The 281330-nt window shown below is 40.5% G+C and overlaps 5 protein-coding genes across 9 annotated transcripts; 2 read left to right on the top strand and 3 right to left on the bottom strand.

Moving 5' to 3' along the window:
* Positions 1 to 4869: 4869 nt before the first annotated feature.
* FGFBP1 (fibroblast growth factor binding protein 1) lies at positions 4870 to 7397 on the top strand. Of its 2 annotated transcripts, none has more exons than XM_056490774.1 (2): positions 4870 to 5005; positions 6277 to 7397. In XM_056490774.1, exon 2 carries the CDS (start codon positions 6302 to 6304, stop codon positions 7013 to 7015), a length of 714 nt encoding a protein of 237 aa, XP_056346749.1. In that variant the 5' UTR covers positions 4870 to 5005; positions 6277 to 6301; the 3' UTR covers positions 7016 to 7397. The 2 variants fall into 2 exon arrangements, with proteins under 2 accessions (XP_056346749.1, XP_056346751.1); XM_056490776.1 differs by having other exon boundaries at positions 4891 to 5005; positions 6281 to 7397.
* A 15260-nt stretch (positions 7398 to 22657) lies between these two features.
* On the bottom strand, positions 22658 to 46788 carry CD38 (CD38 molecule). 2 transcript variants are annotated; one of them, XM_056490611.1, is made up of 9 exons: positions 46708 to 46788; positions 46412 to 46672; positions 32690 to 32819; positions 31922 to 32057; positions 31314 to 31396; positions 29594 to 29670; positions 28875 to 28967; positions 26641 to 26727; positions 22658 to 24848 (listed from the first exon to the last, which is right to left on the bottom strand). In XM_056490611.1, exons 2-9 carry the CDS (start codon positions 46648 to 46650, stop codon positions 24767 to 24769), a joined length of 927 nt encoding a protein of 308 aa, XP_056346586.1. In that variant the 5' UTR covers positions 46651 to 46672; positions 46708 to 46788; the 3' UTR covers positions 22658 to 24766. The 2 variants fall into 2 exon arrangements, with proteins under 2 accessions (XP_056346586.1, XP_056346585.1); XM_056490610.1 differs by having other exon boundaries at positions 46412 to 46784.
* A 15246-nt stretch (positions 46789 to 62034) lies between these two features.
* Positions 62035 to 77601, bottom strand: BST1 (bone marrow stromal cell antigen 1). Its single transcript, XM_056490910.1, has 9 exons — positions 77262 to 77601; positions 73428 to 73557; positions 72255 to 72390; positions 71693 to 71775; positions 71024 to 71100; positions 68390 to 68482; positions 66831 to 66917; positions 66311 to 66370; positions 62035 to 63317 (listed from the first exon to the last, which is right to left on the bottom strand). Exons 1-9 carry the CDS (start codon positions 77429 to 77431, stop codon positions 63203 to 63205), a joined length of 951 nt encoding a protein of 316 aa, XP_056346885.1. The 5' UTR covers positions 77432 to 77601; the 3' UTR covers positions 62035 to 63202.
* Positions 77602 to 81520: 3919 nt separating this feature from the next.
* Positions 81521 to 122454, top strand: FBXL5 (F-box and leucine rich repeat protein 5). Its single transcript, XM_056490911.1, has 11 exons — positions 81521 to 81715; positions 93186 to 93401; positions 95176 to 95271; positions 96057 to 96240; positions 98433 to 98615; positions 100909 to 101034; positions 101426 to 101574; positions 101751 to 101833; positions 103561 to 104283; positions 114147 to 114295; positions 121787 to 122454. The coding sequence occupies exons 1-11, from the start codon at positions 81578 to 81580 to the stop codon at positions 121861 to 121863; spliced, it is 2124 nt and encodes a 707-aa protein (XP_056346886.1). The 5' UTR covers positions 81521 to 81577; the 3' UTR covers positions 121864 to 122454.
* Positions 122455 to 124721: 2267 nt separating this feature from the next.
* Positions 124722 to 239127, bottom strand: LOC130252567 (complement C1q tumor necrosis factor-related protein 7). 3 transcript variants are annotated; one of them, XM_056490231.1, is made up of 34 exons: positions 178148 to 178479; positions 172078 to 172166; positions 171493 to 171594; positions 169562 to 169663; positions 168568 to 168744; positions 168231 to 168381; positions 166968 to 167104; positions 165598 to 165729; positions 163551 to 163760; positions 161349 to 161452; positions 158404 to 158544; positions 157836 to 157992; positions 155206 to 155438; positions 154141 to 154318; positions 152801 to 152957; positions 151542 to 151689; positions 149363 to 149501; positions 148334 to 148537; positions 144927 to 145019; positions 143036 to 143127; positions 141149 to 141316; positions 139615 to 139720; positions 138159 to 138268; positions 137943 to 138039; positions 136657 to 136755; positions 133968 to 134144; positions 131860 to 132063; positions 131292 to 131381; positions 130432 to 130545; positions 129211 to 129345; positions 127541 to 127663; positions 126877 to 126935; positions 126238 to 126415; positions 124722 to 125524 (listed from the first exon to the last, which is right to left on the bottom strand). In XM_056490231.1, the coding sequence occupies exons 1-34, from the start codon at positions 178188 to 178190 to the stop codon at positions 125336 to 125338; spliced, it is 4638 nt and encodes a 1545-aa protein (XP_056346206.1). In that variant the 5' UTR covers positions 178191 to 178479; the 3' UTR covers positions 124722 to 125335. The 3 variants fall into 3 exon arrangements, with proteins under 3 accessions (XP_056346206.1, XP_056346208.1, XP_056346207.1); XM_056490233.1 differs by lacking the exons at positions 124722 to 125524; positions 126238 to 126415; positions 126877 to 126935; ... (29 more) ...; positions 172078 to 172166; positions 178148 to 178479 and adding exons at positions 189154 to 189887; positions 190673 to 190918; positions 191819 to 192017; positions 238883 to 239127; XM_056490232.1 differs by lacking the exons at positions 124722 to 125524; positions 126238 to 126415; positions 126877 to 126935; ... (29 more) ...; positions 172078 to 172166; positions 178148 to 178479 and adding exons at positions 189154 to 189887; positions 190673 to 190918; positions 191819 to 192017; positions 224417 to 224802.
* Between the last annotated feature and the right edge of the window lie 42203 nt (positions 239128 to 281330).

The raw sequence follows: 281330 nt of genomic DNA on the forward strand, positions 1-281330 counted from the left end.
TTTTTCCTATTAGCTTAAAATATAAAGCAGTCATTTGATTTCTGTTGTTCTGTGGTTAACTTATAGTTAATGCTTTTTTGAATTGGCAAGTGTTTGTTTCTTTCTATTTGGGTTTCATGATATTAGATTTCATTTGGATGCTGTTCTGCCAACTTAAGTTGTCAGTTTTGGCCAGCTTGTGAAATAATTGGGCAGTGTTAAGATTCAATGAAGAGAGAACCTGATGTCTTTTTTTCTCATTTATTTAACTAAGGTGAATTTAACCCCAGGTCAGAAGTAACTGAAAATTGTTAACTGATGAGTTTGCTTCCACTTCTTTCAAATAATTGTGCCTCCATGTAGAATAATTAAATAGCAGATCTCAGGACACTGAAACCATCACTACATTTTAAATTAAACAGCCACTTCCAGAGAAAGGCCAGTAGGGAATGGAATATTCTGTGTTGGGCACAGGCAGTGAGATGCAGAAGAGCTGAGGATGGTGCCATGTGTGACAAGTATTTTGTTGCTGTGTAAAAGGGCTGCAGCACTTAGGGCTGTTAGCTTACTGTCTTTTGTAAGTCTCAACTCACCCAATCAAGAAGGAAATCGAGTCAGGAGTTCCTTGCCTGGAGCTTGTTTGCCTAGGGATGGGAATGCCACACCAGAGAGCAGCCCACAGACACTGTAAAAAGGTTCCTGCTCTGGCAGGCAGAGGTGTGACTGCCACCTCTGTCAATTCACACACACAGTCTTTCAGCAGGTGTTCCCAGAGAAATGATGTACAGCCTATGCCTGATTATGTTCTGTTAGTGAACAGCACAAGAACAGATCACTTTGTTTTAATTACAGTAAGAATTCCATATTGATGGTGACTATTACAGTAAGAATCCATATTGATTCATACACCAAGAATTGCTTGAGTGATGCAGGACAGTACTGATGGATCTCAATTTGAAATGTAAGTAGCTCTTCACATCATTGATGCTGGATCTGTTTTAATTTGCTCTGCCTGAGCATTTGCACAGATAAAAACATCCTTTTGTCCACACATATGACTGTCAAATAGCTGATATTCTATCAACCATTTACTATTCATAAATTAAATTAAAGTTTTACTGTTTGTACATAAAATTTAGTTTTTATTCTCTGAAGAAAAAGCTGTGAATGAACAGAAGCCTCTTGATGTCACAGAGATGACACCACAAGAAATTGCAGTTTGCAAATAATGCACACAGCAACTAATAGTATAAATGATAATAATTTCCTATATAAAAATACATATATGTGGATAGTATTTAAGCAGCAATAAGAACTAACTGAGAAAATACAATGCTTCTTCCACACCAGTGAATCATAGCTAGGAGTAAGGATGAAATCTCTTCTTCTCTTTGCTTAAAGAGCAGAATTTAATTATTGATTTGATTATAACAGCTCTGTTGAAAAACCAAAGATGCTGATTAGCAGTGCAAAGTTTCAGTCAAAAGGCACAGGAGTATTTCTGGACTGAGATTTTCCATACAGAATTTCCACTGGGATTTGGATATCCATGTTTGTCATTTTCAATGACTACCTTTATTTGCCAGTGTTGCCAGTTTTTTCCTCTGCCTTTTAATTTTAATAACTAAACAGCTCTCCATAAATTTTACCTTCCCAAATTAGCTGTTCAGGTTTGCCATTTGTTACATGGATCAAATTGTGATGAGTTGTCTGCGTTGTTTGTTCTGTGGCTAAACTGGGAGTGTATTTTACAAGAAAAGAGCATTTCAGCTCAGCAAAGGGCAAACTAAGGTGTATTTTAAAATGTGCATGACAGAAAGGAAAAAAATGCTTTTTTGGAAATCGTATCATAAACAGGTTTTGCAACAACTTTTTGTTGGCAATTAGGTGCTAATTAAGCATCTAAGAAATTGAGCTCATACTTTAATTTTGTGTACTTTCTTTTCAAGATTAAAATTGGAGTAAGTGACTGTTCTGATCACCTGATAAGACAGCTCCCAGAAGGATTTCTGAGGTTCAGGATGAATATGTACTATAAACACAGGTAGGTAGAAGACATCCACAAAACATATCAGTTCATATCTAATGATAACAAACCAAAAATATATTCTGAGGGCATAGCAATAAAACTGCCTGTCCAGACCAACCTCCATAGACTGAGGCTGTATTTTTATACATATAAATGTATAAATCTTGGTTTACTGAGATTTTGAAATCACCTAAGGAGGTCAGGCAAGAGCTGGCTCAAGACATTATCCCAAAGATGCTAAATCCCATGTCAACAAACACTTGGCTGCAGAACGTTCTGCAGAAGGTTCTGCACGCTAAAGACAGGAAGAGCTGACATGACCAGCCTGCCACAACCTCGGGGAGCAGCAGAAACCAAAGCAGCAGAAAGCAGATCTTCCCTTCTGCAGCCTTTTCTCTGCCTGTCCTCCCCCATTTTTATGAAGCTGATATGTCCTATTGACAATGGGGTAGCTCAGCTGAGAGTGACACTGAAACTTATTTCACTTGTCAAAGCCATCAAAACAGGGAATTTTGGAAGTGATGAATGGTGGTGCATAAATATTTTCGATACCTTGTGGCTGGTTTAACATACATGGAATTTTGTAAACAATGACAAAAAAAGTCATTGCAACATCATCTACAAGAAAATTCCCTTTCCAGGTGAAGAATCTGGCATCTCCTTGTGAATACCTCTGAGAAAATCTGTGACAGAGCTGGAACAGGAGCACATAGCTCCTTCCTGTGAATCATGTGCTTGGCCACATTCTCCCATGGCTCTTTACATACTAACCTTCCTCTCATACCTGTCTGGAGACACAGTTCAGCCCCAGTAGGAGGGCATGTCTTGGTGGTTTGGTGAGGTTTTTGGCTTTGGCAGCTCCTTGCCAGAAGAGCAGCTTGCTCAAAGCTCTTATAGCTGAACCAATGCCCACATCTGTCAAAATATTTCAATTTACAGTATGTTTACCCAAGCAATTGGGTATGTTAAAACTGTACCTAAATTAGTACCAGAACATGAGGTTAGCACAGCTCTTTGGCTTCATGCTGTCCCCAGAGTAATTAGCCCAGATGAGAGGCTCATTAGCTACAGCACAGAGCCACACTAATGCAGCTGCACAGTTTTGAGGATCCCAGCTAAATACTAAATCCTTCAGATGCTGCTGTGCCTGCTATGTGGCATTAGTTTAGGATTCCTGAGCATGACAGTGCCTCCCTTACTTACCTCTTAGATTGTCCTGCTTCTCTGATTCCTTTCCACCACACATTATATTATATTTTCTGATCCCTGAGTCATCCCTGCCCCTAATTCATCATCCTCTGCCAGTGTTAACTACAAATCTCTCACATTTAGTGGACTGTTGTGAATAATTTCAAACACATTCATGCCAATCAAAAGTGCACAAGGCACATCTGATGGCTGAGCTCAATCCAAAAGCAGACATATCTTAGGAGACAGTCCTGATATACATATCAAACCCTTTGGATTTCAAGTAAATGCATCCCATTCTCTGCATTTCTCTCCTGCACATGCTGCAGAATTGCACTTTTTCTTCCTAATTTTTGTTTGTGTTTTTTTTTAAAGAAAGTCAAGTCTCCTTACTGCCAAACCAGACAATGTCTTGCCTGTATCTCTGTCCCTTTGTATCATTCCTTTTACATTGGATGGAAAAGAGCCAAAGAGGAATATCTGTCTATATCTTAAACCAGTTTCTGCTTTTCTCTCCTCTTGAATCCTTCTTTTTATTCTGATATTCCCCAAACATATACAACAAATACATTTCTTCATTAAAACCACCTGAAGCACAAGCATGAAGAGGGATGCCTATCCCCATCTCTGAAAGTGTATTTAGATTTATCTAATGCTTTTGCCTTCAATCTGGTCCCATAATGAACACTCATGATGTAACCCACATCTTTACATACATAAAAGTTGCAGAGAGGGGGGACATAGATCATTGCTGTGCTGGTGAACCTTAGATCCCTCTGTCACTAATTCTGCAGAAGCTCAAATTTGTGTCTGAGTTTTGTGCTAATGAACACTGTCCTAAATGCAGCCATAAAATCAGAGAATGGTTTGGACTGGAAGGGACATTTAAATCCCATCTAGCTCCGTCCCCTGCCATGGACAGGAACCTTCACTAGAGCAGTTTGCTCAGAGCCCCATCCAGCCTGACCCGAACTTTTCCAGGGATGGGCAGTCCTCAATCTCTCAGGGTAACTTATCCAGTGTCTGGCCACCCTTATCATAAAAAAATTTCTTCCTTATATTTAATCCAATCCTAACATATTTCAGTTTAAAGCCATCACCCCCTGTGCTATCATTACATGCCTTTTACAAAGTCCCTCTCTGTCTCTCTTGCACACCCCCCTTAGGCACTCAAAGGCTGCTGGAAAATCTCACTGGAACTTTCTCCAGGCTGCATTCACAGGAGAGGGGCCCTCTGATCAACTTAGTGGCCTCCTCTGGACTGGTGTTCCTTGCTACTCCAAGTAATTTATCTTGGGTGTTTGAAGTTCATGAATATATTTTTTTGTGACACAGGGTAACGAAAGTTCGAAAGGTAACTTTGAAGTGCTTTGTGGAATTGTTCTCATTATCATTATCAAATTCTGCCAAACACAGTGCTAGTGCAACACGTTGAGGGCGTTGCAGGATACATCCTTCAAGAGCTAGTAAAAGATGTTTTAGAGAAGCTCATGATCTGATAAAGTTCTTATCATTGTTCAGGAGAGGGAAGGACTTGCTGCAGGAACACCCAAATTACGCAAGCTCACCCTGCCACCCCCACAGCCAGGGGCTTTTTGCACTGAGAACGAGAACTGGCACTTTTCCAGGAGGTGTGTCCAAGGTAAGAACCTGGCATTGAAGTATCCCATTGTGTTGTAACAGTCTCTGCAGACCCGAAGGTGTGTCCCTGCCTTTATAAACACCGCCTGCTCTCCCGACCAGCTCCGACTCCTCGGAGAGGGGAATTGCATCAGGAGCTGTGTTTGGGTGTCTCAGGCCCTCTGCAAGGTATGGATTTCAGTTATCTCACTTTTGCACTGTTTCACTTCCAGCAGAAAGTTACTGTCAAATCCTTATCCATGCTGATGTAATTATTTGCTGTGTTTGAGACAGAACTGTGAATACCATGAGGTTCCCTATAGCAGGGTTTATGGAGTGAAAATTTGTGTGTAGTGTACAGCATCAAGCAAGTCGAGTAAGATCGAAGTAGAACGTGCTCACATAAGCTGCTGCCTGTGTATTCTACATTCCTAATTCATGTAACTAAATGTATTTGTAGATAACTGAATGTTGAAATGTATTCTTTATTAGTGTGGCTGCACATGAATCTCTGCTTCCTAACACAAAACCTTTGCTTTCTAACACAAAAACGTAGAGATAACTATGATGGAAACATCTGAAAAATACATTTAGGGATTTAATCATCAAAATCAAAGCTGCTTTATAAAGGCAAACACCTACAGAAATAAGCATGCTCTGTGCAGATGCAGGGATCACCTTGATAATAATTGGCTAACTAGCTACATTTCAAAACTGAAGTTGCACATTGATCCCTGGAATTTGGTGGCTTGAAGCACAGCCCACTACACTGCAGGTTGTCTCCAACAGTAAAATGGTAGTTCTGCTTGTTTAGCAGTCAAGGTCGAAAAGGATGCAACAATAGTTATTTTTTTGCTGTTTGTCAAAAAACCATAACTTTTTTTTCAGAGTAAATTTGAAATACTGGCATAACCAGTGAATTACAAGGATTTTCAGGTTGCCTGCAGAATAGTTTTCCTCAACTTGAAGCAGCTTCCTTTCTATCTGGTATATTTTTGAAGAATAGGTTGGAGTCAAAAATGCTTATGAGTCATTTTACAAAATGAGAGATTGTGGGAACAACTGCTTTAATGTTATGATTTAAGATATCCATCTGAGATTGACAAATCCCAAGTTCAAATTCCTTCTCTGTCTGCAGAAGAGACTTTATTAAGGTGCCTCAGTCACTGTAGCATGTCTTGGCAGTGATTCCTCTGTTCCCCATTTCATAGATAGCAAAGTAACTGAAAGTTACTCCACACCTCTTACAAGGGTAATTCATAATGGTAAACCAGGTAATTCATAAAATAAACCAGGTATTACTTGCACAGAGGACAGATAATTTTGCTGATAACATCACTTTAATAGGTACCAAAGAGCAGTGTAATGCCTTGTCTGAGAAACTCCAACTGTCAAATGTAATACAGCATTAAGTGAAAACGTTTTCACCTTTATTTTTTGTCTGTTTGTTTGCTTTGAAGGCAGATAACAAGCAGAACAGAGACCATGAGGATCAAAAGCTTTGGACTCCTTTGTGTGTTGATGCTGGTCTCCCAGATGCTACTAGCCAACTGTGAGAGACAGAAGGAAAGAAAAAAGGGAAGACAAGGCATAGAACATGGTGGAAAAAAACAAAAGGAATCTAACCAAGGAAACGAAAAAGGGCAGAAATCAAAAGGAGGAAAATCATCTCTTAAAGGCAAGTTTAAAACCAAAGAAAATGCTGAGTGCACCTGGTCAGTGACTGACACAAATGCTGTTACTGTGCACGTAAAGTGCAAGGATGGTGACAATGAGTTCTGGTGTGAATTCTCTGGAGACCCTTCCAGCTGTGCACAGTATGCAGCAAACCAGAAATCCTACTGGAAACAAGTCTCCCGATCCCTAAAGAAGCAGAAGCAGATTTGTCAAGACCCCAAAAGTGTTCTGAAATCTAAATTATGTAGGAAAGGCCCACAAAGTGCTCACCTCAGGCTGACTCACTCAAGCCTACTGACAGTGGGTCCTACCAAAGAGAACCCAGTGCACCACACAAAAGAAGTTGTTCAGACTCCAGCAGACACCTCTGTGACTGAAAAAAGGCTGGAACAGAGTCGTGAAGACTGTGTTGAAGATGTAGATTACATTGACCAGAAAAAGGTGGCTGAGGAATACTGCCCAGAAAGCTTGCTCTCTTTCTGCAACTTCTTTATCACAATGGTCCAAGACAAACGGTGCTGAGCAGCTGCTCCTAAAGCTCTGAATCATGCAAGTCTTGCCTCTTTTAACTTACTGCAAACCATCCCAGATTTTATTCTCATGTTATATAGTGTATATAAGGAAGAAGGAATATATTTTTCTGATTTTGTATATACACAACAGACTACTCTGGCATAGCTGAAGTTGTTATAGATGTTATGTGCCCACGGATTGCTCCCCCATGGATGTGTTACCAGTGGATGTTACCTGTTCTGTGCAGAAGTGTATCAGTAATCTCCTTGTCCCTCTTTGAGCTGTGCTAGCCCAAGTGATGAATTCAGTGCCATGCACTTCTTGGTTATGTACAATGCTTTTGACCTAAAAATTATTAAGAAAAATAAACTCCAAAATACATTAAAAAGTATTCCTTCTCTCTCTGTGTGTGTTTTACTAGATTTCTCTGTAAGTGCTAAACCTTTGTCAAAGAGTGATCTTTCAGAATATCTAGGTAAAGTGTTGTTTATAAAGTAGTTTTAAAAATATTTCTGCAGCTTTGCAGACTTCAGCTTTTGATTTTCACCACTGTAGTATTGAAGGGCAACAAGATTTTCTGATTTGTCAATAAGTGTGCAAATCTTCAGTTTTTAATCTCACCAAAGAATGTCAGAACACTTTGCCCTATTTTTGCCCTATTTTTTCCTACAGTCTGTCTGAAGCCCATTGCACAAACTCTCTGGTAGGTAAACAGAGACATGGGGATAGAAAGAGTTATATGAGTTTGTACATAGACCCAGGACTGGATCCCTTATTCAACAACTAAAGAGCTCATATTCAACACTGCTTGCATGGTTTTTTGACATTCTGTATTCTTTTATCTTTCTGTATGGAGGACACTAACATTTTTCTGTTCATTAAACTTCATCTGTGTTAAAAAACTCAAATAAACAAACAAAAACCAACAACATAAAAACCCCACCCAAAACTCCAAGAACAAAGATTTTGGAAAGTGTAAAGGTAAATACTGACAGCTGATCTTTGCTAGTTTTTGAAAATTCAGCTGGAAGAACTGTAAAACTTACACTTTTCTTGTGGATCTGAGCACAGAAGTATGGCCTTCTGCTAGTGGTCCATTTGAGGAAACTTGAAATTTCATTAAAGACAATTTCCTTGATAATTTTAGCAAATTAAACTAGCATTTTCATCTCTTGAGAAAATATAGCCTGTTTCCTTCTGTTAATAGAATATTTTTAAGATGGGTAGTTATGAGTTGGATGTGGGATGCTGCTGTTTATCAGACAAACCATGTTTGAGAAGGATTCAGATGTATTTTACCAAGTAAAAATAGCAAAAAATGAAGCAGATTCTTCTGACTGAAGTTCCAGTCTCTGCATGCCCTGTGGAAACACTGCTGTTAGCAGGCTTTGCAGGATAAATTTGGTTGGACTGGAGCCCACAGCAAAGCAAAGTTCCAGCAAAAAGGGGCATCAACACTAACACCTGTGAGGCTGGAAAACACAGGCACTGTGGTGCCAGGTAGGGTGGGAAAACAGCTACCAGCAATCTGTATTAAGGGAGATACATAAATACTGAAAGGGGATGTAAGCTGCAGCTGCTAGACACTTTGTATGGTCTACACCCCTTCACATTAGGAAATGATTGAGATTAGAAAGTCAAAAATGCAGAGGAAGCATTGGGAGCTTTATTTGGCCCAAGCAATCATACACTGCAGTAATTAAATCTTAGTGTCTACTCCAGTATACAGACACCTTTCTATTAGTTCCAGACTGTAACCTGAGCACTGTGAAGGCCTGATTAAGAGGCTTACTTGCTCCAGATATTTTGGGAAATGTCCAACCCCACCTACCCTGAGCTGCTGCTCCTCTCAGGAGAGCTGTGGTGAGGACTCTGCTGCCTGAAGCACAATCACTCTGCCCTGAGGAGCCAGAAGGCACTGCCCTCCCTGTGGCTGCCAGCCATCCCAGCACACCTGGCCAGTGACATTTCCCAGAGCAAATTCCAGCCAGGGATTCCAGAGCTCTGAGCTCCATCTCCCTGTGCAGGACTGTCAGCACCTGACCCACGTGCTGGAGCTGCACGTTCCTCTCCAGGGGTGCATTATATTTCTTCTGCCTCATCTTCTTGTTTCCATCCAGGGCTGACTTTTATCTTCAGGTGTGGCTCTCTGCAGGAGGAAGACATGCTCATTCCCAGCAGTTCATGGGTGCATTTCACCTCCAATGCAAGCAGTTGTGCAAGGACAGTGTGGAGAAAAGAGGGATCTCTGTGCAGCCTTTTTCCTCAGAAGCTGGGCTGAACTGTCTCAGCCAAAGTATGGAATTTTTTACCTCCATGAGTGTGTAGTTCTGAATGTTCTTCAGAAGAGTACATTTCAGAATAGCAGGGTTTGTGGCAAATATATCTGGAGTCTAACTTCATTACAGCCTATCCTATAATTGTACTGACCACAACTCTACATCTGAGAGGGTCTAAGGTCTCATTGCACTTACCAAGCCTTGTGTTTTTTCAGCCAACATCCACAAAGCAACCATTTGACAGCAATCACACATGAGTCTTTCTTTGGGGCATTTATAGAATCACTAAAGTCAGTATAAATTTGGTGGTTGTGGAGTCAAGCTACTTAACACCAATAAAACATTTCCTGGTATTGTTCCTCTCAGGACCTCTGCTCATTATGAAAAAGTTCACAGCTGAGCTCTATTCTCTGACCCTTTGTCCCAGGTGCACCAGTTGTTGTTGTGTCAGAACTTCATGAGTGAAGTGACTTTTCTAACACCTTCTCTAGCAGGGCAGGCAGGACTGCACTGAAGGAAAACAAGGAATGGGCTTAAATTCTGAGTGCATGGTCCAAGTCCTACTATATTGAAAACATAACAATCTCAGCCTTCTTCATGTTAATGAGAGTTATGGAAAAATCAGCCCTATTTCACACCTGGGGAAACAAAGCACAGGAAAGCTGGATGACCTTGACAATCATGGGAAGAAATCAGAGACTGGATCAGCAACCAGACAGAGATCTAGGGTTCTGTTCTCCCATGCCTCATGTTTAGAGCATTCTGCACAAGAACTGCATGGATTTGTTCTTGCAGATATCCAGCTAACTTCTAGGTGTTTTAAAATTATTAGGAGTACCTTGGCAAAAAATTTGATTACTTTCTAAGTAACATAGCTTGTTTTCTGAACAACCCTTGGTGTTAAAATTTGAATATCTACTTGGGAAGGAAGATAGGGCTTTTGAAGAGAGAAAACTAATTTTAGCTTCAGAGATGAAGCTTCAGAGAGTTTCTCTTCTCCTGCAATATGGAACACTTTATACATTTGGTAAATGCATTAGATGATGGATGACCTTTTTACATGGACCCAACCCCCATACACACCCACAAATTCTTAAAATCTCCTCAAACTGAGGGCAGTCAAAAAAATCAATTTTATTTTAAAAAGAGAAGTGGCAAATGTGGAATTTTTCCAAGAATTATCTCCTAACATGTGGTGATTCTATCTGGAAAAAATTACATATTTCTTTGTATTCACTAGGAAATGGGAAGACATTGTAAATGCCCAGCAAATAGCCCTGGCTGTGCAGCACTACCTAAGAATTTGTAAAATTTCAGCTCCTTCAAAATTTTATTCATTGCTATTTACTGCAGTGTATTTTGTGCCCACTCTCATAGACAATTTCATTTGAATGAGCTTCCGCTCCTTTTGCAACCTCCTTTATTCATTTACCACTTTGGCACCAGGACAGGTTATGTATCTAATCTCACATGCTGCTTGCCTACTCGAGGGAGAGCAGAACTGACTCAGCCTTCCTGCCTGCAGGAGCTCCCCACCCTCCTCTTCCCCGAGGGGGCCAATGGATTTTTGCCACCTGGTATCACCTCACCTGGGCTGGCCAACCCTGGGGAGCCTGTGCTCAGACAAGACACATTTCACACTGCCATGCTGCCTCTGAGCAGACAGAGCTGAACCTAGATAATAGATTCCCCTCCCTTTTCCACTTTTGCCTTGTTTTTTTCCTGATGCTGCCCTGAGCAAGGCAGCTCAACACTTGTTGGTTGCTGCTGCACCTCGCTCGTGCCTTTGCTGGGTTTGCATTCCAACTCAGTGTATTGTAGAGTTTATTCCTCCAGGCTATTCCAAGAGTAATACCAAGGCAGGAATTGAACAGAAGGAAAAATCCAGCTTCAAGGATGGGAAATTCAGCAAGCTCCAGCCTGCAGGGGCTCCTTGCAATCTTGTCACTTGGATGATGCTCCTGACGAGAGCATGCACGTCCTCTGCCTGTTATCACCACAAATGCTGCAAACCTAGGGGGCATTTCTGTGTTCTAACACCCTGGGACTTCCTTCTGCTCCCTCCTTGAGCAAGCAGGGGAACTCTGAACCCTGCAGTTGTCAAAGAGCCAGAGAGGAGAAGGGAGAATGCAAGGCTCCTGGTAGGGTTAGGGCATCAGACACTGGGCTCAGAGGAAAATCTGTGTGTCCCTCCTGCCCCTTCCATTGCTGTTATTACAGTGAGACAATACCTGGTCACAGATAAAGATGGGGGGACTGGCCATGTCATAAAGCTTTTTACCTGCTTGCAGAGCTTTGTAGCAGAAAAGGATTCATCAGGACCCAGCTTATCTCTTAAACAAGGATTTGTACATAAAGGATTTCTTTGGAAACACACTGCTATCCATGTACGTGTTTTATTTAGCCATCAGAATTTCTTCCAAACTTGCTTATCAACCCCACTGGAAATACCTGGTTTTTAAAGAAGTGATAGTGAGTAAGTGGAAGAACAGTGAAATGTTCCCATCAAGCCAATGTTACCTGCCTGCCTTGGCCACAGATCATACCAGGCCCCATGTGGAAATGATAAACTTAATTAACCCAAAGCTCTCAGTGGAACATGTAAGCCTCACACTGATTTCCAAGACAGACACATCAAAGGGACTTTGTTATATAATGAGAGCCTGTGACATGTTCAAAACCATCCACCAGTGTGCACATATAAGTACTCTGTGGTGTTTTGTGTAGGCCAAGGAAGAGAGCTGTTCCAGCCAGCCAGAACTTTTGATGTTAAAATTAATATTAAAATGAAAGAATTACAATATTATCTGTAACAGGAATGTATTCTATACATCCATAATATGTGCACTTATTATATTTAATAAGTGTGCTTAGATAATAGAATATAATTTAAATAATATGAGTTACTTTTACATCTTTTAACTGAAGGTGCTGTGGTCTCTAGAGTCACTCTAGAGGTGGTGGGGGTCCCTGAAAAGTCTTGCTGTGCTTTTGGGCCACTCCACATCTGCTGAGTCCCACAGATGTGTGTGCCATGGCAGCTTTGCTCCTATTGCTGGTTCAAAGCCTGCAGCCCTCTGTCTGATAGGGAGGCCTCCAGGGAAGTGCTACACCCAGAAATGCTCTGTTCCTCACTTAATGTGCAAATGTCACAGAAGAGAGCTAAAGGGTAAGCTCAGACACAGCCACTTGGAACACTAGGGGTGCTGGATTTTTCAATTCCAGAGGAAGTGCTGTCTCCCGAGGAACTGTGACATGGCTGCAGGTGCTGGTGCAGGGGTGTTGGGGGGCACAGTCCCCACCTCAGTTACTGAGATTGCTGCTTGTACAGGGTCTCTGGAGCTCCCAGGCCAGTCCCACTGCCAATGGGGACACTGGCTGATGATGTCCTGGCCACTGTCCAGAGAGGTAATTACACTGTGCTGCCCAAACTCTTCCCAGAATTTCAATCAGATGCAGCTCTCTCAAACTGCTTAGTGCTCTGACTGTAAATACTCTGGTGTGGCTGATCCCACGTAGGCAGGACACTGGAAGAATATTTACTGAAGTCCCCCAGCTCTGAAGGAGGATCAGTAACTAAGACAATTTTCAACTCTTATTTAGAGAGAAGATATTAAAAAAAAAAAAAAAAAAAAAAAAAAAGCCAGCAAAATCATTGTTTTCAGAGAAGCAGATTTAACACTAACAATTAGAAGTTTTCTTATCCAGTCGTTTAATTTTGAACATCCTTGTGCTTGATGTTTCATTTACACTACAATCCACAGAATCCTATGAAAATGTATCTTTGCCCTCACAGTGTGAGTAAGGCTTAGAAACATAAAATAAGTCTGCATCAGCAGTTCAAAAGCCAGTTTCCAGACACAGAGAGACCCTCTATTTATTACTACCTTAAAAGTTACTTTCTAACCTAATCTCATAAGGGTGATCCACAACTTTTGAGTGCTTTACACTGTGAGGAGAGAGGTATCAGGCAAAAAGATGTGAGCAGTATTAGTAGATATTACATTTGTACAGTTGACTTTTTTAAAATAAAGGAGGGAAAATGTACGTGCAAAAGAAATGTTAAGAAGTGATCACATGAGATTCTGTGGGATGATGCTTAGTGGTGAATGAAAGTGTAATTCACAGAAAACAGAGGCTGGTAATGTAGGAGCTGTGGTCCTACCTGCATGGCTCATCTGGATTTGCCCCTTGCTTGCTCCTGTAGAAAGGTCTGGCAAGAGCACAGCTGACATTCCCATTAGTGTCGGCTTCATCCTCTGGGAGCACAGAAATGTGTTTGGAGATAAAAGCTCTTACTTTCCTTATAGCACTGGTCTACATATCACCCCTCCTATCTCTTGAATGTTGAGTTTGACTTCTCTTTGCATTTGTATTCCTTGAGTGGCTTTGTGTTTTCCTGCTGAGCTCCACCCATGTACTAGAGCACTGTTTTCAAAGATATATGTCTATTCAATGCTAATGAAGCTCCTCTGGACTTGATAAGCACAGCTCAGAAGCAACATAGGCCATCATTAGGATTAATTCCATCTTTTGAAATAGCTACTGTAATTTACTATTGATGAGTAAGTGAGAAGAGGACAAATAATTAGGTGCTTGCAAATAGAATTAATTGACAAATTTAAAACAGGATCAAAGGAGGAAGTAGCAGAAGCACAATCAATGTCTGTAGCTCAACAGCTCTCTCTTTGCACACTCCCATATGTCATGTGTTTTAGGCCATGACTTTCAGGCTTCTTCATGAGCACAAGACACAACTGCTGTCAGCACTCCAGTGTTGGCATGACCCCACTGGTACCTAATGCACCTGACCTGATGGGCAGGGACCCATGGTCTGCCTAAACAATCCAAATGTGCTCATTCTGGCTGGTTTTGTGACTCTTAGGTTTGACTCTTTGGTTTTCCCACTCTTGGACTGGGGGCTCCTGATTTTTACTGATGATGGGACTTTCTTAGGGGTGTTTCTCTCCTGCAGCCCAAAGTTCAGCTGGTTGTGAGCAGTAGTTTAATCCAGCTGCTGTGACAGTATTCTTCCTAATTTAAATACAGAAGGAAAAAAACTTCACTCTTTGCAGGAACACTTGAAATGTTAGGTTTCTTTAGGCATGTTCTCACTAGTTTAAATGTTCTTGTTACTGCAACCAACTATGACGAGTTACTGCTCATCAAATCACCTCAGGTTTCATCCACCAATTGCAGGTATGCAAGAGACTACAACATATCTGATGTTTATAAGAACCATTTCATGGTCCTATTTTCTCACCTTTATTTGTGGTGCTAGTGTTTCCAAATGCCTCTGGTTTTCAGAAGTCAACCAACATGCTCTAAAACTTGACCTCTGAACTCTTAATGCTGTAAGAAAAGATATTTTTGTGGAATCTGGGTGTCTCTGGGCTGGATCCATCAGATGAGGAGTTGGAGGGAGCTGTATTATGCTTCAGAGCTCTGATGGAGGCTGTTTAGTTCTCTTTCTCCTGTGTTCTGTTTAGTCATGTGGCACTAAATCACCAAGCAGACATACTGCTGGTGCACAGAAAACAGCAAATAACAGCACAATCTGGGCAATGCATCAGAGTGCAGACCATTCAGGAGCTTCAGGGGCTCCAGACTGGAGTAATAAAATAAATCTCTTTTGAAAATCACTGTAGAAAAATGATTACCAATTCTCTTTTTGTACCCAGTTGACTTATTGACATTGGATATGCATCCATCTGGCAACAAGTAGGACAAATGAGCAATGCTTTCTTTGCTCTTTCCAGAGTCCAGTTTGCTTTTCTGAGATTTAAGGAGATGTCTCACTGTGAGGCTAATAGCCTCTAATAGTCTAATGAGGCTAATAGCTAATAGTCTGTCTGATGAAGGTATCCTTACTAGTGAGCTGCTAGGTAAAGTTCAGTTTGGAGAAAGAGTTTGAAAATACCCTTTTTCATCCACTGAGAAGTTCATGTGCCTCTTTTGTGGTCAGCATCTCAAAATCCATGACCAATGGATGCAACAAATTAAATAAGCCAGCAATCCCAGTCACCACTGTGTGCAAAATTTAAAAATGATCATGCAAAAACTACAGTTTTCTACACAATTAAAAAAAATTCATATTTTCTACATCCACATTTAAATGACTGAAATCTGTATCTTTCAAGAAATAACTTTCTTGGCCTCACTGTTTCTTTGGGTTTCTAGAATACAGTGTTAACTCTGCAGTATTCATCCTGCCTTGGAGGCAAAGCATCACATTCCAAGGAATATCCCAGAGATGGAGGATAATTCCTTTCACACACCTTACAGCTGAGCTTGGCTTGTGCTTCCACTGCATGGAAGACATGAATTCAATGGAATCCAGTTGGAATACAGTTATCACAAAGCTATACATATAAAATATTGGCCTTCACCCAAAATTTTTGAAATGTCAAAGAGCAGTAATAGCATAAAAATACAATCAAGTATTGGTGCTAGATATTTTGTTTAATGGCCATTCATATGAAGAGGTGGATCAAATGTGTAATGAAATATTCAAACAGTCACACCTAAGCCTTCAGTTTAGTCAAAAGCCTTCAGTTATTCAGTACTCTTTCATTCTCTATCATCTGCTAATGAAGAAAGGTGAAGTGCCTCGGGACACGAGGGACGTGTTTGACTCTGTGTAATCAAATATTTGCTGTTCTTGGTTACAAGCAGCAGTACAGAGAGGGATAAGGTGGGAAATAATGAGCAGCAGCAGAGGAACAGCAGGAACATGCTGAGCAGTGCTGCAGAAGGAATGGGAGAGGCTGCACAGGCTCAGCTCACCAGCAGCCCTGCACAGGCACCTATCCCATCTGAGGATGCTGAATACCTTGTTTGTTGGTAACAGCAGAAATCTCTTGCAATAAAAACTATAAAGATAGGGGGAAAGAGAAACATGTTGCAGAATGATTTTCCTGTGAGGAAATAAACCATAAGACCAATGTGCATGGCTTTGCCTGAACTTGACCTATTTTCCCATCAAGAAATGTAGTCCTGGATTTTTTTGAGGACTGCAGCATTCACCTAGGATTCCTAGTTTAAACAAGCTGAGGTAAACTGCCATGCAAAGTGTATTAATATATTATGGACTTCACATCCTGCCTGCAACCACAGTTAAGTATGTTACTGCTCTGAGAGGAAACAGAGAGAGCAGGGACAAACTTGCAGCAGCTCTAGGAGTGTGTGACACCAATGCTAATCTTATCTGTGCTTCTTACAGTTTAGACACGTGCCTTTGATGTGTGCCATTGTCCAAGGTCCTACAGGTTACAGATTGAGTTTCTGTTACTGCTGTGTTATTTCATTGAAAGACTTACCCAAAATAACCCTACAGCTTGCACATGTTTCCACAGAATCTGCTGAATGCAGAAAATTAAAAAAATTAAAACTGAAGCTGACAGGTCAAAATCCAACATCAATCAGCTTTTGTTTGCTCAATTCTATAGCCAGGAAAAGAGCCTTTACCTGAGGCTATCTTGTGAATTTTGCAGGCAGAAACAACCCATGGAACAATGTTTCTATAGGGAACAGTTTGTTCTGTTTCAGTTGGTAACAAAAGCTGTGGTTTTGTTGAGACCTGTGTTAAGATACTATATCCATGACAAGGAAATATATAATTACAAAATTAAAAGTTCTCTATTTTGATAGTCCATCATCATGATTAGTAATGTTTGCCAATTACCAGTAAATATATATTGTTTCATTCAAGCAATGAATTTTGATTAAATTAGCTGCATTTTCTGAGCATCAAAAAAATTGTGGGTGTTTGGAGAGCTTTGCTGGCTGCTAAATGTGAAAGTGGTCAGAGCAGGTGGCTGAGCCCCCTCTCCTCTGGCTGCCCTTTCAGCTGCAGGGTGCATGGTGAAGCCTCTCCGAGATTACATTTCACTGAGCACTGACTTTTCCAGGGCAATCAAAAATCCTGGCAATCACCAGGGAATAAAAAATTCACCCCTGCCAATGATGCATCACATTTCTCCACTTGTCCTGCAGCTCTTTTTTGTGGGAAATGCTGGGTCTCTACTGACAGGGCTCCTATCCAGCCACTGGGGACCTTTTCCCTGCAGTGGCTCTTGTTGCCTCTTCCTCAGTTTGAGCAGCTGGAGCTGGGAAGGGCTGATGCTCCCCTTCTCTGGGTGCCAGTACTGCTCTTTGCAGTGGTGTTCATCAGGAATCCTGGCTTGCCATGGATGGGGCTGCTGTGGGACAGTCAGGACATTACAGGCTCTGCTCCTCCACGTGCGTGGGGCTGGGCTGGACTCAGAACTGGGGACAAAGCAGCCCTGAAGGCTGGCTTCTGTCTCAGTAATGATTAACTGGAATATCCCTGCCAATACCAAGCAGGGCTTTTACTGAACCCAGGTAACACCAATCTGGTATCTCTGGATATCCAGTATCTCTGGAGAGGGATGTTTTGCAACAGACTCTGCGCCGTGGTTCATTGACCCACAGATGCCAGTCAGCTCACGGGACAGCCCAGGCTTTAACATTCACTGCAAACCACCCACTGCTGAAAATAACACAGGAACTGACAGAGGAATGATTTCCTATTCATTTTTAATTTGCTTCATCAAGCTTTATCACGTCAAGTTGTGACCACAGTAACTTTTCCTGAACTAATTGAAGATTACATCAGTGAAAAGAGTGAAAGGCAATTTTAGAGAGGCAGACTGGTATGTTCCTACTGTGGGACTGTATAATTCCTGACATTGCAGTTAAAAAGCATTTACTTTTAAACTGGCATGATTTGTCATGCTGCACATCCTGAGATCAAAATCAGTCATCTCCCAATAAATTATCTCTGCTCCTTTGAGACAATATTGTGAGACTGTGAATACAGACAGCCCAAAACAAAAAGACATCAAATATTAAGTGATTTTTCTCCTTTTGTTTGGAATGTAGGTAATCTCTTTTTGGCTTCAATGTTCAGTTATATTCCACAGTCTGTGTGCTGTACCTTCCACTTATCTTACTTATGGACATCTCTGTTTTACTGGAGAACTGAGTAAAAATGGCATGAACAGGAAAAATGTGTAGAATTATGGTCAAATGGAACACTTGTAGAACACTTGCAGAACACAAGTGTGACACTTGAGCAGGGTTGGGAAGTTAAAGGTGACTGCAGAGCATCACCAGGTCTACAGATATCTTTCCATGATTTTCTGTGCTTCAACTTAGTATGCAAATCAGGAATCAACTCAGACATTGAGGTCTTTAATTTCCCAGGATTACTGTTTTCCTCCTGGTAAATTGAGACAGAGAAATGTTGTTGCTGGTGAAATCTTTTAGGCTTTAAGAAAGGCTAATAAGTAAAACTTGATATATATATAATTTGTCCTTGAAGGTATATTACTGTGTTGAATTCTTTTTCTCAAGGAGGATGGAGTGACAAAAGGTCTGGATTAGGAAAAAAATCAGCTTGTTATAATTGTGTTAAACTGGAATGTTTGGGCTAATAATTAAAGGAAAAGGTTATTTTGTAATCAATTAACCATGGTTGAATGATAAGAGAGTATTCAGGTGTAAATTTGAAAAAAAATCTTGCCTACCATAATGTGTTAATTGATGCCATGATGTTACATTATGAAAAATATTATGTGAAATAGAGCAAATGAAAGACAAACTTGAAAGAGAGGCTTCTTGAAACATCCCTGCAGCCAAGTATTTTAGCAACAGTGTCCAGCCATTTCTGCTGGTTATTATAACAACTGGGCTGGTTTTACACAGCAGACAATCAGCCTCTCAACTTTGCCCCAGCAAACTTGTGAATACCTTCTGTAATCATTTTATTATAACTCATTACTGATAAACACAGTAAAAGTAGGGACAGCATTTCAGTCTAGCTGTGTCAGTCAACAGGCCACAGTGAATACAAGATGAATCTTTGTACTAAAAGAATAATAAAAAATGGGAGAGGGTGAATAAAAAAGATACAGATTCTAGCAAATGTATCATCCTGAAATGCTTACAAAGGTTGATCTCTTTAATTCACCAGGAGAATGAGAAGTGCCTGGATTAAGGATTCCTACCAGGAGGAGGAGACTTTTCTTACAAAAGAAATTATCTTTAACACAGGATACAAGAGGAAGTTGTTAACACCTGAGTATAATCACAGAATGAATCACAGAATGGCCTGAATAGGAAGTGACCTTAATGTTCATCTAATTCCAGCTGCCATCCATGGGCAGGGACACCTTTCACTAGGCCAGAGCTCAGAGCTCTGTCCAACCTGGCCAAGATAGGCAAACTGTAAATTAATTTCCAGTAGTGGTGGTAAGCAATTACTGGAACAGCCTGTGATGAAAGCACTTCACTGCCTCACATTATCAGAGAGCATGAGACCAGTGCTGCTCTGCAAAACTTGTGTTACCTAAACCACAGCTTGGGGATAAAATGGCACAGGATGAAACTAAAAAGCTGTAATATTCATAAGATCAGTTTAGACATTATGATAACCCTTATGGTCTTAAAATTTTTAAATATCAGCTTATCATGCCACCCATTCATGCAGGAAATCTCAAATCTGAAGATTAAATTGTTTGCCCAGTGTGCCATAGCAAGTCCCTATTAGCCACAGAAATTAATCCCTGGCTACACAGTGCATTCAATACAGCTGCAGCTCAAACAAAAATGTAGTTGATTAATGAAAAAAAGATTTAAACTGCTTAAACTTATCAAGCCATGTATTATTATTTTACTTCTTCACATGAAGCAGCCCCACATATCACATATCAGCAGTGTCTAATGTTATTCAAGAAAATTTGGAACATAAAAAAATTGGAAGACTGTAACTGTCTTCCTACTTACTATTTTTAGTAGCATTTTTTAGCTCAGAGAATGAGTAATATGAATTACAATTGTGTTTATATCTATAATTTATCTCTGTCTAGACCACTTAAGGTTTCCCTACTGTAAACCAAGCACATAACCACAGAGTGATGTTGAAAGTCTGACTTAGGGAAGCAAAGCTGGCTCCTTCTGGTCACCTGATGTTGGATGTAGCCTGTCATAGCCCAAAGGTGTTCTCTGAGTGAGGCCTCATCATCAGGAAGTGTATCATCCCTGCCAGTGGGGCTCCAAATGGTGTTCAGAGAGTGACACATCCCCTCTGTGTCTGACCCACAGAGAAAATGACTTTGCTGATGTTTTCAGACAAGAGGCCCTTTGCTCATTCCCTGAAGGTTCAGAGGTTCCCTGAAGCTGCAGAGGTCCCAGGTCTAATTGTAATGGAGAGCTATTGATTTGGTTAGTATTCCAAGAAGAGGAGGAATGGGAAAATGTTTTCCTCCAGAATTCTCCCAGTTCTCTGCAAACCCTTATTGTCACTCTCTTGTATTGACCAATTTCTAGACTCATTAAGAACACCCCTTCCCCACTTTATGTGATCTCAGTCTTGGAAATTCAGGCAATCGACAGAAAAAAATATGAATTAGAGTGAGGAGATTAATAACAATTTATTTTCTAATTGATTGCATTTGATATGCTCCAAAGACCTCATTATCATACAGTCAGTTCCTGAAATTGACAACAAATTTTAGGACTGTGGCTTTAGATAATCAGAAAATGGATTGTGAAATTAAAGTTTTTAAATATTTTGCAAAAACCTTTGCTGCATTTGAGAGGATGCTTAGATGTCCTTTGCTGTTTACAATATTTCTCACAGGGAAATATATTTCAGGTTAATTTTATGCAACTTTAACCACCCGGAAGCTAATTTTATGGATTTGAGCTGACAATCTAGGAAGTTTTCATAGGGAGTGGAGAGAGATAAGGATCTTGTGTTGGAATGCACATTATCCCTGCTGCAGAGCAGGGTGAGTGCTTTCAGGAGGTGCCTGGTTTGTCCTTTTGTTTAGAGAAAAAGTCTGTACAATCAGGTGAGTAACCTCAAATGGTAGGAATCCTATCTAAAGTATTTAACATGGATTTTAACCCTCTCTACTCTCCCTGCATGCACACCCAAATCCCAGTAATTAAGTGAATTGGGGGTAAAGTACCTGTGCTGTGAAATGTGCTGGTGTGCAGCACATGCAGCCCTGTGTGCTTCTTGGCTCTTCTGCCTTGGGCAATCACTGCCACACAGCAGAGGAGGAGCAGCAAGCTGCCCTCTCCTGCTCCACAGTGCAGTGCTGAAAATAAACATGCTCTTCAGACTGTAAAACTTTTTCCCACTAGATATCTTTTTTTTTTCTGAGCAAGGAAAAAACAGACAGTTTTCCTTTCTTGGTTCATCAGGAATTCAATGAAATTTCTGTTGGCACAGCAGAGGGATAACCACTCAGACATGCTATTTGTTTTTAATCTTTTCACCAGTCTTCATATTTTACATGCAAAGAATTTTCTTTAGATTAGCCATTGCTCATTTCAAGCTATCAAAAAGGAAGGGTCAGCCTCTTAGTCCATTTAATAGTCATTTTAAGCCTGTAAGTGATACTGCTGTTAAGAGAAAGTTTTTGAAATTCAGCCTGTTTGCAGGGTTTCCTACCTGAGCACTTGCTGATCTCATTTTTCTGCTCTTTCTACTGAGCTCTTTTACAAGGACAATATCTGAGGGTCACTGTTTTAAATATCAGGGAGTCTTCCCAGGTGCCTGCATGACGGGTAACCCCAAAAAATAAGGGGAAGTTTCTGCCTCATACTGACAGACTCTGCAGTGCTGCCCCTATCTCAGGTTCATCCAAAACCACTCCAGAGTGCAGGGGGACCCAGACCCACTATGCTGCCAACATAAACAAAATCAGACTCCTCTCAAAGGTTTTCCCCCATATTACAGTGCCCAAGGCCAGGCTGAATGGGGCTTTGAGCAGGCTGGTGGTGGAAGGTGTTCCATGGGCAGAGGGGTTGGAACTACAGGATCTTTAAGGCCCCTCCCAACCCAAACCATTCTATATAATATGAAATCAAACAAAAGGCCAAGCCCTGGCTGCCAAGGAGAACAAATCTCTCTATATTTCATTTGTTTCCCAGTAAGTTTAATGATTGCAGGCTCTGGTCAGTGAAGTGCATCAAAGAGCAGGGGAGCAGCAGTGCTGTTGCCATAGGGTCACAGAAGTAGCTTTTCCAGCTCTGTGTGGCTCTGGGAGTGATAACACTGATATCATCTTATCACACAGTAACTCAGACCCCACTCGTGTTTCTGGGCAGCACTCTTGAGCAGTGTTTGATGTGGGCTGAGGCACAAGCCAGCCTATTTGCCTTGAACAAATTATGAGAGTTAGCTTTTTCAGACTGCAAGCATATTTTCAAAATCCAACCTTTTCCAAGCCATATAAAGAAACATTTATTCCAAATAGTGGGAAAAATGCATAGTTATTTTTTCCTTTTATTTATTTTCTGTGATTTGGAGCACTTTGAGATGGTTTTTGCTTGGTAACTCTTCAGCAATGCAATAGGATTTGCAAGCATACTTTTCTGGCAGGGCATGTCTGCAGGGCCTTTCAGATGTGTGATCATGCATAATAAAAATGTTTGTTGGAAATGAGCTTGCTCATGTTCTGCCATGTATGTGATCCAAGCAGCCCAGACTTGCCAGCCACCTGCATTACAAAGCCATCATTTACTCCAGTACAGCTGCCCATATTAATTGTGCACCTCAGCTTCCAAAAGCACAGTTTGCTTCTTAGCATCTCACTACATAACCTCTGACAAGAACAATCATCTTTCTTTGCTATTATGGTCAAGAACAATCTGTGCTCAAGATAAAGATGCTTCACTTCCAGCCACCCACAAAGACAATGACTTCTCTGCATGAGATGGAGAGCAGCCTGGGGAGGATGTGCTCTGTTTCTCTGCTCTCCTGGGTGGTTGCATGTAGTGTTTCATGCACTGAACAGATTTCTCAGTTGTTTTTAGGAAGTGGCCTATTTTGGTCTTCTGAGAATCTTTCTTTCTTAACTTTCTGAGGTTACGTACAATGTGAAACAGAATTATGAACATTTTTCATCAGCAATTTTATTATGGATCTTGATTTTACAGTCAATATTTTCTGTTGCAACAGAAGAAGTACAAAAGTGAGCATGAAGACAAACTTTTAACTGATAGTCAGAAATAACCTATTTAAAAGTATTGGTATGTGTCTATGTCTATTCACTTAAGTAGTTACATAACAGCTTGCAAATAAAAATACATTTCACTTAATGTAAACATTATGGGTGAGGTTTTGGGTTGGTCCAGCCAGGCTCAGTGCAGGCCTTCTATTGCTATTAACGAGACAAGGTTTATCTGGAGATGCTCAGAACTACACCAGCTTGTGCAGCTCCATGATGATGTTTTGCACTCTGGGTAGTCACTAAAACACGTGGCAGTGCAACCCTCCCCTGTGGGACCATGGAGAGCCCTAAGGTCTGCCTGAAGATTGGCAGCTGCTGGTCACACTGTCCCCTCAGCACTGGAGTGTGTCTGCAGCAAAGCCTGCTCTGCTCTCTCAGTGTCAAAGGCACTGCACAGAGGCACTGCAGCCGTGGCCACTGCTGGCCTCAGACACTTGTTTTGCTGTAAACACTGCATTGAGACTGGTAGAACAGAAATCAAAGGAAGTCAGTGAGACCTGCTGTGAGCACTGCAGCACGCCGGTGCTTGTGAGTTCTGCACCTCAGGGCATCACCTTTCCCTGCAGAAACTGAGCTCAAGGGACACTCCTTATTGTGGCAACCATCTGATGTTTGTTTCTATTCCAGTGGATGGACAAGTTGTGGCCTGAGGGACCTTTTATGAAAGTTGGAAGGCTGCGTGTTTACTGCTATATTAAGAACAAAATGTAATCTGACCAGCAATGGTGTATCCAGTAGGATTTTAATGGAGTTATTCTGAGTCAGTCTCACTATTTTCTCTCCCAGCTGCACACTCAGCAGTTCTTACAGATGCAGGCAACTCTTTGAGCAGTTTCTGTTTTTTCTTAGCTCAGCTCAGCTGTCTTCCCACCAGCTGCTTACTGTGATACCCATTAAAAGCAAGACCTGCTCTGCCTATTCCACTGCTTGCTTTACCTGGTCAGAAGTGTCACAGTACCTGGGAAAGCCATGGTTTATACTATGTGCCACTGGGCAATGTTCCCCTCTGGGGAAGGTTGCACTGAATGCAGGGAAGGTGTAGCATGTCCTGGTCGTTTCCTGCTTAACCTTTCAGCAGGAAGGAAGATGGGAACTGATCTGGGCGAGTTCTGCCTCTCCTGGAAAGTCTCTTTATTCTCTGTACGTGCCCCAGGGATCCCCAGCAGTGTGCCAGACTTTGACAGAGGGAGCAAACCAGGGCAGAGCAGCTGCCTCAGTCTGTGGCCACAGCCCCACCTGGAGCAGTGTGTGTGTGTGTACAGCATCACACCCAGGTACCATCTCCTGCTATTTGGCTGTTAGTATCACTGCAAGGACTTCAGGTTATGGGCTCAGTACACACCATGCTACTGCTATCACTCAGCTATGGAGCCACATCTCCAGCTTTACACACAGGTAATGAATTCTTCAGCAGCACAGAGAACTCTGTTTCAGGGAATTGCTGTGCTGTTGGTGCACAGCCTGCAGTCTGAGTGATCAGGGCTATGCACACACTGAAGGAGCTGAACAGGCCTGAAATAAGACACAAAACCAAACAAATATTTAATAATCACTTTGCAAGTACAACAGAATTACTTCACAGTTACTGAATGCAATGTGAAGGCAAAGTGCATGTTACATTTGTGTTTATCAAGCACATGGATTTTCTTAGGGTAATTCTTTTTGATCTTACTGCAGAAAGATAACTTTGGTGTTTTTAGGGACAAGGGCAAGAAGTACAAACTAAACCTATGCTGCAATATAAAAAATAATCATGAAAAAGAAGAAAGATCTCCTGTACAGACTGGAGCTCCTGCTGTGCTGGAAGTTCACCATCTGTCTTACTCACTGGTAAACCCTACTGCTACAACAGAAAGCTGTTGCTATGAATGTCAGATATGATGAGATTTTTTTTCTAATGCATCCAGTGAATCCAGTTTTGGAGTTACTTCTGGAAGATACTGTTGGCATGGACAAAAGAAAGAGAAAATGACCAGCACCAGTTGCTACATGGCATGCAAAGGCAGATGCTCAGCTGACACAGATCCACATGGTTCTGCATGCAGTGAGTGCAGGGAAGTGAAGCCAACTTACACAGTCTATCCTGAAGTTTGGCTTTACCTGCAAATTTCTTACTTTATTATTATTCTGCATATAAAACAGTAAAATCAATTGTCCATGTTGTTCAGCCTAGGTGTTTATATATGTGCTAGCTGAGCTTTGACAAGAAGCCCTGCTTGTTACTTTACCTTCAGAGGCAAGCTGTGAGACACCAATGAGTCTGTCAGGTTCCTCCCTGTGCAAAGCCACAAGGAGCCTGAGCTATGATATATTTCCCCTTCCTGCCTCATCCTATAGCTTATTTCATCATAGGCTGAAATAATCTGTACCTACTTACAGGTCCTGGGAGCATTGGTTAAAGGTTCCATTTACCCAAAGAGAAAGTCAGCTCACAGTTTGGCAGACTTATGCACCACACCAGCACTAGCTTTTTCAGAGCACCCATTAATCAGGTTCAGCAATACCCAGACAGGAATATATTGCTCTGCCTTCAGATTTAAAGACTTATCATTTTTCTCCTTTGCAGACCAATTTTTCCTTACTTAAACTATTGTCACAAACTCAGAAGTTCATAGAAATTTGTTTACTTTGGAAATGCTCTTATCCAAGTATCAGTCCTTGACACTGAAAAGCTGTTCCTGACAGATAAGATATGAGCAATATTGAATGCTTGCCACTTTTCTAATGTCTCTAAAGAACAATTTTGCTCAGTGTGAAGGGCTCTGAACACACACATAAGGATAAAGGGTCTGTGGTTCTTGTATTTCCTCAGCAGGAAGATGGAGATTTCAGGCTAGTCAGGACTTGGGCTGCTGTTTCCCAGACTCCTGTTTTTTGCTCCTGACAATGGTAAGATATAGTGATTCTAATGCTTGTTGTGTCTCATGCCTCACTCTCTGACAAAGCAGCAGGACAAAAAGTACACTCAAAATATGGTGAGGGAAGCAAGGATCACCCTTGGCACCCTGAGTTATCTGTATGCAGCAGGGAGGAAAGCTGCCTGTTTGGTTCAGATTATTTTAGGAGAAAGCCCAGCCAGAAGAAAACCTGGTGGCTGGATTGCTCCCCCCTGAAAACAGCTGAACTTGCTCAATGGGAAGTGTAGGGCAGAGAGCAAGCCCCAGACCCTGCCAGCCCCTGAGAAGGAGCCAGCCACGCTGGGGGATGTCATGGCAGCAAGGAGGAACTCTGCTCTAGCTTGCTGTAAACCTGCAATATCACTTTTATGTTAGCAAAGTCATCAACAATAAGAGTGGGTAATTACCTGTAATTGTCTTCACAGATGATCTTAAAGTTTCTCTCTTCTAAAATGCTTGTTAACCTCTGAATGGAATGACCTGAGCAGGATTCACTGTCGAGAGAAGAGCTCAGTTACTTGTACTCCTTGTGTGCACAAAATGCTCACCTAAATTCCACATTATGTCACTGCTTTATTATAGGTAAGACTCTTTAAAAGCTTGTTTGCTAATGTGCTGTGAAGCCCATTGGGTTTGTGGAGCTTTGGCCACCACTGGGCCCTTGCTGGTGGAAACTGTGCTGATCAGCTGTGCATCTTGCATGGGAGTTTTGTGCAGGAGGGATCTGTGGGACAGGACTCAGTCCCATTCACAGCTCAGGGGCTCCAGAGCTGCCCCACTGCTGCTGGTGGCTCCCACCCACAGCAGCACAAACAAGGTTTGTTGAAATCTGTCAAAGGGCAAGAGCATCAAATCCCCTGTGTGATGAGAAAAGGCCAATCATGAAAGCAGCAGCTAAGTGCCAGGTATGGAGTAAGATAGAAGGAAACTGATAGAAAGCAGGGGAAGAAGCATTCTACCTCCTGAATGTTTGACTCAGTTTATGGCTGCTGCTGCTGCTCTATTTTGGCAAGGGGCTGTTTCAACCACTTTTGCATTGGTAGGAGCCCTAACCTGTGCATTTCTTTTGCATCCAGATAAAGGTTTCAAAAGCATGTAGCACTCTCACACCTTCAAGATCTTTATCTCAATGTTTAATTTAATTAAACAGCCCAAGGGCCCCAAAGCTGTAGTGAGAGATTTGACAAATGTCATAGGCACAGACAGACACACTGCAAAGACTTGTTACCTCAAGGTAAAAATCATCTCCTCATCCAGTGTATGGGACTCACTTCTACTACTGGGGACAAATCCAGTTCCTAACATATGGCATTAGGGGAGAGCACTGCCAGCTCTTGCTTGTTCACTAGACTTGACAAGTTATCAGTGATTTAACATGGAATACAAATCAGAAGACAAAAGGAATCCACACTGTTGGAGCTAACCCCTCCAGTCTCTCCTTAGAAGCAAGTAGAGAATAAAAAGGAAATTGCTATGAGCTTGTCACAGGAGGAGGTGTCCAGCAAGAGAGATGGCAGGGCACTGCCTTGTTGCAGCTGTTGAGGAACATGGTGGCTTTTCTGATGATGGGAAATCATGGCACAAAGGATCCAGTGCCATGTCTGGGGAAAGGTTACTCAATGTCCTTTTCTGCAGCAAACCTTTCTGCTAAGGACCACAAGAGTAAGTGTGGTTTGCTGACCCCAGCATGGATGCACACCCATGAACCTGGCAGGTGTGTCAGCTCACGGGGAGAGGGAACACTCCTGGGTGTCTGGGCTAAGGGAGGGGCTGGAACTGGAGCTGGAACTGTGTCAGGGACTGAGGCTGTCTGAGCAAGGTCTACACTCCTTCCTGGTTGCACTGCATCATCACAGCCTGCTTGATCCATGGCACCAAAGCTGCTGTTTCTGTCTGGAGAACATTAAGAATGAGAAAAGCTGTGGCAGTGCATTGAGACCACGTGAGCCACAGAACTGGCTCTGAAAGGAGAGGTCAAAGGCACAGAGTCTCATGCTTAGTGCTTCAAATGTGGTAGATCTGCAAATGAGTCTGATTGGGATGAAAAATGTCACTCAGAAAGCCTCAGATGTGATTTGAGGTTGCTGTTCTGGTATCAGTAATCCCATGGTAAGCATTTCAACAACAGACTTGTTATTAAAAATCACAGAATCATTTAGGTGAGAAGAGACTGCCTGAAATCAAAGCAATGTGAGCTGGAAAAGGTTGGCCAGGTCCCAGTTAGGTTTTGAGTATGTCCATAGATGGAGACTCCATAACCTGTCCTGTCACTCAAAAATGGCTGTGCTCAGCATAATTATACCATGGACAACATATCCATCTTTGGATAGATACATGGGCATGTTTATCCTTGCAGACATAGCCTGGTCTCTGACCTCAGTGCTGCCCACCATAGCAAAGGTCTGTAGACCTCAATGGAGTTGAAAGGAACTTCATGGTCATGGGACCTCTCAAAAGCAAGGGAAATGTCACTGTGTTTTACCTATAACTGTTCAGCAGTACCTACCAAAAATACTAGAGGAAATGACAATACAAGTGTTATCTTTTCTAGAAGGTGAGTGTAGAGCAGATTTCATGAGTTTAAGACAGTGTTGCTGTGCCTTCCACACACTGCTCATCACTGTGCTCCAGTGTGATTTACCTTTGAGGTCCACCAATGTCTTGCATAAGCCAAATGTGCACTTCAGAGACTTTATCTGGATCCAGGTTAAAGACCTCAACACTTCCAAAAATGCTGTAAAATGGAACATGAAACAGCAAAACACCCTTAGGTATCTCAGAAAGATGTAGAGTATGCTCCCCAAATACCAGTGCTTACTAGTGCTGCTATTACACTCAGTGAGAGAACATTATCTTGCCAATAGATTTTCATAGACTATTTAATTGCCTTGTGGTCAAATGCTGTCTCCCCATTCTTATTTCCCTTTCTGGAGAACTTTTGAAACTGCTTGCAGACAGAAACAAGCTGAAGTTTTTCCATCTTTAGTGCCTCTTCTGCTGTTCATTTTCCTGGCTATTGATTTGATTTGTTGCCAGGGAAATGACCATGGCTGTTACCCCAGAAAGCATGTTCTTCATCTTTTGATATTATTCCAGACTGCACTTCCAGCCAGGTCTAGTGAAGTAAAATCAAAGAAACTGTAATAATCAAGCTACTTTGAGCAGTAAGAGCACACTGGATACCCCACCCACATACTCTCTGAAGGATTTCAGTTACAGTCTCTGTGTAGAAGGACTGAAAAGAATCAGCTTTACAACAGCCAGGGGTGGGTTTACCAAAATCACTTCTGCACTGGGACTCAGGCAGACAACCCCATGCAGTTCCACAGAAACATGAATGGTAGAGTGTTGAGTGAATACCTGCTGCTTCTGAAAGCTCCAGCTTCCACTGATCCATTGAGCATCACTTGAACCACACCACATGCTGCTTCTGCAAACTGAACCAAACCAATGGACATTACACTCTGACACTCCATGCAGTGCCATGGCAGACTTGGGGCTGGTAAAATTCATTGATGTCCTCAGAACTGTCCAATACAAGCAGAGGATCTGGGCAATATTTTGGCAGAACATTTCAGTGTAAAAAAAAAAGCCTCTGAAGGCTATGGCAAAACTGTGGTAAAGCCTCATTGGACAGCTATGAATTGGCAGTCTAAGGTTGCATGGGACAGGTACAGCACCTTGTCTGGTTCCAGTTGTTACAGGGCTTTCCAGAGCCCCTACAGCTGCAGCTGTCTGCAGTAACTCCCAGAAATCCTCAGCCTGCTTCAGCTCAGAAAGCAAGGACAAGCCAGAACAGAGTATCACTAGTTTAAGGACACACCAACCATCACACACTTGTTTCCTTGTGACTCATCCTCTGTGTTCTTTTGTGGCTTGGGATTTTTCTCTCTTGATATTTTAGTAAAACTATCACTGAGTTTTGCTTGATCTGATTTTTAATGTACTGGGTCACTAATCACTGCTTTTTTGTTCTTTAAAACTCATGTCCAAATATTTAAAGACTATTAAGGTCTATGAAGTACCTACTATATTTGCTAAGGCAAATAATTTTTTAAAAGCTTTATGCAGGTGACTATACTTAACAAATCTCTCATGTCCTCTTAAACAATGTGGCTCAAACTCAGATCTTGAGAGCTGCAAAATTTCAGGAAGTTTCATTATGTGTAACTTTCAAATGTAATGAGCATGAGTTTTAGTAGATCTTGAATTTGTATGGCAAGGAAGCCTGCAGCTCAGCAAACCTGAGTCTGTATGTGGTTTTATCTCTCACAGGCTCTGGAACTGAACCATTTTCACTCCTAGTTTACCCACAAAATCCTTGTTTTTTATGGTGAGTAGACTTTTTCTTGCATACACGAGAGCTGGAGCATACAGGAATATTTGTTTTCCACCTGGGCAGTCATCTACTAATAGTCATACCAAGGGTGAAATCTCAAGAGACATGTAAAATTAAAGTAACACAGGACATCAGGCTTTTCTCTGGCAGATTGTTCCTGTAAAGTGCTGATTCAACAAAGCCAGGCTGATTGCTTAACTGGGACTAGCAGGATCTCATTCCTGTGATGGGAGTTGGCATGTGGCTGTGGGTGGGGACAGCACAGGAGCCTTGCCAGGTACTGATGTGGGAGGATGTGCTCTCCAGGTTTGTGCCGGGAAGTGCAAGGGGGTTCTCGGCCTCTTGGAAAGTGTCTGTGCCAGTTTGGGTGTGTTGTCCACATCAGCGTGCTGAAATAGATTTTACTGTAGCAATTTACATTCTGTGATTTAATTAAGGTGATTGTTATAGCTCTGGGTATTACTTGCAGAGCTCCAGCTCTCTGCCAAGGGTTGTTCTAGACGCTGACACTCAGCCTCTGCCCACAAAAAGAATGCCCAAACTACAAGGATATCAAATGTACATAAAATATGGCACCTTGGATTCCAACACCATGATTTTTAAAATCATGCTAAAAGCTTTTGTCAGCTTCTACTATTCCATCTTTTAAGTCCAATCTGCAAAATGGTATTTTTTTGGCAATGCCAGGAACTCAGTGCCTTTCCTTGCTTTTGGATTCAGGAGATTTAGTCTAGATCTTACCATCTTGGATGCCATTTTCCAGAACACAGAGCCAGGGTTGCTCTCACATTCACTTCGTTTTGGACAAGATTCATAGTTGATCCCTGAGAAAAAAATGAATGTATAGAATAGCTAAGAAAACAGAAGTGAAAACACACAGTCCTAAATGTGAGAAATGGGTTGGCTCTTGACAATTACTGTCTGATTGCATTGAAAAATTAAAGTTTGCCCAACATTTTCAGCAATTCCAGCCCAGTTTAAAGGTTCCTGGCCTTAATCACATGGCCAGGAATCACATGAGCATCAATATCCCCAAGGTACCTGCACACTGCCCCAGCATTTTGGCTGTTCCATGGCCAGGTCCTTTTTGAATGACATTCCTGCTTTGCAGTTTGTCCTATAGGAACCACAGGGTGGAAGCAAGCAAACAAAGTAAAGGGGGCTAGATGTGGCCATCAGTTCAAGCAACAACTTGGTGTTAAAATAATCCAAAGTTGTGGGTTTTAATTTAACCTGAGAAATAGGTACTATTTTCAGACTTCCAAAATATTGGACAGTAAAGGTTTTAAACTAAATCATTAGGAAATAATGTGAAAATGATTGTGTTTAGGTGTAGGTTTGTAGATTACCTGGGGCAGAGGGGTCTCCACACCATGAAATTTTATCAGCCATATAACCCAACAAGGTGTCCTCCAAGGTAAGGAAATTTTGGTTGGATTTTGTGTAACGATGAGCGAGGTCACCTGTCTTGCTCCAGAACAGTGACTGTGAAATAAGGTACAATGTCTGGTAAGTGATAGCTATACTACAGCTGGTCAGAAATTTTTTCTGGAGAAAGCCAGAGAGTTCATGATAATGAAGGAGATTTAGTTTTATTGAAATGCAGTGAGTTCACCCTAGTGGGTTAGCTCTTATTTGAACACTCTCACTTGCAGAATGTTTTGGGTGGGGTGTTTTTTTGGTGGAAAGGGACACGGTTAGCTTGTAAAGAATTTTGAAAGAAAGGTTTGACTAGTTTTCACAGGATATATCCCAGATTAGTTTGGTTTTGAGCTGTGCATGGAAGCACAGCTTTCTGGAAGCAGTGTCCCTCTAGCAGCAGGATGGCATGCATGCCACAGAGAGCCATGTGCTCAGGGCATGGGGACATCCCTGTCACTTCATTGGGATGATCTGGCTTGTGGCAAGCCCTACACAGGGATGATTGCAGCAATGGAGTATGGACAGGGTTTCTGGGGTCCAAAGGAGTGCCTGCAGGACTGTTGCAGTGACTGCAAAAGTAAAATGCCATCTCCATCAGCCTAGAGACCCCCAGAGTTGTTATGGGTGGGATCCCATTGCTCAGAGCCCTGCCCAGCCCTGGCCCCCACCACAGCCCCCCTGCCCTGTGCTGTTACCTTGTTACAGGGTACAGGATGACTTGCTAGCTCCATTAAAGGCTGATAATCTTCTGGTGTGATGTTACAGGGATTCTTGTAAATGAATGCATCTTTTAGTGATTCCCATATTTTTAGACAATCCTTATCTCTGCCAAAAGATTCAAACATAGTTAATAAATATTTATGAGTATTTGTGCTTGTGAAAGGTTCTCCCACTGTTGTAGTCAAACACTCTGGACCAGATGTTAGAAGAACTCCAGCTGTGCTCAGGCACCAAATACATGATCCATTACAAAAGCAGAATATCTTCAGGAGATTATGTATATACTGAGGAATGAACAGTTCAGAATAATCTTTCTCTCTTTCCTGCATTTCAAATTAGTTTATTGCAGTATCTGAATGTCACCTAGGCTTTTACCCCTTAAAATGATCAGTGCTGATTTTGCATAACCAAAAAATCAAATTTCTTGATTTTTCACACCAAATCACAAGAAGCAAATATCTTCTCAGACTATAGATTGTACATTTTAAAAGTATGGTCAAAGGATACTGTCCTCTTAGATACAGTAAGCCAAACATATGATCATGCATCTCCCTGCAGAGAGTTTCATCCTAGAGAAAAAAAAAAAAGCAATTTTGTCTAAATTATCTAAAACAAAAGCAGTGATTTAGCTCTTTGGGACCTGAGATTATTTTTATTTATGCCTAATTTGCAGGTATTGACTTTGCTAGAGGCACAGCTGATTTGCACACATATAACCAAGGTCCAGACCAGGTGCCACTGTACAATGCTGTCTGAAACTGAGCCTGGGAGCAGGGACAGGGCACACCAGCCTGGGGGGTCCCCAGCTAAGTGACCAGCTGGGGCAGCCCTGGCACATCCCAAATTCCATGACATGTCATGTTGTCTGTCAGGGCCAGCCCCAGTTGCATTAGGGACCACACCTCTCTTGGTTTATATGAACCAAATTTACATCTTGGTCAAAAAAGATGAGTAAAAAAGATGATTTTTTAACAGGACTATTATCTTTCTTTCAAGAGCCTAAATGCACTTTCAGTTCCATCACTGTAGAAATAAGAAGGCAAACTGTGGGTGCTGCAGGGAGCATGATCATTGTTCTGCTGTTGTACTCTTGTGTCAGCAAGAATTCATGTTTTACTCAGCAGGACTTAACTTGGGTGCATGAAATTTTCTCCTGGAGGAACATTTCTCTGGCTGTAAAGCATAAATAACCCAAAGAGACCATGCTCCAAACTTTATTTAGGGGTTAGGCAGTTGTAAATACCTCTCCCTGCCACTAAGGATTTCAAGATGGACACACTGAATCATCCAAAAGAGAGGGCTCCTGCTGATTGAGGGGTGGCATTTAAAAATGGGCAGCTGTCCCCTTTGCTCTGCACAGTCAATGGTATCATAAAGACAATCTGTGGAGCTTGGCTGAAAGCACAGGCACATCTCATAAACATATATATGGCTCACAATTTCTAATTTGTCAAATGATTTGTCCTCCAGGCAGGCCTTTTTTTTTTTCTTTATTTTTTAAGCTACTCCTGAAATCTGCTTTATGTAAGAGTGTTAACAGCCACAGGTGACAGCTGGGTACCTGGTGATCTATCCTTTCATATGGCAAAGATTTTATGCTTGGTCTCAGAAGACATAATATTCTTCAAGAAACCATAAAAAATCCCTCATGCTTGTTGGTTTTTTTTTTTATTTTTTTTTTATTTTCAAAGCAGAGAGGTAGGAGACAGACACAATATAAGCATTTCTGCTGCTAAACTCAATTCATGACCATGAGAGGCACAAAAAACCCATCCAGGTGATTCATAAGGATAGATTGCTGAGTCACTAATCCAAAGCTTCAGTGTTCTATTCTTTCAAGACACCAAACTCAGCACTGGATGATGTGTGTCAATGTCACCAATATCTCAGAGAAGAATCCTTATGCACAGTCCTGCAGTGCTGAGCCAAACTGCATCTTTAATGCCAAAAAGCTGGTAGGTCTTAGCCTGCAAATGGGGGAGATGCTACAGCTGCTAATCAGTGTGGAACTGCAGGTTGTATCACAGGCAAGAATGGTGAGCCATGAAGATGGGCTTTTACAGAAACTAGGCACTTACAGCATTGTTCTAGAAATAAAAGTACAAATCATCAATGTAAAAAAACACATTAAAAAGCTAAACAACCTTTGATTTTTGCTGTCCTCACTTATCAACATGGGATTTTTCACAAATTAATAATAATAAATCATTGGTTTGCCACTGGAAAGCTATTTCTCTGATATGATCACAAATTTTTCTCACATCCTAAAGGGATTACCAGGCACATAGAACTGTGATTTGGTTTACATATGATAAGAAGTGAGAAGACTTGAGGACCTGCAAATCCCAGCTCCAGGAAGATGTGTCATTCTTTCCACTCTCACTGTTGAGATAGATTCTGTTAATAAATTTTCACCTGCCCTTTTTCCAACACATAAAGAAAATACTTGTCTGGTATGCAGCATTTAACCCACAGCAAGCAGAGGTGAGGGAAGAGACTTTCTGTAGCTCTGGGCCTTCTGAAACAATATGAGAAATTTGCTGGCATGTGGCATGCTCAAAATTCCAGCAAGAACAGCTTCAGGTTGAAACAAGAACATGTGCTTTGCCAAAAAAAAAAAAAAAAAAAAAAAAAAAGCCTGAGAAACCAACTTTTCTCTTAAAGCTGCTCCCAAGTCATAGAATGTGTTGACTTAGTGTTCCTTCTGGATTTACAGAAGAAAGGCTGCAAAAGAGACACTCACAATTCTGGAGTCTGTGGGAAATACACTTATGTCCCACACTGCTGTGGGCCTTGGGCACTCTCTTTCTCTGGCTTTTGTTTGTGTATTTTGGGTTGTACACAAGCTAATTCTGCATTCTGTCTGCAAATACCATATAAGCTCTTCAGGCATAATGGGCTTCTTCCTTTGAGGCTAGCTTTGTTTATGCTGAAATATTTAGGGCATTTTATTGTACTGTAGACTCTGAAATGCTGAATTCAAATTCAGTGATATGTAACATAAGTATACTCCAAATTTGTGTTTAATTTTTTCAAGTTCTTTTCTTATGAATAGAGTTTTGGCAATGCTGGTAAACATGAAGTACTAACTAACAGAAAGAACACTTGAAATCTTCTGTAAACTTGAAAACTGCAACATTTTTCTGGAAAGCAAGGACTGAAGAACTTTCCTTAAGACCCTTTGGAGCCTGAGACTCTACTCTGAACTCAGTACAGCACACCATAAGGGTTGGGATACAAATAAACTTTTCCTTATTAAACCCAAATGTTATACATACTGCAAAGCACATCCTCCAGTTGTCCTTACATTAGGGTAGAAGTTGCATTTTCCAATAAATTTGAGTATTTCTATCCATTTGCTTTGTATATGAATATCACAATAATCTATCAAGCAAAAGCTGGGGCCAAAAATATTTCCATTAGCATCTATCCCAGCAGCCAAATTTTAATGTCCATATTAGAAAAATGGACAGCTTCTGCATCATTATTTCTTGCATATCTATACACTGGTCTGGCTAACCTTGAAAGAATATCCTTACAGTGAAAGGAAGAGGATAGCATTAAACTATCCAGTAAATCACTGTTACTATAGATTTTTTTTTAATTTGCTTTGCAATTTTATTTTTTTTTCTTTAACTGGACATGATGGAGCAAATTAATTTCCAATTGAAACTGATTTAATTGGTATAATATCAAGGATAAGTTTCATCCCTGCTGATTTTAGTTATACCATGAACAACATCTTGCTTTCAGCTCAGCACTGGACTGACCCTGAATGCTGAAAACATCTTAATAAAGGCAGTGCTCCCTCAGGCTGTGCTGCCACTAGTTTTCTACTTAAGAATTTGAGAGAGATGCTTAAAGTATAGGACCCATTTTAAATTCACAAGTAAAGAATTACTTCCAGACTTTGCTCTGGAGAACTCAATCAATTTGCCCATGTTTTTAAATCACCCTTCCAGGCAAAGACACTTTGCTAGTGAGACCTGTTCTCCCCTGCAATCAATATCAGATTTTCCAAGGTCCAGAATTTATTTCTAAAACACTGCAATGTCTTCAGGCCACCCTGAGTTTTTAATTGTGGCCCTGTGGTGAAGCTCTGAGTTTGCAGCTGGGAACAGTCCCCTGAGCTCATGTTCCTAACCTGTGCAGTGACCAAACCTCTGCAATTTGTGTGAGAAAATCCTTCTCATTTGCTACCATCACTAGCCAGTGATGAACCTGAGCACTCAGAAATCTCATTCTAAAAGTCAGCAAGATGTTTGTAGTTATAATATAACTAACATATAACATATAGCTCCTTAAAGACATTAAAGGAGTTTTCACTCTTCTGGGGCTGTGGGCATTGGCTTCACCTGTAAAAGCCCAGATATCTCAGAAGGAGAATGCATGTCAAAGGAAATAAAAAATGTAGAACATTTCTGCATCTAACAGACCCATCATTGCCTGTGCCAATTTATCTGCTGCATTTTGGTAAATGCTAATGGCTGTACACAGCAGTGAAACTTACACATCTACAGTCAATCTGTTTTTTCATATGAGCTTTATGTGTAGCTATGTCTTCATGTCAGAAATTATACAAGGACCAGTAACATTTATGCCTGTCTTGAGAATAAGCCCTCTGCAACTCAGAATCCTTTTGCTACCTTTTCTGCCCTAACTATTTCTGGGGTTTTATTTCTTCAGCTTTCCCTTCCCTACTTCCAGCCTTGCCGAGTCTGACTGCTGCTTTGGAGCAGTTTTTTTGGAGATGCTGCCAAGGACAGCCCAGGCAGCTGTGGCTGGCTGTCTCTGGAATGAAGCTGGGAGCTAAAAGCAAGGAGAACACTGCCATCAGGTGGGAGAAGGAGCTGCTGAGGAGCAGCAGCTGAGGTCAGCCCCAAAGAGAAGGGTTCTTCACGGGGTGACAGCACAGCCCATCTCCAGGGCATGGAGCCAGAAAATGGGGATACAGTGGATCAAGTGTACATACAATGGATCAGCTTCCTTCTTATTATTACCTCCCATTAGGTATCCTTGTCCTAAAAATCTGACAGATGTGAATTAAGAGAGGTCAGCTAAAACACTGTCATTGCTGAGGATTTGAGGACACTACTGCCTGCTGGTTTTAGCATTAGGATAATGGAGAGGGGGAAAATTAGCAAGGAAAAAGATGAAGGAAAAGAATCAGATCTATCAGTCTCAGTGTCTTCACTAACCACAAGGCCTCTCATTCCACATTTAGTTTAATTATTGCAAAATGTCTGCCACCATAGCACTCAGGGTAACAGACCTTTTGTCAACATGAAAATGACATGCTTGATTTTTTTCTGGCAGCTTGATTTGGTAAGTATTGCTTTCTGCTAATTAAATAGTTTAAAAGTCAGTAAACAAAGCACTGAAGGAACTGAGTGGGCATAGAGAGAGAGATCCAGAACCCTGCCTCACAGGGAGATGACTTCTGGGAAGATTACTTGTAGGCAGAGCAATTAAATTCTGCATGGCAAAGAGGGGCAGCCTAGAGGTGGGGAAAAAAGGAGAAAAGGTCTGGAAAAAGAAGTACTAAGTGAGATTGCTGCTGGGTGAACCTGAGGTTCCTGTACAGTGAATGACCCAGAGCAAGTGACAGCTCCTCATCACACCACCCTTCACCTTTGGAAGAATAAGAAGGTTTTAAGGGCAGGAGTATTTGTGGCTTTGGATAATAGCTGCTGGAGTATTTTATGTGAGTCAGGAATTGGTGCTGCAGGACAGCACTGAGCCCCATCACCCTTCTGGGAAGGGTTGAGCCATAACCAGTGCAGGGTTCATCTACACAAGCAGATTGTTCTGCTGCCTGGATTTCAGCCTCCCTGGTGGAAAAAACAAGCTGCTAAAGCAGGGGTTTTCAGAGATGCTCTGTAATAGAACAGAGCCTCAAGAAGGGCAGGAATCTCATCAGGACTGCATTTTCACAGAGGGTTGCTCTATAGTTTAAGCTTCTGAGTGAGGGCCATGTCATCAACTGATATAGACAGAATATATTTTAGCTGGACACCTCACCCTTTGATCAAAAAGGGCATTTGTACTAGAGTTTTAATATTAATATTAAACTTCTAAGAACACTTCTATAACAGTGATCTAAATTAAAGTATGTACAGGGAAATATTCAGTGGATTAATGCACTTTCACTTTTTCCAACCATGAACTTGCACTATATTCTTTTGTTCTGTTTTGCTTGTTTGTTTGTTTTTAATAGAACCAAAGCTGCTGGGATGTGGCATAAATGCAGTAATTTGGGAGGAGTCCCTGATTCAGCAGGACACAGACATGGAACAGATTTAGTACCTCTGTGAGTGAGCTCCTTGATAATTCCTTATTTTGTGGTCATCTCCAGGGAAGACAGAATGCATCTTTAGCATGCGTTTTCCCTTGGACACTTGAGACAGGCTTTCATTTGACCCTAGAAGGAAAAAGGATTTATTCCTCCTATCCTTATGTATAACCAGTTATATTTTCTCATGGTGCTCTGAGGTGGTAAACAGCTCCTGAGTTTTAACCATACCTTGGCAATGATAGCTGAATGGTATCATCTCTGAGTGAGAGGCTTTTCTGTGACATCTCTACAGATGTTATAGGAGAACAGAAGCAGGGAAAAGTGAGAGAGAACAGTATTCCCCTTTTCAGCAACAAACTCACAAAAGTATTTAATAATTTCAATCCTAGGGTGGTGCCATCATTTAGACAGCCACCAGACCCTGTAGAGTCAATTCTATAAACAAGAGAGAAGGTAAAGAACTGGCAGCTAACTGACTGCACGACTACATGGCTGCAGAGAGTCACAGTAGAAAACTAAGTTGAAAACTATTCAATCAGCAAATACTTCTGATTAACATATAGAAGGCCAGGACAGACAGAATAATATTCTCTCTAGTATCTGGGGTTAAAACCAAAAGAGATTTTTACTGCAAGGATATCTTCATACAGTGATGTAATACATGTAAACTAACCCAAATGTGAAAAATTATTTGAAATCCTGTGGAGTCTTGCAGTAAGAACCACTAAATATCTATACACTGTAAAATTAATGTTAAAAGTTTGTGTATATGAGAAATATAGAGTCATTTAATAACAATTTTTATATGATAAAAAACTCTCTATAAAACTGATAGGTGAGTTGACATATGGTTGTCAAGTGAGAGAGAAATTCAGATCTCAACGTTTCTGTACCTTAGCAGTGCATTGATGCTGGCCATGGACAAAAGTCAATTTATCTTTTGACATCTCCCATCACACCTGCTGGACTCTCAGACCTTGGATTGCCTGTGGAGTTACAGTGTGGGAGGGAGGATTTTCAGCACAGAACTGAGCCTGAGCTTTGCACAGAACTGGGTGGCTTTTCACAGCCTAGCAGTGCCATTTATACTTCAGAAGGGCAGAAATAAATATGCTGGTGATTAATTATCTCAAGAACAAATAAATGATAGCTACCCACTGCCCTATGAACTTGTCTGTTGCTAAAAGAAAATAAATTCTTTCTAATGAACTTCCTTTAGAAAGAGATGACAGCAAAACCCAAAAAGAGCCTTACAGCCCAGAGTAGTTATGAAAACTAGCTTTAAACAGCATGAGAACTCCAGAGCCAGTAGCCCCACCTCTACATTCTCAAGTACTAATCACTGTCTATTTGTGCCTACTAAACATTATATTCCAGCTCCCCATTAAAGCTCAGTACAGCATATTTCAATAGAAGTGTACTTTTAAGTAAGACTCAAGCAATTGTTAATATTTATAATGATATCTTTGCTGCCAAGAAATTACAAGAACAGTCAAAATCACTTGTGTACAATTTAGGGAAAAACAATTGCAAAAGAAAACCTTGTTATAAACATTGAAGGATAGAATAAATGAAAAGCAGAGCAATGCAGGTTTCATATAACAAAGGCTAACACAGAAATGGTATTCAAGTCAGCACACAAGCACATGAAATGAGGGGAACATCAATAGCATACACAAATGTTAGGACTTGGGAATTTTAATAAGAAGAGTGTTATTGTGATGGTACAGTGTCCATCTTAATGCTGAGAGACAAACCAGATGTAGGAACAAAATATCAACACCATTTTCATTAAAGATGAGCCAAAACATTTCTTCATTTCTGTTTGTCCTAGTTTCCCACTGGACTTCTTACAAGTCTAAAAGCATTTCCTAAGAAATGAAAAGACAAGAAAGGCACTTCTGTGATCATCTTGTCCAACCTCTGTCTCAGAGAAGGTTGCTCAGGACCAGGATCTGTCTAATTTTGAATGTTTCCAAGGATGGAGCATCCACAAAGTCTCCAGTCAACCTGTTCCAGTCTTTGATCACCCCCACAGTAAAAAACCCCTGTTTTTTTCCCTATGTTTAAATAGAATTTTCTGTTCTTTAATTAATTCCTATTGCCTGCTGTCCTGAAACTGAGAAAAGCTTGGCTCTCTCTTCTTTACTGCCCTCATCTGGTATTTATCACCTTGAGCCTTCCTTTCTCCAGGCTGGACAGTCTCAGTGCTCTCAGCACCTCTGTGTATCCCAGACCCTTCAATCATCTTCATGGTCCTTCACCAGATGTGTTCCAGGTGTGTCCCTGACTCCCCTGCAGTGACAATTCCAGAACTGGACCCAGCCCTCCAGACCCATCTCACAGGGCTGAGCTGAGGGGAGGGGTCCCCTCTGTCCCCTGCTGCCAGTGCTCCTTCTCAGGCAGCCCAGGGAGCCACTGGCTTTTGTCACAAAGGCACTGATGGGTCACATCCAGCTTGTCACCAGGACCCTGTGTCCTTTTCCACTCACAGTGCAAATAAAGCCTTTTGTTTGCTCTGGGACCAAAAAAGATGGCACAGCAATGAGAACAGGTTTTTGGTTTTTTTTTGGAAAGCATATTCTTACAAACAGAAAAACACCTTGCAGCTTGATGGATATCAAATTAGGAAGTTTTAGAAACCTGCAGAGCACTCTGAGAGGGTCCAATGCATTACAATTGGGTAATAACTTGTACTCTTCAGAAGACTGCTTTAGTAATTGTTTCTCTCATGTAAGGCACATTTTCTCAATGAAAAAACAAATCTCAGATAAGTTTCAGTATAATATCATGGCTTGGATTTTTGTGACACTGAATCAAATCATGGTTATCTAGTACCATGCTTGATGTGAAAGCATTAACAATCAGTGAACAAACACAAAGAAATTAGGTTAAAAATGCCTAGTAAAGCATGAAGGCAAAATGCAAAAGTAAGCATGCAACAAACCCCAGATTTCTTTCAGGAAGAAATTATGCTGTGAATGCAATAGTATCTCACACAAAATCATGGTCCATATGTTCTTTTTGACAAAATATATCTCCATCTCCACAGGCTGCAAAGGAATGGGAAGGCAAAATGCATTCATGATTGTGCAGTCAGGAGACAGAACTCTCCTGGACAGGCACCAACTCTTACTAAGTTTAATGGAATTACAGACTGTTAAAATTTGTTACAGCAGAACTTGCCACTAAAGATAAAAACAACATTGGTTGATCTAATTATATTTAAGGGGGAAACATACTCTGTGTCCACACAAGATTGCATGAAAAATGTATTGAAGTTTTACACTTTCAGCTTCATCATCAGGTTTTTGCACAGCTTAGTCAGGCACAGTGGCATTGTTTAGCCTGGCAGTTTAAACTGCTCCCTGTCTGTGTCCTTGGTGCTCTCTTCCTGTCAGAAATTAGACTAAAAGTAAGCTGGTTTGACTTCAATTTTTAAATAGTAAGTCCTTGCCAGCTTCTCTGCACAGAAACCTGTGTAATGTGCTCTAGGATGATCCTGCTTGGGCATGGAGGTTGGACCAGCTGACCCTTCAAACCTGGCCCATTCTGTGATTCTATGATTCTGTGATTCTGTGATTCAGTGATTCTGTGATTCTGTGAATTAAAGACTGAGAAGTGACTGCAGATGTGAGGGGGGCACAGTCATCAGCTGAGAACAAAAATTCTCTCAAGCTGCAAATGTGAAATCAGTTATTTCTAGATCCATAAAAGGCATCATTTATGCTTTGGGCATTAGTGACTATGACCTTTTAGATAATGTGTCTTCTCCACTCCTTCCCCAGGTCACAGAATGCTGCTGACCCTGACCTCAGTCTGTCAATTCAAATGTGGTGAAGAGGAAACCTAAACCAGTAAATTTAGGCTCCAAACCATCAGAAGCAGCACCCTGTGAGTGATGGGTGAGTGATGGTGTCACCACAACTCCTCTGTTCAGCAGGATCTGCTGAACTCCTGACCTGGGCAGAGCCTGCAGGGCTGAGCACCTGATTGCACCAGGGATAAATTCTTGGGAATTTCGCCTGGCATGAGGCTGGAGGTGAGACTTGCCAGCAGTTTGTTAGCCACAAGAGGGAGTCTGTATTACTGGGAAGGAGAGGATGAAGTAACTGGAGGTCAAATTGCTTCTTCAGACCAAACTGCTTTTGGCTTTATGCACCAAAACAACCATACATACTGATGGCCACCCGGGACTTTTACAAGATCAGTGAAATCAGAACTTCTAGCTTCTGTTAATGTTGAAAAAAAGGTAAGACTGCCAAGCTGTGACAAACTATTGCTTTGGAGCCAGTATTTTCCAGGGAAGTCAAAACAGAAATATTATTCTCTACTGTCAGTATGTAGATGTGTGACTCTGTATGCAGGGACCAAAGCCCCTAAAGCTGGCTGCTATACATCCACATTTCTTCCTAAAAATAGGGCTAATATTGAAAATGCTTTATTGAAATGTCTGGTATTATCTTCCTCTTCCTCATGACAAAGTTTGTACAGTAAGACTGAGGAAATTGCATGTGCACAAATGTTAAGAGTCACCCAGTCAGCAGCAGAAATAAACCTGAGGATTGCACACCAGCAGTATTGCACACAAGCAGCTGAACCAAATTATTACTGGCAGAAGCTGTAATACAGTACCAGAGAAATGTCCTTTTGTGAGCAAATTCAAAGCAGAGTTTTGATGAATTTGAAGAATAAGCAAATCAACAGGATAAAATCTGACTGCATGAGGTATTTACAAAATTGGACTGCAGACAGCAAGAGCCTTTCAGTGGCCTCTCTGGGCTTGGGTTCAGCCCAAAGTTGTATTGGAAAAGAGAAGAGCATGACCAGAGTGAGCTGGCTGGGTATGGTATGAGGGCTCCAGTGAGATCAGGGAAAGTGCAAGGAGGTATCCTCAAGGATTAAAGAGTTGTGATAGTGCAGGTGTACACAGAGGCCTTCTTAAATTATTTACAGCATGCAGATGCAAAAGCAGAGCTAAATGGAGGCTGTAGAACTCTGTTAAATCCATCTGAGATAGACAGAAACAATGTAATATCCATAGTCATATGCCAACAATCCTCCTTTCTTCCAAAACCTGCAAGCTATTCCAATATGAAATATGGCACTCCAAAATGTATTAAATGTCACTAATCACCCCATTGAATAGATTTTATGTTCAAAAAATATCATCAAAGGTGGACCTTAGTGACTCATATAAAAAAAAGGTAAAAATACAAGGAAATGTCAATGAATTTACTAAAAGCAGATTTTTTTTTTTTTTTAATGCACGTGTCAGTGTAAGATTAAAAGGGCAAGAACAGAATATGGACACATTTATGAGGAAATGAGATTTCTAACCAAGATAATGAAGTTCCCATGGTGGGCAGTAGTGGCAGCAGCAGTCCTGGCAGAGTCCGGGGCACAGCTTGCCCAGCTCATAAGACTGCCCATGTTTCTGCAGTTCCCTGTTCCTACTCTTGTCCTTGAGTAAGTGCTCCACAGATCCCATACAACAGAGGATCCAAGGCCTACATTAATGATCAAAGAGAGAGGGATGAAAGATCCCACTCTCTGATGTGTCCTAAAGTCACCCAGGTCATTATCAGAAAGTGCCAGTGACAGAAGTGGTTGGTTACATCACAAACCACACAGAGCTCAGTGCAATCAGAAATGGGCAGTCTTGGGTTTGATTCCCAGAAAAGCACCTGCATTTAATTCTCCATTCAGGAAACCTCTGAACATTTCAGATATATGTAAACAAGCATTTTTTTACTTCTTCTGTGCTCTATGCTTCAGAAAAAATTGTCAATTAAATAAAGTAAATAAAAAAAAAAAGATCCTACTATACAGAAGTAATTTAATCTGAAAAAAGTGAGCTCACAGCCACAAAGGTATTAACCACTGTGGATTATGAATAGCTCAAAATATTGCACTTTGTAAAAACAAACTTTAAAGAAAACTTGTAATCATGGATCTGTGATATTTTCAAAACTGTCTTTGAATTAATTGCCTAAACAAATCATTCCTAGAGATATTTGTGGTCCAGATTCAGACTGTGTTGTCAGTGAAAACATACGTGGCCATGGCTGAAAGTATATTCACACAAAAGTTTTTTACATCTTCAGCACCCCAATTTGAATGAAACACGGCCGTATAATAAAGGCTATTAGGCTTGAAAGCAATTTTAGATTTAAATATTGAATGTATATTTTTTTAATAAATTAATTTATGCTTTTAGAAACGTGCATATGATTTTGAAAGTTTCAGGAGCTTTTAGATTTTATCTGCAAAAGAATCCTCCTTTCCCTCATTAAAGCCACTCAAATATTTAATGTAAAGCATGAACAAGTCTCTGTGTGCCCAGGCCATGATTTCCCACGTGACCCTTCAAATACTGCAGATCAGCTTTTTCATACAGTGCAGGTTATCCAAAGCCAAAAGAATCCCAAATGCAAGCAAACTACATACAGCTTTGTTCTCATCAGTTCAATGTCATGAAAACAAGAGGTGGCAATTGGCTGGCCAAGGTGTGGGACAGCCCCACTGCACTCAGCCCGGGGTGATGGAAAATTCTGCCAGAGGCCACTGCAGACACAAAGCAAGGTGGCTGGTGCCACAGAAGGGATGGGTGGCTCCCTGCTGAGAGACCCTGGCTACTCTGGATCCCATCCTGAGGGTCTGGGTGTCCCCAGTACCTGCTGGGGGACCTGGGGCATTCCTTGTTCTGCAATGAAAGGGATCAGGAAATCAGTTCTCAGCTCTAATACGCTGTTGCAGACCTGGGCCCATGGAATCTCTTCTGCAGGGGAGGAGGGATGGGACGCCTGGGGTGTTGCACTACCTGCTGTGATAAGCTGAGCAAGGATCACCTCTGGGGGAAGGTGATTCCAGGGACTGCTGAGCTGGTATTGTGATCCATCTCCATTTCTCCATGCAAGTCTTATTCATATACTTATTCATATAAAACAGTTTTGGATAACCCCAAGATACTTCTCAAAGTTATTCCAATATTTTTGTTTGTCCCATAAATTTGTCTTGACCTGCCACCTCTCCCTCCCTCCTGCGTAGTTTCGGTTACAGTTCTGCAGTGTCACATTACAGACTTTGGCAGATCAGCTTTACAGCAAACTGCTTCACCTCCATGTACTCAAACCTGTTAGAATTCAGCTTTTATTTCAGCTGGCATCAGAGAAATTGCAAAATCCATTTATGATTACGTTTTGACCTAGAATTAGTGTTGCTTTTGTCTCTGCAGGTAGTTTCCTTAAAAAGTCGCTACAGGGGCACAGAGTTTCTGTGCATTTTTCTACACAACAGGGTGCTAAACCTGTCATTGCAAACCCAGTGGTCACGGCCAGGTGGAGGCGAGAGACAGCTTTGCTCTCCTGACACCTGAGGCATGACCCATACCTCTACTCACCCCAGCTCCGGGTGCTGCGCCGTGATGTAGTTGTAGCATCTTCCCAGGATGACTTCTTGCAAGTTCTTAGTGGTCCCCCTGTCCTTCCACTTCAGCATTTGGGGAGCGATCTCGTGCCTTCCGTGGGTCAGCAGGGAGGCCAGCACCACGGCGAGGACGAGGGCGGCCAGCAGGACGGCGATGCCCACCAGCAGCACGGTGCGCTGCCGCGCCCGGGCAGAGCCCTGCTGCAGCGGCATCGCTCAGGGGCTCAGGCGGCTGCTCCCCGGGGACAGCGGCTCCTCCGCCACCTGCACCGCCCCGGGACAGCGGCTCCTCCGCCACCTGCACCGCCCGGGCACAGCGGCTCCTCGGCCGCCCTGCACCGCCCGGGGACAGCGGCTCCTCGGCAGCCCTGCACCGCCCGGGGACAGAGGCTCCTCCGCCACCTGCACCGCCCGGGGACAGCGGCTCCTCCGCCACCTGCACCGCCCGGGGACAGCGGCTCCTCGGCCACCTGCACCGCCCGGGGACAGCGGCTCCTCCGCCACCTGCACCGCCCGGGGACAGCGGCTCCTCGGCCGCCCTGCACCGCCCGGGGACAGCGGCTCCTCGGCCGCCCTGCACCGCCCCCGCCCGCACGGGGCCCGGGGGGCCGGGCTGACCCGCGCCCCGGGTCACGGAGCGCTGGGCTGTACCGGGATCCCTGTCCGGGAGCGCTGGGCTGTCCCAGGATCGGAGCGCTGGGCTGTCCGGGAGCGCCGGGCTGTCCGGGAGCGCCGGGCTGTACCGGGATCCTTGGGCTGTCCGGGAGCGCCGGGCTGTACCGGGAGCGCCGGGCTATCCTGGGATCCTTGGGCTGTCCGGGAGCGCCGGGCTGTCCGGGAGCGCCGGGCTGTCCTGGATCCTTGGGCTGTCCCGGGAGCGCCGGGCTATCCCGGGATCCTTGGGCTGTCCGGGAGCGCCGGGCTGTACCGGGAGCGCAGGAGTGTCGGGGATTCTTGGGCTGTCCCGGGGTCCCTGGGCTGTCCGGGATCCTTGGGCTGTCCCGGAGCGCTGGACTGTCCCGGGAGCGCTGGGCTGTCCCAGGGTCCCTGGACTACCCCTGGATCCCGGTCTGACCGAGGAGCGCCGGGCTGTCCCGGGATCTCTGGACTACCCCGGGATCCCGGTCTGACCGAGGAGCGCTGGGCTGACCGCGGCCATCGGGGCTCGCCGGAGCAGGGTCCGGACCCAGCGCCCCCGCCCCGCCGGCTGCGTCCGTCCCGCTGGCTTTAGAACCAAACCAAGCTTTTCCGGGCTCGGGGCGGGAAGGTGACAGCCTGGATGCTGTTTGTGTGGGAAGGTGACAGCCTGGATGCTGTTCGTGCTCTGTGCCTGACCTGCCGGGACTTCCCCGAGTTAAATGTCGGGAAGTTATCGGCGGTAGCGCACGCAAGTGCACCCCAGAAAATAACTCTGAAAGCTCCCGGACTCCTCGTTAATTAATTGCAGAGATACGCTCCATCTAACGTGTGAGTAAAAGATGAATTCAAACCACCCCAGTCTGTTTGCTCTAAATTAATTGTTTTGTACGAGACAGGTGCTGAATCTGACTCTACCTAAGACAAGAAGGCAACTCTCCAGAAACAACTTTGCAGTAGTCATAAAAACATAGTTTATCAACACACAATGGGTTATTTTACTTCTCTCCCTTGCCCATAGGCTTGGATTAGTTGCCACATGAATTTCTAAGACAAGCGTGTAAATTATGGGTGTTTGAGGCTGTGTGAAATCACCTAAGGAAGCATTAAGTGTTCTCTGAAAGAGGTAAGTTACTTCCTTACGGTAGTCTCCAAAGAGGGAAATTCTACTTCCTTAATCAAAAAGTCAAAACGGATTAAGACTCAGATTTCAAAGCCTTAGCAAAAGAAGCTATGCAATTCCAGCATGTTAGCTATAAATTGTTCATAGATTTTAAATAGTTGCTTACCAAACCTCTGTCTTTAACAGACTGAATGTGAAAAAGGGTATTTGTGACACATCTCAGCCAGGCCTAAGCAGCTCTGAAAGACTGAGAAAAGCCGTGCTCTGACCAAAGCCTGCACATATGCTAAGCACATGATATGAATTTTTCTGATTCCATTTTCCCAGAAATCGTGTGAACTTCACAGAATCGAAACCTCAGTATTAAAGTGGCAGACCCAAAGTGGCCAGGCAGTTATAACAATATCATCTCTTCACAAGAGACAAACTGTTCTCTCTATGACACTGCTTGTGGTCCCCATTGCTGATAGTGCACAAAGTGCAGGAAGAGACAGTTCAATAAGAATTAACTCGTAAAGTAAATTCTTCCATATCTTTGAAGTGAACATGTGGATTTTCCTTGATAGGCTCCATTGATTGTTCTTTATTTTCACCATCCTGTAAATGTGACTGCAAGGTACTCACAGCTGAACTGTGAACTATTTTATTATATACAAATACAAGAGAAGTTCTTGAATTTAGTATTTTTGGTTTGTTGTTTTTTGGGTTTTTTCCCTTGTGTTTTCTACTTGTTGTTTTAGTTTCATTAACTAAGAAAATATCATGTTGGGAAAACCAACTAATTATCCCAAGCAGTTTATACTGTAGCACTGCAATCTCTGCTTGCTCTGGGTATTGAAGATACATAGCTTCAGCAGGTGTAAGAGTCACTTTAAGAGTGAAATAATGGAATAGTTAATTTAAAAGTTTAAAACTTTAAAAATGCTATTTTCCAGTAGCCTGGCTTGTGTAAGCTTTGTCTTCTCTTCAGATACGACAATGATTCACCAAGAATGAATAAGTAAATACGGTGAGTGCAGACTCAGAAGCTCTGGAAGGTGTCCTTGCTGCTGGTTTTGTAACACCTCGAACCACATAAGGAGTGTGAAAGACAAGTAAATGTCAAGCCTCCTTTCAGCAAGCCTTGGCAGCCTAATCAGGGTGAATAAATAGGACAAGCAGAGTTGAGTGGGCAGCACTAAAAGACAGTAAAAACTCAAAGTCCCAGTGTTTCAGAAGGTGGGAGATTCTTTCCCACCATGAATGCAATCATGAAATCTCTCCTTGCAAACTTTCCCACAATTAAGGCATGATTAAGATAATAAAAGCGCCTCAGCAAAGAAGAGATGAAACAATGTTGTCTGAATGGGATGGGAGGGGAGAACAGAAGATAAAGTGAGATGAGGAGGGCTGAAGGGAGGTGAGAAGCAGTGTAAGGGATTTACCATGCCCTTGGGTCTGTGGAGTGAGCTGGATTTCACTCCTTTCCTAAGCAGTTTTTCAATGCCAATGACCTTAAACTGAGTGACTTTATTCCACAGGAATTCAGTTCTGTAAACAGGACCCTCTTGAAATCCAAACTTAGGATTTCTCCCATGATTGCAGTTAAGGGCTCATGGATCTCTATTCCTCTTGAGCTGTTTTCCTTGTGCTTATTTTTCCATTCCATAAGGAAAATCACAGTTTTGAAAGCACAGTATCTCATAAACTGATAGCAAACTTCTGGAGTGCTCTGAGCTATGTGAATTTCCAATATATTAAATCTAAACAAATATTTTCATGGTGTGTGTACTGTTTTGAAAGCCTTTACACTAAATCTTCAGGCAGAATGATTAGAAAGTGTGTGTAAAAGATCAGAAGACAGAAATACTTCAGGAATGTAATTACCAACCTCTGCCCTGACACCATATATTGCAGCAGGGAACTTGATAAAAATGCTTCTGTATTAAGTACAGTTTATCCAACAGAATAGGAGTATTGTAAGACAAAAGCAGCAAGCTTCCACTGCTATCTGAGGGTTCTGTGGATGATATTTGTGAGGCAACTAGGGATAAAAGACCATCCTCCAGCTATTCCCAAGGCCTGATCACTGAAACTTTTGATTTTCTTTTTCTTTTTTTTGCTGTCAGACATAGATAGTTCTGGCACCCAAAGCATGGCTGAGGAGAAAAAGAATCCTTCATGGTAGAAATTGCTGATAAAAGATGGTGTGAAGCAGGTGTGACTGAATCTTTCCAAAACAATCACAATATTCACAGTGCTACTAAACACTCCCAGTACTGTGGACACCTGTAATTTCTGGATGTCACTTCTCAGCAGAACTTAAAAATTACAGAACTTGATCTGAAAAGAGCAGAAGCTGTTACAATAATTAAAGAAATTATACCTTTCCTGGATTTTGTTGGAACAGCAGTGACTGTAATCTCACTGTTTCCCAATTTCACAGATGCTGTCATAACATTTAGAGAATGTTTGAGATGAACACTGAAAATAAAGAGGGCTGGGATGAGGAAACCAGCTAGCATAAAGTGACAGCTGTGAAGAAATATGTGCCACCTAATCACACACACCAGCTCCTGCAAAAAAAAGCCTTTGTAACTTGGTGTCTGAGCATCCAGTTCAGCTCTTCCTTCTTTCACCTCCTCTGCAGACGCTGCTAAAATGTGAATTTTCCTGGTGAGCTGTACTGTGGGCCCAGTGCATGACCTGCAGCATACAGGAGTTATTTAACCTGAAACTTGCCCTCTGTTTTCCTGGTGGCAGCCCCCACTGCACCCAACCTAGAGCTGTAGGCAGGCAAAGAGACTGGCAGAGAGACAACGTTCTGTAATACTTTTAATTTCTTTTTAATCTCTTCAGCATTTTCTCAACACTTTGAGAGAATATTGCCTCCTTTTGTCTCTGTGCCTTGCTGGATAAAGAAGCTGTTTGGAAGTTCATAAGCCTTTCTGTGTTTCCTGTGGTTTGTACACAAAGTGCTCTGCTAGCACACAACAACTGCTCTGCATGAAATTGTGTAGTAAGTTTAGAGACAGGCTTAGCTTCCTCCAAGCAACCAGAGCTGAGGGTTTGCTGCATTTACCTTATAACTTTGGACTACCACATTTAATTCCAGTTTCCTTCAAATGGTAATTTAATTTGTACCTGACCTGTCTCTAAGTAGTTCACTGGTGCAATCAGTAATGTAGATGTTAAATTGACCATTGAGTTTAAAGACACATAGCTGTATGCTCACTGTTTTATTTTAGACACTGGAAGCTTTTAAAATCTCTAAGATATCAGTCCTGAACTCTTCCAAGTATCCTGAAAAATTGTAGAGAAATTAGTTGTGCACCAGTCCTCAAAATTAGAAATGCTTTCTGTGTGTGTGGGAGCAGGTACATTGTTTCACTGCTACTGAATTTTTATGAGGGGGTGCTCCTGAATTAATTTGTTGGGAAAATTAGGAATTTCTAAATTGCTATCTGAGTGGATACTTGTGGATTTGCTAATGCACTTTTGTTTAATCACCCAGGGCTTTTCAGTGCAAACAGAAACATTATTAGATATTAGGCATCCTTATATTTAAGAATTGCTGGATAGAAAGTGGTGTGAAATTCCTTTCCAAGTCCAGATACCTATATTACTCACAAATGTGACTATGCACTCTCTGAATGTTCTCAGTATGGCTACATTATTCTTATTTTTGCTGCAAGTAAGGTCATCATGATGGGTATTACCCTTCCTTAGGACCAAGGAGAGGTATGGGGCGGATTATTGCCATTATCTGCTGCTCTACATGCTACTACCTGGGCAGGAGAACACCAGCTCTCATCACTGTTACTGCTGCATGGAGCTGTGGATGCACACATTGCTCCATGCTGAGGGTACATTTTGGGGCTAAATCCCCCTGGGTTTGGAACTGGGGAGCCATCCAGGCTTCTTCATGCACAAATCCTCCAAGGAGTGTTGAAGGCAAGACAGACCCACCTGACCTGTTAGATTAATGGCTGGACTCGATGGTCTTAGATGTTAAGTGATTCTGTGATTCTATGGCCACAGAGCAACAGGCTCAAGCTGCTGGACACAGAAATTCACCCTAGAAATTGATGAGCTGTCATTTGTAGTTTGCCCACTACAGGCTGCTGGGGCTTTCCATCTCTTTCACCTGTATCACTTTAAGCAGCCTGTTTTTCCATGTGGAAGTTGATCTGTTTTGTTTCATGGGCTCGGAGGGGTTTGGGTGGGGAAATGAGAGTGCTGGGTCAGCTGGATGAGCACAATGCCTGTGTCCTCTCAGTAATGCACTCTGCTCTGTCCACAGGAACTGACTATTTTTTCCTATGCCTTTTCACATGAGGAGAGTGTGGGAGGACCAAATGTCACCACTGTGCCTTGCAGCTTTTGTTGGTGACCTTTTCACTGCCCTGCACGCACGCCTATATAGCCTATACAGGATGTAGTTGTTTCTCAAAACTTGAGCAGGAAGTTGAGGGTATAAGGAAAGAAAGAAATAACAATACAGAAGAAATCTAACAAATATGATAGTGCTTTTGCTTTCTGTGGTACTAATGTGGAAAAGTAATGCATAAAGAGCTTAATGCTGGACTGCACCCCAAGGCTGATGCACCGATTTTGAATCACAGAACCAGAAAGAGCCAGCACAACAGCATGTGATAAAGCAACATCTAAAATAAGAACCCTTGATTCAAGACAAAACACTCCTGTATTTGCACAGGCTCACACCAGTCTCCTTCCCCATCCCTTTTCCCTCCTCTTTCTCAAATACAATACTTGTTCACTGCTGAAGGGCAGGGTGGGGGATGAGATAAGGCCACCAGCACAAAGCTGTGTTATTCTTGTGTGAGTCACTGGATGATCTGGTCCATCTGTCAATCACCAGTCAGACCTGCAAATGGGAAGCAGTTTCCACAGGTGCCCAGAGGACCTTGGGCTGCTCATGAAGTTCCCCCCTCCACACTTGCAGCTTTTTCCCACCTTCTGCAGCTCTCTCCCTCAGCCCCACTTCTGCAGTTTGTATGTGCAAAAGCAACTTCTCAGGGCAGATAACTCCAGTGCTCTGGTGCTGGGCACCAGCAGTGACCTGGTACAGTAGAGGAGTGGTTCTCTCCTGTGTTTTATGGGGGATAAGTTGATCTAGTAGTAGTTTTCCCAAAACTCATGGAGTCAGTGACCCATTTCTAATGTCAGTCAGCAGGATGGGAAATTTTATGATCAGAACAGACTAATGGTCAAAAATTACTGCTTAGGGAATATTGAAAAATGGCTTTATGAAGGAGAACAGATACAGAACTGTAAATTCAGAAAGTTTGGTATGACAGAAACATTTGTGACTGAATGACTGTGGTTTCTCCAGAGACCTGGTGGGTGGGGCCCAGGATGTGATTTGCAGGAGCCACTGAACATCAAAGGAGGCCAAGAGAACAAGTTGACTCAAGGACAATCTCCAACCATGAGAGTAGCCTATTGCAAAGGGCAGGAAGTCAAACCTCTGGCAGGAGTCCAGCTTGGCCAAATCAGGAAATCCTGACCAAGCTCAAATGTTGGAAGAAATAATAAGGGGAGTGCAGAAGCAGAGACAGACTGTTTGGGAAGAAGGTAGAAGCAATTCCCAGACTGTTAAATTATGTAGCAAAGCTTATCTGCAGGGCCACAAGGGAGCTTGGAGAGACAATGGCAGGGTGGGGAAACCAAGTAATATTCTTCCTGGGATATATTGTGGGATGCAGGAGAAAAGCAGTGCATGACCACAGAAGATGTTTAGGAGGGGAAGCAAAGGTGGGACAAGAGGAATTTAAGTAATTGTGAGGAACAAGGGTGGTAAAATAGACAGGTAAGGGACTTAAAAGGGAAACTGCATATGAATAGTTGGCTGGTCAGTTTTCTTGGCTGTGTTCTGTGCCTGATTGGGCCAGTCTGTTCTGACTTCTGCTCCTTCCCAGCCCCTCCTGGGTGATGGTGCAGTCTGTGCATCTGGGTGTGTACAGCTGTGAGTACAGCACTGGGTCCTGTCCCTGCTGCTGGTGGCTGCAGTGAATGTGGGTGTGGGAGGGATTGTGTGAGCTGGTGAGCAGCTGACATGACCTGGGAGCAAGGGGGTGAGTGTCTCTAAGGATCCATTCCAGATGTAGAAACATCTGGATGTCTCTAAAGTCAGGAACTATGGGACCAGGGGAGTCCTAGCTGGCCCTGTGTGTGTGACAGACAAGCAGGTTAGCCAAACTTAAAGTTAAAATTGGTGAGGTGTGGAAGGGCACTAGGAATGGCTTCTACTGACACACACAAAGCTGAACAAACATCAAGAAAAAATGGAGACACTGCTGAACAGGGCAGGTGATCCAGTCTCAAAGAACACTGATAAAGCAGAGGTGACTCAAAAACATAACATTCTCTCCACTGGCAAGGTCTGTTCTCATGTCTCATAGGGTCTTTGTGCCTACAACATTCACATAGGAGTTTTGGGCAGAAAATGACTACCCATAGTAAAGATTGAGCTATGGACCATTTATGCACAATTGTTGAATACAACAGATGAGATGAGATGAGATGAGATACATCTGAGGGTTGTAGGGACAAGCTGGCTCACATCACTGCAAAGCTACTCTTGTCTTTGAGAGGTGCCTCAATCTATGATTCTCTGAAGCTATCATTTTATGATAATCATTTGAAGAATGTTTTCTAATGACTAACTAGTGCAACTAAAGAACTTTAGCTAGTTTTTCATCTGTCTTCAACTTGGTAAATTCCAGCATCTTTGGGGACCTGACTGATAATATTTCCTTGAAGAAAATAGCTGAAGTCAATTACATATAACAGAAACCTCAAGGTAGCTTAAGGTTGACTGTGAATGCAACATGCTGTGGAGCATTATTTGTGCTGCCTAAATTAGAATTTTAAGTGTTCATGATAAAACATATTAGGCATCAGGTTTTAAAATAAATGCATCCATTATGACTGCTAAAATTCTATACATGGCTAAGGTTATTATAAAAATAAAGCTGTCTTTCCTGTTAGACATTAGTGTCTGAAACAAAGAACAGGACAATGCTATATGTGACAGGCCCTTCCAGACAGAAGATATTCAGTCATTGCCATTCTTGGAAAGCTTAAAATATCACTGAAAGATGTAGGGATGTCTGCAGGTTATCTGGCCCCAGCAACTTCTCAAATCATGGCTAAGTATAAGGTTAGATTTGGTTACTCAGGATGTTCTTCAGTTCTTCAGTTTTTTTCTTCCATGTCTATGGATGATGAGTCAAGAATCTCTTTGGGAAGCCACTCTCATGGTGATTTTAAAAAATATTTAATCAGAATTTCCCTTGTTTCACAGTTTGGCCATTGTCCTTAGTCTTTTCACTGTGCATTCCTGAAAAAGAGTATAGCTTCAACTTCTTGAAAATACTCTCTAGATAGTAGAAGAAATTCCCCTTTCTGGATAACTTTCTGATATTCTTTCTGAAGATTTGTTTTTATAGCACAGAGAAGTGTCTCATGGAGAGCTGTAGTGTTCAGACTTTTACAAGATTCTGACATCCATCCACATGATTTTGTAAAGATTTTTAAGAAATGCTTCCTCTTAGATTAAGATTTTTTGGAAGAAATTGATGAGATTAAGGGAAGCTGGGGTAAAGAGTTACAGCATGGCTGTGTCAGGAAAAATCAGTTTCCGCCCCCTAAATTATTTCCATTAGGGATTTGGTAAAGCGGAAATTGTGGACTCTGAGTCCTTGAGTTCTAGAAAACAATCTCCATCTTACATTATTTGTGCCCTTCCAAATGTTCTTATTTTCACAGAGGAGATCACAACTGGAAGAAGAAAGGAAGCAAAGTATCCTTTCCCCTCTTCAAACACTGTGTTATAGCATTGAGGAGAAATATTTTTTCAGTAAGTTCTGAATTGTCGTGATCAGTAAATTAACTTACAAAATCTTTCAGATTGCCTGGTAAGGCATGTTTATCTCTGTATGGATGTTTAATCCTGTTTGCCTGTCTTCCTGTGAAGTTCTTCTTTAATGAATGGTTCAGGGATGTTTTAAAAATTTGAAAATGTCTTTTAAAATTATGTATGTAAATATTTATATGTGTGTGTGTGTATATACAGATATATATATATATATATATCTATATATATATATATATATACACACATGTTTAATTCTCTAAAAATCTTCCCAGTCAGGAAGACATCCCACAGAAAACTACCTCAAATATTTTTATATTATATTGTTTCACATGAGGCTATGGAGACAGCACAAGAGATAAGAGCTTTTCAAGGCCAGTAACAGAGCTTAAGATTCCTGAATTACTTTTTCCATCAATGCTTTTTCCACTGGTGATGTGCTCTGCTGAAATGGCACTGGAATGACAGATTTTAAATTGTTTCTTTCTAGGATGTGATGTATGAATAGTCATATTATTTCAGCAGAATCAAGCAACTGGTGAAATGCACTGACAAGAGCATAGACATACCCTGAGCAGTCTCAGAAGTGGTGACATCTGTCCTTCAGCTCTGATGTTTTAAATCGTACTGCAGTTTTGACTGCCTGACAAATTAATAACAATATGACTGGATGTGCATTTAAAGAGCTGTTTGGGAACAGCTATTCCTTGATCATTCTCCCTGCAGACATGCCCAGCCTGGCTCCTCTCCCTTGTCTGTCTGAGCAGCCCCCTCTGTGTGCTGGCTGTGCCTCGCCTGTGGCCAGCTGGAGCCCTGACAGCACTGACAGTGCTGTTCTCTGGGACAGAGCAACTGACACAAATTACTGATTTTTCTCTTTGTTTACTTTAAACAAAGATCCCAGAGGGTCCAAAGCATTCTTTTTTGGACCAAGCATATTCTTCCCATTTCTCTGCTTGTTTCCCCTGCTGGCTCTCTTCAGTGTCAGCCCATCTGCTCCTTCCCCTTCTCCTGGTGAGCCTGGAGTTTCTACAGGTGCATCCTGAGCTTTGCTGCTCCTAAAAAAATTCCTGCTGCCACCAGTGCTGTTCTTGTATTTTGCAATTCCCAATTACTTTTTTCTTTAGCCAAAGTGGTGGGTTTGTAACAAAACAAAGTCATAACTGGGGTTTGCACATTGATTCTGCCAAGGACCAAAGCAACATGCCAAGAGATCTCCTACATTCAAACACACTGTTCTGGTGGGGAGGGAGGGGGAGTAGCTCCAGAACAGTTTGGGAAAACAGCTTGCTTCATTCTTTTGTATCACCTTCACCACTTTTTGTTATGCCTTTCTATTTAGACATGTCAAAAAATGATGTCCTAGTCAAACTAGAAAAACACACTCCAAAGTGTACTATTTAAAGCACTGCTTTGTGAGTGGGAGACCCATTTAATGCCTCATTCATTCTACCTGAATAGCGATATGAAGAAAGTATTTTTTACTCAAGACATATTTAATTTATAAAAAAATTTAAACAGCTCTAATAGTTGAGTTTGCAAGTAAGTGAGAGCTATACCAAAGCTACATCCTATCAGTGAGGGATCTTACCATGATTTCTGATGAAGTTGCTGTACTTTTCTGTGCAAAGCATTCCCCAAGGTTTAATTTAGTGTAGATGAAAAGCACATGCAGTAATCCCACCAACTTTCGTGAAACTGAGTGCTTGTTTTCTAGCCAGTACTAATTGTTATTCTGCTCACACATTCTGAAGAAAAATACCCATAAGGCTCCCAGCCCACTGAGGCAGCCAAGGAAACAGAGTTGATACTGAATTAGGCTCTCCAACTCCAAGAATGCGTAAATAGCACAATTACTTCTAGAAGAACTATAGAGGGTAGGTATGCCACTTGGAAAGGCTCCATATGATAGGTCAAAGGTCAAAAAAGCAAGAAACTTGACAAAGATCCTGTCTTATTGACAACTATGTCAAATATGCTTTTGTATATGTGCATAGAAATATTTGTCTGGGATTTGATGCTGCATTTTACAAAACTATTGGTTATTCTTACTGCCCTTAACTACTTTTCAAGTGATATGTGTCAAATGATATATGTCATATAACTCCATGTTAATGTGCAGTGGTGACAGAAAGTAATGGGTGCAAGCCCAGAGCACACATTCTGAGTTGTGGAAATACTAGCTCTGGATTTTCTAGTACCTTTCATCGAAGCAAGGGGATAAGTAAAAATGAAGCTCAACACAGGCCAGCATGTCCTACAGCTGGAATTTGTTATCAGAATGTGGTAACTGTAAATGAGACTGATGGCACTGTAGATTTAATTAGCATATGCAGTTTGATAACAAAGATGCCTTGGCAAGAGCAAACAGAGCTTTAAAGATTACAAGAAGATCGGATCAAGTCTGGCTGACAGGACAGAAGATTTAATTAAATAGAATTGTAAAGTTTGTCTGCATGATGTTTAACTTAATGCATGTAGTAAAAAATTACCAGCCTTCCTGAAAACGGTATATAAGCTTATATACTCACAGTAAAATTTGGATTCTGATCACGAATCAGTAGTCCCTGTCTCTCTCTCAGTCATTGATAACAGATTTATATTTCCGTGGAATACTTATTTCTTTCTACTCATTTGCTTCTTTGCTTGCTGCTCTTCAAAATGGCACACGGAGACCGAGGGGCTTTTCCACATCTGTACCTTGACACAGTATAGTAGATAGAATACCTTTCATTTCTTTAGCACTCTTGATTTTACCTGCTGCAAATGGGGAAAAAAACCTTTCTGGAGTTTGGTCATTCAGAATTCACCACAGTCTTGACTTATAACTCTGGTTTCTTCCTACAATACTTAGATTCTTTGTTAATTATTTATCAAAGCATTCATGCCAGATGCCAGACCATATAAAGTCTAATCACCAAGTGGTGCCCAGACAAATGCAGTTACTGGGTGAAAAAATATTTCTTTGTTAAGTATTGTAATGAAGGGCATAAGATATTCCAGACATAATGGAGGAATTCTGGAGGATTGTCTTTGTCTGCACTTAGGGAACTTACCACACTTACTGTTTCCACAGCACACTGGTATTCCTGGTCAAATGGTCACAAGTGAGAGACCACAGCGCTGCCTGCTGCCACAAGGAAATGTGCACTATAATTTCCACCTTTGTTTTCCTCTTATAGAATTTCCAGCAGCATCATTTTCTGCTCGCACATTCTGCTAAAAATAAAAGTAAGTCATCTGAAGGAGATCAGGTTCACCTTAGCTGTGGCTGCAGAGAAAGGGAGAAGGTGGGAGGAGGGGGGCTGCCAGGCAGCACCCTGTGCATGCTGCTAGGGGACACATGTGCCACTCTCCCAGCTCCAATTTCCTGCCCCAGTCTCCCTGCCAGCCTTCACTGGAACTGTGCTGCTGCTGTAAGGGAATCAGGAGCTCAGAGCTTGCCTTCATAATCTTTAGGAAGCTAGGAAATCAGATGCCTGCAGATTATAAGCAAAATTTGACAGACTATATTCTTTGCCTCTTACATAAAATTGCATGTAAATTTTGACTGGGCAGAAGCTGGAATTAGGAAAAACCTGAAAATCAAAACAAAACTTGAGAAGTGTTTGAGCCACCCTGACATTTGGCTAAATTAAGATACTGTGCCTCCCCATACTGAGCTATTTTAAACCAAACTTCTTGGCTCTCCTAAAAGCACTCTTCTTTCACTTCACACTACTGTTGAAGCAAAATACATCAGAATTATTTCTACGTAATTCAGTTGAGAAGAACACTATCAAAAGAGTTAGTTTTCATGGAACAAAAAGTATTATTCAAATTCTTCAGATTTCAGGCCACATTTCTCTACATTTAGGACTGTTGAATAAAGACATAGTCATGTCAGCTGAATATCACATCAAGACCAATATGACCAAAAATAAACACCGGCAGTATAAGAAGGGCAGAGAGGTGATCAAGTTGTCCTTGCTTTATTCTCATAACTTTTTACTCCAGAGCACTCAAGAGTTTGCATTTAAAAATAGGCAGAGCAGGTGTGAGCAGATGTATATGTGTGCATGCACATACATGCTGGAAAAAGGAACTACTGTGAATAAGAGTTCAGCTTCTGTCAGATACAATTACTGAAATGCATGTAGAAAAAAGAAAAAAAAATAGGTTAGTAGGAGGGGAGATTATTTTAACTTCTACATAGGAATGAAGAATGTGAGATAACTGAGTCTTAAGTCCATAAAATGGGCACAGTAGGAAACACTGCCTTAGTCTCATTATCTTCCAGCTCTGCCTGTAGAAATGCAGTATACCTTGTAATGCTTGTGTACATGATGTTTTCATTTGCCATAAGTAGTTGGATATTACTAGATTTACACAGGATTTTGGCATCCAACAGGACTCAGAATTAAGTGATGTACATATTGTTTTCATCTGAAACATTTTCTCCCTCAAATTCACATCTGGAAACAGATGTTTTTGTAGTACTGCTAGTACAAATATGAATGGTTGAAACATCGTGAATCTGTATTTGGGAACTTCCCCAGGCTTGAAGGAGTTTAAGAGCAGAAGCCTTTTGGACAATATGATTTCTCCACATTTGGCACAGCTAATCAGAGCATTTCCTGGGTGTTCAAGACATAGCACAGGCTCACCTGCTGATTGTCACCAATTAAGTATAACATATATTTGTAAAAAGTGCTATTCACATCCTTATAGATGTAGAAATTAAAAAAAGACATGTTTATGTCTCTCCCTCCCTCTGGGAGTAACAAATGACCTTATTGTTTCTTGCTTTGCTGACACATTCTGCCCCTCAGCTTCCAAAATGCCAGTCACACTGTTCTTTTGCACAAATTATGTTAAGCTCAAAACAAATGATTCACACTCAGCTTGAAACTTGCTGCCTGTAAAAATCTCAGGAAATCTATGTCTAGAACTTTGCCTTTTTGCTTTTTTTTTTTTTACTATATTAGTTGGTTAGCTAAAAGTCTTTACAGATCTCCCCAAGTTTTTTAAAGCAAGTTTGAGACACTTTATTGAACAGGCATTAGAAAAGAAATTGCTGTCTTTGCTATTGAGTTGAAATAAAGGGAAAAGAGGAAAGAACATTAGAAATAAGAAAACACTGCAAGAAGTTCTGAGAGTGTTGTTTTTGACATAAGGTTATTCATTAAATAACCTCAGGTGTTTAAATTGTAGCTATCCTACTTAGTATTTTAATTTTTTTTTTCCCAAAACAGAATTATTTAGCATTTTCTACCAAGTGTTTGGTACCATGTGTAACTGCCAGCACTGTCTGTGCTGCTGGAGTCAATCACATGCAGAGGCTGGAAAGCTTTCCTAAGCTGGAAAGCAAAAGTTGGCCAGCTGGGGTGCTTGGCTTGTGGATGGAAGTTGCTAAGAGGCACATGGTTAATGGTTTTAAGCTGTTCTCTGGACCTCACACAGCTCAGTAGGTAGGACACACCAGCCCTGATGATAGCATGGACACCTGGGAGCCTCACACACACTTTCTCTACAGCTTGTGGCTCAAAATGTGTCATGATGTGATCTGCTGTGGGCAAACAGAAGACATGAAAATTGTTTAGCTCTCTGAGATGTGACTGTGTTACAGACACCTTTCTTGCTACTCTGGAAGCTGCTATAAAAAATAATACATGAAAAAAAAAACCCAATAAAAATGAAGAGGATGTTCAAGTAATCAAAGGATTAAAGTTACAGCACAGATGGGGAACAATTCTGAGGCATAATACAGCCCAGATTTTCAAAGGTCTGTAACTTCTGATTTCAGTACTTTTGTACTTTCAGTACTTTTTGTGTCTTAAACAGATACAAAAATCTTCAAACTGGAGCCTAAACCCACCTGTGACCTAGGCAAACCCAAATATGTGTGCAATGTAAAGAAATTTGCATTAAAATCAAATTAAAGCTTATTACAGGCAGGGAAGCAAGACAAATAAGCAACTACAACAAATTTTAAATATTTTATCTTTCAAACATACAACATGATACAATTGCATCAGGGATTGAAAGGATGTAAATCTACTATGGACCCTTAAATGAGATTCACTGAGATAACAGGAACATCCTCCCCAAGTTTCCCAACAACCAGTCAATACAAACACAAATAAATAATACAGAAGCTAATACAAAATGTGCAAAAATATCTACATAAAGTTATTCTGTTGTAGAATGATGATTTCCTTCTGAAGATTTATGTCATCTTGGTAGCTGGATGTCTTGGTGGTTTAGATGACCATCTAGTTGGAGCACTGGAATTCACACAAGTAACCCAAGAAACCTTCAGGCTGGCATTTGCTCTCTTCTCAGTGTGTTCTGAGCCCTGCTATCCAAGCTCACTGCAAGCAGGCCAATGGCTGACTTGGCAGGTTCTTATCTGAATTTGATATACCATAAATCACATTGTGGTGGAAAAACTATGGAACTTTCTAGACCTGGTATTTCTGACTATTTGCCATCCAGTGGCCAGGAAACACCAGCTGAGGAACAGCTGTGTGGATAACGAAGCAATTGATATTATGTGGTAAAATACTGAATGCAAGTATGCACCCAGAATCTTTCTGTACCATTTAAGTTTGGCCCAAGTACTGGACCACTTATGAAACTGAGTTTACTTTTCCACTGTCTTACCTACTGCATCTTGTGTCAAGTGAGCAATCTAAGATTTGTCCCACTTTAATTTATGTTTCACCCTCCCAAAACATGATAATCAGTCCCTTCATTTCCAAGGTCAGATGCTAGGATGGTTTTACAAACAAGTAATCTCTGTGGGTGATGCATGACAGGTATAGCATCATTGTTCTTTCTGAAATATGTGAACAGGAAGTATTACTCTCAGTTTAATTCTAGAGAATAAAGATAAGAGGAAATAGCAATTAACTTCTTCTAGAAAAAGAAAATGAAGAAAATTTTCTTCTAGAAGAAGAAAATGAGGCTTTCTAGTAGCAGTGGGATAATTATTGATACTAAAATAAGCCAGTATCTAGTATGCAGGGTTTTAATATGCAGGTTTGACAGTCCCAAAAGTAGGGGGAAACTTCTGTTAGAAATTAGCTGAAGCCAAGCTTATAGCCAGCTAAGGCAAACAGAGGATATGGATTCAGTTGATTAACTTAGTACACTAAAGCAAATCTGAACAAAAAGCTTGCAAAAGAAACAAACATGAGCTTGTTCCAGCTGCCTCCTCTGTCTGAAGATATAGGTCCTCTTTGTGCTGCTGGTGCAGATCTGAAGAAGAGAAAACAAACAGGATGTTCACAGCACAAAGCGGAGTTAGGATTCTTTTAAATATCAGGGGTTTGTTGCCAAGGGTGAAGTTTGTGGCCCAAGTGCTAAACTAGAAGTTTCTTTATATGAGCCTGCCAACAAATTTCCTTTTCCTGTCATGATTCTGTAAACAGAATATCTTTGCAAAACCCTGGGATCTCTTCTTTCTACCTTTACACCAGAGCCTTCTTGTCTCTCCACATCCATTTGCTGTCTCTGGCCTTATGCTTATGATTTTATAGTGCTCTTCTAGACAGCAGTGGTCCTGGAGGACTGTATTTTCACAGCACGTGGTGCAACAGTATCCTGATCCATTTCTGTATCTCCCTGACATTGCAATAATGCAACTAATACATACCAACACTAACAGCTTGCCTCTGGCTTCCTTCTTGCTTACATTTGTAAGCCATCTCTGCCATCTAGTGGGGATTTTTTACTCACAAGTTTTTCCTAACATCTTTACAAACCAAAGTCCAAATTGGACTCGGCAGGAACACAGTTCAAGTCTGGAGAGGAGTTAAGGGGGCAAGAAGCCCCAAGTACATTACAGCACCTTCTAGGCCATCCTTCTGCTACCCTGACCCAGCTCTCTCGTTTGCTATGCCAATGTAACAGGAGTTGTGGTCACATAAAAAGTCACTTGTCCAACTCTGATGGTTTTGGGCTCAGGACATTATTCTCTGGAAGCTGAGAGGGCAGCTATCAGCCTTGTAATAGCAAAAAGCCCTTGTGACAGTGGATGCATCAGAGCCTGTGTGCCTGTTTCACTGTTTATTATGGCAATATGAACACTGAGAACAGCTACTCTGCAAAGCAAACTTTTCCTAAGAGAGACACCCTCCAAATAGTGACACCCCTACTGACCAAACCACCCCCATCACAGAACAGGAATCCATCCACACAGAAAATGTACCTAAGGAGATAATCATCAAATCATTTATATGCATCTGCTTAAGGCCCTTCCTGAAAAGGCAGCTAGTTTCTATGGAAGCTGTGTTATTAACTGCAGAGAATTAAGTGATTTTGTGAAGAATGTAAGTATTCATTGGCTTGCAGTATTTCAGTTACTTACATTTCAGGGAGAGGCAATGATAGTTTTGCATTCAGATTGGGAAGCTCTATTGTGATTTGGGATATATAAGAAATTAATCAAACTTATTACAGTGCCATGCATATGGGATGGAATACAGTGCTTATGAAGGAAACAAGCAAGGAAACTTTTCCTAAGGAGGATGAGAACAGATGAGTTGCTTAAGAGTTACCCCAGGAGAGTGTTTCAAATACCCCAGTGATTTTGTTACTTTGAGTGCTGCCATGGGTGGAAAGGAAGGGGCGGCTGCTCCCCTGCTTATACCTCAAACGCCATGTGGCAAAACTGCAGAACTGCATGCTCATCCCTTAGCTGAAAGGAGAAACACATTAATGGTTTCCAAAAACCTTCTCATCCAGGTTTCCTCAGCTGAATAGCATACCACATCACAAAAACTTTGAGGAAAATTATTTAAAACGTGGGAGAGAAGAAAAATCTTCTGTTAAGAGCTCAATACTATATTGTATTTTCCAAAGTCCTGTGAAGTGCTTTTTCTTCCGGTTTGCTAATATTGTCACTATGTTCACAGCTGTTATTTTGAAAGGGATAACTGTATTTTCAAAGGAAACCCTATTTTAATCCACTGTGCAAGTGGCATTTTGTGACCAACCAAAGCCTAATAGGAAGTCTGTTCTGTGATCTACTGCCTAGAAGAAGGCTGGAGCTCATCAGTGGTATCTATAAACCCATCATTTTCATAACTTTATATGCTGGTGCTAGGTTATATTTTGCATGCAATAAATGTTGCATGGCAAGGTGAGTAAAATTTTTCAATGACCAGCAAGAACAGGGAATACTCACTTCTCTGTAACTGTGTACCAAAAACTGGACATATGTTAAGAAGGTGATATCCACCTCTTTTTCTGTCTGTACTGCATGAAGCACTACAGCCCCTTCCAGTGGCAGGCAAGCTGGAGTTGCACCACTCTGCTGCCATAACCAGGGACAGCAAATCAAGACTTCCATAGCAGAAGTTATCATTGCAATATCACACAGATATTAACAAACAAAAATTTGCATGTGCTTGAATAGGGAAGAAAGGATAGTAAGAAATAAAGCATGAATTATCCATAAAAAGAATGTAACTTCAAAACAGTGTTTATGTATCTATATGTTCCACAACATTTCAAACAGTGAGGAAGTTCTCATTCAGATCTTCAAGTATCTAATGTGTAACAGGATATAGATTAAGAAACATAGTCAGAACTCCAAAGAGTAATCTTTAAATTCACTGAGATACATAATAAATTAATAATAAATTAATTTAATGCTCCTTATATAATATAGATAAATATAGATAAGTAGGGAGTTTGGGAGCAATGCTTGCTAATTAAGAACTTACATCTTGGATGTAATCTGCATTCTTTGTAGATAACTCACTACCCAAGGTAAATATATTAAAATATAGAGATTAAGTTTAACACAAAATGGAAGATTAAAAGGAAACTTCCTCAAAATTTAGAACTGAAAATTCCAGTAGCTGGAGAAATGTCCTTTAGTTCTCTTGTCATTTGATCTATACTTTGATTATTCAAGAAATCATATTAATGAAAGCAAGTTCAAATTTGTAATAGATTTTTTATCATAACAAACTTCACATCATCAGTAATATCCAGTGTTGCTGTGTGATCAATGAGAACCCATTAACACTTAATTTTGAACAGCAGATGCTCACAGACAGTTGTTCACAATTTGTGACTAGAATCTGCTAACTCAATCCACAGTAAGTAACAAATTCAAGACCACTATTGTATATGGGGAATATATAACAGGTGGTAGAGGTGGGATCTGTTGAACTGTTGACTTCTGCATAATTTATTCAGTTGTAATGACACTGAGGATAGGTTGAACTTCTTTTACTTACGATGCAAGGGCACACTTAGAATCATCAGGATTATCCAGGCAGAGTAAGAACATTACAGACCTGTGAAAATACCACTTTATTTAGCACCTTTCAGGCAGACAACTGAGGAAAAAAATGAGAAAGTGAAACAAATTCATAGTACTATCACGTTTAAATCTTCCCTTCATTAAATTTATCTTACAATCTATGGGAACGACTAGAGCTGTGAAACATATATAACTGGTAATTCTGAAGACATTCAGTCATGTTTTTAACTGTTGTTTAGATTTTAAATCCAAATACATGAGGCCATCTTCTGTGTCTGACATTGAGTAAGTACAATATCCCACTCAATCATACAATAAGTTGTAGTGTTTTGCTTAATTCACAACCAAAAAATGCCAAGTCTGAAAAATCCCTTCAACATATCAGTTCCTCGTGAAGACATGACATTATTGACACTTCAGTATTGAACAGTAAGAATGAAAATAGATAAGGTGTTTCTACAAATACAGCATATTAATGAAAAGTTTTCACTTACTTGTTATTGTCAGTGCAAGTGACATCATAACCGAGAGTTTTCAGCCTAGTTTCTAATGTCTTTACAGTATGAGTTCCACAGGAATCTCTGTGAGGAAGGATTTCAGTATTATTGCAAATCTTGTGTTATATAACTTCTTTTCACTGAACTTGATGGAATTAAAAAAGTAAATCTCCACTACTTTGCCTCTTCTGTATTCTGTAACACCTCCAGAAGAATGGTGTACACTGCTATTTATGTTTCATTTGCTTACATTACTGTTGCTTCACAAGTTATCCTTAGTTTAGAGAGTCTGGAAGATTAACTTCAGCCAGGGTAGCATTTTCAGATTATATTCACCAATAATCCTAAATTTGATATTTGACTAGACAGAAAAATATCTAAATTATTTTGTAAAATAGTAAGTGTTCTGTTTGCAATATTCCTTGGCAACTATTTAGGTCGTGATAAAGTTGATGCTATCTGTCTTTATAGAACAAGTTCATTCTATTAAATGAGAATTGTACTTGTTGGAAGTTTATTCTCTCTCTTGAGTGTTGAATAATAGAAAAACATGGAGAGAAAAAACCCAGCAACAATCCTAAACACAGCTCCTGTTTCGAGCACTGATTTTTTAATTTGTAGTCCAATTAGTATAAGAAAGTTTACAGAACCTACTGAGACCTCTAAACTTGAACCAACATAAAGTATTAAGGCCAGTGCTACTTATCTGCTGGTCAGTAAATACCCATAACTAAAGAAATCATATGGAGACCAACAAAGTAATTGTAGAAAACAATTAATAAATATATATGATTACTCCCATGCCTCCATTTACTGATACACAAATTAACATTCAGTGCTTGCTTAGCTTTTCTTTGTAAAAAGGGCAACTTTTGCAAAGATGAGCTGTATGTTTTTCACCTCCCAGAGGGTATAAGTCTTTGATTTAGAGAGACAGAATGAGAAATGCTCATCTGAACCATGCTATGCAGACTGCACAGCATTGTGGTAAAATACACAACAGACTATTCTCTTTGGACTGATCAGTTTTGTTATGTTTGTTCAATACTTATTTGTTTTTTTGCTTTAATTAAATTACTAGAAATATTAGACACTTTTAAAGCCTACATGTTATTACTGGATCGATTATTGAGAGAAAAAGATCTGTCTGTTGATATTTGCCTGCTTGTACAAATTTTCAAGCAGTTAGGATAGGTGAAAATGAAAAGTGCATATGGCAAGGTGAGAGAAATATCACTCATTAGCACTTAATCTGAAATTCAGATTGACTCTTAATAAAACTGTTCATGCTCAATCTTCATGCAGGGTCTGAGATTCATATACACATCTAAGCAAGAGTTGGCTCCAGATTTAATATTAGAATTTATTTGTATTTTCTTTAATGCTGGTATTTCTATACTCTATGGGAATGGCATGTTGTGTCTTCTGTGTTCATGAAAGCATCTAAAATATTTTGCTTTATGTAGTATGCAAATATAATCAAACAAAAAGATAAGGTGAAATTTTAAAGATAGGTCTGAAAGGGAAAAACTTTTTTTCTTAAAGACATAACTTACATATCTGGCCCTTCAATATCATCCACAACCCAAATGACAATTTGTGAAATTTTGCCTCTCTGGAGATTAGGTATTTCAAAATCTGCAAAAAAACTGAGTCAAGAAAAAAAATTAACTACAAAGAACATGAAAATTAGTCTTTTCCTCCTCTGCATGAATGAATTCACCTAAAAGTGAAACAGAATGAACTTTTAAAAATGCAAAAACAAAATAAAAAGCATTTGATACTTCCTCATAATATCTAATGTAAGAAGAAATGAAATCCAAAAGTTGATTTTAATGTCTCTAGATTGATTTTTTTGGTGAGATGCTGGCATTTCAAAGCCACAGATTTCTAACCCTTTTAGCAAGATGTAATGTAATGATTTCCAATCTCTTAGGGCTTTTTTTCCCCTCAGAAAGCTTGTAAGGGCTCACTGAATGCCTGGTCCAAGTCTGGGCCTAGGTCTCTCCTCTGATTTGCTATTTGCCCAACATGCTTCTTAAATGTCTGCATGAGCACTACAGTGTCTCTTAGCCCTTTTAACTGTTCTGAGACCTCCACAGAGAAGAAGGGACAATGTGGGTCTGTCCTCCTGGTGCCTTCAGGCAGATACTGGGGCTCTGCCATGAGAGCACATGACATGTGTTGCTTGTCAGTGTCTGTTGGTTCATGAAGTTAGCAAATTATTTTAAATTTCTGGAGAAGTGGAACAGGAGAACAGATACCAAGAGTTGCTTCCTCTGGTTAAGTCTGGTGCAGCAGTGGCTGACCAGAGACCAGTGGCTGCAACAGCTGGTTTGCCTTTCTGTCCAAGGCATGCAAGCCTGTCCAACACATACTGAAAATATAACAAAACATAAAGATTTCAACTCATTTACTCAGTTATGCATATGTTATTGCCAGGAAAAAAAGAAGCTTGATCCCAAATTTGTAGAAATCTTTAACTAGAGACACCAGAAACTGTGGAGGAACAATATACAACTGACTTCAGTAAAACCAATACTTGAAGTGGTTACTGTTATTAAAGAAAACTGCCAACTAAATTCATACTGTGTGAATGAGAAAAGTTATTTTGTCATGAAATGAGAAACTAATTTTAACTGAAATGATATCAGGTGACTTAATGATGACTTAAGTGTACAAACTTTAAAACTGAATAAACTTTGAAAGGGGCTTTGAAATACTTGATAATAGACCAGAGAGGTGGTTAGGAAGACAGGCAGATCTTTCAGGTTAACTTCTGCTATTAATTATTCAGCTTCTAGCTTTTTTTAAACATGAGCTCTCAAACAAATTCAGTCATAAACGGACTAGGAGATACACAGCAAAGAAAACAGATGGAGTAACTGGCTTTGTTTCTGCCTGGCAGGCTGAGTCCCAGTGGTGATTTCACTGGTTAAAATACCACCAGACTGGCAACACAGGGAACTAGTGGAATTAATGTGTGTGTGAGATTTGAATTAAGGAATCTGTAAATTAACAGAAATGAGGAATCCATTTCTAAAATAAGGAATCTTATTTTTGTGAGATGCTGGTATTTCAAAGCCACAAATTTCTAACCCTTTTAGCAAGACGTAGTGTAAAGATTTCCAATCATTTAGGGTTTTGTTTTTTTTACCCAGAATAGATTCTGGGTATTGGCCTGCTGCCAGGCATTACCATCTGCAGAAGATTTGATCCCAGCTGACCACTTGACCAACCCAAGGAGACTGTATAAGTCTTTGTGATTAGCTGAAAGCTGTGTACAGAGATGGACATTTTGGGGAACAGAGATAAGTAGTTAGGAGGTGTTTTGGAAAAGATGGTTGTTGTTTCTCTCCTATCCAGAGAAAAAATTGCCTTTTCAATGGTCATTTTTAGTCCTCAGTGAATACACAGGAGGGGGATCTCTTCTATGGGTTTATAAAATATGTAATTTTTTGATCTGCCTTGGACAGGACAGTTGATGCAGTAAAGACGGATGCATTTTTTACCACAGGTAAGTAGTCACTACAGACATATAGTAAAAGTCCTAAAGAGTGTACTTTTAGAATAAGTTTTGAATGTAAGTTTAGATGAACTTCTGCAAGGTGGTACAACTCTGAATCAGGAAAAATACACCTGTCCTTAATATAAAAGGAACTAAGGAGAAAAGGAAGCTCATCTTTGTTATTATCATCCTCAACAAACTTATTTTGCTTTCTGAAACCATAATAGACTTCAAACTGTCCACACTTGGTCATGGAGAAATACTTTCCTTTAGAATTTACCAAGTTTGCTCGTAGGCTGGACAAAAGCTACACTGCTTGTAACAATATCCTCTACTTGGACATATCCCTGAAGGAAAATTTTGTTAACACTCATCTTTTCGAAGACATACACATTTTGCCACAGTATATTAGCTGACTGGACTTCAGCTTTCAAAGTGTTCACTGTGCTTGCCACAGCAGTTTGTAAAATGCAGAAGCTGAAAGGATTGTTTCCATCCACAATGTATTATTCCTTCAGCTAGGAACAATTAACAGTTGTCCCCACAACTCAGCAGATTTTGATGCAACAGCTCCTTTCAGCTACACTTCTCATGCTTTGTGCAGCAGAAGACCCAAATAATTGGTTGACTTTTCTTTTTTGTAGTTATCAGATTCTACACAGAAATCAGTGAGTTCTCTTACCCTGGCTGTGGATAAGCTCCTTCATCTGCAGAACCATTCAGCAAGACGTGTATCACCCCAGAGCTGTGCTGTGCATACTACAATAGATAACAATGCTTTTCAGATCTCACAGATTTGTCATATAACTTGGTATTTTATTGCAAACAACAGCGACCAAGGAAAGAATTTTGCCACTAAGAATATCAGAAAAAAAATACTAGACTAGCACCCTAGCAGGTCACTACAGTGAAAAGGGCAGGAACCAAACAGGCCATGGTATAATTCAATGGTTCTTCTCAAGCTATTTTCTCACACTTATTAGTAGTTTCTTCAGCACAAGAAGAAAGCACTTTGCCATTCTCTTTAGAGTTTGGTATGTGAGTAAAGGGTTTTCAGCAAGGCTGTCAAATGTCACTTAGGACCTGTAATCAGTAGACAGGCAGTGTGCTTACTGTGCTTAGTATATGCTTTATATTAACAAAGCTAATAGAATTTTAACACACTAGCTAAGGTGAATGTTAGATTCTTCTTGCTAAAACACTGCAGCCAGTCTAAAACAGTGTTCATTTTATCAGGGGAAACAATCCAGTAGAGTTACAGACTTAAACCTGTTTTGAACTAGCAATGTTTTCCTGAACCACCCCAGACACACTTGCAGAGGTATGAAGTCAGCACTAATACAATATTTACAGTGATTGAGGCCATCCTCCAGAAGGATTCCACTGCATTGTTTTCACATTCCACCGTGGTAGGGCAGGATTCATAGTCCAGTCCTGTAGGAAGGCATGTGATTTGTGCTATTAGAGAGATAATAATGACTATAAAAAGTGACGTTAGAAAGCAACTAAATATTTTTGTGCATTATTCACTGAACCCACAAGATCGTTTGACATAGCACTGAAAGCTGTTGGTTTTTTTCAGTAATTTTCCATCCTTTGTAGTTTACACAAACATATTTTGAGGATTCAGTAATTTAGCTGAAATGGTTCTAACTCTGTTCTTGGGATGCAGGGAGCTCCAGCTTCAGATGACTGAGAAAGAGGTTTATCCCCATTGTAGGACCATTTAGATTTCACTGTGTGCTCCCTTGACTGCAGTGTTAAATATTCACACGATACAACAGAGAACGAGACAGTGAAGCTATCCCTGATTTTTTGTGGGGTAAGAGCAAATTTAGTTTCTCCAGAACACAGCAGTTGGTCTCCATTATGGTTTTACAGATAAATGCTTAACATAGCACTCATTGTCTTACCAGGGCTGTCTGCCTGCCCACACCAGTGCAGAAAATCTGCAACGAAGCCAAACAGAGTATCACCCAGAGACATGAAGCGACGTCCTCTGTCAGCAAAGCTATTGACTAACAGCTGATTATTTTCCCAGAAAAGAGACTAGGAAAGAAAACACAGAGAAGAAATGTACCAACACTTAGGTGTGGACACAATGAGATTATGGGGTATTGAAAATAGTTTAAAATATCTTTTGGTATTTCTTTCAAAATCAAGCTAATAACCAGAAATTTTAGCTATCTCTTTAAAGGAACACAGTTTTCTATTTTCAGGAGGTATGCATTTTGATCACAAGTAACTTGAGGAACACTACTAGTTTGATGAGAAGGGATAGAGTCCTACTTTAAATATAGTTAGGCCTAGCTTTGCCTAACAGACAGATTTAGGGGAAGCAGGAAAAAAGGAAGATATTTAAAAGCTAGATACATGTTACCAGAAATCTCGTTGCTATGTTGACTTATGGTGTGAAAAAAAATAATATGTCTAGATGTTACTTCTGTGTTTGTGGAACTCCTCATGAATTAAGCTATATTGACAGCAGTAATTGCTGATTTAGCTTGTATCATTTAGAAGTGAGGAATAATTGTGCTAGAGGAAAAACTGCATTAAAGCACAACACATCTTTTGCACTTCCACAGTTCTTTCAAATTGCCAGCACATCAAACCCTTACTCTTTTCTGGCATAGAACAAGGTCTGCTCTCATTTCTGCATTCGTTTGCTCAATGTTTAACATGCCACTGCCATGAGACTTAGCTCTGAGGAGTAAAAGCAAAAGATGATAGCAGGCACAGCATTTGCAGCCAAAGCACCTAACTTAATGAAAAATAGAAGTTCAGGGACTATGGCAGAGCTCCCAGACAGCAGGAGAATTGGGGGATCTCTGTAGTATGAAGAGACATTGCTGAGAAGTTACTGCATAAAATAAATGGAGCCAAACACATTGAAACATGCTATCAAGTCTGAGTCTAGTTTATAAACGACAGAGTCTAGTTTATAAACTACAGACCAGTCAAGAAGAATGACTCACAAGTCAGATACAGAATGACTTGTCAATTTTGAGCTGTGTCACGTAAAATCTGATGTGTGTCATGCAAAATCTGTTGTATGTCACAGGGCAATTAAGATAAAAAATTATTACCTTGTTAGGTGGAATCATGTGCAATGTGAGGTTGATAAATAATTCATAATCCTCAGGTAGAATGCTGCAAGGATCCTTGTTAATAAATGCATTTTTAAATGCTTCCCATATCTGTGAACAATTCTTCTCACTGTAACCATTGAAACAAACAAATAGCAAAATAGTTTTTTCAATGCCTAGCAGGAAAGATACTCGTTCTCAACTCCTTCAAATACCCCAATTAAAATCCCTATAAGGTTAAGGCAGAAAACTGAAGTCAGGGTGGTAAAAAACTTGTAGCTCAGGAAGAGCATAGAGATCTCCTCTTCTGAGTCATAACTGCAGCAGATAAGGAAGAAGTAGCAAGGAAAATATTAGCATTTACAGTGTGGAATTAGAAACACATTATGATTCAATAAAAATCTTAGTAGGTACAGTATGCATAGTGAGTTTGCTATCCAGCAAACTGTAGAAATACTGAAGAAAAAGCTTTCTTTGAAATTCTCCAGATTCAAAAAGCCATTTCAAATAAACCATAGCTAAATATCCAACACTGCTGGAATGCAATATTGCTCCTAAAATGTCAGATTCAAATGCAGGATGAGTTGCTAAAAAGTTTCAGTGGTAGAACAAGGATTGTGACAAAGAGATGCCTTCTGCTTCTAGGCCCTGGGACTGTAGCTTTATCTTACTGGAACGAGTACAGTGACCAGGGTTTGTGTGGGACACACACTGTCACTGTGCAGTAGCTACAAGAACTACAAGAATGTTGTTAGCATTCAACACTTCAAGCACTGAAATAAGACGCTTGGCTGTGCACTCCAACATTTCCCTTCTGCCAGCTCTCTCTTGGGGATGATAACCTCCATGGAGGGACAAGACAGGCTGTCTACAGGTGGAAGTGTCCTACCTCTTTGGACTTTTAGGATCTCATCTGTCACAGCTCTGAGCCTGCCTGGAGTAATTAAGAAGAGAGTTTCTACTTTCACCATTTTTCCACAGTACCTTCCCCACATAATGCTGTGACAATGTCCATGCCAGGAACACTGCACAACAGAATAATTATGTAATGTGCATACAGCCTTCCTAACATGAATAACTGTCATTGCAAAGCTCTAGCTTGAATAACAGTAGTCCTGATAACTAGACCAAACTTTACCAATACCGTGTTTTGATCATCCACAGACAGCATGGTTTCTGCTGGTACAGGTTCTTTAGGGAGCAGCTTTGTGACACTGAATGTCACAAACACTTTAAAGGAGCCCTTGTGATGAGCTATGCAGGAAATAGACCATGGAATTTCTTACAGAAATCTTTGGTCATGCTTCCAACAGCTATGTAAAAATTCTCTATATACTGTAAGCAGATATGGCTCTTGACCTGAAAATATTCAGTGATGTAATATGATCCTTGATCAGTAGTTTCAAGGTTTAAACAGATTTACTTAATAAAAGAATTTGGACCCTATTTCTGATTTCAAGATGTTATACTTTGGCTTTTGACAATTGTATATACTTAGGTCTCATTTTGCTAAAGAGCTTTCTACTTGAAGCACTTACGTTAGTACTTGTGAGTTATGATCAACTGAACTTTTAACATCTTTCTTGACAGTTGAATCCATTAATAATTTTCTGCTTAATTCACATACTGCTTTTCTTTTTTCATGACTTCTCATCCAGGTTTGAACAGCTTGTAAATCAAAAGGATTATTCTGCTCTAACACTCAAAACTTCTTAGCTGGCAAAAACACTTTTTGAAACTACAGGGTGGGGAAGGACTGCAGTGCAGGACAATTCCTTCTAATGTTAGACAGTAGACACTAGTAAGTCAGATTAATTTCCCACTATTTATTTTAAAAAATTGTTTTCAAAGCTTTCATGATATACTACAAATAAACAAATATGGAGGAAAAGTACTATAGGAACATTAGTGCTATTTAGTATACACCTATTAGAAAATGTCAAATATGATCTTAATTCAAATTCCTCACTTCTACATGGCCACAGCATTTTGTAAAATGCCTCTGTTGACTGCCACTTCGCATATTCTAAGAAGTGGGAAGGTTTTTTCCTAGATTTTCATAAACATCTTTATGTTTCAGTGTAATGGCACGTTTTGCTAGCTTCCTTTAAGTTAGAAAAGTATTTTTATAAAATTTTCTTATAAATTCAGAAGCAAAACCTATTCAGGTGGTCATGACTCTATAAGAGCTAGCCAGGGGGCAACTAAGAAACAGACAACAAACAGAAAAGGCTATAAATAATTAGAATATCTGTTTTGCATCTGTACAATATGAAATTTCCATGTTGTTTGGAATACATTATTTGCTTATAGACCTAAAGGAAAGAGAAAAACCCCCACATTATATAACATCAATTGTGTAGGTCTTCTTTTAATAATGTCATTTTTGGTCTAAATTCAGGAAAGTCATCCTAATGTCCTGCCTGGCTTCATGCTCTCCTGAGCAAGAATATCTTGATGGATATGTTCAAACTCCTCAATTTTAAAAATCACGTTGTGAAAATGTAACCAGAATTCGTTAGATCACAAAACTATCATAACCATGAGAAATACAGAAATGTTTTCCAGAATGTTGTATTTATATCTCTAAAAGTTCAAATCAGTTAACAATATGGTTAAAATTTTCACAGTAATTATCCTTTGTGTTGCTCCTTCTAGCATATTCTATATTATTCTTCATGTCCCACTTCAGATATAAATGAAGTGGCATCTCTTTAGTCCTGCAGGAGCTCTCCCTATCTAGAGCCTACTGCAAGACCAGATCACCAACACAACTGTTAGTTAAATTCACATATTTTACATTATATATTATATTGTAGGAATATAGAAATCTATATTTAAAATTTACTTCCACCTTCCATTGTGACACATTTATAAATTTATCAAGCTTGAACCGTTCCACTGAAATTCATGCACTGTGTTATTTGCATTAGGATGATTTTTTCCTTCATAAGAAATTGAAACAAAATACTTCTGATGAGCTGAGTGTTATAGTGCAGAAATATATTGTTTTGCCTTTGTTAAAAGTGAAAAATTTGTTTTATGTCCTTTATCTTCCTCTTTTGCAACAGGAACTAAAAATGGAAGGTTGAGGAAATAAGGTGATATTTGCAATATCATCTAACCCTGTTTTAAGACAGCAATTCAGTGCTACAGGAACCCAGCCAGGGCCTCTCTGTAAATACCTCTTCACACTGTTAGTGTGAACTTTTTAGTGGCAGAAGAAAGGGCTGAACTCCAGGACACTGTTCTTGTTTTCTTCCTTTTTACTGAAGCCCTTACAACGCAAGGAAGACAGAAATGTGCTCAATTTAGCAAAGTGTGTGATTTACCTCCAGTTCTGTGTCACAGAACTGAAATGAAAGCTCACAGATAATCCTACTTGAGCAGTTGATTACTACTTGATTTTTCAGGTAGATGAGCTAAACAGGTTCCTTCAGTACCATAGGATAGCTATAAAGCAAGGTGTTCCCCTTCTTACATGACCTGCCATACAGGCATGCAAGGCAAAGCTGGCCCCACCAGGAGTGCTGTCAGATTTGGTACTTCCAAAACACCATCCCTGTAATTTCTGTGTTCCTCTTAGAGAAAATAAGGAAGGGGGAGGGCAAAAAAAGTGAAATAAAGAATTGAAGGATTAAAAATCTTGCCTCGATTACACTACTTTACTTAAAATATGGCATTCATCAAAGTTATTTTGCTGTTTCCAGACAGCTACAAGCATGTTGGCTTAAAAAGGATCACTTTCATGCTAGAAGCATAACATCAGGCTTCTGATTAGCAATCATTTGGTACAGAACATAAAAAACTAATCCAGAAACAAGCAAAACTTACCCAACAGCAGGGTTCACAATTCTAATATAATCATAGCATCTTCCAATGACAATACTTTCCAGGTTTTGAGTAGTACCTTCACCTTTCCATTTCCTCCCCTGCACTCCTGAGAAGCTATTCATACACAGAACAGAGAAAAATAAAAGAGGGAAAAAAAGGCTCATCATCATGAATTCTTGACAATCCAAATTCTTAAAAGACAAAAAAGAAATAAAAAAGGAGAGTTCAGTGATGCAATTTAAATGAAAACCTGCAGTCTTAATGCTTAATATTTCCAGTACTAGCTACAGCTCAGTACACAAGACAAAGACAGAAAAGTAAACTTTGCTGGGAACTATAAGCTCACTATTTCCTGGTACGATTGCAGCACACAGATACATCATTTCCTCGTGTCTAAACTATTCCCCACTTCAGAAAAGCAAGAGATTTTAAGGCCACCTGGTGATAACTGAAGAGAATTACAGTATATTTCCGTATGTGAGAAATGACAGTATATGTAAAGGGAGAAAAAGAAGCCTTTACCACTTAAATACTTAGGATGCCTTTGGTTCACTTAATACTCCTTGCTGTGCTACACTTTCATAAACCATCAATAAATGCTTGCAAGTGAAAAAAAATCTAAAAGATGCAGTTACAGCAACGATAATTTAAATATCCAAGTCTTTGAGTTATCTTGTATCACACATAGGGGTAACATTAGTCAGCTCTTTTTCCATCTCTCCCCTGGACAGGGACAGTGACATTTTGGTTTGATGATATGTATATACATCATATCTCCATGAAATAAAACTACCTTGCAGTCATGAATCAATCATAAGGAGAAACAGAAGGATTAAGACTTATATCCTGTGCACTGAAAAAATGTTTTCAACTTCTGATGTCATTTTCCTCCAGGTTCTTTTCCCTGAGTACTCTGTTAGAACATCAAAAAGGCACCAATCAATCTAATCTTCAGAATATTCTCTGGTATACACTGCTGCAAATACGACGACATTATTTTTTTCCCTTAAAAAATAAAAAATCAACCTCCAAGTATTTTGTCTATGCACTCACATTTCTGAGGAGCATGCTGTTTCTTTTCTTTCTTTCTTTCTTTCTTTCTTTCTTTCTTTCTTTCTTTCTTTCTTTCTTTCTTTCTTTCTTTCTTTCTTTCTTTCTTTCTTTCTTCCTTCCTTCCTTCCTTCCTTCCTTCCTTCCTTCCTTCCTTCCTTCCTTTCTCTCTCTCTCTCTTTCTCTCTTTTTCTCTTTCCTTATTTATTTCCTTCTTTCCCTTCTGTGCCTCAGTGAATATATAATTTTATTTTTTATGTATTTATCTATGCAGTGTCACACTTCTGTTGATGCACTCAGCTGGTGGATTTTGCTGAGGCAAAAATCTTGCTAATCATTGAGTAAATTCCTGATGATTCCTGTAAATATGATAAAAGATAGCCAATTGCTTTGCTACCTGCAGCAGAGTCTTCAGGAAAGCCAGATTTACTCAGAAACGGATATGCAATGTTGTGCTTGATATGGTGGAGACACAGGAAATTGTGTACTCCTGCTGCTTCTCTAATGCTTTTTCTTCCTATTTCTCTTCCTAACCTCTCTATGTTCATGCTGATAGGGCACCACAACATTAATCAAATGCTTTCAAGCCAATACTTTGGATTCAGGATTAGAGAGTACAACAGTCCATGGAAGTCACTGAACATTTTCTTTTATTATCAACTTTGCTGTAACCAAATTTTGTTTAGTTATTTCAGGGTCCAACAGAAAGCAGAAGCATCACTGATGTGATCTTCTATACAGAAATGTGCAGAAATTGTCACTGATTTTTGCATCAAAGCTAAAACTTTTGCTTAAAACATACAGTATAAGTTAAGAAGTCATGAAGACAGATACTGAGCATTTCTCCAAGTACACACTAGGTTAGGATGCAGTACCTTGGGGAAGAAGATATGGGCTAAATAAACAACCTCCAGGATTCCAGTGGTTTGATAGCCTGGAGAGTAAAACCTTAGCCTGAACTTGTCTACTTTTAGCTTTTAATACAGAATCTCATGATTCCTTTACATTAATGAAGAATCCATCTCCAGAATGATCTCTCCATGTAAATTCTTGTAAAAAATTACCAAGCCTAGTCTTAAACTAGACCATGAAAAGTCAATATTTTAATCCCTTTACAGATAATTTCCCTTGTAGTACTGCCACAAACTGGCTGCCTATCTTGCTTCCTGAGGTCTGGCAATTCATGGTGAATACAGATCACTGTTCCTTGCTCTCTGTCCCCCTCTCCTAGACGTTATTGCCCATGAAGAAAAGTCAGAAAATTACCAGCATATCTGCCCTGGTGATACTGTAGTTCACAAACTGAATATTAACCCAAACAACCATGAAATTCAGCATATCTTTACATTCTGAACCCCAGAAGATGAGGAACCAACATGTTCTCTCTTGTTATTTCTATCAGATGGGAGTGGAAAGTTCCAGCAGGAGGAAGGTGTAACAGCTGGGAACATTAATCCTCTGTTACTACTCAAGCATGAATTTCTGGCAGAATAACCTCAATTCTGTATGACCACATACTTTAGGCCTGGAAATAGGACCTCATATTCACAAGCCCTTCTGTAATCAAAGAACTTCAAACATTGTTTCTTAAGGGTTTGTGTCTTCAGTGCAGAAGTCTACCTACAGCAGTAACACAAGGTCTAGCCTGTTCCCTTGTGTGCCAGGACATACTCTCTGTCAAAGAGTGCTCAAGCCCAAAGTCAGAGCTCTGCTAAGTAGTCAAGCAGTAAACACTGCTGTTTGTGTTCTGGCTGCATAACACCTGTGCTTCGCCTTCCTGTCTTCCCTCCTGTGTAACTGCTATTTTTTCCCACTCTGAAGTTGTAAGAATTTAACCTTCCAAGGTTTGTACATATTTGCAAATACGGCTAAGTAGGTCAGTGTGTTCAAAAGTCCTTCAAGGAGTAAAGGATTCACGGAAAAGGAAATGCCCAATACTGCAATTGGTTAAGACTCAGCTCCTTAGATAAAGAGATAAAAAGATTATTGTGCACAGTGTCAGCTGAGTAACACTCATAACATGATCTCTTCTTCAGTTCACTGTTTACTGCTTTTACCAGCATTTTATTCCCAACATTAGTATGTTGAGAAATACCGGACTAAAAACTCACGTGACCTTGCTGAAAATATTTCAACATGTTTACAATGAATTGCTTACACCTATGAACTCACTAGCTCTAATACATTTAATATCTGCACCATAGACTTTGTCCAGTTTTCAGTCAGAAAGGCCTGCTGCATCTCTAGTGCATTTGACAATGTATTTCGGTGACATTTACTGAACATCACAATGCTGGTTGACAGTTTTACTGCACTACATGGTGGCTGACAGTCAGCTTTTGTCAAATCGATGTGCAGTCCCAATTTGGCCAAGAGTTCCTGTTTACTTTGAAATGTTGCACAAGGAGATCAGTATGACAGCCAGGTGTTTCTGGTCCATTTGCCTTGGATGTTAAACAAACACACTTAACTTTACTTGTTGGCACAAAAGCTGCAAAAGGCTGGGCGCAGATTCCCTGCTGCAGCACATCCAAATGGCTTTCCTAGGACTTTTCTTGAGGGTCACACTGCAAATCCTGTGCCCAGATCTGTGCCCCTCAGTTCAGGAAGGACACTGAGGGGCTGGAGCATGTCCAGAGAAGGGAAACAGAGCACAAGCCCTGTGAGGAGCGGCTGAAGGAGCTCGGGTGCTGAGCCTGGAGGAGACTCAAAGGGGAGCTCACTGCTCTAGACACCTGAGAGGAGGCTGTACCAGGTGGGGCTCGTCATTGGCCCCAGGCAAACCGCAATAGGACAAGATACAGCCTTAAACTGCTCCAGGGAAGGCCTAGGTTGGGCATCAGAAGAATTTCTTCACAGGAAGGGTAATTAGATATTGGAAAGGGCTGCCCGGGGTGAGTGGCGGAGTCACCATGGCTGGAGGTGTTTAAGGAAAGACTGGACGTGGCACCCAGTACCGGTGTTCGGTCACAGGTTGGAGGCCATGACCTCAGAGGTCTTTTGCAACCTAACTGATCCTGGAAATGCTTCTACACCCACGAGCTGCTCCCGTGGCGTCGCCAAGGATGGGATCTGCAGTCGGGCAGCACAGCAGCCCATCAGAACAGACCCAGGGCCGCACACCCGCGCGGCCCCCGCTCCCTCACCGGGAGCCCCGCAGCGGGAGCCGCCCGGGCCCAGGCCGCGCCCGCGGGAGGGGCGGGGCCAGCGGCGCACGCGCGGGGCGGCGGGCGCGGTCACGCGGGGCGGGCGCACGCGCGGTGCGGATGCTCGCGCCGCCGTTCGCGCCGCCGGGAGCGGCGCGGCTCCATGGGGAGAACATGGCTCCCTTCCCCGAGGAGGTGGACGTGTTCTCCGCCCCGCACTGGCGCATGAAGCAGCTCGTGGGGCTCTACTGCGACAAGGTAGCGGGTCTGGGCGGCCTCCGCGCCGCTGCCCCGGGGCGGGAGGGCGGGTTTGGGGAGTGCGCAGCTGTCAGCGCCCCGGCCCCGCCGGTAACTTCTGCCCTGCGCTGCCGCGGGGCTCGGAGCCGCTCCCGGGCCGCCGGTGCCGCTCGCCGGCCGCGCGGGGCTGGGGCTGCCCCCGCTGCCCTGCCCTGCCCTGCCGGGTGTCCCGCTCGGCCCGGCGCGCAGGGAGCGCGCAGGGAGCGCGCCCGGCCCGGGCAGCCCGGCGGAGCCCCCGCGGGCCCGGCGCTGCTGCGCGGCCCGGCCCGGCCCGGCCCGGCCGTGTTTGCGGTCAGCCCGGCCCGGCCGGGCACGGGGCGTGCTGCCCGCTCACGGGCTGCCAGGGACCGCGCTTGCGGTTCTGTGCGCAGCCTTCAGCTGGCGAGTGGCGGAAGGGTACCCTAGGTGTGTTATTTTGTTTTAAATATATATCATTTTGCTCGTGGACAGAAGTAGTTTTTATTCTTGCAGCAGGGTAGTTAAATAATCGAGGCTGATGTGTCACCTGAAAGGCAAACTTCCCTGCAGCAGCTTGGAGTGTTGTGGGAGGCTTTGGGCAAATACTTCACAGCCAGCACTCCTACTGCAAGAAGTTGTGCCTCCCATCTCCGGGCGTAAATGGCTGTTTGGAGAACCAGATTGGCTACAGACATTTAAAAGAAAGCTGAAGTTACATGAGAGGTAGTTATAATGCTGCCAGCAGTATGGGGGAGTTCATGCTTCCTTCCCGATTTCTGCATGTCACCTTGCACTGCTCTGGGATTCATCAGATCCATTCATGTGCCTCTTCCATTTGTGAACAGGTTAAAGAAAACCTAGAGCTGTTTTTTGCAGGATTTGCCAACGGGACGGGCTGAGCACAGAGTCTGGGGGGAGGAGAAGGGGAGACCTTGTGTAGTTTCTTTCACTTTGCCTTTTATCTGAGAGTACATTTGCAATCAGCTTAATCTGTGGCATCAGAAAAATTTGTGGTATCGTAACAAAAATAACGTGGATTTTATTTGAATGGAAACAAACACAGCCACTGACTCCTTTCAGCGTTGTTGACACCAATAGAACAAGTTTCATTTAAACCTCCAGATCTTGTAGTCATTTGGGTTTTGTTCCTAGAAAGGCATTTTTGTCACCTATTGAGTCTCCCACAAAGTTTTGACCAAATTTACCATGCCAGATAAAACTTCCTGGGGAGCAATTACTGTTTTCCTAAGTGTTACAAAATTTGATTAAAACTTTACAGTTTGTAATGTCTATAATCTTTCATTTTCTCACAGTTTCTATACAAGAATTTGCTTGCTCCATTTTTCCTTTGAATAAGTGCAAGCATGAAGGAACGGCACTTTTAAAAAAAAAGTGTTCAATTTTGCATCCTTTAACCCTGTTTCTGAACCTGGGGTCTGTGCCTTGCCTGTGACTTTTATAATGCCAGCTTTGCACTAAAATTACTTACAGATTGTTTTTGGTTTTCCTTCTTGGGTAATTGAGATGCTGCAGTTAGGTAAGCCTGTAGTTCTGCTTACATGTAATTGTAATCTCCAAAACCCTGCTCTTTTATAAGTTTAGTTTGACCTTGAGGGTTCTTTAATTTTGTGAGTTACACATTACCTGTGTTCATTGGGTTCCCTGTACATTGTAATATAGCTGCTGCTAGTGTCTGAATTTAGTAAATTCCACCAAATTTTAGTGAGGGTGAAATGGACTCATCCATGCTTTGCTTCTCAGGAGAACAACTACAATGTTTCTGATGGAAAAAGTAGGTGTTTAAGGTAGGCACTTAATCCTTTAGGACAGAGATACTCAGTTTTTGTTCTTCCCAGACTTCATATGAGGCAGAACAGTAAATTGGACATCTAAACTGTTCGGTGCTTTAGAAAAGTTATCCTACTTTTTTAGCTGTTGCTAGCAAGGTTCTCACTGTACCTTTGCTGCATTCTTAAATGGCATTTTTACCTGGACTTGGATAATACGAGTAATTGGAATTATGTTTAATAAGGAAATCCATCCACACTGTTATCAAATCTATCTCCTACTCTGATAAGAAAATTCGTTAAGTTCCCTGAGGGTGTCCCCCCTGTAGGTAGAGGAGTGCTACAGCAGGCAGTCTTTATAACAAATGCTTGTCCTAATGCCTGACGTCATCTTTGCTACAAATAGAGCAGATTCTGTTTTCCCATCTCTAGTGAACCATTCTTCGTTTTCAGAAAGATCTTGTGCCGATTTGCACTTGTGGCCGTGTCCTCCATCTTAGTTATGTGGCTTAAGCAAACGGATTCATTCTCCTCCATCACATGGGTCACGCTTGCTGTGCCTCAGTGTACTTGTTGCTTTTGTCAGAACTAAGCGCCATTCTCTAACAGTTTAAGCCATCTGACTGCTGCTGTTATGACTGCCTGCCTCTCTGGCTCCCATCAGTGCTTGAGGTGACTCACAAAGGCTCCAAACTGGCAGCAAACAGGTTTTTTTCTGAAGCAGAGTAGGTTTTCTGTTGATGTAGTGCTGCCAGCAAGCACCGGTCAGACCGGTACTGAAGCCAGTGGGAGGCAGAGAGTGGGACTGTGACAGCCAGCAGCTAGATTGACTGAAGCTACTGTGAAACCTCAGCCTAATTATGTCTGTGTTTTCCTGAAATCTTGTGCAGAACGGGACGACGCTGGTGTCGAGTAGAGCAGATTTGTTGTTCTGCAGTTCTTTTTTTAACAGCAGCGTACTTGCTTTGTGCTTCTATAATCCCATGCTTCTCTGAGGACTGATGCTCAAATTCCCTTTCATTTCTTTTTCATTAGACTCCTATCCTGTATGGAGCAGTATGCACTCGTCCAAGTCAGCATGCTGATGTCCAGTGAGGCAGTTTCTGTTGTCGCAGTATGGTCTTGTGTTTTCTGCACTTGAGAATGTGCCACTTGTGTAACACCAGCTTTCCTAGCTGTGTCTGAAAGTATCATATCTGTCATGAACCAAGCAACACAGATTTCAGCTGATAATGAAAATCCCATTTTGCTTCGGCTGGAAGCTGGTAGCTTGGGCTTGAGAGCACAACGAGGTGCTTGAGCTACCCTGTGATTTCCTGCAGACTCAGTTACTTGGCTGTAAGGCAAAACAATACCAAAAACCTTAGAAAGATCATGATCTGTAACATGTATCATTTGCCTTTTAAGTAGTTGGTTATCTTATCAAAAGGAAGTCAGATTCTTTTCTCTAAACAAATCTGTTCTGGCCAATTGTTACTTCTTATAGCTTCAAGACTGGGACTACTCAAGTAGCAGACTCTGGTCTACGTACAGACTGCAATTAAATTTTGGCTAGGCCTTTCCCAGAAACAAAACACCTGGTCTTCCATTATGGGATTTCAAACTTCCTGCTCGCTTGTGGAGTTACTGCAGCCAAAGCATATTTTCAAATCTTTGTGTTACAGAATTGCCCAGCAAGTTTAGGGTGCTTTAGCAATGGGAAATATGGTTGCACTCTTAAATGCCGTAATGAAGATATCAGTGTTTGATTGCTTGTTCTCATGTCTTTCTGTCTGCCTCTCAAAACTAGTGTGAGACTTCATACTGTGACTGAGTGGATGTAATAACTGGCTGCTGCTGGAAGGGTTAATTGCTGATGATATCCTTTGTGCTTGTCTGGCCCCTTGATGAGCAGCTTGTTCATCGAGGGAGCTGAAGCGAAAGGTGATTCAGTAAACTGGCTCACTAAGAGGTCAGACAAGCTCCAGAACCAGGTTGTCAGTATGAGAGGGAACAGGATGAACCGTGGCAGGAGGGAACTGAGCTTTAATAGCTCAGCTTTATTGTGAAACCTTAGGGTGTTTGAGAAAAAACATCTAAGGTTCTTTTGTTTGCCTGACTTCAGTCTCCTGTGATGTCATCTTTTTACAAAAGATCTCTGCAGTTATTTCTCATGGTTCAGTAATTGCTTTGGCTAGTTGTTCCTGGAAATTTGGATCAATTTTGTAATATTCTGGTGACTTGCTTAAATATTTAACTAATATTTTTCTTTTTTAGTCTACACTTCTGACTCTTTGCTAAAAATTAGTTGCCATACATATTTTTTCAAATAATTTTTTTCATTTAGACTTAATCAAAGAAGACATTGTTTTTCTGTTGTCATCTGCCTTTCCTCTTAAATAGATGACTTAAAGTACTGCTTTTCTTCTCTTGCAATCTGTGTTCTCTGTCCTTCTAATTTGAAGTCTAAATGCTGTTCTGCACTTATCTTTGGCCTCTGCTGAAGAGAATGAATTGTTTTCATATGTTAAATCTGTGGTATTCTTATGTTATCTGTAGTATGGTAAACCATTTAGGAGTGAAAAATACTCTGAAGTTGTTTTGGCATTGTAAAGCATTGGACAGGGTGACCACATTAAGGTCGTGGCAGCCAGGGGGACTGAAATCTGAAAAACTGGACCAATTATTAACTTAGGACTTACTTTTTCAAAGTGAAATGTTTTTCCCTTGGTGCCCTTGAGAACAAGAAAATGCCTATTCCAAGAAGATAAGTGTGTCTGTGTTTCTTGTTAAAAAATGTTGGTAAAGCTTTTGTTCTCCTTTTGAAATCCCTTTTCAGTATTTCAGTACACTGTCATTCATTTTCCAGTATTGCTTCAAATAGGTTTGTGTTGATTTAGAAATGCATAGTTTTTGGTTATTCACACTTAATGTTCTGTATCATTGAGCATCTGCCTTCACCTATGCTTGGGATGAAAGAGCTACTTGAAATGTTTAGTCCTAGTAAGTCTGCAAACTTAGATGGGCTGTGTTTTCACGGCAGGCAAAAGATGGAAGGAAACTCCTTCATTGATAGAAGGAAATTAAATCTCCTCATTAGCATCCAGAGATAGGTGAGCAGTTTGTTGTCTGTTTCATCAGGGGCTGTACCAGTTGTCTTTCCACATTAGCTTCAGGATCCTGAATAGTTCAGTAACTTTACCATACCTTCTGTGAAATGGCAGCTTTGAATTTTTTTTTTTTTTTGAGGAAGAATATTTTGAAAATGAATCTGGAAGTGACAATGTGTTTTAAATACCTACATTTTAAAATAAATGTGTTTTGAGTGCCACAGGAAGTCTGAAATGAGGAACAACAGAGATAAAATGTTTTTGGGGTTTTATTGAGGTTTTTCAGAGATGCATAGTAATTTCACTCTTTTTTCAGGATACTTCTAGCACTTGTTGCTACTTTTTCATAATTTCTTTATTTTGTCTATCAAAACACCTATTTTTCTCTTACTTACCAGGTACTTTTATATCTTTTTTTCTGCCTGCCAGACACGGTAGCAGTTTTTTTCTCCCAAGTAATTAGATATTAACTATTTTTGCCCTTGCATTGTATTAAAAAAAAGTTTTCCATTCACCTTTTACATACTGCTGTGATTTTTCATCCTCTTTCCCAGTCTGCTCTGGAGAGCAGTAACAACCCACCTTTGTCCTCTGGTTTAAGCAGCAATTTATTCTCTCACATTCTGTGTTACAGAAAAATAAAAAAGAAAGAAACGGATGCCTTCTAAAAATTTAGGAACTGTAATTAGTGTGTATCAGTATTAGTATTGGTTTTGTGCAGCTATCCTAGGATGTGCTTTAATTGATTAAATACTGCAAGTTGTAATTCTTGAGACTTGGCTTTTTGCTTTTGCAGTTAATGCCCAAGATGGATTAAGCTGGAGTGGTGAATTTTTCCAGTGCCCACATTTGTGTTAGGAACTTGTAGTGAGACTGATGCAGAGGTGCAAAGACGTTTTTGCTGTGGGTCTGTTTTGTGAGTTACTGCAGTGGGAGATTTCATTCCTGGGACTTCAGGTGTGACCTCACAGAAGGCCAGAAGACCAAGTCTTAGTAGGAACCTGTATCCTTGAGGGTATAAGTCAGGAAAGAAGTCTTCCATGGCACATAGGATACAGATAGGTAAGTAGCAGCATAGTTGTGAGCGTTCATCATGGTTTCATTCAAGGCCCTTGTAGCTCATATACTTTGTAGCTTTTTAATTGGTTTAATTTTTTTAATTCTTTTTTTTGTTCTCTACAGTAAGCTTCTGCCTGTGGAAATCACATGGTGAAGGAGGCTTAGCTGATTTTATCAGTGCATCTTGAGCTGTCCTTTCTACTGTGAGCCCCAAGGGGATCTGATGCTTGTAGAAATTGCATCACTGAAAATCTTAGTTGAGTTATTTCCATGTTGTTATTCATGTCTCATTGTGAAATGCTCTTCATGTTTCAAAACCTGATCTATGGGTGTTCATTAGATAAAACTGACTGTGGATGTAGTACAAGACAGTGATATGGAAGACACCAATAAAAATGGAAATATAAGAGTTTTTTCACTGTTCCCTTATGTTTGGCATTTATCAGCTTGATCTTAGCCATTGAAAATAGAATATGAGGTTTTACCTTCCCTGTTGCCAGTGTTCTTTGAAAACAAAATAATTTTGTAATTTTGTGTGCCTGAATCTTGTATACTCTTTGCTGGTTGGTTTTGATTTGTGGGGTTTTTTGTTTGTTGGTTTGGCTTTGTTTGATTAGTTGGGTTTTTTCAAAATCTGTTTCAAGACTTTAGTGATGCTGCAAAACAACTAGAAGATTACACAGAGGACAGGGTTGCATTGAGAAGACAATAACAGAAAGAAGGGCATTTGAAAGCTTTGGATTTCTTGTTGAATTCTGCCACATCCTGTCCTTCCTGCTTAACTGATTATTTTGGGTTGACCCATTGCCAAAACTGATTTTTCTCCTGATTTAAGGCTTCATACACATAGACAGTTTAGCTAATTCTCTTACTGTTCACCTCATATACCTTTACATAAAGAGCAAGCCAAGGAGTGATGACACTGAGGACAGTCATTCAGTCATTCTCTTGGCTGCCTCAGCACCTGAGTTCTTTCCTGGGGACAATATTAACTGAACTTCTTGGGAGCTCCTAAGTAAGACATGGCTTATAACTGGGTGTTACTGGTGCTCCAGCCAGGTGAAAAATGAGCCCAGTAAAGGGCAGAGCTCCTCCCTGGGTTGGTATATCAGATAGGTTCATCTTGTAGCTGCATGATTGCTAGCACATATTCCAGGGAGGCAGCAGGAATGTACATTCAGAGGCAGGGTTGCTCCTCTGCTGTGTTTCCTCCTCCATACCCACACCCTCATTTCCAGCAGATTATGTGTAACATGAAACAGCATGCTCTTGCTGTTCACACAGGCACACCATGTTATGGTTTTTGTTCCTCCATTTTCTTATGCCTGAAATTAGGATAAATACCTCTGCAGAGTCCAGGTTTGTCCTTTCAATTTTAGTGCTACTGCATATGTGGAGTTCTAATACCTAAAAATGTTAAAAGTGAAAAGATACAGCTGCCTAGTAATACTTGCTCCTTTTTTTTTTCCCTGGTGCTGTTCTATTCTAAAAATAATTTGTTTTCAAAGAATCATAGAATAGGATCATGGAATATTCTGAGTTGGAAGGGACCCATCAGGCTTATCAACTCCAATTCCTGGCCTTGTGCAAGAATCCCAGCCCCAAGAGTCACACCATGTGGTTGACAGCATTGTCAAAACTCTTGTCAGGTTTGGTGTTGTGACCTCTTCCTTGTGGAGCCTGTTCCAGTTCTCAGTCACCTTGTGGGTGAATAACTTTCCTGCTTTTATCCTGATATCTTTTTTCTTATAATCAGGATGGTGCTATCAGCCTCATAATGAAAAACATTTTACTATTTTTTATATTAGTTTTAAATATAATTAGTTAACTAGTGGTAGAAGTCTAGTCTGCATTGATGATCAGGAATATTATGTCTTTTTGTCATATGCTGTGGCTGTCAGCTGATTGTATAAATCTAAATGTGGTTATATGTGGAAAACAATATAGAGGAATGACCTGTCAAAAATGTAACTTGGGTGACAAAAAGAACTACAGTTGATCAAGAAGACTAGGAAGAAAAAAAAGTCTTCATTTTTTGTAGATTCGAGACTGAATTTTTAAGGTTAGTGGTTGTTCAGAATTCACATGTTGATAGGGGAAACCTTCATTTGAAATTAAGCAGTTTGTGAATTTGTAGCCACATGAAACTTTTTAACCTTGAGAAGTTATTCCATCTTAAATTCGTGAAATCTGTAGGAAGAGCGGAAAAATAAATTTTTCTGCTCCTGTTCTCCTTCCTCATATTTTTTGTAGTTTTCCAACTTGTAGTTGGGAATAGAGATTCTTGTAACTGGGAATGTTAGCATGCAGCATTGTCTTCACTTACTGCTGTGCTACTTTGATAAGAGCAGTGAACTTTTTCTTTATTCTTCCTTGCTGCTTTCTCCTCATTGGTTCATAGTATGCTTGGAAGGAAGAGGCAAACATTTTTCACTCCTTAAATATATTTTTGGCATAGTTAGTAGGAAAAAACTGTTTCAGTTTACTTGCTGTAAACTAACATTACTGGAAAATTAATTTCCTTCTTCTAAGAAGACGTTTCCACATTGGCACATGCATAAAACACTTCCAGAAACCAAGTTAAATACTGTATTTTGTTTGGTGATTTAATTAGCAGTTTTGAGCTTCCTTATTTATTCACAGCATTGTGGATAGATATGTCTCTGTCTTCATCAGACAGCAAGTTTCATTTTTTTGATGAAAACACTAAAGCCACGAGGGAGATGCAAGAGTTGAGTGTAGATTTATTTCAGTTGAGTTTTGTGAACATGAGGCCCATAAAGTCTAAAGAGCAATTGCTGTTAATATTGCCAGTATTGGTATCTTATTCTTAAACTACAAAAATTAAACAGTGTGTTTCAGTAAGGAAAGATGTTTGCTACAAGTCTGTAATTGGTAATGGCTCTGTTATAGTCCAGTAAGTTGGACACTCACCTGAAACTGGTGTATACTTGTCTGAGCTACAAAGATTTTTCAAGTATGGCTATGCTTTAATTGCATCATTTATTTTCTTTTAATAAATGTTTAATAACTAAAGTTAGTACTGAATTTAAAAGCTCCTGGCTATTTGTAGACAATGCCTGCATCAGCCATAAGTCTCTGAAGTGTTTCCAGTAGACTTTGTGGTACAGAGGACTGACTATTGTTTGGACAGTTGCTCAAAGTGTTTGGATTATGAATAATTCCTAAATTTCAGGAGCCACTAAAACTTGCTCTTGGGGGGTACTACTCCTGAATTAGAGTTTGCATTCCAAGCACAAACCCAGTGGTACTGTAATGCACAGTTGTTTAAATGTAATGTCTTAAATGTAAATGTTTAAATGTAAAGCCTAGAAAGCTCCCAGGTTTCTTGGGCACTGGTGGCTGTGGTTTGCTGCAGAGTATTTTAAGCGTGTTCAGAGTTCTCATGTGCACCGTGCTTTGTTTTTGATGAGTCAACAAAAATCCATAATCCAGTCCATTTCCTCCCCCTTGCTATTTTCTCTTTGAATTTGGGGGTGTGTGTTTTTTCTTCTTGCACTACTGAACTTCTGCACTAGTTTTCCTTGTTTTAGAGCTGGTGATGAGTGAACCTCAGAATTGAGTAGCTGCTGTCTGTTATTAGTCTTGGTCCCCCATCAGGAGACTTCATCAATCCTGGTAATGAAATTACAGGTCTGACCGAGTGACTTTGTTGCTAGGCTACCTGTCCTCTGAAAAGCCAGTTGTTCTCAGCTTTGGTTGACCTTTTTAATACAGTGATTTCTGATTCGAGTATAGTTGCAAAACTTCAGTATCGTCTCCATAGGTCCTAATCTGTTGGATATCTGTTGGAGGCCTCAGTATCAGAAGTGAATATACAAGGCTTAATTTTGAGTCTCGAAAAGGCTTTGAGTCAAGATGATGCTAGTTTTTTATCAGAGGCAATTTCATGATTTGTTTTTAAAGCCAACAGCAGAATACAGTAGATTTGTGTAACCTTCCTGTTACCCACTTCAGCAGTCTTGTTTACATTTTTTAAGTCAATCAAAATGCTAAGCATTTGGGAACATGTGGGATTCTTGGAGGGAAAAGGATCTTTGGGGACTGCCTCCAGTCACTTTGTAGATCCTTATGGGTAGCATGAACTGTATCAGCACTGTCCTTAATCAAAGGAAATGCCACCTGAGAAACCACAGCTGGTTGTTGAGATGTGACTCACGGGTGCCAGGAGGTGAGGAGGCTGTCCTGAGGAGTTACTTCTGTGCCCATTGCCTGTGCTTGCTCAGGCTTCTGTTTTTCAGTGTGGGAAGTCAATCCCTCAGTTTTATGTAGTACCACTGCTCCTAGTGCTGCATTCTCTGGGCATAGTGTGGGATTGAAATGGCTTTTGAAGCCAAGATCTTTCCCCATTGGGGATATGTAACAACATATGCTTCAAATCCTAACAGTGTGTTACAGACAGCAATTTTTTCTGACTTCTGTCAGTAGTTGGTCTAAAGTGTATTGGAAAAAAAAAAACAACCAAAAACACTCTTAAACCTTGCTGTGTTTCCTCTCTCTTCTGGGACTAAGTAACTTTGTCTTTCCATAGTGAGAGTAATTTTGCTCATATGTGCAGCATGTAGTGTACAGTATGTTCAGCTGACTCGGAGTTGCATAAGCATTTGGCAGGTGTCCAGCATGTTTCAGTTGCATTTTGCTGGTAACTGCCAGGAAGTGGCAATGCAATGTCACAATGAGCAAGTACATTTGGGGGTTTTTAATAAAAAAAACATTTTGCATATCTCAATTTGTAGTTGTTTTTGATGTAAGTATTGTGTATGAATATGTATGTCTCAGGTTCCCATTTGTAAAACCCATAGATTCCAGAGTCTTTGTAGGTAAGCCACTTCTGTATATTGTGGTAGCTTGTTTTCTGAATTGAATTCTACTTTTAGGATGCTTGGTCTTGTATACTGCTGCAGACTATGATTCTTGAAACTGCACATGGAATAAAGCATAAGAATGGAAAAGACCCTGTTTTCTATGTTCACCGAAGGAAAATGCAGTTTTAAAAGCATATTGTTGCCAATGGTGACTGTACACATGTAAAAATGACACTACTGTATTACCTAGAAATTTAATCTGTGTTGGTTTGTTGGGTTTTGCTCGATTGGAAACCTTCTTCAGCAGCTAATGTAGTTTGTATTCACTGGTGGGACACAATATTCCTTGTGGATAATACATCCCTAAGGATGGGCTCAAGGGCCTATGTTAATGACTTTTTGGTATGGACAAAAGTGTGGATTGGGAAGGGGCCTAAGGCTGTCAGAAATCTGCTGGGCTGAGGAGATTGCATTGACTTCTGCCAGGAAATCCTTCTACATTTGTTTGTTTCAGTGTTTCACAAGATTTGGTTTATGTTGCTTAAATATAACTTTGATTTTAGTGGCTTCATTTTATGTTAAAAACTGAAGGTGTTTACCTTTTGTAAATAAGGGGAGCAATGAATCCCTTGGAGTTAATACCTATTCTAAGGATTTAACTTGAGTTTGACATGATTTTCATTGTGTTTTTGTGAACTTTTCTTTCTCTTAGCTTTCCAAGACCAACTTCTCCAACAACAATGATTTTCGGGCTCTGCTGCAATCTCTTTATGCCACCTTCAAGGAATTTAAAATGCACGAGCAGATTGAAAATGAGTGTATCATTGGTTTGCTTCAGCAGCGTAGCCGGACAGTGTACAATGTGCACTCGGACAACAAACTCTCAGAGATGCTTAGCCTTTTTGAGAAAGGGCTAAAGAATGTAAAGGTGAGTAGACTGAGAGATCTGTGACCTGAGGAAGACACACTGTGGTTATATATTAGTTTGCCTTGACTCTTCTTCATATTCTCTATGAATAAACTAAGGAGGAAGAAGAAACTTTGGTGTTATTTTGATATTTTCTAGTCCAAAACACAAGTTCTTTCGCTGTTTACCACAATTATTAAGTTTCTAGTAAAAATCATTTTCAGAAATGTGTTTTATCATAGACAGTCTTCACTGTATAATTTGGGGTGGTTTGGAGAGGTGGCATGGAGGTTTCAAATATAAAGACTGTTTTGTTAACTGGTCAGAAGTTTCTGGCTATAGAAATAATAGGGATTTATTAATTTGTTAGGAAACCTTGAGGATCTCTTTTTGGTGATGCACAGCATTGTATTGTAGTCACACATAGACATGATTTCCAGACTTGGAAAAAAAAGCAGCATTGTTTTATTCTGTGAGTCATGTACTCCTTCCAGTAATCTGTAGCTCAGCAGTCCTATTAATGATCTAGTCATCAAAGAACTCTAAATATTATTTCTCCAGCTGGCTTTTTTGACAGTGACTTAGCTCTAAGTTCTTCTTCAGTAGAATTCTTCCTGAATTCTTCCATATCTTTCTCTTGGGGTACTCAACTCTCTCTTCCTGCCCCTTAGGAACTATAGTCTCCAGTAGTCATTTGACAACCCATATTACATTTCTATTATGTGTGGTCCAGATTTTCAGTAAGATAAATACTAAATATGTAATTGATTGGTTTTGTTTTACCATCTAAGCGTTGTTTTGACCTGGGAACCCTACAAGTAATTTTTTCCCTATGCATAATAAACCTTAAATTTTGTCTTGTGTCCATTGACAAATCAGGAAATGAAGGAAAGAGGGAAATTTAACACTTGACTTTGTTACACCTTCTTTGGTAGGATGCTAGTGTTATTCTGTTACTTGATTTCTTAAGTGTGTAAAACCAGATTTCTTTAATTCTCTTTAGATACATTACCTTAGTTAAGGTTTAAGTATTTTTAGGGAGTGGTTAGTTTAATTTAAACAGGTGGCTTAAGCTTGTCTCTGCAATAGTCAGGGTTTCTTGATGTTGTAGAAGCTTGAATAGAAAAACATTTACAGTAAGAGTTAGGAGGAACTTCAGTATGTTGCAATTACTGGGCAGATTTCAGAACCAACTTCTTTTTAGTGACTCAGAGAATAAGCTAACAAATTTGATTTATGAGACTGGACTAACTTGAACATTTAAAAGTCAGTTACATCTTTATTTAAGTGTTTTTTCGATTTCCAAAGTACAAGTCTGTATAGCATGTCTGACTGTAAATTCTGATTATAATTTGGAAGTTATAATTTTAGAATAACTTAGGTAAAATATATTCAGTTAAAAGATGAGGTAGAACTGTTAAATCCTAGAACACTTTATATACAAACCATGCAAATACCTAAATTAGTCTGCTACTACTTTGAACTTTGTGCGAGATTTTAGACTGGCAAATTTCAGTCTTTGCTCCAAAGTGAAAATGGGATTAGACAAATGAGTTCATATATGCTAAGAAAATAAATTGGACTCAGGCAGGAAGGGAATTCTTTGCTCTGTCTGCTGACAGGCCAGTACAGAGTGTCAGCATTGTTAAGTAAATGTGTTCTTACCATGAAATAGAGCAAACCTGCTGCATGTATGGGAAGGGCATAATGGGCTTTCCTTTGAACCACTACCTTATTGGGCAGCTCAATCCTTGGATGAGATTGGGTAACCATTAAGTCTTTGCTTTCTTCTCAGAATGAATATGAGCAGCTAAACTATGCGAAACAGCTGAAGGAGAGATTGGAAGCCTTTACCAGGGATTTCCTTCCTCATATGAAAGAGGAAGAGGAGGTGGGTAAAGATTTTCTTCAGTTCTGATGGAAATCTTCCTTGGGGTTTGTAATAACTGAATAGGGGCAAATGGCTTAGAGGTTCATTGTTTTTTCAGTTCTCTGTTTCTATTGCTATGCTAATTTGCATTCAGGAGTGTGGTGTCATTGTTCAGTTCTCTGACTGGAAAGTTATACAGGAAAGTTATAGGAAGTTTATGATGAAATTCTAATTCTTGAAAAAATTAATAACAAAAATCCATTGGACCTGGGATTTGTTTGCAGCAAGTAGCTAAAATGGATATGTAGCAAAACTTAAATGAGAAAAGAGAGGTCCTGTAAACCAGTGCTTCATGACTCAAACTGACACTCCCAAACAGCTTCTGACCTATATTTGAAACCTGGACTAGTACTGCCAGTCTGATGATTTATGGGTATCCAAAAACTGGGAAGCATCTTCTGAAGTCTGTCCACGGGAAGTCTTTTTTCATGTTTTTCTTCCTTGCTATTTTGCTTTCCATGTGAGTACCTTGATAAATTATATAGGTTAAGCAGCTTTAATCCCTTCCCTGTTATGGTGGGGAAAACAGTTAAAACAGCTTGCCTGGTACTGTGCAGTATTCTGTTAGAAAGCAGAGGATTAGAATTTAAAACTTCTGTGGTCCTATCCTTTGGTTCACGTAATAGATAATATGTTTTACTTTGAGAGAATTTGAAATAGGAAATTCTGTGTTGGTAGGCCTGTGTAGCATTAGTGACTATTTCTGTCAGCACCAGATTTTTTTTCCCTTGTTTCCTTTGTGTTAGGTTTTTCAGCCAATGTTGATGGAATACTTTACTTATGAAGAGCTGAAAGATATTAAGAAGAAAGTAATTGCACAGCACTGCTCACAGAAAGAGGCTGCAGAATTTAGAGGTCTCAGTAAGTGGAATCAAGCAGAAGAGCTTCAGAAGGTCTTTAAGTATTCTGTGGATGAGAAGGCAGATGAAGGTGAAGTATCTAATTAAAGTAACTTTCAAACTGCAGTTTTTATCTAAAAAGCAACACCAGTGATGTACCTAAAAGTTTTGTAGTCAAACAGAGTAGTTCTTATAAAATAGGCATATCTGCAAACCAGTTTTGAAATTTCAGAAACTTTATTGTTTGATACGGACATCTTGGCAGGTTGTAATGTAGATAGTACTTCACTGTTTACCTGTTCTCAACATTCTTCTGCTCCCTTCCCTCAAATGTTAGTATTTGATACAAAGAACAGATAGAAAATGTAATTAACTTCTAATTTCATGCTTCTGTTGAAATTATATTTTCTATTTGCAGACTCTGCATTTCATTCTTGTTTTTTAGGACAGCTTTGTGAGCTTTTTGTGTTGGTGTTTTAATAACACAGAATAGTTATCCAAGTGACAGTATTTCAAATTAAAAACATTCATGTTCCCAGCTCCACTGCCTAACTTTCCTGGGCCTCTCAGGAATGAGAAAGGACCTGTGAGTGTGGAGTAGTGCAAGCGAATGAATCTGTGCAGCATGTGAATAGGTCAGATGCAATGTGTGTTCTGAAAGTGGATATTTATTTTGCATTTCTCTCTAACTACCTTTTCTGATGAAACTTAGAATAAATGGATAACTACTAAAGTAGATTTCAGGCTTATTTTATAACTGCTGAATCAGCCTAAGTTAGCAGTATTTACAGTTTCCACTCTTAACGAAAAAGAATTGATTCCCCAAGAAAGGGGAGTTAATGTACCAAAGGTGTAATGCTGGTGTGACTGATACGTAGAGTGAGCTATCATGGACTGAGTTTGTGATGTTGATAAGATGTGCTGCTCTCATTAGAAAAACTTGACAAATTACTCTGTAATCAGATTTTTTGATGAAACTTGACTTCTCTGAACTACTCAACTGGTCGTTTTCTGCCCTCCAGGTGAAGCCTTCAGAAAAGATCATGGTCCATTCTGTGAAATACTATTGAGTCTTTCCAGATCAATGTGACAGACATAGCTTTGTGGCATTACTTGCTGTTAAATCTAGCAGGAATAACAGTTTTGGGACAGCAGTAATTCTGCAGTCATTCTGTTTTAGACTTCTGAAGAAGAGAGTACGTGTCTTGCATTTCTTTTTTAGAAAGGGAGGAAGGTAAAACAGCTGGCAGTCCTGTGCAGGCTCAGCTGCATTTTCCTGTGAAATTCACTGTAATTCATGCAGCAACATGCTGGTTGTGCAAATACATTGATTCATCAAGTATTTAATTATATTTTTTTAAGTGGTAAAATTTACATTATGCTCACTTTTGAAGCTTCTTTGCAATCTGATGCTTCTCTCTCTATAGAAGTTCTAGGCACTTTGGAAGTAAAACTCTGCTATTAGTAAGTAAAGCCTGCTATTTTGAAGGACTCCTGAAAACTCCTTTAGAAATACTTTTTCAAGGAAATTGTTCTGAAAAAAAACATGAGAAATCTCTTAAAACAGCCAAAGGCCTCACTAACCAAAGCTCTAAATTTGTTATTTTATATAGTTTGCAGCTCTCTTTGCAATATGGCAATCAGGGAGAGCTGTTGGAAATAGTTCTACTGCTGTCCATTGAAGTATTAATTACAGTGGTCAAATTGTTGTTTCTCATCTAGTACTTAGTATTACTTTACAGCCTGAATGGCTCATCACCATTCAGAAAGTAAAATTGTCAATGCTAGCAGCTCAGGCTAGAAATAGAATTCAACACAATGCAAAGAGTTGAGCATGAACTTTTCTGTGTCCCAGTCAAGAGGCTGAGCGCTTCCAGCGAGAGTGGTCCCAGCTGGTAGGTTCTGCGTGCTAGTACTGTTTCCTGGGAATGTGGCAGACCAGGTACAGATACCATCTGCAACAGGAGGCATTTTTCTTAAAGCATTTCCTTTACAGCAGGTACGGCTTTCATCTTTCTGTGGTTGAGTAGCATTAATTTACTTTTTTTTTTTTGAATGAATGAGCCAGATGAGAAAGTGGTAAACAGAAAACTGAGTTGTTTTGTTGTTGTTGCTGAAGGTGTTGTTACAGTGAAAGCTTTTTAAAGTCAAACCAAAACCTATCTTTAACAATTGTTAAATTTTTTCAGACACATTTTTTTCATTGTTCTAGTCAAAACTTGTGTTCCACTACTGTTATTAAAGCTGTGAGACTTCACTTAACACGCACTTTCTGTATTTCAGAAACCGAAGTAACAGGGCACACCACAAATATTACTAATCTCCCTCCTGAAGTAATGGTGACCATTTTCAGTTACCTTAACCCCCAAGAGTTATGTCAGTGTAGTCAAGTAAGCACTGAATGGTCACAGTTGGCTAAAACTGGATCTCTGTGGAAACATCTTTACCCTGTTCGCTGGGCCAGAGGTAAGTTACATTTAGCTCCTTTGAAAGCACATGATTTATCAGAATTTTTGAGCCTCTAAAAAAGTGTTTTAGTATAGGCTGAGCCTGACAGCTGAGCATGTGAGGTTTACCTTTCTGACAAGGATAGTGTCCTGAAATTTGAGTCAATGTTAAAAATTCCCAAAACATACTTCCATCATGTAGAATTAAGAAATTAGGAGTTGTCTTGGTTGAAACTCATGAGTACATTTTGTATCCAGTTTACCTAGTTTTACCTTTTTTTCTTGTATTAATGCTAATATGTTCATTAATACATCTGAATTATTTAAAAATCTAAGGAGTTCTTAAGAATTATAAATGCTGCTGTTACGCATATCAGTAAAATTATTTTCTTAGGTTACTAGGTAGAAATGAATTGCATAACTGCAGAAAGGTAGTTCAAAATAAGTGGAGTTCTAATGTTTCCTCACAATTTAGTCAAGCTTCAAAGAAAACTGAATGAATGTTTAGTTTTAGTATTGATTCTTTAGGTGTATTACTTCAGTAACTTCTACTGCAGTAAGGGGTTTTTTAAAACTCTTTTCCTCAAACTCTTTTGTTAAATAGAATTTCCTATTGAGAAATGTGACCCTTGCAAAAGTACCTGTTCAAATTGACAAAATACTCTGCATTCCAATGAGACCAGTTACAAGTCACAAGAGTGTATTTGTAGCTTTATGTCCATATTTATGTGGAGTGTGGAACTGCAGGCTTCACAGCGCTGCCATATCAGTGTAGTTCAGTAAAAGGAGAAAGTCTATGCTGTTTAATAAGTCTTTTGTATGCCTTTAAGATTTCAAGAGAGAAACTTAGCTTTAGAGATACATGAAAACTAAAAACTTCTTTATGGCTTCAAAATTTGTACAAGGCAGACAGGAATTAACGTTTTAGTCTTTTTTTTTTTTTTTTTTTTTTTTTTTCCTTCTTTCTTTTTTTTGTTTGGGTAAATCTTCCTGAAAATGATAGTTTGATTCCTGATCTTCCAAAGACTGAGTAGAGAGGCTCCAAGGTTCAAATTCTTAAATTTGCATTTATAACATAGTTGTCTTGATAATTCAGTGCTACACTCACATACGCACAAAAAGATAATTGGCAACTGCTTAAAATGAGTGGTTTAAACCTGGTTTGGCACAACAGGAAGCTGTCTCATGATGTATTGTTTGTACTACTAGAGTTGTTTGTGCAGAAGAGCTCTAAACTGGGTGGAGGCTTCTCAGATAGGATTACTGCCACAGGGAGGGGAAAAGAATTGTGGTTTTATGTAGGCTTAGTTAAATTTTTAACTTTTTTTCCCCTTGTAGTACACAGAAGGCTAATGAGGCTTCTTAAGTAATGAGGCTTCTTATGAAGATGAGTAAAAGATGATGAGAAATGTTATCAAAGCTTCATGGTTGACAGTTAATTAGGATTTCACTGTCATTGTGTTATTCATAGAAGAAACCTTGTTCTTTTAGATATTACTTAATAGGGGCTGCTCTTGCTCTAGGAAGAGTAGGGTTCCCCCCTGTGAGACAGTTACATATGGTAGTTTGTTTTTCAGCATGTCTACATCAAGGGAGGCAGCAGAGCTGCTTACCCTGAGCCCAGCACTGCCATATATCCAAACTAAAAGTAAACTAATTCCTGTGCAGTAACCCTGAGGGGGAAGGGGTGCTCCACCAGCTATAACAGCAGAGCTGTTGCTGATCTTCACATTCATCCAGATGTTCTAAGAAGTGATTGTGTATTGATTTGTCATATATATGTTATAAATACTATGTAGCTATTTTAAGTAGGATACTTTTGGAAATTGGTTTTTGTGATCCTGGAGTTGTCATGTCACTAAAACCAGGCTGGTTAACTGTATATTTGTGATATTCCAGAGGAAAAAAGCAAAGTCTTCAAGTGTTACACTAAAAGCTGATGAATAATTTATTTACCAGAAGGGGCTTGAGCACCTAAACAGTCCAAATATTCCATAATTGTTTCTGTTACTTTTGTGATCATATTGTTCCCTGCTAAGCAAATAAGGATAGCAGGCGTGTCTCAGGCATAATAGGCTGTGAGTTCTGGGATGGTACTGAAACTGTTCCAAGAATCTTTTGAAGCTTAAGGATAGAGATCAAGCAAAGAATTTTTTTAAGGTTTAGTCCAATCTTAGTTGAGATGAATTCAAAATTCATTTATGTCTCTTAAATCAGGTCACAGTATAATGAAAAGCTATCAGTGCTGATTTCTCCTGCAGTGAGAAAACTTTAACTTTTTTTCCTTCTTTTTGGGGGATGGTGGTGAGTAGGTGATTGGTACAGTGGTCCTGCAGCAGATACTGAGACAGAACCTGATGAGGAATGGGTGAAAAATAGAAAAGATGAAAGTCGTGCTTTCCAGGAATGGGATGAAGATGCTGACATAGATGAATCTGGTAGGTAAAATTTATTTTGGTGAAGTGTTATTTCTTTCCCTGAAGATGACATAGCTATAAGAAACAAGCTGAGTGGAAAAAAAGGGAGATGGAGGTTGGTAGGAGGGAAGCAGGCATCTGATTTTCATGACTGGGATTAATTTGTCTAGTAAAGAGGAAACATGAGAGCAGGTAGAAGAGTTATGGGGATGTATCTGGAGGTAAAGGCTAGGCTTCATCTCTTCAGAAAGTTTGGATGAATCATCTTGTGTCCTGATGCATTCTAGGCTTGGTTTAAAATTTGTCTTAAGCTGTGAAATCACAGATATATATATATATACATAGTCTATAGTAAATATGTCTCCAAGTCCTTTAATGATTTTAAGTCTTTCTCTCTGGGTTTATTTTGCAGAAGAAGCAGCTGAAGATTCACTTGCCATTAATATAGCACAAATGGAAAAACGTTTGCTTCATGGCCTAATTCATCATGTCCTCCCGCTTGTAGGCTCCTCTGTAAAGACACTGGTATTGGCCTACAGTTCTGCAGTGTCCAGCAAAATGGTGTGTAATTTGAAACTTGCATTTAATAATTGTGACTATGCAGTCTTGAACTGACGTGCTTGGGTAATGTAAGTGGGTTGCAGTCCAAAAGAATGTTAATTTATAAGTTGTCTCTAGACATCATGTGCAGCCTTAGTGCTTGTATCTTTACTGATTATTTTCCATTCTTTTTTCAGGTTAGACAGATCTTGGAGCTTTGCCCCAACTTGGAATATTTGGATCTCACTCAAACCGACATTTCAGACTCTGTATTTGAAAGGTTAGATAATTGTTATCTTTAAAAATATACACATATATAATCTAGCTTTTTGAGTGAAAATTCAAACACTTCTTAGTCCATTGCCAAGAAAGAAAAAAGAGAAATTAAATTTGTAGCTCTGATGTGACTTGTGGCTAGGAACTAAACCAGAGTAACAAATCACTGAAATACCAAGTGAAACATGTAAATTCATGGTGGTCATTTAAAATTCTCTGTCTTCACTATTGGATACTTTTTACCTATCAATGTGTAGCTGTCCATAACAATAGTTGTGTTTTTGCTCTAGTATTAACAACTTGTCCATAGATTTTTATGGAGTTTCTCAGTTAAGGAAGTTCTCTTGGTCTGGTGCAGCTGGTAGGGTGTGGAATACTGCTATTTCAGACACACAAATCAAATGGTAGGCAAAGCTCCAAGGCTTAGGTGTATTGTGTTAGGTGGGTTCCTGAGTTTTACTGAGGCCTGCGGAAATGTCATTGATGTCAGTGGGATGGTGTGTGGATGCAGAACCTGCACCAGTGGGTCTTACTGTGGTATTGAAACTCAGCAGGTATTTCAGTGTTCTGCATTTACATCATGGAGTTCTCTCAGGTAGTGTGAACACCACAGAAGATCTCACCAGCATGGATACTGGAAGCAGTACCCTGCAGCTTGTATCTTATACAAGTTTTATTTGTAGTTAACATTTGTAATAAAAGTTTTATAGAATTTCCAGGGCTCAGAAGTCTGTCTTTGTGAGTTTTTATTAATATCTAGTAAAATTTACCTTATTTGCCATTTCTCATTTATCTGTATTTATAACACTCCAATTTGTAACTCAGAAAATAAGTTTGGCTTGCTCTAAATATAAATAAACACTTATAGGAAGTAAATGATAGTAACATTAACTATGGTTAGGTAATCAGTTAAATCACTTATATACTTTTATAGCTAATAATGTATGAGTATTACTGTAGATAAAATTTCTATTCCACTTGAAAAAGGTAAGACTAAAGGAGTAAGCTTTTTGTTAAAACAAAAAAGTCTTGATTTTTAATTAATTATGGAATAGTTAGAAACACAGGATCTGTTTCAGGAATCCATCTAGTATTCCTGGAAGAAATGGGGAAGGACAGAAGGACATATGATCTAAGTACACTAGCATTTCAGTATGTGTAACCTGCCAAGCTTGAGAAACTCAAAATCCTGGAAATTACAACTGTTACAATACTTCAAACTGAATATGGAATCTCAGATGTATTTTTGGGGAGGTGGGTGTGGGTAAAGTTTGCTAGTTCACTATTTTCAGCCTTTTGAGAAGTAGCTTTGATGTTTAGTAACTCAGATGTCTCTTGGTAGCTTCTGTTGAGTATAATAGTTGTTTTTTGTTAAGTGTGTATTTGGTGCTTGCAGTCTGATCTATTATTCAAACATTTGTTCAGAATATAGCAAATTTGGACTTCTTTAAAGTCTCAGTATATGGAGAAATAGAAGTTGTTACTGATTCATGACTGATTTCACATTTCTCTAGACATAATTTTTCTAGGCATACATAGAGCACTTGGAATATCAAATCTAATCTGTCTGGAGTAGCTTCTTTGAATATTATGTGAATTAATATAAGTATTTTACTTGTGAAATGTTCCTTCATATATGTAGCCCTAATAGCTATTTCTGAGCAAAGACTAAAAAAACTCAACCACCAACAAACCAAACCACTTTTTTTTCTCCCCCCTCCCCGATTTCAGTTGGTGTTCAGTTGGGTATTGTCAAAATCTACGCCACCTTGATCTGTCTGGATGTGAAAAAATCACAGATCTGGCTATAGAGAGGATTTCCAGAGCACTGGGTATCATATCAACTCATCAGACCAGAGGTATTCTGAAAAGCTGCAGGAACAGGAATGCTAAGACTTCGTGGAAAAACAGAGAGATTACTCTGCAGTCCAGCCAGAAATATAATGGTTTGCATGAAATCAGCAATGAAAATGTCATTCAGGGAGGAAATGGTGAGCAACACTGGACTAAACCTGATGGCTCAGAAAACTTCAATTCTGCTTATGTGTGGATGCTAGATGCAGATGATTTAGCTGACATAGAAGATGCTGCAGAGTGGAAACACAGAAATGTTGAAGGATTTTGTCTTATGGAACCAACATCCCATGTTAATTGTTCTGCATTGTGCTACAATAGAGACATTTATGGCTTAAGGACTAGAGGGTGGCAGCAGCACTGTGCTTCTACTGACTTGATTTACTGCGGTCACTCTTTTTGTTGTGCTGGGACAGCACTAAGAACTATTCGAGCACTTCCAGAGTCCTCTGCACTGTGTAAGAAACCAATAAGGACTAAACAGTCAGAGAAAAAAGACTCTGCATACTCTGGGAGTGAAAAAACTGATGAAGAGACCGCACGAGTTCTTCAGTTTCTCAGTCTGTCAGGCTGTTACCAGATAACAGACCGTGCTCTCAGGTAAGGAGACATTTTCAAACTATTTTGCTGCAGGATATTTTTTCTGACTTTATTTTATTTGTTGGGCCACTCTGGGATGAATCTGCCTCATTTCAGTAGAAACATTTTTATTGAAGAAACTGGTAAGTTTTAAGTGGTCTTTGCTTTTTAAATAGTTACAGTACTAGACTGGAAAACTTCTTCCAGCTTTTCTTTTGGAGATTACAGTAAAATATTTTATATCTGTCTTCTGAAGGCAAGTATTTTGTGAATTTGTTGTTCTAGACAGTATTAATGCTTTTAGATTTGATCTTTAGTGATTACTTGTTAAGAAATTGTATTGGTTCACCAGTGTTTTTATTAGGCTTGCCAGTATGCTTGAAACTTTGTAAAACTGGGGTAACATCTTGATTAACCTGTCTGGATAATGACATGATTTATGGACAGGCTGAATCAATGGGCTGAGGCCAGTTGTCTGTTCAATGAGATGAACTGCCTGAAGGTCCTGCCCTTGGGTCACAAAAACCCCAGGCAGTGCCACAGGCTGGGGACAGAGTGGCTGGAAAGCAGCCTGGTGGAAAAGGACCTGGGGGTGCTGTTTGACAGCGACTGAACACGAGCCAGCTGTGCCCAGGTGGCGCCTGGCCTGTATCAGCAGTGGTGTGCCCAGGAGCAGGGCAGTGACTGTCCCTTTGTTCTTGGCACTGGTGAGGTCACTCCTCAAATCCTGTGCTCATTTTTGGGCCCCTCATTGCTAAAAAGGCATTGAGGGGCTGGAGTATACCCAGAGAAGGGCAGTGGAGCTGGGGAGGGCTCTGGAACACAGATCTGGTAAGGAGTGGCTGGGGGGCTGAGCCTGGAGGGAAGGAGGCTCAGGGGTGATCTTCCTGCTCTTCACAACCACCTGAAAGGAGGCTGTAGCCAGGTGGAGGTCGGTTTCTTCTCTCAAGTAACAAGAGAAAATGGCCTGGAGTTGCACCAGAGGATGTTTAGATTGGCCATTAGGAGGAAAATCTTCACTGAAAGGGTTTTCAAGTGTTGGAAGAGGCCACCATGGGAAGTGCATACCTGGAGGTATTCAAAGGATGTGACACTTGGTGATGTTAGTGGTGGATTAGGCAGTGCTGGGTTAACAGTTGGATATGATTATCCCAAATGATTCTATGATAATTCTGTATGTGCAGAACGGCATGTTCAATGTGACCCCATATAACAGTTAAAGGAGGAGAAAAAAATGTTTGACTTGAACACTGAGATGGCTTCATGAGTTACAGAATTTTCTGTTTGCTATTTGCTGCTAATCCTTTGTGTTGTCAGAAAAATGTAGTTACTGCTTCATACTGAAAATGGGATGAGGCTGAGGTACTTGCAGCCTCCTGCTCAGTGTGCTGCAGCACTTAGGGCTAATTAAAGCTTCTTGGAGTGGGAAGACTTCATGCATACCTGTGCTGTTTGCTGTAGTTGAGTGAGGAATACTGTGAGGTGCTGCTGGCATCAGTTTATCTCTCCTGAGATTTTGTCCCCGTTTGATTTTCACGAGTACCAGCTATTCAGATGTCTCCTGTGGTTCTTCTGACACTTTCACTCACCAGTGTTACCCTTGCTTAGGGTGTGCTTCAGATATTTGAGCTTTTTGTTGGAGCTTGTTCTCCTTCAAGTGTTGCAGTGTCCTGACACATTTTGCTACGTGCTGATTAGGTTGTTCTTCATGTATTTTACAAGTTACTGGTCTGGTTTTTCATGACTCAGTAATGTGGGAGCAAAGGGAGGTTTGGTTACTGAGTCATGGCAAGGGTTTAATTGCCTTGCTGGTTTCCCATTGGGGCTTTTTGGATAAAAATATTTAGCTGCTGAGTGTGTTGCAACAAGTGCTTCTTGTAGTCACAAGAATACTTGGAGTCCCTGAGGGAAGAGAGTGAAACCCTCTAATGCAGACATGTGCCAGTCCATTTACTTCATGTAAGTTGTTACCTGATAGCTGTTTTTGTGGCCAGCAGTTCTTCTTCTGCCTGATGACAGGAGAATGTACAGTGATGCTCTGAAGGCATCTTCAGTTTTATGTCCTGGCTTGAATCTGCAGTTTGGTGATTCAAGTCTGATGGTTGTTTTTGGGTGAGTGAGCTTGTTTCTACTTGAGTTTGGGCTGGCTGCTCTATGAGCTCACAGAGAAGGGAGCAGGGTCACATGGAGTAATTGCTCAGGTGTGATACATCCATGTACCTGTTGCATCAGCAGCCAAATTCTCTTGCACTCAGAGGAAGGCTAGAGAATTACATTTGAACAATAAGATGGTGTGATGCGGTTAAACTGTGTCTATTTCCTAATTACTTAAGATCAGACAAAGTATCGCATCATGGATGGAGAAGGATACCAAAAGAGGCTCTTTCAGTCTTAGTTTATTCCTGGGCGATGGTATGGCCGGAAAGAGGCCGAGTTTCTCTGGGGTACAGGTAATCAGGAGAGGGGAATGGGAGTGGCCTTGGCTAGCTGCCAATGGGATGAGGACACAGAGGGGACAGGGGCCGGAATACCGACCCCGGTGGGTACAAGGACACAGGGCAAGGTCACAGGACCGGAAAGGAAGACAGGAACTGGGGTTTGCAGGAAAGAGGTTACAGGACACCTTGGTATAATTTCTTATACCTCAAATACTGAATTACAACATCTCCCCGTTTTTTTGTTTTTTAAGTAGGGGGATGATATTAAACTAATTTTAGTCCGAATTTATGATTTTGCTTACCATTTGTGATAAGCAGGAGAATTAGATTGTTTTATATTTGCTATCTCTATATGATTGTCTGCTGAGGTAGAAGAAATTATACCATTAATGGCTTTAAATATTAAATGACGTAGGATACCAAATGCTATCGCTACAAGGAAAAGAATAACAACAAATAACATAATGGTTTTGACTATGGAAGTCCACCACCCAGAAAACCCCCAGCCCTTGAACAGTTCATTAAGCCAGTCCTTTGTTTCTTGCAGAGCAGCGTGGACATTTAGGAGCTCTTGCAGTCAGGTTTATGCAGCAAAAGTCCTTCAAATCCCTGGCATCCCAGGCAGGTGGACATAGAGTCTGTTGCTGCTGCAGAGGACAGGCATATGTTTTCTGAGGGATGATCCACGCTGCTGCCAAACTGTTCAAAGCTAACAGGACACAGGGTTAACTGGAGGGTAGCTTTCTTCTAAAAGGAAAAACAAACATTTTAAAACATGTTATAAGTCCTTTTCTGCCAGAGGGTATTCCTTTATGAGGTTTTTGTTTCCTTTCCCTCTGCGGCGTCTTCTTTTCGAAGCAATGGTTACTTGCTTCTCATCTCCTTCTGCTGTGGCTGGAGTTTTGGGAACAAAAGGTTTAACCCACTTTTGGGGAATCCATCGAGGGCCTGAGGGGGTTGACACACATGCATAGCCCCTTCCCCAGGTTACTAGCTCATAGGGACCCCTGGTTTCCCATGTTTCTGGATCCCTAATCAAAACAGGTGGATGCTGAGACAATTTAAACTGTTTACTGCTGTTAAAATGACGGACCACAGGAGGTGTCATGGTTTCAAACGAACAATTCAAGAAATTGATTGTGAACAGAGCTTTACAGAGCTTTTGCTGGGGAGACATCCACACAGTTGAACTGTTTTGCCTAGCTAGAACCTGTTTTAGTGTCTGGTGTGTGCGTTCAACCACTGCTTGGCCTGTAGGGGAGTGGGGGATGCCTGTCTTATGTCCCAGTCCCCACTGCTGGACAAATTCCAGGAACTCCTTGGATGTGTATGCTGGTCCATTATCTGTTTTTATTTCCTTAGGGATCCCCAACACTGAGAAGGCTTGCACTAGGTGTTGTTTTACATGTACAGCCTTTTCCCCTGCATGTGCGGATGCATAAACTGCACCAGAATATGTGTCTATACTCACATGAACATATTTGAGGCGTCCAAAACTAGGAATGTGTGTGATGTCTGTCTGCCACACCTCACAGCTGCCTAGGCCCCGGGGGTTAACCCCCATACCCAGCGATGGCATGGCCTGGAGCTGGCAGCTGGGACAGGTGGCTACAATAGCCTTGGCCTGACTCCGTGTTAGCTGGAACTGACGGACCAAACCTGCTGCATTCTGGTGGTACTGCTGGTGGCTCAGCTTTGCCTGTTGGAAAATGTCAGGAAGGCGTGCCTTTTCAGCTGGAGCTGCAAAAGTGTCTGCCATCCGGTTCCCTTCTGAGATTTCACCTGGTAGTTCTGTGTGTGACCTCACATGCATTACATAGAAAGGATATTCTCTGTGAGAAATCAAATAGATTAGTTTTGACAGCAGCCTAAAGAGCTGCTCATTATTGATGTCTTTGAGCACTGCCTGCTCCGCCCTGGATACTACCCCAGCAACATAAGCTGAATCTGTTACCAGGTTGAAAGGCTCTGAAAACTGCTCAAAGGCTCTCACAGCTGCAGCCAGTTCTGCAATCTGGGGTGACCCCTCCACAAACTTAACATCAGCTTCCCAATGCTGAGTCTGAGGATTTCTCCAAGTCATCACCGACTTATGGGAGGCCCCCGATGCATCTGTGAACACTGTGAGTGCCTGAAGCGGTCTCCTGCTCCTCTTTTCACGAGGGATGAGGTGGAATTCCTCATTGAACAACTTATGAGCTGGGCTGTGAACAGATATCTGTCCAGTGTAGCTATCCAGAGATATCTGGAGGCTGGCATTGCTCTGTAACAAATGCTCAAACATTTCTTTTGTTAGCCTTTCAGGAGAGTTTTTTCCCTCCATAGAAAGTTTAATTGGCAGGTGAATACATGTGAAGTCAGACCCAGACAGTTCACGCAGCCTCATTCTTGCTTTTTGAATCAACTGAGCCATAAGCTCCTGTGGTTGTGTGATAGTTTTGGATCTTTGGTGGGAGAGGAAGACCCATTCTATGATTAAGAGTGAGTCCTTCTGCCCCTCAATCCACTGAAATATTAACCCATGTAAGTTTGGCAGTTTTCCCAAAACAATGAATTTGAAAGGTAGTTCAGGCTGGTAGCGGTGAGCCTGCCTTTCAGACAGGGCTTGCTGTACCTTTTCAATTGCAGCTTTTGCCTCAGGTGTCAGCTCCCTGGGAGACAGTAGCTCCCTCTCCCCTTTCAATAAATTAAAAAGGGGTTGTAAGTCCTCATTAGTGAGGCCTAACCAAGGTCTTACCCAGTTCAATGACCCACACAGAGAGTGAAGGTCTGCAAGAGTTTTAGGGTTACAATTGATTTGTAATTTCTGTGGAACAATGGTCCTGGCTGTAATCTGTAGGCCCAAATATCTCCAAGGTGGCATCCTTTGAACCTTGTCTTCCTGTAATTGAAATCCAGCAGAGGTTAAAACTTTAACTACTAGGTCAAGCGTGTGTTGGAGAATGGAATTGTCAGGAGCACACACCAGCACATCATCCATGTAGTGTAGGATTATAGCTTCCCTGCTTTGTGCACGCACAGGAGACAACAATGAAGCTACATACCACTGACAGATAGCAGGACTACACTTCATGCCCTGTGGAAGCACTTTCCAGTGGTATCTCTTCATTGGAGCCTCTCTGTTCAATGATGGTACTGAGAATGCAAACCTGGGAGCATCTTCAGGGTGTAATGGGATTTGGAAAAAGCAATCTTTGATGTCTAAAACTGCCAATTGCCAGTCTCTAGGTAACATGCTAGGACTAGGCATTCCAAGTTGAGGAGACCCCATGTCCTGAATTACTTTATTTATTTCCCTAAGGTCATGCAACAATCTCCATTTGTCTTTCCCTGGTTTTTTCACTACAAAGATTGGAGAATTCCAGGGACTAAGTGTTTCTTCTATATGATTTTTTGCCAATTGTTCCTCTACAAGTTTTTCAAGTGCCAGTAACTTTTCCTTTTTCAGCAGCCACTGTGTTGTCCAAATAGGTGTGTCACTTAGCCATGTTAGCTTTTGGACTTGGCAATCTACAGTGGCTGCTTCCAAAAAATCTTGAGGGGTTTTTGGAATTATCATTTTAACTCCCCACTGTGACATGGAGTCCCTCCCCCACAAGGGACATTTGTAATCAATAACAAACGGACGAACACTAGCTAATTCGCCGTCCGGTCCTTCAATTTGTACCATGCGTTTTGATATTTTTGCCAATTTAACTCCTCCTATACCCTGGAGCTGCCTAGCCACAGGTTGCAATTCCCAATGTGAAGGCCAAAGTTTTTCAGGAATAATGGTCACATCTGATCCCGTGTCCAGAACACCCTGCACGTGTAGGTGATCTGATCCATGTGTCATGTTGCATGCTAGAGAAGGTTTTTCCTCCTTTACTGTTTCTGCCCAGTAAACCTCTGGTGACTTATCATCTGCTGTGATGTCTGCTGGAATAGGAAGGGCTTGGGCTAGTACTTGCCCCTCACACAAATAGAAAGGTGCTTGAGAGCAACGGGCTAATATTATAACACTGGATATTTTCCCCTTCATGATCATAGGTGCTATTTCAATTTCTAAAGGTGTGTGTGCAGTGTCTCCCACAACAAAATACTCACTCTCCATGTGGCAAACCGTCATGTCAATTAAGGGGCTTGAGATGTCCACTGTAATGATGGTCCACTCAGCAGATCTGAAATGAAAACCTTTGGTAGTCTGGAGCCTGACACGGCCACAGGACTGCCTGACCTGGTTAAGAGAACATTTAACATTTCTATCATCTGTTATCCCCACATTGTCCCTTCCACCCTCCCCCTTTGTTTTTAAGAGAGAGGCTTTTGTTACAGTATAGCCTGCAGAATTTATATCCTGGCGCTTTATGGTGTTTATGGCAGGCCAGCGCCTCAGTTCTAGTTTTTTTGTTCACTGATTTTCTTCTGTTTCCTGTTCTGAGGACAGTCCCTAGCAAAGTGTCCTTCCTGCTGACACTGGAAACAGGTGATCTTCTTTAGCTGCTGTGATGACATGTGCTGCTTTTTCATCTGTGGTGGTTGAGGTGCTGGAGGCTTAGGAGGTGCTGGACTCGGGTTCCTCTCAGGATCACTGAACAGTTCTGCTTTGCGTGTGCATGCTTCTATCATCTGTGCTAGGCTGGGCTCCGGGTAGAGTGGTAAGCTTGAGATGACTCTGCGACATGCTTGATTGGCATTCTTCTCTGCTAATTCCTTAATTAGTTCTGCATGCATGGCTGGGTTTTGCACCTGGCGTTCCACCTGTGTCTTTAATCGATCTATAAAACTTAAAAAACTCTCAGAAGAATGCTGTTTAATATGAACATAACTAGTAGTTACTTCAGGTGTTGGCAAACTGATAAAGGCCTTTTCAGCTGCATCACTAACCTTATTCAAAATAAATTTAGATAATAACCGAATTTGTTTTTCAGGGCAGTGAATTTCACCCTCCCCACATAAATGGTCCAATGTAATTTCATTATCACCAGAATCTTTAGAATGCTCAGGGTTTTTGTGAAGCTCTGTTAAAAGACTGCTTAAAGAACGTTTCCAAATATTAAGCCATAATTCATATTCAGCTGGAGTTAGCAAACACATAAAAAGGTCTTTTATATCCTGGGGAACTAATTCATTAGACAAAAGAGTTGTTCTTAGCATCCCTTTAAATATTTCACTTTGCCTCCCAAATTCCCTTTGCACCTTACAAATTTCCTTTTTGTCTTGGTATGAGAATGGCTCGTAGCTTCTTCTACCATTCCTTCTACCCACATAACTAACGGGAGCTGCATCAAAGAACTGAGGAGGGTTAGTCAGCAAGTTAGGGGTTAAATGGTTCTGTGTCTCTGCCTGCGCTCCTGAAACACGTGCTGCCCCTCCCCCCGTCTCAGCCCTCACGGAGTTACTATTGTTTTCTGTCCCCGTGTTAGAAAGATGGTTACAAGGCGATATAGGAACAGCAGCTTGGAAATATGGGTTTACATAGCTGGGAAGATATGGAGCAGAAATGGGAGTTGGATGCAGGAATGGGTTATTGGAAGAAAAAGGCATATGGTTTGAAGTTAGTACAGGTTTTCCCCCTTGCACTGAAGAAAGGTGATTTTCTAAATTAGAATTTTCAGACGGCAACATTGTATAATTGGGAGGATTGTTAGAATTAGTAGTTTCTTGAGGTATTTCTGATTTCTCTTTTAAGTCAGGGACAGAAGATTCCGAATTAGGCAAAGAGGATTTTAATTCAGGGACAGAGGATTCCGAATCTAATTGCGTTAAGTGTTGGTGAATATTTAGAAATATAGGCAAAAATAAAGCAGCCTTGGTATCGCCTTTCTGTATTTTAGAAGTCAATAAATTTCCAACATTGTCCCAAAATAAAACTGAAGTGACATCTTGCTTTTCAAATTCTATAACTTCTCGAGACAACAAACTAACAAATTTCTTAATCTGTTTTTTAGAAATTACAAAATCCTGCGCATCTAACATTTCTTTAAGCTGAGAAATAATGCTCTTTTGTTGTGCAGAAAATTTCCCCCCCATTCCGATGTTATAAACACAAATGCACGATTCCTTTACTGTTGCAGAAAGTTACAAATTAGCAGTCCGTTGCAAACCCAGGTGATTGGGGGTACTGGGCTTTTTGTTACCACACGCGGCTGTCGCTATGGCAGCACCAGGCGGTCCCGGGGAAATCCTCCTAAGGGAATTCCCCGCGCCCCTGCTCACGCCAATAGCACAGCACACGTCGGTGGAGCGGCCGAACACGTAAAAGCCGGCGGGATTGCGCAACACCGCCCACGTGTTCGCCACTCCACGCGGGACTGCCGCCGCTGCCCCCGCGGGATACAAACCTCCCCCCGCGAATTTGGGGCTACTCCGTCTAAAAACTCCCCCCTCCCCAGTACCTCGGGGCTAGTTAGGGGTTCCCGCCTCCCCGAAGGGATCTTTTACCTTCCTCAGACGGAGTGCGGTCTCGCCGTAACTCTGCAAAAGCTCCAATCCAGAACCGGCTCCTCCGAGTTCGCGGAGAAGTTATCCGATTCACCCTCCTATGTTCGGGGCTGGCAAAAACAGCTCCGACCCACAGAGGTAGTTGAACAGCTCAACGGGCCTTTCTTAGCCAAATGGGGTCTAAAACTGAGAGCCCCACGTTTGGGCGCCAACTGATGCGGTTAAACTGTGTCTATTTCCTAATTACTTAAGATCAGACAAAGTATCGCATCATGGATGGAGAAGGATACCAAAAGAGGCTCTTTCAGTCTTAGTTTATTCCTGGGCGATGGTATGGCCGGAAAGAGGCCGAGTTTCTCTGGGGTACAGGTAATCAGGAGAGGGGAATGGGAGTGGCCTTGGCTAGCTGCCAATGGGATGAGGACACAGAGGGGACAGGGGCCGGAATACCGACCCCGGTGGGTACAAGGACACAGGGCAAGGTCACAGGACCGGAAAGGAAGACAGGAACTGGGGTTTGCAGGAAAGAGGTTACAGGACACCTTGGTATAATTTCTTATACCTCAAATACTGAATTACAACAATGGTGTGTTGGCAGAGAGAAGCTCTACTGTTAGTTCTAGAAAAACACAAATTTGGATTCCAAAATAAGGTTAATTACAAAAGGGGTCAAACTTTGGGAAGCATAATGCACCAAACTTGGGAGTGTCATGTTTTAGTGTGAGATGAGGAATATACATCACCTTGGAAGAGCTGACAAAATCATTTGTATTTTGAAGAAAAATGGCTTTGTGGTTTCCCACTGAATTGTTATCCTATGTAGAAATCTGTTCATTTTTGAGATCTGTTATGTGTCTGCAGGGGTGATCCCCCTTTGAAAGAGGGTGTAGAAGTGCCAGGTTTAGAACTCTGTTGCTCATTAGAGGTGTGGCTGGTGTCAGAGGAGCAGTAGGTCTGTGGTGGGTGATGTGCTGGGGCACTTATCAGTGCCGCGCGCTCTTAACGCGTCTCTTGTGTCCGCAGGGCTCTGGCTCTGGGAGGAGGACTGCCACACTTGGAACACCTGAACCTCTCGGGCTGTCTCACTGTCACTGGTGCAGGCCTGCAGGAGTTAGTGTCTGCATGCCCCTCTCTCAAAGATGAACACTTTTACTACTGTGACAACATTAACGGTAATGTCTTTCTAGGAAGATGTGATGCTTTTCAGGGGAGTGATGCTCGGTGTAGGGACGTCTTAAAAGAAGAACCACCAAAACCTCACCCTTTTTTCATGTCTGTGTAGCACTGAGTTTCACAGATTATTTACAAAATTATGACAGTTAAATCAGTTTTACCTCATTTTTGTTTTTTTTCTGTTGTAACACTAGTACAGTTCTGTATTATGTAGGAAAGCATCTTTAATGCCTGTATTTCTTAACTTAGTTTAGCATAACTAATATGGATAGAAAGTAAGTCTCCATATAGCTACTATTACACACTTGCCTTGTCCATCTCTCCACTGTAAGCCATGCAGTTGTATGTTTTCTGTGTGGTCATAACCTCAGGCAGAGACTTCATTAGGTTGGTACCAAAGCAGGGATTTTTAGGAAACCAATGACATGGGTTTTGCCATGCAAACATCCCATATTGCACTAATTTTGGTATAGGGTATTTTTGATTCTACCATCACATGTCCTTACAGAAAATGTAATTCAGGTTTTTTTCTGGTTTTGCCTGAGTTCGTAACTTAGGGATGGATCTAAGCTGGAGAAGGATCTGTGTAAGTGCATAAAATCTGTTTATGGTGCAAGTCTTTTTAGTGTTTACTGCACTGGAATTCAGTCTATTGAGTCCAGTAAGCGTTCCTAGCATTAAAGATGGAGAACCATGGTGTGATTGGTATTCCATGTGTGAATTTAAAACAGGTAAGTGCAACAGAAGGCAAGGGAAAAAGAACATGATAACCAAGTTCACAGGCCTGTACAAGCTAATTGTGTGTAAACCAAAATTGCATTACCTGCTAGTTCATGGTGTCCAGCTCAATTTGCATCTGTATTGAGATGCAGCCCCAGCCTGGGTACCAGATGCCAGAGCTGTGGTACTGCAGGTAAATCTGTGCTGATATTTGGGTATTCAATCCATTGAAATCGATACAAGATGATGCACTTGAGTTGAAATGTAGTATTAGAAGTGAAAGTATTAAATCTTACTTTGTTTCCATAGTTTTTGCATTTTATGCACTTCTTCGACACTGTTTTGATTTTTCTCTTGAGACACTTGCCTTTTGTTACTTCCTTGCATTTCATCTAGACTACAGCATTTAAAAATCTATTCTCTGTTGTCTTTCATTTCCACCTGAAAATTTTAAGGTTCTTTTTTAGAAATCCTTCACTGACTCTCTTTTCTGCAGTATGTTGAGTTTAAAGATGTCTTCGAACACCAGTTAGAAGCCTTTTCCTTTTACATCTGATTGCTTGCTACTTTTCCTATGTATACTTCTGTCAATAATACCAGACATAATTTATCCTCAGACATTTCTGTTTTTCATCTTGTCTCTATAAAATGCACCATAATGTCTTTGTATTGGTTTACAATGCTCAAATCTGTGTGGGAGTCCAGCACTTTAAAGCTTGGCTGTTTCACAGTATCCTCAAGAAATTATTTAAACAGAATATTTTTTTAATTATTCTGTAAAGTTGTCTGATCCTCTTCCTGTTTATTTCCTTCTTTTTACTGCCTGGTGGAATCTGTGAGCCTATAAGCTCTGCTTGGGTCTCTAAAGCATCTTGCATGCCTTTGGATCAACAGTTACTGCTATAGAGAGAAATGAACAGGACAGTGAGGCTGTAATGGTCTGGCTTCTTACATCTGTTGAGAAATAATGTCATCTCAGAAGTTTATGGCTTTATGGAAAGTAGTCTTTATAAATGAATCCCCTGCAGTTTTGTCTGGGTTTTGTTCCTTGTATTTTCAATCAAACTTCATTGTGATAGGGCTGTTCAGTGTGAAACTGATGCCTTATTCCATTCTGTGGGCAGCAGTACTCCTACAGCAGCTGTTTCTGTATCATTTGGCATTTCTAGAGTAACTGGGGAAAGCAGTAGCTATTTCATTTAAATCTGTCCATATCTGAAGCTTTGTTTATTTGCACATTTACAGATGGTATTAAACTGCTGCACAAAGTTTACTGATCTGTATGCATGTACAGAATAATTTCATAATTTTCTTTGCCCACCAGCTTATCAGTGATTGTTTTCGGGGAAGGAGGTGTGTTCTGGGATCAGAGATTGCAAAACCTGTCAGTCTTGCAGCAAAAAAATGGAGCCAACAACATGGAATTTAGCCATCTATGAATAATAAAGATACAACTTTGTCATCTGCTGATGAATAAGGGCTTTATTTTTACCTGCTGTTTATTTTCAGAATTTTTTTTCCTATAAACACTAAGCCTAATGGGACCTCTTACACACAACCCAACTTCATTGGATTTTCTTTGTGGAGGGCTTAATGCACATATTTGGTAGGCACGTTGGTTGCAGTTTCTGTGTTTTCATCAGGTGCTTTTCTACATTTTTAGGAGAGCAAGACTAGAAGGGTAGAGCAGCTATGGTGAGGTAGTTGGGTTTGAGTCTGATGCTGTTGCACACCAGTGACATGGTGCAGTTTTAATGGCCAGAAACCATGAATTTGCACACGCTTCCAGATCTATTTTGTGTTTGTTTACTGTTAGTTTCACTTCAGTTTTTGGTTTGCATACTAATGTTTAGGATCTCTTACGTTTTTCACAATGCTGAAGACTTTGAGTTAGATGACCCTCAGCTGCAGCTGAAAAAAAATCTGTCGATGTAAATCCCTTCTAATGGCTGATTTCAATTGTCTAAAACAAATTTGGTTTGTGGATCACACTGAACTCAGTAAGATAAGTTTAATGTTTAAGTTATATCTTGCCACTAAGTTCTTATTTTCCTAAGGCTGTTTTGTCCAGCTGTGTCCATTCTTCGGACTCATTTCTCCATTTCAACGCCTGGAGTGCTTTCAGCTTTGGCATTAGAAAAATGGGGCTCCCTAATTTCTGCAGCAGTAGCTCTTTGCAGCATTTAAGTATGATTCAGTTTCTAGAGGGTTTTTTTTTAATTGCGTAGGTTCTGTAATTAAAGAAATAGGGCATTAATGAAATAAAGTTTGATTCTAATGATTCAGTCGTCCGACATTCAAAATGTCACTGGTCATAGTTGATCTGCCTTTAAGCAGTCAAGCCTTTGCAAATTCTTTTAAGGTGTATGGACTACTGTGTGCAGACTTGTGGGAACACAGTGTTCTGAGAGTTAGGTCTCAGTCTAAATTCTAGAGTCTAGATTACCAAGTTACTCACAAATCTCTGAAAGAATATTATATGGTGGTGGCAGCCAGTTGCCCTGGCAGGAGTTTACCAAGGTCTTGGTCCATGTTCTCATCTATTCTTGGTGGAATGCCAAACTTCATTCTAAGGAATTCTGACTAATTTTTGTTCTACTAGTACGTATAAAAAAATGTAATCAAAAAGCTCTGCTCCTCTCTTATATTACCAAATGTGTGTATATGTTCACCACAAGTAAACAGACCTCACCTCTATTCTGAGTCCCCTAAGCATGTGAGTAATGACATGTGCATGTAAAGGGCATTACAGTAATCCAGTTTAGAACTAATGTAGACTCTGGCAGGTTAGATGAGAATCTGATTAATTTTGCTTTCCCAGGTGAACCCAAAACACATTTAATTTAGCACTTCACTGCTAGCACGTACTAAGCCTTCACAGTCAGAGGGACCCTTGTGAAATATGCTTCTCCTTATGACCCACTGCATGTGGTGTTCCTTCCATCACATGTTGTTTTAAAAAACTACATTTTGGGCTCCTTGCTAAGTCCAGCAGTGATGGTATCTGGCTCATCCCTGTGAAGGTGTTTTATTATGTGAGTCAGAACTTGACACTGCAAACAGCCAGTACCTGCCCATCAAAACTGTCCAAGTTCATTCAAAATCATCAGCTGGTCCTCAAAGCGTGCAGCATGTGAAATTGCTGTATGTAGGAGCAGTGTCCTCCTAGATACACAGGGATTGCTAACTGGGCTGTGCTGAAAGCAATAATGGGCAAATGAAGATGGAAGATACTGAACAGGTTTCCCAAAAAGGTGGTGCAAGACTCATCCCTGGACACATTTGGGGTCAGGCTGAAAGGGGTTTCTGAGCAACCTTAGTTGAAGATGTGCCTCATTATTGCAAGGGGGTTGGAACTAGATGACTTTTAAAGATCCCTTCCAACCCAGACTATTCTGTGATTCTGTGGAAGTGATTAATCTCCACTGTTAGATTGAAATTAGCATCATACCAGACAATATAAAAGGAATGTATGCAGTTACCACATCGCTTAACCTCATCAGTGAGGTGAGAGGAATTCGAGACCTCATATAGAGTCCAGGGGAAACAGAGGACTGTGCTCTTTTGGCAAGATTAAAGAGGCCATTTGAATTAAACAGAGAGAACTCTAAAACAAAGTCTGGTCCAAATGAGGTCAGTAGCAAAGATTGGGAAAGTCAGAGGTTATAAAGCCAAAGAGATGTAGCCAAAGGTCAGTGGTAGTAAACAAAGCCCAGGAAACAAACCCAGTGTATCTGGCTATGAAAAATAAAGGCATTTGAATTTTGTTGTCTGTATCAAATGTAAAAAAGATCAAACTAAGAAGCACTAGGGATTTTATAAAAAAGATAAATGCCTTGTGATGGAGGAGATCAACTGACATGTCAAACCATAAATAACTCAAACCCAGCCAGCCTTCCTGTTAAAACAACCATTAATGATACTTACTTAACCTTGTTATAATAAGAGCATAAAATACCTTCCAAATGGTGGGAATTGCCCTTATGTGCTAAGAAAGAGTAGGGAGGGCAGATTTCAGATGCAGTTGAACCCAGAGTGCTTCATTTTATCAGAATTCTTTATTACAGGCTATAAAGGAAAGTTAGTAATGGTATAAGGATTAGACATGGGGCCAGAAATGCAGTGTGGGAAGAAAGGTGAAATTTCACTGTGATATACTTAATGTCAGTTTAAGTCAGTGCCTGATAAATTGGGAAATGAACATACAAGCTTTTCAGATGGGCCAATTTACTTAGATATATCCAAGATTTTCAGATCTTAAGTTGCTGTAAGAGTAGTTTAAATTTAAAAACTGAAAGCTAACTAAAGGATAGGAGGAAAGGAAAGGGCTTAATGGTCATTGTTCAGGAGAGGAACTTGGGAGGTGAAAACTTTCTCCCTGTTCCCCTCCCAAGAGTTCTGTGCTGAGATCAGTCTTAACCAGCATTCCCTTGTGTTCTGGTGTAAGAAACGCACACAGTAATTTCTGTGTTTTTGAGTGGTGCCCTGTGGTTTTCAAGTAATGATACTGATGCTCATGATTTCCAGAAGGACATCTAAGAAACTTCACTGTAGCTGTATGTGTGGTTGAAGGTCTGGGTGGCTGGGAATAAGAACTGTGATTGCATGAAACTGAATTCAGAGCTGGCAGTTGCAGTGTGGAGATAATGATTTCAGAGAGCTGTTGGTGCTAATTCTGAGATCTTTCCTATTTGCAGCAGCAGCCAAAAAAGCCACCAATGTTACCATCGTCAGGGTGGTGAGAACAAGATAGAGGGTGCTGTGCTTGGTCCTGGAAGCCTTGGGGCACTCACATGTGGAGCACTGCATGCGGGTTTGGTCTCCCCATCCTGAGGAGAGTATACACTGGAGTTACAGAAGATACAGAAGATACTTCTGAAAAGTTAGGGAGTTGAACACTCAAAAGGCTGGATGTTTCAATCTGGGAGTGAGATGGCTGAAAAGGGGACATGACTGTTTACAGAACTGGGAAAGCAGTAGATGAGGTGAATGTGCAGTGGTAATTCTGCAGATTTTGTAGTGTTAGAACTCAGGGACACTGGGTAAAGCTGGTAGGCAATTTAAAGCAGATGCACAGTGTAGTGAGCTCCTGGAACTTGATCCTGTGGGGAATTGTGGAAGGACGTTTAAAAAGAGGTTAAAAACCTGCATGCACAGCTGAGCCATAAACAAATACTGAAGGAAATGGACTTCAGTGTCCCTGATGCAGCAATTAGGGTTGCTGGAAAAACACAAAAAGTGTGTGTGATAGGCTTATATCATGTCCCTAGACAACACTTGCTTTTGCCAGTGGTGAAGGTAGTGTTAGAGGGAGCATTGGTCAGAACTAGAAGTTTCTATGTTCCAGTTAGGAGCATGAGGAATAACAAAATGAGCAAGAAAAGGATGAAAACAATATTGAATTATACTGAGAATTCCCTTCCTTGGGATATTTTAGTTCTGTACGTTTTGTCAACAAGCATTTTGCTAGAAATGTGTCAGCTACAGCTTGGAAAATGCTGCTGCACAGAACATGCTCTGCTAAACCAGCTGTTCAAGAACACTGAGTCTCCTTTCTAAAGGACTTACGAAGAAGCTTTCAAACTCTAGCGTGTAAGTGATGTGGAGGATCAAAACTTAGTTCAGGTGAATAAGATTTGAAAAGGAAAATTAATTAATTGACCGATAAAAAGTTCACTATACTGTAGTCTTTCACTGTAGTTTCAGGGTTTTTTTTTATTCAGTCTCATGTGTCTTAACTTATTTACAGTATAGAGCATTGCTTATTGGTGTGTGGCATGAAGTGGGAAGCTGGTTTTAAGACCCCAGATTCTTGGAAATTAACTGAATTATGACTTCATTGTTGAAGGAGGTAAAAAAAAGCCAGATATGGCATGGTGCCCTAGTTCATTAAATGACGTTGTTAGAATTTCTAAATACATTAAAAACACCTGAAATATTTGTTGATTTGTTTCTCATACAAATAGGGAAAATTTACATTGTCCCTGTTAGGTCTTCACCAGCTTGTTTGAGTTTGCTCTGCAACCCACTTCCAGTTTTTGTTGGGTGCCAGAGTTCAGCCAGCCTGACTGTAAATAAGTCTCAAAGCAGGCACATGGCTGCAGGAAATAAAATCCTGTTTGAATAAATACGATAATTTCTGATCTCATGGTCACTTTAACATTTTAAATTAAAGGGGTAAGTGAAGGTAAGTGGTGGTGGGTAGAGTTACAGTGTTGGTTTGTACTGTCTGTGCTTGCGACTCGTTCTTTCTTTCTGAATGGCTCATTTTCAGCCTCATGGCTTCTGATGACTGCAGCCATGCTAAGGTGATTTCCAGTCAAGGGTATGTGAGAGTCTGGCCATCCATGAAGTGTTCATGGAAGAAAAAAACCATTCCAGGCTAAAAACCTGTTTCCATTACCGTAGACACGGTTTTGGAAGTTATGGTTTCTTTGGTAATGCCATGGTGTCATCATCTGAATTTGAAAAATGGGAATTAAAAATACATTGTCAAAACCACTTAGTTCTGAAGCTGTGGCAGCTTGTGTAAAGTTGCTGATGGTATTTGTGTAATTTCGGATGCGTTATCTTCATGGGACCAAGCTATGGAGCAAAAATCTCTTGAAAAATACCTGTTCCAAGTGAGGTTTTTACAGATTTCACAGTGCTGAATGAATGATAGTGCATTGTAAAACAATCAGGTGTTTTCTGAATCACCAATTTATGAGAATTATGAATCTAAATAAGTAGCCTTTCCTTCTTTTCACATTCCTGTTGTTTTTGTGCAGGTCCTCATGCTGACACCGCCAGTGGATGCCAGAATTTGCAGTGTGGTTTTCGGGCCTGCTGCCGCTCTGGCGAATGAGCGCTGACTCCTGGTCTTTCGGTCTACTTCATTTAGCTGAGCAGGCTTCCTCTCATGCACTTTACTTACAGTTCGCATCTTGTGTTAACAATCCTTGGAGTGAGACTTGTTCTACTAGCCTGACCCTGCCCACAACTCCAGAATCTTAATTATGAGTGTACTGTACAGTGTTGTAACAATCTCACAACCTCATTTGGCTTGAAGGGTGTTGGGTTTTATTTTACATAATTTGGGGAAGATGGGAAAATCTTCAGATTTTTTTTTAATGCCACTTTATTCCAATTTTGGCACTTAAATATACTTTACTGAATTATTTTGTGTTAGGTGACTTTCTTTTTTAAATTTTGAATCCGTAAGTACAGTATAAACCTTCGCAGAGAATTTGAATTTTATTTGTTTGCATTTGGGTAACAATTATACATCTTTAGGAGCCTGGTTTCTTCCCCTTTCCTCTCATCCTGAAGTCGTTCTTTATATTGCAAAGTTAGGGAAATTGCCACCTTCCTTTTGCATTTGGTTTTGTATTTGGGCTTGAAAGACATACTCAAATAAAACATTCCCACCAATAAAAAAATGTGTGCAGCAGTTGAATATCTATGCGTTTGAAGTATAAAGTGCTGTGCCGGAGCCTGCAGAGGTTGGGCAGCTGGGTGGGTGCCCTCACCCTTGCAGAGCTGGGAATTGTGCAGTATGTATGGGGGTTTGGGTGTGGTTTTATGGTTCCCTTGACTGTGCTAAGTTGCATTTTTGAAACAGCTTCCAAGGAACTCAGTTTTCATTAATCTGAACTCTGTGAAAGACAGCAATACATTTCCCCCTTGCTTTGATAGTTAAAAAGATTCCTCTCTGGACGGCAGAGACTGGCAGGGAGCAGAAAATCTGTTGTGATGAGTGAAACGTGCTAGGAAGAGATGAGTAGTGCATGAGCATGTGTGTGTGTGGCTGTGGGGGAGAGCCCACTGTGTGAGGGAGGGATGAATGCTGTAGCCCGTGGCAAGTTGTAAACTTCAATGGCCACCTGCTCATGGTTTGGTTTTTTTTCCTGTTGTTTTCTACAGCAGAGGAGGGGCAGGTGTCTGCTTTTGTAGAAGGCAGACAGGTTTTCTTTCTGCTGCCTAATTTTTAGGAAATGGTGCCTTGGGTTTTAGCTTTTATATTTTTCAGATTCTCTGCTGCTTAGTGTGTAAATCTGAAACTTCATGTTAGGTGTTAGTACTTCTCTTCACAGGGTGGTTAGACAAAACAATCCCTAGCTAGAGAATCAGGGACAACTGGTACACAAAAAGCAAACAATGGCCAAGGGAAAGGGGCAAGCCAGGGGGCTGAGACTTCATAATCTGGGGCTGTGGTTGGACAACTGACCCCACTATGTAGATGAATCAAAACTTTTAAGTGTAAAACTTGTGACTGGGATCCATCTTAGATTTGACTTGGGTGTAGCCCAGGCTGGGCTCTTGCACTGCCCAAGGTGTATCTGTTCAATAAATACCTATTTTATTCCTTTTGCTCTGTCTAGTCTCTGTTCCAGGTCAGCCTTTACAGGCATCACCTCAAGCTAGTAATTTTTACCTGTTTTCCTAATGGGATAAATTATTTTGAGCAGTATTTATTTTAGAACAGCAGTCATGGTGACATAGTAGCTTTCAAGAATCTTGGTGTCTGGGAAGTTGCTGTGCAGGCAGAGCTGGAGGTTACAGTAAACTGCAAGATTTGCCACCATCATGGTCACGCTAAACTGAAGAGTAAGGTAAGAAAAACATGAGTGTGGACACAGCTGAGGACTGAATACACAGCTGAATGAGCTGCAGATACACCATGGATGAACCTGGGAGATGTCATCAGTGTTCAGCAAAGCATCATGTGATGGCAGTGTACTTTCTAGTGGGGCCTGTAGAAGGGAGGGAACCTTCCAGGAGTGCTGAGAGCTGGCAGACACTGTAGTGAGGCCACTCATCATCATCTTTGAAAGGTCATGGAGAAATGGGATGTGGCTGAGGACTGCTGGAAAGCAAATGTCACCCTGTTCTTCCAAGGAGGACCCAAGGAACGACTGCCCAGTCAGCATCACCTCTATCCCTGGAAAGGTAATGGAGTATCTCCCTCTGGAGGCCATCCCTATTCCCATGCATGACAGGAAGGTGATCAGGAACAGCCAGCATGGATTCACTGTTTGACCAACCCCACTTCCCTCTGATGAAACAACTACCTGGCCTGCTGAGGGGAGAACGGTGGCCTGTCAACCCTGACTTCAGCAAGGCTTGCAACACTGTCTCCCACAACATCCTCACAGGCAAACTCAGGAATTGTGGACTGATGAAAGGACAGTGAGGTGAATTGGGACCTGGCTGAACAGCAGATCCCAGAGGTTTGTAACCAGTGACACAGGGTCTAGTTGGAGGCTGCCACTGGTGGTGTCCTCCAAGGTTCAATACTGGTTTTAGGATTGCTTAACTTCTTCATCAGTGACTGGGATGAAGGTCCAGACACCTCCTCAGCAAGTTCACTGACAACACAAAGCTGGGAGGAGCTTTGGGCTGATCCCCCTGAGTGCTGTGCAGCCTTTCAGAAGGACCTGGGCAGGCTGGAGAGATGGGCAGAAAGGAACCATCTGGAATTCAACAAAGGCAAGTTCAGCAGGACCCCGAACTATTGTTTTTTTACTTGAAGAGTTTGGTTAGCAAGATAACAGCAAGATGTGAATTTATATCAGTACTGACAGCACTATTTACATACTAGTAAGTGAATTTAGTTTTTAGTCAACTAGTCTTTTGATAATCTTTTTCTTGCAATATTGCTAACTTGCAGACAAGGATTTCATACTCCTAAATAATTTAATCAAATTCTTGTATAAAAATGAATGAACTCCTTAAGGTTTGATATAAATATTTATTAAATCCTTTAACTTCTTAAGAAAATGTCTTACACCTTTAAATAGTGCTGGCATTATACAGACATAAAATTTAGCATAGGATATGAAGCAGCCTCTTAAAAATTGAAGTATGGCCTTCACTGATGGCTCTTAGGTATATGAAATTTATTCATAGCTAAAAATTCAGGAACTGAAGTACATGAATTTTTTTTATTTATAAGTGTCCTTTGAAGAGGAAAAACATCTGTAGATAAACTGACTAGCTACAGCAATGCCAATGAAATATTTAACTCTATCACTTATATATGTGAGCATGTGTAATGCTTCAAAAGTGTGAGGTCCCATAGGGAGCTATAAAAGACTATATAAAAATCTAAAATCTAAATCTAAAAAATCTAATAGAGTAGAAAAATCATCTATTAGTACTGGAAATTTATGCTGTCAGTCTCTTCCTTAGCTGTAATTAGTGGTTTTAGGGCAAATAAACCTACTAAAAATTATGTTCTCTGATTTTTAAAATCCTTGGAAGAGTTCAGCAATGAGAGAAATCATATATTTACACCTATATAAGCAAATTTCTTGCAGTATTCTGACTGGTGTATACTACCTATTTCGCACAAGTGAAGCCACATAAATCCATACAGAGAGAACATTTTGGGGATAAGCATGAATATACACAGCCAGAGCAAATTCAACATTGGAAACATCAATGGTGTGAACTCTTGTGCTGTGTACAGCTTCTATCAAAGGTCTGACTTCAGAATATGGCATATGAATGGGAAATCCAGAGACCTGGAAGAAAGAAAGAGAAGAAAATATATAAGAAAAGATGAAGGCACCTGAATAAATACATAGCTTTTAAAAATTTACATGCTGAGTAAAACAAATTCTTATTGCCAGCCTAAGGTGATGCAATAGAAGAGCTGCCAGTACTGTCATAGGTGTTCCATGTGGAAAGCAGAAGGCCCTTCCAACAGCCTGGAGGAAGAATGCACAGGCACACCAGTGGCAGCAGTGAACACATCAGACAATTTTCTTCTGTCTTTAGAGAGTGAAGCAAAGACTAGAGAACTGAAAAAAAGGGCTCCTGCACCTGTAAGTAGACTGTGTGTAGCACTACTCAGCAGCAGCAGCAGCAGCAGGTTCCTGAGAGCTGCTGCACCACTCAGCCCCACAGCAGCTGGTGCTAGGAGACTGTACTTGTGTTTATGGACTTGGCAGTAGTGGCTGTTGTGCAGCAACAAAACAACAATGCACTCAATTAACTTTATGTTCTTGTGTTCAGCAGAAACTTTTATCTTCAACAAATGAAATAAACCAGGTGATCAGTCCCTCACTTTATAAATATTATAATGGTTTGTCTTTGGTATAAAATCTTGTGTGAATTTTGGTAGCAGAAGAAATAACTAGCCTAGGACACTTCTGTACCATAGAGTGGTGATACTAAAACCTAGAGATTTAACTTCTTGCTTCTATGCAGGAGCCATTTATGTTCAGAAACATACCCTGTAATCTCCCAGCTGCTTCTGCAGCTCTGCCTGATGGTCATCTTCCATATCTTTGCCTTGATTTTGTTCCAGCAATGGCAAAAAGTTACGGAGGGTGGAGGTGCAGTATCTGTTCCAACGTGTTGGGCGCGTTGGTCTCCATTCCATAATCTTATCTTTTAGTATTTTTTCAATCCTGCAATAAGACAGACTGATTATTACAATTCTAGTATTGGACATCTGAACTGATCTCCCTTGGCAGTCAGTACAGATTCCGAGAACCACACATAACCTCAGTTAAACTTACTGCTCACTAAAAGTGCAGAAAAGCCAACATACCTGTGTAGTAATGTCAGGGTCAGTGTCTGCATGGAAGGCCATGGGCTTACAACCCCTTTTTAGTTTACACCCTCTCCTCTCATCCCCCCACACCATTTTGTTCTTTGGGAAATGGTAGACCAATGAACAATTAGTTCTTTCTACCTGGCAATCTCTATTGAAGAAAGAACTTTAAAAAGCCCTGAAATTATAGCTTTGGATTTTTTAGGTCGTTCTCCTGGCATTGAAAGCAGATTTTTAGGACCTTGGCATGAATGCCTAGGAAAGCTCTGGTATTAGCCCTGATGGCACTTGTTCTGGAGGTAGCATTAGCATTACCTGCTCTGTAGTTCCAGTGCAGCAGCCTTATCTGAATGCTCATAAGTTAGTTCTTCAGGCTAGCAATAAATAAAATAAATATTAAAACAATATCTTAAACATGTAACAATATAACTTCAGGAGTTTCTGCCTTGATGATGCTCATAGGAGTTTACAATTATGCTAAAATAATTAACAGAGACATGATAAAAATTTAACTAGATATTTGTGTGTAATTCTGGTTTTCTTTTCCCCCCAGTAAATTTCAACTGCTTACACCTTTGTTAAGTATACAGAAATTTCTGGCATTTTACTCAGGATGTTCATACAGGTTGAAAAAATGCTGTCGTCTTGGTCATGAGACAAAAGTTTACTTTTTCTTTATAATACTGAGCTACTACCTAAGATATATTTGTGCTTAAGATTGACCCCATTTACTTCACTGCAGCATTAAGATCTTACATAGACAGAGGGCAAAAGCATTAATTCTGTATAAAATCAACTTTTTGCAATATTCCTGCTTTCTTTTTCTTAAAGGAGTAAGTGGGAAATCTTTTTAAAAACCAATGCTATTACATAAATACACTTAACTGAAGAAGTCCAAAGAACTTAATATGTGCTTCTTTATACCAAGTCTGTGATGTCTGAATACCTCTTTTTGAGTTGGCAATATATCGATCAATACCTGAATGCTGCGGAGACCAGGGAATGGCAAACTTCTTGAAAAGAAAGACTTCCAAAGTTTTGGTTTGCTGACATCAAAATTTATCCTTCCTGGGGAATCATACTCTTGCAGATTAAACCAAATCTACAGGGAAGCATATTTGGTTTAGCTTTCAGCATATAATTACACCTATGGAACACATTCCACTTATATAGCAATAAAATATTATATAATGTTAACCTCCTGTAGCAATTTTTTCTGCTGTTCTGACTTGTATTTCCACCCCCCTGGACTGCTGCACAATTCCTTCTGAATTCTGATTAAATACCTCCAAGAGCCCAGTCCAGTGCTGCTGTGGCTGTGATGCCTGGTAGCTGCTGCACCCCAGCACCACTGCTCTTTTAGAGTGCATCTTGCAGAATACAAGCAGAGACTGCAGACACACAAGACACAGCTTCTGTGCACATTTTGCCAGCAAGTGGAACCCATGTCTTGCACTCCCCTTCTTTATAGACACTAATTTTGGCCTCTGTGCCTAATCTGAAGAATGCAGGCACTGTAGGATTCTTGTTCAAACAACCTTTAAATAACTATTTCTAAGGCTGCAAAATGTACCAGCACTTACTGTGTAAGTGTGTGTGACCCTTTGTAACTGAGGTTCTGTATAGAGCCTTCTAGGACAGCTGGTTCTGCCCCAGCCAAACCAAACAACTCTACCACGCCCCAAAATGCTTTCAGTGAAAGAAGTGACACTTTTAAAATAAATGTGCTTTAGAATATTAAATTCCCATCTAAAGTTAGGATCTATGCTTAGAATGAAACATAGAAGATTAAGTAACAAAACTCATAATGTATGACATCCCAAAAAACTGAGGAGCAAACTTTTAAACTCAGATTCCAGTTCCCATTCAAATAAACCCTAGGGTTCTTTTTTTAAGTTTGCCTTCTATTTTGTAATTTTCAGAATTTCACACATCTTCCTACCTTGTTATCATGCCCCTGTATGTGTCCTCAGAAGCTAGGAGGTCTGGCTTCCAACCAAGTCAGGGAATGCTGCTGGCATTTCCCTGGACAGTTCCCAGGGTTTCTGAGCCTCTCAGCTCCCAGTCTGTGGCTGCTCCTTCACCTGCCCAGAGCTGCACAGCTCTTACAACCTCTCCTCTCTGGCCCCACTATCTCAGAGAGTTTACAGCCACACAGTGAATCATATATTATGAACATGCACTGGTTTTACTTGTGTATTTTCAAATAAATGGGAGGACTTGATGCCAGGCAGAAAATCAGTATTGTTTTTGTGCTCTGTGTTGTGCACATTTAGGCTGTGCCTAGTGTCACATGGGCAACTCAAGTGACCCCTTTACACTTTTTTTCTCATTTTTCAGTGACATTTCACCTGTAAACTATTATCTTTGAGGAATGACTACTCCTCACTTAAGCAGGCCATCCACTCCAGGAAATATGTAAGCAAAACTCAGTAGTGAAAATTACATTAACAGATCTCTTGATTGACCTAAATGCTGATTAAAAGAAATCTTTCTTATTTAAAGCAGCTGAATAATCCACTTAAGATTTAATAATATTTCTAATAAATATGTTTACAGTGATGAAGAAATGATACCAAATGTTAAAAAAAAAAATCAAGTTATTAAACCTTACATGTATAGAAATGTGACAAGACTGGGCACACTTACATTATCACAGCTGATCAGACAGTACACATTTTGTAAGGGGCAGAAAGTATCATACTGCCCATAAAAACATCCAGTACTGGGATTCCAAATTACATACTGACTTTGTTCCAAAGTTAATACATATGCAGTTGGTCCCTAGGAAGGAAATTAGATAAAAAGTATGAGAAAGATGTTTAAACAATAGCTACAGGGACAGTATGCTTTGTATTCTTTGGAATACTAGATTTTTACTATTGAGGTTGATAGTGCTTTTTAGGGCAAACTGCTTTGCAGAATTTACAGGTTCATTACAGTTTAACACATAATAATGTGGCAGAAAAATGTCAGGCATGCAGAGGTCTGAGCCATTCTTAACATGCAGATTCTGTCTTGTCTCAGCTACAAACTGATGTGAAATTCCACATACAGCAATGTTTACCAGATGGCACTTCAGTATCACCATGTCCTGCTTGGCCACTGCCACAGCTCTCATCCATGGGCAATCTCTGAGCTGAAGGACTTCCACCTAGGCAGCACACTCTGTGTCTCAGCCATCAGCCTTCCTCTCAGGCACATAAGGAATTTCCCAGCTCTCTTTATATTATCAAGAATCCCTAAATTGCTCTTCTATGTTCTTTTCATCCCTTATATTTTCCTGGTATCTTTAAATACTGGAATAAATCCCCTCCTTACAAAATACTTTATTAATGACTAGCATCTCCATCAGATTTTGAGGGGAAGGAATGTATCTGAGTACCTATTTCTTGCACTACATCTGTATCTCAGAATGTGCTTAAGAAACTAACTTAGACAGAAATTTTTAGCAAAAAAACCTTTCACGTGTATGTAGAAATTTGCATTATAAACAGTTACCACCTTTTGAAAAGAGTAGTATTGGTTAGTTGGAAATCTGCGTGCTTCCCTGAGAACAAAGGTATCTCCCAAGCAGCAAATCAACCCCAGTGTTTCAGTTCTGGGCCAGTCTGAGCCCAGCTGCTGCCACAGTGGCTCCCAGCAGCCCAAGGCAGAGCAGACCTCACCTGGCTGCTTTACAGTGGGCAGAGGGAGAGGGACTGTCCAGCCTGAACCAATTGGTCCTCTGAAAGGAATCAGTTCCCAGCACCAATGTTTAGATAATATCCTGGAAAAACATCCCAGCAAGAAACAACTATCCATTGATGGGGGCCAAAGACTTGACAAAATAAAAGTTAATACTTAGGCCACATGAAAGAAGCCTCTTACCTCAGGAATGGCATTTCCAATGATAAGCCAGGCTTTTTTCCCCATCCCAAGAAAATAATTACACAAGAGCACGGCGTGTTCTTCCTCATCTCCCGCCAGAAGATAAAGAAATTGCTAAATGAGGTATTAAAAAAAAACCAAACAAAACAAAATGTTTCTAGGTTGTAATCAACTTCGAATATTTGATAATGTTTAACACATCTGAAGCAGGGAGTCCTCTCAGATCTTTGCAACTGATCTGTACCATTTATTGGTCACTGCTTCAACACACAGGATGAAGAGTGATTGGTGTGATGAGAATCCATGAGATTTGAGATCTTTTCACAAGAACCAGGGTCTTTGTCTTTTTTAGAAAAAAATTTTTCAGAAAAGTTCTGAGATGATAAAAACTTAATCTATGATAAACAATGTCTGCTGTTATTCTCTAAATGACAGGATTTGTGTGACAGAGAATGCAATGTCTTTTCTGTAGTTCCTTGGAATAACAATGATCCATTTTAAGTCTAGTTGTAAAGTCTCCCTTCACTTGTGAAAATGACTATGACATTATGGACTGGTTTATAACTGGGAAAAAATGGGAGATGCTTTGAAGTCCTAATGTATTCTTACCTTATTGCAACCTATCAAAGATAAATTTTTTGGCTCAGATCAAAATAAGCTACTTGTTTCAAGCTTTGGTCCTTATTCTTTGAAATACATGGCTCAAAGAAAAATATTCCTCACAATAACAGAATCACAGAATAATTTGGTCTGAAGGGACCTCAAGAGCTAATCTAGTACAACCTCCCTCCAAAAACAGTGGGTACTAGGATGTTCCATCACATTCAAGAGGATAAAGAACTTTTTAATGCATTGCTTACATCTGATGTACTCCATAAATCACAAATTCCAGCAAATGACACACTATCTGGCAAAAAAGGAATCAAAGCAACATATCGAGCCACCAGTTCCTGCAAGAAAACAAAACAGAGCAGGTCACCCCTTCAATTCAAAATACTCTAGTGCTATTATACCAGATGTGAAGAATATTGCTGTTCCCACTCTGAGAAAATAGTGAGTAATCTCAGTACAATAGCAGCTAGCTCATTTCAGAACTTGTATCAAAGATTGATGTGATTTACTGCCATTGAGGTTTGGCACAATTCTTTGTCTTTTAAAGGACAATACTCATTAATAATACACTTATCTTTTTCCTCTGAGAAGACAAATATTATTTTACAGTATCATTATACTTGGACTTCTATTTACACATAGTCATTCCTAGTCATTACTACTTTTATTTTGTATCTTTGTAGTTTTTCCTTTGCAAAAGGTGTATCTGTACAGCAGAGGCACAAAGCTGGGATTTGCTTATGTGAGCATGCACAGGCAAAAAAACATCTTGAAATCTGTACCCCAGAGACTTCACTATCTTTTCTAAGTACTTACTGCTGCGGTTTGAGATCTATTTGGGACAGCATCAAGAAGCTCCTGTGGTGGATTCAGAGGTTTGATATATCTGGTAATGAAAACTGTTTTTCCATCAAGGTCAATTACAGTTGTTAGGCACTGGCGGCTTGGAAACTTTGATGTACATTCAGCTTCATATTTTTCTGCTGCCTGGAGCAGTTTCTCATCTTCTTGGGTATCAAACTTCAAAAGACAGTAGAATTTATACAAAACCAGTTTTATTTATAGTTTGGACTTAAGTCTTTACTATATTTGGCCATATTTCACCATTTAAAGGATAATGAAAAGACTGTTAAATTCTTTTCTAATCGCACTTTGAACTTGCCTTGAAGTATAAAGTTTTGCTTACAGACATAGAAGGAAGGTCAAGGCAACAGAAAATCAGGTAATTTGCATTGACTTATGAAAGCCCATAATAAGCTGGCTTTATTAAAGCACTGAAAAATGCAGTGAAAGTTATGGCCAAATAACACTGGGGGCATGAGGATGTGGTGACATATTAAGTCAAAAGTAAACAATTATTGGTCAGGTACTAATCCTATGTACTATTCCCACAGCACTCCATTAAAACCACAACTGACATTATAATAAAATCCCAGTGACTTTTATATAAAGAATACTGCAACAACGCCAAAATATTTGCAGAGAAGGTTTAAGTGATTTTTAGATTAATCCTTATAATTCAGAGGTATCTAAAATTCCCACATTTTTAAATGAGATTTTTCAGAAGCAAATATAGGACTCAAAAGCACGTATTAATTATATAACAATTACAGTGATTTCATGATGTTACCTAAGATGTCATCTTTTGAAGGTACTAAGATTGGCCAAAATTATCTATTTAAAATTCCTTGTATACTTCTGTGGTGCTGAGATTTAAAATTCATCCTTTATTTTAAAGTTCATTTTTGTTTAAAATAAGCTACTTTTGTAATTTGTTATTTCTTACTCTTTTCTAAACTCGCCTGAGGTAGAACAGCTGGGCACTGCCCTGCAGCTAGACCTCCAAATTAGAAGAGAAGGCATACAGTGGTGATCCTTCTCAACCATAATTAGCAGCATAAAAGTAGAACCTCTGGCACACTGTAAATTTAAATGTAGCAATTTACTGCAAATATTTCTGGCAAATAAACAATTACTATGTTATAGTTAAGTAACACAAACTGCAAAGATGTTGCTGAATGGCACAGACCCAAGCTAAATCTTAAATTGGGAGCAACCACAGTATCTCAAGTGATTTATTACTATTATACCTTCTTAAGCATTTCATTCATCTAATAGAGGTTCAGGAAGGACAGCAGGAAAGAGAGGAAAAATAAGTAAAGAAGCAAAAAAGGTATCATAAAATTAAAATTATGCTTTGCATCCTAAAACACTACACAAGCCTTTCAAATTAACTGCAGGTCATGAATAGAAAGAAAGCATGGCAAATTATTTAGTTTGTTTTTTTTTTTCATAATATGCCAAACTCATTCTATAATGAGTGTATGTGTTGCATCTGGAGAGTTGCAGCAAAGAATTGTAATGATTATTGTTGTTAGTCCAAGGCACTTCTGGTTCACTAATGAAACTGAAAAAAATAGCAGCTGCTGTTTAGGAATTAGTATCAAGATCTCGAGGCATGTATGAAGCCATAAATAATAAATGCTCATTTGAACAGTATAAACAAAGAAAGCAGCAAGAAAATACTCTTTGCACCTGCCACCTCCTTTTTGTCCACAGTTCACAAATACTCACACAAATGCTTTATTGTTCACACAAGTAAACTTGTTCACATGAGAAACTACATACTCACAGCTAGGAATGCCAATTTGCTTTCTCTTAAGATAAAAATTAGATACCAGGGAAAAGTTATTTCTCATGCATTAAGTGCACATCTCACTTAATGGTGCGTCTAATTAAACTGAACTGAGATAAAAAATTTGAAATTAACCACTCCAAATTTGAATGAATGTCCTTCTGTACATTGCAGAATGTTCTGCATTCATGTCCTTTGGTACACTAAGGAGAGACATATTAATATGCACCTCAAGAACTGCACCACTGGAAACAAAGAGCAAGAGTATGATGAATTAGTGATTAGTTACCTTCTCTCTGACAGACTCTCCAGGGATGAGCTGTGGTTCAATGGTAATAAACAGTGTTATATATGAGCCCTCACTCAGATTTTGCACAGAATCATAACCTCTCTCCATGCCCATGTTCTTTTCTTTGCTGTAGCCAAGGAGGACTGGAGGAATATTGACCTTAAATGTACCATCAATCTATAACAGATACAAAGAAATACTTTGCATTAAAAGCAAAAAATACAGAAGCTCCCTCTCATATAAATTTGCTGTTTGTGACTGCATATTTTCTTATTTTTATTGTTATTTTAATTTACAAAATAATAAAATGAGAGAATATGGCATTTATATTAACTGTGGGGAAAACACAAGATATCTCATTGTTAAATATATTAAATACAACTTGATTTCAACCTCTCTTGCATATTATGAACATTAATATTTAATGAAATGAAATCATACACACCAGTTCACAGAGAAAGAAAGAATGTCAGCCTTTCACTACTTTTCTTCCAAACAGCAAACTCTACTCTGTTCAACTGGAAAAATGAAATGATGCTCCAGCATCTCAGAGATGGATCCTCTTCCATGCACAACCTACTGATGCTTCTTGGATGGAACTGGAGCTGGGAGCATTTATCCAGCTTCCACATGGCAGTGCTCTGACAGACTCACCAGCCCTTTGCAGCTCCCTCTGAGCTATATTCCCAAACAGAGATTAAGGTCTTTCTGCAGGGCTGGGTGAGATAAGAGATGGCAGGCCCCTCACCTGCTTGGACAGGTTTCAATAGCAGAAGTACCCAGCTTTAAAAGAAAAGCAAAAAAATTAAGCTCCTGATTTGGACACTATTAAGGCAACTGCCACAAGAAACGTATCCTTGAGTGGATGTGGAAAATGAACAGGTGACTCACTGGCATGGCTCATCAAACATTTAAGAACAAAATTAAGTTTTGATGAGGAGAAAACTAAATATATCACTGAAAATTTCTGCTGCAGTATATTAGAACAGGATGATGAAATTCTTCATTTGCTACTGAAATTCAGTTACTAGATGCACCTTGATATAACCACTATGCTGATCAGGCTTTTTTTATATTCCATATGGAATTCTGTACAAATGCAAAGAATTTCTACTGCTGGGAAGATCTACATAAGCACACTCTGCTTAGCAATCACAAACTCCACCACCTCCTCAAAGAGAGCTGGAAGAGTATCTGGCAGGAATTCTGGAACTACTCTGGTTCTACAGCAGAAAGACCAAGAAGTGGAAGAACAGAGGTTGACATCAGTATGGGAAATCCTTAAAGATGGATGGTGGTTGTGTCCTTCAATACGTATTGGTAAGCAGGCTGTTAAAATGCCAAGTCTGCCCATTAAGTCTCTCATGAGTGTGAGCAGACACACTTCCCAGGTGGATTTCATTCATTCAACATGGAACAATTCCCTAAAAATGAGCATTGGATGATGTTTCTTGTTTGTTAACCTATAGCAATGGTGGCCACATAATGTGACATTGCCTGCACAGGATGGTCAAAGACTCACAAAAAGAAGGTCGGATCTTCTTGCTACTTACGTCTTCTTTAAAATCAGAGAAAGCTTCATGCTGCAGGGCACCACAGATCTCAAACTGATAAATCAACTGATTAGCCTCCCAAATTAAAGAGAGCATATTATTAATAAACTAGCAGAAACAAGTGGACTAAGCCTGGGTAGACATAAACTGTCCAGAATTTCTCAGCAATGAAAAGTATCCCATGCTTTCCTGAATCCCACGACAATAATATTCTGTTATGATTTGCAGATAGCCCAAGAAAACCACTATGATCACCAAGCACTGCACTCAAATTAAATGAGACTTTTATACCCTTTCCCTCCACCCAAAGAATCTGGGAGGCTCAGAGTATTCCTTGAATTCCTTAAGGTTCTGAAAAGTGCCCCATATGGCCACAGAACAGCAAATTAATGTGTCATTAGGAATGCAACTGATGTCTCAGTTTCTTCCTTCATGAAGATTCTGACTTTTGTGATCAGATTATTTTATTTACACATAAAAGCAACTGCCATGCAGAAGAAGTCCTATAGTTGCATTACAATATGACAGGACTATCAATGGAAAGAAGCAGTTTCCTTATACTAAGTCTAGGATAAGTGTAAGTGGCTGGACAAAAAAAAAGTATTTCCTCTGTGAAGAAGTGCAAGTTTTACTACTACTCCCATGACTAACTCTTGCTATTTCTTGAAAAAAGCTTCTTTTGAAAAGTTCTAAAAATGGAAGAAAGAATGGACTGGGAAAGGCAAAGATCAAAATCTTGTGATTCATGGAAAATGTGAAAAAAAGCACTCAAATTTCCTCACCTATATAGGTGATTCTATTCTGGTTCATCTATCTAGGCCACGCAATACCAGAGCCCTCAAAAGCCATTTGAGAAAACCACCTCAAAAATCTGTGCTTTTAACCTTACTACTGAAGGAAACCAGGCTGCATTGTCACTGTGGAGTATATTTTATCTCTTCTCCCCTCAAAACCTTGAACTTACTGGGAGATAATCACCAAATCTGTCAAAAAAATCCCAGTTGTTTCAAAGACATCTTAAAATAATTCCATAAAAATAAACTAACAATTACAAAGAACATAATTAAATCTGACATTCAATTTCCAGCCCTTTTCCATTCTCAGTTCTGTATTTTACTTCAAATAAAATCACTTACCCTTGCTTGAAAATATATGGTAGTAAATGGAATCTTAACACATCCCAGCCAGTGTCTCTCAATGCGAGTGTGGATTCCACTTCCTCTCTCACAATCATCCTATTAAAAAGTTGCCCAACATAACACTTTGTAAGACAGCTTCATTTCTTTTAACTCAATCATTAATAAAAAATCTGTATTTATTTTCTGTAACTATCAGTTCCATTACTACTGCAGCAGTAATTATTCTGCACACCTTTCAAGCACACCAGATGATGAAAACACAAAAGAACACCAGTCCATGATACAATGTGCTTGCACTCTTAGGGTTTAAGTCCTGTATAATCTGTGATGGAGAACTTAAAACTCTGACAAGGAGTCCACAAGACTCTTCTGAGACGAAGTAAATGAAATATTTTATTAGTATTTAGAAAAGCTTTTTGAAGTTAAAATTGTAAGAAAAGCTAAGTAAACCCTGTGAAATGGAAAACCTATTTTCATGTGTACTGCTCATGAGATTTTCAAATTCTGTAAGATCAGCCTAAAATTATATTTTAAAAAGCCTCTTGCGTGACATCCAAGTTTCAAGAGTGTAGCTTTCTTCCTTCTGCTTCACCAAGTATCATTTCAGTTTTGAGGACAGAATTCTGTTCTCAGTGAAGTGTGTGCATTATTTATTTCTGGGTTATGTATCCAAGAATGTTGAGTGCTGCTATTTTTGTGTCTGCTGAATTGACTAGGAAAGCTTTCACTGGATTCAACAAGGGAAGGAATTATGACAACACTGAGAGCCTACAAAAATTTCTTGTTACTAGGACTTGCAATTTTTGTCTCACTCAAAAAATGAATAAAAACAACCAATAGATGGTTTGGGTTTTTTAAAAATATTTCTCCAAAGAGCTTGTAAAACAAGATGAGACAAAGCATAACAAGATAGTAAAAAATACAAGAACTGGGATCAGTCATCTGGAATGAAGTAAAACACTCTGATTAAGGTTAAGAACAGAATTCAGATTGCAATTCATGATGCCTCTCAATTTTAGGATCTCGAATTTCATTAAATATTAGTAAAACATATTATAAACATGTGTTCAATTCTAGCAGCATTTTATATGGTACAAGCTGAATTTGTTAAAGGTTAACACTGTAAAGATTGCTTCCTCTGACAACCTTGCAGTATTGCCTAGATATAAAATTGTAAGGAATGACAAAATAGAGAAAAGAGAGGCACAGGAGGGAGAAAGCTATTACACAGAAAAAGCTCACAATGTTCTAGAATGTACACTGTCCTTCAATTATGTACTCACCTCTACATCATCATGAAGTACTTCATCAAAAACATTAATGAAGACTTCATCTTTTACTGACTGCAAACTGTGGGTGCTGTAGTCACCATTAGGAGCTCTGAAGAGGTTAAATAAATCAAAAAAGTGATTTGAACAGTACAGGAAAATGAGGGTAAATCTGCATGCTCAAATTAAATTACTGTTATGCAGAAATAATTTGGTTTCATTTTGTCATACTTAAATGGAAGCTCAAGTTCCTCATTCCAGCAGGGGCTTGGACCTTCTGCTGTTGTTGTCCGGCAGACTGTTCGCTGAAAAGAAACTTCTACAAAAGGACGGACCAAAACCTATAAATAGGTATCAAAACAAAGGAAACAGGCCTCTGTGAAAATTCATCAGAGCACGTTAAATTACAAATTTCATGCATTTAGAAAAACATATGTTGTGGCAATCGAGGTGGTTCAGCCCAGATATAACTTTAATACACCTTAAATATTGCACTTCATGGGTTTCTAAGCATTTATGAAGCTTTAAAAAGTATGTTATGCACTAGCATTTCCAAAAGTTTATTCAGTGTATTCAGAATACTTGACATATTTATATACACTGGCAAAACCACATTTTCTCCTGAGAAAACCTACAGGCTATCTAATCAAGGAAAGTAACTGAAACAGAACATGTGACTCAGACCCAGTGGAAAAAGTGCACTTGCATCCTCTTATCTGTAATCCAAGAAGCCTACAGCTACAATCCCAGCTGCCCCTGAAACTGGCTCCTATGACAGATAAGCAACTTCATCCAGACAAAACAAATCCCTAATGTGATTAAAAATGCCTTATTCAACATTCAATCTTTTCTACGTTTCAAAAAGCTGTAATTTTGAAGGAAAATCGTAAGGAAAACAGTAAAAACCCTGAAGATCTTTCATCTTAACTCAGAAGGATGCTGAATTTAGTTTTAAATAGCAAGCAATTGTAATTTCATAAGAATGGCTGTGCTGGTTTAGACTAGGAGTGTACTGGACCCGAAGTGCAGCCTGTGAAAACAGCCAGCAGCCAACACACACAGAAAAGTAAGAACTGAGCAGGCATAGATGGTATTTTCTCCTATTACTCTTGCAGACTTCAAACATTTTCAGATGAAAGACTTTCCTAAGCCTGTAATGATTTTTCTATTAAGTAACTCCCAGTGGATCACTCTTCCACATACTTGTCCAATACCCACTTCAGCACAAACAAACCTCTTTCATCCATAATACACATAAGCAACTTCTCTGGGCACCGAATGCTGAAGGAAGAACCAGAAACACCTTTTGAAGGCTTGTTTTGAATCTAACTCTTATCAGTTTCATTTGCCCATCACTCACATTTGTACTTACAGTGCCAGGAAATAATCAATCTTTACCCAGTGTCTATGACTCGTGATTTTGTGCCTTTCTACCATATTTCTCCTCCTCGCAGGTATGGCTGTTCTGGCTGGAAGTCCCACCATTTATCACTGGGCAGGAGCCATTCTGTGTATCTGACATCCTTATCACCCTACTCTGAACCTTCTGCAGCTTTACTCTCTTTTTGGAGATGAAGGAGTGGGCAAGGCAACCTTGCCAATTAGGTTTCTTTCTGAGGGTGAATGCTGCTGTCTGGAAAAAATGAATGCTTGCAGCTTCACAGAAAATGTCAGTTTTGTAACATACCTGGTTGAATGCCCAATCTGGGCTGTTGGGTGAGCTTTGAGCTGATGGAGAGGCTGCAAACATCTCTTTAAAGGCCCTTGAAGATTTGGATGGCTGTTGAAGTTTGCTACAAGAGGAAACAGATAACAGCAACCAGGTAAGACAGAGAATTCATTATAAAATACAAGTTTCTCACATTGTCTATTAGCCATACAGAATTCTGGAAATACTCCTGATGTTTTTTGTTACAATTTTAACCTTGGAAAGATATTTATTAGACCAAATAACTCAAATAAAATGCCAGAGATGGGTATTGAGTGTGTATTTCTTACAAGTCTCATTGCAAAAGAGTACTTTGAGCCTGGAGGCTCACTTTTCTGAAGAGTTTATCAACTACAGACTTTTATTTTTCCCTACCCCACACAATCTCTTTGAGTTACAAGTTATTAAGTTCAAGAAGCTGAATCCCTGCAGAATTCATCAACAGTGTAGATCTAATGGTATTCAGGCAAGGCCTCTATGGCAAAAAAGAATTCATATGAATATTACGGATTTGTCAAGCCATGAGTGAAGTAAAGGAAAATATATGTTAAAACATTTATTTTTATAGTACTTCCACATAACTTTTTTTTTTGTGATAAGACCACATTATAGACCATAAAAAATAACCACTCACTTATAAAGCAGCTCTAAATAAGGTATCATATAATGCAAAAAGATTGCATTGAAGTTTTAATTATTTTTGCAATTCTGGTAATGAATTGAATTTTTCACCTTCTTTTTCCTGTCAATGAATTGCTTTTTGCAGCATCAATTTATTTACAGAGTACAACAGAACCTCTAATACAGGAAGAGAAAGAACAGCTGACGGTGCTAAATTGTCCCCAGCTTGGAAATACCTCTGAGTTAAATGCAAGGGGTATTCATTTTGGGGGAGAGAGAAAACACTGCATTAATACATTGCTTCTGGAGCTAAACCAGACTATCAGCCTCTGCATGACACACCATCACGCAGTGCAGGCAGTCTTAATGTGCCTGAGTAAAAAGGTCACCTTTAAAATTAGAGCCACATTAGGCTCAGTCTATTAACTGAAATGGGTCATCAAGGAGAAGACCAACATGCTGCACTCAGGAGGCAAATACAGTATTCCACAATGAAGAATTGGATGTTTAAATATTTGTATTTGGTATTTAATTAAGATATTATTAATTAAAATTTCCCTGAGTATTACCAAGAGGCTTTCTTAAGGGATAATTCATCTGGTAATACTAGAGTTATAATGCTGTCAAAGCTGTAAATTATCTTTCTGACAGTTTCTGGTAAAACATGTCTGAATTTCACAGCTACTGAAAAATCATTATATTAATCTACAAACTTTCAAAATATCAGTCCTTTATCATCATTAATAGAAAGATAAATGTATATATGTATGTTTTTATCATGAGAATCAAAACAGCACACATGGCTAAATTGTAACATCTGTTGCTTCATCTGTCCTCAAAACAGTAGAAGCCAGAAAAGGAATCAGTACTGGAAACAAGCTTTTAAACATACCTCATCACTGGTTTTCTCACTGGAATATCATAGGCTCTGACGATGTTCACTAACAGTTTAATGTCTCCATCTGATAAATTCTGTGCTGTGACCTTCTTCCTTTCTTTTCTTCTTGGCCTTAATGGTCGTTTTGGTTCTGCCAGTTTAAAGAGGCCAAGTCCCAAAATGCTAATAATCATAAACCAGTTATTTAGTCAGTTTTGCATAGAATCCAGCATTCTACCATGACACACATGAAAATTATGCACTAACACGAAAAGGAAACATTTGCTCCTGCTAGTGCCAAACAAAACTCTCTGAAATGTCAAAATGTTGCAATTGTTTAGTACTGCACAATCCACTTCTGTCTTATATTTCAGGAACTATAACTTCAATGTGCCAAAAAGTTTGGTTGTTAGGGTTTCTTTTCCCCTAAAACTCTGTAAGGTGTAAAAAAGACAATTACACAGCTTCAAGACACATCTAAACTACAGTGCTATAAACAAGGGATCTAGCAGATGATGATAACACTGTATGGAAGAGGCAAAGCATCTAACTACACAGCTACATGCACTGAAAACAGGCTACAGAAGGGAAGCAGGATCAATATACCACAACATACCCTGGACCCTCAGAACTTATAACCCAAGGCAAAGCAGAACCAAAGGAAAAAAAAAATTAATGAAGATGTGTGCTTCATTCATGCAGACGTATGTAATGTTTACATCACTGATATCAACTACAGTCACTCAAAATATACATTTAAAAACTGAAAAACTGATAGCCAATGGCATTTCTTCCTTATATGTAAAGCCCCCACACTAATTACTGTTAAAATAACACGAAATCATGAGTTACTGAAATATCTCACTAAGTGAATATTAAACAAGCCATGATATATTTTAAATCCAGTAACCATAAAACTTTGCAAATAGAATAAAATATGAATTAGGATTCATGATGAGAAAATATAAATGAAGCATTTGACTTCATTTACATGACAATTGTACCCTTGTTCAGATTTTTCTCTACTGTGATATGAAAATATCAGCTAAAACCAAGTATGAAGTCTTCTGTAAAAGAGCAAGTCTCTGTATCTCCAGCAGATGGGACTGTTTAGATTTATACAGGTTGAAAAACACTTTGAATATATTATAAGGGTGTTGTGTTTAGAGTGAACAGAAGCAACTTCTACATGAAAGAAAAAAAATAACTTTCACAACTTGTTTACTTACAGAGATTTTAAGTGAGCAACACTAAGAGTCATCTGTGCTCTGATGACTGATATGTGTCAAAATCAAAGATATGGATTTTGAAACAAAAATCCAAAGGAAGTGCTCAAGTAATAAAAGAAACAATAATCTTAGACAAGAAAAGCAGTAATTTCCAAACTCAGTATCTTTTTTGAACATAAAAAGCATATGGCAATATTCAGCATCAGCACCAGAAGGATATGGGAAGTAAAACAGAAAATTGCAGTTAAAAATCTGTTGCACATTACTTGCAGGGCAGAGGCACTGACTGTAAGTAGGCATCTCCTACAGAACCAGTCAGTGATAGCATTTCTAACTCTGATACTTGCCTGAAAATTGGAAATATTCAATCTGGCACCAGCTGGGCTATGCTCAGCTCATCAGAAATGCATTATATCCTGTTATATCTTATTTACACGCTGTCACTTTATTTCTGTCAAAACCAGACTTTTTCTTAAAAAAGTTTTTACTACATTTTATTTATCAATACACTATTCTGGCAGAGGTGTACACAGTGATTGGAAGTTTATCTATCATACTAAACACAAAGTCACATCAGTTAGTCATATCAACAGACTTTGCAAAATAGAAATAAAAAAGCAGGTGGTTTTACATTCATTTTTTTATTTGGAACAAATAAAGATAGCTCTCTTACCCCAGGCTTGGAATCTCTTCTTCATTGACAAGGTCAGAGAGAACAAAATGGTGTTTTGCTATGAGGAAACGGTTGATTACTGATTCTCGAACCTGGAATGGGGAGGGAGAAAAGATAAAACTGCATTTCTAAACCAAACTCAGTGCCAATATTTGCATTCTGATTATTAAATACAAACAAAACATCCACATACGTATTCTTCATTTTTTCCCAATTTTACAAGGGTCAGAGTTGAAAGAAAAATTTCTTTCCACCAGCTATTTCTTTAGAATGTAAAAGCAGCTCATTTTACCAATACAATGCCTCTCTAGAAATATACTGGCTAGAAGAATATATGAAACACACAATCAAAAAATTATATCTCTATCTGTTTACAGATAACCATTAGAAACAATTACAACAACCAATGACACTAACAGACATCTCTTTCCCATATCTAAATGAAGCTGCAAAAAAGGCTGTAGAGAAATATATATGGTACCAGTTATGTGGATCAAAAGAAATACTTTGGACTACAGAACTGGTGAAGCCTGTATTACAAATACTGTGATTTCAAATAAATGTTTAAAATTCTTAGTTCCTTTCATATCTTTGCTGAGGTCATAGAGTGAAGCACAGAGATGAAAGTCTTCCCTCTTCTCCTAACGACTATGTGGAAGCATGCTGAAAGAATATTGCCTTTGTCCTTTTTTCTTAGCCCTAATGCTAGTAATGGCTTTATACTCTGTGCTAGTACAACATCAGAAGCAATACACATATAAATATCACATTTCAGAGTGAACTGAATTTCAGTTCTCATAAGAGCAATCTAATTTTCTAGCCCATCTGACAATTGACAGAAGTATAAAATATCCAAGTACTGTTTTAAAAAAGGCTACTTGTATTTAATCTAAGAAAGAGGCAAACAAAGGTACTATAATATATGCTATTCTGTACTACTCCATTACTATTCAGTGTGCTGCAAAACCCATATGTTCAATGCCATGCAAACATACGGGGCTGAGACAGACATGACAGCTTTGTCTAAAATAATTTTTTATACTATCATATTGAATCTGGACTTTGGCACTTGCCTGGAAGATTTAAACACTTTTTTCTCTATGCTTCTTTCATGAAGCATTCTTTCTAACCAACAATTTGTTTTGTCCTACTTTAATTCAACCTTATCATCATATTTCCTGTTTTGCTGGCAGGCTAGGATTTGCTACACCTTTTGATATTTACATAACTGGCAGGAAACTGGTAGTGATGTTTCGCACTTAATTTTTTGCCAGTCTGAAATTGTAAACTTTTCTTGGTTAGATGATGAATGTTTTCCTTCTTTTTTCCTAAGGATTAAAGAGAATGTCATCTTAATATAATGAAAACTAGAAGAATAAATTGAATCAGTATAAAGGGAATGTTAATCTAATACCACAATGAAGGTAAATGTGATGGAAGATATGCCCTCTGCCTTAGGCTGCAGGACAAGACACTGTGTATTACATTAAATGATTTTTAGAAGTGATGAGGGCCACTTTCATGGAGATAATTAGCCTCTTAGCATCACAGCCTACAAGGAAAACAAGGAGGAAGGAAATCACTGAATTCCTGGGACTCAGCAGTACAAATCTCTGGGGCACTGGAGCAAAGAAGAATTTATAGAACTGTCAGAAATATCTAGAATAGCTGGTCATTTTGCATATTGCATCATTCTCAACAGCATTAAATAACACAGACCTCCATTTGTTCACTTACACCAGTTTCAGGCCTAACTTGGAATTTTAATGATGTCTGTAGGTCACATTTAGAGATGAATCAGGTTTTAGTATTCATGGAGTTAAAGTACCCAAGTACAGAAGTAACATATGGCCTATAGGAATATGGAGGATCCATATATTTAGCATCTTACCTTCTGTAGATAGTTGGCAACAACTGCTCTGTGTGCATCTAGGTAATTTTTGCTGTCAATCACATCCCTCTGTTGCACTCTCTTCTCATAGTCCTAAAGATATTTATTATAGTTTGTGCTTCAATATATATTCAGTACTTTATCATATATAAGAAAAATGCTATATACTTCATTACTAATAATGTATGGACCATAGCAAACCACAGCAGATATAAGAAGTTTGTAAAGCTATTTTTAATGTTAGTGTATACAATATATGCTAAATTTCCATGAATAGAGACAAAAATAATATTCAGTTACAAGATTCATGTAGTTTAAATTACAATCAGTAACTTGATGACTTCCTTCTCTTGTTTTAAAGCTGAACTTTGACCTGCTGCTATAAAATGAAATTCCATTTGAACTGGATGTGTCTTCACTTATTGCAGCTTCGACAGGAAGAATTCTTTTAAGCAGAAATTACATAGTATTTTTGGAAGATGGTCTGAAATCTGAACTGTATTCTAATACTAGTAAGTACTTTTTCAAGTGATTAGTAATTACTTTGCATAGGATGTAAAACTCGGTGAGTAGAACTGTACTTGGTTCTTAGGAAGAAGTACATTGATAGGATATCTCTCAGGGTTGTGGTTACTATCCTGATGGATGATAGTGAAAACTCTACTGACAGATGCAACTTCTAGTCATGAGTTTAGGAAAGTGTGTCACAAATTAAGAGGCTAGAGCTAACACTCGGCTTTCAAGCAAAAACCAGAGCTTACAAATCAAGAGATCTCCAAGGATCTGCAAATCACACTGGCTTTAGAACCACAGCTAGATATGTAAAAGTACTCAGTAAAATTAGTCTTCAGATCTGAGCTGTAACAGTAAGGATAAACAGCTCAATGTCTGGTTAGTGTCCTCTAAATTGCACAGTGCCCCAGGATTGATCATATTCAGTTTCTTCACAAGTGACCTGGATAAGGAAACTCAATGCACTGACAGCAATTTAGCCAAGGATACTTGGCTAGATACTTAATTAGGAAGAGTAATTAATATGAGTAACTGAACCATAGTTCAGAGGGCTCTTTATGACTTAATACTATGACAACTGAAGCCTCAATTTAAAGCAGCGAAAATTCTGTATTGAAGGTGGAGTAATTTCATGCACTTGCCCAGACTGGAAAGCTACCGGAACAGTCAGACTGAAATAAGTGCAGGTTTGATGACAACCAATGACATGTTCTTTGGCAAAAGGCAAACCACAGGATACATAAGGATCAGCATGTCCTACAGACAAAGGGAACTGCCAGCCTCTCCAACTTGACACTTGAGGAGGCATACCTGAAATACTACAGCCAGTTTGCAGCTGCCAATTCAAGAGGCATATGGAGACACTGGATAGGATCCACTAAAGGGCTACTAAGACAGCCAGAGGCCTAGAGGGCATGACCTACAAGAAGAGGTCAGAATCTTACAATAATGTAGATTTGAAGTGACTGCTAGTGGTCATCTGGTCTGAACTCTGAGTCAGAACAACTCCAATCAGAATGCTCAGGGTCTTGGATAATTGAATTTTCAGTATCTCTAGAGATGGCAATGTTACAAACTTGATGGACAATGAATTCAAGAACTTGAACATGTTCTTTGTGAAAAATGTTTTCATTATATTTAACTGGAATGTCTCTTGGAGTAACTTGTGTCTATCACCATCTTACCTCTAAGATGAGTCTCTCTCTGTTTTCTCTGCACCACTGGGCACCTGAAGGATTCAGTAAGAAACCCCCTCAAGCCTCACCTGCTTAGGCAAAAAGAACCTTAGTCCTTTCTGCTTCTCCTTGCAGGTCATGTGCTTCAGCACTGTACATATCTGGTAGCTCTCTACTGGACTTACTCCAGTATTTCAGAGTCTTTCTTGCACTGGGCAAGATTTTCATCAGTCTGGTGAGGAAGAGATTAATGAGCAATGCAGTGTCTGCCCACAACTCTTTGAGGGGCAATTACAAAGGACAGGGCACCAAAATCAACTAGTTCCAGACAGTACAACAAGGGAAATCAGTCATTAAACACAACTTAGAAGGATCAAGTTGGAGATTTTTTTTTTTTTTTTTTTTAACAATCTCTGGAAGGATAGTGAAGCCCTGGAACAGGTTATCCAAAAAGGCACTGGAGTCTTCCATTTAGAGGTTTTCAATACTTGGGTAGACAAATAAACAGCTGACCTCATCTAGAACTGGCAACAGTACCACCACTTCAATAGAAAGCAGGACCAGATGATCTCCAGAGAATATTTTCCAAATAGTATTTCCATGATTCTAGGAACTTTCAGACCTTTTTGCTAAACAGCTAGTAAACCAACTAGGAACAATATCACTTGAAACTTAGTTTTGAAGATCACAGCATATAAAATAAACTTGGAATGGACAATCATAGGTTTATCCAATTTATCCTTAATGGAAAAAAACGCCAACCCTCCATTGAAATAATTCTTAAACTATGGTTTTCAAATTTCAAATGATAACATAAAATGAATGAAAGGAGTCTATAAAATGAACTGGATCAGAAAGGTACAGCAAACATGGTACATCTTTAAATAAAATATACAAAACTAACCTAAAATTTAAAAAATAGTATCTATTGCAAAGAGCAAGATATGGCTGGATTAATAGATATCTTAAAAAAGAATCATACAATAGAAAGGAAAAAAAAAATTTTTTCAAATAAATCTATATCAGAAGAAGTTGGGATGAAACAGCAGTTGCCAGAATCTGAGATGATTCTGATCGTCCTAAGCCAATAAACACACTAAAATGCACCTCAGCTACATGGATTGCTAAGAACAAAAAAATGGATGACTTAACATTAATAACAGAGTTGAGGTAAAAATAATTGACGTATAACCTAAATAAAAAAAAATGCACACACTGCATTTCAATAAGGTAATTAAGAGACAGGCAAGGACAAAGTAAGCTAATTGAAGCAATGTACTAAAACAGAAATATCTGTAACATAGGCTGTAATAAAACAAAAAAGATTTTAATTCTTGTTAGAGTCATTGCTTCTAATAGTCCCCCCCCAAAAGGGCTCAAAAGCTAATAAGCGTAAACCTGCATTATTTCTGACTTACCTTTTTATATCCAAAATCACTTTAAAAAAAGTATCTCAATGTTAACGAAAACTGTCTTATAACATTTTTGTCTACAGCAGTTTTTCTGTTTTATTTAATTCTTAAAAAAGTATTGCTGTGGAAATACTGCCTTGGAAGGAAGCTATTTTAATTAGATGAAAATAACACTGGAAAAGAGTGAAGAAATAAAATTCTTATGTCAGCACAGCTTTACATTCTTTAAAGAACTGCTTGATTTAATTGCAAGTCAAATATTACAAGCATTTAAACTAGAAAAGAAGTATTTCAGATAACACTCTACCTGGAAGATTTTGTCACTGATTTCTCGTTCATGTAAAGGAACTTGCTTATAGTTTCGGAACTCTGCCACCTCCTGATTTCTGAGCTGCAAAAGTCGGAATCTCTTTGATCTATTAAAGTCCTCATCAGAAACAAAATTAAATTCTTGCTGCAACTGTTCCAATCTGAAGAAATCAGGAACGTGTGCCTCTCCGCTTGTGGTAATCTAAATTAGTAATGAAAATAATAACTTTTTCATAAAAAGTGACAAAATAGCTCCTATAAGTTTTACATGCATATTGCAAGGATGTTCATTTTAAGCAAAAGTGATACAGATGGATCAGACAGACTGAAACACCAAGGATTTTATAGTAGCATTTAGCTGAGTAAAGTATATGAGATTATACATTACAGAATATAATAAAATTCTATTTCCCTGTATCATAAACAAAAGATTAGAGAGTATGAAAACCATGACATGTCAGAGTAACCTAGGAAGCTGTACTGTAAAGGAGATCAATTTACAGAACTTCAGCTCTGTAAATAGCTATGCAAATTAAACAGCTATGTAAATAAACAGCCATGTAAGTTAAACAGCAATGTAAATAGCTCATCAATTTGTTCTTTAGGAAAGCTGAAGCTTCTACAACATCAGAGATCTCTGTGCAATCCTCACTAATGAGCAGCTTCTTATTTAGTCCCACACAAGTACACTGGAAATTCCCTTGCACTTTAAGGAAACAACAAATTCAAAAATCTGTAACTTGTTTTTAATTTATTAACTGATCTGTATGCACATTCCCTTATACCTATTTTTTGCCACTACTGAATGGATTCATAAATCATACTTATTAATATGTAAACAACTCACTACTAAATGCATTAATCATAATTTTAGTAGATACTTTGCTTCTTAACATTCACACAAGTATGTCCATCACAAATTCAAAATGCTGCTACCCCCCTGGCATGCATACAGATTGCCTGGGGAGGTCCTGGTGACTAGGAGTTCCACACCTCCATTAGCCCTTCAGCTCTGAAAACCACTTACCATGATCAGCTGCATCAGAGCTGCATTGTTTGGGTCATTTGGATCAAGTTTTGCTTCAGCTGCCCACTTAGCTAGTTTCTTCATGTCAGTTAAGCCTGATGTGCCAATGGAGGCAATAGCATCAATGTTTTTTAAAGCACTAAAAAGACAGAATTGACAGAACTTAACACCTAAAACACATTTGATTTAGCAATATTAAAAAAGTATTTAAAATAATTTTAGAAAAACCCAAAAAGCTTCCCACAACCTGAACAGTAAATTCCAGTACACAGTTCTTAGTTGTAGGTATGGAACAGAGGGAATCATCAACTACAAAGCAAAGTAAAGGGGAAATCTGAAGAAACTGGTGGAAGACAACTTTTATACAAGGTAATAAGGTGCTTTTTGACACATTTCTGATATACCTACATTATTACATGTTGCTGCATACTAGCAAGTAAGAAGATAAATAGCCTCACACTGTGAAAGGTATCATAGAAGTTTTGACAAAGAACTTCTCAAACACACAGTCCTTGCCTGCACTGTATCTTAGCTCCTGTCTTTGACCTGTCCTGGATGGCAGTTTCAGACCTGCATTGTGGCCTTGTCTCTGCCCCCTCCTTGCTGTTTCTGCATAGACCCAGGGGCCTGAATTATCCTCTCACCATGTTTGGGACTGCTGCCAGCACTCTGCTCTGCCTGCCATGCCCAGACTGCATGCTGGCTGGAGAGGACACTGCCTGTGCTTGGGAAACCCTTGCAGCCTTCTCTCTTGTGATGCAGCACTGCTTGTGATCCTCCCTGTAACTACAAGGCCCAAGTCTTTATCCTCTGGGTGCTCCTACTCAGTTTCTTGTATTCACAGTAGGCAAGGAAGTATTGTGGTCTGGAGACCATTTGTACACTGCCCCACTCACCAGGCTTCTGGCCAGGCTTCCGGCATCTTCTCAGAGAAGCCACCTCTGAAGGCCCATTGCTACTCAAACATTGACACAAAAGGCCAATACACCAGGGCATGTGTGTTATTTGTTAGCCAAATATCACTGGAGTGGATGTTGCCCCTTCTCTTATTAGCGGTGCTATTAGTTTCAGTCTTTGATCTCTACTTACTTGAATATTTTCAAGAAAGCTTTAAAAACTTACAGGTCTGTCTTGTGCTTGGTTAGAATCAGCCAAATATCCAGCAGTTACTGGAGCAGCAGATAAAGCAGCAATATCAAGTTTATCTTTAGGAATCAGTCTTGAACAAATGCCAACTGAATCACAACTGTGCTAAAAAGCTCATGGGCAGCAAAAGCTAACATTAGTCATGAAAATCCTGACTCTGACCTTCCCAAAAGACAATGGAAAGTCATAGAGAGATGTTCACCTCCATAAGATGTTTCAAAGAAGAGTGTTTCCCAGAAAACTTCCTTCTGAAATTCTTCAGTTTTCCATTTATTACAGTTGATTAGTCTCCAGAGTTAAACTTAGCTGTTGGGAATCTATCTTTCATTTTAATCTCATCTATTCTACTCTCACTGAAGACAGCAGAGTTCTGATATGCTGATCAGCAAAGTACTTGAATAGCTGCAGCTTGGATAACAATAGTAACAGAATGATTTGCAAGCCAATGTCTATCCTCTAAATAAATAAACACCTGACAAACTAATTAGCTGAAAGAAGTAGTCATACTTGCTCAGAATTAATAACTATGGGAAAACTTTTAAGGGTTTATAGTGAAGGTACCTAAGAACATTACAAAAGCAGCCTTTATATATCATCTTTTTGACTTTAGGGAATTAAATAAAAGCAACAAAATGGACAAATAATCTATAATAACCAACTTGCAGCCTCAGGGCAAATGAGACACTGCCTCTCCAAATGCACTTCAGATAAGAAAGAGCTGGAGTTTCTGCTCTTAGCAAAATAATTACAGAAAGGTTCCTTGACAATATATTCACTCTCTGTTAGAAAATCATAAAATTGAATTAATCAGCTTGAATTGTCTATAAATAATATGCTAAAAGGTAAAATTTATAACTGAAATATATTTACCAAAACATGTACCCTAAGACATCTGCAGAGAGCTACAGCACAAAGTAAAACATCCAAATTTAAGGAAAAAGATCATGAAAAGTCTTGATTATGAAAGTAATTTTTTTAAAAATACTAGTATAATTAATTTCCCATGAATCACTGAAAATTTGTGTCTTATTACCTTGGAATGCCTGTGTTCTGCTGAGATACCTGAGGAATCAAGGGGAATCCTTTTTCTCCAACTGCCCAAGAGACACTACTGGATACTTTCCCAGAGGTCATTAAAGTCATTTTGTTGCTACCATCAGCCTCAAATGAAAAGGACACACCTATCAAGAGGGAAAATTCCAAAGTAATACATTTATGCACTCAAACACAATATCTTAACATTTTCAAAGCTACTTCCAGAAAATGAGTAGTCAAATAACCTATGCCTTTATATAAAAAGGTTAATGTGAAACAATGATTTTACTGTGTGCTGTGAGGAAGAACTCTGTTCTATAATAATGAGTGAAGGATTCCATTACATCTAGAGAAAGGCTTTCCATTTGAGCTGGAAAGAAAGGCTATGCCAAAGGCTCATTTTTTTCCTCTACAGATGCACACTATTTAATATTTCTGGTAGTCTTCAGATTCAGCATACTGTTAGAAACAAACAGAAATTCAGAGTCAAAAGAATTATGTATAATTGAAAAGTCAGTCCTAAAGCTTTTGACACACAATTGTACATATGGTCATCATAGTCAGTGACATTTACACACACACTTGCCGTAATGATTTTTTTAACCCTTTTGTTTTCCTCCTCATTTTCTTATCTATTCTGCTCCAGCTTTATCTGTATTTATATATGGAAAATTTATGCAAGTCAGTCACCTCACAGTGCTGCTCAATTTCGTTATACACACTTGCAAGTTCCACATACCACTATGTATCCTTGTTTCTCATTTTCCTATCTCTCCCTTGTTTTATCTTTAGCCTAAAGCCCCAGGGAAAAGGTGTGTGCAGGCTGTCAACAAAGCAAATAGGAAGACAAAAAATTACTCTGCAAATACACTTCTACAGACAGTTTTTCAGTGGTTTAAAACATTAAAATCACTGGAGCTACAACGATTGATATCTGCTTGCTCTGCAGTGTCAGAGACCTGATTATTCAAATGGTCAAAAAATCCCAAACATCTTCTATAGCTTGTAAAGCTCCACTAATGCAACAAAGCAGATAATAAACAGACACATTTTTATTATACAGAACTTAAAATTAATAAGAGACAAAAATTCCACAGTGATCTTCAATAATAAGAATCATGACTATTATGGAAGACTCAATTACAGAACCTGTGAAGGCTCTCAAAAGATTTACTCTGAAACCCACTTCAACCTCCTACTGCTACATGGTTCCAGCAAAATGAGGAACTCTTAACTAAGGAAAACAAGAGTCCCTACCACTCCCAACTCCTTCATGATCCAACATCACACGCTGATCACTGCTGAACTCTATTTCTTCCAGAGGAGCACTGCCTGTCAGAACTGCAGTCTCAGGAACAGGTAAGAATGCTTCAGCCAACAAGGTGGTACTGCTGATACCTGTCGTTTCATAAATCTAGAGAAAAAAAAAATACGAAGGATAGAAGAAAAAATGTACATGTACATTCTTAAGAAGTTGTAAACACATTGCAGGGTATTTAGAGAAAAAATTTACTATGTCTTAAGCATTAAATAAATAGTTAAAGGCAATTGTATTAATTCACTTTCTAAAATATCCAATTAGCAGACATATCAGCTATCAGCAGCTCACTTGATCTGAATTCTTTCCACAAGAATTTTTCCTATGTTCTTCACTTCTCTAATGCACCTGAGATAAGTATGACAAATTCCAGGCTCTAAAGAGCATCACTGTACAATATGCAATTGCTTCTGACATTCACTTGGATCAGCTGAAGATTCTGGAGGGATTCTGCCTAATTCTCCCTCAACATGAAAGGCAGGGTTAGCACACAGTCCCCATTCTGGCAGCACTGCAGGTTGCTTCTCTCTTTCCGAGCCAGCTGTAGGCTCAGAGAGATGTGAGTGGTTTGTCCATTCAAATGTTTTTAATCCAAAATGGCATTCCTTCTCCTTTTCAATTTATGTGTTAAATAAATAAGCAGACAAGGGGTTTTTACACCTTTCCCTGAATTACCAGTTTTACCTAACCAGAGGAGTTTTCTAAAGGGAGAAGCAGGATCCTGATTCTGCTCCCCCTAAATATATTTTGTATTAACTCTGAAAAGTATTCATGTGAACCACTTATCAGTTCATACTTGGAATGTGGCGTGGTAGTGGCTTGATCTAGTGCACTGCTGATCAAGTCAAATGCAGTTATGGACGTTACTAGAAAATTATTTTTCTTCTTATTCCCCTCCAGTAAACATGAGGGTTTTACCATGTGGAAAATAATGTTTTAAGAAGACCATGTTAGCAATTTGATCTACAACACTAATCAGTTTTTCCAAAATTAAGAGGCCAATCCAATAACACATTTAATCACAAGTCCCAATTATTTGATTTCTCCCATCCAAACTATAGTTTTGTTCTATACATATTTAGAAAGCATAAGCATCCAAAACACAGCAGCAAAGTTAAAAGTTAAAGGCCACAGAAGTAAAGAAAAAGTGTAAGACTGATGATTTACAAAAAGTATTTCACAGGTTTTATGACATACCACAGAGCAAAACATAAGCATTACAGGAGTAATTATATTTTATACCATCTTTTAAAAGGTATTGTGATAAACCAACATCTACCTGTAGTTTCAAACTCTCTGGCCAATTGATTATTTGTAAATTGAAAATCTGTCCAAAGTGAACTCTAAAATCGGAACTTATTGGTCGGGTAACAGTCCTTGACACTTCTTTGGAGTTGAAAAGGACTTTTATAAATGCTGAGCGTTTCTTCACATCTTCTCGTCGCACAACTTCTGCTCTGTAAATATGTCAAACAAGCTATCATATAATTTTTAATAACATTTTTATTATTTTTTAATGAAAATCTGATTTCTCATGGGGAGACAAAACCCACCTAAAAATAGATGGTATTTCTCCAAAAATGTCACTATACAAGAATGACTTTAGAACTCTTATTTAACAGTTATTTTATCTTCTTGTGTATACAAAATGATTGTAAAATGATCAAGTCAGATTTTGGATCCACTAAAGCAAACTCCATATAAAAGAAGATACTCTAGGGAAAAAAAATTCTCTTCCACTCCCTTCCTCCAAAGCACAACAAATGATATCAAATTGAGTTAAAATTTTGAAGTTTTCAGTCACTGGGAGTACAACAGCCAAGCAGCATTCCCTGATGAGGCTATTTGTGAACTAAGTATAAAACAAAGCAGTATTTAAATTACTGAAATACAGCAGAGGTATGTTAAATTGTATGTGCAAATGTGAAAAGCAGCAGAAAACAAGTACATTTTTGTTTCCACAGTTCAATCTTTGGTTTAGTACACAATTTCTTTCTTTTCCCTTTGTTCACTACAGCACAGACCTCAAGTAAAGGACTAGCTAGTCAAAGTGTGGTGCCAGCAGTGACCCAGACTCTACACTGAAACCAGATTCCTGGTCTGTGCAGATGCTCAAGGAATATCAAAAGGTTCAAAGGAAATGCATTTTTTAAGTGCACTATGTACAAGATTATATGTGACTTGAAAATGAATTAAGTTATATCACCTTCAGAAGCATAAGTTTTATCACTACACTAAACATAATGGCGAGCTCATGCTTCTGAAGTTGAGTTGTATAAACAAGCAATTAATAAATTACAGAAAATCACAAATAAAGTAATTTGCTGACCAACATTTATCTTACCGGGGACACTGCTCAGTTGGAGTTATGCTTCCTGAGAGGGTCAGCTCAGGAACTAGAATAGGCTCTCCAGGTTTCCTTCTGCAGTTGTCAGCTTTTTCTCTGACCTGCTGCTCTATTTCCAGGCTATTGGCCATTTTAGGTGGGATGGGTTTTATACGTTCCTCACCAAAATCATAATCTTCTGATTCTTCATCTACATGAGTATCTTTTTTCTTCTTTTTCTTCTTGGACTTCTGCATATAAAAACAGTAACATTTTTTTCTGAACTTGTTTCAATCTGCAATTTTTTCTCTTGTTCTCTTGCTTCTCAAGTGCTAAAGACAGATGGTGCATGTACAGTAAAATGACAGTAAAATTTTGGTATTACACACAAACACATAAAAGATTTCTATCATTGTAAAGGACTGTATCAGTTTCAGAATTCAGCAATAAATTCCATTCATATGCTTCACAATCATAATGCGCTCCAAGCAAAACATTTACTTCATCTTCTCTACCAACTTTCAAAACCAGCATGTTTCTTGAACATTCTGGCTAGGTGCTGCATTCTCATTTGCCTGAGTTGCCACGTACATTCTGTTAGGATTGAAGGAAGGTGACTCAACCAGTAGAGACAGCTGTTTGAGATGCACTGTCTGCACATATACTGACAAAACAAATCCACCTGTGCCACAAACTCTGGAGCACAAGTGTCTTTGGCTTAGCAGTATCTTTAGCATGAACAGAATGATCCTTTCCCTTCCTCATGCCAAACAAGAATAAACAGGAAGAACAACACATGCCTTTCAGCATGTCCTAAACTGCAGAACTCCAGTGTTTACGTGCATATTCAGCTTTAAACAACTGCAAAACAGTTCCTCCTTCCACAGACTTCTAGATTACTTGGAAGTAAAGCCTGCTTGGAAGCACCAGCCACTTCACAACTTAACACATCATAAGCAAAAGAAGAGGAAGGAAAGCAAACATATTCTTCTCATTAACTAAAGTAGTAAGCCGAACAACTTGTTAACATATTTTTCTTACAAAACATTCTTTCTTTGCCTAACTTTATGTTATCCTTCTTGCTCTTGTATCTGCTTTTTATTTAATCTCACCTAGCTGTAGTGACCTTATCACCCTCTATAACTTCCCGAAAGGTGGCTGTAGTCAGGTGGGGCTGGTCTCTTTCTCCAGGCAGCAACTGAGAGAATTAGAGGAGACAGTCTCAAGCTACACCAAGCGAAATATAGGATGGATATTAGGAAAAAGTTTTTTATGGAATGAATGATCAAGTACTGGAAATGTCTGCCTGGGGAGGTGGTTGAGTCACCATCCCTGGATGTGGCACTTGGTGCCATGGTCTAGTTGAGGTGTTAAGGCATGGGCTGGACTCGATGATCATGAAGGTCTCCTCCAACCTAGTGATTCTGTGATTCTGTTGTGTCTTTGATTCATGTGAGATGTACTTGTAAGAAACCAACAGCAGTGATTAAGTTAAAAAGTACTTGGAGTAAAATAAATCAAGCATCTCTGGGTATGAAAGAAAGATAATTTCATTCTAAAACAAAAGAATCACAATCATCTCAGTCTCAAGATAATTTGTGACTAGCGCAATAAAAAGATGCCACAATGGTATTTCTGAAGGCATAACTGGTGGATTTGCATTAGGATCTATATTCATGACTACCTGCCTATATTTCAAGGTTTACACTTATTCACCTTACCCTACAAGCAAACTGACATGTTGTGAATGAGTCATGTGCCCACTTGTGTTCTGGTAACAGGAATTTCCAATTCCTGCATATCAGCTTCCTCTCAAATATTTTAAATGCCTTCAACAGTGGCTGCATGTACATGACAAAACTCTCCATAAAAGTATCAGCAGACACACTTGATTCTTGAAAACTGTGAAAATTTGAAACATTTTCTTAAGCTTTATTTTTTTTTTTTAGTATCCAAAACCCCACAGTGTTCAAGCTGGGCAATAATCATATTCAAGTTCAATTATCCTGATTACCCTGAGGAATCAGTATATTACCACCTAACTATGAAAGCAAACCTGATTTTGCCACAGTTGATTTTAAAGATCATCTTGTTGCAGTGCATTACTGTAGTACCTGTACTTCTCAATATCCCCTTGAAGCACAACCGAAACCTTAACTACAGCACAGACTGTTAGCAATAAAGTTTTTCAGAGGTGAAAGGCTTACTTAATTAAATCCTTCAGTCAGACATTCCTGAACATAGTGAGACATTCCCAAACATATATTTACATGAAATGACATCAACTGCTAGTTCCTTAGAAACAACCCTTAACTATTTCGCTTCGCCACTCACATGTACAAAATTCATCCACATTTTTTCTTTGCAAGACACGAATTTAACAGGAATGCTGCAAAACTACTGAACTGAAAGAAAGAATTGAAGTGCTGAAAATCAAATCAGTAGCAGAAAAACAATGCCTCACAAAAACCTAATACATTCTAATTTTTTAATTAACAACTACCTGACTAACAAATTCTAAGTAGACAGAATGTATCTGAACATAATAAAATGTATGCATAACTCATTTTTTTTTCTGTATTAGAAGGATAAATTTTTGACCCATTTAGTAGCAATTTTTTTTGTGAACTTGAATGATTTAAACAAACCTGTGCCTTCTTCCAGGATTTCCAGTCTTGTAGCTCAGTTTTATACTCCTCCATTTTCTTTTCATATTCTTCCATACATTCCTCTAGCAATTCCTTTATCTCAGCCTGAATTTCTGCTTCATATGCTTTTTCGTCTGATTTCTGATCAACCTCTTCCCTTCAAAACAACAATTATCAACATGTTGCATAAAATTACATAAGGGTTACAATCAAGTGTGTAATATATAACAGAAATCTACTTCTCCATGAATTATTTTCATTATATCAGAAGTGGGTTTTATTTAAAAAGAATAGCATAGATACTCTTAAGTGTTGATAGCAGATAATATATATTAATTCCAGACAGTAACTTTCTTTACCCATTAGTCTGTAGAAATTCCTTTCTGCTACAGTATTTATTTCAACCTTCCCTCTTCCCCAAACTGAAAAGGAATAGTGACAGGCTCAAGTGCCAGCACTGCTCAAAGTCTTACTTCTGCATATCAAAATTCTAAGTTTCCAAATTAACTAATCTTATTACAACTCCACTGCTAGCAAACAAAGCACAAAAAGTGTTATCAAGACATACTTCCTCAAATAAAGTTTCAGGGGTGTGTTAGTAAACCTCTGAAAGTCCCGGAGGGATTTAATTTGTTTCCAGACTTTGATAATGGTCTTAAGCAACGTTCTGTCTTTTTCTTGTTCAGCATCACGAAGTCTTCTGGTTTGCCTAGAAACATATATACGTAGCACAAGATCAATTGGAGTTGTCTAACTCAGTGGAACAACACATTGAAAACTTAGGATACCAAAAGCCAAGTGATGGGGGTTTCAGGTTGATTGATGACTGCAGTGGTTTAAATCCAAAGAACATAAAACCCAGACTTGAAGATTGCAGGATTTGATTCCCTCCTATACTCCAGTCTCTTTCATTTTGAACAATCTGACTTCAATTAAGCCTCTTTTTTAGAGATCTCACAATTTTCGGAAATGCTTATTACAGCTGTACATAATTAAAAACATTTTAAAGTAAATTAATGTAAACAACAGCCTACACTTCTGCTATGAAGTAATGTTCATTACATGTGTACATTACAAAAGATGTTTTAAACTTCAGTAAGAAGGACTTGAAGAGATGATGTAATAATTCCTTTGACAGACGTACAAGATTCTTAATACAAACAAAATTAACACAGTCTTTTTTTTGTCTCAGAATTGATATTTCACATTTCCATTCTCTAATCTGTTTGTAAAAGAGCTATTCATTAGCATTTTTAATGACCATCACACACTTCCAATGTAAATGTCCATACAGCACAAGCACAGGCTGTTTCCACTATTATCTTGGTAGAAAAACAACAAGTCTGTGATTAAAAAAATAAATGTAAACTAACACATTATTACTTGTAATATTCTGAGAATGTGGAAAACAGAGTTAGAGCTGAGACAAGAAAGACATCATACATCATTTAACAGCATAAGCCAATTTAGGGAAAACAATAAACAAAGACAAAATGCAGACTTCAGAAAGCAATATGGGAATCTTCTCCACTTCATTAGCTAGCAGTTTGCATATTACTTATCCATGTAGCAGCCTTTTCTTTTTTGTCAACCAGATTATGCTAGAAGATGAAACTTAAAGGCATAAGGAACATATAGATCAGTAATCACACTTATCTAATGTATTGGATTTGGAAGCAGGACCTTTCAGTAGAGAATCATTTCTGCTAACATGCATTACCCACAAGAACCTGAATCATAGAATCCACAGCATACGTTGGCTTCCTACTTCAGGAAGTGAAGACAGCAGGGCTGAATTTACCAATCTGCAAAAGTTTTCTGTATTCAAATGACATTTCTTCCTCAAGCTAATGGAAAACTACAGCTTTGATCTTCAGAAAGCAAAGCATATACATCTGTTTTGCTATTGCAGGGTGGAGGAAACAATTAGATTATTTTCCATGCTGCATGTCTGTAATTTCTCACAATTGTTCTACATCGACCATCAGGGAAATGCAATGTTAAAAGAGAGACAAGGCAGGTCAGATGATTTTACCAAAATAAGTGGTCCCAGTTATATTGAATACCATGACAGCAAAAATTCCTGAGCCCATCTGAGCTTCCTATGTGTAACAGCTTCCAATAACAGAGCTGCAGCCAAAATGAATTACAGATAGGAAAAGCCCTAGAATAATACCAGCCAAACTCATCTCATGTTACTTAGGCAACACTATTCTCACGGATTTCAGCTGAGTTTCTCCAGATTCATAATAGCATGAAACTAAACTAAAGCACTCAAGATCTAGAAAAACACATCAAATACACAGAAGGCATATTCTTTCTAATTGGAGTTCACCATCAAGCAAGCTTCAGGCTTGGTGCCAAAATCCAAGAATCTCATTCGCACAGTGAATCCTCCCATCACCATTCTGATGCTTTTCCTGGTGAGAGCTCCTGTCTCTGAGTTAGAGTATGGTAACTGTACACCCCCTGCTCCTTGTTCTCTAGCAGATATGTTAATAAGGTACTGATAAAAGCCACTCCATTTTCAATTGAAGAAATTCTTTGTGCTTCAGTATAAAATAATAAATCATAGACTATTTTATGTTCTGTACAGATACCAGTACATTACGAGACTGTACCTGAAGAATGAAAATCTGAAGAATTAATTCCCAATCTAAGAAGAGTGTGTGGATGCATAAGTTTAGCACATGTAAATTTCAAGGCTGGAAGTAGAACTTTTATTAATTTTTTTTTTATACCGTGCTAGCATGTGACACATTAGATCACTTTATAGTTCTGTTTCATTAAATGAATACATTACTGCCTACTCTTAGATTGCAAAAAACTTTCAGACTTTTCTTATTTACTAGTTAAAAGGCTGCTCAGCATGGATATCCAAAAAAACTTCCATTTTATCATACAGCTAACACTCGGAGTTCATCACTGTCCATCTGCCAAAAATAACACAAACTGCCACTACTGAGCCAAAAAACTGTAGCATGTTTTTACTACCCAGCCTTTCTCCAAGAACAATAACTGTAATCTTGTAAAACAAAATTCTACCATTTTATTTGTATTAACCCATTGGCACAAACACGGCCAAAATACCTTAGAATGGGAAGAAATCAAGAACACTTGAGTAATGAGGAGAAATTGGAAAAAACTAGGGGTTTTGTCTGTTCAAAAAATTACCTTATTGCATTGTAAATGCTTTGTGCATCCAGCTGAAGACAACTGATACTTTATTTTAATTAAATTTAATTATACAAAAAACACCAGTAAATAGCTATTACGAAATTAATAAACAAAATCAAATTAGACCAGTTTTGAATGAAAATTTCAGCCTAAACTGTATTTTCCTCATAATTTTTTATGCAATTTATCAGTGAGAACTCTTAAATCCTCAAAATTCTGCTAGAGCTATTTATACTAGAATTTAAAAGTCTGACATGAATCATACTCTCTACCAACATGTAAAGTAAAAAAGGACAATGGTTTTAAAACCCAACTTTTTAATGAATTCATACCCACCTGATCTCCATTTTGTATTCAGGTATGCTTTGTTGAGCCACAGGAACCCCATCACCACCACCACCTTCTATACTATACTGCACAGCACTCCTCAAAGCATGCAGCTTGAACAAACAAAAAAGCAATTAACAGATGGCTTAATAAGGCATCCAGTGTACAGCACCTTGACAGCAAAGAGCTAATTATTAATGACAGAAAACCCTGAACTGTCCTGATTCTGTATTTACAGGGTTTTGCCATGTCTGAGGTGATTCTTCAGCGTGACATTTTAATTATGGTCCCTGGATATAGGAGGGAGATTTACTAACTTTGATCACTGCAACAGATCTAATCAAAGGGAAGACTGATCTAGGGAGCATTCTGAAAGCTCAGGAATCAAAGGTGGAAGTGGAAAAAGATGTCAAGTCAGCAAAAACTCCCAACTTTCACAACAGCCTTTCTTGGGATGAGGAAAGGCCACTAAAGGTAATCCTTAGTGGATTAGAAAATCCCAGAATCAAAGAACTGAATCACAGAATCATTATGGTCGAAAAAGACCTCCAGATCATCAAGTGTAACCTTTTACTGAATGTCAGCATGCCAACTAAACCACAGTACTAAGTGCCACACGCAATAATTTCTTAAACACTTCCAGAGATGGTGACTCCATTTCTTCCCTGGGCAGCCCATTCCAACATCTAATGACCATTTTAGCAAAGAAATTCTTCCTGATGTACATTTTAACCTTCCCTGGCACAACTTCTGGCTAGGTCCTCTTGACTTGCCTCTGGTTGCCTGGGATAAGAGACCAATCCCCCATCTAGTTACAGTCTCCTTCCAGGCAGTTGTAGAGAGCAATAGGCTCCCTCAAGAGCATCCTTTTCTCCAGGTTAAACCAACCCTGAAAGAAGGCTGCAGAAAGATATTGGTCTCTTCTGCCAAGTAACAAGTGATAGGACAAGAGGAAATGGCTTCAAGTCCCAGGGAGGCTAGTTGGGATCTTGGGAAAAAATTTCTTCACTGAAAGTTTTGTCAAGCACTGGAACAGGCTGTGCAGGGATATCCACCACCCCTGGAAGTATTTAAAAGATGTGCAGACTGGCACTTGGGGATTAGTGGGTAAGTTATGGACTTGGCAGTGCTGGGTTAATGATTGAACTTGATGGTATTCGAGGTCTCTTCCAACCTTAATTATTCTATGGTTTTATGGTTCCTGTAATGAAGACATGGATAACCCAAATGTTCTGTTTCACAGAGCAGTAAGGCAAATCCTTCAAAAGTACTAACACAACAAAGTATACCAAGGAATCATTTTGAGACACTGTATGAAATGTTTGTCCATCATTAGAACTATAACCTAATGTTTTACATAAAAATTCAGAAGTATCTGTATACCACCTACTGACCCTCATTACACAAATATTAAAATTAGCTTGTATACAATGATCATTTTTCCCTTACAATAGTTCTTTAATGTAGAAAATCATGATCTTTAGTTTATGGAAATCTGAATGTATATGTACTTAATAATCCAACTAATTTTTGACAGACAAGTATTCTTGCGTGCCCTGATGACATCACAATTGTACTGACAATGCCTAATGCTCACATACATATTTAGACCAGAGAAGACCACTGCCATTACTTCCAGTGTAGAGATGGAGGAACAGTGGTGGTACACAGAGGATGAGCAGGCCCCTCAAGCTCACCCAGCAAGCCAGCAGCAGAGCCAGGAACAGAGGAGTCTACATCCAGCTTTGGGTTTTGCCATGTCACAAGAGTGCCACAGTAAATATGGCAGCAGTATGCATTTAAAATACAGCATTTGTCACAGATACATACCTGAAAATGGGTTCTACTTTTGTACAATTTGGTGAAATTAAACTGCTTCCTTTTACTTTGTATTGATAACTGAAACTAAACTTTGCTTACTTCCCTCCATCATTGAGTAATGTCTTTTGCTGTCTCCTGTCAGAGCTGCTGTACACAATCCTGTAACATCTTATCTGTCACTTGCTGGAAAATATTTTGGATACTCTAAGGAATATTATGCAAATGTTATTGCGTTTCTTTCACTTCAGAATTAATTCAAAATCAAAGATCAAGAAATTCTTAATCTTAAAAATGCAATTCTGCAGTGAACACACAGCAACTCAGTCAAATATTTAGGTTTTTATCTTCTGGCAAATTCAGCTTCAAGGTATGAAGACAGAACAGAAATACCTTGTCTGTGAGAAGTTTGGTAAGATTCTTCTGTTTTCTTGCTAAATACTGATCATACAACTGAGCCAGTTTAGCTGCTAACACATGCTCACGGCTAAAGCAGGGATGATGGGTGAATATCAGTCCAGAAATATCAATATCCAATTGAAACAGCCCCTGAACATCTCCAGGTCCAACAAAATACTGATTGGTAGATGTCATTTTTATTGCCTGAAAAAAAGAATAAAATAGATTTACAGATTCTGACAACAGTATCTTCCAAGGATTTTCTTAGTCAGAAAATGACCCATTTAGCATTATCTACATTTAAATGCTGAGTCTTAAACTGTGTTAACCTCTTGCTTTATTGAAAAGTGGGTGGCACAAAACCACCATGGATATTCTACACAACAGAATTTTTATAGCCCATGTGACACTGAAATAAGAAGTCATCTTCCTATACTGAAGGTTTTCCTGAGCAACGAAGCCAATGACACTGGATTATTAAAAGCAGAGCCTGCTAGTTCTCTTTTGACACACTTATTTATTTCTTTGTATCCTCTTAGACCTGAGCTCTAGGCTAGAGTCCAGCTCTCACAGAACAGCTCTGCTTGTAGATTAGGAAGACAAGGAGCTCTCCTTGTAGATTGTGTAGATTAGGAAATATATGACTTGCTTTCCCATTCAAATACCAGGGAAATTCAGACCAATGAAGGCAAATGAAAGCTTTCAGCAACAAAACTTAAAAAGCCTGCTAAAATCCACCGCAACCAAAAAACATCCACGGCTTACATCCTCAAGTTACTGATCTCAGAAGAGAATTAACTCCCAGCCTGACTATTCCTGCTCTCTTATTAGGATCCTTCAGAAGACATTCAGAGATATTATTAAAAGACTATTATGTAGTGTTTGTTGCAGTCCCTTCCTGAGAAGAGGAAAAAGGGATTTGGAGGGATATTTAGCTGTTGCATAGCTCTTTTATAGGACTGATATAAATGGCCAAGAAACACACTTGAGTCCACCTGATCCTTCCACACTTAGTTTCTCATCAAAATGTTAAATAAGATACAATGTGCCATAAAAATGATAACTTTGAATTCCTTATGCTCTACCTATTTCTCTGCCCATAAAGGACCCTTAAACTCAGTGTGTTATCACTGTGACTTAGATATTTCTATGTCACTGTTCATGTAAACACAGTGTTCTTCAAACATAACCTCATTTGGCCTATCTTTACATGATCTAAACAGTAAATTTTTCCTGCCTGCAGAAGCACCCTGCACACATCTGTGGTACTGGATGCAGACTGTGGATTGCATATTTATCACCAGCTTCAACTGAAGGGCCACATTTAAATCTGTATCAACAAAAACAGTCAGAAACCCTTGTGTGTCCCAAAAGAGCACTCTGTTTAAAAGTCTTAAACGTCAGCTTTTCCAAGAGGGTAATAGAGTTCTAATAACAATTAATGCTTCCTTCAAGATTGCTGAATGGTTTAAACTGAAACTTATTTTGATTTGTGCTGATTGAACATTGAAACTGCTGTCTGCCAAGGTAGGTATTCTGGAACAGGAAAAAAATTTACCACAAAAACCCTGCAAACAAAACAAAACAAACAAGAAAAACAACAAAGAAAAAAAACTCCACAACCTCATAAAAATATCTGAATTGATGCTACGTAACTCAAAATTAGTTTCTGTCTACATGACCAAACTTTATAAATACACTAATAAAGGAACTACCCTACTTCAGCATGAGACTGTCCAAGGGAGTCTCACAATGATCTTACTGACCCACAGACTTCAAGTTTTTTGTCATGGGCTGACACTTTACTACTTCAACCAGCACCACCAGCTAAACTCTTCATCCTTTTGTATGCATTTTTACAGAAAAAAGCAGATATATACTTAATAAAGTAGAACTGATTTAAAGAACAGATGTGAAATAAAAAAAACAAATGGTCAATAGTCATGATTCTTAGCACAAAACCCTTCAGGTCACGGGGGTTTCTGATGCAGAAGAACTGGGATACTGGGTCTCAGGAATCACATATATGAAATATCCTTACCTTTCTATACACTGTTTCAAGTTCTGGTGCAATGCCTTCCTCAAGTGAGAATATTGGAGGCCTAGTAGAAGACTGTTTAATTGGATTAGGCAATGCTAAGATTTTGCCATCATCACCAAACCAGTCTTTCCCCTATAGAGGAAAACAAATTTATAAATTGTGTCTTAGTTTATAAAGGAATACTTGCAAAATAATAATTCTTATAAAAAATACAGAATAAAAGGTGACTATTGTTTGTTGGTTTGTTTTAGATTGTTTGTGATTAAAATGACCAAAACTTTCCTAATACACCAAAATGAAATCTTCAAATATACCAGAGGCAAGTTTCGAAATTAAAAGACCAAGAAGTTGCTCAAACTTCAATTATACTGATTCATTTTTCCTTCAACAGTCAGTGTTACAGATTTGAAAGGAAAAGAAAAAATCAACTTACTTAAATTATTTTAAATCACTAAAATGGAAAGAATTTTAAGTCTTGTTTTACACAAGAGCTAAATGGCAGGTCAGGTAATTTATCAAAGCACCTCTCAAATCTTTTATTCCACAATATGAACTACTTAAACACCATCTATGAAAGCAGTCTGGTAACTATTTTACACAGCAATTGCTGTCTATAGCTTTGCATGTTCAGCATTGTCCTAATTCATCACTCTGTTCTCATTTCCTGGATTCAAATATAGTTTAAACCAGTGCAGATGCCCAAGGATGCTGCCCTACCCTGTTAGTTCCGTACCTGTTCTAATCTGACCATTGAGCCAAATGCTGATGTGGTAATGCCATGAAGTCAACCAGTTAGAAAACTAACAGGGATGAAACAGCCCATTTAAAAATTTTAGATCCAAATGTTCCCAATCTGATTAACAAAAGCACATGGAGAATACACAGAATCACAAAAAAATATAAAGGGCAGCTGCTGCTCAGGAGTTTCACTCTATACTGAATACATACCTTTCAAAGTATAGGATGATAATACAGTAGGACAAATTATATCCAAGCCACTTTCCCATGTCTTTCCATAAAACATTCTTAAAAATCTGGAAGGACTCTGAAACCTCTCTGATAAGCTATACCAATATTTAATTAGCCTTACAGTCTGATCAGTGACCTGCTCCCCAGCAGGCTACAAGCAGAGCCAGGAAAAGATACCAACTTTGTAAGACCCTATCTGTTATTCTGCCAATGGGGCTACACTAAAAACATGCTCCTACAAAAATCTGTATTTCCCAACACCTGATGCTGCTAAACATTTTGAAGATGAAAGCCCCATATTAGCATGACCATCCCTTACTTAATTATAAAAAAAATAAGATACTTAAAAAGATAAATAAAATACTGATAAAAGCTAAATTAAAAAGGTAGCAGTGACTTACTTGGTCCTGTCTGAGAATTCTGTTTTCTAAAATATTTTGATTAGATTGTGATACAAAGGGCCTTTCTCCAGTGTAAAGACCTTCATCCTCAAGGTACCTAGGCTGCATATTTCTAGGCATCTTCTCAGAAGCAGGCACTAATGAGAAATTAAAAAGAAAATCATGTAAAATATCTTATACCTGTAGTTTTAGTTTGTTAATTCTTAAAATGAACTGTATATTAAGTATTAAGTCAGAAGAAATAAATACAGAATTAAAACAGGTCCTTATCTTAATTAAGACAGTACCACAAAATGTCACAATTCTAATAAACTGATAACTAAAGATTTCTTTACCAAAAAACACTTCAAGTTACTTAGTGGAGTTTAGTGTTAATGACTGCTTGCAAAGCATTGAAAAAACCCTCGAGCAGCAATTGACTAGAGAAGCATTTCTAAGCCTTTCCAATGGAAAGTGAAACTTTCAGATTAATCAGATCCACTGTTAATAAATAGTTTGCTTAAGCTAGTCTCATACAAAATACAAAACATGCACGAGGAGTTATGTTAGTCATATAACAGTCAAATAACAAATGTGAAATTTTTTTTGAAGACCTGTCTGCAAGGCTGTTTCACTGTGTGTATGGATTCAGTATTTTTCAAGAAGCAATCTCCAAAGAGGGAGAGATTATACTGAGGGTTACCACAAAAGTTTTCCCCTAAATCAGAACACAGTGGATCACATGGGAAATAGTCAGAACTACAGTACAGGACGTGAAAAAAACAGGCACACAATGACAAATATTATGACATTGCACTGCAAGCTGTACTGGTACCATTCCAGTATATACTGGGAGATGTTTCTATTTCTTCCAGTTCAAATATCAGATAGCAAGTGATATTATAAAGCAATTTTTAGGACTTTGAAGTTCTGTGGGAATAAGGCAAAAAGCTCAGAGATATAATCAATGCCTCATACATTAAATAACAGCAGAAGAGGGGCCAGCACCTTGCATTTCCTACAGGCAGCAGTGAGGAAGTTACCCCAGGCAACTGAGGTGCCCTGAGTAAACCTGCCAGAGCAGCAGGTGATGACCTGCTGAGGTGTGCATGTTCCCAGCTGTCAGACCTTTCCAGTCTTGACTGGATGATCAGTGCTAGAGAGCTGCAATTAAACATCTCTCTCTGCTGCCAGAGATAGTCAATGCAAGATTTCTTCAGCAGATCAAAGGCTGCCATGCTATGCACAAATACAGGAACTAAACACTAAGCACAATCTTCATACCTGCTGACATGCTGGGAACAAAGAGAAATTCTTTTTCCCTTTTCAGTTGTTCAGTGTAGCTTTCCCAATCAACAGGTTTCATTACTAAAAGGTCTTCATCTGTCTGCTCTATGAATAAATCATCATCTTTCACCAGGCGTACATCTTCATCCTACAGGTTAAGGGCAAACATCTGTTAGTTAAGGGCAAACATCTGTTAGTTTGTTTCTTAAGAAAGTTTCTTGGGAAAGTACTCTTTGAGAATTTTTAGGGAAATCAAAGATGCCATTTTAAATAGACTAATAAAATTAACAGAAGTCAGAATAAAAAATATGAACATTTATCCTATAGTTCTCACCGCTTCATCCTCCTCTTGTTCATCTTCATGAGTTTCAACACATTCCTCTCCTATCTCTTCTTCTTCATTTGATCCATTCTTTTTCCTGGCTCCAGCTCTCATTTTCTCTGGTACAGCATCAAAATTGAAGGTAAAGAAATTGTATGCTTCTTCCTCAGAAGGAAAATCATTCTGGAACTAAAAAAAATGATGAAGATACTTTATTATGGTATTTTTAAGAAAATTAGGGCAAGTGACTAAATCTTCCCATTAATAATATGAAACAGCAACATGTATTAACATTTGTTACAAGATAATTACTACTTTATCTCAAACAAAACTCACTGAAATTCTGAGGCTAACCAAAATTTGTAAATTATTCATGAAACTTTCACTATATCTATATATTTCATTCAATATTTCTTGCAAAGTTTTGTGTAAAAAGTTACTTGGTTTAATTTTAACATTCTCATTGTTTTAAATATAAACCATTTGTGAATCAGAACATCAGAGTTTAAATTCTGGCCACACTGCAGATATCCAGGTAAATGATATTAACAGAAATTTCTAATGGCCTTTTGACTCTGAAGGATTCATGACCTTTAGCTTTAGGATGAATCCTCTAAGAAAAGAATCAACAGAAGTACTTTGTGGCTAATAAATATCAATATACTAGTCTTTAAAATGCTTTAACTGCCAACTGGTGGCATTCAACAAAAAGGATTTAAACAGAAGACACATTTTTCCTGCAACTTCCAGTAATTGTGTCCAGACGGATTTACGAGAGTTTTTTGGTTATTTAATCAAATGATCCAAAGCCATTCTTATATTTGATGAAGGTTCCTTTTATATACTTCAATTGTTGGCATATACTGCTTGTGAATTTTTAAATTAAACAAAACCTCGCCACTGCCCAAGACTGATTTCTGTCTGCTTCTTCAAACAGAATCGTATAACCACATAAAGGTTAAATTGAATTAATAGTCATTATTGAAATGGAGGAATTGGTACTTACTGTTGACTTCTGCTTAAGCTTTTTTACAGAATCACGAAACTTTACTTTAGATGGTAAATGTGATTCACCCTCTGGCATCTCCCTGAATTTATCATTATCAGACTGCATAAAAACATATAGATAAGTTTTAGGGTACATTTAGTGAATCATAAAAAAATACAAACAATTGACCACAGTTATTAGATACTGCATTTTTATAGGAAAAAGTAACAAAAGAGAAACATCACCACTGTGGTAACAAATGGATTGTATATTTATTTTACAAGGCTACATCTAAGTATTACATAATTCCTTTGGGTTAAGAAATAGACTGTAGAGTAAGAAGGAATGGTTCATTGCTAAATGACAGTAGCTGTCTTCACTGCTGATGGGGTGATTGTTCCTGCACTCCTGAACACAAGCAATCACATGCTGATGACCAAAGGGAGAGAAAGGAGGCGGCAATGGCCAATGTTCCCCTGGGGCAGACAGCCCCAGGAGAGCAGCAGGGTCAGGGGTGCTGCTGGCAGGGACTGCAGCCCAGCTAAGGGAATCAGGGCACTTCTCAGACAAACCCTGCTGCAATCAGGAAAACCCAGTTTGGTATTGTTTAAAAAAAGGTGGTGTTCATTCCTTGGATGCTGAAATACACACTTGATTGTTTATTTTATTCTCTCAAACAGTTATTGCTAGGCTACTCCCTAACTCCATGGGTGACATGCCCCTGCCTTTTCATGAAATGAGGTATCATGTTTATTTATTCCCAGTTCTCTGAAGCCTTATCTGTCCCTACACAGAGATCACTGTTAAGGCCACTGGTTCTGAGGTTGCTTCAGAAAGTTTCTTTAAGTGCTTCAAAGTGATTTTCATCAGGCTTAACCAAAAAAAAACATCTACCATTCTATCTGTTCTTCCATTCTATCTGTTCTTCCTCCTTGTGGCCTGAATTGTTAGATTAAAGGAAGGCACTTCTCAAGTTTGCCTCTATTACACCTACACTTCAAACTAATAATATCAAATAGAAAATCTCAATCTGAATCTGATGGCCACTTGTTTAACAACAAAAGAATACCTTGTGCATGAGTAAGTACAAGAAACAAAACCAACGTGTGGAGGGTTTCAATACACTTGATATAAAATAAACAACTCTAATAAGGGTATCACTTCTGCATTTTCCTAATACAAATATACTAAAGTAGTACTACTTAACTGAGAGCTGTAATAATTACTTATTTTAAGATAACATTGCCAAGAATCTTCCCACAACATACATGAAATGGCAATTCTCCCCTAGACAAGTGATTTAGCCAGGTTAAATCACATTGTTTGGAATTCCACATAAAGGCGTTACTGCTATATGCTGTTATTTCCTGGGAATAACACATTCTTTGGAACACATTTTTACAGGCAAGAAATCTCTTTGTGAATTCTGAAGAATATGAGTGCCAGTTCTGCACAGACAGAGCCTTTGGTTTTTTTTTTAATATAAAATCCATTTTCTACAAAGAAAATGCTTATATAAAAAAATCTCAACATAAAAGGTAACAAGGAAATACAATAAAATACAATGACATAAAGATAATATCCAGTATTTAGCAATTGCACTGTTCATGTTTATATAAAGCTCTATTACAGAGGGAGCTTTATTTATATAAAGATCCTGTTAGAGTAAATTTTAAATACTTCAAGGGATCTTAAGCAACAGAATTTATGAACCTCTAAATGACAGAAGTTTCACGTGATGTCCACACTACAATGCAAGCAATTTATTACTGTTAAATATATACAGTAAAAACAATAATCAGAATAGTTCCTTTCTGGTTACTAATTCAAACAGTAGCATAATTCTGACAAATGAAATTGATCTTCAAGAATGTGCACACTTTGATTATTTTCATGCCTCACATTCACTTTCTTATTATGAGAATAGCTAGATACAATGCACATTTTACCTTTTTATCCAGTCTGACTCCTGGTTTTCTTTCTCTGATGCCCTTTAAGAGCCTTGGTTGTGGACTGGGGTTTTCTTGTGATAAAGTAATTTCAGCTTTTATCTAAGCAAACAAATGAAAAAAAATGTTTAGCTGTAATAGGAACAGAAATTGATCAAAGCTACAATAATGCCCAGGAATTCAACACTTCCTAATATTTGTGTTAGGAACAGAATATTTTAAGTGATTTTCCAGATCCATATATTAATACACCTTATTAAACTGTACAGCAAACAAACAAAGAAATTCATTGCTTTTAATATAGTGTAAGAAATTTTTTGACAAAGAGCACAGAAGGAACTTGTAATGACTGTATCATCTGAATTACAAAACAATGATACTTTTTATATTACTATCAACAAATTAAATATAAACTTTAGAAAACAAAATAGCAATATGGAATGTAACTGTACTGATGAACCGAGCTCTCTTTCAGCTCCAGAAATAACTCCAACTCCAATTCACAAAGCACAACACAAGTAAAATGAAGTAGGTGTTCCTTGTAAGACTGAGGTCAATCAACCAGGATTTCAGAAGGACTCTTACCCTCGCTGCTTTTAGTTTATCTCTCATTCGCTGCCTAACAGAAAGCTCTGCAAAGCTTGTCCTTGATGTTGAAGGAACAGGTGGCAACTCTGAAACAGAGAAAGCAGCAATGTGTTTAAATTAAGTATTTTTTGAAAGAAATGCATGGAAAATAAAACCATTTATACCAGAGTCCCATGTTCTAACAGAAAGAACTTGCAAGAGAAAATCTGAATAAATTAAGCATTTTTTGGAATCCAGTCTTTACAAAGTATAATTTAAATGCCTTTAAACTGCAGCACCCTTCACTATACTTCATTACCCTTCATTATATACTATGAACCACTGTAAGAAATGCTTAAGCACACTTTTAGTCCACCATCATTTACAAAAAACCAATACTTTCAGATAAACCTCACTACTACTGATTCTACTCAGAATCATCAAGAGATTTAGGAGAATTCTAATATTTCCAAATTATACAACTTACTGCCTGTATTTGTAGAAAGGAAGTATCTATTGCATTTGGAAACCTTCAAAAGAATGAACAAGGTGCAAAGAGCAATCCCCCTGTTTTGCAGGAATATTCAGCATCTCCCTCAATCTAACACCTTTAAAAGATTTATTAATCATTTGAATGGTGCAATAGTGTTTATCCATGTACAGAACACACAAGCAAGAATCCTCAGAAAGTCACATTTGCTCAAAGATGGCCCATGAAAAGTTTTTGGAATTGAGAAAAAAACAGTGGCAATTTTAAAAACTTCAGACTCACAAAAGACTGCAGCACACAGAAAAAAGGCTCTGTCAGCTGCAGATGGAAATTATGAACTTTAATTGCAGTATGAAAGGTGGGTACAGGCTGGAAAAAAACATTTAACTTTTTATTCTAGCTCTGGAACTGAGTCCCTTAAACAATTATGGAACCTTCACCAGAGAAAGCTTTTAAGTTAAAAAAAAAACCAAAACAAACAGACAAACCCCAACCCTCAAAGAAACTCAATCAACCAAAAAACCCCACCAAACCCAAGTATCAAGACATAGAAAAAATATTTCAAAGAAGAAGCTGGTCTAGAGTTTTCTTTAGATTTTCCTCTTGTGAACTTTTTCTACATTTTATTCTGTTCAGTTAGCATGCAAAAACATATTCTATTTCATTGCAGCAAATGCATCATTTCATTTTCTATTCTGATAAATGTAAACTAGAAAGGAACAGATTAGATGATGTGAACTCCTTTACAATTGTCTGTAAACATTTCCAGACAAGCTAGGTGAAAAGTGCAAACATGCAAAATTAGGGCAGAAAAAAATCTGCTGCTACTTTTAAGCACCTCATCAAGATTCAGAACTTATACTCTGTATGCAGAATTCTTTATTAATTAATCTGTTCCTTGAGACAACAGGGTCATTATGTTTTATATATATATATATAATGAAAACCATTTTAAGGCTTTGGTAGTTGCACCAAATACTGTGAGATACTGGAGTTCTTTGAAAATATGACAACATTAAAAGCAGATTATGTTACTTTATTTCTCTGGACATACACTTTTGCTCTGCTTATGTGAATGGGCTCTACAGTCAACTAAGTTGTGCTCAACTTCAAAATACATCTTTGAAGTGAACAAAATAAAACTGACATCCATGAACACATCATTTTGCAGGATCACTATTACAAGGCTGTACAAAAAAAAAAACCTACAACTCATTTTACATTGGAAATGTAATTATCCTACAGTGGTTCCATATTTCACAGACATAACAAGTTTGCTGGATAGTCAAATTGAAATTAAACCTGAGAACCTGAAAATGTCATCTGGTAAGTGTTCTCACTTGATTTCATCTGCACTCAGAGGGGCCCAAAGCCACTGGATCTCAGTGTGGTTTCAAAGTTCTCTGCACTAACACAGACTCAGAACTTCAGTGAGTATCTCAAAGAATGCAGAAACCAGGCACAAGAGAGATATTAATGCTGTGACCAAGCACCAGTTACTTGAATGAAAATCGGGAATGGTACTTCCAGCACAGATCCTAGAAAAATTGCTGTATTTTTCATGGATACAACTGCATAAATGCATAGTGAGACACAAACCCAACAATGAAGAAAAATATACAGCAACACAGCAGTTGTGCTGGCTTCACAAGGCAATAACTACAGACATGGGCTTTTCATTTAAAGCAATTCTTCTTTTGAAACTCTTATTTACTAGCCTGTCTAGTGGGCTGACATACAGCCATGTCGCTCCATTTAAGAAAAATATAAAGGCATTAAGTGCACATATAATTGGATTAGAGTAAAATACTTAATTTCTGCAAATAGATTGCATTAAAAAATAGCAGAGACTAAGTGCTTGAGACTAGTACAGAGATTATGCTGAATATTAAGTGAAGAAGTAGCTGAGGACATGTTTCAAGAAAAGCTTGCCATAGTGGGCAGAGAACAATAATCATTCCATGCTAGAAGAAAATAAACCACCTATTTGAGGGACGTGACAAATTGATGATTCCAGAAATATTATCTACTTCCCACTTGTTTTAAAATACAGTTCCCTTTTCCTGAAAAAAGCAATATGGGGGTGTGTATACTTTTAACACCACAAATTTAACATAATATGGTGACAACTATGACAAAGTAAAAAGGCCTCAGAATAGAGGTGATGTATTATCACAGGCATTAAAATAAAACCAAAACAAGATAGTGGAGCAAACAGACAATGTAGAACTTTTCAATAGCACCCGGAAAACTGCAGGGGGAATTTTTTTTTAAATGGTTAGATATCACTTAGCAAGCAAATGATATCAGAAATTCATACAAAGATCATGACTCTAACAAAGGAGCGAGAAACTCAAATCTACTCTTACTTTGTAACTCAATAGCTAACAGCAGCATCAGCATATTCAAAATTATAACATATAGAATGTGGAAATTTAAATTATTTACAAATCTGTCAAGCTGAATCCTGGACAGGTTGGGAGGAATTGAAATAAGTTTTGAATAGATACATGAAGGCTTCAGCTTAAGGTATAGTCTTTCTCAAAATGTCAGATTCAATTTCAAAAAACCCAGCCAAACAGAAAGATAAATTATACTGCAATTAAGTAAACCAATGCTACAGTCTATCCAGAATACCAAATGCTGCACTTTTCACTTGATCATATAAAACTTGAAAAGTTACAGGTGTTTTGGAAGCAGAAGTAACAGAGCAAAATTGTTAGGATAACAAAACATTTGTCACATAGGGAAACTAGCGACTAGTTTTCTTCTGAGGAGTACTGCTGAGCTATTCTGTTTATTCTTGGAAAATGAGCTTCTGTAAAAGAAAACAACCATCACTAGAGGGTGCCTCAATGTCCCCATGCAATCAATTCTGAAAATTGTTTGGACTCCATCTGTCAACAGCATAGCACTTCCTAGCCCAAGCTGACACAGTGAGACTCAAAAAACATACAGAAGGAAAGTATACAGACCCTGAAGAGCTGGAAACATCCCTTCTTAAAAATTTGTCTGTACCATATTTTATTAAAATGTGTTTAAGGATAATATATATATTTTAGTTTGGTAAAACTTGACATTGATGAAAAACTAAGTATGTTTATACTTCATTAGATTTTTCACTCTACTGATTTTTTAATATTCTGCTCTTAATTAGCTCTTTTACACATCCTATTTAGGTAAACCATAAACCCATGCAGAAAGATTACACATCCAGTTCTAGCAGTTTCCCACAACCATATTACTCTCTTACACTCTCCTACTTTGTAGGAGTATTTAATGTGTGAGAGTGAAAACAACATGTCAATAATTCTACACATCTTCAAACCCACTTCAAGCACAGATTATGAGGTTTACAGTATCATTAGGGCTGGAAGGCACTTCTGGAGATCATCCAATCCAAGCCCCATGGCAAGGTAGGGTCACCCAGAGCAGCTAGCACAGGAATGTGTCCTGGTGGGCTTTGAATATCTCCAGAGTGGGAGACTCCACAACCTCCTTGGGCAGCTTTTTCCAGTGCTCTGCTCTACACTCTATGTAAATAAGATCCTTCTCATGTTGAAGTGAAACTTTTCTTTTAGCTTATGACCATTACTCTGTGTCCTGTCACTAGGCACCACTGATAAGTCTGGCACCATCCTCTTGGTATCTGCATTAATGAAATCCCTTCTCAGTCTTCTCCAGACTAAAAAGGCACAGCTTCCACAGTCTCTTTTCATAAGAGAAATAGGCCAGACCTCTCAGCATCTTCACGGCCTTCCACTGGACCCTCTCCAGTAGCTCCATGCCTTTCTTTGTGCTGAGGAGCCCACAGCTGAACACAGCACTCCAGAACTGGCCTCACTAGGGCGACTATAGGTTCCTGGATGTGCTGGCCACACAATTCCTGATGCACCCCAGGATACCATTGGCCCTCCTTGGCACAAAGGCACTGCTGGCTGCTTTGTCACCCACCAAATCTCCCACGTCCTTTTCAGCAGAGCTAATCTTGAGCAGGTCAGTCCCCAGCCTGTGATGTACTTGGAGTTATTCCTCCCCGGGGCAGGACCCTACACTTGCCCTTGTTGAACCTCACTAAGTTTCCCTCTGCCCAGCTCTCCAGCCTATCAAGGTCCCACTGAATGGCAGCAGAGCCCTCAGGTGTATCAGCCACTCCCCCAGGTTTGTACTGTTGGGGAAGATGAAACTGAGGAATCTTGCAAATATGAATGCTCAGATTCTGGGAATTGTTGGAGAAGGTAGAACAGGAAAGCCCTAGTTACTGAATTACCATAAACACAATAGGATGGCTCACCGAAGCTAATCCACTCTTAACTAAACAATGCTTTTGGCCAGAGGGCAAGGCCAAAAGACACAAAAGACTGACCTGCACCCAAAGATTAGATCTTAGAGTTTAGAATGTCACATGCTATGCTAATATAAGAATTCCTATAGGCTGTGTGTAATTGCTATAGAATTAGTATTTTGTATTAGATTGGTTCTTAGGGATTAGAATATTCATGATGGAAGTGAATTTATTGTGTTACAAACGGGAAGTCACTCTCTTCTCTTCTCCTCTTCTTCTCTTCTCTCTTTCTCTTCCTATCTTTACTCCTTGCTCTTCTTCTCCCACTTCTGCTCTCCTTTCCCTCTCCCTTTACCCCAATATCCTTTTAACCCATTACTCCTCTCCTCTTCTTCCTCTCTTCTCTCTTTTCTTTTCCTCTTCTCTTCCCCTCTTTACCTTCTTTACTCTCTCTCTATACCCTCCTTCTTCTCTCTTTCTCTCCCCCTTTTTATCTCTTTAATCTGCACGTAGCTGTGCCGAGCAGCTCCTAGCAGACTCCTTATAATAAACTGCAACTGTAGCTTTTAGCATTTACAGAGCGTCTGAGTCTTGTCCCTCGTGTCCACCCTGATACAAAGAGTCCAGGAGTCTCCCGCATTGTACCACCAGAAAACCTGCTGAGGGTACATTCTATCCCATGTCCAGGTCACTGATAAACAAACTGAATGAGACTGGACTCACTACTGGTGAATGCCACAGACTACAGGCCTCCTACTCTGCTGATCACGACCCTCTGAGCTCTGCCATTCAGCCAGCTCTTGATCCACCTCCCTGACCATCCATCTAACGCACATTTCCCGAGCTCACCTGCAGGATAGCATGGGAGACAGTGCAAAACCCTTGTGAAGCCAAGACGGACAACACCCATTGCTCTACCCCCACTGATCCATCCTGCCATAACAGGCAGAAATGAGACTGATTTCCCCACGGCAGAGCCATGCTGACTACTCCAGATCACCCTCTTTTCTCCTGCATGCTTGGTGATGACCTCTGGGATGATCTGTTCCACCACCTTCCCAGGGATGGACAAAGGCTGAGGGGCCGGTCCACGTCCAATTATACAAATACCGCAGGTCTACATAAGTATATCTGAAAAACCTAAAAGCATTTCATAACCTAACCACATTTAAATGCGACAGGAGCACGCCTTTCGAGTGCAGCGCTGCCGTTTGCGGCCGCAGGGAACCTCGGAGCGGAGACACGGCCCAAGAACAGCGCCGGGAGCTGCAGCCAGAGCCCGGCAGAGCCGCCCGGCCGCCGCAGTCACTCACCGCGCTCTGCCTCGGCGGCGGCGCCGGGCCGTGCTGCCGACATGGTGCTGCCGCGCTCGGCCGCGGCCCGGCGGGACCGCAGCGTCCGGCGGCTGCGGCGGCAAGGGAAAGGCGGCGGCGGGAAGGGAACGGCTGCGGTGGGAAGGGAGAGGCTGCGGGACGGGAAGGGAAAGGCGGCGGCGGTGGCGGCATCAGCGCGGCCGGGCCGGGCCGGGAGCGGCTGCGGGAGCGGGAGCGGGAGCGCGCCCCGGCCCTCAGCGGGGCAGAGCGAGTGCGCGTGCGCGGGGCTGCGCGTGCGCGCGGGCCGGGAGCGCGCGGCCGAGGACAGACGGACGGACAGACGGACACGCGACAGCTTCACACCTATATATTCTACATGTACAAATATGGATATCTGCCTTACCTTCACAGTTCATCTCCTCGTACCGTAGGGGTTTGGGCTTTCTTTTCCCCTCCTGACATTTTACTGTTTAAGCGCGGTTACCTCGAAAGCTCCTCTGCAGATGAGAAAACAGAATAAATTCTTGGTTTTGCAACCTACGCAAGGCTAAATACATTTAACCAATTAAACTAAGTGTGGATCAATACGAAATAGAATTTAAAAAAAAACTACAAATCCAAAACACATTAAGGGTGCCTACTTCCAGCAGTAGGGGTTGCAGTGTATTTGTACAGAAATTAATTATGTAGAATTGAATTAACTAGAATGATACTGAATGGATGAGAAGAGCTTAAGAGAGAGTCTTGGCTTACTTATTTCGCTTTTCACAGCTATATATATAAAAGATTCCTATTATTCCCAGTGGAAAATGATCGTATACCATGTTTGTCTCTATGAACTGGACACTAACCTCCATGATTATCATTGGGATTCTTCACTGCAGTTCACCTGGGCAGTGTTTGACACCTGGCTGTCACAAGCAACACAGGAATTACTCATGAAAGATGCTTCTATATGTGCATCATGATCATGAGAGATGTTCCACCTAACATTTTTCCCCCAGACGTTTAAATTACACTATTTAATACACAGGCTTAGTATATGTAAAAAGCCTTTTTTTTTTTTTTTCATAAAGGAATGCTTAAAAATATATGTAGCCATTTAATTATTCCATGTAATAGTAATGTGGGCTTGTACATGCTGTATGAATACTCTTGTTATTTTTATTTTTTACATAAACAACCCATCTGTGATGCATAAAGCTCACTGAAATATTCAGATCACAGGGAGGTGTTCAATCCCTTTCCTCCCCGCTTTCAGCATTGAAATCACTTCTACCCACCAAATTTCTTTGGTTTTGTTTGCACTAGGAAGTGGCTCTTGGTCACAAGCATTGGGGAAAGTTTTACATTTATATCTACACAACTTAGGTTGTTGCTACTGTTACTGCAGGTTCCTGTCCTGCTTTACCTTTCCCAGATGGAAAAACAGCCATGGCTTTACTTGTTCCTGGCACAAAGCTTGTGCCAGCATAGCTGAACCCATGCAAAACCCCAGATGAAGTAAATCACAACAGCATAGTTTACTCTGGATTTTAAAATCCCCATGAAACAGCTTATGGGAGTAAAATGTGGGACCTTTTTGTGTACCTGGCTAAATCCTTGGCAAGAGGGCTGAGGCTGACACAGCCTGTGGTTTCCTTGTCACTTCTTACTGGGTGTGTACAGGTTTATGCATACTTGCTTCAAAACGTGCTTCCAGCCCAGCCTAGAAAATACAGAGTGATCTTCATATCCCTCCTTATCTCTCATGAGGTACCTAATGGAAAAGGAGAAGTTATCTCCTGCCTGAGGCTTAGCTTTACCAACTACTGTCCTGAACTATTATCAGATTTCTAAATATATCTATCAGATATCTAAATATATCTCAACACAGAAGACTAAGCACCCTTAGCAAGTGGCTTTCTAAGAAAAAGGTAACTCCCTCCCAAACCACCTGGGCATTTTCCTCAGCACCACTTCCCTCAGTATGTCTCACCTGGCTGAGGGTTATGTAAAAATGGCCACATTTCCCTGCTGCTGGCCAGGTTCATCAAATACCCTTTTCACAGCACAAGAAATACAGCACTGCAAGAAGCAGCAACCCTTTTATCACTTGGCACATCAATCCCTTTTTCATATCAAGCTTTATGTATCAAATTTAAACAGTCTTTCCTGAAGGCACATGTAAATGTAGAACACTGACAATATTGAAGAAGTGCTTTATGGCAGCTTTCTTTAACAGTTTGGTAGCATTTCTTGAAGTTAAGTACTATAACAGACACTTTAAAATGTAATAAACAACTGGATGCAAGAACTGTAAAGCTCTCCACTAGCTCAGAGGTGGTTTCCAAGCACTGAAAACTAACAACAGAAACAGAGAAGTTTCTCTTACTGCTCTTAAAAAAAAAAAAAAAAGCATCAAAAGTACCTAGAAAATAATTTAGAGGATTTTGTGTTACTTAAATCTGTCTCATTCATGAAAGTACATTGTATTCAGTGGCACTGAAACAGAGCTTAAGGAAAATGTTTGTTTCCTACATGGGTTTTCTTATACAGCAGCTCTTGGATCACAGACAAGAGCCAAACACCACACTCCCCCTAAAAGCAGTGCCTCTGCTGTACTTTTAAAGAGAAAGGGTCAGATTAAACCACTAAAACACTTCTGGCAAACTTCTTTTTGTAAACGATTTCATCTGCAGTAAAAGGGAAATCATAAATAAAATATGGAGAGGATGCAGCTCCAGCAGACCATTTCAGTTGCTGCAGTGATTTTAAGAAGCAAATATCCACAGTATATTTTTACAGGGTCAAGAATGGTTATTTCAGACTGAAGTACAATAAAATAACTCAAAAAACCCTCATCCTAACTTTAAGTATCTAACTTTGCTAAATTATCTGACTTAATTTCTGTGTACTTCTTCTAAAGTAAGTGGAGGAGCGGCACAGACCTTCTTAGAACTTGTATGAACCAGAGCAGTGATTCCTAAATATCAATCACTTATGGAAGAGACTGGTTCACTCTGTTGACTAAAGAAAGGTGTTAAACCTCTAATTCAGACTATATGACAATATTTCAGCAAGTATTATTATTTTTTTTTTAATATTTAGAAATATATAGTTTAGAAACCCTTAAATTCACTCTGAAAAAAATCCCTGGAAACTTCATGTAAGGATAAATCCCTGAAGTTGATTGTTAGTAGCCAGTTGTTTTCCTAGTGCTCTCTTTGTTCCAATGTATTAAAGTACTTGGAGTAACTACTGGAAATGCATCAAGGGAACAACACTGCATTATTCTTTACAGGGGACATTTACAAATCAGCATCAGCCTCAGCAAATTTCTTAGCTTGTCATTTGGGGAAAAAATTACAGGAAACATAGCAGAATTAAGAGATGTCATCTCTCTGATGCTGTTATTGGTAAAACAGGCTTTTTGCCACCCCATGATTAAAAAAAATTACCAGTAAATGCTCAGAAGCAAGAAAAATTATAACTTCCTAGAGTTACCAATATGCTTTAATATTTCTGTAGCAGAAAAAAGAAAAGGATATGAAATCTATGATAGTTGTTTTAGGGCCTGCTTAAAGGGAATCACACTTTTGAAGCCCTTGTTAGAGAAACATAGGAGGGATAGTTTATCTGCTTGTTAAATGCTCATAACCAGCTTATGTTGATACTAGGAATGGCAGAAATGTCAGCACTGTGAGATGGTTTGTAGAAATGTGGGTTGTTTTATATACCACCCCTAATTTTTGTAGCTACAAAGGGATTTATAACTTTTGAGTCAAGTCTGGAGAGGAGTATTTTCTGCTGCACTGAATTGTTAACAAAATAATTTCTGATGTTAACATGTGTATTAATATCTCTAGTATGATCAGAATAAACAAAATTGAGAATACTAAATGGAGTTATTGGACCTATTTATAATTGTCTGTATATAAACAATCCCTATAACATCAGGTCTATTACTGCAAAGTTTTAGTAGTTGGAATCACAAAAAGAGAGATGGATAAATTACTTCTTCTTTCTGAATACTATAGTAAGAAGGAAACTATGGGAAGAAGTAAACACAGTAGTTAAAAGAGATAAGAAGTACACATTTTTAATTGTAGAAAGAGTAACTGTCATAGCTAGAAACATTTGACATGACAGAAGGTTTCAGGAAAAGGAAAGATCTCTAATAGGGGGACAGATTTCTTAGGGTAACATGCACAACACACATCTCTTTTATCTGCTAAGAATCACTGCATGAGGGACTGTAGAAATGATCCAGTGGGTGAAACTTCATACAAAATTTTGGCAAGAACTCAGGTTCAAGATCTTGTTTTCCTAATAAGTCCCAAAAATATACTCCAGTATCAGAAACAGTTGTACAAACAGTTTAAATAATGGACAAATATGAACAGCATTTATGTAAGGGACATTTTTATGAGACCATAAAGGAGAAGTTGGGAACCTTTGCTTAACAGGATGGAAAGCTGCTTAAAAACACATGTCAGTGCAATGACTCTGCTCACAGGAGACATGCAGAATCCAAAGCACATGTTTCCTGGGGTGGAGGACAAGTCATTTATCTTGGTCAGCATTATAAAAACAAAGGCCAGCCTAATGCCATTGGTTACACTGGGCAGCAGACCTTGTGCTCCTCATGAGGTGGTGTGAGCTGCTCTGCTTTGCTAGGTGTGACACTGTCACACTTGGCCATTAATCAAATGCTTGGCTTCTAGAACAGGCAGAGTAGATGGAGCTTGTTTTGCCCATGATGCAGGATGCCCCAGGAGCTGGTAGGGGCATCATAGACCCCTAGTTCAGGGTTGAAACATTTTAAAACTCTACAGGGGACAAAGAGCAATGGAGTTATTTCTCAGGCTTTGAGGAAAATATAAGCTTTGCTTTGCCATATACACCTCTTATTGCCTGCCTAGAATCAAAGTCAAAATTTGTAAAATCAACAAAGGGAAACAGCAGGTGTTACAAGCCACATACAGCATTTACAGAATAAGAATGCATGTTGCTGTGTTCTTAGAATAGGAATTTAGGTATTATGTGCAACCCTACAGTGATCCCAATTTCAGGGAAGTTACAAACACGAAAGAACAAATTCTGCTTATCCTAATTATTTTTAAACTGATCACACCTTACTCCAACATGACAGAAATCACAAGTAACATTTCCTGTGATTTGTCACATGCAGTTTAGAAGTCTGTGTTCACACACCAGAATGCCTGACAAAATGTGCATGAATGCAGGTGGTGCCTGGAAGGGAAATCACATCAGTGATAGGCAAGTTTTCAGATGGTGAGACATTGTTGTTTAGCTCAAAAGTTTCAGGTCTTTTTCACTTTCTTCTGAGGCTAGAGACAACACTTCATTGAAAGTACTGAAAGAAAAATCACTGCTGGTACATTTCCTTCGTTTATAATCGTTTCTAAAAATCCCACCTTCTTCTTGCAAAAAATTTACTTAAGAGCCCACTGAGAACCATAGTTCATTTATTTTTTCAATAATTCAGTATTTTTCTCCCTTTAAGATGGCATAAACAAGGTTACTCTACTACAGAGATTATTTTACAAATTCTGCCTTATATTTTGTGTTGGATTTAAGATTTAGGACACTTTCTTTAAAGCTGAAAAGAAACAAATTTATTGTTTTTTACTTTAGTGTGAGTAGAATCACTCCAGGATTCATTTAAGCATCCTTAAAAATTTCAATAATTTTTTATATACTTAAGTGTATTGAATTTGGAGGCATGAGAAGATTGCTAGCCCATCTTAATATCTTGCAAAATTTTATGGAGACCAGTCAAATTACTTCAAGTTGAAGTTGTCCCAGGAAAAACTCAAGCAATACTTAATGGAAGATCTGTCAAGAGGACACTTCCATCATTATCAGGGTACTCTGTTCTCATAAACCCACATCTTCTTTCTAATTTTGAAACATTGATAAAGTGCCAAATTAAATTATGCCAATTTCTCCACTTATCAGATTTTTCTTGAAGAGCAGACATCTTATTTAACTGTTACCATCTCAAAGGCTAAATTAAGTTAGTAACTTACATACAGGTGAAGACATGGGTACCTCCTGATTCCTTCTTTCTTAATATAAATCTTTAATACAGGGTCATCCAAACAGAGATTTACCCCACCTATTTCTTTGCAGGGGTAACAGGGGAGCCAACAACTGATTTAACCTACACAGTGATCTTTGAACTTTTAGAAATTAAAGTCAAGTAAAAGAAATTTTGCACTAATATTTGCCACTGCAAGAACCATCTGCATGGAGGAAAAATCTCTTTACACCTCTTCCAGCAGGTAGCTTCCAAAATTATATCAAAATTATACTCAGAATTGAGGAATATAAGAAAAATAATCCAAAGCAACTTCCTCTTTGTGCATATTTGCTATTAAAATATATGTGTATAACATATCTAATTAATTTTTCTTTTCCTTTAGGTAGTAACTTTCAGTAATTGGTCTGATATATGCAGCTAGGACAAAAACAGGTATTAGTGACTGAGGATTTCGTGACAGTATTTTGAAATTTCTTCCTGTGGATGTGAGGAAGAATTATGCCTCTGAAATTCAGAAATGCTGACTTAATCTCAGTTGGGAATGTTGACATAAGGAATTACAGAAAAATGTGTATGACCTCTAAATGCTCTCTGAGCTGAAGTCTAGATAGTTTATACTGAAAGGAATAAATTGCTTCTTGAAAGAATTACTCATTGGTAAAGACAGTGGTATATTGCTTTCTCAACTCTATCTTTTTCCTGTTTACTTTCATGTATTATTTCTTGGATGGGACTCATCAGCTACTGAAAGACATATCCAAAGCAAGCCCCATTTCCACACACAGCTGAAGTTCTGGCTGACCAAACTGCTTAGTACAGCTTTAGTTATATTTTTATTTATAGTTTATAGCTTTATTTATAGCTTATATTTTATTTATTATAAATATTTATATTATTTATATTATTTTTATTTATAAATATTTATATTCATTATTTATAGTTTTTATTTCATTTATTTATAGTATATCATTTTATGTATAGTTTATTTTAGTTTTTTTTTTTTAGTTTATATTTTTAGTTATATAATTATTCTAATATGAATGAACTGCCAATGGATAAGTAAATCAATAAGTGAAATCTAATTTATTCAGTAAATACCTTAGTGAATGAATATGAATAGAACCTAGTGGGTGACCTGTGGAAGGTCAATGGAGTATTAAATGAATTGCAACAACTAATGTAACATACTGGTAGGAAATTAAATAAGTTGCTTCCAGTTTTGTATATTTTTGCTTATCCTAATAGTAGCTAAATGGTGCTAGGTAGATTTAAAAAGATTTTAAGAATGTAGATAATTTTCTCAGTACTGATGTCCATTAGTAATTATTTCCTCTATATTGTCTCAGCATTGTAAAATATTGAGGACCTATTGATCCTGTAAAAATTGTATAACAGCCTAACCATACAAACCTGAATACCAGCAGTCAAGAAAGTGAAAGTATTTTTTCTATGTAACATACTCATAAACATTTGAAAATGTAGATAGATATTAAACTAATTATCTATGTTAAAAATCTTCAGCAGTGAAATATGTGACTAACTTTTTCCTTAATGTCACTCTACCAAGAATAAAGAATGTCTGAAAGAGTAGAAGACTGTGGAGAGCTGTTTTGTTTCAAATAACTTTATTTTTACTTATTTATCTTTACATACATATATCCCAAGTAAATGTATATATACTTCGACTTAAGAATCTCGGGAATACTGATGTTCTTGATATTGTTTGACAGTTTCCTGATGGTTTGAATTCTTGCAGCCTTGATCAGGAAGCCCAAGAGTTGATACTGCACTAAGGACATGCTTCCTCCTGGAAGATTCTCCTGGTGACACTTACTTCTCTCTGTGGACTGTGAGCAAAGGCTAGATGATTAATTTGATCTGGATGCCTAATTTTATATGTCATTGTGGCATGTGTAGAATGACCAATATATTGTGTAGAAATCACAGCTTAATTTCAAATTTGATCATGAAGAAATTTTGCTCTTTGTTATTCTTCAATGTTTTGGAGCCAACCAGACCTCCCCATGTTTTGGTGTGAATTGTGGGAAGACATCAGCCCAAGATATTTTCCATATAAATTCAAATTTAGACAGATAAATACTTCAAATGCAATATCATGTCATCAAATTTGATGTATTTTCAAATAATATACTAGCAATAGCAATGATTTACTTTAGGATGATGTCTTGAGACTCTTAATGAGGGCAGGAACACATGTTACTTGTATACATATGTTGTCCATATGTGTAATGGAAGTATTCTTCTTGCCAAAACCTATAGAAATAATTCAATAGAGTTACTTATTTTTAACTCTTCATGCCAAAATATTAAACTGTTCAAAAAAGTATAGAATCCAAATGGGAAAACTTTGGGAAACTAAACTTACTCTTCTATCATTTTACAAACATAAATCTAAATTTGCTAAGAAAAGGAAAGCAATAACTCTTGGTTTACTTTTTTTCCATGGTGTCATTTTCAACATGGGTGTGGTTAAAATACCTCTTTTATATTGGATTGCTTTTACAGATTTTTTGCATGGGATCAGTTTGCTTATAGTTAGGATTGCAACCAGGAATATTTCACTATAAAGCTGTACATTTTCTCTGTTTAATTGAAAAAAATTAGTTTTGTCTGAAAATTTCCAGATGTATTAAAAGATATATTTGTATTAAAATTTCCAGATGTATATTATAACTACAATACATTTCTGTAGAGTCTGGAGAAAATTGGTCATACTCTTTCCTTAAGTCTGTGTTTATCAGATTTTCAGATATTATTAGATAATTAGATAATTATTAGATCATAATCTAAAATTTCCATTAGCTGCTTTTGCTGCATGATACTTATTTTGGGTCCAGTCCTGCATCTATTGAATTAGATTTCCTGGGATTCATGGGCTACATATGGTCCTTGTTCTGTCCTGTGGAATTCAGTGCAGGCAGCACTGAGCAATGCTGATGGTCTTTGTGCCTCAGACAGGCACTGATGGCTGTGAAGCATCAGCATCAATCATAATTGTAAATGATGATTGGACTGCATTTTGCACTCATATTGTCCTTAATTTGCAGATGTATAAATGATTGTACAGCAGGGTGATAAACTGAATCTCCAAGTGTTCTCTTCCATATTTTTCACAGAAAGCAGCCTTTGTGTGACACTAATAAATTAGATGTCTAGTTAGAAAAATAATCTACCATTGTCTTCTATCAGACATCTCTCACTGTCAAATAAAATAATGGCTGCACAAGCATTGCCAGTGTGATTTGTGGTCAGGGCTTTGCACCTGTTCACTGCATAAAGCAGCAGTCATGTACTCACAGCCAGGAATGCTGATGTGGGAGGAGGTGAGGGCATGGGCACAGAGGCACAGACTGATGGTCCACACATAACTGTTCTGGTTCTGCAACCTCAGCAGCATCTTTGTGTCATTTTGTCTGGTTGTAACTGTCTTAATCCATCAAGCACACAGAAAAAACAGAGAAATTTCCTTCTGCTTTGGTCATAACTAAAGTGGGTTCAAGAGTTGTGCAACACAGACCACTAATATTTAGTGTTATCTGAATAACTGTTAGGAATGGCAGGCCTCTGTAAATTTGGGACTAAAAAAAGATTGTAAATTCTTGGAAAGTAAGAGGACCCAAAGAAAGATTGCCAGTCTTTACTGGTGTGGAATGCTGGAGAACTCATGATGGTTCTAAATTCTTTTGTTAGGTGCTGCCCCTGCTAAAATGTGGGGATTGATAAAGTTTCTCACCAATGGACCTTGCTGTGCTCATATCTGATAGATAAATGTGCCAAGTGCTACCAGATATTTCATCTCCAGATGGGTGCAGATGGTGATTAAATCACCTCTTAACCTCATTGACAAGAAAAGTAAATTGACCTTGTTATATCTCTTGTGTAATCCCCGTGAATAGGAGTACAAACATGTTTTTTTTCAACTTTCAAGTAAGTTTTTGAAACACTGACAGAAGTCGTTGCTTTCTAGGTAACCACTATTCGTCCCTGCTTTTAATTCCGTTTATCATACATCCAAATGGCAACAGCTCTACTTTTATTCCTCCTATTTAGCTGATAATCCATGAGGTCCCATGTACCTTTTCCAAGTTCATTGATTTGCTGAATGCAGTTTTTCATCTTGTATGTGACCTACATTTATTTCATTGCATTTGGCCATATGGAAATATAACTTCTGCTTTAATGATGTGACTCAGTTTCATATAATTTCCTCTGATTAGTGATTACTGTCCTGTCATTTTTGGGCATCCACAATTATCTTCAGCAAAAGGTTTATGCTTTTTATTCCACATTTCTCATAAAGGTAGTAGATAGCATTTAAAGAATAGCAAAGACACTTGGAATTACACTGAAAATACCTGCTGAATACTGACTATCTCCAAGTTTTCAGATCTTCCAGTTTTTAGTTTCTTTATATGTTTGATAGCTTTGTTCTAGTCTTTTATGGCTGCTATTGAATGGTTCTCAGTTAGTACAAATCTTCATGTACTTATTGGGAGTTGGTTAGTTATGAATGCTATTTGTTGGTGTAAATATCAGATGGGACTGTTCTTGTGACCTGGGTAGTGGCATCCTGAAACAACCATTCCTATGTTATGCCTCTCCTATCTGTTTTTAATGTATTGCCTGTCTTAAAATGACCAAAGATGACATTGCAGTGAATTGTTCAATTTTACTTTAATGTAATATACAAAATATCCATTTAAAATTGCAACTTAATACATTTTATATAAAAACCAATGTACAGTATCTTAAATTTGTTTAAATAGTATTATAAACGTAAATTTAGGGAAGAGTCAGTCCTGGAGTTTTGCAGTCTTTTGTTAATTACAGTTCATTTTGATATCCCTGCTGTTCATTAAAAAGTCCATCCTAGATTCTAGAAATCTCCTTATGAGCTCAGATTTGGTTCTAATCAGAACAGGAATTAACTCCCAGATTTTTATTTTTTTTTTTTTTTCGTTTCAACTTTGTTTTCCCCACACAGGTGAGTAAAGTCCTGTGCTGGGGCCTCCAGTTTGAATGTCATTTGGCATCTGCTTCAGAGCTCGTCTTCATCTGATAAAGCATCTAGGTAATCTGTATCAACATACAAGAGAAACCCAGAGAACAAGCTGTCTGCCCACGTTGGATCAGAAAAGAGGCCGTTTTGGTCACTGTAGAAGATTTCAAGCCATACTTCATCCTCTGGCTGAAGGTAGATCACTGTGGATCCGGAGGCTACATCGTGGTTGCCCGTGTTGGCATCGAAAGTCTTGATCCGGTACTTCCCATTGTGGACCAGCCCAATTGCAAGGTGCTTGTTTGCCAAGGTGATATCATAAGAAAAGTAATAAATCCCTGGGATGGCACAGATGAACTTTCCTGTGGACGGGTTGTAGTGCTCCCCCTCGTTGAAGAGGACTTTGTTGAATACGATTGGTAATCTCTCCTCGGGGTAGCTCGTGGTGATGCCGACAGAAAAGGCAGATTTCAGCACTATCCTTCCACACTTGCAGACCCCTGGTGCACCTGGCTCTCCTCGGTCTCCTTTATCTCCCTTAGGTCCAGGTGGTCCAGCTGGACCTACGTCACCTTTGGCACCCACCAATCCTCCAGGTCCTTTCTTACCAGACTCACCTTGGTCTCCTTTCTCTCCAGCTGGTCCCAATGGCCCAGTCTTTCCTCTTAAACCTTCAAAAACATTTTAAGTTAGTTAATGGTTGCACATATCACCTCAGTAAATGATTGTGTGGGCTACTGTGTGTGCCTGAACAAACAAGAAAAACATGGTCAGAATTTCAAAACAGTCTAGGAATACTTCCAAAATTTTCTAGTAAGTTTGCAAAAGGTATGCCAGAACAAATGACCAGACTTCACAGCCTGCAGATCCTTTGTTTCTACATTCCTACTTAACTTCATGTGTCTTGATTAAATAATTTTATATGTAATCAGTCTAATGCTGCCTGAACTACAGGTGCTGCTGATGGCAAGGACAGCAGCATGACTACCTATGTAGTGACACTTGTGCACTAAATATTTCCTACAAATAGAGCATTTTTAGTGCATACTTAAGAACCTGCTAATCTTTTATGCCTGGCTAATGGCACAGGTGAGACTATTTATTTATTTATTTGACACCACACATACTTAGTTCTTCCCAAATTTTTTTCTTAGCATCTGTGCAAAGAGAGGTTGTGCATTTACATTTCTTTACACTGGTATAACTACGTGCATTTTAGACATATGTAAAATATACATGCATATTTTTTTTCTCTCACTGTATTTATATATGCATCATGCTTAAACCCACATACACACATTCATCATATATATATACATCATATACATATATATATATTTGTATGTATGTTTATATACAGACATACACCTATATATATATATATATAGATATGTATGTATAATAGTGATGATGAAATTCTTGTACTAGTGTGTTAGGTTACACAAATATTCAATACCTGCACTCCCTTTTTCACCTTTTTCTCCCTTCCTGCCATCTCTGCCATCTCTTCCAGGAAGACCAATGCGTCCATGTGGCCCTGGGGACCCGTTGGCTCCAGGGGGCCCTGCAGGGCCTGGCAAACCTGGGATGCTACAGATATATCTGGTGTAGTAATTCTCTCCTTTGGCCTGGCTTTGAAGAGGTTGTTCACTTGTGTAGATGGCAAAACTTGTAATGTACAGCAGCACAAACATCCTTGGATCTGGGAAAAAAAAATTAATGAGACACTCTAGTCACATGCAAATAGCTCTGAATATGCAAATGAGTGTGGTACTGTGGTGCATGATGCACAAGTAGAGGTGTAGACCTCATTCTGGAATTTCTGCATTACCAACATCCATGTAAGAGGCAAGGAGGAAAGTCTGTCAGATTTCTGCTTTTTCTGGGCACTGTACATGGTGCTGTATGTCTTTCAAGTAAGTAAGTGTAGACTGACACGGTGCAACTGGTGAATATCAGCCTTTTGGGGCCAAAAACATAAATAAATGTTGACACATGAAAAAATAATCTGGATTTTTTCAATGCAAAGACTTTTGATTGCATAGTTTGTTTTTCTTCCAGGCATCATTTGGGCCCTATATAAGCTTTACAGATAAAAGCCCTCTTTCTGAAGGGAGTTAGTCTGTGCTAGGGGCAGGTGCCTGGAGTGAGGATAAAGCTTACACCTTCATTTCATTTTGAAATTTACCCTTTTGGAGGCAAATAAATCTCCAGTTTAAATAACTGCAGCAGAAACTTGCTGAAGCTGCAGAAAGATGGCAGGTAGAGAGCTACAGCTTCAGTGCCTCTTGGAAAGAGCACAAATAAACACCCTAATCCATCAGGGGGAACAGGCAGCTGCCCTGCCCTGCAGGGGATGGTGGAGTGTGAATGAGCTGCTAACAGGTTGAGTTTTTTAAGCCTGGCTTGGGCTGTTGTGTATAGTAAACTGTGTTGCAATATCTTGCAATAAAATTGGTTAAATTCTTATATATAGTATTTGGGTATTTTCATAAGTTATTGGGTGGAAATTAGATTTCTCTGTCCCACTGGATACTGAGATACTAAAGATAATAACGAAAAGTAACTGTACAAACTGTGACATGCTGAGTAATTGAAGTACCTGATATGCAAAGGTGTCTTAAATTAGTGCTGCATTAGCAGAGAGTCAATCATGGGCCAGGTGGGAACCTACAAATCAAGCTGCTTTTTTTAGTTCCTTTGCTGTCTTCTCAGAAAGCTTGTGTGGGTTTTTTTATTGGAGCTGTCCATTCCGTCAGAACTGATTTACAGCATTCAAGGAAATCAGAATCCACTGGTTTCTGTGGGGAGAAAAAGAAGGAATAGAGTGGGTGACTGTGAAAAATATCTGTGAATAAATCTGTAAAAATCTGTGCAGTCTGTATTTTTTATTTTTTTCAGCAAATCATAGATTCATAGAACCACTAAGGTTGGAAAAGACCTTTAAGATCATCGAGTCCAGCCATCCACCTCACACCATCACCATGTTCATCACTAAACAATGTAAAATCCACAAGTTTCTTGAACACCTCCAGAGATGGTGACTCTGCTGCTTTCCTGGGCAGCCTGTTCCAATGCTAGCCAACCCTTTCTGTGAAGAAAGATTTCCTGCATCCCAATCTAAACCTCCAGTGCCACAACTTGACAGTATTTCCTTTCATCCTGTCACTTGTTCCCTGGGAGAAGAGACTGATCCCCACCTGGCTATCACTCCTTTCAGGGAGCTGTAGAGAGTGATAAGGTCTCCCCCAAAATTCCAGGCTGAACACTCCCAGCTCCCTCAGCTGCTCTTCACAGGACCTGTGCTCCAGACCCTCCATCAGCTCTGCTGCCCTTCCCTGGACATGCTCCAGCACCTCAGTGTCTTTCTTGGGGTGGGGTTCCAGGGCTGAACACAGAATTCAAGGTGTGGCTTCACCAGTGCCCAGGACAGGGAGACAATCCCTGCCCTGGTCCTGCTGGCCACACCATTGGTGATCCAAGCCAGGTGCCCTTGGCCTTCTTGGCCACCTGGGCACAGCTGGCTCATGTTCAGTCACTGTCACCAGCACCCCCAGGTCCTTTTCCACTGGGCAGATTTCCAGCCCCTCTGCCCCCAGGCTGCAGAACTGCCTGGGGTTGCAGGACCTGGCACTTGACCTTGTTGAACTCACACAACTGGCCTCAGCCCACTGATCCAGCCTGTCCACATCCCTCTGCAGAGCCTTTTCATCTCGAAATTGTTGATCTCATTCTCCCCTCTGTGATACTGATTGGCATTAACTGATTTATTTTAAACCCCTAAGCCATTTCATTTATTTGCAGTTCATGATGTTTCAACTGGTATATGAAAAGCATGGTCAGATCTATTCAGCAGGGAAAAGATTATATATATACATGCATGTACAAATACACAGTCTTTATGAAGAATCTTTTATTTTACAGAGTGGAAAATTAGAAAATGTATGGTATCAGTGGTAATGCAGAAAAAAAAAAAAAGAAAATATTGTATTTGGAGAGAAATAAACAATGCTCCAAAATTCTCTTCAGTGATATATATTCTGCTTTTCATTTTAGACATCTTGCATCAAATTGTCAGAAACCAAACTATTAATTTTGCTGTCATTTGATAAAGCCTTACCATACAGTCAGGCACAGCAGTCTCCACAAATGGATTAGCATATGAATGCTGAATATCGCAGCAGAGCAGCAAACAATAACTCCAAGGCAGTTGTTAGCTGCAAGACAAACTTCACAGTGACGTTTGCTCTGATGTACTACTGAGTGGACTCAAAAAAAAGCTCATGGGTTCTCATAGCACTTACATCAGGCACAAAAAAGATCTCTGCAGAGAAGAAAAACTTTAAACACTCAGCCAGGAGGGAACAGCTTGGAGGGACTTCATGCTTAAGGCTGCATATGCATTTTACACAAAGCTGATGGATAAGAAGCAGACATGACCTAAGAGATCAAGGACTGGAAAAAAATCCTGCCCTTTGCCAGATGAAAGTCTGAATCAGTAGGCTGGATGTTCCCACACTGAGTTGCATGTAAGCCAGGCAGAAACAATCTCAACAATTGCTAGTTTTGCCTGTGTCAAGGATATTTTACAAATCAGAGTAAAACCTTCACAGCTGCTCCTGTCTCTGGCTGGCCAGTACCTTATTGATGTGTGAAGCTGTCTCCAGCTCCCAGACCTCCCCTGCTGTTCTTCTCATGTGCCTACAGGAAAATAATTAGTCTGGGACATGTATTTCTGAAAAGACCATGGGAAAAATGTCATTTGGGGAAGGTGAGGGGAATGGGGTTGTTGAGATAGGGATGTGCCTTAGATGGCTGGGGCACTGTGTTTGGAGGGCCAGTTTGGGAAGGAGAAGGAATAGAGGACAATATATGGAGCTTTCATCTGTGTGTTGGGGGTCTGAAGGAGTGACAGGGCTGTGTAGCTGGATTGTGGGAATGCAGTAAGGCAAACAGAGCTGGGCTTGGGAGAAAATTATGATAATGGCTCAGGTGATGATGTTTACAGACCTGAATTTGGCCTTGGGGAACCTCAGAAAGCAGATTCCAACAGTGGTAGTCAAAAAATGACATTCTGGAAAACATGCATTAAGCCAGAGAATCAGGACCTCTCTTGCCCTTTGAATTCAGACTCTTGCATTTCCTTGTGCACAGCAGTAGTCATTTTAAAAGGAGGGGGGGAGGTGCCTGTTTTTTATTGCAGTCTCTTGGAAAGAGACTCAAAAAGAAATCTCCTCAGACCAAGGAAGGAAGTACAGTGTTGATTGAACACATGCCCCCTATTTCCCAGTGAGTGCCCTAAAAGCACCACTGAAACTTTAAAGTGGAGAAAGAACATACGACCATGGCTTTGAAATTTCAGGTTGGCTTAGGGGCCAAAATCAGAGATTTCATTTCACAGGGATTTCTAAAGTTAGAGGGTATAGTAGAATTCCCAGATCACTTTCTCAGGAGTCACCTATGTTGTAGTTAAATATTTGTTCACAGAGAGTTAACTGGAAGGCAGAACATGAATCATAAATAACACTTTGTTCTTGGCTTCTGGTTGTCCTTTTCAAAGATAAAAACTTTTGTCCATAAACTGTGGTAGGAAACAAAGTCATTTATATATGCCAAGTGATTTTTCTCCAGAGAAAAACAACATTTGAAGAGTTCAATGTATTTTTTTCCAAAAACTGAAAGCCAGAACAAGCACATGGTATTCTTCAGAGCAAAAACAGACATCTTCATCATAGCCATCACCAAAAATAATAATGAAAATTATATAAACTCAGGGTTAGAATAATGTTATTCCATGTTTAAGAAATGGCATTTCAATAGCTTTCAAATCCACTAGGCAGAGCAAGAGTGCACATCAAGGCATTCACTGGAAGATGATGGATGTGCTGATCAGTTCTAGCCATAGAGTCATGGGATGGTCTGTGTTGGAAGGGACCTTTAAGATCATCTAGTTCCAGCCTGCCTGCTGTGGGCAGGGACACTTTTCACTAGACCAGGTTGCACAGATTTGTTTCTGAAACAGATTTTTCAGGTGAGTTTCCAAGTCATCTAATCCATTTAATGCTGGAAAAACATTAAAAAGTTTTTTTGGACCTTGTTGCAGTTTCTTAGGGTGGCAGATCTAAAGAATCAAAAGCAGCATGGCCAGCAGGTCAAAGGAAGTGCTTATGCCTCTCTACTACACTCTTGTGAGATCCCACCTGGAGTGCTGTGCCCAAATCTGGGGTTTTCAGTGAGGAAAGACATGGACATGCTGGAGCAGGTTCAGAGGAGGCCACCAAGATGATCAAAGGTCTGGAGCCCCTCTCCTATGAACATGCACTGAGAGAGTCAGTATTTGAAGGTGGTACTTGTGAGAAAGATGGCAACAGACTTTGTAATAGGGCCTGTTGCAATAGGACAAGGGGATATGGCTTTAATCTAAAATGGGGTAGATTTAAAATAGATAGAAGGAAGAAATTTTTTATAATGATAATGGCAAGCACTGGAATAGTTTGTCCTGAGGGTGATCAATGCCCCATCCCTGAAAGCATTCAAGGCCAGGTTGAACAGGGCTCTAAGCAAAGTGATCTAGTTGAAGACGTGCCTGATGATTGCAGGGGGGTTGGACTAGGTGAGTTTTAAAGGTCTCTTCCAACACAAACTATTCTATAATTCTATGTTCTCCCTTGAGAACATACTCTGTAAATTAGATCCCCATTGAAGCCAGGGCTCAGCAGAGGCTTTATCATCCATTAGCCATTAGGAAATCTCATTTCATTACTGATATACTCAATGTCATTAATATTTGTTTAAACATAGAAATTAAGGGATTCCCAGTTTTGAGACTTTCTGGTATACGATCAAATCTTTCTTCCTTGTTCAATTATGTAGGGCTAATTCTAAAATTTGTTAATTGGCATTATTTTGAAATAAGCCTAGATTTCCCATGAATCTGTTATAAATAAAAGCTGTGTCAAGTGCCAGTAGCTATTAGTCACAAGCTACCCTGGCTATATTCTTACTTTTGTCTTGCCTTGCTAGCTTTGAATTCACTTCCAATACGTGCACAACTGTTTAGGGAGTAGATGTGTTTTAACTTCCTTTTACACAAAGATGTAGATGAGAAGTTGTGATACTTGTGGGCCCTTTCTGTCTGCAGCCCTGGCAATGGGTTAGTGGTAAAGAACAAGATAGTCTATATGTCCTTTGTCTTTCTAAATGCAAAGGGCCCAAATACCCCAAATTGCTGCCATGAATCCTCACTGAGGATTCCTCACCGAATCCTCTGAGATGCACAGATCATCCCCAGCTCTCCCATCCAGGAACTGTAAGGTAGGAGAAACAAGGTGAATAAGGAGATAATCAGTCAGGATGAGGAGCAGAGGGAGAGACATCTTCAGCATTTTGTTTGAAATCTCACTGGCTATGCCAGTCTTTTCCCTCTTAAAACATGATCCACAAAAGTCAGCTGTGTCCCAGTGCCTGAAGGGTTCAAACCTGCCTCACAAACAGTGCTTATGGTTTGGCACACCACAGTCAGCAGTTTCTTTGCTCTGTATGATTTTTATGCTATTAAAATATGATTCTTAATGATGGATTTTTTTTTCACAAGGATTTTGCAGTGGTCATCCACCTTCAGTTGGCCACAGCTTTACACATCTGCCAGCTTGTTTTGTGCTGACCTTCCAGAGTTCCACCTGTAACACCACACCTTACTCTAATGAATCAAGACCACAGCTGGCCATTTCCACACTGCTTGGGGTAGCTACACAATCCAGAATCTTCACATGGTTTTACACTATTTTGTTTCCCTTGTAAGAAGGGGAAAGTGACCCAACAGTTTTTGAGCAGTCTGAACTTCTGATTCCCAGTACCAGAATGGTTCATGATGGAATCAATCAGCCAGTGGGAAGGACCATTAGCTAAATATTTCTGAGAAAACAATCCTTAAAGGCCTCATTAGCAGTGCTGGCATTTAACAGTCTCATGCACTTAAGTTTGTAGTCAGTCATGCTTGAACAATCTTCTTCATAACCATGTTGAATGCAGTCAGATCCTTCAACCATGTCTCAAGCCTTCATGAAAAACTGAGTGCTTGCAATCAAGGCTAGAATTTTAATATGTTTTATTTTCAAAATATCAGAAGAGTGGGATCTATTTTATTTCTCAGTGTCTGACTTTAAGCATAGTCTCTCCAGGTATTCCCATTATTTGGAAGTTTGTTTTTCTGAACAATGCCAGAGAGCCTGATCAAGGTGTGTATTGGTGAATTAGCTTGACTCAGCTGGGGGGAATTTTACCAAGAATGCTGGCAGGCAAAGCAGTTTCACTGCCAGCTGTACCAGAACACACAAATAAATATAACCTGACAAAATTTGTTTTGACAGAAAGCCAAGAAGAGAGGCCAGTTGCTTACAGTTGGCAAATAACATGGAGACAATAACATGTTTGCTTGCAGTGTAGAGAAAAATGGCCAAGGTTTAACACTGGGAGATTCAGTGTCCCTACACCTCAGGTACAGGCTAATTTGAAATCATTTCTCTATTTTCTTAAAATAAAATAAGAAAAAGAGACAGGAGCAATAAATTAGAAGCTATCTTCAGGGGTGACCTAGAATTTGAAGGGTTAGTTACCAATCTGAACTGGAATACAGCATATGGAAGCATGTAGGCATCTAAAAATATGGATAGATGCCTAGAGCAGTGTGCCCTCTCCTGTAGAATGTCTTTCAGTTCAAGCAGGCTCCCTCCTCTTGGATCCTCTGCAGCCCTTACCATGAAAATTTCATCTGCTGTCTTAGATCATTCTGCCTTGCCAACCTTGTGATGATAGAAGAGAAATAAAAAATAAGCTGGGTAACAGGGTGCAAAAATAAAATTTCAAACTGCAAGGCACATGGGGACAAATAAAAACAAAAGTCACAGATTCTTGCCACAGGTCATGGGGACAGACTTCCCCTGCCTTGTGCCTTGTGCTTGCTTGTGTTTCCTCCTGGACTTTGTGAGCAGAACTCCACACAGAGCTCTCCTTGTGAGAGCAATCACTTTCACAGGAGTGACTGATGGGGGACAGCCAGCAAAGCAAGAACTACTTTGGGAATTTCACTGGATATATACCTGAATATGCTGTAGTCTCCTTGGGCATGGCTTAATTCTCATGCCCTCAAGGTAAATGTTTATTAGATCATGGATACTTCTGAAGATGGATTCTCCTTCACCTAGTTGCTCCCTTGGTACAGCATATGGCACCAAAGAATGGGATATTCATCATGTAAGAAATAAAATGTGAAGAGAGAAAAGCTTCCAGATCCTCAAAAGGACACTCCTCCTCCAGCACATTGTTTTCTTCTGGAAGTTCATCAAATGATATCACCCTGGCACTGTGCCTTTCTGGGAACTGTGTGGAAAAGTAGGCATCCAGCCAGGGACTGCATTCTACATGGAGCTGGCAGAGACCAAAGGAGCAGTTAAGCACTTTAAAGGCTTAGGCTGCACTAAGCTGGATGATTTTCTGAAGCAAGTTGGGGAAGGTGCCCATAAACTTCTCTGACAGAGGAGCAGTGGGGCAGGGAGCAGCACTGTTCTGCTGAGTGGCAGTCTCTTGTCCCTGTCCTGGAATGGATAAGGATGGAAAATGGGAAAGGATATCTGTCCATGGCTTGACACGAGTAAATTTTTTCCAAAACCATCGTAGCTAAGACAGCAATGCTTTTAGGTGCACACACCAAGCTGTTAGCTTTTCCAGAGGACAACTGGAAGTTTTGCCTATGTGGGTGACACAGTTGCTCAGGACAGCAATGAGCTGTGCACAGCTCACAACCTGTGGCCACACCAATGCTGGCAGCTTTCTTGCAGGACTACACCCACTGGGCAGCATTCACTGCCCAGAGTTAGCTGCAAGGGTCATCTTCTGACCCTTGGTGTAAAGTTGGCTTGGTCAAGAGCAGCAGAGATAGAGCTTCAACAGGAAACTGAAGTCAAACATAGGAGAGAGGCTGTGACAGTGAATCTGAATCACAGAGGTGTGAGTGGCTGTGTCTCAGCACCAATGATAAATGCATTTAATGCTGAGGTTTTACTGTAAATCAGTGGTGTTTGAACTTCTGAAAGCCTAAGGCATTTTGAAATGGCACAGGGTTTTGAAGCCTCCTGTGCTTTTCAGAATGCCACCAACACTGGCTTGCATCCCCAGCCTCTGGGACTGCCAGGCTCTCATGTCAACCCTGGTGGTCTCCATCCACTTTACTGCCCCAGCTTGTCAGTAAAAACCTGGCTTCAAAATCAGCATGCTTGCCTGACTCTGGCTGTTCTCAGAAAAGTCCTGTTCTCGTGGAGGGAGTCTACCTCTAAGCTATTACTTCAACAGTATTACTTCCATATTTATATTGGAACAGAAAAAGGAGAATTTGGCCTGGTTTAGTCACATGTGCAATTGTTATAGTTAATGTCAGATTCAGGAGATTGGAGCCAGGAAGATATAAAAATAGAATAAAATTTATGTAATGTCTGCTTTTGGGTAATAACAGGTTTTTAAAGTATGCTTCTTCCTGATTAAATAAAACCTTTTATTTTCAGTGAAGTTGACCTCTTTGTGAGACAGAGGGGCATGCACATTAGAAAGACAGCTCTAAACAGTTTGGAGCTGTGAAATGAAATTCCATTTAAATTCTGTGTGGTTTGATATTTTCTTACTGAAACAAAGATTTCTGTGTCCATAGCAAAGCAGAAGGGACAATGCATCCTTCCTCCCACAGTCTTGCCAGGAGTGCTGTCTCCACCCAAGCCCACCCTTGGTATCTCCTCAGTGTCTCACTGGCACCAGCACTCACTCAGGACCTGCACTTCTGCTTGATTGGGCTGATGTTCTACAGCTTCATATCTTGTGGAGGTTTTGGTGCTGGGCAAGGGCTGGCTGTTCCCTGGGTCTGGGAGTGATGAACTCACAGGGAACAGGGCAGCAAGGCAGGATCCCTGCATCCAGAGCCCATCCCCAGCAGGGAGCAGGGCAGCCTGAACATGGCCAGAGGCAACTGTGGCATCTGAGGCCAGACCAGAATATCAGAATATCAGAATATCAGAATATCAGCTTGTGGATGGGCTGAGCTGGGCTGAAATGGGGTCCTGGACCATGGGCAGGGTCACAGGACACCCCAGGAGAGGCTGGCAGGGATTTCAGGGCTGTCAGTGCCCACAGGGCTCTGGGAGGCTGCAGGTTGTACTGATTCAAATTGAAGACAGCACTGTGATCCCAGTCTGGCAGCATAAATTCAGTCTACACGTGTGGAATTAGCAGTTTTCAGCACAAGGCATTCAAAGGTTTGTTTAATTCCATATGGATCTTTGTGCCTCTCCCCACTGAAGCATTCACTGAGCCACGTAGATAACCTGTGTCCTTCAGAATTTTGTCTTGCTTTCATCTGTCTCCTAATGAGAACCATTTGTATATTGGACTGTTTGGATTTGTAGAATCTCAGTCCAACTTGTTTAGAGTTTGTTTAATACATGAATTGCCATGTACTGTGAAGTGTCAAACTTGCTTATTTGAAAAAAAAAATTTGGATTGTTCTTACAACACATTGTAAAAATCTAAAATATATTTTAAGAGCTCTTTCATGTTGAAAAAACACTGACAAATTTTTTCTTCTGTATTTCTGATTTGGACAATTCAGGCAGGCAGTTTTGAATTTTCAAGTAAAAAACTTATTAATAAAATGGAGGTATTATCTCATTTATTTGTTTTCTAATTTGTACAAACCTTGAAAGTGAAAATCTCATGTTGTCAGATAGAGCTCTGGTGGGTCTATCCACCTGTTTGGTTAACTGCTGTAGACTACTATATATCCTAATGGCAGTGTGTCCTGACACATCTCTAAAATGAGTTTAATGGAGAGGAGAGGAGAGGAGAGGAGAGGAGAGGAGAGGAGAGGAGAGGAGAGGAGAGGAGAGGAGAGGAGAGGAGAGGAGAGGAGAGGAGAGGAGAGGAGAGGAGAGGAGAGGAGAGGAGAGGAGAGGAGAGGAGAGGAGAGGAGAGGAGAGGAGAGGAGAGGAGAGGAGAGAGGTTTGTCTTCTTTTGTTTGACGCAAACTTGTCTACGCAAATTTGTCTGACAAAAATTCACATAAAGGAATGACAGTTTTTCTTGTGATATAATAGCTTCAATTTGATACACGTAATCATTTGTCTGCCTGCTTCTGTATGTACTGAAATCAAATGCAAATCTCTCTTTTATTAGTGTCATTTGATCAAATTCACAGAGAGGAATTAAAAAAACATACCGCAGAGTTTTCTTTCAGGAATCTAATTTCCGTTCCTCCATCAGAAATGTCTATTCCATGGTAATTATTTAATCTTATACGATTTTATTTCTTTACCAATAAAATAACAACATCAATAATATCAGGGGTAATATTGCATTGTTGATGTCAAAGCAGGTAATTTCAAGAGCACTTTTCAGATTTTGCTTTTCTTAAGTAATTGTGAAGTGTCATTTTGTATTTCAAATCAATTTTCTCATGGGAGATTAAAATGGATGAAGTCAGCATAATTCTTGCAGTTTTTTTCATTACAGTACAGATGAGGTCTAGCATCTGATAACCAGTCATTTCTGACTGAAGGTGTTTTCTCACTTAAGTTCTTGCAACAATAATTGGTCTGGTTTCTTTTGAAATCCATCCTGCCTGGGAAGTGTTTGTTTCCTCAGGCTCCTCCAGGGAATAGCACAACAAAGCTGCAGCTGTCAGTCAACATGCCATTCTTCAGTAGGAGAGCCTGGCCTTTGTCTGGTAAGGAGCAGGCTTTCCTTTGCATGTGGTGGGATATGATTTCAGCACAGCCTCCACGGGACATAAGTGGGCATTCCCAGATGGTCTGAAGGTCACAGAGTGTTTAGCAACCAGTTAAATCTCATTTTCACTTTAATTTCCCCTGATCTCAGTCTGTCAACAAGTTCCACCTAACCTTGAATCACAGAGTGTTGGAGTCACCTTAGGATGTCCCCAGTCCAGCTGGTTTTCCCTTCATTGGTTGAGATGCCACTGGAAAAGCCCAGCTGGAGCCATCTGGCCCACAGAGCAGCATTAGTGTGCACAGCCAGGCAGGGTCCTTGGGGTGATCCCAAAATCTGAGTGGTGCCCTGTGCCCAGGGGTAGCAGCTGGCTGGTCCAGACACAGCAGCACAGGGCTTCCCCTGGGGAAGGGGAGACAGGACACACAGGCAGCACTCAGTCAGGGCCATGGGTCACTCAGTCATGGCCATGGGTCACACAGTCATGGCCATGGATCACTCAGTCGTGTCCATGGGTCACTCAGTCGTGTCCATGGGTCACACAGTCATGTCCATGGGTCACTCAGTCGTGTCCATGGGTCACACAGTCGTGGCCATGGGTCACACAGATATGTCCATGGGTCACTCAGTCATGTCCATGGGTCACTCAGTCATGTCCATGGGTCACACGTCGTGTCCATTGGTCACACAGTCATGTCCATGGGTCACACAGATATGCCCATGGGTCACACAGATATGTCCATTGGTCACTCAGTCATGGCCATGGGTCACACAATCGTGTCCATGGGTCACTCAGTCGTGTCCATGGGTCACACAGTCATGGCCATGGGTCACACAGTCATGGCCATGGGTCACTCAGTCATGTCCATGGGTCACTCAGTCATGTCCATGGGTCACACAGATATGCCCATGGGTCACACAATTGTGTCCATGGGTCACACAGTTATGTCCATTGGTCACACAATCCTGGGGTGCAGCTGCAGGGCAAACACAACCCCAGGTAGTGGAATGTGCTGGGTTATGCCAAAATACATATATTGCTTACAAAGAGAAGTGATTGTAGAGAACCCTCTTCACAATTCCATAATCAGTGAATAAAATTCTCTGCTATTGTAGTGCCTGGAGTATTAAGCATCTCCAGATATAATTTACAATGATGACAATAAACTCAGTGTTATTTTGCAGTTGCAACTCCATGGCAGCAGAGTGCCATGAGCCTTTTTGTATTTTAAACAGTGACCTTGATTTAAATTTATTTCTTAAGAAATTCTGGCGACTTCGAGACAAGCAGTATGCCAGAATCACTTCTAATGATCTGTCCCCCAGAAATTTCCTTACATAATTGTTAATACAAATAAAATGTATATGAAAAAGAGAGTCATGTAGGGCTTAGAGCATATCAGCTTCAAATTTCCATCAGGGTAAAGGGTTTTGCAATTTCCACTTTAATGGAAACCTACAGAGATTCAGAACGTATTGACTTGCAAATAAAGTTGAAATACATAAAACATGGAGAAGCTTTCTCTTGCCATGGATAAAATGACCTTTCTTTTTTTCTTTCTATTTAAGTTTTATGGCATGGAATCAAGATGTAAAACTGAAAAAAAAAATTATAATTTAAAGTCTTTCAGATCAGTCACTTTTCCCTCAGCCAGGGCATATTTTTGTCACAGAAAAATAAGTGTATGTATACATGTGTGTATGCACACATGCACATATATATCCTTACATTTACCAGCCAAAGGAGTCCTATTTTCACTTAGCTTTTCTTCAATGCCCTGGAGAGTGGTGGATACATTTTATGTAAAATATATTATTAAAGTTTTTTTTTCCTGTTTGACTTTGACTGATGGAATTAATTTTCTTTAATTCAGATCTATTCTCAAATGGCCTAAATTACAATGCACTTAGATTTGTTTCTGCTGATAAACAGTAAGCTGACATGCAATAAGCTGTTTTGTTAGTTTTATCTTTGTTTTAGTTATCTTCATTGGGCATTGCAGAAAGTTCTAGTTTGATATTTGTGATTTTGTTTATTGCTTAAATTACCCCATCTTGGACAGGTAATTGCAATTGAAAACTCTCCTATGTGCAAGTCATGTCTTTCCTGCTTAGAATTCTCCTTTTCTGCCTTTTCTCTGGGATGCTGTGATTTCTTATGAGTCTTCTCTTTTTCCTTTGTCTTTGAAAAGTTTGAATGTATGTCTGTTCAAGTATATGTATTGTACACACTCTAAAGCTAAAAAAAAAAGGTCTCATAAATTTATCAGCTCATGGGAAAGAATATCAAAACACTTCATTTGGAGACAATTTTCTTGGCATAAGTGCTCTTCTTATGGTTTTTATCTATTCTGCTGATTTTGTTAATGCAGGAAACTGGGTCCCTGCAGAAGTTCATAAGCCACTGCTGTTCCTTCTCAATAAAATTAATTGGTGTCCCAGCTTGTTCTCTTGGGGCAATAACAGCCATTTCCTGGTGTCTCTGTTTTGGGGTGAGTGTTACCTATGAAGGACTCTGGTAAATGTGCTCAGAAGCCTCCTAGCCCTGTGCCCTGTCTGGGGCAGTGTCCTGCAGCAGCTCATGCACTGTTCCCAGGGATGTGGGCAGCACAGGGAAGATTTCCACAAGGTTATCTGCCTGCTTCCTCTGCAGTGAGGTCTTCCAAACTCAAATACTTTCTGAATCCTTGCTTTCTTGTCAGCCTTGTTGGACTCTTTATCCATAAATTTGGAAGGAGCTTAAACTCTGGCTTTTCACAGCATTTCTCATGACTGGTAAATTTGTTAAATTAATAATGCACAGAATGTATTTGTTTCCCTTAAACCTTTTTGTCCCCCTTAAATCTTGTAAACTAACAATTTCATTCAGTTCCTTCTATTTCTTGCTTTAAAAGATTAATCTGCTCATTAGTATGTTATCCTTCTCAGAAAGGTAGTAACATTATTAGCCACAGATTTTTCTTTGTTGAGTATTATAAATTTACAGTTAAAAATTCCAGTTGTTACATGGTCCACCAAATTGTAAGAGCTTTTTTCCTGTAGTGTATTAACATTAGTAAGCAAGATTCTGAGTGACACACAAGAACAGCTTTCATGTTATGTCCTCAGGTCAGCATAAAACCATCATCTCTAACAAAAATGCAGAAGTACAGCAGCAAAAAATGCAGCTGCCTGAATTGTGTTATCTGGCTTCTGCCCACTGTAGTGATTATCATTCTCCTAGACTTAAAAGCCAAAGAAAGTAGTATATGTTATATTTCTCTAGGTGACATCAGTGCCTCTTATAGGAAGAAGAAACCTCTCTGAGTTCATCAAAACTGCATAAACTATGTGCTAGCTACAAAAAGCTCAAAGGACATTCTTTCAAATACTCTATAAAATACTGCTTTCATTGGCATGCTTTTAACCAAACAATCATGGTTTCTTAATACAGATGTGCCTCATTATTATTCCAATCCTGGTTTGTTTATTTATCTGTTTAACCTCAGGCAGTCAGATTGTTTTGCTCCTCAGGAGTAGCCAGCTGTACCCAGCAGTGTGCCTGGTGACATGTCACAGCCACAGTGCTGGCTGGGTCACAGTGTGGTGGCACTGTCCTTGCTGTCAGGGAGGCTTTTCCTCTCCTCTTCCTCCTCCTCCTCCTCCTCCTCCTCCTGTGCTGGCCAGCACAGAGCTCCCCTCTCCTTGCTGGGTCCCTGGCACTGCTGAGCTCCCAGAGCAGGAGAGATTTGGACCTTTGGGCTCCTAGTGCTGGAAAAGACCCTTTCCCCACTTTGTTCCCTGTCTGTTGGGATGTGGATTCCCCTGGGATTTTTGCTTTAATTGCTGGACACAAGGCTGAAGGTCAGGGGAAAGGGGAGATAGAGTGGCCTGTGAAGGAAGCCCAGGAGCAGCCAGGGCCAGCTTGGAGCATTTCTGCTCCTCTAGAACTTCTGTTCCTCCATGCCCAATGGGGCAGAAAAGAGCACCTGTCCAAAAAGTGCCATGGTTGCAGGAAGGTGGCTGTGAGAGGACTTCTTTCCCCTGTTAATGCTGTAGCTGGCTGAGTTAAAAGATGGTTGGGAAAAGTCCTTAAATGGAAATCTCAGACATGGAACTTGCTTTTCCTGCCAGAAATCTGGCTGAAGTAGAGTATTTGTTGTGGAGAATGCTGAAGTTGTGGTGAGCCCAGATGTCATAGTCACTTCTCCCTGTTTGGATCTGCCTTCAGACCTTGGCAGGGATGCAGTGGCCAGCAGTTGCAGGGGAAGAACCTGTTGGAAGGACACAGGATGTGGGGCACAGCCCCAGCATCATGCCCTGTCACTGCCTCCCCTTCAGCTGTGGGCTTCTGGAGACGTGCTCTCTCTTCTGAGCCCTGGGAACTGAGCTGCTGTGCAGATGGTACCACTTGTACAGAAGAAATCACAGCCAAAACAGCCTCCTCTCCAGAGACCCTGGGCTGTGGAGAGGGCAGCAGTGACTCACCCTTGCCTATTAGCAAATGCAGTGGGTTTGGCCAAAAAAAGGATCCCATTACCCAAAGAGGTTGTTTGGAGTTTGATCTTTAAGCTTTCTTCCGTGTTTCAGCCTTGTTGGTGTGTGCTGCAGGCCCAGAAGCACAAGGAGCTGGAGGCTGCTGGGGCAGCCAGGATCTGTGTGCAGGGTGTGCATGGACACTGCTGCTGATTACACATGGTCAGTAGCAAAACTTGCTTTTGGAATCTGAGAGGGAAAAGTGAATGTAGCCAGAGAGTGTAGCCAGGGGCTGTGCAGGTCTCCCTGTGGAAAGCAAACTGGGATTTGTGCTCCTGCCTGAAGGAACATCTGTGTTCCAAGAGTGGGCAGTAGACAGGCTGTCCAAGGAGCAGCAGGGCATGGCTGAGGCTCCTCAGCCTTCCCACCTGCAATGCCAGCTAGAATCACTGGGCAGAGGCCAGATGGAGGCTTTGTGCAGCATCCCCCTTGCCCATGGACTTGCACCATGCCCCAGGAGCACAGAGAGCTCAGGAGCCCTGAGGTCTCTCATGTGTGTACATGCCTGTTTACCACCCTGCTCTAGTCTAAAAACCAGGAAAAGACCAAGGGCACATGAAGTCCAGAAAGATCATTTGATGAGTTACCAGTGCTATTCTCTGCAAGAAAACAGAAATTTTTTGAAGGGCATCTGTTCTCTTCAGCTCATTGCTTGCCTCTTGCTCTGGCCTGTCTGGTCTTTCTCCTGTTGGAATACACAGCTCCAGTGTAACAGGGGATTTCATTGCTCATGGTCTTCCCTCATTCTGCTTTACTTTTATCACAGGCTAAACCTTGTAAACCTTTGACTCCTGTTTACAAATAGACAGGCTGGATAATATTAGCAAATATAAACAGTCCTTTCCATGAAAATCCTATTTTAAACACAGATTTGCAAAGACCAATTTTATCTCTACCATCTGTAACTAGTTAAAATTCCAATTGTTTTTTTCTTTAAAAGGATTTAGATAGTAAGTATGAGGTACATTAAAACAAATATAAACTGTGGCCTTTTATTAAGAGTTTAGAAAATAATCTAATAGAGAGCTGGGTTATCTGCAGCCTTGAAATAGTGCTGAAAAAGCAATGGTGCTTTCAGTTCTCAAAGGTGATTTTTTTTCCTTCTTTTAAACTCTACAATATATTTTTCTAACATTTATGCACAAACTTGCATTTGTTTATCTTCAAATAATTTGTTAGATGAATGCTGGATCCTTAGTTGACATTTTAATTAATCTAGAATCAGTCAGTTTATTTTTATTTGGCCCAAGCTGGAATAAGGATTTATATAAACTAAGGATATAGTCAAAAAAATCTTGTGCACCAATTTAAAATGTAACTCTCCCTCCTCAGTTTGTTGCTGCCATTCTGCTGGGGCTCCCTTAGTTTGTAGATTCACCACTTCCATAGGCTGTTTAACCCATCTGATGGTGCATTAAATCATTGGCATTCTTTGCTGCTGTTGTGCAGGGGAAAGTAAGAGCCAGAAGGGCAAGGGAAGGCTTCCATGTGGTAAATGATGACTGAGGCACAGTGCAATGTGCTCGTGGCACCCACCAGAAGCAGCTGTTGGAGCCCTGGGCTTTCCATGGCTGCACATGTTCCCCCATGCCCCTGCTGCAGATGTGGCCACCTTGGGCAGGAGATCTCAGGTGGCAGCTTCTTAAAGGATCAGGCAACTTCAACTCATCAGGATTCACCAGATATATTTGTCAAAGTTTAGGATTCTGGCATGGCTGATACATCATCCTTTCCTTTTGAGCACTTTGCAGCTGGGGCAGGTGAAAACGATTTTTATCCATTCCCTTTGCTAGGTAAATGGGAGCCAAAGAGCTAAAAGTATCCAGATGGGTGCTTGTGCTGGTCTAATTAAATCAGTTTTGAAACATCTCTTTAGGCTGTGGACAGATGTTCTCTTTGTAGGGAGCTGTGCCAGATGAAGATTACAAGCCACACTGCTGGAGGTTATTGCCCTGGCAGCTCTGCTGGTGCAGCCATCCCAGATCCTCTTCAGCTTGAGCAGGGTGCAGACATGCACTTAGGGGTGGGGACAGGACAGGTCAGTGCCTGCCTGCCCTTGCTGCCTCCTGGACACACAGTCAGCTCTGCTGAGTGCTCCAGACACATCTCCTGGCCTCTGTCAGTCAAAATTAGTCCAGTGAGAATAGCAGAGCCCTTGTCACTCTGGTTCATTGTGTCTGTCAGGGAGTGGGGAGCCCTAACCAGCCAGGGGACAAGCTGGGTTGGCAGCTGGATCTGGAGGGTCATTCATTTGCAGCTTTCCTGTGCTGGGGTGGGGGCAGGAACCTGTCCCACTGCTGATCCTGTGCATGGCCTTGGGTGAGGGGTTCTGCAGAGCGGCAGGGACTCAATGCCTTTGCACTGCTCATTTACCAAGGTCTTGGTATTGGCTTGAGCTACAGCCATGGGGATGCTGAAGGATTGCCAAAGGCAGTCCAGTCCAAACACGGAAGTTTTTCTCATCAGGCTGTTATATTTCTACCAAATGTGTTAATGTGTGTACAGACAAAGTATGAAAAAATATTGACCAAGTCTGGTGAGCTGCTTAGCTTCACTGGGCCAGAACTATCTCAGCAGATAGTATTGGACTTTCTGTGTAACACAAAGGTCAACTGGGATAAACACATTTTGTTTATTTCTTTTGGTATCTTAAACTCTATCTGCATTAGGAACTATCGAATTTATTCTCATGACTATTTTCAGTAAAAATGTGCTAAATTAAAAGCAATTTAAATCCCTTACAAAATGCCTCTTCCACTAAAACGTAGGAAAAATGTCACTATTGCAAATGGTGTTGTCTGGCTTTCCTTAGCTCTCAGAGGCAGTTTTTAATTAAGCATATATGGTGCAGTCCTTCCTCACTGCCCTTGCTAGAGAATTATTTCTTTTGATTGTGCTTTTAAGATCACTGCTATATGCAGAAATCAGTCCCAATCTGTGTTTTTTGAGAAGTTAATAAAAAAGATGGCTGAAATTAACCCCAGGTCTAGGACCCATCCCTGAGGTCCTCTCTGAGAGTTGCTTGTGCTCCCTGAAGGTGCCAAGCCAGTAGAGCAGCCAGGTCCCCTCTCTAATGCATCTGTTGTGTCCTTCTCCTCAGGAAACAAATTAGTAATATTCTGTTTATATTGGTTGCTTCCTCAGCCCCCACAGTTTCCTTCCCACTCTCCAAGCAATGAAGGAAATGTTCCCTATTCCACAGAAGCACAGTATATACATAAGCTGAGAGCAGTCCTGAGAATATCCATTTACTTATCTCTTTTTTCAGACCACTCCTTACTGCAGCTTCCCAGAGTTTTAGCAGCTCACAGCCATCCAAGTGGCACAGCAGCAACAGGAGCAGCACAGGAAAAAGAGGCACAAGCAGCCCTAAGTGGGGCAGGGGTTGTCAGAGCAGGAGGATTTGCTGTGGTGCTGGTGCTGGGTGGCACACTGGGGTAGAGCCTGGCATATGATTTTCTGCAACCACTAGATGGCACAAAAAATGCTGCTGTAGCATCAGCTTGCTCCTGGAAAATTACTTAAGTGCCAGGCTCGTGCTGTGGTTAAAGGGGATCCTTATGTCCCTTTAATTCAAAGGCACATTTTAATGTTTCTCTTAGATGCAAGAATGTTGGTTGGAGCCATCCTGTTGAGTGGAAATTAATCTTAACAGCAAAATTCAGCTTCAAATATCAAGCACTGCTGGAGTCAGTGCCATTCAGAGGTGGAGGGTAACACAGCAGAAGATGAGGGGAAGGGAGGTTGCTCTGCTAATTGCATTACAGGACCAGGCACTAAGAAAAATCATCAATTCTCATCCTAGTGCTGATAACAATTCTCTTTTTAGCTTTGGGCAAACCACATAATCCTCTTCATTTCTCTATTTCCATATGGAGGGCAATGATTTCCTGCCCTGCAGTGGTACCAGAGGAGTTAATTAATACTCATAAAGCACAAACAGAGAGAAGAAAAATACAATTATTGTAAGCTACATGCAAGTGAAAGATGTCATGATCTGCCTATCCTTCACCATCCTGCTATTGCTGAGACACTGTGTTGATTATAATATGATGATAGAGTATGGATAAATATAAAACATAGTGAAAGAAATACTTTGTTGTTGTTGTGCTCACAGTGTAATTCATAATGGAAATTTCATGTTGAGTGAAAACAGCCTCACTGCTGCTCTCCAAAGCCCTCTCTGAGTCAAAGAAACAGCCTGATGCTGAGGGATGGTGACTTTCATGACCTGGCCTTCATCCACAGTCCATCTTGCCTCCAGCTGAGGGAAGGAAGCTTTGGTGCAGTCTCTGGTTCAGCTGTTAATTCATAGTTAAAGCTCCTAGTTACTCAGAGAACTTTGCAGCCACTGTGGAAGGTAACCAGCTCTGAGAAAGGAGCTGGTGCTAGATCAGTACAAGGGACACAAGCAGCTCCTGAAACAGGTCCAGAGGAAGGAAACAAAGATGATTAAGGGATTGGAGCATCTCTCATATGAGAAAAGGCTGAGGGAGCTGGGTCTGTTCAGCTTTGAGAAAACTGAGAGGGGAGCTCATCAGTGTCTGTCAGTGTCTGAAGGGAGGATGGAGCCAGGCTGCTCATGCTGCCAAGCAGTGGGGAAAGAGGCAATGGGCAGAGACTGATGCCCAGGAAGTTCCACCCAAATATGAAGAAGAATTTCTGTACTGTATAAGTGACTGAGTACAGAACAGATTGCCCAGAGAGGTTGTGGAGTCTCCTCAAAGTAGTCTGGACACATTCCTGAATAATATGCTCTAGGGAATCCTAGTTAAGCAGAGATGTTGGACTGGAGGACCTCCCTTCCAACCTTACCCATTCTGTGATTCTGTAACATCTCTTGCACATCCTCAAGATCAAGAAAGATCTTTGGTGATTTCACCACTGAAATATGCAATCTGATAATAATGGTTTCTGCCCAGACCATAAACCAAGACATTCCTGAACACTACTAGGAGCTAAGTGAAAAGCATAAGGATTCCATTGTGAATCATTAGCAACTGGGAAAATCTCACTACAGTACTTGGTATGACTATTGTGCTCATGATATTTCCTTTTCTCTTTATTGAGTGTAGTGGATATGGGTACCCTAAGGAGGAGGGTATATAGGAAACTACTTTTCATCATTTAGAAAGAAAGGGTTTAAAGGTTCAGATAAGGACAGTATTGAAAAAAGAGAACTTGGCATGATGTCCCTGAGAAAACAAAGAACAATTATATTCAAGCATACTTCATGAACTGATTTCACTGCCAATGAAAAGAGACTGACCGTGTCTTCCCATAATCAAAGAGGGTATTTATGGCAGAAATGTAATTTTTGGTTTATCTGAAACTGAGTTTTATCAGCTGTCCTTTAGCAAACTGAGAAATCAGGCTGTAAATGAGAGAAACATGAAAACTGTCAGACCAATACAAACCCAACAAAACAAATGATTACTGATTGGTCTTGAAGAAAACTGAGAAAAACATTTTTATATAAAAAAAGAAGACACTGAAGTGCTGTCACTTCAGTGCCAAACTGATTTCTAACCACTCACTAGAGTATTGTCTTTGTTTTTCCAGTGATAAATTTTGTGTTTCCGCTTGTCCCTGCTACACATTTCAGTGATGATCTTGGAGACTTTTTGATTTCCATTAAAGATTTTAAGCAGTAAATAAAGTGATCTTGGCAACCTGTGGGAGAGCTAATGCAGCAGGTAGAAGGTGTTTTAGACAGGAGGAGTTTATTTATTTTCTCCCTGAAGCCACACTGTGCCCAGGTGATGGCAGGCACTGCACAGCTCAGGAGTACCAGGAGTCCTTCACACGGACCAGCAGATCAAGAGGTGTTTCACCAGCTTGTTTCCTTGCTGTCCCACTTCTGTGGTGTCCCTGTGCCTAGGTCTGTGGTTGAGATTCATTACCCTTTGTAAAGCAGGGGTCATATGGCAGCCCCTGTCCCCGACAGTGACAAGCCACTGTGTAGTGCAGGGCCAGCAGACCCAGCTGTGCTGTGAAACTGCCCCAAGGCAGGACAGATCTGCAGTGTTCATACACCAGGGCAGTGCTGAGAAGGCACTTGGGTCTCCTGTAGGAGCCTGCTGTGGCAGAGGAGATGTGGCAGGAGGGACACAAGGAGCAAGAACAGGCTGGTGCTGCCTTGAGGGCTCTTGCAGGGTCCCTTTGGGAGTGGACTGAGTCAGGCTGATACAGCCATTTAATTATGCTGCCATTTAATTATCCCCAGAGCTAATACCCTGCTGTGGAAAAGTGTCTTGAGTTCCAGCTTTGAGTGTTAGCCTTATGATGAAAATCCTTTGGGACCCATGGCTTGTCCTCCCTTTCACCAAGTGAGTACAGTGCTCTCCTCCTGGCCAGAGACTGCATGAGGCAGTTAGCCATCATGGAAACCTGCAGAAAGTGTTTTATTATCCTAAAAATCCCCCTTTATATAGGAAATAGAGTAACACACCCAGCAACAGTACTGACTTCTAGCACCATTATCTTCCAAACAACTAGCCTTCAGATACTGGGATTTTTTAATATGCTGGAATCTTGGGATGTTGCTACTCCTCTAAATGGATCAAGATGCATCTCATACAATAATAGAGCAATAGTAAATTATAGATTATTTTAGTTTAAAAAAATTATCAAGATGGGATTGAAAGTCATGGAAATTAAATGAAGGAGAAGAAAAACACCATAAAGAAGCACAAACACTTGACAAACAGCTATTAGATTTGAGAGATGTCCTTATTCTTGCTGCTCAGGGAATGGACTTATTTTTCCCATGAAGAACATTCACAATACCTTATTTAGTAATATTTCAAGAAGCTTTTTTAGCATCTGGCATTGAGTGCAGTTGTTGCAATGCTCTGGCAGCATGCTACACTGTAAAGCCAACACATTAGCATATTACAGAGATGAAAATAAATTGGAGAAGACTTATGAAATCTTCAATGCAAGGTGTAGCTCCTGTTATGTCCAGCTCTGTGGAGGATTGATGCTGTAATGCTATTCTTCTGCTTTCTACTCCTATGACTGAGAGCACAGGCACCTTTACCTTTTCCTTTTTTTTTTTTCTAGGTGAAAGGGTCATCAACTTCAAGTACATTGCACATTTTGCAGTGCATCACTAAGTGAGGGTAGTGATGTGAATCAAGTGATGTATGGGCACTGGTGGGGTTTATAGGATTATGCAAGCTGTAAGGACAGAAGCTGACTTGGATCAGATGTGCAGTATTTTATGAATCATCTTTAATGGCATGAGTAGAATTGGATAGAGCCTAATAATAGACTAGAACATTTTTCTATTTGAGTTTGCTACAAAAATTGCTATGCAACTGATCTTTAAGCAAAACAGTTTTCCTTAACAGTTTTTAAATACCATCCTGGATGGTGTTAACAAGGTCAGTGCAGAGATCCAATAATTATTATCAACATTTCTTATAACAGGCTAAAATATAATTTTCATAAAGGAGATGGATAAAATGAATTTTGGTTCATGGCATAATTTTTGAGTGTTATAAATTCTTTTTCTTTCAAAACTCTACATGAAATGTTTCCAAATATAGTAATGCATTCTGGAGTTAAAAAGACAAGACTCAGACAGTCTAAGCTGACAGCAAAATACTGTGACAAATAAAATGAGAAGTGTGAAATACTCCACAAAGTTCACTAACGACTTTGCAATTGCTGCCCATTTTTATGGCCAAGGTGCTCAGCGAATTTAGCAATAATCACAGAAGACCAAAACAAAGTGTTTGGAAGTAGTAAAGCAAGAAAATGGATTTTTAAATAATCCTCAGTAAATGCTATTGTTATTGAACTCCTAATCAGCATCCAGATAGGTTTTAACACACTGCATATACTGTCCATGCCCATTGGGATGTGATGTAAAATCAGGAGGCTGAACTGTGTTTTCATTGTCACAGGTGTAAATCCAGAGGAAATCATAAGACTATATCATGGTCATTTCCAGTTTTTCAAGGAGTAGCCAAATAGAAATTGGTCCATGTTCCTTGATTCTCTCTTACACTGCTTTGAATAGGAACTACTCATAAATAAATCAACAAAAACATCATGCCCACTGCATCTTCTCTACTTTTTAATAGGACAAAAAATAACACCACAGTGTTTTTCCTCATGTACCTTTTTAGTAGACCACCTCTCAGTGTGAGAATTGCAGAGTACTGCCAGCCTCAAGGATCCTAGGAAAAAATAAACTGGTGGGTCTGGGGAGCAGAGGAAGCATAACTGAAATCTGAAGAATTCTGCCAGCCAAAGGAATGCCTGGGGGTGTATGAAGTGACACAAAAGTGTTTGGTCATGGTCAGTTTGAAAGTAGGGAGTGTGATAGAAACATTAGTGAAATGAGAGGAAACTCTTATTGGAGGTCTCTGAGGGACAGGAATTGGGGTAAATGAAGTGGCAGAAGCAGGAACTATTGCTCAGAATTACAAAAACCAAGTCCTATCCTGGCCAAGCCCTTTTTGTCTGCCTCCAAGTTCTGCTGTCCAGCTCTCTCCTTGCTGTGTTTTAGTGTGACAATGCATTCAATGAGAACAGGCTGGGGATAGCTAAACTTGCCTTCTCCCCACCAGTGAAACACTCAGGAATCTCATGTACAAGTGGTTAATTTATCTTATTTCACAGTAAACAGCCTTAGCTGGGTATCTGTGGAGCAGACTCACCATTGCCCTGCTGCACAGTGGACATGCAGTGGTGCCTGGGAAGAGTGTGGTGGGTGAGACACACAGTCCAAATGGGAATCAGACCCTACAAAAACAGCAGGACTGAGCAGCTGCAGGCAGACATGGACCTTTTTGCCATGGATTTCATTACTGTGGATTTGCTCCACTGTCAGCAACAGTCTGGTAATGGCAAAGCAAAGATGCTGTTAAAGCCCAGACCTGGTAGAAGAGCTTTGCATTCCTAAATGATTGAATCAAAAAAGCAGAGCATAAGCCCCATAGGCAACAAGCCTGGCACAAGGTTTATTTTTACTGTGTGATTTCAAGCACTGGAATGTCCTGAATTAATTCCAGAAGGGTTAACACTCTCACACCTCTCAGCCTGGCCAGGCACCCAGTGCCGTGGGTACAGGCTGTATCCTCATTTTCCTTGGATTTCAGTTACCAAAACAGCCATGTCTTTCTAGCCTTTTTTAGCTCACCATTCCTTTGGAGCCTTCTTGAATTATTGCTACCACATCTCTTACTTCTCCTTCCTCTTCCTTGTCTATTCCTGTTCCTAGAAACTTTCCCTTCTCCACTTTGGCTGAGACCACTGCCACCCAGCTCATGGCACTGACTGGGCCCCACCTGCTGCAAGTGGGTCCATGTGAGCCCAGATGAACAATTTCTTCCTCCAGTGTTCATCCCTTGGTTGTTCCCTTGGGGAAGCATTGCCTTCAGGGACAGAAGAGCAGAGCTAAGCAGCTGACAGACACATGAGAAGCCATTGTGCTGACAAAAGGCAGAACTGCTGGCAGCTTCCTGCTTATAAGCTCCCTGGACGAGTTCAGAGAAAGTGGGAAATGTTAGTAGAAACAAAACCTATTTACTATAATCTGCTTTTATCTTATTTTCTAAAAAATGTGCTCTTAAACCAAGACTCACTTTAACCAAGATCCCGCTGCTGAGCAACCACAGTCACCTCTTCTCATGCAGCTTTTAAACCTTTTGGAGGGTGGTAGGACAGACCATGTTGTATTTTATGCTGGGTTTTCTTATGCTCATTTCTGATGAAAAAAGTAAGAGGCCACTACTGGAAAACTCCTTAAGTGTTATGACTTTTCCAAGACCTGCTGTCACAGTGCTCATTTTTTCCCAGTCAACACAACTTTGGCAAGTGAACAGACTAAGACAAGTTCTTGTGCCCTGTAGACATCCACGTTTCTTCTTTATCCCATATGTTTTATCCAAAATGTTCCAGTTCTTTTTCTAAAATCGATTTTGCAACTCTAGCCTAGTCAGGGACTTTTAACGGCTTCTATTTGAAGAGACAAGATGGTTGAAGAAGGGAAGAAGTATTTGTTCAGGAACCAAGACAAAAACTGAAGCAGCCACTCAAGGGCACAGAGGAGCTATGACAATGGAAAGCTTGAAAACAGGTACCCACTCTGTAGCTGTGCCATAAAACATTTCCTTTGTTCAGAGAAGCAATAAAGCATCACAACTGTGAATTCATCATAACCTCAGTTTAAATTTTAAATATATGTCTTTTAAAGATAAAAAAACACGACATAAGCATCTTCTTTTACTCCTCACTAACCATGGGCACAGTTTGCCTAAATAAAATAAATAAGCAAAAATTGACATTTCTGTAGTTTTTCTGAGAACCCATTACTCAGCAGCATAACTCCTCCTCAGCCACCACCACAGATCTGTAGCAAGCAGGCAAATTTATTCATTAGATTTATCCTATGTTTATTAACAGCCTGGCTCAGAAAAAGAGTCAGTGACAAAAACCATCTGGAATAAACATAATGGAAAACAAACAATGTAATATATTCCGTCACTCCAGCCTAATTGCACTGTTTGGTGCAAATGCAAGTGACAATTTACAAGCCAAACTCTTATTAAAGGGAAAAATGAGCTGTGCAGGGAAGCACAAATCAAAGTAACTAATCAACACAGGCAACACATTCAGGGATTTAAGAGCCAAGGTACGACAGTCTTTTATACCTCTTTGTTTTCAATTTGGGAGACCTGCTGTGATGTTGCAGTACATTATACATTATATATCTACTTATGCAACACTAGGGAGAAGCATGCCTCTGACTGTTGTCTAATTTTTCACCAGCTACAGCCTGTGACTTTTCTGTTTAAACAGTTCTTTTCCTATCACTCAAGCTGGGAGCAAGGCACCAGTTTTCTTTTAAGGCAGCTCTCCTCTTTTAGAATATAATAAAAACTTGGAATTAAGAATAAGGTTAGCAAAGGTTTGAGTTAGCTAAAAGGAATGCCAATTTGATCTAAAACAAGTTCTTATTGAGTGAATTGGTCCAGCAAGAGAAAGAGGAAATTCCCTTCCATGCAAGAATCTGAACAACACGTGGCTGCTGTCCATGACCCGTTTCAGCTTCGAAGCTGGAACTGACTCATTAGATGCATCTGGTGTCCCCAGGGAAGCAAGAGAAAACCCTGGCAGCAATAAAGAAAAGATGGTAAAAGCCATCTGAAGCAGAAATCAGCCAAACATCCTGTCTGCACTGGAGCATCATCTTCAAGAATGACATTAGGCACCTGCATGACAACTGAGCCCTCAGAGACATGAGAGTGCTGCAGTGTGTAACACACTGTTAGCTCAGAGAAAGTCCTCCCAGGACCTGGAAAATACCAGCTCAGAGCAACAGGGAAAAAATTTAAGACCTCATTACAACAAGGGGCAACCATGAAGCATTACAATGAAATCAGTATGAGTAAATATGCTCACAGGCCTGCCTGCAGAAGTGTGGGTCATAACTTCCATAAATGTAGCAAGATATGATTTATAAATCCTGTGCTGAACAATTCTCTCAGTGATGAGATGCTGAAGAAGGTTTTTTTCCATTTTTTTTGTGAGGAAAAAAAAAGTGAGGAAGGGCTCCATTGAGGGGAAAAGATGTCAAAAGTCCCATAAGCTGTTTTATCTGCCACAAGGAGGGAGACCACAGCTCTTCACCATCCCATGGGCAGAGGTGCCTCTCTGGACTTTCACATCCTTCCCTTGTCTGCAAGGAGCCTGCCTCCTTCCACATTTTGGAAATGGCCCTGTAGCTCAAAGAGAGATTGCCTTGGAAACAACATTTATCAATGAGAAGGCATTTCATATTTCTCCCTGAACTGATATTTTTCTGGAACAGGGTCTAGTGCTCTGTTTCAGGGTCCAGCAGGCCCTAAAAGTAGCTTGTTTTCAACCATGAGATATCCTTATTCTGAATAAGAAGGCTGGTAATGTGCAAACTTTTGTCATAGCTCATGTCAATGAAAAAATGGCCATATCTTAGTTTCTGCACCTGCTGTTTTCAGAAACAAATGTGTGACATCCCTTTCTCCTTGAAGAGGTGTATCATAGATACCACAACACAGTGGGGTATTTATTTATTTAAGAGACAAAGTGCAAAGTCAGAGAAATACAACCCTGAGAATTCCAGAATTTCAGTACTTCAGAAAAACCAGAGATTTTATTGCCAATTAACTGTACAACCATCTCTCCACAGCATCACTACATCATCTTATTAGCATGCAAATCAAGATGACATAGCTGCTGCTGAGTAATTTCAAATATGATATTTACAGAATAGATGCTCTGTTGGGATGGTCTTTGGCAACACCTTCCAGGCATCTCTGCATGCTGTTGACCTGAAACTGTAATTTTTTTCAACTAGAAAGATAATTGTGAGGATGACTCTTCCCTCATGTCCTGAGTTCATGTCTATTCTTAAAAAATATTGTATTTGAGCCACATGTCAAACCCCACAAGTGTGTTCATTTATGTCCCTCATCTTCTAACTACTATCATTTAAGCAGAAATCCCCAAAAGTTGTAGTTGTTTCATTTCCACTTAGGTTACAGCAATTTAACTAATGTTCAAAAGTGGGTATAAATAAAAGAAGAATGACTCCGCATTTGTAGATTAAAAAATTTGAGGTGTATGTGGTATCTGGCAATAATTATAATTATAAAATATTTTCATTATCAGATAATGTGGATTCTTACTCTCTTGTTCTATGACCACTGGTACCCAGTTTGACCAGAGAACCTGAACATTTTCCTTCCTGAACAAGGAATGGCCATGAGTACAGAGCATTTTCTCTAAGGAGAAGAACAGCACAGCAGCCATGGTATGGCCAGCACAACATCCATATGCTTCCAGATCTTCAGCTTTGTAAGTGGGGATTATTCTGCCCAGCTGGGATGCTCAGATATTCATTTTGCTGTTGTCTTGTACCCTGAAGAATTCTTGTAATCCTCCAGGATTCCCTTTTTCCTCTGAGGGAGGTGACCCAGGGGACAGGCTGGTGACTGCAGGTAGGTGGGAGGTTGTTCATGCTCTGAGCTGTGATCTGGGCATGCTGGCAGTGCCATTGTTCTTGCAACAATGTGAAATTGAATCTGGTTCCTGATTGTCACCAAAAAAGCCCCCCAAAAGTCCCAATGCTTTCTGTTGACCCCCTGCACTGTCACTTTTGCCCACATGCTCCACCACACACCTTCAGTGCTGTCAAGGATCTGAACTAGCAACAAGATCCAAAATCAATTTGTGGTGAACACTGACATTTTTCTCAGTGTTTTAAAAGGACTTCACAGGGACAAGGTAGCCAAGATACTGAGCTATCTCAAGGAACTATCTATCAGCAGCCCCTCAAGGCAGAAACTACTTGGTAGAGCTGATAAACAACAACAGAGATGACATTCAAAGAAAAAATTGGTTTACTTATCACTTGTTCTGTTCCAACATTATTTTACAAAAAGCTGGATGCAGATCTTGCATGAATGTAATTGCAGATTTCAGGAAATAACTTAAAAGCCACAGAGGAAACCTTGCAAATACAACAGAATTAATCCTCTCTGGAATATGAACACTGGCAGATTTCCCTCCCCTTCCCCCTTTCTCCTTCGCTCTTTTCCCCAGCTGCATTTAAGATATCAAGTTTATAAGTTACTTCACTGAAGCTCAGAAATGGGCAGTCCCTCAAAAATAAGTTGCATGAACAAACATCAGCTGACAACAAAGGATGCTGGTATTTATTCCTGCAGATTCTCAGCAAGAAGTCCAAGTTCCCATTGCATCCCTGCATTTCAGGAGCTCTCTCAGAGCAGCTTCCAGACTTGCTTTCCATCTGCAGGCTGGAATATCACTGCCCTGCTTCCTTCCCTGCCAGGAGCTTTTCCACTACAGGCAGCACAGTGCTGGTGGCTGCTCTCAGCTCTCCACACTGCTCATCTGGGGATATTTTGCTACTTATAGTCCTTTATGGTCAGTTTTGCTGATTATCTTGTACAACACTTAGATTGAGAGCTTTCTAGCAGGTTTGGAGGGTTTGTTTTCTTACCTCTGAACCTGTGGGAAAGCTGCAGGCACACAGCACCATGGAAAGGATTAGAATTGTTTTCTTTCCTTCTTTACAAAGAACCTGTTAATCTATGGGTGGCCATGGATGGACACATATTTCCAGAATTTAGGAACATTACTTTCAGTTTACTGCATCTTCACAGGCTTTTAGTAAGATCTCAGTTCTACAGTCATTGAGTCATGCCTCAGTTCTCAGGTCTGTAAGCCTGAGAGGTGTAATTTGCATAATAAATACATATGTGCTGAAATGTTGTACCAGAACAATGAGGGATAGTAGGGCTTCACAGAGAGAAAAAGGTCTTGAGATAGACACCAGGGGAGTCTCAGTCTATCACACATCAGATTGTAACCTCTTTATATTGCAAGGATTTATTTGGGAGAGCCACTCTCTGAGTTACACTGCTGTCAAGAGCAAAATACTGCCTCTAGTTTTTGAAGTATTTGAACATTTGCGGTCCTTAAATAATTAGAATTGTCAAAAAGAAAGACAGTCCATCAATCAGAAGCTTTCACAACTCCTCATTTATATGTAGATTCCTAAACCTGAAAACCTGATATTGTCAAATAATATACTAAAATAGAACACTTCAATATTTTTTTTTTTACTCTACAGTATTGGGTAGAGATCTTAAAACTTTCAAAGTGGAACTGGGGGAAATGTTGTCTTTTATCAAGCTACTGGATTTGTCAGTCTACTCTTGTTTTGGGTAATGACCAGTCACAGCAGACTGGGTGTGGAAACCACCAGGAAATGCCTAGCATTAGGTACCAATTAAATGCAAGGCAGTAATTAAAGCATCCCTTAGCCTTGGGCATCAGATTTCAAGGGTCATAAGCCTTCATGCTTTGCTTACATGTGGGTGACTTCACTTGTACCTGCAGAGATGGGGATTAGCCAAAAATCCAAACACATGGACAGTTGTGCTCCCCAGCTGTGCTGGGCATTCTGTCCCCATCAGGCCCCTTCTCCATCCCAAGCCTTCTCTACTCCACAAAGGCTGAGCAGCAACCATGGAGCTGGGGAGCAAGGAGAGGCTGACTGGAGAAAACCTGCATCCTGGAAGAGCCTGGCATTAGGAGATTCTGTACCCTGAAGAAGAAAGGAAAATGTTTCAAGAAGAATTGGAGAAAAAGGGAAAAAAGAGGGGAAAGAGCAAGTCCTGCATCACCACTGAGATCTCCTAGCACCCCCTCAGCACCACGAGCCCTAGAACAGCCCCATTCCTTCTCGAAGACAGGGCAAAAGCTCCAAAGCTTGGTTGAAATGAGGCATTTCTCTTTTTCCAGGTCAGGCTGGTGCACTAGATACAAGCACTGATAACATCTCTTATGCCATTATAATTAATAAAGCCTTTGACAATATGTGCAACAGACCATTCTTAAGATCAACTCATTAAAGTTTAAATAGTTCACTTGTCGCAGTTTTTCTTCAGTGATTTCTTTAAACAACAAACTTTTCAGGACTGAAAATCAGGCAGAGAGGGAGAAAAGAACTTTTCAGAGCAGCAAATTAATATCCAATAGCAAGCCATTTGGATGAAATCTGTTTGTATGATTTCTTTTCTTTGAAAGAAAATTAGTTATTTTCTTATTCCAGATCTCTTCTTTCCATTTGTGTTCCCAAATTTATTCCTGATTTAAGATCTTATGTTCTTAGATTTTCTACTCATCAAATTTCATAGCTGTACCTCCTGAAAATGAAAGTTTAGAGTAAGAAAGATCAAAAGATTTTGTTCAGTTGTTTCCATAGGCACTGCATTATTTCCTCTGGGAAATTGTGCAAGAGGAAGATTTCAGCCTGCTCACAGGATACATCAGAGTGAAAATGCAATTCACAACTGGGGCAGCTCCTTTGGCTCTTTTTGTTGCTTGTTCTCTTTGAGCTCACATCAGATTAGAGCATTTCACAGCTTGTTGCAAGCTTAAAAACACAAGCTGAATAATTAGATGAAAATATCTCATAATAAATAATCCTGAAAAATATGTGGTTTATGGGTTTGTGAGCTAGGAAGTGACATCAAGCATCCAGACATGGATACTTTTCATTTAGTGCATCAATTCTGCATGGTAAAACAGAGTTGCATTCCTCACCATAAAATATATGGAAAGTATTTAAAGATGTTCAAATTCAAAGCCAGAACCATCTGCTTACCACTGACATCTGTTGCTTCAAAGCAAAGGACTATATGAAAGGTTCAGAAAGCTTTGGAACTCAAAAGATGCATTTACCAAGAGAACATATGAATATACATAAATTCACAAAATATAATAAACTGCTGTTTTCTCCCTGGAGTGTGGTTGCACCAGCCAGGTATGAGACACTTTTGTATTGCAAAGAAAACATCTCCTACTCATGTCTGTGCTGAAAATTAAACTTTTTCTCATTCTCCAAACACTCTTGAAAAGCAACCTCTCCTTCTTCCATCACTGGAGAATTTTGACTTTCACACCAGCCCCGTTCACCTCTGACTTGCTCCTGCCAGAGCACCTTCAAGATGTGATCCTTATCACCCTGAACACTTCTTCCTGCAGAGCCTTTCCCTGCCCTTGCTCAGGGGGTGACTCCCCAGCATCCCTGGAAGCAGCAAACTTCATCTCCCAGCCTGCAGGTCTGTTCATTTCTTGCTGTTTTGGCACCCAGCTCTGACTGCCTGGCTGGCAGCATTCCCATGGCCTTCAAAAATCATGGGCATCTCCTTAATGCACAGTGCTCCTCTCCCAGGCAGATCCTGCACTGCCATGGAAATGAAGGACAAGAGGAGGGCTGGGAGGAGTGGCAAGGCATTTAGGACAGTATTTATCCATTCCTCTGAGCACCTGATTCAAGAGGTGATTGTGGTGGCATATCTGCCTGGAGGAAAGGGCCTATTAAAAGTTATTGGGAACTGGGAAAACTGTGTGAGCCAAATAGGATGTGCAAAGTCATAGGGACCAGATGCTTTTTGGATAAGGAATGCAAGGGAACTAGAAACTCTCTGAACAGGAAGACACTGAGAATTCTGAGTGCATGAAATTTCTGTCTCAGGGTAGTATCCCCTGTACCTAGCCAGTGAATCTAATATAGCTTCTATTTATTTATCACCATGTCTACATTTTGGCAACAATCAAAATGCCAGGGAGGACTTCAGAGAAAAGAAGAGAAATTTGGCATTTCAACAACTCTCTGCCAGGCCTATTGATGCCAAAAAGTATATGAACTACATAGAAAACAAGGAAATATTTCATGATTTTAAGTTACATTGTGAAGCTCAGAAAAGGGTGATCCATCCCCTGCTGTAAGCTCTGGATAAACACAGAGAAAGTGACAAATTTAAAAGAAAGCATGAATGTAAAGTTACATTTTATAAAGCAATCTAAGTATTTCTTCTGTTAATGTTCCTCTTAGTCACATAATCTGTGACTCTTTTAACCTCACTATAAAGCACATAAAATCTCATTAGACCACAAGTTCAACATGAGGGTTACACACCACTTTTGGGTTCACTGACAACACTTTATAAACTACTTTTATGCTCTTTGTTTTCCTTTGCACAGCCTCCTCATTTCCCTGCCAGCTTCTCGTGGTCCTTGAAATCAAAGAAATCAGAGAAATCAGAAGGTCTGTGTGCCGATCACAGACAGAGAACAGGAATGGTCAGCGATCAGAAAAGCAAACAGAGTCTGCCTGAGGTGCTGCAGGTTCTGCTCTTTGCAATATTCCCAAGCAAAACAAGGTAAGATATTTAATTATTGTGCTGCATACATGCATTAGTCAAAGGGACAGCTGCATAGTAATGTTACTAGTGTTAGGAAATTCATGTGAAGTTTAGATTATCTCAGAGTTTTTATGAGGCAAGAGAGTATACAGAGTTTCTTCAGCAAAATAAAGCCCTTTACTTACATGGCTTGCAGAAGTGTGCAGCAGCTGGAGCCTCTGGCTTGCACTTTGTGCAAATATTGTCCCTTGTTGAAAGCCTCCTAAGTCTGACCCTGGAGACAGCACATAGCAGCAGTGCTGTGGGCTGATAAACCCTTTAAAAACGCTCTCAGATGTCTCTTTATCTGCGGCGCGCACGGACAGTAAAGCAGAAAGCCTGTCTGCTGCTGTGAGGGAAGAGTTCCCTCTCTGCTGGATCCAGAGAAAAGGAGTCCTTGACCTCAACAAACAAACTAGAATAAATCTAGTGTATCTGCTGGCTCTTTCCTGGATGCATACTTGAGCAGTAACATAAGAGAGCAGGAGCTGTGGCATGTGTGCTCTGCGCCGGGAGGGCACGGGAGCAGCGCTGCTCAGCACAGCCACAACACAGGGCTGGGTGTAGCTTTCAATTTGATCACATATTTTAAAAATAAAACAAAGGTGACAGGCTTCTCTGTTTCAGTTCCTGGCTCCCAAGTGGCAGCACTCTCAAGCTCTGTCCCCTCTGCTGAGGTTCCTTGTGCTCCAGATGAGGTTGCTGCTGGCTTTCTATTTCAGACCTCGATTTTCTGAGAATCTCTCTGTATCCCAGCCAGGAAATATAACCCATACTGAAGTTTAGCATTTTGAATATGATAAATGCAAGGAATCACCTGAAAGCAAAATGAGTGGTTTTCAGATATTTTTTTCCTTCTTCAAAAGATCTGTTTACTACATTATTTTCTCTCTTTCTTCCCTTTTGTCTACTTAAACTTACTAAACTTCATAAAAACAAGCACAGCTTTTGCAGCAGGTCCTCGGTAGAACAACTAGGGAGACAAAGAACAAAAGCAAAAAGATACTGTAGCTGAAAATAGGTAAATGTAAGATTTCAGGAAAAAAATTCCCTGCTCCATTTTAAAATTACATCTTCAAGACTAAAGACAATAGTTTAAACAAAGTCATATAATTCTCAGGCGATAAGGACAGAGGTTTTATGGGGAAGATGAAAAAAAAGCCATATTAAAGGAGCAGCAGAGATAAGAAAGGAAATCAAAGTCCTCATTCATTCCATTGTATTCAGTTGCAAAAGAGGGGAAAAGAGAAATAAGCTTACAGTCCAGAATCAAACGATAAAATATTGCAAATTCAATTTTTGTGGCTTTATGAAATGTAAAGATAAAAGAAACAAACAAAAAAGCACTCAAAACCTTTAACAAGCATTTCAAGCTTAAAGAAATAATAGTTTTTAATGAGAAATGATCAAATTATCTCTTTTGTGTGAACAATGGACTTGAAAAAATTCCCTGCACATTTTATATGTCTGTTATCAATGTTTTTCTTGGACCTGAAGACTTTCAGCTTTTAGTTTTGTTTATTTTTTTTTAGCTTTATTAAGACACTAAAACACAAGTATAACTTCAAAGTTGTTTATTAGTAATTAAATTGTCTTTCTGCATTGTAGCTGACTAGTATCAGCTATATATTTTGTTGAATGAGAGAGATCTCAGTTTCAATTTAGTTTCCATTTATATCCATTTCCTTTGTCGAATACTGAAACAATAAGTCCACAATAAATAAATTTTGTCTCCTTTCAGCTCTTCCTATTGTTTTCACTTTTCCTTTCTCCACTAACAGTTTCAAAATATGAGGCACTGTCAAAGCATATATATATATTGAATTTCAAATTATTTTCCTTTTTTTTTGAATTTAAATGCATCTTGGAAATCTATTGCTTTATTTTAATTTATTGCTTTATTTATTTTATTTATTGCTTATTTTTTTTATTTAACCTATTGCACCTCAGCCATGCTGAGGTGAGCCTGTTGTCAGCTGCCTTGCTGGACCTCTTCCCCCGCTGCTAAACCATCAGCAGGGATGCATTTTCTCCCTCTCTCCCAGCTCATCTTTTGTATTTTTAGAAAATAGCTGGCATTTTTGACTTTCAGTCTTGTTTTGTGGTGGTGGAGACCTTGTGGCCTGGTGTGTAGGAGCAAGGCTTGGCACAGAGGCTGCTCACACACGCCCAGGGTGCACAGCAGTCCTGTGAGTGGGGTGTGTTGGGATCCTCTCCAGCTTTCTGTCCATAACTGCAAGGCTAAACTCCAAAAACTGCCTGGGACCTGTGACCTGCTGCTCTCTCAAGTGTTTTGAGACAAGCAGAATATATCCCTAACTTCTGAGGGCCGAGCTGAGTTGCATTCAGCAGGGACATCTAAACCACAGTACTAATTTGAGCACCATTTAATCACTCCCAGGCATGACTTGGTTTCTGCCCCAGGGATTTGGCTTTTGACTAAGGAAGCAACAAGCCATTGGGCAGTGCACTTGCAGCCCCCAGGAATGGATGATGTCATTTCTCCCCAGCCCAGATCAGCCACACCACAACTGTGTAAGCACTGCAAGCCTCTGGGTGCTTCATTCTGCTGTGGCTCTGTGCAATGTTGCCTCACAACTGGAGGCAGCTGCTCACTGCAAATGCCATTTGCCTTACTGGATATAATTGTATGTGCATTCACAGATGTTCATGCAGAGTTAAGAAAACAGTTCCCAACATAAGGGTCACAGTTACAACTGCAGTTGTGGATGTGAACACGGGAGCCTGGCCAGGACCCCACGAGCTGCAATGCAGATAGAAAACTATGAGACTCGTAGGGTGAAGTCTGTGTCATGATCAACCACATCAAGAATGTAAGAATATTTTTTCTTTCTTTTTTTTTCCTCTCACAGGAAGTGTAGATCCTTATATATGAATTAGTGTCTTATGTTTGTCATGTATCTTTTTCCACCCAGGAGATTGGTTGGGCTGTGCTGCCTGCAGGCTGGGGCACTGCTGTGCTGGCATGGCACTCTGGTCATCTCTGAGACCCTGGGAAAGTAGGTACCCAGCTGTGATGTGACACAGGCTATTAAACTGCTTTGATCAGACTTTGGAAATTGTCTAATTTTACTCACTGCTTTAAAAAAAACCCAACTATATATATCCCAGTAGCTATTATTTCCAATGTCAGTGCACAGGGCTTTTACAAAGCCCACCCTTTATTACTTCATGAGAAATGCCACACAGAGAGTCCACAGGAACCACAAGGCTTAATTTTGCTGTTTCATTTAAAGGTTAAGCAGGAATGACTGAAACACTGATGCAGTGATGATGTAGGATGAAATGGCAGGTAAATGTGACCTAGAGAGCATATTCCCCAACATGGTAAACTGTCATTAGCTTTAGGTTAATCTGGAGATGAACCTGCTGCTGCTTGGCTCCATGGAGTGGCTTGGCTCCCAGTTCTACCTAAAGCCACCTATACTATTTCTGGGATGAGCCTGGGGCCCCAAGTACCAAAGTGCTTTTGGTGGATGCATGAAGCTGCCGTGAATTGGCTCAGTCCATGGCTTGGTCACTCCCTGATGGAGGCAGGCTGTGTCCTGCAGCACTTCTTTGGCCGTGTGCACTCTGGTTCCCAGTGGTCCAAGAAGATCTATTTGCAGAGGTGCAGCATTAGAACAGTCACAGGGGTAATTTGGGATGGAAGGGATGTTTTGAGTTCATCTCATCCAACATCTGCTTAAAGCAGGTCTAATCAGCTGGCAGATACCTCTTCAGTAATCACTCTATTATTCAGAGCTTTCCATTCTGTACAGCACACCTGACCCCCATTACCCCCAAGAGCAAAATGACTCAGTGATTATGATTCAGAGGGATTTTGCATCTTTTATCCCAGGTAATTACAAACTTGTGGTTATTGCCATAGTAATTTGATTATACTCATGTGGCATGGAAGCCAAAACACTGTATGTATCTCATTTTACAGATGTGGACCTAGGGCACAAGGATGATATTTGCCAGAGATTACAATCTGTGCAGAGTAAGAACCTGAGTGGTCATCTCTCAGGGCTGCCATCCTAAGTGCTGTCAGCTCTCTGTGCATTCCTGCTATTAGTTATTAATAGCCAGATCATTTTTTGAAGCAAGGGGCAAAGTGACACAGCACTTGTGAGATGCCAGCTGTGTAATGGGTTCCAGTGCTGAGGCTGAAAGTGGGGAAAATGAAAAAGTGCTAACACTGCTGCTGTACATGTGGTAGGCATCTGTACTAGGGATCATCAAATGAACGATTCTCCTTAAAAGCAGCTCTTCTGACAGTCTAAAATGGGATCTAAATGAAAAAAAGCTGGTTCTGGAAATGAGGAAAGGTCCCCATGGTCTTTACTGCTGTCAGTGAGTATTCATATCATAATGATCAAAAACTGTATGAAGGTGAGTATTGCTGTAACTCGTTTAAATTGAATGCCTGGAAAAATATACTTAAGACACCTGCAATCAATTTTAATTTTGAAATTCTATTCATACATAAGGAAGGCTTGTGAAGAATTGAAAGGCAAGATAGTATTTTCTTGAAAGACAAGAATGTTTATATTTAAATGAGTGGCTCATAGACCTGGCCCTAACACTGATCTCACATATAGATTTTGGTGAGTAAAGCTATTTTATACATGGTCCCACCGTGGTTATATGTGTGTGTACATATATATATATATATATATATATATATATATATATATATATATATATATATATGGCATGTGGCTGGGAAATGATGTATTGCTTTAGCCTGGTTCTACTCCTGGAGGGATCCAGTTAAGCTCCTTTGCAACCCCTATGTGGATGTCCCATATTGCCAGCCCCCATTCTAGACACTGCTGCATGCCTGCTCAATCCTGCCAAACCAGCCAAATTAGGATTGCAGCAATTTCTCACTTGAGGCAAGACTCTAAATTGACACTAACTCATGTGGTCTCAGCTAGTGTAGGGTCTAGGGAAAATTAGGCAAAGACTCAGGATCTGCAAATTCCTGTTGATACTTCAAACTGCACATTAAAAAAAGGAGGAATCTGAATTTTTAGTTCACAATTTATTTTAATATGTAATTAAAAAGGCAAATATCCTTTTTAAACCTGCAATGTGTAATATCTTGCCCATATGACTTCTGTCTTAAAATCTGAACAGCCAGTTCTGGAACTGATATATTCCAGTACTGTTTCACTGATTGCAAAGGCAGCATAATCAGTTTGCAGCAGCAGAAGTTGAAGTTCTGGCTCAAAACTGTGTGAAAGCATTTATATTCCCTTTCTGGTCACATTGGTGCCACTGGAAAATGACTCAGGATCTGACAGCCATGGCTTTATATCCACATCAAAGCTCATCCTCAGGCCTTGTACCATACCCCAGGGGGGCTGAACACTTGTTTTTGAATGCTTCACTGAGCTGAATAATTTAGGAACATCAACAACATATAACATTCAAACCCATCAAAAGAAACTCTCACGCTCAGATATAAATGTCTTGAGCCTGTACTCATGTGATCTTCCATCTGAGGGTCAGAAAGGATTTTTTATTAAATTGCCTTTCCTCTCAGAGGTCAGACAACTTGGATGAGTCCTGGAGATGCTTTAAGGCAAGGACATTCACTCTCTTCCATTGTGGGATGTATCTTCAGCCAAAAGCAAAACCTATTTCAAGTATTGCTACTTCATCAGAGGCAAAAAGGCAAAATAAACTCCCCAGGAATCAGAGAGCAGGCTTTCTATCAGTAGCTTGTGTCACTTTCCCATCAAAAATCTGCTGCTCATGTACCTTGAACATGATTGCAATACAATATGTTTAATCTTCTGACAGTTTAAGTAAATGGTCCTTTATGCACAGGTCAAGTCTCCCATAAGTTAAATCTATATCCCTTTCCTCTCTATAACCTTGAAAAAACAAGCAGAAATAAAAATTAGGGCCCCAGAACATCATGTACAAGATATATCTGGAAATTTGAAACAACTTTGCTTGTTCAAATTCATCACTTTTCTTCAGGTCTGGAGTGAGGTTGAGGCTATTTCAGACCAAGCTATTGAAAACATCAAAGTAAAATGTTCTTTTCTTGCAATGAGCAGCAATTAGTTTCCTTCCTGTAAGCACAAAGCTTTCAGACATGAGTATATCTCTGACCATCCCTTATGGGTACAGAATGAGGGAAGGCACCTCTGTAACTAGGTAGAGGAGAAGCCACTTATATCACTATTTGAAGCACAGCCCAGTTCTCAAGAAGTAAAGAGCTATATCACTGGTAAAAGTGAATTGAATGGCTTCTCTTCATGAGATGGCTTCATGACTGAAAACCAGACTGCACCCTTGCAGAATAAATTGTTGGGTGCTCCCATTGCATGTAGCTTAAAACTATTAAAGTGATACAGGCTTGTTCTAGATTGAATTACAAAAAATAGTGATTTCTTTTGTTAGAATTGCTTCAGGTCTTTTCAGCTCAGTGCTGTTCCAAGTGTCTTCAGTTTTCTTCTCAAATCCATTGTTTTCCAGCTTGCTTTGTACATTTTGTGTATGGGAGGGATGGGAATGTAGTAGCTGTAGCAGAGCACTAAGGGCTCTGATTCCTGCTCCCACTGCTGCTGCTGTTGCTGCTTTCCTGGTTTTCTTCCATTTTCCTTTTCACTCACCCCTTTAGCCTACGTGATATCTGGACTTGAAGACAAGTTCATTGACATCCTGGTACTTTGTTGAATGTGACCATTTAATAGAAATAACAGAGGAGAAGGATTTCAGGATTTCCTGACTGCTCCAGCCCCAGGAGATCCTGCTTACAGCCAAAGAGACTGCTAAGGAGAGGGGCACTGGCCATTGCACAGCATCCCACAGCCTTATCACCATTGCAGTGATCCCAGCAGAGTTGCAGACGAGGCTATTTTGTATTTTCTCACAACCCACTCAGCCATCAAACCTGGAAGCTCAAATGTCCAAAAGCAGTGTGCTATGCCATGGCTGCAGTACAGGTGCTCACACCCCTGGGTTGAAGGGACTTATTTTTGTGTGTAACATCCCAGGGTCAGCCTGAGCCATTGGGTCCCTCTCTGCAGCAGGGCCACTGGCTTTTGAGGAATAAGGAGCACTGCAATGTCTACCAGGCAAGGACACCTAATGAAAATCCTTATTTTTAGAGATGTAGCTGAATAAATTAGTAGAGCTGTTTTTTCCCATATAACCAGGCTAGGTTTAGTGTGCCAATTTACTCTCCTGGTGTTTCCAGCCTGGCACCACAGGGTGGGGGTCTGTGGGCTGCCAAGGGACGCCCTCCCATTCCTGCACCAGGTATTTTCTGTTTTGTGGCTGCCCAGCTGCTTTGACCATCCTGCTGCTGGCTGGGATTGCCTTTCCCCTTCACCCCTTACAGGCACACAAGGCTGATGCTGTTAAGATCTTTTCAAGGCTACTGCACTGCTGCTACTTCACTGCTGCTGTGCATGGCAGACGTGCTGTGGCTGAGTGCCAGCTGCTTGGAGCCCTTTTCCATGAGCAGCCACACAAGCTGTGAGCAGTGGGAACTGGTGGTCTGAAGGGGGGGTCAGCAGAAGCAGGATGTGTGCTGGTGTAGGAGTGTGTATTGTTTGTAGCTGGATGGATCAATAGCTGTGCATGTGCAGAAATACAGATGATCTGAGGTTGGCCATGACCTCCAGGACTGATAAACATAGGGAAACCCAATAATTTTCTCAGTCTAATCTGAAATTATCTAGCACTCAGGACCCTCCCCATCATGGCCTCAGCCACGCTGTGAAGATGCAGTTTCTGTGCAAGCCCTGAGCACAGTCCCCACTGCCAGGGGCTCCCAGCACTGGTGCCAGGCTGCCCTCCAGGTACCAAGGGCAAATAACACTCCCAAAAGCAAGAAGGTGTATGCTAGGGCTGCTGCTGGGGCCTGCCTTTGGCACCCATATTATAGAGGGCTGTGATGTCTGTTACACCCAAATCAGGTTCTGAAGGGCTAAATAGATAAATACTGTAGATGTTGATGAAAGGAAACAGTGCCAGACGCTTTTGGCCAGCAGAACAGGAATGCATCCCATTGCCTCAGGTTGAAAGGCTTTGGATATTTAGGACTTGCAAAAATTAAAGGGAGGAAGCATTTGTAACAATATCTGACACAGATTTGCCTCATTCATAGACAAATTAACCTTAATCATCCAATTTATAAATCAGCTTTAAGTGAAAGGGCCCCCCCTCACCCCCCACTGCTGCATATTTGGTGGATTAAGTTGTTTGGTTTTAGTGATAAATTAGAAACATCTGCTTCCGCTGACAGCCTGGGATGGAGGCGTGCACAGGAACACGCTGGACTGCTCTGATGGGGACTCTGTGCCAGGGCATGGTCCTGCCCACCCCTGGCCATGGTCTGGAAGGACCAGGATGTGTCCCCTGTGCACTGGGGCTCAGGGAAGGGACATGTCTGCTCCTGGGCTTGCTCAGGATGGTTCCTGGGGAGCTCGGAGCAGTGTGAGCATCTCCAGCAGCGTGCTCTTGGCAGAGCCTTCCTTCTAAGGGTGTCTTGGCAGTTCTTCCATGCAAACAAAATTGTTTCTGCTATGGGATCATCAGCTCTTAATGACAAGGAATCCAAAGCTCGTGCCAGAGTCGATGCAGAGGCTGCTCAAGCATAAGCACTGATGGCAGTGAGTGTCTTGGCCATCCCTTCTGATGAAAAAAATGGTCCTAACTAAGGAATGGAGAGGTTTTACAGCCATGGCCTATCCTTAGATACAAGCTCCTGATTGCTGAGTCAGGTTGGAAATGACCAGGAGACAGGTCTCATCAAAGTATTTCACATGGTGTTTCACTTGTTCAGGAGGTATGAAAACAACCCTCATGGCTACAAGTCCTGATCTGCAGGAGGGAAAATGCAGGGCTAAATCCTGGCAGATACAGCAATCCAAATGTGCCCTGGGCATCCCTGGAGCTGCACCCACAGCAGGCCTGCTATGTGCATGTCCTTATGTCACACACACAAAAGGAACTGTGAGGACAGATTTGACCTCAGCTGTGACCTGACTCTCACTACAGGGGTTTAATACCTGCCCTGTTGGGCTGCAGAAACAGATGTTTTACACACACCATTCAGACATTTTTTCCCAGCCTTCAGCAATCAAAACTCTCAGACAGAAGTCCTGCCTCTCAAGGACAGAGCATGTCTGCAGAAAGGGAGAATACCAGATAATCAGTGCTCTAACTGCTCCTGCTCCCAAGGTGCCCTCTTATTTTTTTCGGAATATTTTTTCCTGTTAATTTTAAGGATTATCTGCATTTAATAAAAATTTTTGTATATTCTGTCAGATCTGTCAGAGGCAGACACTCCAGGTGGGTTGAAAGGAGCTGTACAGAACAGGTCCTACAATTTAGGCACCTCCTGGTAGTTCAGGAGGCACTGTCCAGGTGTGATGCAGTGTAAAGTGATGTATTTCTGTCTGAGGAATTCCATGAACAGGAATTTTGAATCAGAGCTGGGGTGTGTGGCCTGTCAGCATGGAGATACCATCCTAGGCAGTTCTGCAGAGGAAATTCTCAATTCTCCTCAAAAAGCTGAAGGCAGTCTCCAATGCAGCTTCCAAAACCCTGGTCCAGTGTAAAGCTGTGTAACCCATCTGTAAATCTCAAAATACAGAGAAACACAGCCTGTTCTCTAGAGAATCAAATAATATTCATGCACAGCCATGCAGGAGCCCAGGGGCCAGCCCTGGACAGGGAGCACCCACTCTCTGGGGCTGCAGGGAGGAGGGCAGAGGGAATGGGACAGCCCATTTCACAGCTAGCCAGGACTGCTGGTCCTGCTCATCCTGCCTAAACTGTTTCCATCTGTCTGACTATTGATGTTACTTGATCTTTGCATTCCCATGTGGGACTTTTGGACACATGGAGAAATTAATGATGATGAAGTTGAGTCAGTAAAGGGAACATTTTTTCTTTATTTTTCCTTTCCCTTTACCCAAGACAGGGAAAGAAATAAAAATTCCCTTTTTTCAGGAGAGGAGTGGGAGCTGTGATCCAGACACCAGGCCCTTCTGTTTTGCTGAAGCATAGGCCATCCTATTCCCACTCCCAAAAAGCTGGTGCTCAGAGGTCATTTGCAGAGACATATCACCACTTTCTAGCAGGAATATCTGTGCTGAATGGCTCAAACAATAACTCAAGAGAGGCTGAAGCAGCCTTGGTCTTTCCACTGGGAAATCAGCTGTCCAGAAGCTGCAGAGTGCCTTCCCAGATCATCTGAGCAAGCAAGGGGTGGCCCATCATCCACCCTAATTTTGGGAGGAACAGGGCTGCTCCCCTCAGGAACCTCCTGTGAGGAGGCAGTAAAGTGATTTACCTTGGATATACACACAGACACACCAGGAAAATGGAAGGTCTGTGAGAAGGAGGCTGGTAATTCACAGGAGGAGACAAGTGAAAATGTGTGGGGCTGTGTGGCTGCTAATGCAGGGCTATGATCTCAGGTTTTGGGGCCAATAAAGGACAGACTCTGGAAGATCACTTTAGAGAAGTCTGTGCAGAGCTGGAACTTACAGAGCCTCAAAGGAGCCAATTGCTCTGTAAAATAAATACCAACATGGTGTCTAGAATGGATCCAAAGAGTAATCTACAGCTTGTCTGCATTTCCACTGTTCAGTGATGGTGAAAAAGGACTGGACACAGCAGTGTGGGGTGTGCTGGGGATGTGCTCAATCCCCAGGTGCATTGAAAGGCAGCAGACTGGCGCTGTGCAGGAACAGCAGTGCAGGCCTAGCAAGGCTGGCATAACATCAAGTTTTTATAGACTTCTGAAAAGGAAAAAGACTTTTGGTCTTGAGTTGTAACTGCTAGTGAGAATAGCAGATGTATGTTCCAGCACCAGGAGAGTCCCCCTCCAGGAAAAGGGAGAGTTTTCCTGGACAAATCTAGAACAAAAATCCAATTTCTCTGTTTTTTTCCAAGGGGTAAAAAGCCCAAGGGAGGTCTCTCTCTCAGCAGCTCACAAATCACTTTCCCCTGTGCTGCAGAGATGGGACTCCAGGCTGGCCTGAATCCAGTCATGAGGCCCATCAGACCAGAGGTGGGGTGAGTGCTCATCTCTTCAGCTCTGCCCTTCCAGCTCTCCTTGCTTTTAGAGCAATGTCACTCCCTGTTTTTATTGCACATTTTTTAAGCTACATTTCAGGTCCCACCTCAGCTATTAATGCTCTCCTCACTCTCGTTTTTTTCTGAAAGAAAAATATCTTTATTGAAGAATGTAGCAAAAAGAAAAAAAAAAAAGAGAAATAAAACAGAGTGCATGAATTACAATACATCAAAAAAACCCATTCCCTTAACCAAACAGTTCCTTTCCTTAAACCTTCCTTATCCCTTCCCTTAACTTTAACCTTGGAGATGTTCCTGTTTGTTGCAGGATGTCTGATTTTGGGTTTGGGGTCTCTCCAAAAGAGAAGGCAAGAATGTGAGTTGAGAATAGGATAGGTAGCCTGATGGTGTCCAAACATAATCAACTATGTCCATTAAATTTTTGAGATTTGGCCTCCACTTCTGTAGGCTGCACCCCATTTGGGTCTGAGAGACGTGATACTCACACAGATGAGGAAGACAAATACAGTAGATTGAAGATGAGCCAATACATTTAAGCCAGCACAACATATGGACTATCACATCTCTCAGCCTAGGAATCATTGCTCCCCACAGATTTCTGCTGGGTTTGCCCAGACAATGTGAAACATCCCAGCCAGTGAGACTTTTCCCTTCTTTCCCTCTGGATTACTTTATAACTGTGCATCTCTCACTGCCAGGATGTGTTTTCCCATTATTCATAGCCTATTCTTCTCCTTAAAAAGTGGTCCTCATTATCCTCTGTGATAAGAATTAATTTTATACTCCCAACAGCTAAACCTCACAGAAATGTGTAGACTCTTTGGTCATATGGCCCTATCCCTACTCTGAGGTTTAGAGGAACTGCAAGGTATCTCTGAAGACCTGAATCAGGTGCTTTGCTGTTGTGCTTTCATCACTCTGGGCTTTCCCATCTGCATCCAACATCAGGTGAGTCCTGAGGTTAGACAACCAAGAACAGTTTCACACTGCTTTTCCAAAAATGAAAGGTGAATCTTAATTTACGAAGAACACAAACTGTTTATTTCAGCTTTGGGAAATCAGGGTAATCTAGATTCCTTCTTCAGCCCAACTGAAAAATGCAGAGAGGTGATGTGCACCTTTTACTTTAGGGAGACTGGGAGCAGAAATAAATACTCTTTGCTGACAGTTGCAGCCCAATATCTGTAACTAAAATATAAATCTGCCCAGTGGTTATCTCATTTGCAGCCTTTGTTTTCCAGGTAGGACCATGAAGATTAGCCTGAAAAGACTCTAGATTTCTCTGCCAAAGCAATCACATAATCACTTTGCTGTCTTTTTGACTAATGGAGAATCCACTTCAGCAGTGAAAATGGAGTTTGACCAGTCTTATGTCTGTGACAAGCAATGTCTCCAACTCAGAAACACTTTTTAAGTTATCATTATTTGTTTAAAAGTTTGAAGACTTAGGATTTTTGCTCCTCTGTGAGGTTAAGTTTTTCTGGTGAATTTAAATTTTAGTTTCATCATTTAGAATGTGATCCATTGCTGACAGGGGTATTATTTGATCATGAAATGTAATGTTCATACATCATCTGTTTAAGGACTCTGAAAATGAGGCTAACCAGGGAATAGGATAGGCTTGTGAATGGGCATGTCACAGAGAAATAGGGATATAAATTAGCTATGTGAATGGGACAGAAGAACTTCTCCTGTAGGCACTCAAACCCTCAGAAATGCTGATTTCCATCTACCTCCCTACCTGGTCACTGTGGCTGGATAAGTGCACATGGATAAGTGCAGCAGTGAAGTGTGCAGATGATGAAGGGGACGAAATAACAAAACATTACCTTCTTTGTTTGCATCCCTCCCTGTCATGCTGCTGAGCCAGCAGCAGTGCCTTTGGCTGAGATATTCAGTTTCAGAAACCCTCCTGTCTCCAGTATCAATGAGCAACAAGGAGCAGCCTTACCACCCTTACTCCCACCTACTCATCAGATTGGGGTATTTTAGGGGAAAGACAAGGAATAGGCAAGCACTGAGAGAGTCAATGCAGTTCCCAATCCCTACACCATGTGCGTCTCCTCTCACCCAGGAGACACCTGGTGGAGGTGTTCCCAGCTCCACCCTTCCAGGGTTCAGCAAGGATGGTGATGCTGGGTTTCCCATCAGGCACAAACTTAATACAGGGGCTTCAAAGTCATCAGGATTTTAGCATTTCTTCCATGACAGCTCATCCACTTCCAGTTTTGATTTTCTGCACTCTTTTCCCTGCCCTCCCTGTTCTGTGTTTCTCTACTCTTAAATACATTTCTTACAGTGTGATCCATGGGAACACAGCATTGACAGCCCTCCATTCTCACCAGGGTAAATCTGCTCCTGCAGCATAGCTGAAGTTATCCCAAATCAGGGAAAACAGGGGATAGGCACTACAGGAAGAAAAGATTTTCTGCTTCTTAAAAGCAGTATGCTGTAGAATACAATAGTTGTGTGATTTCTGAAGCAGGTTCCTGTTATTGAATTTCCATAGTTTGTACAGTTCCAAGGGCTCCATGTAATACTGTGCTCACACGCCTATTTTCCTAAAACTTCATCCTGAAAAGCTTCATCATTTCCTTGAATATGTGTGGGTTAGATGATTTAGCCCCCACTGTGACTATCAGGTTTTGGGCAGCAGGCAATGCTTGCCTCACTCTTGCCTGGGTAATGGTAACCAGAGACCCAGTGAAAAAAAGGGATCTTGAAACTGCTAATCCACTTACTCTGTCACCTACCCAGACCAAGGTTGTGATTAATCACTTACACTCAGCATTTCATTTGTATTTAACAACATACAGTCTCTTGCCAGCCTACTCCTAGGCACAAAGCACACTGCTGGTAGCAGTGGAAACACACAAAGTAAAATGACCTGGAAAAAAAACCAACCAAGCAGAAGAAACACAGCAGCAAAATAACAAATGGATATATTTGTGAGAGTTTAATAAGTTAAATGCAGGAGCTTGACTTTGCAATAGTGCAAGCCTGAAGCAAAATGGTTTATTTGGTATTTATAGATTTTTTTTTTTGTAAAACAAGTTTCTATGAAACCATAGCAACTACAGTTAAAGTGAAGATTTGGAATGATGATGGAATCATTCATGAGCGAAAAAACCCAAATAATCTCTGGTTTGGGTTGGTGGAATGTGAGATTAATGCTAGACAGAGAGAAATAATTTAGAAATGTTTTCGGTAATTTAATCACCCTGAACCCTGTGAAAGGTAGACATTTAAAACATTTTTTTTCCCCCAGAATATTACATCCTTGATTTATAAACAATCTGTCTGCAAACTTTCTGATGGGGATGTTTTGTGCATAAATGTCCAAAGTTATTACTCATCTCTTAAAAGAGAAGATACATAAGCAGATTTCTGAGACACCACTACAGTCTATTTCTAACATGTATCTCAGAAAACAAATATGCATTTTTATGAAAGATCTTTCTAGTGCATTCCTTTCCCCAAATGCATTTCAGAGAAATCAGTTCAGGAAAATAGAATCAGTTACAACTTACCTTCACAGCTGAGGAGATGACATCTGATTTTTCAGGAAAAGCAATGTGCTCTGTTTGGGTAGTGTAAGTGTTGTAGATTCAAGCCAGCAGGTAATTTTTGGTGATTCAAAATCCTTTAAAACAAATGTAAATGCTGTGATGACAAAAAAAAAAAAGGTACTTTGTGAAAACCTATCTGAGGCTTGATGCTCTTACAGAGTTTTCTGTCTGTCTCAGCTGAACAAGCCCCTGCTCCTTTCCTTGGCCACCTGCCAACTTTTCTAATTTAAAGCAACTGTGAGCTTGCTGTAAAAGTCTTGCTGGAAGGAACTCGTTTTATACTGTGGAGCAAGGAGCAAGCCTGTGCTCCAGACTGATGTGGTGTGACAGAGTCCTAGCAGGACTGGGGCATAGCCTCCCCTAGGTAATGTTATATCATCTTTGGAAAGCATCACAGGCTGTCTCCTTCTTGGGAAAAGCACAGGGAAGAGAAAAAAACCAAGCTGCTTTTGGCATGAGTCCCCTCAGCATGGGATTTGGGAGGAGCAGCATCTGCCTCAAAATGCAGGAAGAAGTGACAGCCTCAAATACATAAAGTGCTCAGAGCTCCCAAAGGAACCTGGTTCCCATTGGGCACAAGTCACCAGTCCTTGGTTTTGAGGTTTTGGGAAAGGGGCTGCCCCCAGGGCTTCTCTGCAGTGTGATGCAGGGTGCCCTGTCACAGGGTGAGGGTCATGGCTCAGCACAACCACAAACTTCTTCATTTTGAAGAGTTTCAAATTGGTGCTTTGGATAGGTTCAAAATAAACCCCTGGCAACAATCCTGCTTTCTGAGACACTGTCAGTAATAGAGGCAGACATTTGAGTAATAGTGGCTTGAATAACAGAGGCGTGGTTTGCAAGCATCACTTACTGGGCAAGGATCTGTTCTGCTTTGCTCAAATTAAGACAGTGAAGCATGTAAATTGTTGTTCATATAGGAGAGCTGCCTATGCCCATGTTGAATTCCTCCTCTTTGCAAGGAATTTGTTTCAACCAGTTATGGTTCACATACATGGTGTGTATTTATGAACTTAGGGCAAATACAAGTTTTCTCTGCAGAGTAGCTACAAACAAGCAAACAAATAGAGAAATTATAAAATACTGTGCTTTGGGATATTTCAGTCTCTGAGTTTCTCCCTTGGTACCATAATGAACTTTTGTTTATGAAATTAAGTTCCTGAAAAGCCTTAGGCTGTGCTCCAAACCTTCCAGCACCAACTGACTTGCTGATGCTAAGGTGACATGAGGCTGATTCTGGTTGTTAGCAAGTGACTTTAGTTTTGTTAGCCATATTTTCTTGCAAAACTAATGAAAGTGAAGATGGAAACATTAGACTGAATTTTCCAAAGGTGTTTTATGCCACTAAAACAAGAAATGAATCTTCTGTGAAAAATCAAGCCAGTGTTGGAATGCTACGTGACATAGCTAAGAAAAATCTTGTTTGCTTGAACATTCCAATCTCCATGGCACTGAAATATTAAGTATTTTACATTTTAAATGGACAATTTAAAAACAGAGTCCTGTGCATTCAAAAATGTAGATAAAATACTCCCCAATAAAGGGTTTAAGAAAACCAAACCTTTTTTTCCCCTTTCTTCTGATGGATTTTCATTCTGGTGCTAAAAATGGTAATAACCAGGATATAGAAAACTCTGTTACAAAATCATATGGTACTGTGAAAACTTTCATTATTTTACAAGTCTCAATTTTTTCCCAAAGTATTTCTATCAGAGTATTTTTATTTTGCTCTGTGGATCTCTGGTGAACTTAGTTACTGGTGACCAAGAGTGAAAGTAGAAATAACATCCTATCATGTCACTTCAATATTCCTGTTTTGTATCTTAATTTTTACTTAGTGATCAAGCATTAAGCATGTCCTTTTAGGTACTGGCACCTCTGGAAACTTGGCTCTGCATCCTTATGGGAATCGAAGAGAAGTTTTAAAGATTACCCAGAAGTTTTAAAAATTACCCAGAGATTATTGTCCTCATTCCCTCAGTTGATCTTTTTCTGATTATGTGTAGGGAAGCACGAGATGGTGCTTTCTCTTTCTGATGAGTCTTTCTGGGGGAAGCAATGGATGCTGCCCATCCCATTATATTGGAAAAAGCAAAAAAAGGCCCATGTTTTCTAATAGTCTGTGCAGAATTCTGGTGGGAATTATGAACTAGGGCTTTGCCACTGATTCATACCTTAATCTGGGCTGGGAATTTTCCTCAATGCCATTTACTTACTTGCCTCATAAGAATGTGACTAAGGCTAAATAATCATTGGTGAAGTAGTAAATAAGATTAATCTCACTAATTTTATAGCAGCAATAATTAAAATCAAATATTCCTTTTAAGATGTTCGTATTTTATGCCCACTAGGACTACCTGAATGGTTCTGTGGTCCACAACACCAAGTTAAAGAACCAGCTGGATGTTTCACTCTTAGATTATAGGGAAAGAGGCTAAGGGTGGAAGATGCAGTTAAAGTTTTGTCAGAGAAACAGGGATGTGAGCTCCAACATAGCAAAAGTCTTAAAAGGGAGAAGTTGAATCCATTTAATTTGCTTACCAGACTTTCCAGACCAGAGAAAGGAGACAAGGGTAAAAGTGAAGGAGAAATTGCAAAATGCTCTGTAAACTCTGGAGGATTAAGTATTCAACAGAAAACACAGGTTCAATTTTTTTGGAAGTAAGATTTTATTTTTATAGGGTTGTTCACTGGTGGTTGTGATAGGCTAATTTTTAATCCCTCTAAAGTTACAATTCTCAGCAACTATTTCACCTTCTAGCTCTTCACCAGAACACCAATTTTCTTGCTATTGGCTTTGTGTAAACATAGCTGAGGGAGGATTGAGCTTCCTGCTGCAGCAGCTGAACCAGGAATGGTAACTTGGCATTCATGTCCTCACAATGGAACAGCCAACAGAGGGGTTAGGGAAAAAGGAATCACTCATCTCAGGGAAATTTCAATGGGAAAGAAAATGCCTCTTGGCTCACCTGTGGGTGCAAGTCTTTATATGGTCTGTGTGTGGACATTTGTTGCATCTGGAAGACAAAAGTCATGAATCTTTGTAAGAGTTGCATTAGAGATTACTTGTGCTCTAAGGAATATAGCTGTCACACCCTTGACAAATTGTGGTCCTTAATCCTCTCATGTGGCAAGCAGCTGATAATTTTTCCTGGTTACATCTTTAAGTCCCTTCTCTGAACAAAACATTTTAAGATGCAGCAGGTTTTAATAAGTATAAAGGATGTTTCCAACACAAGTATCTGAACCAACAATCAAACAAAATCCTTCATCTGTGAACCACTAAGAAGTTGTTTTGTTGGCAGGAAGGAATTATGATACTGTGGCATTAAAAAGAAGAGTATCCTTTGATGCTAGGATTTGGGATTTTCCTGTGCTATGGCTGAATGCATCCACATCCATATAGTGCTCAGTTTCACTGCCAAGATGTGGCTGCAAGGGCTCAGGATTCATCTTGCCCCAGTGCTGAGACAAGGAGCAGGTATAAATGGCACAGTGCACTCTAGAAGGTCACAAAAATGCTAAAACCCAGAAGCCTAGTTGTCCCCTCATACAGAAGACTGGCTTCATCCAGGTAAACAAAAATATGTCATTGTCCAGTGCCCATAAATGAATTGAGAAGAAGAATTGGTTGTTACATAGAAATAAGATGTGAAAACACATGGAAGTTTTTGCTTAATTTGATGGGTGAGCATTGGGGGAATTTTTTTGTTGTTGTTTGTTTCTTTCAGTTTGGTCACAAAAATCTGGCCTTTACAGCTCCATGGAAGGGGGAGGGATGGGAGAACTGATTTTCAGGGGTACTCCTTTCCTGATGAGTCCTGACCCATTTTAAGGGGTACTGCTTTTGGGTTGATGAGAAGCTCAGTATGGCCTGGCAGCCATTGCAGCCCAGAAATCAGCATGACCAGCAGGTCAAGGGAGGTGTTTCTATCCCTCTCTCTGCTCTGCCTTGTGAAACCCCACTGGGAGCTCTGCATCCAGCTCTGGGGCCCACAAAACACAAAGGAGATGGACTGATGGAGTGAGTCCAGAGGAGGCTACAAGGCTGATCAGAGGGGTGGAGCATCTCTGCTATGAAGGCAGGCTGAGAGAGCTGAGGTTGTCCAGCCTGTAGAAGAATCCAGTACTTATTGCACCTTCCAGTACCTAAAGAGGCCTACAAGAGAGGTGGGGAGGGACTTTCTGCAAGACATGTCATGATAAGAGAAGGAAGAATGGCTTTAAACTGAGAGAGAGTAAGTTTAGAAACAGCATCAGGGAGGAATTCTTTACTGTGAGGGTGTTGAGGCACTGGCACAGGATGCCCAGAGAAGTTGTGGATGCCCCATCCCTGGAGGTGTTCAAGGCCAGGCTGGATGGGGCTCTGAGCAGCCTGGTCCAGTGAATGGCACCTCTACTCATGGCAGGGGATTTGAATTAGATAGCCTTAAAATCCCTTCCAAGCCAGACCATTCTGTGATTCTGTGATTCTGTGATTCTGTGATTCTGTGATTCCCAGTTGGTGCATCCATCTGGAGATGCCTGACCAGTGAATGGCTGAAGGATGGATCCATGGAAACAGCTCATGTCCAGATGATTGTGGGTACTGGGGCTGTGCACCTCAGGGAGGCAGCTATGTACTAATGGATTAACTGCACATGCATTTTTTTTTGCCTATGTGAGATGCAAAGTGCAATTCCAGCAGGGCCCATAATTTTTCAAAAAAGTATAATTTATTCTAAGTCTAAATTTTGCTAGAAAACACAGTCCAGATCTCATTTACCTAGTGAAATTACCTACCTAAAGATACCTCTGCTCTGTACCTCCATTCAATCATTAGTCACCAATGTAAAGCTAGCATGCTGGGTTTAAATCTTATCTGCTTGGAACACCTTGGAACAACTCTGGTATACTTACTGCTTTGAAATCAAATGTTGTTTGTGGCAAGCAGTACAGCACATTAAATTTCTCACCCTCCAGTGAGTCAGATCGCCCCAGTGTTAGGGCTTGGAGCCTTAATGGGGCAGAGCATTACAGCTCCATTGCCTCCACTACACATTTGCAATTAAAATTGTATTTGGAGTTTCACTTCACATGCCTACACCTCCACATGAGCATTTTTCTACCCAGCCCCCCCTCCCCTTTGCCTTGAACCACACTTCTCCAGCAGGAGTCTGAAATACCAGAGCCCAGACTTGCAAAGGTGTTTTGACACCATCACTGAAAGCCAGTTAGATTTATAAGGCTCCTGAAATGAGTGGGGGCTATTGTAAGCTGACAATAACTGCAAAAAGCAAAGTTTTGTGTAGATCTTCTTGTCAATTTTCTGTCCATTAGTCTCTTTTCTCAAAGCAGAGAGAGTGGCTTTTGTATCAAATACAGATCAAAGTATTTCTTCTCCCAAAGCTGGACATCTGTGTTTCTCAGAAAGTGCCAGAGTAATATCACTGGGAACAGGTTCTTCCTGAAAGTTACAACAAGGTCTACCTCCACATTACTTGAGTGGGAATTAGGATCTCACATGGGCTGAGGTGAAGCTCCCTCACAAGATTAGAGGTGTTTCATTAAATACCCAGTGTTATATTTCTTCCAAATCCCCACAAACTGCTCAAGATAGAAACAAAATACACATCTGTCACCCATATCCCTTTGTTGTCTTTATCTCATATGTGGTTGTACAGATGTACCCTCCAGAGCCACCACAGCTTCCTCTGCATGAGGTTTCCACTTATCACTCCTTTATTTTGGTAAATAAAGAGGGAATAAGCTGCCAGTTTATCTTCTACTCATGTTAGCTAGATGGAATGAAAACATGCTTGGTATTCAAGATAGTGCAGCAATAATGACTTGTTATTTATTTCTCTCTTGCCAAGTGCAATAGAGCAGCAACTAAAGATAAGCCTGAAAGTAACAGAAACCCATTAAAAATTAGCACACACACTGATTTGGGACGATTTGACAACCACATACTTCCTGTGATCATTCTGAATAGTTTTCCCTTCCCAGGCCCTGAGTCTGTCCAGGTGAGAAGGCAGGTTCTGCTGCCCTGGGTTGCCAGCAGTTGGGCACCTCTGCCATTACAGGGTTCTCATCCATGCTCTGCTGACACCAGTGGAGCTCCCACAGCCCTGCTGCTGCTGGCATGCTGCAGGCAGGAATCCCCCAGCACTACCCACCAAAACATTAAATCTTAGGCTTCAGTTCAGTTATTCAATGTAGAGCTGTTGGCATTGGAGACCACAAAGAGAGACCATGGCAGCCCTCCTGGGCTCCTTTAGCTTAGCTGTGTCCATTGCCCAGGACCTAAGGGTATGCACAGAGGTTGTGTTTCCACACCCCTCATTTAAAACCTCATTTAAAAGAAAGCTGAAAGCTGTAACCATACACAAAAGTTAACAGCATCTCCCTGCTTGCACACATAAGTCTTAATATACTTTAAAAGTTGACACAAATCTATTCATCATTGCAAATGCAAACTATTTAGTTTTGTTCTATTTCAACAGGATAGGTCAGGAAAGGAGTTTTATTCTATTTTGTACTTCACAGTGCTATGCATGGTGGTCTTCAAGTCATAAAGAAAACATTACCATCTTGAACTACTTCTGGTTTCCTTGTTTTGTTTGTTCTAAGAGAAACTTATCTGATTCATTGTGCTTGGGCTATCTGGAAGCAGTCTGCAGTGTGCTCACTGAGTGCTTTGACCTTTTCATATTCTGGAGTTGATTGGTTTGGCCATCCATCTTCTTCACTTGTTGAAACCCTCACTTAGCAAAGAAAGGCCAACAGCCAAGCCTGTGTGAAAAAATGTGGTGCAAAAGGAATCAATTAAGAACAGGGCATATTTCATTGTATTTCCCATAGACATTGACAATTATGTAAAATTTAAAAAGTTGGCTGAGGTGCCTGGGCTTCACAATTGCTGAAAAATTATGATGATATTACAATATTTTGATAAATCTTCTTTGGGAAAATAATAATCTTATGTGATCCCATCACCCCTGTAAAAAGCAGTTAATACTCCTGTTTCTCATAATGATCTAACTTCTACTGTTGGTCTCTACAGTTTCTTTCTAAACTATCTTGGCAATTCCTTTAATTTAACACAGCTAAAACCAAACTCCGTATTTTCCTTGTCTCTAACCTATCGTTTTTCCTCTTCTAACCTGTTATTTTTTTCCCAGGAATATGAATAGGGGAAAAAAGATGGAGATAAACAAGCTGACACAGAGTTGGGAATTTAATCACAGCTATCAGGCAAGGTTCTGTAGAGTATGCCCACTCTACTGTGCCATGTTCAGATTTGCCACATTTCCAGCTCCAAACTCCTAAACAAATGCTGTGTTTATTTGAACACTAATATTGCTGGTGCTAAGAATGGGTACCAAAGCAGCCCCAGAAGCACAAGTGGGAATGAAGATATGCCTTTTCCAAACAAGGATGCTGAGCACAGGGCTAAAAAGCAAACAAAGCTTCCATTCCCTCAGTGACCCTTGGATCCACAAGTTCTGCACTGCAGTGTGACACAGATGGGTAGAGAATGTCCTTTGGGCACAGCCTGATGGTCAGGCACCCTCCTGAGCAGTAAGAGGTGTAGACTTGAACTCTCTCATGCTCACCTTCATATAAAACTCCCCATGACAAATATTATTTTAAAAAGGTGCCAAGTCCATGGATGTGAAGGGATGCATCTCTTCTAATAATATTTTACATGGAGAGAGTCCTTCAAAAGTAAAGGAAGTTGAGAGAACCTCTCAAACCTCTCAAAAATGGGGTTTATGAAAGTGTTTCAAACTCTATTGGCCTTGACCATACATGAAAAAACTCTCTGTAAAATAAATTCAAACACCAAAAAAAAAGTGAATTTTATAGTGTACATGCAAAACAATTTATGCTGAAATGTTGGCAGACAGAAATACAGCATTCAGATGAGTCTCAGCACAGTTACCCAGTCTCAAAACTCATGATTAAGTTCTAGCACTTAGCCACTACAGAAAAAAAGAATTGGATAAGAAAAGGGTGCATACCTCCAAGAAGGACAGGAATTGTACTGAATTAATGAACTGTGTAACCAAGAAGACAAAAGCATTTTAAAAATACACATTTACCTTATCTGCTGAGAGTGGTTTGTATGGATGGCAAAACTGAAAAAGTCTCCTACCTGAAGAGGGATGGATTTTCTATGTAATTCAGAAAATGTTCTGCCTTCCAACCCATCCAATGTGTCCCTTGATCCATGAATCTCCCAGGCAGAAAGGGCAGCTGCCAAGAGCAACTCAGGGCTCATGCCATGAGACAGACTTTAGAACTATCTTCAGAACCCAGCAAATATCAGCCTTGCACAGGAGGCACCATATGGCTCTCCCTGACTGCACATACAGCTGGCTTGGGTTTGAAGAAAGCATTATCTGACACCCTCCTGCAAATGATTCGAGGGTTACCCAGGATAAAATGGCAATTGCTCAAGAAAACTGAGCTCTACATATGGATACACATGTATATTCATTTCTGCTGTTCCTGCTCTGGCTGGCTGATAGACTATCCTTCTGGCTGCTAAACTGCTATCAGAGGCTGGCATTTCTTTTTTTTAAATGCTCTCTAATTTAATGGAAAGAGGATTCTTTTAATTTTTAATTGACACCTTCCCCCAAAGCTTAGACAAAACAATGCAGAAAGGTTGAAGGTTCATTAATTGCAGATGGCCCCATTGTACAGCAGTGGAGCTGGATGCAGCCTGTGCTACCAGCAGATACTTAACTAAAAGGATTCAGCATTAAAAATCATTTATGCTCAGCCTCTTTGGAAAGTCTGGAAAGATCCATGCCACTAAACTTCTGTTCATAAAACTTTATTGTCTACAGATATCTTTCCAAGTGAGCAGACTGCTGGCTCTACGCATTTCCTGACCTGTACAAGTTCTCTGACACTAATGGTAACAAAATATAGCCAGTAATTTTCCATATTGAAACTTCTGATTCAGAACAAACAAATCACTGCTGTCACAATTAGCTTTACTACTTAAAGCTGCTGAGGTAGCATAACAGCAGTGACCAAAATGAGCAATTTATCCTAAAAAGCTGGAGCATTTGTTTTTGGTTAGCAGAAAAATCTGTCTGTCATGCATTCAGAGATGTACCAGAAAGACCAGAAATTTAAGTTAGCAACATCAACAGGTACAGCTGAAGGTTTTAAAGCTTATCTTAAATCCTCAAGATGTGCTGCCATGGTGGGGACTTACTTTGTGCAACTGGGTATTGTTACTAACAGAACCCTGGGGATCAGGTCATGATGAGCCATGCACGTGTGGTTTCCAAATACACAGTCTTGGGGGAGCCAGCTATCACTGGGTACAATCCAAAAGACAGACTGACCTTATCTGGCAGTTCCCTGCTGCCAAATCAGGGTGTCTGCCCCTCAGCAGCTTGTCCTGCTCAGCTGTGTGCTCCTGCTGCTGGTCCTCCCACTTGCTGGACACCTCACAGGAGGGAGCCCATTAACCTGGCACTCCCAGCATGAAGTTAGATCTCTCACCTGCCTAGTTAACAGGCTGAAGGAGTCACTGGAGGACTCAGAATGCATCAAAGGTGGTGAAAAGGGCGGTGACAGAGCAGGGATGGAGTGACTCCCTGCAGCAGGATGCTGTAGGGATGTGCCCACCCATGTCAGGCAGCATGTTAGACCTGGATGCCTGAATATGTTGCCAGCCCTGGAATCACCACCTTCTTCTCTGCAGGCTGCCTAGCTCAGAGCAAATGACAGTGGCCTGTGCTAGGTTATACAAGGTACTGCAGTTCATGTTTCACTCCAGTTCAGGTCCAGGTTTTGGGAGTCTGATATTGCAACCACTTGCTGAGACAGGGAGTGCACAAACTTTCCTGGACAATGGGGTTTGATTTAGGTTTGAAAGATATATTTCATTGAATTAAAGAAACAGAGACTAGAATCTACTAGTTTCCATTCTAGGTTTTTATTGGAGTGCCTCAAGCAGAAGACATTTCAATGTCACAGCCACCTCCCATGGTTCTGTGGCTCAGCATCCCTCTGTGGGAGAGATGGAGGCTGCCCAGCCTGGCTGCTGGAGCACTGAGCTGGGAGAAAGGTCTGGAAACTCTGCTCCTTCCTGCCCCACTGCTCTCACAGCAAAGCCTGGTGCTTGGGTAAAGCAAAGCCTGGTGCAGATGGAGAGAAGGTGCTGAAGCAGCCGTGGGGAGCAGCCCAAAACTGGCTGGTGGAGAGATGTGGTTTCAGCCAGGCCAAGGGTACAACAGTCCATAGGTGTGATCAGAGGGTGTTTATGGAAAAAGGAGCAGGAAGGGGAGCAGAGGAGTGCTAAGGCTTTCCTTGCTGCTGCCAGGAACAAGGACCTCTGCAGCTTCACTGCCCAGGGATGGGACACTGCCAGAGGCTGGGTCCTCCCTCTTCTGTCCTACCCAGTCCCCCAGCCCAGCCTTCACCACTTGGAAATGGAGGTACAAATGTAATATGAAGAGCAGCAAGGAATTTGGAAAATCATGGAACACAGCAGAAGTTCGAGAGGTAACAAGCCCAGAAAGCTGCAAAGACCATCACAGCCATGCCCCTGTTCTCATCCAAGGCTGGGGGCTGTTTAACTATCTCACTCCAGCAAAGAGAAGAACACGCATCATTAGATTAAAAACTTGTCCATCTTTGGATATGGAAGTCTAAAAAGAAAAAACTAGTGTTATGTACCCTTATTTTTTTACCCTTGGGCGTCTGTGTTTCCAAACCCATTGCTAATTCAGACCATCTATAGTGAATGAACAGATCAGTATTCTGGAATGTGTTTTTAATTATAGTCTTGTTTCTTTCTAATGATGAAAAATGAGGATATCCTTTCTGTGTCCCAGGTGACCTGTTTTCCATAGGGTTTCTATTTTAAAAGTTTCCAAATATCTTTTTTTTTCTTGTTCCAAAATGTCCTCATTCTCCACCCCTTATATTTTCTGGACATGATTTCAAGTCCACAGCAACTAATTTTGCTATGAATATATTATCCTCACAGATATGAGAGAAACCTCTAATTTCCACAGTGCTGTTTTCCAAAGTTTCTTGAAGTTTCCTAAGTGACTCCAGCCAAACAACCCAGGAGTATTAGTGCTGCTAAGCAAAAGAATTACATCATTAGGAATTGCTAAGAAGTCATGGGCTTGATCTCTTTTTGCAGTAATGTGTCTTTGTGCCTCTCTGTGGCATTTAAAAGGGCTCATTAAGGGCTGCTCTGCCAGCACAGAAGTACCTGAGTGGACTCACACACAACAGGCTCATCTTTGACAGACACAATTACTGTGGCTCCCAAATGCAGAGAGAATGACCGTGGCTTTAAGGACCATTTTTGATACCCTCTCTGCCACTAAAAGCCTGTCCTTCGAGTGAGAATGGAACACCTGAAAACTGGAACGACTTCTATAGGCTATTCTTGTTATTTTTAGCAAATCTTTTAAACAGCACCCCCCCACCGGGACAGGATGTCACCCTGCCCATGTCCAGCTGCTGGTGAAGCCAGTGGGGAGAATCCCACTGCCATCAGGGACAGTGAGCTGGCAGGGAGGGAGGGAGGGAGGAGGGCATCCCTCTGTGCACAGGTGTGCACTTCCCTGGACTTGCTCGCCCAAACAGAGTCAGCACCACAAGTGGCACCCAAGCCAGAGGCCATCACACTGAGGGACAGGCTGCTCACACCCCCGGGTCCCCTCCTGATGCATGCTCAGTGCAGGGAGAAACTGTAAATTTTACATGGGTTGGGACATCAAATGGGTTCGAACAGCACTTGGAAGAAAGAGGCAATTCTTTTTCCCCCCATAAATTCTGGGTTAAGATTAGTATTTTTTCCCCCTCCAACATAACTCAAGGTCTCAGTGCACCAGGGAACTCTATACATATTCCATAGAAAAGGAGAGTGGCTTGACCTTTCCACTTGTATACAGAACATACACAAAGAGGTAATTCTCTTTCTAACCACTTCCCTCTATTTTCTATATGAACTAAACTACTCTTTACATCTCTATGCTAGAATTTGGGTGTATATGGTTTTTACCCACAAACAAGGAATCTGCTATTTTCAAGCATCCTTGTTTGACACCTTTCAGTGTGGGTTTAAAAAGTCTAGATAATAGTTTTGCAGCTCATGGGTTGTTTTGATTTAGCTGCCAATTGGGAGAAAAATTTGGCTAAGCTGCTTTCAAATACTTCATTTGCTTTCTTGGTCTTTTTCTGTTGGGTTTTTTTTTTTTAGCAAAATTAAAAATGGAGGAGAATGGAAGAGCTGCTTTGAGTTGGAGACAAATATTAATTTTTGAATACTGATATTAAAAGGCAATGGATGAATTGAAACAAAGTGAAACAAAAAAAAATGTGTCTGTCATGAAGCGTGGGAGACAACTTGTTCCTCTGCTTCAGAATAACTGAATCTGTCCCTCCCTCCAGGAAAATATCCTGATGTTCAGCTGTGATAATATTTCTGGGTGGATCCTCTGAGTCTTGCTGACATAAGTTCAGCTTTGCAGACTAGGTAACGAGATTATTTTATCATTGAGAGGGTGAGGACACTCCCCAGTGAGGGGGGAGGCTCCAGATCCCTGTCTCCTCATGATTCAAAGAAAATCTCAGTATGAGTTCACAAATTCACATCTGCTGCTTCTCAATTATTTTATTTAAAGAGTAAGTTATTTGTTTCCCTCCACCTCCACAAAGAAAAGGCATAGGAAAAATAATAGTTCACTTAGCTGTGCTCTGGAAAATCCGTCTCTTAGTTTATTTGCTACATTTAAACTTTTAGGAGAAGAGAAGGAAAGGGTGATGTAAAAGCAACATTTGCTATTGGGACAGTTGTATCCCATGGTGAGAAATGACCGAATCACTGCTCCCAAGTCACTCTTTAGGGGAGTGTCTGCTGCTGAGCAATGGGGGAAGGACCCTCTGGAGCAGATGTGCTGCATCAGGGAGGGGAAGATCTGGGCTGCTGTGCCCAGGCAGGAGAGCAGGGAGATGTGAAGATGAGGCGATGCAGGGATGTGAGGAGGTGACAGCCTCCTTCCTGACGTGGAGAATCCTCACAGCTCCACAGGCCCACAGACACATCTGCCCTGTGTGCCTGAAACTGAGTCTGGTTCCCTCTGCAGCCTCAGTCCGCACAACAGCCATCCAACCAACTTCTCCTGGGGATGAATTAAACCCAACCCATTTAGAAAACAAAACAAACAAAGAAACACACAAAACCAGCAGAAAACTGGTTGTGCTTGTTGCAGCTCGTGTGTTGCCCCAGACCAGCAGGGTTTAGGAGCAAGCTCCATCCTTAGGAGAGCTGAGCTTCCCGAGGGAATAGCGGGCACAGCCGCGGTCCCTGTGGGGCTGGACGGGCTCTGTGATCCCTATGAGGGGCTGGACGGGCTCTGTGATCCCTGTGCGGGGCTGGACGGGCCCTGTAATCCCTGTGCGGGGCTGGACGGGCTCTGTGGGGCTGGACGGGCTCTGTGATCCCTGTGCGGGGCTGGACGGGCTCTGTGATCCCTGTGCAGGGCTGGACGGGCTCTGTGATCCCTGTGAAGGGCTGGACGGGCTCTGTGATCCCTGTGCGGGGCTGGACGGGCCCTGTGATCCCTGTGCGGGCTGGACCGGCTCTCTGATCCCTGTGCGGGGCTGGACGGGCCCTGCTGTCCCTCTGCAGGGCTGGACGGGCCCTGCTGTCCCTGTGAGGGGCTGGACGGGCTCTGTGATCCCTATGAGGGGCTGGACGGGCTCTGAGGAGCTGGACGGGCTCTGTGATCCCTGTGAGGGGTTGGACGGGCTCTGTGGAGCTGGACGGGCTCTGCGGGCCCTCCGCACTCTGCTCACTGCCCAGACACTGAGAAAACTTTGGGAAGGGTTGAATTTAAAGCCCTCCCGCACTGCCATGCAGGGTGAGCAAGGCAAAGCAAAGGGAACATTTTCTCTCTAGGACACGTCCAAGGACCTCCCACGCCCCGAGGCAGAGCTCCCAGCCCCAGAGCCCGGGGCTCTCTCGGTTTTTTGCCTCTTATTGCCCTCTGGTGGCACTCGTGGAAATGCTGCCTGTCCCTGGGACCGCCCTGCAGTCCCCAGTGCCTCAGCTCCTGGAGTTCTTCCTTCACAGTTTGCCTCAATGTGTTTCACTGCCAGCTTAAGCAGCCTCAGGCTGATGAAATATAATTTCTTGGTTACCGAGCTCTTCTAAAAGCTCCTCCTTCTTCAGCAGGGATTTTGGTGCTGGTGTTTCACCCACCTAACCTGCTCAGAGTGGACACTCCTGCAGAGACACTGAATTGTGTTGGGTCAGAATGTGCCCTTCTTGGTTTAGCACACCCTTTAGGGCACTCTTTGAGCAGCACATCCCAGTGGGACAGCTTCGATATTCACCCCAATATTCCATTTGTGTATTTCTGTCCAAGAAAGGTTTGGAGGTTTGTTTCTTTCTGGAGCCAGGACAATAGTGAATTGTTTTCTCCAGGCCATCAGTGAAAATGGATGGAGCTGATCTGCCCTAAAACAAGCTTAGCATTGCAGTTTCTCAGAATAACTTCTGTGCATTTGGAAGGACCAAGACTTGAAGTCAGCTCCACCAAAAGAGTGGCAAGCATCTTTTATTACAGATATAACTTAAAGATTGTTCATATAAAATAAAAGAATAAACCCCCTCACTTACAATTCATCTAATTTTGGAAAACACACACTTTTTCAGTAAACTTGACTGAATATGGGAAATATCCCTTTAAAAGCAGGCTGTCCACACTAGTGGTATGGGGGTTTGCTGAGGGAGGGAGGGTGCAGGATGTCAGGGTGAGGCTGCAGAGCCCCAGAGCCCCCCATCCCCGTAGCCCCCTCCATGGCACACTGAGTATGAGCTCTTTGGCCTCCTGTTCCAAAAGGTGTCTTGACAGTCAAATATTTATCTCACCAGCTGTCCCCTGGGGCCATGTCCTGGCCAGCTGAACTCTCAGTGCAGTGTTGCCTTTGCTCCCTCTGTTCATGGCTTGCCCCTGCTGAAGAGCCTGCAGAGCCCCCAGCAAGTAATTTTGATGAGATTTTAATTCTACAGCAGAGGAAGCTTCAGTGCTAACAGTGTTAAAGGTCATGAAAAGCAGTGACCCAAGAAAGCCAGTTGGCATGGGGTCCTTTCTTTTCTGGAGTTGGCAGCCAAACTACATTGATGCACCAACACTGTCTTCTGCTTTCATGGCTGAGTAGCAGACCTGGTCTGTAAATAACACAAGATAAGAGAGCATAAAAAGGGCAATTTACATCTGGATTTCCACTCTGAACCATTGAACCTAGCTGTTCCCAAAATCAGAGAAACTCTTCCACAGAGGTTTAAAAAGAATTGTTGCAGCCTCTGAATGAGAATTCAGAGCTAACAACAAATTGATAAACAAGCCAACAAACCCAAAATAAAAGCAGAGCTCAGATCTGAACCCTGCTTTAAGCCAGAACAGAAGTGAGATGAGCAAAGCCAAACTGGCATTTCAGAGTTTCCTGCTGTTGGCAATACCTTCTACACTTACAGGCCTTAGGGAGTGCCTCAGGTCAGAGTGGCAAAAGTATATTAATGTGCCCTTCTGGTGGGAAACCTTCAGTCCCTGGGGCTGTGCAAGGAGAAAGAAAGGACCAGGGAGCTCACAAATGCCTGCAAGGATCAAGAGGCATTTGCTGGCCAGGGAGAAGGAAACAAGTCAACGTCGCAGAGGAAGGAAAAGAGACATATTAAAAAGGATTTAATGTGCAGTGATGGCAGCAGAGCTAAACCCAGGCACTGACTCCTCTGATGCAGTAAGAAACAGGAAAGTACATCCATCCTTAACATTGCAAACTAGTCTGGTAAATTAATTCTTCATTATGGAAATGGATATGACAACAGCATGAGCTTTGACTAATAAAAAAAGATAAAGAACTGTTCTTAGCAGCACTGCTGAAGTGGCTGAAGGGTGGTTTGAGCATGCCCTTGCATACTCAGGCACTGGCCAGCCATATCAGGGTGCCTTGAATAAAGGGGGAAAGGGCAAGATCTTTATCTTTTGGGCATCTGCCTGGAAATTTGTTGTTTTATTTTATGAACCACAGGGCCAGATTTGAAGAGTGGAACTGGGAAATTTTATACAGCATTATCTAGAAGATGCCTTTTTTTATAGCACAAAGTAAGAAGAAAGCCAGGGTCTGATGGGTTTTTTGTTTGTTTATTTTTTGGCTGGTTGGTTTTTGTTGGGTTTTTTTGTTTGCTTGTTTGTTTTTTCCAAAGCCCTTGCATTCAAAGAAATACATTCCTCTCTCATTTTGTTAGCATTTCTGGTTTTTTTAGACATCTGAGATGTTAATCTCCCGTGATATTTTCCATAGCCTGCATGACACACCTCTGTCCTGCTGCTGGAGGCTAAGACATAATTTGGCTTGTCATTTCACTCCAAGAGTGGTCTTAATGTTTCATATTTATTTTTAAATGTCTCATTTTGAGCTTTTGAATGTTTCACTGTTTGTTTTTGAATATGCGGTTATGGGAATTTTGTACCTGCTCAATCACCTGCCAGGACTTGAAAAATCTCCTGAGTGGGATCAAATACACATTTTACTTCAATAATATCAAGCTCCCAGAACTCTGTTGCAGTTTCTTCTTACAAAAATTTGAATTATTAACATAATATAGAAAATTCAATAAACAATTTTTTTTTTAAGTGGAATTTCAGGTTGCTATTATAGCTAATTACTGAAAAAAAAAAGCACAAAAAATTGACTTTGAGATATGTAAGTTAACAAATCAAATCTCTAAATGCAGAACAAGAATGTTATCTGCCTTTTGGGATGAAGTAGTAAGATGGAAGAGGCAATATGGTTATCAGTTTACTGCCCATTTGCAATAACTGAAATGTCATTTTTAAACTAAAAAACTGCTAGTGTTGTGAAGCAGCAATTCCCTCACTATAAATAGAGTGAATTAGGTGCTGCTGAGGTTATTTCCATACAGACCTAGCTCATGGGCAGGCACAAGGTATGGGGACACAAAGGCTTGGGGAGGCAATTGGGGTTGGGCTGCAGAGGAAGGAGACAGATGCAGAAGAGTCTTGCTTTCACTGATGTGCAGGATTAAAGCAGTCATATGAGGGCTGGAGAGTTGGGTGCTGCTGTGCCCATCACAGTTCACAAACACTTAATGGCCTTTAATTTGTTTTTCCTCAGGACCTCTCCTGTGGGAGCACAGTGCTGCTGGCCTTTCCTCCATTATTTTACAAATGAGCAACAGAGGGAAGAATCTTCACCTGCACGGTCAATCTGCTCCCCATCAGTCCCCCCATGGCCACTTCAGTGCTGGTCTGCTGGGGAAGGGCTCGTGTGATGTCCTACCACCCCTGGGAAGAGAACAGGGAAATGAGGGGGCTGAGCACAAGACCTGATGGGCAAATAACAGCCTGGAGCACCCAGAAAACAGTTTGGGATAGTAGGACAACAATTCTTGGGGCTGAGCCACCCTGCACTTCTGGCAGTTCTGTAGGATCACCAAGTGGATGACATGAGTCTCACAGCTCTCAGCCTGAACTGTGATTATGTTCAATTTAACCATTTCTTCCTTTCTTTGTTTTGGCCTGTTGATGGGGTTTTCTGAAGCTCCACAATTGTGGAACTATTGTATGATATTTGTCTGAGACAGTGATGAAAAATGTTGCATCTTTGGGCATACAACTATTTTAGCATTTAGCTTAAAATAGTGATGGAATTAATTAGCACATATATAGCCATTCAGTTAAAACATATAAAGAAGTACATCCCAAAGACATCCTCTATAGATCCTTGAAGGACTTTTTATTAATATTGTGAAAACAATCTTCCAATACCCTTAATTTTTGCAACTATTTTTTACTATTTTGTATCTAGGCTATTTTATATTCAGAATAAATAAATCAAAACTGGAGAAGTGTTATGCAGGGTGAAAGCTCAGATTTTACAGCAACAGCCTGAGGTTTGTGGCACGATTGCAGATACCCTGCATCTGCAGAGCTAAACACAGCTCAGAGCTGTGGAAAATTTAAGGATGTTGTTTTTATTTAGAATAATTCTTTTGTTTAGCCTTTGAAGTGAATGTTACTCCAGAAAAAGGTAGGCTTTTATCAAAAGAGGTGTCTGATTTTCAGCAGCAGATGTGCAGACCCGTGCTGTACATTTCATTTTTGTACCGAGAGTTTATAGTAGCTGCTTTGGTAGGACATGCCTGGAATACATGATCCAACTGTTTGCAGACCCAATTTAAAAGTGTTTTACGTCATTCTTTTGTCTCTCTCACTTATCTGGTCATTTGGAAAGCTTTCATTTGCACATTTACAAGTAGTATAAGTTTTTTGGTTTTTTTTCTTTTTTATGATCTCCCCAAACTAGATCTGATTATTTCTACTTGCATTTGATTTACGCTACGATTATAACAAGAGCACTTCCAAACATGCAAAATTCATGAATTCAGCTATTCCCAACTCCAAGTGATAAAATGTTAAATACAATATATGTGACTCTTCATTTCCTTCTAGCTTTTGAATCTTTCAGATGAAATCAGCCCATATTTTCAAGCTTTTCAGTATAGCCAAGAGTGCTAAAGGCTTTCTGTTTTCCAGCCCAATTTGTTCCCAGTTTTTCAAGCACAAATGCACACAGTAAAGAATAGGCCACTCAAAAAGTTGCCAAAAATCTTTGTGAACTGTTCTGCAATCTCCAAGTAGTGCAGGAAAATAACACTATAAAAACTGTTACTAAATAACAGCAGATTAGAAGCTATGTAAAAATATTCACATCCCAAAGCCAAACACACTAAACTCACTGTTTGGGCAGAGAAATTTTTGGCATGGTTACTGAAAAACACCAAAAAAAGAAAGAGAGAAAAAGGAAATTAATTTCCCTATTGGATTATTTCCTGCTTGTTGGAAAATCATATGAGGATGTGCTTTGCAGGTGTAGCAGCTAAAGCTTTGGTAAATTAAACAAACTGTTGGCTTGGAGCAAATTCATTCTGCAAAAACAGGAACTGCAGTGGTTTCTGTTTCTGTCTTACAAACCCAAAATGGGAGCACAAAAAATATTGTCTCAGAAACCCAAATGGGAGTTCAATGTGTTCTCACATGAAAGCTTGGAAATGCTGCATCCCTCTGAAAGATGCGAGTGCAGTGTAAGGCTGGAGTATGGAACAAGGATACGGACACACACACACATGAAATACCCCAATTTATTTTTTGCTGCTCCAAGCTGGTTTTTAATTCAAATATAATATATAGGGACTAAGGATAAGCTTTAAAACTGACAGGCTGTTGAATCCTGAGACATTTCCACCCACTCTGTTTCCACTGCGTAAATCAAAGCCTGCCTTTGTTCAGCAGCAGTATTGTAGCAATGTCTATGAGTTCAGAGCAGTGATTGAGTTATCTTTGAGGTAGCTGCCCTAGAAAAAAAAAAAAAAAAGAGTAAAATCCTCTGGAGTGGAAAGTTCATGTGCCATGTGCCTGGTTCAACAGGCACCATGCAGAGCTGTAGGCTCCATTTTACCAAAACAAAACTGGTCCATCTGCAGCTCGAGCTAGGGAAGGATCAGGCAACAAATGGCAACAAACATCCTTCAGCACGCTGTAGTGGTAATACATAATCTGTAGATAAAAAAGTCTATCTTTAAAAAGTATGTACAGCATAGAATAGCCCAAAAATGAGGGCTCTGAAAAATATGAAGCAAGATTCTTGGCTTGTAACTGACTGTGTGGACAGCTGGCACTTCTCAGGGAGCATCGCAGCAGCATCCAGGCTTTGTGGGGCAAGAAGAGCATCAGACTTGTGGGGGAACCCTTCCTCCTTTTCTTCCTGAACAGGAGAAACTGTTTGGGGAAAATGTGATCATGTTTGAGAGAGAAAAGGGGACAGCAAGTGATAAGGAAGGCCAGCATTGCTGGAGGGCCAAGGGCTGGCCTTGGTGCTGCATGGGGGTCATGGCAGGGAGAGTGACTGTGACTGTCTGCACTGCCAGGGACACAGTGGCTCTGCAGGGCCCTCCTGCCACTCTGGAGATGCAGGCTTATCTGGGGATAAACCAGATCTCTGAGGGAGGGCAAGTAATCCAATAACTGTTAGATGAATTACATGATGAACTACGACAGTTATTATGTTTGTAGTATATGTACTTCCATTATAGCTAAATGAATTGAGGTAGCTGTATGATATGAGCAGGGGTCTCAGGAATTAACCTAATAATTCAGATGTGACCTCTCTCTCTAATGCTCAGAAATTAGCAATACATCTGTTCTTCTAAGATCTGTGGTATCTTAATCTCTGTCAATGCTTACAAAAGCAATTGTAATTGTGCAAAATAAGCAAAAGGAATGAATAACATTATTCACATCAGAACTGTGGTGGAATCATTTGGCTCTCAACAGATTTTGGTTTGAAGAACTGAAAGGTTTTTCTCTTTCTCTTTTTCCCTTTCTACAACTCCTCAGCTTCTCAGAGCTGCCAGCACAACTGCATGTGTGAGTTTGTTTTCAAAGTGACATGCACTAGAAAAGCTCATGGTGGTGGCCTGCACAGGGTCAGGAGTTGACTCAGTCCTGATGGGTCCCTTCTTATTCAGCACATTTCATGATCCTACAATTCTAGTGCTAAAATCACCCAGTCACATCCTCCTGTTGGGAGGTCTGAGGATGGTGAGTCACCCTGCAGCTGGCCTTGTCTCCAGGCTGGGCACCATCCCTTGCCTTGGGGAGCCCCAGGCACTCCCCAGCTGCTCTGCATGGTGCAGGGCTGGCACAGGTCCCTCAGCAGCAGTGGTGCTGGGAGCAGCCCCTGTCTCTGGGGGTGCAGGTACTCCTGCAGGCACAGCCAGGTGCCTGGCAGGTGGCTGAGTGTGGCTGGGTATCAAACCCATGTTGGTCTGGACTGGGGACATCATCTGGTGAGAGCCAACAGGGTGGACACAGAAGATCAGGAGTTCCAGAATCAAAACAAAACACCAATTTGCATTTGCTCTCCAGGAAAACCAGTACAGTCAAAACCAGAGATTTCCCAAGTAGCCTGCTCACTAGCAAGGCTCTTGGAGCAGCTCTCTGGGGAAGCCAGGCTGGTGTGAGTGGTGTTCAGCTGTCTCAAGAGAGTGTGTGGAGAGAAGAGTCATTACAGGATAAGCATCACGGGCAAGGTTATTTGTGTGTGCACAGCTGGAGGTGGGCACTATCATTCTTCAGCACAGTGTGAGACACTTGCCTGTACAAACCTCTTCATGGTAGTGTTGGTCTGACATGGTGCCAGTGATGATGCAAAAAGGAGAGGCTGAAATATTGAGGATCCTGAGGAATGCTACTGGCCTGTCCAGGAATGGAGATGCACCCAAACTATGTCAGCAAACCAAAGGAAACCTGCTTTTCTATGCACTGGAATTTTCCTTAGCTAGAGATCTCAGCTTGGTTTTATAATCAGGCAGATATCAGTAACCTACATCTCACTAAAGAAAGGATTTATCTTCTCTTTTAAAAGGCCCTCTGTATTTTTATCCAGAGGCTGAAGGAGGCAGAAAGAAAACACTGAAAACAGCAAGAGAGAGAAAAGGCAATTCTGGAAAAGTGCTACAAGAACTTTTCCTCAGTGCAAGCCTGATTTTTTTTCTCCTGCTCTTCTGCTTCTGCACCCAGTTTCCTGACTTTGCTTGTCTTCAGTGTATTTCAGAAGTAAAAGCTGTCACAATATTTCCTCTCCAAGTGCCACGTTAGGTTTCAGCTCCTGGCAGGTGTGTGAAATACCAGCTCCACCAGATGCACACAAACATGGAAGCTGTAAAATGGCTCCACAGGCCACAGGCCCACTTCAACATTTGTGTCACTGGGGACAGGTGTCTTTTCAAAGGTTTGCTTTTAAAAAGAGAGACTGATCCTGGTGGTGACATACTTAAAACTGCTGAGTGATTTTTAGGAGCTACTGCCTGAAACCTACACCTGCAGGGCAGGGTAGGGGGCTGAATCTCCTGCAAAATACTGTGTCAAATCACAGGTATCTTAACTGAACTTTATTTTCAAATACTTTAATCCCTTTCTTGGAGGCAAAGTCCAATCCTCCCTCATGGCTTTGATCTCAGCTGCTTTTCTGCAGCATTGGCTGGGAAACATAAGCAAAGATGGGGGGAGATGCTGTCCCTGCATTGGGGAGCTGGAGCAATCTGGGTTTTCTCCCAGTCATATGCCCTGCAGCCCTGTAATGCATTTCCTGCTTTCTGTGTATCATAAAATCTTTTTACTCTTGCATTAAAAGCATTGTTAAAAAGAATGATTCCTTTTGTTTAGCGTGAACATACAGAATTTTGTTGTGCTGGCAATGGTAGTATGTAGATCTGCTGGTACCACAATTTATCCATCTTGGTCTATTTAATTTTCAGTTTTAACATTTTCTGTGGCTTTGATTGCACATGAGAATTTTTCTAAATAACAAATTATATTTAAGGGCTGAAATGCTTACTGAAAGGTCTGTGGTTCTGCCTGATTCACCATTCCTGCCACAGAGGAGCTGTGAGGGAGGTACCATAAATATTGCTGGTCAGCACTGGGATGGAGCAGCTCCCACCACAGGCTGGGGGACTTTGTCCTCGGTTTCAGCAAACCCCATCTGGCCTGAAGGTCTTCTGCTTTTAGCATGCAGCACTGTATCAAAATACATCTAGGGCCTTTCCCTGACACTGCCATTGTTCTACAGTGACTGAAGATGTGTAACACAAGGGCAGCCAGCGGGGCAGGGCAGGACGGGGCTCTTTGTCCACCAGGAGATGGCAGTGCATATACTGAATTTGGGGCTTTCCCCCTTTATTTCTCCTCTACAGTCTCCCTGAAAGAAAACGGGTCTTTTGAGGACAACAGAGCTGTAACACTTTCATTTCTATTTGGTTTTCTTTTGTTTTTAATTGCTTGCATTTACATCCTTTCCACACCTCCCTCTGCAGCAGAATGCCCCTCACACCTACTGGTCACCTTTTCAGGTAAGGCTCAGCCTTACAGATAGGCACAAAGCAGTGTCACAGACACTGAACACCAATACTGGAGGAAGAAAAAGGAGAAGGGGTGACCCATTTTAAAGTTGGCAAGCAATGTATGCGCAGGCTTGATCTCAGTGGTTTCCCGCCCATGCTTTCCTTAAAGAAAAATATGCCCTTGTAGGAAAACTGAATTGACATTTAGCTTCTAGGCTTCATCCTTGACATTCTCACTGGCCAGAGGATGGCAGGAGACACAGCTCCTTGCCTGTGTCAAGCTTATGTGCCTTTGGGCCATATAACTCACAGCACTCAAGTCTCCTCCTAAGGACTCTGACATTTTCTGCTGCAGTGTCTTCCATCAGAGGGCTTCCAAAAAGGGTACATTAACATATGAAGTCCCATAGATTTTGGGAGGACAGAATGAGACAATAGCTCAGACAGGGAAGTTTTCTGCACGTGCCCTGCCAGCAATGCTCATGGAGCAAAGTCCTCGTGTTCTCCCTTCCCTCACCATTTTGGAGTGAACCCCCAGGAGTTTTGTGCCTTCTGCACTTAGTGATGAGAAGCTGTTCAATGAATTGCAAATAGATTCAAATGCCACAGCTGAAAAGGTGGATTTTTTTTTTGGAGGCCATAAATAAAGAGACTCCAAGTCCCTGGTTCCCATAATTCTCCAAGAACTTTCTCCTGAACCTGAAATGCCCCAGTTTTTCATTTCTCCTATCAAAACATTTTTCTAAATAATTACAGAGTGTTAAAAATGGATTTCTGTACCCAGGGGAATTTGCTCTTTGTTTGCCAGGAACAAATAGGCCAAGAGAATGTACGCTCAGCATCACGAGTGGTGTTTGAAGGAAAGAGCAAAGTCAAAATCCTGTAGACATCACCAGAGATGATTTTTTCAAAATAAATTTTTATTGCATATTGACAGGGTTTCAGGAGACACTCCTGCACATTGTGCTCCTAGGAGCTGGGGAGAAAAGAAGGAATCTCCTCATCTGAGAGCAGTGCACATGCTGCTGTTGATACAGAGGAATGTCTATTAATCTTTCTGGAAGTGACCTCTTCAAAACTACTTTTTTGCTTCTTAAGATGCCACTTCCAAACAAACACTGGGTTTTGATTGAAACAGTCATTTTCACAACTGTTTGCACTTCAATGGCATTACTGTGCCTCCTCTGATAATCCCTGAGCCCTGAGCAAACACAAACCTGGAAATGTTCAAAGCATCCTGCTGCCATCAGTATCTCTGCAAATTGTTTTTCACTTTTATGGAATCCTTCTTGCATTATGTGTGCCTGAACAATCTGTTTCCTACTGTAATGTGATGCCAGGTGGTAGGAAGATGAAAGATGGACTAAGCACAACTAGTTTCCCCTAGAAAAAGGAAAAACTGGCCTAAACCCACATCCCCTAGGAGAAGTTCAAACTGATTTCCCTGTGGGTTTGCCAGGTTGAACCCCCTCACCCACACACAAGGGTGATAAAAGCTTGCTGGAGCTGGGGAGTGGTTGAGGGCTCTGCAAGAAGTAAGGCCATGCAGTAATTGTTCAGCAAGACTTAAAATAAATGCAAACTATTTAAACAATACTCAAACAAACAGATCCTTTTGAGGTGAATTTTGCTGAATTTATTTGCTTCCCAGCTTGATTGCGGTCATATCCAGGCAGCAAAGAGCATATGGCTGCAAGACAACCCTTCTGTACTTTACATCAAGGCCACTTTGCACAGTCCTTTTATTTCTCCTGCTTCCCAGGCCATGGCTGTGAGGTCAAATGTGTGTACTACATACACTGAGAAACAAGAGAAATTTCAATCATGCAACCATAGAATTGTCTAGGTTGGACAAGACCTTTAAGATCATTGAGTCCAATCAGGTATGTGACTGCTGCCTACGGACTCCAAACCTGTTCATGGTATGAAAAAAGCCAGATCAAATTTACCTGTGTACATTGCATCAGCAAAGAACAAACCAGGTCTCTCCCATCTTCCAGCACTGCACTCTGTGTGTGGATTTCTTCTATAAATTACTTCTGGATGCCTTATTCAGGTTAAGAGGTTTCTGAAATATCTGTGCACACATTAATCTGTATCTAGTATGTGTGTGCATACACATACAGGGACTCCAGGGGCAAATGCTTTCCACTATTTCCATCATTCCTCTCCCCTCAGTCTCTCTGGTTGTTTGTTACTTTCACTTGCTGTTCCTTGTCTTAAATTAAACTGTAAGCCTGTCCTCACAGGGATGTCTTTTATTGTGGCTTGTTGGAAGGGGTTTTGCAGAGAAACTGGAGCAGCAGATAGAGCTCTCCAGGCACTACTGAAATAATAATGAAGTAGTTTCACCAAGGTTGGACCAGAGAGCGTTGTCGGCTGCGTCTGAATTCTGCTTGTCCCTGAAAATTGCTTAGGTAATAAGATAGCTGCTTTAAAATTGCTGGGGGTATCCCACAGGATTCTGCTCTGACTCTGATTTCCATTTGCAGCACATGTTCTGCCATTTGGCCAGCACCATCCACCCGTGTGAGCTAATTTAAGGTTGCTAAACAGATGACACAGAACATACATCTTTTATATTTGATCTCTGCACTGGTGAGTTATCTGACTGACAGTTAATCTCAGCTTGTAATAGGATTTGCCTACACTTCTTGAGAGTGAGATATTGGTCTTCTTTAAACAGCATCTTGGGGGAAGCATGCTTAGGGGAAAGGTGGGAGTGTTAATTCCTGCTTTTTTGGCTGCTTGTTTTTGTAGATTGGATCAGGTGCTGTGTGAGGAGCAGCGAGGTCATCAACCCAAGGAGCTCACCTGTCAGAGGGGAGAGCATCTGCCAGCTCTAGGGTCATCCATCCCTGCACAACAGCAGGGTGAGGAGCTGGCCACCTGCAGCTGGTGGGGGGCTGGGTGAGCTCAGCTCACCTGTGGGTTGGGGGGATGCTCTGCCCCTGTGCTGAGCCCAGTGCTGAGCTCAGTGGCTGGCCAGAGCTTCACTTTCTGCCTTCCTTTGTGCACATCAGAGTGTTGACCTGGTGACTGTTCATTTTGGGGGGCTTCTTTGTGCCTCTATCCACATCATCAAGGACAGTGCTCAGACAACCAGTTTTGGGTATTGCTGTGTTCTGCTCTCAGGGCAAGGCCCCATTCCCAACACCATGTGCCCTCTCTGTGCCACACTCTGCCAGCTGTTTTGCTGCATTTCCCCCCCTTAGTCCCTTCATGTCTGCCTAGCCTCTCCCAGAGGTACAGCAGAAACAGCCCAGGGACCACACTGCAAGGAGCACACTCAGAGCACCCCACCTTTACCTGCTGTAAGGTAGGAAAAGGTGTCTGCCAGCCCCTAGAAGATGAAAGGCTTCTGGCACTGCTGGCAGCACAGCTTAATCCTGGCAGAGTGGGCAGAGGGCAAGAACTGGCTGCACCCCCTGAGCTCCTCCTAGCTTACCCAGGAGTGAGAAAATTGTACTGTGAGACCATGAAAACTCAATACTTCTGATAGTGTGACAATTTGTATTGACACTTAAGTGGCTACAGTCACATAGTCCTCGACTGACATCTGCAAGTGAAGAACAACAAAAAGAAGCCATGAAAAGAACATGGATGTCCACAATAAAAAATCTGCTCACACAGACTAAACCTTCTACTCACCTGCAGCAGCAGCTCACAGAGCTCACAGACAGCACTGGATAATGCCCTGGAATGATGCTGTGTGTTCCAGGTGAGGTGGGTTGCAGGTAGGTGCTAATTGCAAGTTTAGAAGTCCAAGTTTTCAACAGTGTAATACCATGCCAGCGTGAAAATCTGTTGTTTATTTCTGGTGCAGGTCAGCAAGTCACTTGTGCTGTGTTGGATAAGAGCCAGACAGTCCCAGTAAGAGGCACAGTGGGGTCTGTGTCCCTGCAGCTCTCCCCACCTGGGTCAAAAGCCAAGGTGCCAGGCGTGGTGGGGTTCCTGTCCTGGCTCCTCATCCCAGCACCTCCCGGGGCTGGATGCCTGTACATTAACTAACCTGTACTATGGAAGAAAGGTCGTGTGTGCAACCTGGAGAAAAAATTGAACAACAAAAAAAACCACTGAGTCATCTGTGCTAAGTGTTTCAGACCTGAGCTGACCCAGTTTTCTGTGGAATTATGTTTCTACACAGGGCAGGGTCACCCCACAGGGTGAAATGCTGGTACAAATGAAGCTGTTGTGCTGTATACAAGAGATTTATTAGCAAGATCCATGTTACAAGGCCTTGATTTGTCTGTCATCTGATCCTTTCTGAATATGCTGTCAAGGCAGTTGATTTCAAAATGATCTCTGCATTGTTTGGGTCTGCTTTGGTGTAGCATGACATTCAGGATTCCTTTACAGGCAACTGTGCAAAGCAGGAAAATCTATGTGAAATGCTTCCTACTGGAGTCACCATCTGGCCAATATTCATCTTGTTTAGTGAAATAGCAAGATATCCATAGAACGCAGGTGTTAATGCAGATCACAAGGCACAAGTGACCACAGTAATAAACCAACACACAATGAAATGTAATTAATGCACCTGGTGCTTGGGTTTGAAAAGAACTTCAGTGCCTTTTTATTTTCCCTGCACACTGATGTGCATTTTAATAGTTGGAACTTCAATCATCACTTCTCAACCAACCCTTTAATCATATTCATTCTCTTAAAAAGTGAACTATAATGTTTTTTAGTAAATAATATTTCATACTTCAGTCAGGAGGGGCAAAGTGCAAACACACATGAAACTATATGCTGCTTAGTAACATTTTTGTGGCAAAAAAACCTATTCTCCTGTTTCTGTCAGTCTGGTTCTGCTGCCAGCAAAGGTTTGTTTTCAGTCATATAAGTCTTGTTGATACGTTCCAATATTTTTGAACCAGCTGGAACAAGTGAAAAGATCCCAGACAAGAAAATAAATTATTAAAGTTTCTATCACTGGATTTCACAGTGTGTTTTTTATCTCACCTCTGTCCTTCATTAGTAATGAATGCATTTTTGTAAGGTTAAAAACCCCCAGGATGGCATTTGTTCCAAGCAGACTGAAAAACTCAATCCCACACTGGAAATGTAGATTATGCATGTGTGGATGTTTCTGAGTTCCAGAAAATCACATTATTTTCAAATGTCCTCTCAGAGCAGAGATCAGACCCAATCTCATCAGTCAGCTGGCAAATCCTAAGCAGACAGGGTATTTGTGGAGAAAGGGAGAGGTCAAAAAGTCAAACAGAGGGGTCATGGGCAGTTTTTATTTTTGCATAGATATTTCTCAGGGGTGGTCTGAGGGTAGTGAGGAACATAAATCTGTGGGTGTACTTGTACACCAGCAGAGAGGGATGGTCACACCAAGTGACTTCCCAATCTGGTGCTATTTCATAGGGATGCAGAGTGTGCTACCTCCCCAGAGTGATGCCTGCTGCTGACACTGGCATTGCTCAATCCCTCTCCCCAGACTTGACACAGGTGCAGTGTGCACAGATCACAGTGTTCTGCCACCAGTGGCCAGTGCTAAGCCCCAGGGAATGAGCTGCTGACAAGCCAGGGCCATGGCCAAGGGTCAGCCACAAGCAGCCACTCATGAATGGGTTACTGCACCACCTCTATGGACACTGGCCACACTTTCACCTTCAGCATTCATCCTTGCAAAGCAGACTTTGGATGCCACTCATCAGGGACAGGCTGCTGAGGGTCACTGCTAAGTGACAGAACACCCTGTTGTCACATAGCTGAGGGTACAGCCAGGACCTCTGCAGTGTCCCCATCTTCCACAGGACAAAGGAAACTGGGAGAAGGATGGTCCATGTTGCTGCATGCTGCTGAATTTTACTGTGTTCAGACACAGACAAAGAAATTAAGGAAGGCCTGGTGACCCCAGCCTCTCTTTCTGCCTCCCTGTAATGTCACTGTCTAGGCAAGCCCAAGAGAAGGGCACAGACAGCACAGGGTGGGAGTGTGGCCAGTGACAATGAGTGTGAATGTTCATCTGGTGGGGCAGGGCTGCACAGGGCTGATGGGGATGTCCCCTCCTGTCCTCACCTGTCCCAGCATCCCTGCAATCCCTTCAATGACCTGGGTCAGGATTAGGAAACAAACTACTTTGGTCTGTCCTTGACACTTCCTGACCTTTTTCACAGCCACCATAGCCTACTAACTGTTCTCCTTGGGCACCTGGCTTTACACTTAGGTTAATAACCTCATGATGGAGTGCCAGCAGCAGACAAAACACATGCAACACCCAGAGCAAACCCTTGCTTATGGAACAGGGTACTACAGGCAGTGCTAAACAGGCTGTCCTGAGCCCCAGCACTCATAAGGGCTAGGACAAAATCACCAATCTATTTTTTACTTCTTGACCTAAGTCAGCTTTTGAGCCCAGGACTGCAGAGGTGAAAGGTTAATGTATTAAGCTGTCTGCTCTTCAATTAATCCCTAAATCCTGGGCAGATTTACAAACTCTTGGAAGATTTTAAATCTCAACTGATTTATGAGATGCCTTTTTTAAGTTCAGATTGCCTTTACAGACGGTCACCATACAGGGCAATAAGGATAATTGCTGTACAGATTTATTATCAGGATGAAAATTTTAATTTTCAGAATAATGTACACCTGTCTATCCTGACACTGTGGCAAAGCTGAGCATCTGAAATGTTAAACCCTGATGTCCCTTTATTTTCTTCATGCCTCATTGAAAAAAACAGTTGTGCTGAGGACAGGCTATGACCCTGACAGACAGAGGAACAAAAATCCTTCTGCCATTACAGCAATTCAAATAACTTGTTGAAAATAAAGCTATACACTGTTGAAGCATCAAGAATTTCTCTCAGGTAATACTGTAAAAATATACCTTTTAAGGAAGACCTTGACATTGGAGAGTTATGAGAATGTGTGTCAGAAGCTAAGGGAGTAGGCAGGATAGTTTATTTGCATATGGACTTTCTGCATCATTAAAAACCTGCAGCCTCAAATACACAGGTTTTTAAAAATGCATTCTAGTGCATTCTATGGTGCCCTGAGAATCCTCATGAAGCCAGGGAGAGCATAGCTAAAGTCCAGGCCCAGTAGTCCAAGAACAGCCACTGTGCCATCACCACAAACACTGAAGAAAAGGCCAGGGAAGCTCTTCTGTTCCAAGGTAAGTAATCATAGAATCATTGAATCATTTAGGTTGGAAAAGACCTTTAACTTAGGTCCAACCCTTATCCCAGCACAGACAAGTCCACCACTAAACCATGTCCCTGTGTGCCACATTTACATGTCTTTTAAATACTCCCAGGGATGGTGCATCTATCTTTTCCCTGGGCAGGCTGTTCCAGTGTTTGACAATCACTCCGGGGTAAAAAATTTTCCTAATGACCAATTTAAACTCTCCCTGGCACAACTGGACTTGGGCTACTAAACAGTCTGCTCAGCTAAAGGAAAGGACTGGATTATAAGCTGAAGGCTGACACCCCACCAGTAAAGGGAATCCAAACACTCCATGGTATCCTGTGCCTGAGAGTGCCAATGAAAGACTCAGTCTCCAGGAGGGTTTACTGGTACGAATCCAGCTACCTGGCTGTCAGACAATGGACATGAATCACACCCAGTGCTCATGATTCATGGCTGCTCACTAGCTGAGCCTCCTCAGGTATTTCCATATCAAACAGAGGTAGGAATTTTCAACAGCTTCCCACTCAGGTGGGATTGAACCAGCAGTGCAGAAGAGAAGAGCCTGTGTGCAGCCCTGGCCCCTGGCTCCTCAGAGCAGCTGCACACTGTTGCACAGGAGACCTGTTCCAAAAGATGTCAGGCAAACTTTGCTCATGCAGCCTTTGCAGACATCTATTGGCTCAGTTGTTATTGTTGAATATGCTCTTTGTTCAAAAAGTGTAATGCCTGGGGCGGACTTTCATCCACAACAGTTTGAGGAACAAGGAATAGCTCATTCCTTTCTCTTCTGAGCAGACACAGCCCTCTGTGCAGAAATATTGTGTTATAGGTATTTATAGGAAGAGAGAGGCTGAGGAGCGGGAAGGAGAAAATGCCAGGATTCCAGCACCATCAATTGTTGTCAGCTCTGCTCTGGGAATAGTGTGGAGCTGTTAATTGCTGCTGCAGATCCAGCAGATGGTGGGTAAGACATTGTATTTAATGGAGCCCCTCAAAAAAGACTGGCATCTGTTTGTTTAATTTCTTGGCAACAGAACAGCAGATTTAAAAAACAAACAAACCAAATTGGACATTTAGCTATGAACATCCCCCTAACAGATTATAAATGTTTTAAGATAAATAGGTCAAATTAAGGAAAATATCAATTGACACATTTGAGAAGCAAGCCAAACTTTTAGATATTGTCTCTTTTAAAGATTAGATTTTCAACATATGGCAATTAAACTCCTTAAAGAGGCTTTTAAATGAAATGTTGATACTATCCTTTTGACTATGAATCTGTCTAAGAGTTTATAGAATTGTTACAAGCATTAATTCAGAAACTAATCTATTCTGCCTGTCTCTCTCTGACACACACACTGAGATTAAAATATGATTTCCAGATCTAGACACTTCAATCATGTGCAACTCCTACGTTTATAAACAGCAACAGAAAATCAAGGCAGAAAGAATTCCTCTCTTTAACAGTTGGGACAAGCAACTCTGAGAAGCTATTGCCGTGGCTATTGCTGCCACAGCTCCAGTATTAATGCAACTCCTGTATTTCTGGAAATTCACTGCAACAGAAGTTGCCATAGCAGAGTGTGCCATGGATCCATCTGTAGCAGGGAATATTGTATGGTCTATAACAATGATCAAACCTGGATGCTTTGCACAAGAATGTAAATGCCCTTGGTCTTTACTGTCTATGCAGGGCTGCACCAAGTGAAATCCACCCTAGCCCCACTCACTCAGCACACAGCCTTCCAAAGCATGAGAGTGGATGACTCTCCAAAGATCTCCTCCTGGTACTTTTTCTGGGAAGTCTTCTGCACCATTTGTCAGGTTCCAGGCATGTTTTGTTCTTTCCCTGTTCTAAAGCAGAATTCAGATAGGATGCTTAAGCTGAGAAGCAGCCCACGTGGCCTCTCTGTTTCCAGCTGCTGATCCAAAAAATGCTGCTGCTCACTTTTTCCTACCAGCTAACTCCCATCCATGTTCATTGCTGCAGGCCAGGCAGAGGCACCCATCTGTGCCAGAAATCCATTCCCTGGGAATCTTCTCTGGATGGCAGCTGCTGCACGGCAGTGCCAGGCTTCTCCCAAAATTTCCCTGGGTGGGGACAGTGTCTCACTCCCTCTTGCTGAGCCACTACCCTGGAATCTACCTGGACACCAAGTCCCCTCTCATCCTATCCCCAGCTCTCTTCTCCCAGGTTCTTGTTTGTCCTATTCCACATGCATGAGTGAAGAAATAAACGAGAAACAACAACACCATTAACCAGCTGTTAATATTTTACTCTGGTGATTGCATTCTTTAGGGACACTTATATCTAAATATAGTCATAGGCTGTAGTCAGCCAATATTTTTGCAGCTCTTTATTAGGGACACCTCAGATACATTTCACTTCTTTTACTTTTTTTTTCTTTTTATCATTCAGATCATAGCTTTGTGAATATTCCAGCTGTTAAAATAAAAGAGGGCTGAGTTGTTCATGTAGTGTATACACCTTGATAATGTCTGGCCAGTTGTGATGAAGCAAAACTTCTGCCTCAGCTCCCCTGTCTGTGAATAGGGCATAGTAACATGCAGATAATAACAGACAATTTTTCTCACTCACAGAATTAAAACAAGAGCTATCCAATCTTACTATTATGATTTCATCATTTTATAATCTCACGTCACAGAAGCCTAAGACTGTTAAAAATACCATAGTGCTTTTATTTCAGATGAGGGCTTTTTATGATTAAAATTTTTATCAGGTGAATGGAAAATTAAATGTCTGTGTGATATGACATTCCATAAGGTTTGTTCCTTTTCTCCCTTGGCTTTCTCTTAATAGAACCTGTATTAAGCTGCTCTTTAAAAAAAATTTTTGTTAGAAGCTGCACTAGGAAGACACTTCCCCATACACTGAGTTGATAGTTGATTTCACAAATGAGGTCAGTACCATCTTGATCAAACAGAGCCACTCCTCCAACAAGAAAAGCATCCTGTAGTGAATCAGGACATATGGAACAGACCCAATTCTATTGAAACTAAAATAAGCATGAAAAGGTCTCAAAAGAGATAATTTAAATGCCTCTCATGGCTCTTACCACATATCACATGCCTGGCCTATAAAAGGTTAGACTGGAACAATCTACTACTCTACCTATATTGCAAAAGGAAAAAAAAAAGCCACCTCTGTAACATTCTTAATTAAAAGATAAGGAAATATTCCTCCTAAATACTCACACCTTGCACTTATCTATGACATTTCTGCTAAGGAGCTGAGAAGAGCAGACAGGACTGTTATCTGCAGTGGCTCAGGATGGGAAAGTAACCCAGCAGAGCTCCCAGCTCCCGAGGCACAGCCACACTGCTCTGCACACCCAGCTCCCCACACTGCCAGGGCTGCTTCTCCTCCTTCCTGGCTCCTTTTGTGATTGCAGGGAAATGCTAAATGCTGCAAATCCTCCCATCACCCTTTGCTTTCCATGGCTCTTCCTCATGAAGCATACAGCCATTGGGAGCTGAATTTCAGAGTTAGCTTAGAGAATACCAGCAGTGAATATCTAAAGAAAGGCTTGGGCATGTCTGTCCCTTCCTGTCCATTCTGCAGCACTGCTCTCCAGCATGACTAATTAACCTTGAGATATAAATACAGGTTCTCACAGGCAAATACCCATTGGGGTGTGAATGACAGAATCTCGAGTACCAAATATAACCCGTGCATCTCCACGGAGATGGGAACAGGTAGGCAATTTTGCCTGACAAACTGTCTAAGATCTGCACTTTCCTAGTCAGCTTCCCTTCTATTTTCTACCTCAGCTTCAGTAGGCTCATCTGCTAATTTTTCCCTGATGATGCCCTGCACAGCATTTGCCTTCCCCATGCTGGCAGCCATCCCTTTATAGAGCTCTGTACTCATTCACAAAATCCAACTGGGTAGAGAGGCCCCATTTCCTATTTTAGAGCATATTACTTGCTTTAATGCTTTTGGTGAGGCTTGTGCTTTTATCCAGAATGAGACACCATTGCTTTATGCTTTTTTTATTTTAGTTATTCTTTAGTGTCCTATTGTAAGGGAAAACCAGGCCCCAAGACTTTCTATTGTTCTTGATTATGTTTCTAATATGTGGTTATTTATTGCCTTCTGGCAGGTAATTATTTCCTTTTATAGGCAAGGTATTTTGATATTTCATTCCTCTCAAGGGAAGAAGACTAAGCATTACTAAGCATATTACTGTGCTTGCTATATTTTCTTTTTCTTAAAAGACACTTGTTTTTCTACAAACTGACTTGAACTGTTTTCAGTGCAGGTTGAAATAAATGGTGAATCCTCCCTTCTTTTTGTTTTTGTATCACTCTGAGATTATTTTCTCTCATGACTTTTCTGCTTCTGAAGTGCTCCAAAGAGGAGAACCATGACATGGTGCAGTGCAGGAGTAAAGAACAGCATCATGTTTTTGCAAGGCTGGCAAGGCCATGCCATGGTGGGGCAGCCTGCTGTGCTCCAGGGCTGACCTGCTGTACTGGCTGCAGCATCACTTGGAGATATTCTCAGGCAAAACTGGTCTACTTCCAAAAACATCCTGCCTGACCTACATCTTGGCAGCCTCAGCTTTGGGGTCTGTGGCTGCAGTGGGAAGGATGTAGCCAAGAAACTGCAGCCAGAGAAAAGGCTGTGAGTGTCACACGTGGTGCCAGAGACTGGCATGTGATTAGCAGCCAGGTCTGGTTTAAAAACTGCTAAAATGTTTTATAAATGTGTCTGTGTTATGAGGAAGATCAAAAGAAACTTAGATAGGGGATCAAAGCACATCTTTGGTCATATGAAGGAAAATAAAAGTAACTTCCAAGGGGATTAGTGTTTCTGTACACACAAAATTTCAGATCCATTGAAATCAATATCCTCTAAGCTCTCTGCCATATCTGAAGTGAAAGTCTTCAAATTAGTTGGCACACTTTGTCAAAGAGCAAAAACCCCCAGCCAGCCAATGGAACCCCAGCCCCTGTGCCCACAGTTCAGAGTAGTTTGTCAGCACTTTACACAAGCACTACTGCAATGAGGTTCAGGAGTCTTGAGCTTAGCACACTTTTTTTAAAAAAAAAACTTTTTTATTGCACTTGAAATAAAAAAGGAGTTGGTATATGAAAATCAAAGTACTGCATGCCTCAAAAGATAACAGAAGTTTATTACAATATAAAGGCTTTCAGCATATGTGAATGCTTATTTTATCTGAACACATTAGCATAGTTATTAGTCATTCTAAATGATTAAATTTTCCTCTCATCCACCTAATCTGCATTATAAATGAATATACTAAAAAGCAATGCTCTTTGTTGATAAAGCACTGACTTGGCAGTCAGGAGACAGGGTTTGTATCTGGGCCTGACTTTCAACCTTTGAGTTGGCCCAGGCTGATCATTTTGTCTTAATATGCTTCAGCATCTCAGACTGACCTGTAATATTGACCTGTCTGAACAAAAGCATCACTATCTAATCAATACCAATATCCAATCAATATCCATCAATGTCCAATCAATATTTTAATCTGTTTTACAGTGTTTCATTATTTATTGTCATAGGAAACCCTGTTAATGATGCTTAATGAAAGAGGAGAGACTGTTAGGCTGTGGATTTTGATGTGCTTTAGTATTCATGGAGTGACAGATAATCACAGTAGCTTAAAAGCTGCCACTCTGAAACTTGGGGTATGAACATGTATTTTTAAATATTTTTTTTCTTCTGAGTGAATAAGGGCAGAGATCTCTCCTCTGCCTGGCTGTCTGTCCATTTCTCTTCACAGCAATTGCTAGAAAGGAATTAGCTCAGTATGTTTGAATGAAAACCAAATAAAATTTAGTTTTGAACTGTGAAAAGTTGATTTCACTGTGCTCTTGAAGAAAGACCAGGTTCTGCTCCTCAATCCTGTCCTTCCCACCTTTGAAGCATTGCTGTGGCAATCTGTGGCAGCCTGGAGTGTGGATGCCCAAAGGTAATGTGATTTTCCTTCTCCCAGAAGGGATGGGATGGTCTCTAGATCTGCCTGGCTCCTCAAGAAGTCCATAAGCCTTGCTCACAAGTGAAGGAATAAAGAGTTGTCAAGAGCCCCACAGCTCCTGGTTTGCAGGAGCTGGTGCTGGGAGCTCTGCATGCCCTTCCCAAGAGGGCAGGTGACATTGCCTGACACTCACATGTGCCCACCAGGGAAAGCCTTCATTTTTCTCATGGCTTTACTGTGCCTCAAAAAGTGTATTCTTGGTCTCTTCTGTGTGTTCCTTACTCTTGGGACCATACATAACTCGTTTATGTTACAGTCAAGCCAAACTTGTGGTTCAATAGCAAAGTCCTTCCTTCCTGATAGGATGGGCTGGAAAAGGACTGTGGCAGTTTGCTTAAGTAGGGTGGGGCTGGTACCAATAAATAGTTGAATTCCCCTGGAGGTCACTAGCACAGAAAATGAAAAAAAATCTCCTTGGATGATTGTGTAAGGATCACCTCTGATTTAGTCATATTTCCATGAAGCCTTGCTCCAGTGGAGTAATGCTCCAGGACTTCTTCAGGCATTGAACATAGATTTGTGTTTTACTGAGATAAAGCAGGATGTCATCTGTGAAAAGAGCAATTTATGTCTTTTGTCATGGATTGTGACGCCTGGAATCTCTGGAGACTTCCTGATAGCTATTGCTAGCGGTTCAGTGGACAGAGCAATCAGAGGAGGTGACAAAGGACACACTTGCCTTCTGCCTCTCTAAGGAAAAAGTCATTCAAATAAAGGAGTCTGCGAGAGTCTTTCAAACAAATGAGTGCACACCCTCTGGCTTTCTGCGGGCTTAATGAACCCTGGTCACCGGGAGCACAGCCTTGCTGACAAGCCTCTGTCTTTGGAGGCAGAGGGAGAATGCTGAAGGAAAGTCAGCCAGGTTTGGTTTCTCTGGAGTGCAAAGACAATTCTCTGCCCTTGCCTGGATTCTGGGAGCTGCACAATCCTGGGCATGCAGCGACCTACTTGCTCTGCTGGCTCAGGGTTTGCTTTTCTTCCTGGGATTTTGCTCTGATTTCACACAAACATTTGCTTCTCTGCTAAGAAATGGGTTTCACACAGTCCTGAGGCAATCACAATTTTATGAGAGCCTATTTGCTCCTTCCTCTGCCTTGTATTTTATATGAGGGCAGCAATTGTGTGCATGAAATAATTTCAAGAGCTGGAAAGAAATGTCTAAATTGTTACGTGAATATGAAGCCATATCACACAACAGTGTTCTGTTTTGCTTGTTTGGCTGGTTGGGTTTTTTACATTTATGTTCCCTTCCCTAGGATAAAAGACAGCAGAGCAAAGTGGCTACTCAGCTTCATGCCCCAAGTTGCCCACAGTGCCTTTGATATACAGCCCCCTTGCCCATATGTACAGTCATGTGCTCACATAACTCTTCCTAACTGTGGGAAATGAAAAGGAAAATGTTAAATTTGGTAATATTTATCACAATCATTTTTCAAGAGCAAGAGAGAAACTACTGGCCTATTGAGAAATGTGGCCTTTTAATAGTCATCTAGGATTATCCATTTATGTGAATAATAAAAATCTCTTACACAGATAGAGAAAGTAGGGTAAAACTTTATAATGGGGTATATATTCTCCAGCACAGACAATGACTGAAGGCCTTGGAGTTTGAAGAAATGTCAATTCATCAAGGCTTTGCCTTTCTTTTTTTTTTTTTTTCCCAAGCTCTCCATTCTGGAGATTGCATGGAAATAATTGAGTTTTCTACTATGGGACCAAGAGTCATATATATGCAAGACTTAAAAGAAAGAGATTATTAAATATCTCACCATTTAATATCTAGATAATATTGTCCAATAAAATCCTGTGCAGCAAGTAATTTAAATTGGTACCCTATTTATGGCAGACAAAACTGCTCACTACCATCTGCTTCGTGGTTTTAATAGATGAAGTGTTAACTGCATGTTGCATAAAATTCATTGCGACTAGGTTAATTAAATGGCTGTGCTTCACTTCCTGCACTCTGGTAATAAGATGACAACCTCATCTGAATTTATTAACCCTTGCCACTTTCAGTACTGTTATCACCCATTCAACCACCTTTGGTCAACAAAAATGAAATAAATCACAATAACAGGCGACATAACCATATTGGCTAACAAAATAGATATTGATTAGCATCTTCTAAAGCAAATATGTCAACCTAGTCTGATTTTATTTTTGCAAAGGTCACTGAAATCTGCTGGAGCATCAGTTGTGTGAGTAAATGATGATGCAGTAGTTATTGGAAAACACTGCAAATCTAATCTTTGGTGCCAAGCAGCCTAAATGACACCTTCACTATGGGAAGCTGGAGAGGCCTTTAGAGGCCTTGCTTTCTATGCAAGCAAGCAGATATTAAATAGCCTTCAGCAGCACAGACCTTTAGAGAGGGCTCAAAGCCAGACCTCAGAGTGTCACCACAGTCAGAGCCATTTCTGTCCCTCCAAAGAGGGAATGTGAGGTAAGGCTGCTTCATCTGCCTCATGCCCTGGCCACCCCAGCACTGGGTCAAGCCTTAGGGACAGCAGATGCAAAGACACTTCTTAGCCATGGCCAATAGAAACATTCTGCAGGTGGGACTGGACAGGGCATGTGAGGAAGGAGCTGACAGAGGCATATCCAGGCACCAGCTCATGGAGCCAGCCTCTCCTCCCCACTTACACTCTTCAGATATTTAGAAAAGTTCATTTCAGGCAAGTACACAAAAAGCAGTCTTGTTTTCTCTGCTGAGATTTACCAGGAGAGATCAACACCAAGCATCAAAGCCATAGTCATTTTTGCCCTTCAGATACAGGCATTGAAGACTTTGTGGAGGACTTCCAGTCATCCCACTGATCCTGTCCTTGTACATGGCTGTAGGTTTCCCTCTCTGCCTTGCTCTCTACTGCTTCTGTCATGTTCAGCCCCTGGTCTAGGCAGGCTCCAGACACTGTCTTTGAGGGCATTTTTATGTGGCCTACTGAGGAAAGTCATGTGGCTTCCTCCTTCTATGTGCCAAAGTGGTGGGATGAAATCCAGCTCTGGTTCACAAGTTCAGCTGCACCAAACTGGTTCAACCTGTCTTGCATGTTACTGTGCCAGCACTGGGCTTTGCCTTCCAGGAACTTAGATAAGATTTGTTTTTTAAACACAACAGGTAAGTTTTCATTTATGCTGAGGGTTGTAGTTAGAAATAAGTTCATAGGATAAATCAGAATATACACACCAGAACAAAATACCTTTCTCCACTTGTAGTCAAGAGGCTGCCAAACTTCCCCCATTCTGTCCCCACATCCAGCTCCCAAACCTTGTCCCTGAGCCATGAAGCAAAACAGCAGAATCCAAGCAACTTGCCTCATACAGTCTCACCTGTGTTAGGCACCAGGAAACCATCAGATGAACTGATTCATTTCCCAGATGCTGGAAGTCTGAGCCTGATGTCAGCAGGCACTGCTACCAGATTTACCAAAGATTCCCTGCCCAGACTGAGGTGCCCTCAGGTCCCAGAGCTGGAAGAGGAGCTGTGGCAAAGTTCTGGCAGGCAGAGGCAGGATGGATGACATACCTGGAATTTAATGAAACTGTTACTGCAGCTATCAGCTACCTGTGGCTAGGAATGAAGGTGACATTGGTAACCACTGGATGCTGTCTCTGAATATTCAATCTTCCAAACACTTTTTTTTGCCTGATTATTGTTAACAATGAATAACTTATTAAAAAATAGTGGAGGAAAGCCTATTTTTCAATCTTTTCTTTCAGTATTAATTTAGACTCCCAATTTTACCGGATTATCTTTAGAGACCAGAAGTTCCCCAACAGTATTTATTGTAATAAATGTTGTTTGATTTTGAATTCTGCTTAAAGATACTCTTATCTTGTACAAGGAAGTAACATTTCAGGCAACTATTATAACTATTTATTATTATTATTATTATTATTATTATTATTATTATTATTATTATTATTATTAGGTTTGTGGGATTCTCCTGCATGAGAGGTGGATGGTGTTTGCTGTGGTTGTTCCCTCACACAATTGTGAGACACAGACAAAAATACTCTATGGGTGCACTTCCTGAGTGTGGCAGATATTGTGCACCTTCCTCAGTTAAAGGTTAAACTGTCTGCACATTTTCCAAGTATTGAAATATTTTCCATCCCAGAGGCAACCAGTTCAGTGGGGAACAGCTCACATCTTCTTTGGGCTGTGGACAAAGAGCTTCTTTCAACAGTTTCACACATCACAACAGTTAAATTTTAGTACCTCCTTTATGTTGTTTTTGTTCTCCTCACACAAGACACAGTAATCTAGATCTGTGTTTTGCATCTCCCAACACTGCTGGCAAGTTCAACACAGCAGGATGAAAGTTTTTAGTGGAAAGAGCAGGAAACAAGATGCTCTATCTGAAGCCATGAGCCAGACTTTTGTTCTTGCTCAAGAAAACACAGGGATTTGGACAGATCCAGGGGCACAGGTGCACCCTAGTGATCCATTCATGTGCTGGAGATAACAGGGCCTTTACTAAACTTTCTCCTTTGTAGCTTCATGTCCACAGGAGGGCACCCAGGGCAGGGAGATGAGCTCGTGGCCAGGCCCTCTGTAAGTGGAGAGCAGCTTCTCCCTTTGCTGTGCTGCACATTTGTCACAGACTCAACAAATTTAGTGAGCCAAGCTGTCTTAATTCTGATAGAAAGGAGTAAACAAAGGATCTTCTATTTTTGGAGCACAAGCAGTGGGTGATCAGTGCATTCATCAAAACATCAGTACACTGGTTCATGTCCCTGGTCTGCACCAGGCATGCAGAAGATATACTTAGATAAAATTCCCATTAAGTGTTCATCTGTCCACAAGCTCTGGGTAAATTGCAACACCAGGGTGTCATGAACCTGAGGGTAAAGCAGATGGAAAGAAAATGAAACTGAGACATCTGAACCTATTAAAATGAGAGATGTGGAGAGAACATCCCACCAATCCCTTCTTGCCTGCATTACCCAGCCAGCCCCAGTGCCTGTCTTCTGCAGTGACACAGCAGCACTCAGCTGCACAAAGCCCTGTAGGCATTGAAGGTAAAATCTCAGGCTATGTACACAGAGCTGCTGGTGAAAGACCAGTGATTACTGTGAGAGATCAGTGAGGCACTGCAGACCCAAACTGTGGCCGGAACATTGACCTAGACCTTGGCTCTGTGATACTTTCTATTTAAAGAAAATAGAACAGCTTTACACACCACCCTCCCCTTACCCACTGTGCTTGTAGGTGATCATTCCTGCTTGTTCTCCAGGCCAGCTGGTGGCTCTCACAGCTACAACAAACTCTGCCCTTTTCTCCTGTGCTACCTCAAAATCTCTTCTTGCCAGTGCTGGGGCAGCAGCTCCCTGCTGACCACAGCCTTCTTTCCCACCAGCATGCTTGGTGGTTTGAAAGACAACCTGATCTTCTATTTATAGTTAACACAAGATGGAGAAATGTTTAGTACCTCTGTGAAGAAAAAACAAAACAGCCTTAACTCTGGAATGGCACAGCTTCTTCAGAAGGCCAACAATATAATAGCCCTTCATGTGGCAAGTTAGACAGGTAATTTGGCAGCTGAGGCTCTGTGCCAGCAATTAAGTGCTAATGAAAGTGATGGCATATAAAAACCCTACCACTGATAACAAAAATAAAACAAGCCAGAGCAATTACTGTCACTGCTATGGAAAACAAATCTTCAACTCTTCCAACATCACCAAAAATAGAAAGCTAGGGAATTGCCATTCACACCTACGGCATGTGGGACTGCTCTCCCTCTCCTCTCACAGCTGAGATGCTGTGATGGATTTAGAGCTCCCCAGGGATAATTTAGGAACACTGCACAGAAGCATGGTTAATAAGATGTTTAATGTCTCAATACATTGGATTTAATAGCAGATTTTCTGGATTAAAAATCTATAAACAAAAGGTACTAAGTGGTAATCTGGAAAACAGCAATATAGTGACAGGACAAAATGATGATGGCTTTAAAGTGAAAGAGGACAGCTGGACAGCTTTAGATAAATATTAGAATGAAGTTCTTTACTGTGAGGGCAGTCAGACACTGGAAGGAGGTCGCCCAGAGAAGCTGTGGATGCCCCATCCCTGGCAGGGTTCAGGCTTTGAGCAGCCTGGTCTAATGGAAGGTGACCCTGCCCATGGCAAGGGGGTCAAACTGGACTTCCAACCCAAACCATTCTATGATCATTCTGTGATCATAGGTGAACACTGCCACGGCCCCTGTCCCCTACAGGAGCAGCCTGCTCTCCTACACAGCAGGTGGGATACCCGTGGAGAGAGCAG

Source organism: Oenanthe melanoleuca, chromosome 4 (genome assembly GCF_029582105.1).
Source record: "Oenanthe melanoleuca isolate GR-GAL-2019-014 chromosome 4, OMel1.0, whole genome shotgun sequence".
NCBI classification, from domain to species: Eukaryota; Metazoa; Chordata; class Aves; order Passeriformes; family Muscicapidae; genus Oenanthe; species Oenanthe melanoleuca.

Bases quoted from the DNA above. Each gene is read 5' to 3' on its own strand.
- LOC130252567 (XM_056490231.1), bottom strand. From the start codon at position 178,190: ATGTCGGCAGCACGGCCCGGCGCCGCCGCCGAGGCAGAGCGCG. The intron at 158,545-161,348 runs GTGGGTATGAAT...ATATGTTTCTAG, and splicing joins GAATACAAAATGGAGATCAG to GCAAACCAGAAGACTTCGTG. The intron at 126,416-126,876 runs GTAATGCTAATG...GTCTTATTGCAG, and splicing joins GCACTGGAACTACAGAGCAG to GATTGAAAAAATACTAAAAG.
- FGFBP1 (XM_056490774.1), top strand. From the start codon at position 6,302: ATGAGGATCAAAAGCTTTGGACTCCTTTGTGTGTTGATGCTGGTCTCC.
- BST1 (XM_056490910.1), bottom strand. From the start codon at position 77,431: ATGATGATGAGCCTTTTTTTCCCTCTTTTATTTTTCTCTGTTCTGTGT. The intron at 72,391-73,427 runs GTAATAATTTTT...TTTCTTTCCTAG, and splicing joins ACATGATTCCACCTAACAAG to TCTCTTTTCTGGGAAAATAA. The intron at 71,101-71,692 runs GTAAATATTGTA...TATCTATTGTAG, and splicing joins GGAGGATGGCCTCAATCACT to TATGCACAGCACAGCTCTGG.
- CD38 (XM_056490611.1), bottom strand. From the start codon at position 46,650: ATGCCGCTGCAGCAGGGCTCTGCCCGGGCGCGGCAGCGCACCGTGCTG. The intron at 32,820-46,411 runs GTGAGTAGAGGT...ATCTTTTGGCAG, and splicing joins GCGCAGCACCCGGAGCTGGG to AGATAAGGATTGTCTAAAAA. The intron at 24,849-26,640 runs GTAATTACCCAC...GTCTTATTTCAG, and splicing joins ATCTGTGAAGACAATTACAG to GCCTGTTCAGCTCCTTCAGT.
- FBXL5 (XM_056490911.1), top strand. From the start codon at position 81,578: ATGCTCGCGCCGCCGTTCGCGCCGCCGGGAGCGGCGCGGCTCCATGGG. The intron at 101,575-101,750 runs GTGTGTAATTTG...TTCTTTTTTCAG, and splicing joins CTGCAGTGTCCAGCAAAATG to GTTAGACAGATCTTGGAGCT. The intron at 114,296-121,786 runs GTAATGTCTTTC...GTTTTTGTGCAG, and splicing joins CTACTGTGACAACATTAACG to GTCCTCATGCTGACACCGCC.